This window comes from Ceratotherium simum, chromosome 17 (genome assembly GCF_057802395.1).
Source record: "Ceratotherium simum simum isolate JZ-2026a chromosome 17, ASM5780239v1, whole genome shotgun sequence".
Taxonomy (NCBI): domain Eukaryota; kingdom Metazoa; phylum Chordata; class Mammalia; order Perissodactyla; family Rhinocerotidae; genus Ceratotherium; species Ceratotherium simum.
The window spans coordinates 19,334,531-19,614,789 of NC_141916.1; the positions used below are offsets into that span (position 1 = coordinate 19,334,531).

At 44.3% G+C, this 280,259-nt stretch overlaps 8 protein-coding genes and 1 pseudogene across 22 annotated transcripts; 3 read left to right on the plus strand and 6 right to left on the minus strand.

Moving 5' to 3' along the window:
- The first annotated feature begins 12,430 nt into the window (after positions 1–12,430).
- MCRS1 (microspherule protein 1) lies at positions 12,431–22,118 on the plus strand. 2 transcript variants are annotated; one of them, XM_004428988.3, is made up of 15 exons: positions 12,431–12,515; positions 13,726–13,845; positions 14,365–14,503; positions 14,872–15,010; positions 15,631–15,789; positions 15,940–16,049; positions 17,006–17,114; positions 17,407–17,545; positions 20,041–20,116; positions 20,469–20,497; positions 20,616–20,708; positions 20,868–20,950; positions 21,127–21,214; positions 21,445–21,572; positions 21,690–22,118. In XM_004428988.3, exons 2-15 carry the CDS (start codon positions 13,836–13,838, stop codon positions 21,774–21,776), a joined length of 1,389 nt encoding a protein of 462 aa, XP_004429045.1. In that variant the 5' UTR covers positions 12,431–12,515; positions 13,726–13,835; the 3' UTR covers positions 21,777–22,118. The 2 variants fall into 2 exon arrangements, with proteins under 2 accessions (XP_004429045.1, XP_014641916.1); XM_014786430.2 differs by lacking the exon at positions 13,726–13,845 and having other exon boundaries at positions 12,438–12,515.
- On the minus strand, positions 22,115–41,113 carry KCNH3 (potassium voltage-gated channel subfamily H member 3). Of its 8 annotated transcripts, XM_087442449.1 has the most exons (18): positions 40,941–41,113; positions 40,654–40,769; positions 39,985–40,479; positions 38,008–38,241; positions 37,389–37,523; positions 36,301–36,434; positions 35,613–35,856; positions 35,081–35,238; positions 34,793–35,000; positions 30,542–30,627; positions 30,278–30,423; positions 30,051–30,171; positions 29,339–29,588; positions 25,796–26,013; positions 24,472–24,803; positions 23,941–24,044; positions 23,197–23,273; positions 22,115–23,097 (listed from the first exon to the last, which is right to left on the minus strand). In XM_087442449.1, exons 3-18 carry the CDS (start codon positions 40,142–40,144, stop codon positions 22,501–22,503), a joined length of 3,204 nt encoding a protein of 1,067 aa, XP_087298575.1. In that variant the 5' UTR covers positions 40,145–40,479; positions 40,654–40,769; positions 40,941–41,113; the 3' UTR covers positions 22,115–22,500. The 8 variants fall into 8 exon arrangements, with proteins under 8 accessions (XP_087298575.1, XP_087298574.1, XP_087298573.1 ...); XM_087442448.1 differs by lacking the exon at positions 30,278–30,423 and having other exon boundaries at positions 30,051–30,250; positions 30,542–30,823; positions 40,654–40,736; XM_087442447.1 differs by lacking the exon at positions 30,278–30,423 and having other exon boundaries at positions 30,051–30,250; positions 30,542–30,823.
- Positions 41,114–48,247: 7,134 nt separating this feature from the next.
- On the minus strand, positions 48,248–111,056 carry SPATS2 (spermatogenesis associated serine rich 2). Its single transcript, XM_004428985.3, is given in 14 exon segments — positions 48,248–49,231; positions 49,233–49,315; positions 49,318–49,483; positions 50,552–50,766; positions 51,886–51,988; positions 54,748–54,857; positions 56,326–56,384; positions 66,077–66,212; positions 68,641–68,820; positions 70,030–70,291; positions 78,853–78,902; positions 80,040–80,148; positions 83,741–83,820; positions 110,925–111,056. Coding segments are annotated over 14 exon segments (1,638 nt in total). The 5' UTR covers positions 110,950–111,056; the 3' UTR covers positions 48,248–49,171.
- DNAJC22 (DnaJ heat shock protein family (Hsp40) member C22) lies at positions 111,044–194,458 on the minus strand. 5 transcript variants are annotated; one of them, XR_015554949.1, is made up of 5 exons: positions 194,256–194,456; positions 192,652–193,609; positions 191,509–191,690; positions 172,077–172,227; positions 111,044–111,188 (listed from the first exon to the last, which is right to left on the minus strand). XR_015554949.1 is itself a non-coding variant. In XM_087442455.1 (4 exons), exons 2-4 carry the CDS (start codon positions 193,534–193,536, stop codon positions 190,927–190,929), a joined length of 1,128 nt encoding a protein of 375 aa, XP_087298581.1. In that variant the 5' UTR covers positions 193,537–193,609; positions 194,174–194,458; the 3' UTR covers positions 189,594–190,926. The 5 variants fall into 5 exon arrangements, 3 of the variants coding, with proteins under 3 accessions (XP_087298581.1, XP_087298580.1, XP_004429041.1); XR_015554950.1 differs by lacking the exon at positions 111,044–111,188 and adding an exon at positions 169,735–170,709; XM_087442455.1 differs by lacking the exons at positions 111,044–111,188; positions 172,077–172,227 and adding an exon at positions 189,594–190,987 and having other exon boundaries at positions 194,174–194,458.
- Positions 194,459–205,127: 10,669 nt separating this feature from the next.
- On the plus strand, positions 205,128–210,643 carry C1QL4 (complement C1q like 4). The gene is made up of 2 exons (XM_004428983.3): positions 205,128–206,187; positions 208,330–210,643. Exons 1-2 carry the CDS (start codon positions 205,651–205,653, stop codon positions 208,507–208,509), a joined length of 717 nt encoding a protein of 238 aa, XP_004429040.1. The 5' UTR covers positions 205,128–205,650; the 3' UTR covers positions 208,510–210,643.
- On the minus strand, positions 209,053–216,333 carry TROAP (trophinin associated protein). 2 transcript variants are annotated; one of them, XM_087442456.1, is made up of 15 exons: positions 216,257–216,333; positions 215,852–216,006; positions 215,561–215,747; positions 214,878–215,035; positions 214,647–214,802; positions 214,373–214,455; positions 213,827–213,879; positions 213,224–213,345; positions 212,158–212,274; positions 211,976–212,059; positions 211,776–211,835; positions 211,373–211,507; positions 210,583–211,216; positions 210,113–210,306; positions 209,053–209,950 (listed from the first exon to the last, which is right to left on the minus strand). In XM_087442456.1, exons 2-15 carry the CDS (start codon positions 215,993–215,995, stop codon positions 209,903–209,905), a joined length of 2,175 nt encoding a protein of 724 aa, XP_087298582.1. In that variant the 5' UTR covers positions 215,996–216,006; positions 216,257–216,333; the 3' UTR covers positions 209,053–209,902. The 2 variants fall into 2 exon arrangements, with proteins under 2 accessions (XP_087298582.1, XP_014641904.2); XM_014786418.2 differs by having other exon boundaries at positions 209,056–209,950; positions 214,647–214,784.
- Positions 216,334–235,128: 18,795 nt separating this feature from the next.
- On the plus strand, positions 235,129–236,971 carry LOC101408987 (ETS domain-containing transcription factor ERF pseudogene; annotated as a pseudogene).
- A 6,393-nt stretch (positions 236,972–243,364) lies between these two features.
- Positions 243,365–246,912, minus strand: PRPH (peripherin). 2 transcript variants are annotated; one of them, XM_014786417.2, is made up of 9 exons: positions 246,316–246,912; positions 245,853–245,913; positions 245,570–245,665; positions 245,026–245,193; positions 244,799–244,924; positions 244,498–244,718; positions 244,342–244,391; positions 244,023–244,102; positions 243,365–243,768 (listed from the first exon to the last, which is right to left on the minus strand). In XM_014786417.2, the coding sequence occupies exons 1-9, from the start codon at positions 246,855–246,857 to the stop codon at positions 243,700–243,702; spliced, it is 1,413 nt and encodes a 470-aa protein (XP_014641903.1). In that variant the 5' UTR covers positions 246,858–246,912; the 3' UTR covers positions 243,365–243,699. The 2 variants fall into 2 exon arrangements, with proteins under 2 accessions (XP_014641903.1, XP_004429034.1); XM_004428977.3 differs by having other exon boundaries at positions 243,365–243,765; positions 246,316–246,907.
- Positions 246,913–258,892: 11,980 nt separating this feature from the next.
- LOC101402274 (tubulin alpha-1C chain) lies at positions 258,893–265,635 on the minus strand. Its single transcript, XM_004428978.3, has 4 exons — positions 265,476–265,635; positions 262,589–262,811; positions 262,298–262,446; positions 258,893–259,978 (listed from the first exon to the last, which is right to left on the minus strand). The coding sequence occupies exons 1-4, from the start codon at positions 265,476–265,478 to the stop codon at positions 259,004–259,006; spliced, it is 1,350 nt and encodes a 449-aa protein (XP_004429035.2). The 5' UTR covers positions 265,479–265,635; the 3' UTR covers positions 258,893–259,003.
- Positions 265,636–280,259: the final 14,624 nt, after the last annotated feature.

Genomic DNA, 280,259 nt, shown 5'->3' on the forward strand with positions numbered 1-280,259 from the left:
TTTGGGGGAAAAAAATAAACAAATAAAACTATTAAAAAAAAGAAAGGGAGGGGAGGAAGGCGAGAGGCGTTTCCGATACAGGTCACACACACAGGACAGCTGTGGCAGTGAAGGGCCGTTTCTAGCCTTTCAAGTCCCAGCACTTTTTTGGAGGCCTCACCTCAATTGTATCCAACATATTAGAATGACCTCACACTAAATGTATTGCTGTAAATAATTTGAAAGGATTTTTATAACTTTGCTTTGGAAATTAACCAGCTATGAGTAAGTTTTTTAAATGTGTAGTTGGCTGTGACTTCTCAACAATCATCATGCATAGAGATGAAATCTAACAAGTTTTGTAAATGTAATGAGAATATTTTGAATATTTGACAGCTTAATGAAACTGACAATATTAGGTTTTATAAACATTTAGTTATATATATACTTTTTACAGTTTTTGTATTTTAAGCCAATAACGTTTTTAAAGGTTTCGTATGTTTTCATAGGCTCTTGGCACTGTACTTAAGGTGCCTAGTGGGTAAACCCTGCTCTGGTGATGGAAGACTTTGACTTTCTGGATGTCCTCTAGCAAGCTCTCTGGCAAGTAAGCAGAGTGTCTGACAGATTCCTCTCCTGCTTTGCCAACAACTTCATCTCCTTGAAGGCAGACGGCCTGGATGGGCCAAACTGCAAAACCAAGAGGGTTGGAAACCAAACAGACATATAGATATATATGGTGTTTTTCTAGTGATGAGGTTCTTTGATACTATACACGAGCCTCGTTTTGTTGTTTTTTCAGAGCAAAGTTGATGTATTTGGTCAAACAAGATATTGCCTTCACCCTCAAAAAAATCAGGGAGGCCAAGACCTGGGAAGGAATATTTCTTGGCGTATTTCTTCAAGCCAGATTTGGGGCTTGCATGGCCCATGGCCTCAGGGGCCTCCCAGATGAGGAACCAACACTGATATGGAAGGGGATATGAGGGAAGGGTCTACTTTAGCCCTAACTATGACCTTCAGGGAGGCGTTGGTGAGGTGAAAGGGACAAAAACCTTTTGTGAACAACTCAGCCTAAGAGCCAGGGGGAAGAAAGCTATGTGGGGTCTGGTGTGTCCCAGGTACTGGGGAGGCCAACTTGAAAAAGTCAGAAGAAGGATGAGCATGACTCCATGAATGGAGGAGTCATCTTCTCAAAAAGAATATAAGCGGGGCTAAGATGTAACTATCAACTGGGGACTTTGAAATAGCTATATTTAATAAAGGATCTAGTCTAGTGGAAAAGGTGGACAACACGTGTGAACTGATGGGGAATTTGAGCAGAGAGTAGGAAATTGTAAAAAAGAAATGGAAAAATGGAAATGCTAGAAGTGAAAACCTTAATATCAGAGATTAAGAATTCCTTCGACAGTTTTATCAGTAAACTGCACAAAAGCAGAGGAAAAAAATCCATGAACTTGAAGCTAGGTCGATAGAAATTAACAAAACTGTAACACAAATAGTAAAAGCAAACAAAGAAAAAATCATGCAAGCCCAAACTAAGCAAGATGTGTGGGACAATGACACATGGCCTAAGACACATGTGACTGAAGTCCGAGAAGGAGAAGGGAGACAGAACGGGGCAGAAGAACTATCTGAAGAGATAATCACTGAGAATTTCCCAAATTAATGAAAGAAAACAAACCACAGATCCAAGAAGCTCAGAGAACTTCAAACAGGATAAATACCAAGAAAAACATACCTAAACATATCATAGTCAAACTGCTGAAACCAAAGATCAGAACATCTTGAAAGCAGCCAGAAAAAAAAAATTACACAGAAAAGTAAGACAGCAGTCTTCTCATCAGAAACTTTGCCAGCCAGATGGTTCCTAAGGCTCAGCTGTATCCCTGCCTTATAGGTCCACAAGATAACCCAGTAGCATTCCGGGATATTCCCCTGTTTGGGGGCTGATACTAGCTTAGGCAGGTTTCTGTTACCTGCAAAAACAATGGGCTAGAACTGAGCAGTGGCTCAGCTGAGCAATATCCTACAGGGCATGGGCCCTCCAGGTCTCCACAGTGCCTGGCCCTCCCTCTTGTGTCACATCCAGCCCCCTTCTCTCTTCACACATAGCTAGCCCTGAGCTGGCTGGTGGCTGCTTCACCCCTCAAAGACTACTTAATCGCTGTGAGTAGGAAGGAGGCAGAGTAGGTCAACTAGTTGACCTAGATATACTCGTTGACTGGCCTCAATACCCCTCAAGGTAGGCCTTGGGATCTGACTGTTGCCCCAGATTCTTTCCCCATAAGGTGACCAGCCCAGAACAACCAAAGCCCAAGTCCAACTGGCACACCTGTCAGGGCTCTGCTGACGGGATGGTCATTGACATTGGCGGCAATGTCTGTGAGGGGGGGCAGTTATCAGAAATTCAGGGTCGCCATGGGGTCACAAAGATTCAGGTTTCCTCTCCCACAAGCCCCCTGTCCCCACAAGAGTCGCTCTGTAGGCCTCTGTCACCTCACTTTCTGGAAGAGAGTTCCTTTACTGCAGGAGCCACAAGGAGGCAGCAAAGTGCTTATTTAAGGGCCTTGGCTGGCCTGGATAGGGAGAGGGGCCAAATTAAAGGTATGGGAGTTACTGAAAGATGGACACAACTGAAGCTGGGTGGGGTTCATCTGAGAAGGTGCTCGGCTGAGCGTGGAGAGCAAGTATGGCAAAGGTAGGGGAAAGAGACAAGGGATTCCTGACCCATCCTTTGGGCATTTGGATCCTACAGACAGTTCTTGGTGGCCGGAGTCTTCTCTCAGCCTAGGGCCATTTCCTCATCATTTGACCACCCACCCCCAGGGTCCTCAGCTCTGCAGTTCAGAGATCTGTTCTTGCAAATGATTCTTCAGGCAACTATTTTTTAGGAACTCCACCAGGAGTCCCTTCCTGTAGACTTCCTCAAACATGTATCACGTTCTCATTCATTCATTCATTCAATATTTATTGGGCACCTAATAACTAGGCACTGTTTTAGGTGTTAGGGATACAGTATTGAAGAAAATAGTGTTGTTTTTTTAAAGTGCTTTCAGGGGCCGGCTCCCTGGCGTAGCAGTTAAGTGTGCGCGCTCCGCCGCTGGTGGCCCGGGTTTGGATTCCAGTTGCGCACCGACATACCACTTATCAGGCCGTGCTGTGGCGGCATCCCACATAAAATGGAGGAAGATCGGCACGAATGTTAGCTCAGGGCCAATCTTCCTCAGCAAAAGGAGGAGAATTGGCATGGATGTTAGCTTAGAGTTGATCTTCCTCGCAAAAAAAAAAAAGTGCTTTCACAGTGCTTATATTCTATTGGGGGAAAACAGACAATAAACAAAAAATTAGTAAAACACACAGTGTGTCAGATGGTAAAAGATGCCATGGAGAACTACAAACTTCAAAAGAGAGGTAAGGTACCAGAATGTAGGGATTACAATTCAAAATAGGTCATGTCAGGCCTCACCGAGGTGACATTTGAGTGAAGACTTGAAGGAGGTGAGGAAGCGAGCCATGAGGGGAGAGTGTGCCAGGCCTGAGGTGGGAGCATGTGGCACATTCTAGCAAAGTCTCCAGTGTGGCTGGCACCGGGTAAGTGAGTGGGAGGATGGAGGGAATGATGCTGAAGAAGTGACTGGGGGACAGGTCACGTAAGGCCTTGTAGGGACGCTGAAGGAGTGACTGGGGGACAGATCATGTAAGGCCTTGTAGGCCACTGTAGGGACTTTCTTTTCCCCTCTGAATGAATAGGAGCCATTTTTACTTTGAATGAAATGGGAACCATTGCAGAACTTGAGCAGAGAAGTGACATAATCTGACCTACACTTCAAGAGCATGGCTCTGGCTACAGTGATTGAATGTGGGAGGGGGAAGCAGGGACACCAGTTGGAAGCTATTACAATTCCCATCCCAGTCAGGAAAGCTTAGTAAATGAACTCATATGTCACCTCTCCCTAACCCCAAAGCTTCTCCTAATCCTCGCTGAGACCCCCTTCTCCTGGGGGCTCTCCACCCTTTGTTCATGCATCTCTTCCAGCATTGGTCAATCTTGCCTTTGTTCTGGGGTTATTGGTGGGCCTGTCTCAGTCCCACCAGACCTTAAACTCTTTAAGAGCAGGTGCCCAGTGCTTTCACAGCTATGGCTGCCCCCAGCACAGAGGGCTGTGCACAGAGTGGAAACCAAGTCAGGAATAAGTGATCCCATCCCTCCCTTAGTTGAGCTGCCTTGCTCTTGCCTCTGAGGCTTCTTCTGGGCTGTGTTTCTGCCTGGAGAGCCACAGCTCTTTGTGTTAAATGCTTAACCACCATGACAGCCCTAATTCGGTCTGTTAGCCATACTTCACAGTCCCTCCGTACAGCCATGTTTACACGATACAGCTTGTCACTGGCTTGCACAGGCAGCCTGTCAGAGCTGGCAGAAAGCATATACAAAACATCGTTTGCCAAAGCTATTGGCCTCTCTGAAGACTCCTGAGAGCAAATTAAAAGAGTAATTATTGAGTCCTTAAACATTTATTGAGCACCTACTGTGGTGCAATGCTCTGTACCAGGCAGTGAGGGTATAAAAGTGAATAAAACAAATTTCCAAGGAGCTTACTGCAAACACAGGGTACAGACCATATGCAAAGCACTGGAGTGGTAGCAAAAATAAACAGAACTAGGTTCTTGTACTCCCAAGGACTTCCCATCCACCCATCCATCCATCACTCACTCAGCAATTGCTTACCGAGTGCACTGTGCCAAGTGCTGCATGTGTACTGAGGACGCTGAGACACAATCCTGCTTCACACTCCAGCGCGAGCTAGAGTAAATAGTGGGGAGCTGGCATATGTAACAAATACAGTACAGGGCAAGTGAAGTGATACAGGTGCAAAGTAGAACGGAGAACAGGGGAAGGAGGTGTTCATTGCAGTGAGGGTCTGGAAAGGCCTTCGGGGCTAAGTGGGATTTCAACAGAATGTTGAGGGATGGGTAGAACTACCACAGGTGGCAGGGGTGGGGGAGTCCGGGGGAATCCCAGGGAATAGAACACTAAAGCATAGACCATGTTTATGGACCAGAAAGTGGTCAGTGTGGCTGTAGTTCAATGGTAGAAGCCAGGTATTGTAGGAGCTAAGCTGGGCTGGGATTGGGTTTGGATGGGCTTGAAGGCCAAGCTGAGGATTTTCCTCTGTAGGCAGTGGAGAGATGGATGATTTTCAAGGAGAAGCGTGGTAGTACCAGATCTGTGCTTTAGAGAGGCAGCTGTGGCAATGTGAGAGGTTAGAGAGTGGCTGCAGGGAGACCAATTAGAGGAGCAATAATGAAGGTTTGAACTAAAGTAAAGAACCAGCTATGATTGGATTTACTCATTCATGCCCTTATTTGTTCACAGACATATCTATTAGGTGCAAAACCTTGTGTTGATTGAAGGTAGGGATGGAGAAGACAGGGAGAAAACAAAGACAAAAAACCCCAGTTTATGTCCTCAAGGATACCATAATCAAGTGAGAGACAAAGACCACTAAATGCTACCACACTCTTCCCTTGACTTCTGTCATGTGATACTTGGGTTCCCTCCTATGTTCTCCTACTCCTCTGGCCCCAGTAGGAGCTCATTATCTTCTGCCTGTGTACTCTAGGGGGTCAATCCAGTGCCCAGACTCTCTGCTCTCCTCATGCCATAGGATATCCCAAGATGACTTCATCCTCTCCTAGGGCTTTGAACATCAGTTATATGATGATTCTCAAATTTATCCCTAATTCCAAGCTCTCTCCTCAGTCATAGAGCTGTATATCCAAACACAACACTGAACATCTCAACTGATTGCCCACTGGCACCTCCAACTCAATTCATCCAAATAAAACTCATCATCTTTCCTTCTCACCCAAACCGGTTTCTCTACTTGTACTCCCTATCTCAGTGCATAACCATCACTCTCCATCTACTGCCAAAACTGGAAACCAGGGTATCAACAGCACCTTGTCTCTTGCACCCCTACATCCAATCTATCACCAAGCCCTGTCCAGGCTACATCTTATGTGTCTTCTCCTTGTTCACTACCCTAACTTAGGCCACTGACTGATTGCCCTGTCTCTAGTTTTACTCTTTCAATCTATGCTCCATACTAGGCCAGAGAGGGATTTCTAAAATCCAGATCTCACTCATACCACATCCCTGCTTAAAAACTCTTTAATGGCTCTTCATGAGTTTAACCATGGCCTATAAAGATTTTTGTGACAGCTCTTCAGCCTGGCTGTGTGATAGTCCATTGTATGGATGGGCCATAATTTATTTAACTAGTCTTCTAGTGATAAATGTTTGAGTTGTTTGTAAACTTTTGCTACTGTAGCAGTTTTAAAGTGATAACATTATATATAGTTTATTTTACATGTGTGCAAGTATATTGGATCAGAAATTATATGTATTTGTAATTTTGACAAGTATTGACAATTTATAGTTCTACCAGTAACATATAAGAGGGCCTATTTCCCCACAACCATGCCAAGGGTCTATTGTCAAACATTTGGAATTTTTGCCAATCTATAGGTGAAACATGATATCTAAAATGTAGTTTCAATTTTCTTGTGAGTGAGGTTGTCTTTTTTCATACGTCTAAGAGCCATTTATCTTTCTTTTTATGTTAACCATCCCATTTTCTTATTGGATTTTTGTTCTTTTTCATATTGATTTGAAGGGATTTTGTATATATTAAGCAAATTAGTCCTGTTGTCTATGATATGAGTTGCAAATATTTCCCCCAGTTTGCCATTTGTCTTTGTTTATGGTATTTTTTGCTCTGCAGAAATTATAGATTTTTATGTTGACAGAATTTGTCATTTTTTCATGCTTTGGGAAATTTTGAGGTAGTCTGAAAAATATTTTATCCACTATGACATTATAAATTTATTGTTTTACTCTTTTACATTTATTTAAACACAATTGATTCATATGGATTTATTTTAGCATAAGGACTAGAGATACCACATTATTTTTTTTCAGGTGGCTACACAATTGTCTCAGTACGACTTATTGTATAATCCATCTTTTCCCTACTGACAGATGATGCCTTCTTTATCATACACTAACATTTTAAATGTCTGGGTCGATTTCTGGACTCTCTAGTTTGTTCTCTTGATCAAATTGCCCAGGCATATGCTAGTGTCCCCTGATTTTACTATTTTAATTATTGTAGCTTTTAATGGTTTAATATCTGGTAGAGCTAGTCCCTTCTCATTAACCTTTTCCAGAATGTTCATGGCTATTCTTGACACAAAAATTTCCAGATGAACTTTATATTCAGGTTATGTAATCTGTTGGTATTTTTATTAGATTGTGTTAAATTTATAGGTTAATTTATGGAGAGCTGACATCTTTATGATAGTGAGTCTTTCTACCTAAAAATAGAGTGGAGTATGCCTTTCCATTTATTCAAGTCTCCTTTTGTGTCCTTTGATAGCATTTTAGTTTTGGGCACCTAGACCTAGCACATTTATTGTTAAGATTACTCTTGGTTAGTTTACTTTGTTGTTGCTCTTGTAAATAATACATTTTATTCCCCTATACTTTCTTCTTTTTTTTTTTTTGTGAGGAAGATCAGCCCTGAGCTAACATCCATGCCAATCCTCCTCTTTTTGCTGAGGAAGACCGGCTCTGAGCTAACATCTATTGCCAATCCTCCTCCTTTTTTTACCCCCAAAGCCCCAGTAGATAGTTGTATGTCATAGTTGCACATCCTTCTAGTTGCTGTATGTGGGACATGGCCTCAGCATGGCCGGAGAAGCGGTGCATCGGTGCGCACCTGGGAACCGAACCCGGGCCACCAGTAGCAGAGCGCGCGCACTTAACTGCTAAGCCACGGGGCCGGCCCCTCCCCTATACTTTCTAATTGGCTGTTGTTCATTTGCTTTTTGTACATTAATTTGTACCCACTTTGCTAAAATGTCTTATGTGTATTAGTTTTTCAGTTGTTGTCCTTGGATTTTCCAGGTAGGCTATCATATCATAAATAAATAATTTTACTTCTTATTTTCCAGTTTTTATATCTCATTCTTTTCTCTCCTAATTAAGTAGGCTAGTACTTCCAAAGCAATGTTAAATAAAAATAGTCACAGGGGCCATCCTTGTGGAATATCTAATTTTAAAGGGAATAATTTAGATTTCCTCATTAAGTGTGATTCTGGCTTTTGGACTGAGATGTGTAAATTTTGTCATGTTAAAGAAGTTGGATATTTCATAAAGTTTGTCTGTGATTCTCTCCCCTGGGTTTCAGTCTGTCTGAGATTCTTCCTTTGCAGATGGTTTCTCTTCCCTTAGAGAAAAAAAAAGTGTGCAGATGTCAAGTAGAGCAAATGTTGCCTTAAAAAGCATTGTGAGGGGCCGGCCCGGTGGCGTAGCAGTTAAGTTCATGTGTTCTGCTTCCGTGGCCCGGGGTTTGCCGGTTTGGATCCTGGGCACAGACCTACTTACTGCTCATCAAGCCACGCTGAGGTGGCATCCCACATAGAAGAACTAGAAGGACCTACAGCTAGGATATACAGCTATGTACTGGGGCTTCGGGGAGAAAGAAGAAAAAGAAGAAGATTGGCAACAGATGTTAGCTCAGGGCCAATCTTCCTCAAAAAAAAAAAATATTGTGAATCCAAAGGTAACTCTGTACTGGTCAACAGCTTTATTAAACTTGACTTCCTAAGAAGGTATAGTTGAGCCAACAGCAGATAGATCCTGTCCTTTGACTGGGTTTCCAGAAAGTAGCAGCCTTACGTAAGAGGGACACTGGTCCTGCTCTGGTGGACAGGGGTGGGGTGGGGCTGTGCTATTAAAGTCTGTGTCCTAGAGTCTGACTCAGACCCCTGGGAGGAGATACTGAGACCCAAGCCCTAAGAAGAGTACCAATAGTTAACATTTTTTGAACACTTGCTATATACTACCTATTTGTCTAAGTAGTGAGTGATTTACTCCTCAGAACCATCCTATGACATGGGTGCTGTTATTTCCCCATAGAAAGTCACAAGTTGACCTTGAGCTAGTTACATTGATATTGCTGACGTTTAAAACCCGGCAGTTCAACTCCACAGCCTGTCTTCTTAACCACCGTGTTCTAATCCCCCAGAAGGAGGCTGGGGCCCTGAGCAGCTGAGCAATGATCCAGGAGAGACCATGAATATGGCCTCCACTATAAGCCATATCTATCCCAGGAAAGAGGGCCGGACTTGAAAGACTACTCTGGAGCCAGGGACGGTTAACCAGAGGCTGGATGATTGGTGCCATTGCTAGATTGTCCTTTTATGCACACTCTTCTTTTTATTCCTTTGCTGGCTCCTCCTCTACCTTACCTTAAATGTTGGAGTGCCCCAGGCATTGGTTTTGACCTTCTTCATTCTCTATCTACACTCTCTCCCCAGGCACTGGCATCCAGATCTTCATGATAATGATTCCCTAATGTTTACCTCCAGTCCAAGCCTCTTCCCTGACTGGACTAGTGCGTCCACCTCTCTACTCCACACCTCCACTGAGATACCTCACAGGCATCTCAATCTTAACATGTCAAAACAGAAGCTTTCGGTTCTGCCCCCATACAAACCTGCTCCTCCCACAGACTTCTCCTTTTCAGTAAGTTTAACACTTATTCAACAAATATTTATTAAGCACCTATTATAGCAGTGAACAAAACAGACAAAAACCCCTGCCTTCATAGAGCTTACATTCTACTGCTGGGGGATATACAATAAACAAACAAAAATAATAAGTAAATTACATCATGCGTTAGAAGATAATAAGGGCTAGGGCCGGCCCTGTGGCTTAGCGGTTAAGTGCGCACGCTCTGCTACTGGCAGCCCGGGTTCGGATCCTGGGCGCGCACTGACGCACCGCTTCTCTGGCCATGCTGAGGCCGCGTCCCACATACAGCAACTAGAAGGATGTGCAACTATGACAGACAACTATCTACTGGGGCTTTGGGGGGGGGGAAATAAATAAATAAAGTTATAAAAAAAAAAAGAAGATAATAAGGGCTAAGGAGAAAAACAAAGCAGGGAAGGGGTAGAGGGTACAGGGGATGGGGACTGAAACTTTTAAAAGGGCAAGCGAGAAGAGCAAGAGATGAGGTCAGAGAGGTAAGAGGGGCTAGACCACGAGCTTTTATTCCAAGGAAGATGGAAGATTGTGAACAGAGGCGTGACATGAGTGGATTTCCATTTTAATAGGAATACGCTGGCTGCTGTGAAGAAACTGGAGGAGACAGTAAAGATGAAAGCTGGGAGACCCGTTAGGAAGGTCTTGCAATAGTCCAGGTGAGAGATGATGGATCCAGAGGACCTGGATCAGGAGATACTGGAGGAGCTGGGGAGATAGGGCCAGATTCTGGACATATTTTAAGGGGGGTGGGGGCTCTAGCATCCACTGAATTTCTCAGGCCAAAAATCTAGGTCTCATTCTTTTTTTTTTTTTTTTTTTGTGAGGAAGATCAGCCCTGAGCTAACATCCACGCCAATCCTCCTCTTTTTGCTGAGGAAGACTGGCCCTGAGCTAACATCTGTGCCAATCTTCCCCCACTTTATGTGGGTCACCGCCACAGCATGGCCTGACAAGTGGTGCATCTGTGCAAGCCCGGGATCGAACCCGGGCCACCAGCAGCGAAGCGTGTGCACTTAACCACTATGCCACGGGGCCAGCCCCTAGGTCCCATTCTTGATTCTTCCCTTTCCCTCATATCTCATATCCAATCCATCAGCAAGTCTTTGTGGTTCTACCTGCAAAATATACATCTAAGTCACTGTTTCTGTCCACCTCCACTGCCCCCACAACCCAGCTAAACCACCTGGGTTTACCTCTCACCTGGATTGCTGCAACAGCTTCTTATCTGATCTCTTTGCTTCCTCTTTTGCCCTTTACAATCCATTCTCCACAAGCAGCCAGAGGGATCATTTTAAAAATTAAATCAAATCACAAGACGGATGCCTTTGCTTGTAATCCTTTAAGAGTTTTCCAACACGTTAAGAATAAAAGCCAAAACCCATACCATGAACTACACGGGCTAATGTGATCTGCTTCTGAAGACCTCTCTATTCTCATCTTTCCTCTTTTTCTTGATCATCCTGCTTCAGCCACACAGGGCTCCTCCCTGTTCCTCAAACTCACCAAACTCTTTTCTGCTTTGGAGCTGTGCTGTCCCCCTGACTAGGTCATCTTACCCCAGCTCTTTGCATGACTGGTCCCTTATCAACTGTCAAATCTCAGTTCAACTGTCACCTCCTTAGAGACGTCCCTGATAACTCTCATCTAGTATAGATACTATACTGTATCTAACATAGTCCACCACACCTTGTATCAGAAAACTCGCAGTCTTTCAGGGGAGATAAACTAGGTTAACACTCATTAAGCGAGATCACAGGACAGCCAATGAGGTGGGGACTCCTGAAGCAGAGGGCTATCACACACTGTCAGGGCCAGAAGGGCCAGCCTCTCTTCGGACACTTGAATTCCCTGGCAATGTCCAGGTGACATGTGCTTGACATCTCCATTGAAGGGAGCACCCTAGCTGCTGGACAGCTTGGGAACTGGATCTTCCTTATTCTCACCTGCAGTATGTTTCTCTGGAGCTGCTACACTTTTGTGCCCCTCTGAGGAAACATAAAAAAATCAGAAACCCTCTTTTAGAGGACAGTCAGAAACCCTTTTTTAGAGGACACTCCTTCTGGTTTCCCTGGGCAGCTCGCACACCCCCAAACTCGCAACTTTTCCTACTGGCTTGCTCTCCCAGCGCAGGATTCCCTCCAGGACACTCCCCTCTGAAGGTGCTTCCATTGGTCTTCTCTCTTACCTCCCGGGACCCACAACTGCTTCCAGCAGTCCAGGTGAGGTTGGGCTGAGGGGACCAACGGGGCACCGCTCCTTCTTCCAGGGCCTCTACCTTCTAGGAACGCAGTCCACGACCCTCCATCCGTTCTTTATACATCAACCTCCCTGCCCCTTCGGTACGCTACATGTCTCCGGCTAGAGCGAGCTCCTCAACATCATCTCCCGTCTTGTGCCTGGCACAGGACCTGACGCAAAGTACCTTCTCTAAAGCCGCTGGTGGAATCAAACAGAGCATAATCGGTCCTGGGAAACTATCAGACTCCTAGACCTTGTGGGAATTAGGAAGCCGAAATCGAGTCTGCGGCCCGCCCCACCCTCCGGCCCGCCCGTCCCAGCGTCGCCTCACCTCTCCCCGCTCGGTCTCGCCCCCCAGCCTATACCGCCCCAAGTCTCGCCTGTCCCTTTAATCACTCCCTCCAACCGGGTACACTCTCTGGGGCCTATAATCCCTGACGTTTCCCTATATGTTGTCCCAATTGGGAAAGCCTTATAATTTCGGCTACTAGCAAAACGGCCACAAATTCGCTGCCCTGGCCACGCCCCTTTCACTCAAGTTCTCGGGACGAACCGGAAGGGATTGCGCAGCCCCTAGTTCGTAGACCCGGAAGTAGACGTACCTCACGGAAGCCGGCTTTGGCCCTGCGGCTGCTGCCGTCGCCGCGGAGAAATTGTTGGAGCTGGCAGCCTAGGAATGGTGAGACCTCGCGGTTCGCCTCTGAGGGTTCTGAGCAGAGTTGGGGGTGAAATGGAGTTTCGCAGAGTGCCGCCGGGGCGACCCCCCCAAGGTTTGGGGCCCCGCCCCGGTAGCGCCCCGAAAATCTGCGCATGCGTGGGCCGGACCGGGCCAGAATTTGGTCCGAGGTGTTACGCATGCGCAAAGGTGGCGTGCCGAGGGTGGGGTGAGAATTGGCCTGGGGATTGGCCACCCCTCCCCCGCCATCAGCCCATGGGGCTTAAACCAAGACTGCGGGAGTATCGGGGTTGACTTGGCGCTCTGCTTTGAGTTGCAGGGCTGACTTCATCCCCACTCCTCTCCCGAGCCCCTGAAAGAGACCTGGACTAATTCCCCACCTTGGGTGTGCACTTAGGGGAGAACGAGGGGCGGAGGGCCTGAGAAGGACGGGGGTGCAGACCTTGCTTCAGTCGGGCCTCGGAATGGGGCCCCCCGCCCTCTCCCCAGTTGTTAGGATTCCCAGCCCTACCCTGTGGAGCGCACGAGCGCACCTGGGGGCAGGGCCAGAACGATGCGCCGAGAGCCGCCCTGGGCCGAAGGGGCGGGACCGACAGCGGCGCGCCCGCGAGTCCCCAGTACCTGAGTTGTGTGGGGCTTAGGAGCGGGCCACCCAGGGCGGGTTGATATTCGCGCAGTTCGCAAACCCAAAGTTTTTTAGCTTCCACGAGGTTCCACCCACTAAGTCTTCAGCCAAAGCTGCAAGTGAGAAAAAATTAGATGAACTGGATGCAAGTGAGAAAAAATGAGATGAACTGGATGGCCTTCTGTCTCCCTTTCCTTCTCCCTCCTTTGGCCTGGGAGGGGGAGGGCGGTGCCACTGAGCTGCGTGGGCAGCTGACGGAAAGAAACAGTGAGCCAAGAATCCCTTGTTTCTTGCTAGTTTATAGTCAAGGCCCTTAACCTATGGGCAACTAATAGAATTAGAGTGGTCCGTGAACCCCCTAAATTAGTATGTGTTTGTACGTTTTTCTGGAGTCCATAGTTTTTATCATATTTTCAAAGATGTCGATGACCTTCAAAAGGCTCCTGGTTTAGCAAGGTCATATTGGCAGAACAGAGCCTGTGTCTCTTCTTGTGTCTTCCCTAGCTTATGGGACCCTGGGGGATCTGTTTCAGTATAAGGAGGTGAGGCTGGCCCGTTGGAAACCGGAGCCTCATTTCTCCTTTGCAGAATCTCCTCTCAGCCTCTAAGCTCACCTGGTCAGAGTCCTTGGATGAGCCAGTGGGACCCTTCCTTCTAGTCCTGTGGTTTGGAACCAGTGGCTTTGGGCCTGTAAGAGGATGGACAAAGGTAGTATGAGGCCGGGCCAGCTCCCCAAACGCTCAGGCGCCAAGCATCTGCTGATTCCACCCCGTGCCTGGCACGTGTGTCTTTCGGTCCTGGCTGGGCATTGCCACCTCCCCCTGGGCCAGCACCACCTGCGTACCTCTCGGCAGAGGCCACAATTGATTGACTTGCTGTTGAGCTGCTGCTCTTTGGCGTGGCTGTATTTTGATGGCAGAGGGTGCAGTTATGTTCAGAGCCTGGTGTGTTGGCATCACCAGTCTGACCTGAGCACCATGTGCTGCATGATATGACACGTGGCACCTGGAGAACTGCCCAGCGTGGAAGGTCTGGGCCAGGTCTGAGCCCAGATGGGATCTGGATGGCCAAGGAACTCCCACTTTAAAACCTCAAGTGTCAAGGAAGCAGGGGAGGGGCCAGGAGGGCTGGCATGAGAAGGGGGGCTGAGAAGGGGTCCCATGCACAGAGGCTCAGGGCTCTGCTGGGCACTTAGGATGACTGAGTTCACCACTTCTCTTTTTCTAGATTCTCAGGGGCTGCTAGATTCATCCCTGATGGCATCAGGCACTGCCAGCCGCTCAGAGGATGAGGAGTCACTGGCAGGGCAGAAGCGGGCCTCCTCCCAGGCCTTGGGCACCATCCCTAAACGGAGAAGCTCCTCCAGGTAGTAAGGGTTCAGAGGGCTGGGGACTGGGCAGGGGCATCAGGTGCTGCATGCCTTTGCCCCTGTTGGGAATGGCTACCTGAGCCCCTCTGGGGCCTGAGGGTTGGCAGGCCTTCTGCTTTTCCTGTCCCTGCCAAATCCCTGACTGAGGGCAAGGGAGGGAGATCTTAGGTCTTTGCTGTGAAATCTTTGTGGTGCAGTACCCTGTCATCTCAGAGGGGTGGAACGTAGCAATTCGAAGCCCCTTCCACTGAGCTGGAGCAGTTAGTATCCTGCCTGGAACCTGCTCTGTTTTAGAGGCTGGGTGTGTGTGTGAGTGGGTAATGGGGAGGGGGCAAGGAATGCTCACTGGGTAGGACTCTCCACAGGTTCATCAAGAGGAAGAAGTTTGATGATGAGCTGGTGGAGAGCAGCTTGGCTAAGTCCTCTACCCGGGCAAAGGGGGCCAGTGGGGTAGAACCAGGGCGCTGTTCAGGGAGCGAGCCCTCCTCCAGTGAGAAGAAGAAGGTGAGGGATTGGGAGATGAGGGGGGTGGAGGGGATGGGGTCCAGCGCCAGATTTTGTGTTTCCTCAACCTTTGCCAGCTGGCAAGAGCCCTGCCGAGGAGGCTTGTGAGAGGACCAAGCTGCCCCAGCCCCATCCGCAGATGCCTCCCTCCTGGGAGCCCTTCTCTCCCTCCTCCCTCTTTCTTGCTGCACCCCCCGCCCTGTCAGTGCATCCTGTATCACATTCTGTGTGGGAGGCTTGGAGCGTGCATCTATTCTGGGAGCAGACAGCCTGTTCCCAGCATTGCTGGGTGTAAAAATAACCCCCAGGTGGCATTGCTCTGGCCCCAGACACTGTACAAGCAAGAGTGTTTTCCTGGTATTCTCCCACCCACCCTCCACTCTGGAGTTTGGGGGTGCCACCAGGAAAGAGAAGACCCCGTATGGTCAAGAACTATGCAGAAGTACTTTGGTGGGGGTGGAAAGGGGGAGGGGTGGGTATTAGAAAGCTGAGCTCCCTGCCTGTGCTGCTTATTATTGGGTGGGGCTCGGGCTGCCACACAGTACGTAAAGCTCTAGGCCTGAGGCCCTAGCTGCCGTGATGCCAGCTTTGAGCTCACTCTGTTCCTGTCTTCTGCCCAGGTGTCCAAGGCCCCCAGCACTCCTGTGCCGCCCAGCCCAGCCCCAGCCCCTGGACTCACCAAGCGTGTGAAGAAGAGCAAACAGCCACTTCAGGTGACCAAGGATTTGGGCCGCTGGAAGCCTGCGGATGACCTCCTACTCATCAATGCTGTGTTGCAGGTAGTGCTTCCCACCACAGATTTCGTGGTCGCCTTCTCCCCCCAGCCTCCAGTTCCCAGCCCCCCAACTAGCCCGGCAGTGCCCTGTGGATGGCAAGGGAAGGGCTCTTTCCAGCTCTAAGGCTGAAGCAAACCCTCTGGGGCCTTGCAGACCAACGACCTGACATCCGTCCACCTGGGCGTGAAGTTCAGCTGCCGCTTCACCCTTCGGGAAGTCCAGGAGCGCTGGTACGCCCTGCTCTACGATCCTGTCATCTCCAAGTGAGTGGGGCTGGCTCCAGCAGTGGGCTAGTGCTGGGGACACCAGATATTGGCTCCTGGAAAAGAGAGAGTTATGCAAGGGCCCAAAAGAGGGGCCTGGGAGGCAGGGCTCCTGGGGCCTTGCATCCTCTGGGATGAAACCGAGACCTGCCAGGCTTCAGAGGGAACCTTTTTCCTGCTGCCAATCCTGCTAGCCCTGGCTTGATGCCAGAAGCAAGGGAATCTGGAAGCTGAGGACGTAGCATGGGAGAAAATACCCAAACGAGTGCCGGGAGCCCTGGCTCCACCGTCATGTGCATTGTCATCTGGGCCGGGTCACCTCCCAACCTTTCCACACTGACCTACAGTTTCTTCCTCCGTAAGAAAAACGGGTTGGAGCAGGATACCAAGACCCCTTCCAGCTCCAACAGCCTGAGTTCCAAATAAACCCGTGCACACATGCAGCACACACACTTCCTCTTCAGTCACTGCATTTGACATCGTCCAAATTTGGTTGGAAGCTTAACACCTGTCTCCTTCTCCACAGCCCCTGGCACTGCTTAAGCTGTAGCTACGGCCCTGATATACTAGGAAATGGACAGGGCTCAGCTTGGGAAAGAGGAGGTGGTGGGCAGAGGCTAATGGGTGGCAGCTTTGGCCAAGTCAGGATAAAGGTCTTGGGGAGGGAGCGGCCACTAGTCTCAGGATCTCCCTCAGGGCTGGCCTCTAGGGGGCTGTGCCTTTGAGTCTCTTCACAGCGTTGAACACAGGAACTTCAGTTTTCGGAGTTGCCTGTTCACGCTTTTGACAAACCCATGAGGCCATAGGTGCCATGCTAAGCCTTGGGCTCTTCCTGTTGAGGGCCTGGCCTCTAGTTCTGCATTACAGAGGCCTGCAGGCATTGGGGAAGTAGGAACTCCGATTGCTTGACACCCTCCTTTCAACCCTGCCCTGACCTCTGTCTGCCCCCTGCCCAGGCTGGCCTGCCAGGCCATGAGACAGCTGCACCCAGAGGCCATTGCTGCCATCCAGAGCAAGGCCCTGTTTAGCAAGGCTGAGGAACAGCTGCTGAGCAAAGTGGGATCGGTAAGGCTGAGAGCTGGTCACGTTGAGTGGCCGGGCAGGGTGGGAGCTGGACCACCTGGAAAACTGCTGTGGGGAGACTCCACTGCCTGGAAAGGTGGCTGTGCAGATGCACGTACCTTTGCAGGGGCCTCTGTGGACAGGGTCCTCAGGAAGAGCCAAGCCTGGCTCCCTGGGCAACTGTAGCTATCGCTTCTTCCAGCTCCTGGTGGGGACTGGGGCAGAGGGCGGGGTGGTAAGGCAGAGGCGGGAGAGAGAAAACCCAGATGCCTAGACCATGCTTCTTGTCCTCCAGACCAGCCAGCCCACGCTGGAGACCTTCCAGGACCTGCTGCACAGACACCCCGATGCCTTCTACCTGGCCCGAACTGCCAAGGCTCTGCAGGCCCACTGGCAGCTCATGAAGCAGTATTACCTGCTGGAGGACCAGACAGGTAACTGGCCCCCGGAGCTGGCAGAATGGGTGTGTACATGTGAGCGTGAAGTGATCTGGGCACAGCTGCCCACAAGTGCCCTGTAACAGATCCTTCAGTGGCCCCCAGTGCCTTGTTCACCTCTCTTCGCAGCCAAAACCACTTTCTTCCAGAGGGAGGGAAAGTAGCTGGAATGGTCTTCAGCATCATGGTAAGGGTAGCCAAAATTGCCTGGAATCCTGGACAAAAAGTCTAAATGACAGGGTTTAGACTTAACAATCACTTCTTGTTTTTTGACATGTTTTGTCATTACATGAATAACACATTGATATAGTCTTCATGAATAACATTCAAACATGAGCAAAATGTGAAAGCCCCCTTCACTGCTCACTTTCCCTGTGTCCCACCCTGGAGATAATGACTTTTTCTAAGCCTTTCTGCCCTTCCTTTTCTCCACGTTCCTTCTCGCTGCCTCTCCTCCCACCAGGCAGTCAGTGCTGTCAGGCTGCCTTCGGGCCATTCAGACGTGCCCCCTGGGACTTCACACCCCATCCGTCTGTCTCTCTTTCTTCCCAAGGGCCAGAATGCTCTCTGCTTCCTCTCTTCCCTCACCAACAGAAAACTCTCCTGGTGACAAACATCAGGAAAGCAGTCTGATTAAACTACAGGAAGATGAGATTTCAGGGAGATTTGGGATTCCAGTCAGCCTTTCGTGTACAGGCACACTCTCCTCTTACTTCCCAGTATTACTGCCTGTTGCCTTCTATATAGTTGTTCTCACTATTCTGAAAATGAAGCTTCGGCCATGCCCTTCCCCTTACTACCTGGGTCTTACAGCTTCTGATTATTAAAAGATATTCCTACATGAGGACTTTAGGAAATCTTGTCAGGGAGAGGCCCCATCTTTCCTTCCTAAGGGTCTCCGAATTTAGTGCCCAGTGGGTCACTCACTTTATTCCTGCTTCTTCCTCGGGCTCAGATGTCACTGAATTCCCATCAAGAGAACAGACCCTGGCTAAAGTTTATTTTTGCTGCCATAGCTAGCTCCTTTGTCACTATTTTGAAAATCATTTTGTGTAAACTTACTTGTTAACTTAAAGGTTTAATTTTTCTGTTCAAGAGTCTTCTTATGTGGGAATTTGATTTCTCCTTTGCTATTTAGAGCCAGGAGTCCCTAGGAACAGGGAGTGTGCACTGCTTAGCCGTCAGGTCGGTTGATTATTAGATCCGTGGGATTCCAGGCAGACTGGGGGGGTGCTTCATGGGGGTGACCACCCCAAACCCCCATCTCCCCGCACAGTCTGACCTAAGGAGATGGGTGAGGGGGTGGAGTGAGCATTGTGGCTCCTAGGCAGCCCCCCTAGCTTCCCTGGCAGGCAGTGAGGACCTCAGGTATTGTCGGACTCAACCAACAATTTCACAGCCACTAGCTGCTCCCGAGCAGATGCTGTAGTCTTGGGAATAGCTGGCCTTAAAGGAGAAGTTCTCAGATTTGGGGGCCCCAGTCCCTTTTAATTTTTTTTGTTTTTTGAGGAAGATTGGTCCTGAGCTAACATCTGTTGCCAATCTTCTCCTTTTTCTTTTTTTCTCCCCAAAGCCCCATTACATAGTTGTATATCCTAGTTGTAGGTCCTTCTAGTTCCTCTACGTGGGACGCCACCTCAGCATGGCTTGATGAGCGGTTAGTAGGTCCACGCCCAGGATCCAAACCTGTGATCCCCAGGCCACTGAAGCAGAATGCAGGAACTTAACCAGTAGGCCACCGGTCTGGCCCCCTTTTTAAATTTTGACCAGACAAAAAACTGAAAACCTTTCATGAAACCATATTTATCCCGAATATATCTGATGGACTCTGATATTAATTATCTGACTTTCGTTTCATTTTTTGGAAAAAATGAAACCAGTTTCATGACCCATTGACACATCATGACCTATAGTTTGAAAAACATTGGCTTAATGTGAGGCAGCTGTCATCCGGCACACCCTTTCTAAGTGGGAATGACTGGCAGGTGCCTCTCAACCCCTCGTGGAGTGTGGCAGAAAATGTTCAGAGCATGTGATGTGGTAGGGGGAGCATTTTGAATTTGGAATCAGGAAAGCAGGGCTTGAATCCTGGCTCTGGCCTAAACTAGAGTCTCGTGGTTGAACCCTCCCCCCATGTCTGTTTCCTCATCTGTAGTGCTAACAGTAGTGCTTCCCCTGCTTGGTTCAAGACTATGAAAGTGAGAGCCCTTTGCACTTTGAAAAGCCCCCACAAAAGGTCAGCGTTAATTCCCTTCTCTTTCTAGAACCATCTCTCCCTTTGGCTAACCCCAAGAATGCTTTGTGCCAAGTTAGCGTGCAGCCTAATCCGGCATGCACTCCATTACCTGTGTCAGGGTAACTTCTGTTGATTTCAGCACAAAACTATTCTCACAGGCTCAGCCTTTAGTTTGTCCCCTTAGTTCACTTGTCTGCCAGCAGCTTGGGGTTGAGTGGGAGCATCGGCGCTGACCCTCCCTCCGTCCTTTGTTCAGTGCAGCCGCTGCCCAAGGGGGACCAAGTGCTGAACTTCTCCGACGCAGAAGACCTGATTGATGACAGTAAGCTCAAGTGAGTGGCCAGGGCCACAGGCAGGGTGCGAGAGCTGAGTGTCTGCTGGGGGCAAGGCTCCCAGGCTGCCCGGCCCTGCCTCCTGCTGCAGAGCGTGCAGCCCAGCCCAGACTCAGCCTTGTGCCCCAGTTGGAGCTGTTGGCACCCGGTCTCACTGCTGAGCACCCCCGTCATTGTTCCTTACCCCCACCCCCACCCCAACCTCAGGGAAGGAGGCTAGGCTGAGGAGCAGCCCGCTGGGCCCCTTGGCTCCTGGGCTGAGGGATACCCTAATGAGCCGAGTAGCACCTAATGGTGACGGCCGGGGAGCTGGAGTGAGGAGCCTGATTCATCTTCTCTTCTCACCCCTCAGGGACATGCGGGATGAGGTGCTGGAACATGGTGAGTGTGCCCCGGTGGGGACAGTGAGGGGATGGAAGCTCCTGCCAGAACAGACAGAACCAGTACAAAGTGCTGGTGACCTTGGACTGTCCCTCCTTACTACCCCGCTTCACTCCAGAGCTGACAGTGGCTGACCGGCGCCAGAAGCGAGAGATTCGGCAGCTGGAACAGGAGCTGCATAAGTGGCAGGTGCTGGTAGATAGCATCACAGGTGAGCAGGCTAGGGGACCTCTGGTTGCCTGGGTGGGTGCACCCTCTTTTCCCAGCCCCTGACTCCTTTCCCTCAGTAGGCCTTGCCCTGGCTCCCTGCCTTCCGCCCCGTGGCCCTAAGAGGTGGGTTCTTCCCCAACACAAGCTGCTCCTCCCCCAGGCATGAGCTCTCCGGACTTCGACAACCAGACGCTGGCAGTGCTGCGGGGCCGCATGGTGCGGTACCTGATGCGCTCGCGAGAGGTAAGGAAGACCCAGCGGTGCCATCCACGTCCCCTCTTCCTAGGTTTCCATCTTCTGTCAGTCTTCCCCTCGCTGCCCTTTCTATATCTGGTCCCTGATTTCTCATCTTTCCCTGGCCTATGTTGACCCCTCCTCAAGTCCTCAGGTCCCAGCCCTTACCTGCCCCATTTCCCCAGATCACCCTGGGCAGAGCAACCAAGGACAACCAGATTGATGTGGATCTGTCTCTGGAGGGTCCAGCCTGGAAGATCTCCCGGAAGCAAGGTACCAGCAGGAAACAGTGTATGGATGTCCCCACCGGCCTCTCGCTGCTCTCCAGCCCTGTGGCCTGGTCTCCGTGGGAACCCTCATGGGCTAGCTGAGGCTGCGGAGCCGGCATTTCAAGATCTCTAACTTGGGGGTCCTGGGTGCCTTCTAGCCCATGCCCAGGAAGCAGAGAGGGTACATGGAGGTTTCCCCCATCCCATTATCCCCCTTTTTCTCTATTCCCATAGGTATTATCAAGCTGAAAAACAACGGGGATTTCTTCATTGCCAATGAGGGCCGACGGCCCATCTACATTGATGGACGGCCTGTGCTGTGTGGCTCCAAGTGGCGCCTCAGCAACAACTCTGTGGTGGAGGTGAGCTGGGAGGGAGGTGGAAAGGCCAGGATGAGACCTGGGGTGTAGTGAGCCGGTACGTAGGCCTGGCCCCTAGTTCCATCTCTGTCTACAGCCACCCTTCTCTGCTGCCCCCAGATTGCCAGCCTGAGATTCGTCTTCCTCATCAACCAGGACCTCATTGCCCTTATCCGGGCCGAGGCTGCCAAGATCACGCCACAGTGAGGAGTGGTGGCAGGACCATGGGCTCTCTCCGGCCTCAGTTTCCCCTGCCAGTTCCCCCTGGAGCTGGGAACTCAGGCTCCTGGAAAAACCAGAGTGGGCAGCAGGAGACCCAACTGCTGGCCCATTGATCTGAGCCTCTGCGGTAGGGGGGGTGGCCCTCAGGAAGCCCCTAGAAGTGGGGACCCTCTGGTTTCCCTAGAGCCAGAGCCCCTCCCCTCTGCAGACCACCCTCCCCTCTTCCCCCAGATTCCCATCTTCACCCCTATGTCTCCAGATGATTAGCTTCAGACTTTTCCTTTATTATTTTTCTTTTGTAAATAAAAAGCACTGAGTTCCAAAGTAGTTTTTTTTATTATTATTTTTTAATATAAAAAATGGAGGGGACAGGTGAGACGGGGGCACATGCAGGGGATGGCAGAACCCCTCCTTAGCCTCAGACCTCTTTCCCCCAGCCTGCAGAGGGAGACGAGGTCAGAGGAGTAGGCTGAGGAGGGGCCCCAGGAGTAGGCCCCGAAGACTCCTAGCCCGGGGCCTGCCCCTGAGGCTCCAGCTCACCCTCTGTGAGAGTTGGGGGCCAGGCCCCCCTTGGCTCTCAGGCTCCCTGCCCTGAGCCAGCAGGCAGCACGGAGTCCCAGGGGTTGGCTGCTGCGCTTCTTCCACCCCAAGGTTGGGCAGAGCAGCAGATGGCAGCATGTCTGGCAACACTGAGTTCCGGGGCTGGCCGTCAAACCCCTGTGCCTTCTTCCTGGGTCCACTGAACTGTGCCAGAGCCGTGGCAGCCAATAAGCACCATCTCCAGGCTATGAGGGTCCCAGGACAAGGCCAGGCCCCCTGACCCTGGCGGGGGCTCTCCAGTACTGGTGGCCTCAGCCTGGTTCACGGGCTCCAGGGGCCCAGTCCTAGCCCCTTCCTCAGGAGGTGGTGAGCCAGGGGTGCTGGGCTCAGGGCAGAGTTCTCCTGAGCCAGGGGGCTCTGAGTCTGAGGTGGAGGTCCAGAAAGCTGTGGCTCGAGGCCAGGGGGAGCTCTGAGATGCTGGGGGGCCCCAGGGCCAAGGTGCTGTGAGGGGAGGAGGACCTGGCCGAGGGTGGGGCCAGGTCCCACTCAAGACAGAGCCAGCTGGGGGCTGCAGGCAGTAGGAGGACGCCCCAGTGTCCACACACAGAGGCTGTAGGAGCCCAGAGGTGCCGGCCGGGCATGGCCCCTCTCCCGACGCCCGAGGGCACGGGCCCTCCCCATGGGGCGCCAGGACAAGCTGTAGGGCCTGGCGAAGCGACTGCAGTCCTTCCCGCATCTGCAGCACCTGCTCAGACAGCTCCATCACCTGCGGGGCGGGAGGAGGACAAGGTCAGACTGGAATCCAGCCCTCACAATAGCAGTGCCCACCCCTCCCCTTCCCTGCCTCCACCTTGCCCTCACCCACCGCCTGCCGAAGCTTGTCCAGCATGTCTGTGTTTCTTGCCTCGCTGGGCCCGAGCGGGACAGTGAGCAGGCCGTTCTCTGTGGGCAGTAGGATGGGGTTATCAGCGGGGCTAGTAAGAGGAGACACTGTGGTCCAGGCCTCTGCCCCGTTGGCACAGACCACGTTGGCCTGGCAGGGCCTGACGCCAGGAATGGCCACTTCCAGCCTTGCCAAGTTGCTGAATTCTGCCCCAACTGCCAGGGGGCCTCAGGCACACTGCCCTGCACTTTCCCCCTCAAGAAGTTGCTCTTTGTGGCTATCTCTTGTTCTGTCCTCCAGGAACAGGGACATGCCTGGGAGCTCATTACCTGGCCTACTCTCAGGGCTGCCTGGCCTGGCCAGAGGCTGCTTTCAACTCTGTTTCCCCAGCCATCTATACCCCAGCGAGCCAGACATCGTGCTAAGGGTCTTAGTGATATCATCTTATTTAACATGCACAACAACCGTTTTACAGACAGGAAGCCGGAGCAAGAATCAAGGTCACACTGCTCTAAAGAGCTGACAGCAGAGACCTAAACCCCGTTCCCAGCTACCTTCCGACACCAACGTGCTGGTCTTAACCACCAAATTCCCCTGCCCAAACCATGCAGGTGGGTGAGGGCAAGGGGACTTCCAGGCAAAGTCTGTACCCTGCCGGTTTCTCAGAGGCTCCCAGGGCAAAGGGGCTGCCCCGCCGACCTCCCCCCAGGCCCCGGGCCCCAGTACCTGGTCCAGGGGAGGGGCTGCTGCTACATTCTGGGCCAGACTGGACACGGAAAGAGAACTTGGGCTGGTCAGACCCACAGCCGTCCTCAATGCCATCTACTACCCTGTGGACCCAGGCGCCAGGACAGCAAATCAATCAACAGGCAGCCACCGCAGTGTTTCACGGGACAGGACGCCCCAGTGTCCACATACAGAGGCTGCCAGAGGCCAGAGCTGGGCCAGGGGGCTCAGACCCCAAGAGAAAGGTACGTGGTCCCTTCCCCTTGGAGCTTGCAGTTTTGCTGGGGAGCCAAGCCTGAGTACGTGGAACAGCAAGAGAGTTCTGAGCAGTGTATGGCCATGCACCTAGTAGTGGGGTGGGGCAGCAGGGAGATGGAGGAGTTGAGGAAGGCTTCCTAGAGAAGGTGGGCTTGGACCAGGCAGGCTGGGAGGAGTTAGGATGGAAGGACAGGCAGCTAGGGTGGAGGTGAGCCTGGCCAGGGCCCCCGCCCTATTACCACCATCTCTGCCATAGAGTAGTGGTCCGCTCACCTAGGGCTCAGATCCGGGGGCACATTCCACGGCACAGGGGGCAGCCGCAGCCCCTCTATGCTCCGAGGGCGAGCAGAGGGGCCAACCTCAGCCTGCGAAGCCCCGGCCCTGCCCAGCCTCCCTCTGCCACCCAGACGGGGCCGGGGCGCAGTTTGACGTGGTGACAGCAGCTTGGCAGCTGAGGACGAGGAGGTACAGCCGGGGGACAACAGGGGGCTGGAGAGCTCATCAGCTGGGGCTGGTGAGGCCGTGGGGCCCTGCTCCCCGTCTGTCTCCTTCTCCTCCAGCGTGGACATGAGGGTGTTGTCGCCACTCAGGGAGCTGGTGTCCGCCTGGGGACAGTGGGGGACAGGGAACTAGCATGGATAGCCCCACTCACCTCTGCCACCCAGGCCTTATCTCATTGGAAGGGAGGAGCCGTCTTTGTTAAACAAAGATGCCCAGTATCTCTCACCCCGCAGAAGAGGCTGGGCAGGGGAGGCTGCTTTTCTGCTGCCACCACAAAGCCACCAAGCCCTGGAGGTGTTCACTCACTTCCCCTCAAAATTCTAGCCAAGTGTGGACACACCACTCATCTACTTGGTCCCTCAGCTAACCGGACTATCCAAGAGAACATCGTATTAAGAACTGGTTGGGGGGACCGGCCCCGTGGCTTAGCGGTTAAGTGCGTGCGCTCCGATGCTGGCAGCCCCGGTTCTGATCCCGGGCGCGCACCAACGCACCGCTTCTCCGGCCATGCTGAGGCCGCGTCCCACATACAGCAGCTAGAAGGATGTGCAGCTATGACGTACAACTATCTACTGGGGCTTTGGGGATAAATAAATAAAATTATAAAAAAAAAAAAAAACTGGTTTGGAATTAGTGACATAAGCCAGGAAAATTCAAAAGCTCCTCAGAGCAGCCCTGTTTCACCATGAAGCAGCAGAGGGAACCGCAGGGCTCTCCCAGAGGCAGCCTGGGGGGCTAGAGCCTGGCCCTGCCCAGACCTGACCCCTGGGCATCATCCTTCACCTGTGGCCTATAGGCTCCTTATCCGGTACCAGTGGACTTGGCTGCCCTCCCATGAGACTTTGCTCTAGACAGGGCCAGGCTGTCTCAGCTGGGCCAGAGAGAGCCAGGAGGGGTGGCTGAGCACGGCTGGGCTGGACTCTCAAGAACCATGTGTGTGGGTATGAAGGGGCAGGGAGAGTGTAGACCCCCCCACCACGTGCAAGAGTGTTCACACCAGGCCATGTGCTCACACAACACCTCCACGAACCCCAGCCTCTGCCCACCTGGCTCCCCGGCACCCCAGCCCCTCCATGCACGTACCCAGCACCCTCACCTCTGCGGTGCCTCCGCCAGCACCCAGGTTGTAGCTGAGCTCCCCCCGGAGTCCCCGGCTGAAGCGTGGGGCAAACTCGGGGTACAGTGCGAGGCTCTCATGCAGCCCCGCCAGCTGCAGACACTGCAGGACGCAGTACGTCAGCCCCTTGACGTCGGCATTGGCCTTGACCACCTGCTCGCGCCGGGGCAGCTCACAGCCGATCAGATCACCCTTCCCTGGGGAGAGGAAGCAGATGTCAGCAAGCCCTGCCCCTCAGCAACGAGAGAGGGGAGCGGAGCAGAGCGGAGGCTTCTGAGTGGGGCCTTTCCAGCCAGGCTCCGACTGTGGTCCTTAAGAACAGAACAGAGGGGAGCAGAGGGACCCAGGCCCTGGCCGACCCTTGCTGCCTGCCTCACTGGCTCTTCAGACAGGCTTGCGGTGAGAGCTCTGTGACTCAGGCACTCAAACTCATTTCGGATGCAAGCCCCTGGGCTGAAACACATCCGAATTTTAGCTCTGAGACGACTGAGCAGTCACCAATTCTAGTGGTTCCCAGCCTGCCTGTGGATCAGAATCCCCGGGGAAAGTTAAACCAGTCAGACACGCAGAACCCATCCCTACCTATAGAATCATAATATATGTCTACAGGGCACCCCAAAATCCAATGGTTTTCAAGCCCCACAGTGATTCGGGTGGAGCTTGCCCAGGCACCAGTGTGTGGAACCAGCAGGCTCGTGCCCCGTGTGGCTCAGTGAAAATGTCAAGTGACCATCTTCCTTCATCTCCCTGAGCCCCGGTGCCTCGTCTGTACGATAGATCCTGTAGTTAACTAAGACTGTGGTGCTTTCTTGATCTTACCAGAAGGTGTCAGTGGAGGGTTTCTCACCGCCCAGCTGAGACTGCTGCCACCTTGCTGACAGCGATTGTAAAATGGCATCAGAGTCTGCATCCCAGTCTCAGAGATGTTAAATTGTGGGAAAAAAATGTGTCTCAGAATCAATGAAATGGGGTGTCTCCGATCAGGGACATGGCGAGGATTAAATGAGTTAGTGTAGATACTGTGCCTGACACACGGACGACCAATCCATTTCCTTCCCTTTCCTCCCGACAAGACTCCCCTGCAGATCATTCCCAGCAGGGATGGGACGCCATCGGGGCTGGGGCCGAGCACTCACTGCCCTCACACAGCAGCTCAACCCACTGCCAGACAGTCCACGAGATTAGAAAGCGTTTCCTCCTCCTTCAGGAGAAAAATGGAGCGCTGCCACACCCTGTGGGCTGCCTCCCGCAGCCGGCAGACCTCACTGAGCTTAGAGGCCTCCTCTTAAGTGTTCACGGACTTTCGCTCGAACTTCAGTGTAGAATGCATCGCTGTCAAATCCTATTTTCTTGGTTTCAGACCATCCTTCTGGTTCCTTCCAAGAACTGTTTGCATCTCAGTGTGATCATCTGATGAAGCTCTCTCTCCTCCTGTGTGTCATCTGGAAATAGGATGCTTGTGTACTTCTTGTCTTCATCCAAGAGGTGAGATAAAAACAAGAAACAGGACAGGACCAAGGACAGACTTCCGTGCCACTGTCTTGGGGACCAGAGACTGCCCTCTGGGCTGGCATCTCAGCCAGGGCCTCCAGCTCGGCTCATCGAGGAGCTCGCGGCGCTGGCCCCCAGCATACTTCTCTTCACCTTGCTTGCCCTTCCTCCCCCACAACCGACTCTGCACACACTTGGCTGTTAGTTCACACAGAGGTGGCGCAGAATCGACACTGCTGGATGTGTGGGGAGCCTTAGCTGCCAGGAGCAGGCAGGAACCACCTGGATGTTCAACTAAGGAGGCAGGTGGGGGATGGGATGACGGCAAAGCAGAAAACCAGGTCGTGGGGAGCCAGGCATTCTTTGGGGCACTGAGAGCCGCCAGGTCCACAGAGCAAACAGCCCATCCAGAGCACCTGGGCAGGGCCAGGATAGATCAAAGGTGGCATAAGTCCTGGTGCTGGGGGACATTCTAGAGGCAAAGGCCTGGGCTGCAGGTGGTGGCCATTCTTGAGGCTTCATCCTAATACTGAACGTGACCATTCTGAGATCTGGGGCCTGGCCTCAGTGAAGAGATGCTCTGTCGGGATCCAAGTCAGCTCCCAGCCACACTGCTTCCTTGACTCCAGGCTGGAAACCATCTGTTTAATAATCCGCTTGACAATCTTGGAGTGACCAGTCTGCAGTTGCCAAAACCTGTCTTTTCGCCCTTCTGCCTCTCTCCAGGTCTCCATAATTTCTCAAAGATTGCCAGCCATACATGAGTGGCCATAACTTCATTTGCTCAGAGGCCTGGCATGAACTGCATCCAGGCCCAGACGCCGAACTCAGGAACAACACAAAGTGAAGGGCGAAACAGCCTCTCGCTTCTCTCAGCTCTGAGCGAGTTGGAAGGTCATCTTCCTCAAGGGAGAGAGGATGGACACACAGTAGCTGCTGGGCACCTGGTCTTCCTGGTTCTCCAGGTTAGTGACAAACCTCAGTCCCTCCGGGCGTCAGCTGTCCCCACAGTGAGTCTACAAGCTCTTGGCTGCCTGAGGATTCAGCTGTGGTCGGGGCACCACCTCCCTTCCATCCCCTGTCCCATCCTGTGTGAGGCCCTCAATTACCCAAGCAGATCATAGTGCTCCCGCCCTCTGGGGTCACTGCCGAGAGCCTCCCACAGCCCCAGAGCCGTGCAGCCCGTGGTTCCCGGAGCACTCGAATGTGCCTTCCCAAAGCCTACAGTGCATGTCCGACCCCCTGAAATCATGCCCTTTCTGCGGCACATGAGTCTCCCCAGAGCAGAGCCCTGAGAGCACAGCGTACCCAGACTAGCTTCTAACCCCAGCCTGCCAATTCATTACCCTCTGGACCCACAGTCTCCTTCTATGCAAAATGGGAGTGACAACAGTTCCTCCTCGCCAGGTTTTGTGAGGTTTGCTGAGAAAAAGCAGGTACGGGGCTGGGCACAGCGCCGCCCGCTGCGAGACCCCTGGGTCAGCACTATAATGACACGGATTCCATCACTGCATCTCTTCTTCCTTGTCTAGGGAACTGATCCCTCATCTTCACCTCTTTTTTTTTGCCAAGAAGGGAAGTATATCCGCTGAGTCTGAGCTCCACGGTCACCCTGGCAGCCCTGGGCCTGCTCTGGGATCCGCCCTGGGATAGTAGCATCTCCACTCTCCACGGGCCCAGCCGCGGGAGCCCCACGGGAGAGCTCTCATTCCACCCTTTTCAGCTCTGCCTGAGCACTCTCTCCAGCACTTCCATTCTCAGCCTTTGATTTTCCTCCTTGACAGGAAGTGCTCCCCGCTGTCCCCTCACAGACTCAAGGCTGGTCCTCAAACACTCCCCAGATCACATCTGCCTCCTTGTGTTGCCAACTTGTGGTCACTGGGTCCGCTCTGAGCTTTGCCCAGGGTTCCACGCTGGCTGTTTCTCCCCGGGTGGCCTTGCCTGTGTCCCCTCTCTGGTTTTCTGTAGATGGGGCCACAGTTCCACCTGCCTCCCACAAGCCCCCGCATCCTCTCTCCGCCCCCGACACACCTAGGATGGCAAGCACCGTGCCGCCCTTGAGCACCTCCATGGAGCCGGAGCAGACGAAGTAGAGGGCCTGGAGAGCGTCGCCTTGGTGGATGAGGTACTCGCCGGGCGTGCAGAAGGCGGGCCGCAGGGCCAGGGAGAGCGCCCGGAGGCAGCCGCGGCTCGCTGCCTCAAACAGGGGCAGCTGCAGGACCTCCTTGTGCAGGTGCATGGCAATGTCTGCACGGAGCTCGTCTGGGAGGCTCTGCAGCAGCTGCAGGTGGGGAGGGTTGTCATGGCAGAACGGGAGGCAGCCTCCAGCCAGCCCCTTTCTACCCCAGCGGGCCCCAGGAGCATGGGGAGGTGTGGGAGGGAACTTGAGGCCCCCCGCACAGCAGCAAGCTCCACACAGGGTACCACCATCAGTGAGGGGCTGTCTCTGCCTCCCTCTCAATCACTTTAGCCCCCCATGAACAGCCCAGCTTTCCTCCTCCAGCCTCAGGCTTGAAGACCAGTGAGCAGAACCTCCTGACCTAACAAGAGTGGAGAGAGGCCTCCCAGCCTTCTGGGCTGCCCTCTGTCCCAGGCTGCTGTCCCCCCAGGAGAAAGCGGAGGCAGGGAGGCCAGGATTCTGCATTCTGTGCCCCTTCCCCAGCCCACTCCTGGGAATTTTGGCCAGACGCACACCCCCGGAGGGAGCCAAGGCTGAAAGGGCCAGCCCTGGAGGCCTGCGTACCTCGGTGGTGTCGATGCCGTTGTTCACGGCCCAGGTCGCCTGAAAGTACTCGAGCATGCGCTGCTTGAGGGGCTTGGGGATGCGGTGGATGCGAATGTAGTCACGCAGGTCGCGGGTGCGGCTGTGGTACAGAAAGCGGCGGGCGTACATGCGCTGGATGATGGCCGTCACGTTCCCAAATACCACCGCGTGCATCAGGGCTGGGGAAGGTGGCGAGAGGGGGTCACCTCCAGGACTGGCCGGGCCGGGCCTGACACCGTGCCGGACACATCTGTCCTCCCCCTACTCCTAGGCAAGGCACACAGGCCGCTGTGCGGCTGGAGTCCTGCAGCCGAGGGGGCTCTGCCGGCCCTGGCCTGTGTTCCTTGGGCCCCTGAAAGCAGAAGAACCTCTGGGAAGGACCTCAGGACCCTGGGGGAGGTGGGGAGGGTGGGGCCGCCTGGGGCCAGAAGTCTAGGAGGGGCAGGGACAGGGAGAGCGGCAGGCCTCACCGCCGATGAGCATGGTGCAGATGGAGAAAATCTTCTCTGTGTCCGTGTTGGCGGACACGTTGCCGAAGCCCACGCTGGTGAGGCTGCTGAGTGCGAAGTAGAGGGAGGTGATGTAGGCGCTGCGCAGCGACGGGCCGCCCAGGAGCTCCAGCCCCGTCCTGTTGGCCTCGCTGCTGCCGCTGCTACAGTTGTCACTCTGGCCAGAGCTGTTCCCGACAGCTGGGCTCCGGCCCACCAGGTAGTAGGGGGTCTCCAGTCGGCGGGCCAGCTCCTGCAGCCAGCCTGGGAAGGGGGCGGGACAGCACCGCTGCACTGTGGGTGCAGGTGTGCCTGCCGGGTATCCCTGGCGTGGGGGACATGTGGATGCAGATCCACCCCCTATGGCTTCCTGCCACTTTCCTCCTCTGCCAGCCCAGCACAGCCCCGTCCAGCCCCTCAACCCTTGGTAAGACAAGCACATGAGGACAAGGCTGTCATCTCCCCAGCAGACTTCTATTGGCACCGAGGATGGAGCAGGAGCATCGCACCCTCTTCCCCATGGCTGGCACTAATCTCAGGTAACAGGCCCAGCTGGAGGGGGCAGAGGGACTGGCAGGGCTCACTGCACCAGTCACAGCCTCGTCCCCAGGGTGGGACCGGTGGAGCCACCTCCTCTGCCCTGTCTACTCAGACTCCTCTTGTTCTTTCTCTGAGCTGGCCTGCTCCAGAAAGCCACCCCCCATTCAGCCTCATCCTTCCCCACAACCACACAAATCACCCACCCTCATGCACACGTTCTGAAGCACACCGATGTGGACGTGTGCAGTGGACACCACTGAGGCCACACATGTGCTCCACACAGTAGAGGGGACAAGGACACACATGTGTGAGCACGTTCACAGGTGCATAGCCACAGCTGCTCACACACAAAAGGCCTGTGCACACTTGGGACAGAGACAAGGGTACACAGGTGCTCACCTGCTAACACCCAGGTAGGGGAGGGGACACACTTGCATGGACATGAGCTCACAGGTGAATCACTCAAAGGCCACAGACAGGCAAGCACGTGTGCACACACAGAGGCTCCTGAGCACACGTGTAGACATGGGCCAGACTGGGCCACCGGGCGGAGGCTGAAGATTGCCTGTCTCCCTGTCAACGCCACTTTCTCTGGCCTGGCCTTGGCAGGACGTGGGGCTGTGGACTGGGGTCTCTCAGGAGCCCATGGCTGCCCGAAGTCACTGTGAACCTAGCTGGAGGGTTGTGGGAGTTCCAGGGTGTTGGATGGGGGCTCCCAGGGCCTGCAGAGGTCCCAGGGGTCCCGACAGAGCTGGGGGCTATGGGGAGCAGAGGAGAGAGGGCATATTGGCTGATGTAGAATGGAGACGAAGAGGGTGGGCTGCAGTGGTACCCACCTCTCTGCATGTGCCCTGTCCCTCCCACCTCAGCACACCCCACCCCTCTACTCCACACTCTCCCCAACACCTCACACACACTGCTCCCTGTGGTCCCGACTCCCCCCACCCACCCACCCATCATTCACTCAGCAAACTCACACATGTGTGCCAGGAGCTGGGGGGACCCACAGGAGCTTACTGCAGGGTAGCAGCCACATCTCAGAGGTACACACAGCCCAAGTGCCACATGACGGGGCTCAAACCAATGTACTTTGTGCTAGAAGGCCGCCAGGAAGAGGGGACACTGGCACTTGGTCTCAGAGGATGGGTAGAGTTTTGAAACAAAGAAACTGAGAGGGGACCAGTCCTGACCTAGGGAAAGGCATGGGCCAAGCCTAGAGATGGAGAGAATAGGCAAGAAGCTCCACTTAGCTAGAGTGGAGGGTTCACATTGGGGGCATCAGATTCCAGGCTGAGGAATTTGGGGGGATGTGTTAAGGCCTGAGCCAAGGTGAGGATTCAGCCCATTACCTGAGGTGTGCTGTGAGAATGCACGGGAATATGCAGCACTCTTCAGTCATTACTTAGTTGGTCCCCTGACGTGACGCCAGTTGCCAAGTGAGGAGGGTGGGGGGCCTGCCAGAGGGGGCCAGAAGCAGGGGGATGAGGGGAGGGTGGCAGAGCGGCCTCTCCTCTCTGTCTTGGCCACGGGGCGTGGACAACTCTTGGAGCTGGTGGTGGGATGGTGCCTCCGTGTGGGGAGGGTCAGGCCGGCAGAGGCTGTTCTGGAGGCTGGTGGCTTTCACACTGAGAAATGCCCAGAGTGCTCTTCCTCAGTATTTAGCACAATCTTTTGAAAATCCAGCCCATCTCCCCTGGGCTAATGGGAATCTGGGGTGAGAACTCTGTCCACACCACGGACAGTGGAACAGGGGAACCGAGGCAAGGAAGCCATGGGACGGGAAGGTGCCTCCCATGGGACAGAGCGGGCCAGCAGGGGGCCACTCTCCCCCCACAGACCTCCCTTCCAGGGCTGACTTTGGGAGGCCCAGGGGGGGCTCCAACCCAGCTGGGGGGCAGTTTCCCCAGAGAAAGAAGGGAGAGAGGATGATGTGAAGGACTTGGAAATGCCCCAAATGTCAACTAGTCACAGCCCCAAATAGAAGGAAACCACTCTGGAACTTGGGGTTCAAGGTAAAGCAATTATCACGTATATCTGTAAAATAGCCAGCCCCCCACATCCCCTGTGCTCTCTAGGGCTGGGCTCAGAGCCCCTCTGGGAGCCAAAGCTGTCCTTAATGTCAGCTCAGCAGCCCCCACGAGGGGGTCAGAACAGAGGAGCCACATGGATGCAACACCCAGGAGGTATGAGTCCTGTTGTGGGTAAGGGGTGGCTGACCAGGGGATCTGGGGTGTCTTAGCCCACTTTGCGGTCAGGGTTTCTGTCACCATTATCCATCTCTGGCCCTCTGACCTTGTTCTCTGGGTGGCCGTCTGACCTCAGAGCAGCTTCTACCACCTTCCCTCTGGGAAGGGCAGGCGCCAAGGAGCTGACACTGCCCGGGGCGTCCTGGTTCCGTGTGCTCGGCAACTACAACGCTTGGGGACTATCCAAGCGGGCCTCTGGGTGACACACTGGTCTCCACGTGGTGAGAGAGAGAGGACTGGCAGGAGCCTCCTTATCCCCGGGAACTGATGGAGCAGGTTTCTCAGGCTGACCTGGATGCCTGGGGAGCCAAGGCCTGGTCACGAGAGGCCGTTGGAACAGCTGGCCTCCTGCCCACTGACTGGAAACCGCACTAAAGGCCGGGTGTTGGCAAGTGGACAGGGCTGGAGCTGTGGGGTATGGAGAGTTAGAAACAGCGGGAACAGAATGGTTTGGAGTTAGAGGGAGACAGGATGGAAGTGGAGATGTGGTGGCGCAGCAGAATCACCAAGAGAGAACAAGGTAAGGCGGGCGGGGAGATGGGAGGAAAGCCCGGGACTGGGAGGGGCTGGCGCAGGAGGAGGCAGAACATTTCCAAGGAGGGTGGTTGGCAGGGTCAGGTGCTACAGGGACTTCAAGGGGACAAGGATTTGGCCCCAGAAGGTCACCATGACCTTCTAGGTGACATTTTGGGATGAGGGGTGGGGGTGGAAGCCCTCCCGGCAGGAATTAAGACGTGAGTGGGAGGTGAGCAGAGGGAGGAGCTGTGGAAGTGGAGGTGAATTGAAGGAGAGCGAAGACACCGTTGGGACGCAGAAAAAGGCTGCGTGTTAGGCTGGGAGAGGCCTGAGAAGTAGCTCAGAGAGACGCGGGCTGGAGGTGACGAGAGTGGGGAAGGGGCCTTAGGAGCCAAGGTGGCGGGGGACGAGCTTCAGAGAGGGCGGTGAGAAAGCGCCAGGCATCAGAGGAACCCTGGAGGGCAGCAGCTCCCTGCACAGCCTTCTCCTGAGAGAAGTGAGGTTCCCAGCTGGGCAGGGGCTTGAAAAATGTGACCAAAATTTGGCCACGAGGAGGCCATAATGGGTGAGTAGGACACTCCCCCAGGCAGCCCACCAGGCTTTCTCCACAATGTCCAGCTGTGGGAGAACAGGCCTACCTCGAGGCAGTGGCTCTGTCACACTAGCATCTACATGCACACATCAGCCCCCACATTCTTCTCACAAACACACGCCTACTTGCACACATGCCCCCTGACACACACATATGAGCACATACACACACAGACCTGCACACGTATCTCTGATACCTTGTATCAGCTCACAGACATACCCTGAGAGGCACAAGCCTGCACTCACATGTCCCCAACACACGCACACTCGAGTAGACATAGTCCTCTGGCACATACGTACGCACACACACCGCCCCCTACACACAGGGAGTCTCCAGTACCGATCTCGGGCAGCTCAGATGCGCTGCTCTCAATCTCCCGCTGGCCGATGTAGAACCAGACGCAGGCCACCCAGTGGGCGAGCAGGGCGAACACAGCCATGAGCAGGGTCAGCACCACGGCGCTGTACTGCGAGTAGCGGTCCAGCCGCGGGAGCAGGCGCAGCAAGCGCAGCAGCCGCACCGTCTTCAGCAGGTGGGCCCCGACGTACTGAGGTGGGGGGGAGGGAGGTCACCCCCAGGCCGGCCGGCCTGTCCCGCCCCAAAGCCCACCCGCCCAGCCACACGGACCACGTTGACCTTGAAGGCGTGGAGCAGGTCGAAGGGCAGCGCCGCGATGACATCCAGCAGGAACCAGGTGGTAACGTAGTGGAGGCAAATAGACTTTGGGGCGAACACCACCTGGCCTGACTTGGACACGAACGTGGTGCGGAAATTCAGCACAATGTCTGCAGGAAGTCGGAGCGGGAGTCAGCACAGGGCGGGGGAGCAGCCGTTCTTTCCTGGGCGCCTGCTCAGTATTTCACACTGTCCCAGGCTCCTTACATGCATCACCTAGTTCTCACAGTAACTGACATCCTTATGCCTATTTGATGGAAGGAGAAACTGAGGCTTGGAGAGGCTACGATTGGCTCAGGGTCATATAACCCATTCCTGGTAGAGACACGTTTGGAACCTAGGTCTGATTTCAAAGCCCACAGGTCACCGACAGGGGGAGGGCAAGGGAGACACTTGTGGGGCACTGGAGCCATGCAGACTATCCCCACCAAAGCCCGAGGGGCGCCCGGCACAGGGTGGGGTGGGAGGCACAGAGCGCACATACCGAGAATGAAGAGGACCTCCACGGCCAGGTCGCAGACGCTGGGGGGGCTGCGGGCCGAGCTGGGCTCCCGGGCTGTGCTCACGCACACGCTGTAGGGCACGGTCACGGCCACGTAGAGGGTGGCAAGCAGGATGAAGCCGTCCCAAGTGGCCCTCAGCGCCCCACAGTGCAGCAGGATGAAGGGTGACTTCCGGATGGCGGCTACTTTGTACTCGGGCAAGTTTGGCTTCTCCCCAAACACGCCCTGAGGGAGGCAGGGCAGGTCCAGGCAGGGAGGACAGGAAATTGGCACAGGCTGAGTTCGGATGGGATCCGGGACAGACATCCACCTCCTTTCCCTCCCTGCATTCTCAAAGCAACCGCTGACGTAGTCATCAGAGCCCCCGTGTTATAGATCAGAAAACTGAGGATCAACTAGGTCAGGAGACTGAGCTGAGGTCACACAGCTGCTCAGGGGAGGAACAGGATCGAGCCAATGCCCATCTGACCCAAGGCCAAGACTCTCCTCTATATCTTCCATGGATCAGGCATGTGACGTTCTCTCCCTCAGCCACAAGCCCCAAAGTGCTGCTGGGGCCTGGGTGGCCCCCGGACATTCTCCCTGTGGGCTCAGTTCCCCTCCTCCACCTCCCCAGCCTGCCCTACCCTGCCCCACCCCCCAAAACACACAGCCGAGGGCGCAATCCACCTTATTGAGCTTGTGCTTGCCCTTGGGCTGCTTCTGCAGGTGCCCAGACAGGTGATAGAGCACAGCCCGGCTCCGCCGCCGGTTGGCATTGAAGCCTTTGGATCCTGCCCGGCCATATCGGCGACGGCCACCACCTGCAAAAGAAGAGGGGCCCGTGAGGATGATGGGTGAGCTCCCAGACACCCCAGCACAGGGTCTTGGGGGTAGGACAGCAGTTGCTGGTCCGTGGACAGGTCTGGCTCATTGACTGCTGGGGGCTCTGGCACTCCTCACTTCCTAGGGTCACTTGCCAATCCCAGTGGTGGGCAGCCCTGCGGGTGCTTACAGACACCACTCCCAGTGCCGGCGTCCAGGAGAAGGAGGTCCACACCAAGGCAAGGCAGGAGAGGATCTCCACAGGGAGAGGCCTGGGAGAGGAGGGGGGAGCTGGTTCCCAGGGGTGGCGGGAGTGCCGAGCAAGCACGAGGCCATCAGCAGAGTTCAGGGAGCTCAGAGAAAGAGCCCAGCGTCCAGGTACAGGAGCCCCTGGAGACTTACATGGCAGAGAAGTCGACCCAGGGATGGGAGGTGGATGGGAATGGAGAGTACCCCCAGCATCCTCAAGTGGCAAAGAGCCCTTGGAGCAGCTTCTGACGACAGCTTTCTGAGCTGTCCAAAGGCCTTCCCCAGCCCTTGGAGGACACAAGAAGGGAAAGATCTCAAGGGCTTAAAAGAGGGCTTTGGCCAGGCTGCCCCAGTCAGGTTTGTGTGAGGAAAAGGCACCAGGTGGGCTGTGCTCAGCCTCACTAACTGTCAGAAGATGGTACCTCACAGGCACTAGTGGATTTGTTTGCTTTCAGTTTCTTAGCAAAGTTGACTTCAAAATGCCAACTTTGTCTCAACTGGTCCATTTGGAAACCTGCTTTCCATACCTGGGCATGTGCAGATGAGAGCAGCACAGCCCTCTCAGCCAGCAGAGTGGGAGCCAATGAGTCTAAGAGAGGTGAGGGGACCCACGGACCCACACTGGGTGCTAAGGCCCCACCCAGGCCTGAGGTACCCAACGCCCCAGCCACAGCAGCTAAATCAACAGCCCCACGGGCACCCACCTCTCTCCTTCCAGTTGTCTGGGCCCCCTCGGTTCTTGGTGTCACTGATGTCCTTGTGAGAGACCAGGAAGAGGGCCACCTCCCCTTTCTCATTCTTTATGGGGATCACATCCAGGAGACACCAGAACGGGAGCCCTGGGCACAAAGACAGACTCAGCCCGGCTCTCATTCTCCACCCCGCCCAAGGCAACAGAGGCTCCACTGACACCCCTGGCCAAGACGCAAGCAGAATCTGAGCTTTCCTCAGAGAGGAGAGGCATCCTGGCTCCACTCAGGACAGGGCTTGACGGAACAGGGCGGGGGAAGGCAAGGGAGAGCAGAGGTGACCATCAGACACGTGTGTTCATAGATCTGCCCTGCTGACATGGGGACATTTTTATGCTGGGATCGGACACCCAAGATGGAAGATAGAGTGGAGGCTGAGGCTGGGGTGAGGATGGAAGAGAGGAGGGGTTGGGGCAAGAGGTGAGGTGGAGGAAGAGGAGATGGTTATGCGGGAAGGTGGGATGAGATGGGGAGACGGAGAAGATGAGACTGGAAAGGAGGGACAGTGGATGGGGTGGGTGGCAGGCTTGGTGAGACCACGAAGGTGAGGCGGCCCGGCCAGGTGGCCCCTCACCGCTCTTCCGGTACAGGATCAGCTCAGCCTTGAACTCCTTGTGCTCATCCAGGGCCTTGCGGATCTGCTGGCGGACGAGCTCACTGGTGTCTGGCCCATAGAGGAAGGAGCAGGCGCAGCCCCGCTGCATGACCTCAGCCCGGGAGAAACCCGTGAGGTCGCAGAAGCCATCAGAGCAGTAGACCACGGGGAAGAGCCCCGCCACCTGGGCGTTGCCCAGCACGAAGTTACTGTCTGCAAGAGAGCACCTCTCAGAGCAGGCGTGGGGTGGAGGGGCACGGGGTCTACCACCCCTCCTTTCCCAAATGCCTGCAACCAAAGTGTGGGTGTTACAAACCCCAGGAATCCTGTGTGTGTGTGTGTTTGGGGGGAAGGCAGGAGCTGTTTATAAACAGGAATCAGTGCGTCACCTGTGTGTCAGTGCCCTGCAAGGGCCCACTCCTAGCAGCAGGTTATGAGTGCATTCGAGGATCAGCACGTGTGCACCCTGAGGTTGGTATGTGTGTGGGTATGGTGCCCTCTGGAGTGTGTCCTGAGCAGCTTGGGGAAGGGGGTGGGGTTGGAGAGGCCCAAAGAAAGACTGCAGGACAAGCTTTAGGCCAGCCTCAGCCCCACCTCTACCTCTGCCAGGCTCACTCACCAGCCAGGTATGCATGTTGGCTCTCTGGCTCCTGGCACTGGGACCCACCTGAACTGGGAGGCAGCCCAGGCCACCATCCATTCTGTGCTCTCTGTTTGACGCCCAGCTGCCTGACCTGGCTCAGGAATTAGTGAATGTGGTGGAGAATGGGGGTGTAAGAATGGTAGCTAAACCCTGGAGCCTGGAGCCAGGAATGCATTGGGGAGTGGGGGGCGCTGAATCAGCAGGCTGCAGGAGCCAAGCACACAGCAAAGCAGATGGAGAAGACTGGAGGGGGCGGCGCTCAGAGATGGGCTCCCGCCCCCTATCAGGAACCGGGAGACCGGGAGACCGTGGAAGCCGATAGGCAGAGTGTTGGGAAGCCCCACTGGGGGTGAGTGTGAGGGAAGAGGAGGAAGGGGGCTTTAGTGACCTTCCCTGAGCTCAGAGCCCCAGGAACCCAGGATCCAGAAGCTCTGGTCGCCTTCTCCAAACTTCCCTAGTCTTGGTGGGAGTCCCCAAACCTATCTTTTGGGGGCTAGGGGGCTCCGTGGGTTTAGGCGGTGAGGTGAGCTTGGACAGTGCGCTCCTGAGTCCAGCCTACTCTATTTCATTTGCTAACCTCTTTTCTAAATCTGTTGTTTGAGTCCTCCGGGCAGTCTCTGAGTACCGCTTCCCCACCCCACAACCCTCCTTCGAGGGTAGTCAGTGGTGTAGCGCTAGACGCAGGGATGGGATGGGTTAGATTGACTAGGTCGGGGTTCACGCCCCAGCGAACAGACTGCATCCTGGCCTTGTGCCTGGCCTGGGGCAATGCTGACTCCGAACCTTTCAGGGAAACGGCGCCTGGAAGGAGATGGTGGTCCCAGGTAAAAGCGGGGAGCGGGAGGAAGAAGGGAGGGTGAGAACAAGAGGGCGCCAGGCCGAGATGTGGGGTGCAAGACCGGCGGGGACCCTGGGAGGGGACGGCTCGTCCGCGAGCCAGTGGGGCGAGGGTCGGACTCACGCGTGCCGTCGAAGCGCGTGGCGATGGTGTCCAGGAAGGTGTTCTGCGGCGCCAGGAGTCCCCGCATGGCCGGCATTTTAGGCGACCGTAGCCGCCCGCCCCATCCCTCCGGGGCGCGGGGACTCAGCGCCGGGGGAGGGCGCCCAGCTTGGCCGCCCCCCGCCGGGCCCCGCGCCCCCTAGCACAGCCGTCGGGGGGCAATGCCCACCCCAGACTCGCAGGCCCCGCCAGCCGCCCGCGCGCAAGGGGGCGTCCCCGCCGTCGGGGCCGGGAGCATGGCGCGCGGTCCCTCGCGCCCTGGCCGCCCACGAATCCCGAGCTACGGGCCCTTCGCCCGCTGCGCTTTCTGCACCTTCTGCTCGCGGCGGCGGCGGCTCGCGTCTCGGCTGCGGGTCGGCTCCGGCTCGCGCTCCGCTCGGCGCCGGGTGCCCCCAGCTCCCTCCGTCTGTCGGGGAGAAGCTGCAGCCTCCTTCCCTCCCTCCCGCGCCTGCCGCCTGCACCGGGGTAACCATGGAGACGGGGCACACCCAGGCTGGGCCGCCTTCTTAAAGGGACATGCCTCTCGCCGAGGGATTCCCCCTCCCCTCGGGACCTCGGTGGGGGCAGGGGAGGCGGCGCATCCCCCCATCCCCCCACGCGGGCCGCCGGGGCCGCCCCAAGCCGCCCCGCCTGCCCCTCGGAGAACGACGAGCGAGCGCCTGGTGCCGCTCGGGTGACTCAGCCGCAGGGGCGAGGCGTCTTTCTCTGCAGCAGGGGGGTTCTCAGAGAGCCGCGCAGCCTCTCCTCCCCCGGAGAGACCTCCGGAGAGCTCAGGGCCGGGGGTGTATGTTTTAGAAGATGCTTTCCCCTAGAAAAAATGTAATGGGAGAGGGGGCTGGGCAATTAGGCGGAGGTAGTGAAGGCCCGGTAGTTGGTAGTAGGTTAGAGGGGCTCCAACTCTACAGGGGAAGTCTAAAAGGACACTGGGTGGAGGGGAGGTCTGAACACAGCTTCTGGGCATCCAAGCCTTTCTCAGCCTCACCTTTGACCCTCTGGAAAATGGATCGAGCCATCACTAGGAGATGCCGCGGCAGGCAGGAGCAGAAAACTGGAGGGTGGGTAGCCCTGGGAGTAAGGTTCAGACGTTCTTCTTGTGCCCTGGGAGTGGAAAGGCGGACAGGGGAGAGGGGGGAAGCCCTAGACCATTTGTCTCGCCCTTGTATTTCTCTCTATTATTTGTCACCTTTTGCCGCTCCCAGGCTGCGCTAGAGGGTCAGGTTGCAAATACAGGGGACAGGAGACGTCAGACGCTGGGAAAAACTTCCTAACCTTGTGCACGCGGGTCCTTGAAGCCGGGAGTGAGGAGGACCGAACCTCCGCCCCCCACCGCCCCACTTCAGTCCTAGAGAACTAGGCTCCGCGCTGAAAGTGGAGCTGCCGAGGGAGAGGTGGCTGCAAGGACCCTCTCCCGTGAGGGGGTGGGGAGGGGGGCCGGGCATGGCGGAGCGGAGCCCGGCCCAGGGCGGCCGTCGCTTGCTGGTCTCCGGCGCTGCTTCGGTCCCCCCCAGCCTCGAGCTGCCAGCGCCGCTCCTCCTCCCGCCCACGATTTGCCAGCGAGCGCGGCTACCGCCCGCGCCCCGGGGAGCCGCTAGGGCCAAAACAGCAATTTGTTCCCAAACGAGTGAAGCGGGAGGCTCAGCACCCCCACCCCTCTAGGAGACACATGCACAGTCAGCAGCATCGGAAAGAAAGTGTCCCCCGCTCCACCCACCCCTCATCAGCGACAAGGGCCAAAGCTCCAGGCACCTGTATTAAAATGAGCTGGTGCTTTGGGAGGGAAGGGAGGAAGAGTCCCCGTCCCCTAGTCCTCTGAGTCCTGAAATCCTGCTCCCAGGAAGAATGACCCTAAGGAGTCTGCATGATCGCCATCCCCAACCCGCCCCCCGACATAGGTCCCGGGCTGCAAAGTAACCCCTCCCCCAGCCGTTCATCTGTGTCCCTCCAGGCGAAGTTCAAGCGTTCTACTAAGGAGAGGGTGCAGTGTAGGAGTCAGCTCACTTTGAGACAGGACGAGGCTGTGGTGAAAGCACCACCAACCTGAGAACCAGGCTCCCTAGGTTTGAGGATAGCCCTGGCACCTGCTGTCTGATTTTCCTTTTGTGACTCCATTTTCTCGTCTGTGAAATGGGAGTGGTAATAGCTACCTCAGAGGGTTGTTAGGAGGATTAGATGAGTAGAGGATCTAGAACAGTCTGTGACATTTGCATTATGTAAATGTTTATTATTATCTGATTTTGAATTTTAAGGGAGCCCTGTGAAATAGCAAAGGCAGATGCCAGAGAGAGAGACAGACTTGCTCAAGGTAACCAGGTTGGTACATGGCAGAGTTAAGGTTCCAACCCCGACAACCCCAACCCCAGGTTCAGGTCAGCCTCACTCCAGCATAGCTGTCTCCCACTATGAGGACCCCGACAGAACCACAGGCTAGCTGTGTGGGCACTCACGAAGACTGGTCGTCTGGAGTCCCGTGGATCCAGGTAGTCCTCACGTCACCCCTGTAAGCCCCAGATGTTCAGACTTTGAAGCTTCCAGCTCATCTGCCTGGGCTGGTTTTGGACACTAAACTAAACCAGACACTTTGGGTCGGGGTGAGCAGGGGATAGATGGAATGTATGGGGTGCCTCAAAGAACCACAATAGCCTACTTTTATTGAGCATCACCTTTGTGCCAGGGACCATGCTAAGTGCTTTACTTGCATTATCCCGTTAATCTTCATCATTACTGCTATGTTACTGTTACTTCATCATTACTGTTACTGTTGTAACTGCTGATTTACAGAAACGTGGAAGCAGAGAGCTTAAACGTCTTGTCTAAGACAACTGCCTCCTTGAGCAACTCCAGGCACAATGCCTGTGGCACTGTTTTGGTGCCCATGGCCCCACTTCCAGGGGAAGAAAATATACTGACATTTATGGAATGTTATGGTCACTCTTATCCTAGAATGAAACAGCAGTCTGCTTTGGCCTTTAAGTCCCTTCCCCCATTGCCCTTCAAAGAATTTGTGTGCATGTGTATATGGGGTGGGGGTGTAGCCACAGACCCTTTCTGTTAGTCTGGCCTGATTTAAGAGGTCCTTTCTATCTAGATAAATTTCAGGTGTAGGATCTCAGCCCACTGTCCTCTCTCTTCCACTTTACTTAGTCCCTTAGATCTTCCTGCCAGACCTGACCTAGAGGTTCCCTCAGGTCTCAGGGATGAATTCCTCGCCTTCTCCTTCCACCTCCCAACACATACACAAGGGGCCGGGACCCACGTTTAGGAGACAGTGAGATGGGTTTTGGGGAGCAGTTGGAAAGTGAACAGGGCACTGGTCAGGGAGACTGGCCTCCTACTGTAATCTCCTTTTCGTCTCCCCTTCCCCCAACTCGTGACCCATTAGGGCCATGGTGGGGAGTCATGGGGAGGGGAAGGTTGAGGGGGAGCCCTGTTCAGAGACAGCTCAAAGCCACTGTCAACAAGGAGAAATTCAGGAGGCTGCGTTTTGGAGCTGCCGTGGGAGGCCTGTGGGAGTATTATCTACAAAAGGAACAAGGAGAGAGAAGGGAAGAGCAAAGCAAGGAAAAAAATGCTCAAGACACAAAAGATGGAAAAAGCTCCCCCTCCCCCCATAAGCGCAGGCGGAGTCAGTCGCTGTGTGCAGGGGGGTGGGAACAGGTGGCTGTCGAGGAACAGAGCCCAGGGTCCCCTCCCCTGTCCTCCCCTCTTGGATGCTGCTGGGGCGCTTTGTCCCGTCCTTTGGTAAACAGCCTGTTAAAAGGGGACAGTGTGGTCATCTTGGTGAATGGTCAGATGGTGACCTGTAGGGAGTGCCCTCCGTGAACAGCAATGTGGACTTCATGCCGTGGGGAGACTGCAGGTGACTGTAGGCCCCGCCTGCCGGAGGGCGCTCTACCCCAATCCTGCCTGGAGCTGGCAAGGGAGTGAGTCTGAGAAATCTTCTCAATCTCTCAGTCTGTGTGTTCTAGCAGCACCAGAAAATGGGTTTGTTTGACATTGAGTTACAGAGAAAGCCTAACTGGGTTAAGTTGAAGAGAGACATAAAAAGGAGACCTGACTTTTCCCTGAGGAATCAGAGTGGGTGGTATTTGTTCCCGCTGTTTTGACGGCAGTGAAGGGGCGGGAGGGCGGGCTGGAGAACAGTTGTGCTGGTGGTGGTGATGGTGGGTGAGTTTCCTCACCCAGAAAAATCTTCAGGTAGTGTTTCCTCCTTGGTAAGGAGTAGCACAGTAGGTAATAAAACTCCCTCAGCACCTGTATGGAAATAACGTTCCCTGGCTCTCCCCTGGGAACCCCTGACTCCAGCTGCGCTCCTGTGTGCCACTGTGCTGGTGACTGTTCACCCAGGCCAGCGCCACCAGCATCGGGCCTGCCTCACCAGAGAGCTCAGAAATGGGGGTGGGGGTGCGCTTTTGACAGGCATGGCAGACATGCTGGGGGGACATGTACTCAGAGGAAAGCTACAAAAGGAAATAGGATGACTGAATTACTATTATTTTTTTGGTTAAGGTCTGTTTGGCTGGAGATGGGGGAGGTCTTTCATACACCTTTTAACAGGGTGAGAGAGACAGAAAAGCACAGGAGTTATGGTGAGCGAAGGTTCAACTTGTCACAGGGTATCGTTCCCCTCCAGGAAGTAGTTGCCATTGTCTCCACTTTATAGTTCAGGAAAAGGTTGAGATGTTACGTCATTTTCCCAGGGTTAGTAGGTCACATAGCTACCAAGTTGTGAAGCCAGAGGTAAAATCCAAGTATATGTCTCAAACGTCCAGGGCCTTTCCACTCTACCACACTGCCTAGCCACCAGGCACGGCTTCCGAGTTTAAGGAAGAGCTAAGAGCTCTCTTTCCTTCACCTGCAAAGTGGTTGAGGAAAGAGCTGGAACCATTTATCTTTGCCTCAGATCTCAGCATAGGGCCTAGCACACAGCAGGTGCCTCAGTGTTTGAAGGAAAGAAAGAATGTGCTCAGGTGGCTAAAGCAACCAGAAGTCCAGCTTGACTGATTTTACAGGATGTTGTTCTGGCTGCCAGTATTATAATCTGGTTCTCTGAACTGGCTAAAATAGTGACAAAACAGCTCCTTCTATCAGCTGGTGACCTCCAAACATGTACTGTCTTGGACCCCTGTTTCTTCCAGGAAGTGTGCTGCTGTATGGATGTAATCCTCACCAGGTAGGACAATAAGGGGGGATGAGCCCTATCAGTCAGGCAAGACAAAGCCTCATTTTGTTGGGTCAAATGGCAGAATTTCCAGGGGCGACAAGTCATTACTCTACTGACCTTCTCCAAAAGTAGAGGCTACTTCACAGATTGATAACCATGCATCCTGGCTTTTCCAGGTCACTCCCAACCTAAAATAGTTTATCCTGTTTTTCCCATACAGACATTCATCCTCACAACCCTGGTTTGGGACTCTGAAACATGAGGCCACTCTATCAACTGCTGAACAAATGCCGGATCACCTCTTGCTATGGTGCTAGTTCAAGCAAAGGACCAGCCCTTAGAGCAGTGCTGCCCTCTTTACTCACAGAAGACAGGTGGCTCTTTCAGGCAACACTATTACCTTGTATTATTTTGTCCATATGTCTCAGTTGCCCCAACTAGTTTATTAGCCCCTTGAAGGACTGTGTTTTAGTTATCTTTCTCTCTCTGCTTAGCTTCCAGCTCAGCAACTGTACAAAGCACTCCCAATCACTGCTGGTAAGAGTGTAAATGCACGTGTCTCTATACATTGTCAATAACTATATGATCCAGCAATTCCACTCCTAGGAATTTACCCTAAGATATACTCTCACAAGTGAGGAATGATATACGTATTATGAGATGCTCATTTCAGCAATATTTGTAATAGCAAAAAACTGAAAACCATCATTAGCGACTGGTTAAACTAAGTTATGACAAATTTATACAATGGGATACTATGCAGCCATAGAAAGAACAAGGTATATTTATGTATACTGACATGGAAAGAGGTCTAAGTGGTACACATTCTCATGATATATGTGTGCTAGTATAGAGGATCTCCAAGGGGATGCACAAGAGACTTAACAGTGCTTGCCTCTGGGGAGGGACAAATAGTCCAGAGTGGGATGCAGGCTTATTTTTCATCATATATCCTTTTGAACTGTTTAGATTTTTAATTTTTTTTTATCATTTATATATATTGATTTTTCTTAAAACAAAACAAAAACTGTTACCAAAAGTGAGGACAAGTGAAAAAAGCAAGTTGTATAGGAGTACGCAGAGTATGATTCCCATTTATGTAAAAGAAAGAAAAATATATTTGCATGTTTGGATTTAGAAAACTTGTGGAAAGATATACAAGAAATTTATCAGTGATTTCTCCTGGGGAGTGGGACAAGGTAGGGGAGGATCTTTTACTTTCCATCATGTATATTTTGTACCTTTAAAAAAAAACTCATTTGGGGCCGGCCCCATGGCTTAGCGGTTAAGTGCGTGCGCTCCGCTGCTGGCGGCTCTGGGTTCGGATCCCAGGCGTGCACCGACGTACTGCTTCTCCAGCCATGCTGAGGCCGCGTCCCACATACATCAACTAGAAGGATATGCAGCTATGACATACAACTATCTACTGGGGCTTTGGGGGGGAAAAAATAAATAAATAAAATCTTAAAAAAAAAAAAACTCATTTGTATTACTATGTTTAAAAGTGAATTTTAAGAATTGCCATAAATAAGGGGCCTAGGAAATTTGTGATGTTCATAATGAAGCCATGCTAATTTAAATTTTCTCTCTCAAGTGGCACATAACCGACAGAGCTAAACCACCTGAAGTTTCAGTCCTATCTCTAGGTTGGGAAAGGGTAAGACAATGATCCCTAAGAGGAAATGGAAATGGAAAGAAAAATGATGATTTGGTAGGATCTCTCTGAATATCCAGTGGGAGTGCCCAGGGCTCGGCGCTTCCCCTCTCTTGGGAAGCCCAGAGCTACGATGGGGAGCAAGGAATGGGCTGCACAATTCACACTTAAGATAAACCTAACTTCTCTTCACTGAAGAAAGTCAAATTGGCAAATTTAGAAGAATACCTACAACATGAGATCCTAAATGAATTATGTTCATCATATGATTTTAAAAAAAGAATTGTAGAATGCATATAGTATGATCTTTTAATTTTTTATTTATTATTTTTTTGTGTGAGGAAGATTAGCCCTGAGCTAACATCTGATGCCAATCCTCCTCTTTTTGCTGAAGAAGATTGGTCCTGGGCTAACATCTGTGCCCATCTTCCTCTACTTTGTATGGGACGCCACCACAGCATGGCTTGACAAGCAGTGTGTCGGTGCGCACCTGGGTGCGCACCTGGGATCCGAACCTGCGAACCCCGGGCCACCGAAGCGGAGCACGTGCACTTAACCACTTCGCCCCCGGGCCGGGCCAGAATGATCTTTTTATAAAAACAAAACAAAAAATTAAAAACTTATGTATCCATTTGTATATGCACATAAATGCTTTGAAAAAGGTCTATGAGGATATATGCCAAACTATTAACAGTCCTTACCCCTGAGGAATAGAATGGGAAGGCAGAAACTTTAACTTTTTCCTTTTATATTTTTGTATTATTTGATGTTTTAAATACTACTTTTGTAATTAAAAACAAAATGTAGAAAAAAGATTCCTAATTTTCAACCTTTTTATGGTCATAGAAAAAAAATCTTCAAATATTTTTCTATAAGGAGATTTTAATTTCAACTTCAAGGCTGTTTTGACAAACGAGTGGCTTCCCATCTGTCTGGGCAGGTAAATACGGTCTTGCCTGGACACAGGGACAGACCTCTAATCCTCCGAGGTCGCTTCAATCTCTGAATTTCCTATGAAGTACAGGTAAGCAATTAATCAGAGAAGCAGGGCTTTTTCCTGACACCCAGCAGGCTGATGACACGTGTGGTTGGACAAATTCCCCAAAATGAGGTGATCAGCCCCTTAGAAAATGGCTTCCCAGCACTCCCTGACTGTTTTCGTTACTGAAAGACACACACACACTCACTCGCTGTCAATCTGTTCAACCAACCTGAACCCTGGCAGCTCAGCTTCAGCCAAAGAGCCAGGGGAAGCCCTGAGGCAGCTAAGTTCTGCACCACTGCCACTTACAGTCTGGGCTTCAGAGAAAGAGAAAGCTCGGCTGTTATTAAATCATAGATGCGGTTGGTGGGTGTGGGTGTAGGGGTCTGGCACCAAGGCCACCTGCTACGTGCAGGAGCTCAATTATCCAGTTACATTCACCACTCCTGCCAAGGGACCGCACGGAGGGGAGCGGTGCCAATATACCCCCTGGTTGCTGGGAGAGCTGCTGGCAGCTGTGGTTTTTTCTAAACTGGTAAGCTCTCCTTTGGAAAGTCACCATTCCCTATCCTACAAATCCTTTCCCACAGGAACATCTGCATTTGCTCATCCTGGCTTTCACATTTTAATTTGGTTCTGAAGCTAGGCGGTGGACAAATGACTTAGGAATCAGACACCTTCATTTAAGCCCTGAACAAGCTGTCCCAGTCACTTCTACCCCTGAGACCCAAAGAAAAACATAGAGTGAAATGAAGCCACCCGCTGCTGTGAAACAAATGTGGGAACATTGATGCAGCTGTTTTTATTTATTCAACTATAAATATTAACTGCAGCAATTTTTGGATGGGTAACACCTTAGATTAACACTAATTATATTGCTATAAATTTGGTTGAGGATCAGAATAGGATTCAGGAAAGAGGGAGAACAACAATAACAACAAAAATCTTCAAACATTGAAACAAAGAAATATTTTTTTTCCCTTTAATTAAATGCTACTTTCCCATAGACTTCCCTAGACTGGTGTGCAGTCTAAGGTAACAGGAAACAAGGCTTTGGATATTTTGAAGAAACTGCAGGTTAAGCAACGGTGCCAAGCAGGAGACTGAAACCCTGATCTGAGTGTCGATCTCAGGCACGTTCTGGGAGCAGAGGCAGATCTCGAATGTTTCCTAGTGTTCTTTCCTTTTGACCAATTAAATTTCCTCTTCTCTGGCTAATTCAGAGCTGCACGCAATCCCCTCATTGCCTCTTCTGGTTAAAGTGTTGTTTCGAGGGAACCTGACAGGCGTGTGCGGCTTCTGCTTAGACTGGAAAGGCAACAGTCTGATCCATCTCCTCCTGAGAGCCTGAACAGTATGGGGTTGCTGAGGAAGGCCTCTTCGGACAACTGAAAGGCCTGGTGCACTGGGCAGAACATCACTTACCCTTGAGAAACCTGGCAATGGTTGCCTATGATTCCTGGTGGAAATGACCAACCAGAATCAATCGATATCATTGGGAAAGGTCAAGGAAGAAAACAGCTTCCCCTCCAAAAATGGTAAAGAGGAAATGAGAAGAGAAGAAACCAAAAATATTTAGAATGGCGTAAAAAGTGATATGTGTAAACTTCTTTTTGTTAATAAATCCAACTATAAGTTTCCTAAAGTCCAGTTACCAAGTTGAATTGTGTGAGACAGAGGAGAGAGGCCAACTGGAATTTCCCTCACGAATTCACGGCTTCAGGCTGAGAGGTTCTGGGTTTGCGCTGGGGGAGCCCCTTTTTTGAACGAGGGCTTGGGTGGGCTGGGCTCCATGCTGGCTCCAGTTCCACTGGTCCCTGCAGAGTGAGCCTGGCCTCGTTCACTGTGTTTCCTGGTGCCTGGACTGGCGCACCCTGATACCTGGAACCAGATGAGTACCATGAGCTATTTCTGTGACGCCCCACACTGTCATGTCGCCCTTGGTTCATGTGGTCATTGGACTTTTGGCCTTGTGGCCTGTAGCCTTGTCCTCCTCGTCTGTTCCCCGGCAATACCTAAGGATAAAAGAATACAATGTTCAAAGCACTCTGGCATTATGGTACCCTGTTTGTCCCAGTTCAGTTTATAGGAGTAATCTGAAAGCATAATTGAGGTATCCCATGCTCGGGACTCGGTTCTCTCTCAGACTCACAGAATTCTGTCAGCCAATCCAACCCAGCCACTACATCAGAATTAATCAGTCTTGCACTATTTTTCCCCGCCTTTCACCCCTAGGCTCTTCTCCACTGAAGAGGAGTTCACTTTTCTTTAGCTGGGCACAAGAAGAAAGCTAAGAAGGAAGAAAGAACATTCTTTGGGTTGTTACAAGCCCTCAATTGGGCAAGTATCTTATCACATGTTTGAACTTGGCAGATCATAAGCCATTTGAACAGATAATGAACATTTGGAATAATTAAATAAGCATCATTATAATCTGCTTAGCTATATATCATGAACCACAGATTAAATCATGCTGCTGTGACATTCAGTATATCTTTCACATTACAACCCAGAAAGCTTATGGCATGGGATTTTATTTTTGTCCTCCAATTCCAATGTAATACCAGTTCTGAAGAATTACTGACAGCATTGCCTTGGATTGCTCTTGTGGATCCTCCTCAAACCAAGGAAAAGAGACTATGGATTATGCTTCGACTTTCTAGTGTTAGCTCCCCACCCCAGCAGGTTCACTTCTCTCCCTGATAGAATATTCTACACTGTGCTTCTAGAGAGTTGCTGCTTCAGATGCACTCTGGTGAACCTGCCACCGTGGTGCTTGTCTACCTCGAGATGGGTGCACGACTCCCACTGTGACTAATTACCAGGCAATACTACCTACGACAGCTAGGATCACTGCCAACATCAGCAAGTCAGCAGTCTTGGCAACAGGAAATCTAAACTGGCTGGTAGTTTGGAACATATATACCAAATGCTTTCTCTGGAACCAACTGGGGCTGGAGGGATTCAAAATAGGTATAGAATGGGAATAAAGAGAGGAAGGTAATGTATCGAGCTGTCAGCATTTAAACTGTGACAACCTGGTAGCTTTCTTTCTAACTTGCTCAGTGTGGAAGCCAGGTTACCTCTCGATAAGGCTGGTAGGGCCGGCCACTGGAGTTTGCTGTGGCTGAAGGAGTCTCTCCTGGTGCTGAGTTCTTCTTGTTAGCACTTATAAGGCTGGGAGCAGAGGCACAGGTGGAAGAGGAAGCAGCAGAGGCATCACACGGGCTACTCAAGGACACAGATGTAACTGAGCTACATCGGGGTCTGGTTGAATAGCTGTTCTTTGGATGGGACACTGCAACAGAAATATGAGAAATATGCGGTCATAAGATGGAAGAACATGATGGATGAATTTTTCCTTATTTCTCCATTTCACAATGAGCAATTTAAGATAAAGAACTGTCTACTCAGTAGTTGTACAGAAAAGCTTATAAAATAGGTAACAGGAAGGAAAATCTCCCTTCTGCTTCTTCCTCCACTCCCTCCAAATCCCCACCATTTTGTAAAGGAACTCTCAGAGACAGGAGAATAGTTTAAGATCAGAATGACCCATCCCCTCCACCACCTAATGACTTCTTGGCATTTCCTACTACCTCAACTCCTGGCTATGCCTCTAGCAGCTGACTAAGCCTAGGAACAATAGTATGGGCCATATGTTCAGTTTCCTATGCAAGGAACATTCTAAAGTACAGACTTTGCAAAGAAAGAAAAAGGTAAATAAAAAGCTAACTCCTTTTTTAAAAATTTGAATGATGCAAGGTAAAAATAATCAAGATTAGTTAACTATGAACAGAACTAGTCTTGACAACAAACATGTATCTTCCCCACGGTCTTTCTGCAAGAGTAATCCAAATTCAAAATACCAATCTAGCTGAAAAAGATTAATATTTTCAATTCAAATTTTGTCAGAATTTGACGGTTTAAAACTACTCCCTAGCTTTTTCTCTGGCTTTAAGCCTGGACTAATGTTGAGTTCACAATCACTGCCCTAGGTCCAACATTTCACTTTTATACTGAGATAGAAAGGACAAAGGAGCTGAGCTCGGGGTTTGACTGACATGTCACTACAAACTCCTACCTCAGAGGCCTCCCCCTCCCTCCCTTAAAGCTGTTTTGTAAGTACCTATTGTGTGCCCGGCAAGGCAGGTATCCTTATCTCCATTTTAGAGAGGAGTAAAATGAGGTTCTAAGGGGTTAGTGTGGAAGCAAGGATTCAAACTTGGTCTGGCATCTGCATCCACTGACTTCTTAAGTATCTCAGAGTAACTTGTCTTTAAAACAAGCAAACAAACAAAAACCCCAGGGGCACTAAAGAAGACTCAGTAGAGAAGCCAATGGGCACTTCAGTCTCTAATCCGTAGAGCGTGGTCTTCTCATCACCATCTCTAGCACCCAGAATCTCTCACCATCTCACCTTGTCCAAATGAATCAATGTTCTTCTTTAGGGTCTCTACATCACAGGTGAACCGGGCTACTCGTCCCAGATCCTCATCATACTTACGTTCACTAACAAAGTGCTGGAGAAAGAGCAGAGAGAAGCCTCCAAGTGAGACAAACAGCACACGTGGAATCTACAGCTTGCTACGTACAGATGAAACACAAGTATTTTCAATTGTCTTCTCTTTCCTGCTTTAAAGTTTACTAAATGGCCATCATATTACCAATGCTGGGTGACTGATGAAATCCAGTGATTTTCTTAAGATCCCAAAGATAAGTCTATTTGGGAGCTTCCTAAAATGCTACACAATGGTCAAAGCCCACGAGGTACTATCAAGAGAAACTGCAGAGAAAGGAGAACAAATGTATAGTAGAGGGCTATCTTTCCACTGTTGGCTACTCTCCACATGGTTCCATTTTAGACAGAAGCAGAGGCAGCAAAAACGCTCATAAGTTACAACAATGATTCCATTTAAATAGATGGTTTGGTGTTCTTTAATAGGAACTTCCTTAGGAAACCCACTTTGTCTCTTTATAAAGTAGGATTTGTTAGTCCTTGAAATAGGAACAATTTCTTGAGATGGAAAATCATTCATGTGAAAAGTCAACTTTGCAAATGAGAAGAGTTTATGCTGCAAGTAATTTAATCCTTTTAAGCAGACTGAACTGAGAAGTAACCAACTCCTTGGGTCAAAAACTAACTGTACTATAGAAATGGTGGGACTAGAAAGAAACATGGCAGGAGTAAAGTCAAGTGCTTCTGGGGGTCTATTTCAATAAATAATTTCTAAGGTAGCCTGAAATCATTTTTTTAGATGAAAAGGAGATGAAAAAGAAAAGTTAATGGCCTAGACATAATTTAGAAGAACTGAACTCCTCAGAGCGGTCCTCTAACTGGGGGTGGTCCAATACCACTCTGGATTTTCAAGGGGTAGAAATAAATGCATCAGAATCCTTGGGATGCATCTAGAAAGAGTAAAAGGGAGAGGAGAAATACAATGACCTCTGGGCCTTCAAGTTCTAAAGCTTCAGAGTATATTGTGGCTTAGGAAAGCACACAAACCTCTGTAACAAGGCGTTCAGCCATGTAATATCAGTCTGAGATTAATTCTGAAACAAATTCTAGGGTTTGTTGAGCCAAAGACATAACAGGAATGACGGAAATAAAATGATCTGGAAATAAGACATTTAAATTGCACAGCACCCACTTCAGTACACTGAAAACGTGGAGAGAAACAGATCCTTAGTCAGCCTGCAGAAATATATCTAGCAGCTTTTCAATCACGTGGGAAGGGGAACAGATGAAGCCTGTGAGAGCCAGAATTCTCATCTAATTCCAAAGGGGTTCCGGCTTCTCCCAGATAGTTGAATGAGACTGACTGGCATTAATGTGAGGAAGACTCTCTAAAAAATTTAGTGACATAGTTTCAGTTAATCAGAAAATGGTTATTTAAAATTTGCATTGTTTCTCTATTTCCCCCTAATAGAGTCCAAGGGGAAAGAGGGAGAGAATATAACATGACTGTGTGTGTGAAAGACCAGGTTCGAACGGTAACAAAGATACCTGTGAGGTCTCAGATGGTCTTCTTCCATCGATGCTTGCATTTTAGAGAGGCTGTTATATAGCCTCCCCAGCAAGTGTTCCTCTTAACTATGGCAATAAACCTCACGTGTCAGAAAGAGCGGAGGTCAAGGACTCAGGAATAGGGAAGGCCAACTCCCCTTGCTCACATAGCTCACAGTTTGTAAACCATTACTCAGAATGCCAGTGTCTATAACCACCCATGAATATCCCAACCTCTCTCAGGGTCCCATGCTTAGTCTCAGAAATGCTGTTCTTTATATAAGAATTTAAAATGTATGCATGTTAAACCCAAGTAATCTTTATAAATAGATTACCATGTAATCAACACCTGAAATTGCTCATTTTTTCTCTTTTGAAATCAGAATCAACCAACCAACTATTTAAATATTTACTGAACACCTACTACGTGCCAAGGCATTGTGCCGGGCACTGGAGACACAGCAGTTCCTGCCACTGTAAAATTCACAATCTAGTGGGGAAGACAGATTAATCAAATGCACAAAAAATTGTAACTGAGTTATGAAGGCACAAAATAGGGGGATATGACAAGAAAGTCAGGAAGGATGGGTAGGTCATGAGTGATGTGTGTGCTGGGAGTGGGGTGGGGGAAGAGTGTTTTGGACAGATGGAAAAGCATGTGCAGTAGCCCTCTAGCAGGAGGGAACAGGATATATCTGTGGAAAGGAAAAGCTAATATGGCTGAAATATAGAGAACAAGGGGGGCATGGTGTGAAATGAGGATGGTAGCAGAGCCAGACCATCCACAGCCCTACAAGCTATGTTAAGGATTAGAGTCTTTACCCTAAAAGCAATGGAAAGTTTGAAGCAGGTTACTGTAGTGTAAGGAACAGGTATGGAGGGTGGGGAGGGTGAGGCAGTAGCAAAATGAATGGGTGGACTCAGTCAAGAGGCTATCATTACAGAAGTTCACGCAAGAGATAATAGTAGCTTGATCATGATGGTGGTGGCAGAGATGAAGAGAAAAGGTCAGATGTGAGATTTAGTAGAAAGTCAGATAGACAGGGTCTGCTGATAGATTTAATGTGGGAAAAGGATAAATTTCCTAAGGTTTTCAGCTTGGACAACTGGATAGATGACAGTACCACTTACAGAGAAAGGGAGCCTGGAAGAGGGCCAGGTCTGGGAAGGGAAGATCATGAGTTCAATATATTTGATATGGCCATGAATTATGGAGATTTGCTACTTTACTCCCCGAGGGTAAGAAGAAAGGCAGAAAGGAGAAGGAAGTGTTACCTTGATATCAGCTCTGAGCTCAACCAATTGCTCCTCTGACATTCGAACAGCCACATCGGTCATCTTCTTTAGAAGTTCGGCTTTCTTTTGTCGGCTGAGCAAAATTTCCACTGTAGAAGAAAAGGGAGTATGACTTTTATGTTTTGCTAAATAAGATACAGAAGAACTGGAAGTACAGGCCTTGCTGTACATATTTGGACTGCCAAAGGCTTAGCTGCCCACCCATCTAGAAAATGAAAATACCAAAGGTCCAGTTTCTACCTTCTTGAGGGACTCTGAAGGCTGTTAAATGGTAAACGCTCTTTATGAATCATGAAGATTCATAAATCATTTGTCATTTCTCTTTCTCCTTCAAAAAAAATTTTTTTTAACAAGCATATAAATTAAAACAAATATGCACACATGGTAAAAAGATTCATCTAGAAATAAATGGGTAAAAAAGAAAAGTAAAAGTGTCCCTGCTACTTCTGACTTTGTGGTCCCCTCCCCAGAGATTTTATCTGAACCTTCATCTTCAAAAAGAGAACACAGAGGTACATGAATGGACTGAAACGGTCACATTTATAAATTTCAGGATATACCAATTTAAATGAAATCTCACCTCTATCCAAACAGTGGATAGCATCTCTGCTATGTATGCAACATTTCAGGTTAAAATGGATCAGTGCTTCAAAGATGCCTCTGCTGGCCCATGACCATAGACACAAATGATTTAATTGTGACTCATCATCTCAACCTATTTCCATTCTTACCAGTTTGAGAGCAGGTTAAAAGAAACAACCTTCCTAATTACAAATCTGGCATTCATTGCACGAAGGCAAGGCCTGCTGCTGAAAAGCCCCAAATCAATGCAGCTGCACAAGTTGCAGCTGACATTCCCTTCTTTTCATAGAGCTGCAAATCTTCAACCTAACCCTTAACAGAAACACAAAAAACAGATATCTGGTTCTTCTGTACAAAACCCCACAAATTACCTAAGTTAGACTCTATTCCTCCAGAATCTATTTTAGTAAGCTTTCAAGGAAGCCTAGTCATGGTATCCTGAACCCTCAATTCACTGGCTTCCCCTACTCAATGATAACAGACACTGCGTGAAGACTGTTCTACAAACCGAGAAAACAAAGTAAGTTCTGAGATAGGTAATGACAGGAATGTTTACACCAAATTGTAGGCAACCTGGTGACGTTGCCTTTGAGTATGCCAAAGGATTTTTTCCAAGTAGGAAAAAACCCAATGGAATTCTTCAATCACTGGAGGAGAAAACAAAATAAAACAGAACCCAGGCACTGCAGGATGCATTCTCCTAAGTTGATGCTGTGGTGGCAGATACCACGATACAGTCTCTTAGACAGTGAACTCTACATTCAAAATATTAAAATTTGGAAATATTTAAAAAACAGGCTCTTGTAAAGTTGTTTTGCCTGAAAGGATTCATATGCTAGTAAAGTACAACTGCTCAAGATTGTTTAACTAAATATATAAACTTTTATTGTAGCATTTATATTGAGCTTTTGCTAAGGGGGTTGAGAGACAGGTACCTACTAACTGGTAATAGCTTTAATTAAAGATCATTCTTACTTGCTTCAGCTTTCACTTTGTCCATTTCGGCAAGCAATGCAACTTCTCGATCCATTAAACTAGAAAGGGATGACAAAGGGAAAAAAGGTTTGATCAGAAACTCAAATAGAGAAATAGCACATTAACAGCAGAGAAAGACTTAAAGAGTTTGTTCACTAAAAGCATACTACAAAGTAATCACTGTATGGACCACATGAAAATTCTGATGTCTCACCCACAGCAAAGAATATTTTAAGGATTCCAATAAATTGAATAGACCTAATTCCCTTTTATTTCTCTATATCAGTCCAAGAGCTGAGAACCAGTAGATGGCAGTAGCAAGCTGCAAAAATATGTTTCTTACTAAGTTGTGCCAAAAGGAAAAGTCCTTGGGAAAATGAAGTATTTCCACATAGGTGCTCACATATTTTTTATTTTATATTTTAGTCTATAAAACTGGACAGCTTTGCTTCTAATGAATTTACCAGGCAATACCTCTGCTAGGGCAGGGTAAATTTATCCATGATTAGGATTTCTAGATCCTTAACACTTGAACACAGTTGCACCAAGTCCACTGGCACTTTAGTCTTTAGAATGCAGAGTAGTCAAAAGACATACATTGTGCTGGTTTTAGGTAAACATTTAATAGTAATCCAGAAAAGATAGAATCACAGGTTTCTGGTAGGCTTTTTACAGAAAAAGAACATTAAATGGGCAATAAGAATTTTTTCCACTGCAAATGAACATGGTTTGTAGGCACATAAAGCTTTTCCATGCCCTTGTAAAAGAGCCCACCATCTTCAATGTATAAAGAGATAGTAGGTTGCCCTAGTATTCAACCTCTGGAGACAAATAATTTTCCTTACCATATCAGTTTTGCTTAGTAGTGGCAAAAAAAATCTAAAATTTTAATACCTGCACGAACATGAAATGTTCCAATTCTCTTCAAATTTGGAATTCATTCTAATTTCTCCTTTTGAATGGGAATATAATTACAGGGTTAATAAAAGTTCTACCCTTGTTTCTGGTTGTAAAACCAATCATATATATATATGTGTATATATATATATATATACACACACACACACATACATACATATACACACACATTATACTAATTCAATTTAGGTCAACATGTAGTTATGTTAGCACAAAGTAGTTAATATGGAGACTGCAGTGTGAGATATACAAAAAAAGTATAAGGCAGGGTCATTTCCTCAAGGAGCAAAATCCTTTATAGTGGAGTGCCAGAGAACACAGGCTTGATAATCATTATGCATGATGTTAATAAATAGACTTTTAACAAAACAAATTTGGTTGACATATTAATCCAAAAGCACCAGACTAGAGAGAAGATACAACTATTGTTGGGTAGCAATACTTTGCTAAGAAAGCATTTCCCAAACCTTGGCAATATTTTGCTCCAAGAACTCTAGCAGCATGTGGAACACCTAAAAGGCAAAACAAAAGCACGACTGAGATGGGAGCTGCCAGCCTGGAGCCTGACATTACCTCTCTCTCCTGCTGCTGTATCACCTTAAGATGTAGACTGTGTCCACCAGATGACAAATGTGTCTCTGACAAAGCTTGTAAAATACTTATTAAAAAGTTTCAGCAAACTCGTAAGCTTTCTGCAGCTTACAATCTTTATTATGAAAAGGTAGAATGTCACATGACACTGTTAGCAAGGAAAAAAAGTTCTGCGCCATCACAACCAGACTGTTTTGTGGCAGTATGAGCTAGTACAGTGCGAGGGCACTTTTTTTTTCCTGTGAGAGTGACTAGCATCCATTTAAATTAACTTTGTTTCTTGATCAACTCATTGGTGATCATAAGAAATTCATAGGGCATGGGCCGGCCCCGTGGCTTAGCGGTTAAGTGCGTGCGCTCCGCTGTTGGCCGCCCGGGTTCGGATCCCTGGCGCGCACCAACGCACGCTTCTCCGGCCATGCTGGGGCCGCATCCCACATGCAGCAACTAGAAAGATGTGCAGCTAGACATACAACTATCTACTGGGGCTTTGGGGGAAAAAAATTAATTAATTAATTAATTAAAAAAAAAAAAAGGAAATTCACAGGGCAGTGCATGGACAACCATTCGACCACTCCATTAAGAAAAAATAGTTTACATTTTCATGCCAAAAAACACTGAGAAGCAGTAAGCACTTTCATTTCTTTTTTTTGTTGTTTATCATGTTGCTATCTATTGATAACATCTATTGAAAGGTCCTGTGATGTTAGCCAAGCATTAAACAGAGGAATCTATTGATTAACTGAGGCTGTTGCAATATTTTCTCAGAGAAAAGCTTGATGAATATTTGCAATTTTACGTTAAATTTTTCACAAGTCTTTAAAATACAAAAATGAACAAATGTTAAAATATATGTTGTTCAAGTGCTTGACAATCAGCTTTTTGGATTGTAATGTAAGTGCTTGACATTAAGCTCTTGACAGCCGAGACATCCATTTCAAAGACATTCACCTTGAATAAATAGACTGCCAGCTACACAACTAGGTAAAGAGCCAGGCTGCCCTATCCAGGAAGTTTCCTTTTTAGAAAGCCCCGGTGACCTAGATAACTGATGGCTCCAGTGACCCTACTTTACCCTTCTCACTTTAATCGTTGCTCTTATGTTTTAAAGTCACCAATAAAGAGTGAACCCGTGAAACCCTAGGCACTTCACCCTTGAATGTGATAAAAACAGAACCTAGGTCTGCACACTCCTTAAGCAAATCTTGCTGTGTGACCCCAGGCGTGCTGTGTACCCTCCTGGGCCTGTCAGTAATAACTTTGTTTTTTTCAAAGTTCCCTGATGATGGTTGCTGAGGTGCGTCTTAGAATTGTAGGAACCACAGGGGCTGGTCCAGCCACAACACAGTAGGGGCTCACCACAAGTAGTACGGGGCCCAGGTGAGTGTTGCCAGGCATTCCTACCTGGTAGCATCACTATCAATAGGCTGAGACCAACACAAGATGATATAATAATAACTTTATTAAAAGTACATCACATAACGTATTATAGTTGTGTAGAAGAATGACTGTATTTTTAGGTCATTAATGTAAATTATTTAAGGGTGATGTGTCACGATGTCCGCAACTTCCACATGGTTCCACCTTCAGCCCCCCACTCCCTGCCATACACACAGAGCAAATACAGTGATCATGTACTATCCTTTCAACTTTTCTGTATTTTTTAAAGTTTTCATAATAAAAAGTTGGGGAAATATTTGCATCACAAAATAAATAGGGAAGGTGGGAAGAGTTCAAAAGTGGAAAGTAGGCTAAGCATTAAGATAAATAGTAGAGGCATTTTTTACAATTAAAAACAATAATTTACTGTAATATGACTTTCTAACAATGAAGAAGCTTAAGCTAAAGTTTTCCATCTGTTCCTAATCTAAACGGTGGTCCCGGTACAGATCTGTGGCCACGAGATTCAAAAGTACCTGTGGTAGTTTTTAGATGCCGTAACTGCAGGCAATGAGTCCTCTCAGAGAAGGATGAAAGGCTCATTCAGACTGTCAGACTTTCTGTTACCTTGCTCACTCCAATACAGGGGGGTGCTAAGCTTGCAACTGTTCTCTCAAGGCTTTCCTGAATGGAAAGACACCATAATAAGCATCTGATACGCTGGATTCTGAAACTGCTAATGAAATTCAGCTAAATACTGCTGGGACTCTGTTTAGAAAGACACTAGGTCTTATTAAGTCTGGGCCTTATACAGTACAGAGAATTTCCATATCATTTCTTCAATCATGAAAATGGTTTTAGATAACTTGTCGCTGTTACTAAGGAAAAAGACTGGTAAATGTCTGAATGTTCTGTATTTCCTCCCCTCCTTACCAAGACCTTTTACCATCTTCACATTTGCTCATGTGAATGCTTCACATTACTTATTCTAAAGGTTTTGTCTAATTTATTCGCTCAGAATAGTTGTTCCTGTAGCATTAGCATCTCTAAGATATATTATGTATCCATCATTTGAAGAAAGCCCTTTAATTAATACACATAGCTTATTGACTCTAGCTGTTGCCTTCAGTAATTCCTTGGTACCAAAAAAATTGTTAACTATCATTTGTTCATGGTTGTTGCACTAGAAAACAATGTTATAATGGAAACACCACTCTGGCAATTCCACAGCCAATTATTTCAAGGAATAATACTCTAAACCATTCAATAATGTTCTTAGAAAACATTTGTACTTGATTTACTGAAAACTTAAAACCTATTTATTCTAATTCCACTAGCCAATCAAAGCAGAAATCCAAGCAAAGCCAATGCAAACACCTTTATTTCTCTGAAGACACCTCCCTCTTCCCATACATAACAACCAAAAAAGGAAATTGTCAATAGTTTTTTTTTAGCAGAGAATTGACGATGCTTCGTGTGTTTTGTAAAACTCCACACTCACGGCACTGGCCTTACTGGAGCATGGGACACACATCTGGGCTCAAAACAAAAACAAAAAACATCAGTTAGGCAGCCAGGTCATCATATTGAGCTGAAAAATTGGGGTAAAATGAATTGAAAGAACTAGCTTATTACATCAAATTTGGATCTTATGAAAAATTTTGATGGGTTCCTCTTTGTCAAGAGTCCTTTACAAAGCATGTGGACATGTAATTTCATATCTTAAGAGTCTGAAATAGCTTTTAAGAAGTTAGAATGTGAATATAAGTTGGTCTTGTGGGACAGGCCCTCAACAGATAACCTTTCTTTCTGTTCTTTTCCAGTGGTTAAAGCATCTCAATTCTAAAGTAATGCTAGCTGGGCCGGCCCTGTGGCTTGGTGGGCGCGCTGCGATGCTGGTGGCCCGGGTTCGGATCCCGGGTGCGCATCGAGGCACCACTTCTCCGTTCATCCTGAGGCCGAGTCCCACATACAGCAACTAGAAGGATGTGCAGCTACGACACACAACTATCCAATGGGGCTTTGGGGGGAAAAAATAAAAAAATAAATAAAATCTTAAAAAAAAATAAAAATAAAAATAAAGTAATGCTAGCGACCATTTGACTTGATATTTTACAATATGTTTAGGAAAAAAGAATCAGAAGCAATCCAGATTACCAGGGAGTTTACTGTTCAAGTTTCCAGTTGGTAAGGAAAAATGGTTGGAGTGTTAAGCCACATAGTGAGCGGCAACTAGATCCTCATTTGAAACTGTGATTTGTTATTTTGAGTCCTCTCTCTGGAATTATGATAGCAATGTCTAAATGGAGATATGTGTGGACTATGAAGGCAAAGATTGAAGAATAAAGGCAATCAGATATCTCTGGTAAGACACAGAAAAAGAAAGTATGGTATAGGGGAAAAGTATCACTTAATTTTGGGCAAATTATTTTTTTCTATGCCCATCTTTTTTCTCATCTATAAAATGAGTATAATACTACAAGTGATATTGTTATATAAATTAAAGATATTGTGCATAAAAGCTTCTGACATATAATAATAGCTCAATAAATGGCAGCAGCAATTATTATTCTAATATCTGTACTCATCTTGATTTCTTAGTTTCAGTAAAATAGCCACTTAGTAAAATGCCCTCATAGCAACTGTGGCAAATCAGTATACATTCTAGATCCATTGTCTAGAAATTCTTAAATAAACACATACACACACTAAAACAGAGGAGGCAGTTATATAGAGGTGAATCAAAGATAACTTTAAGTGAAAAGAATACATTACAAAATTACACTCTCACTAGGATTACAACTAGTAAGATTATGCATACATATAGGAAAAAGGGACACAAGGGAACATGGAAAAAAAGAAATTAATTATGTGTTAAGATGGTAGAGTTACATGACATTTTGATTTTTAAAAAACTATTGTTATAATTTTGGGAACTACAGTAAAAAAATAAGAGGAAATAATGGAACCTTTAAAAAAAGGAAAAAAAAATTCACATTCCTTCATCAGATGCTCGCACTCTACCCCAGTCTCTGACTTCATCCCTCACTACTTTCAACTACTGTCCCTTAGCCTCAGCTACACTGTGCAGAATCCTGACCTGTCCTTTCTCTCCCTATGCTTATCTCATATCTCCTAAATGCAGTATTCCATCCCCATTTCCAGTGTAAATTCCATGCTTCTTTCAAGGCTTGATAATGGATTCATATCCTCCAAGAAATCTTTGCTAATTGACCCCACTCCATAGTAACCTTTCCCTTAATCTTCACACCTTTCCCACAACTAAGATCTGACCTGAGGAATATCTGAATCACAAGTCACTCCAAGTTGTGACTTAAGAAGAGTGATTTAGGACCTTCTGAGTTACAAAATCAACAGAACATTGAATATTTGGATGGAATATTCCTTCTTATAGTTTTATTTTATTGAAATAAAAAAATACTTATAAAGGCTTTCATAGGCTCAGTCAAAATCCTGGTCCTCCTCATTCTATCTAACCCTGTTCCATAATGACTAAATTCCTTAATCCTTAAACTCTTCTACAGTGGGGTTTCTTTGTTACATAGCCTTTAAGCTGAGGAGGAAATAATATATATGACATGTACCAAGAGTCTCTAGCCTTCTTCTCAAGCTTTAGTGGGGAAGTGAGCCACCGTGATAGATGGGATGAAGATCATAGGTTATTGGGAGTCAGAACACACAGATTCAAATATTGAGTCTGCAACTTATCATGTCATGTTAGGTAAATCGTTTAACCTAAGACTCAAATCCCTTTTAATAATAAAGTAGAATTAAAAATTCCTACTTCACAGGACAGAAATATGAATAAAGAAATCAGATAATATGATTGAACATGTTTGGTAAACGGCAAAGTAATTTTCAACAAATGTTATTAGTTGTTTTGACAGATGGTTAAAGAGTAAAATTTTAAAATCAAGGAACACTGAAAACCATGGAGGGAAGTACTAGTAGAAATAAGATATCAATGTACTAAACACGTAGAAACTGAAGAATAATTTAAAACTATGCAGCTATATACATTTTTGATAACACATTATTACACTAGCCCATTCCCTTATTTCTATGTTTTTTTAGACATTTTTGAAAGTGCTTTGGTTCATAAAATGATTCCTAAATTTTCAGCATCTCTATATGGACTTTAAGGATCTAAAAGTCTTTGTTAAGACTACTGGTAGTTTAATATAAGAAAAGAGAAGTTCAAATAAAAGGAAGTAATTTTTCTAAGTGAGGAATCAGCTAGGAAAAATTTTAAAATCTTAAGCATAGACTTACATTGACTTTACGAAACTTCTTACCCATTTTCTCACTTTAATAAGTACCTTTTAACTTTCAACAAAATAGAAATTTTTATTTAAAAGGCAAACTGAGTGTGTATCCTGTTGGCATTTTTCATCAATACATTTTATGACAACTGTTCAAAGTAGTTTCTATACTCCAGCTTCATGTCCCACTCCAGATCCTGCTCCTTAATAGCTTTAAACTTAAGTCAACTAATAGCTCCAACAATGTAAGTCAGACAAATTTGATTAATTAACAAATAAACTTGAGTCTAGGGATGATTATTACTAGATCACCAATAAGAACAGATTTTAAGTTTTATATATTGGGAAGCCTCAGATTTTACCCTCCCACAGGTATGTGTCAGCTTTCATTTGGCCTCCTAGTGAAAGCAGTTATCCGTGTAATCCTCCTACTACCCCGACAGGGGTAATGTAATCTTACTGTCGCAAATTTGTTAGAACTCTTTGCTTTTCCTTTATACTATAACCAAGACAAAAAATGGCTTCCTAAGTGACATTAACCCCAAGCTCTGGTTCAGTGCCAAATGTAGTTAGCTCACCTGCCAATTATATCTTGAAGTAGTAATTCCAAGGGGCAATGAAATAAAGCAGTTTAAAAACCCAATCAGCCAGACAGAAGGGCTTTACACCAGCAGGAAAGGGCAGGTGATATCTTTCCTCAAGTTAAATTGACCTGGTTGCTACGCCCGCTAATCAATCCTAAATACACAGTTCCCAGGCAGGAAATCATTTCATTTGTCATTTATCGAAGGAGGCTCCCTCTGGCTGGGTTTCAAGTCAACAGGAACTCACAAATCTCTCTCCCGGAAGTGTGTTTCCTGGTTCAGGCTGGTTCTGGATGGAATCAGATCCTGTGGCTAAGTAATCAGTAAGCTAAACAGTCATGGAAACCAGAGGCTTATCAAGGCAAAGCTGTGATGACCTATTCTAAGCTCTTTATTCTTTCTCAAATGAGCCAACAATATCTGATATGGTAATAAGCCAGGGAAAAATTTCCAGAAGTTAGAGCTTATTTTAAGGTGAGTTTGGGAGAATTGGTTGGATATAGATAAGTACAAAGATGTAGGAGAGCATATTAGGCTGGGCAAGTGGCATTAACTCATATATGGAAAAGGAAATGTGAACGTTAAGTTTTGAGTCAAGTAATCCGGCTGGGGAAAAAATGTATGTAAGAAAAACAGAAGCTATGACATTAAGTTTCTAGCTATAAAACCTGAAACAGGAAACTCAGGATTCAGGACAAAGCATGGGTAGACTAGCAGATGAATTATCTATCCTAAAAGTACTTTTGGTTGCGATGATTTAATGGACCATTCTACACTTTGCAAATGATAAAAGTAGGGGTCAGCAACTTTTTGGAAGCTTTATTCTACATCTTCGTTAATTCACTCCCTCTTCATTCCACAGAACAGGAGGACTGAGTCTACCCATACTCCCTCTATCTTGTCTGCTGGGGCATGAAGTGACCAGACTAAGTTTGTGAACAGAGACACAGATGAATACGACCTAAGGGAACAGTCCACAGACAGGCAAGAAAATGGATGGTTGGGAGGGAGAGTGGTGCAGCTTTTCTCTATCCATGAATACTTCCTCTGATATTTCAAATCCAGGCTAATCTTATAAATAAGTGGAGTGGACAGTCCTAAATCCCCAAACGTCAACCTAGCTGCTTGTCTGCCCACCATTTTACTTAATTTGGTCCTTAGAACTTTTCTGTTTTCAAAAAAGTCCCCTATAAAATACAAATACCCACTCCCCCCGAAAGGAGTTATGGTTTAAATATCAGTTAACACCTTAATATCTAATAGTTAAAATGGTTTCAGTGTTCTAGAAAATACATTTCTCCCCCCAAAAGTTTCTATAATCAAATACATTTGAGAAACAGCATGGCACAGCTCCCTCTTGTGATGCACAATGCACATTAGCATTGAAAAGGCATTGAGATAAGTCCAGTCCAGTAGTAAAATAAAAAAAAAAAAGGCATTTTCAAACCTCTTTAACTACCAAACCCTATTTCTCATACAGGACACATATTAATATATTTTAAGATATGAGTATTCTTTAGAACATAGTTTGAAAAACACAAAATTAAAACAAATCAATGATTGATAATAGGGCACAGGAGAGACCATTATGGTGGGGTGCTTTAGGAAGGATGAAAGGAGGTAGGAAAGCAAAGACAGATCTTTTCTACTTTATAACTGTGTTCAAACACATCATGTCATTGGTTACAGGTTCCTGGTTTAAAACATAGACCATAAAGAAAGAATGCATGATCTACTCTATAATTATTTGTCCATTTCCAAACAATATTAACCTCAGGCCCATTTCTGGAGCATTACGATTCTTTGTGCTACCCATTCCCACACTGTGTCCAAAAGAATATACCTTAGGATTTTTAGCTAAATATATCACAGGATTTTTAAGTCTCCACTATATTGAGTAGTTAAGAGTCAGGAATTAGAAAACTTGGTGAATGGCTGATGATCTTTATAAATGATCCTTTTTGTGCTACTGATATCAAATGCAACTTAACTTACCAGTTCTGCAATTCAGCAAAAGCCTGTTTCATTTTCTTAATGGAAGCATCCATCTCTTCTTTAACTACAACTCGATACCGTGCAAGAGACACTGTACAGCGCTGGAGGTCTTTCACAGATTTTTCAATATTGGAACCTTGGAAAAAAACCCAAGGATTAATTTAAAAAAAAGGAGCATAGGTAACTTGAAAGTTGGATCTGAACACTTAACGCATGTAAAGTAACAAATGTCATGCAGACTAAGAATGTTTCCTAAATGGCCACCCTCCTCAACAAAAAACTGATGTTTTCACATATTTTTTTTAAAAAATTAAGCATCCTAGCTAAGACGGAGTAATAGGAATTGGATCTACCCTCCTGGCTTAACAACTAAACACACACACAGATAAAATATATGAAACAATGGTTTTCAGACAATGGACAATAGGCAGTACTTTTTCCCTGAGAAAACAGAAACAAAAGAAGTGAGCCCTAGGATTGCCCCAACTTACTGCCACCAGAGTTTCCAGGCTGCAAGGCAAGGAAGAGCAATCCTAAACTGAGCCTGGAGGTCTCCCTGAACTGAGGGGACACAGAAGTTGGGGAGGCCACAGTGGCTAAAATTCGCAGCGCAGAATATGGAGTTGAGAGAGCTATGCAAAGAGCAGAGTTGTACCGAGATCTTCAGAAGATCTGAGTGCACGGCTGTGAGGAAACTACCCGAGACAGGGAAAAGAACCACTGGAAAGGAGCAAGTGGAACAATTCCTAGAGCTCAGCCAGGCCAGGAATACTTCATGTTCACACTACCCAGAGTGGGGCACCAGGTAGAGCACTTGGAAGGGTACTGCCTCAGTAAGGAGGCAAATTAGCTCTGGACTAAAGGCTGCTCTAGTTCTACCTAACAAAGCTTAAAAGCAACCCTCAAACTATTTCCAAGGAACAGTCCCAGAACAAATCATGAGAGTATTTAAAGAAATACAAAAATATCTAGCAATCAACAAAGCAAAATTCACAATATCTGGCATCCAATAAAAAAGTACTAGGCATACAAAGAGGCAGAAAAATATGACCCGTAATGAAGAGAAAAATCAATTAACAGAAGCAGATGCAGAAATGACACAGATGTAGAAGCAAGTAGATAAGGACATGAAAACAGCTAATATAATCAGATACCTTGTATGTTCAAGAAGGTAGAGGAAAGTTAAAGAGAGACATGGAAGATATTCTAAAAGACCCCAACTGAACCTCTAGAAGTGAAAAAAAAAATGATGTCTGAGATGAAAAATATATTGGATGGGATTAGCAGATTAGGAGCTGCTAAAAAAAAAATGACTAATGAATTTGAAGACAGCAATTTTAGAAACTATTCAAAACTAAATGAAACACACAGAGAAAAAAGACTAAAAAAAATAACTATTTGAATAGGTACCAAATTTTCAAAACTCTCCAAATGCCAGGATTTAGTAGAATATAATTCACCATGCAGACATTACAAAATTGATAAAGCTCTCTCTCTGTAGTATAGTTTAAAGCATTATATGTGGGTAAGCCAACTCGTAGATAAAGATGAAATACATCTACCTACTCAAAACATTTTAACCAGTTTCCAAGAGTTCTATTAACCTTTCTATACTCACCAACGTCAAAGTTATATATACAATTGAGGGTTGCAATCATGGATCTATAAAGTTTATAATGTGCCAAGATACAAATTTTCAATTTTTTATTTAAATTCTTCTTCATCTCAACTTGATTTCTTTTAAAATCTATGTAAAAGCTCTCAAGCTTTGTGCTTTTATTTTTGTTTGACTGAATATTTTCAGACTTGCTCTTCTGCACCAAGCTGAGGGTTATGTTAGAAAGATGAAAAAGGAGAGCTTCACTAATTAAATTTAGCTCATGTGGAATAAATAATTCAATAAAGAGCTACAGGTTACCAGTGTCTTTTACATTTCTATGTTTCATTTGTTTAGTGAAGTGGACCACCATGCCTAGATGAATGACACTCACAGGGGCTATTATCTCTATTATTTAAATGATTACTATAGTTAAGAATAATCATTAAAAAAAAAGAAAGCAAAGAACTACCATTAGTCAATGCTAAGTACTTAAGAGAAAATAATCTTGTTTAAACCTTGAGTCTGACAGATATCAGTAAGAGCATGAAGTTGTAAAGAGTAATGAAAATATTTCTTTAAAATGTCATGTCAGAGATGGCAGGGTTTTTTACTGTTGAGTCAACTGAAGATAAAAATGAAGGAAACAGCACAATAATGTTATAGTAAAGCAAATAAAAGAAACAGGTTAATGTTAGCAGAAAAGTCATCCTGGCAGTAGTTTGACTTTCATTCACAAAAAGGATTCCCATCACTGTAACAAGACTGTACAGCATCTAAACTACTATCTAATTCCAACTGTGTACACAGAGTTAGGGAAGGGCTAGTTAGTCATTGCCTGGAAATCAGAAAAAGTATTACCTGCTGCCCTTCAGAAACCTTATCTATGGGACAAAGAGATAACCTGCCCTCTTTAGCCAAAAACACAGATTTTTTGTTTTCTCTCAAAGGTAGGCCTCTGATTTACCTAGCTTTTTGTTGGTGGAGGAGAGTGGAACATCTTCCATCCCCAGATTTGAAAACTGAGGTCCAGCGGTAGGTCTTGAGAGAGACTTGGCAGCACTCCTATTTTGTTGAGAATTCTGAGTAGAGTGCATAGTCAAAGATTTGGACTCAAAATCAGAGCCACCATCCTCCAGCATGGATCCTGTGAAAGAAAGAGGCCAGTATTTTAGAGCAAAATTTATGGGTAAATCAATCAAGCAGTCTTAAGTACACACAAAGAAAAAAGGTAAAAATGTCTGAGGCAAAACTATGCCTCTTAGAAGGTTGTGAACAAAATCAACTGACAAAATAGATCAAAGAGCAGAATCAGTTGCTCAAGGCTATCAGTAGCATCTGGCTTATCCCGAGGTGGCATCCTGAATGAAGAAGAGGAGGAGTCTGAGTTAACGCATCTCTAGAGAGGTCGGCTCATTCCCTGTATCTGGGTAGCTTCCTTGCAGCTATGGGCACAAGGAGGTGAAGACAGTCAACATCACCAACTTCTGAAAGCTTCTGTAAATTATACTGAGGAAAAAAGAGTTTTACACTGTCCCAGGAAAAGAAGAGTTTTAAAAGCTTTAGGGAATAGAAAGGGCAAAGAGCAAGGAAATGAAAGGAAAGCTAGCTCAGAAAAAAACGGAAGCCATCATCATTGGTTTGTTTGAGGTCAGTGTAGGTGCTATATCTTTCACTAAGTCTTTCTGTGTGTGTGCGAACTAATCAATCAAAGAATATCTAAAAAGTACAGCATAATTCTTAAATTGGCATTACATTTTTAAAGCCAGCAGCAACAGAGCAAGGGGAGCTGGATTTACAAACAAATAATTTAAAAAACTATTTTAAAAGAGATATTCTTAACATCTTCCCAGCCCTCAACAAAATAGTTAATAAAACAAACCAAAAAGCTTATAAAATATTTGAGTTTACAACTAACACTTCTCTAGAAAACAAATGTGACACTATAAAAACCAACAATCTACCTCACATGAAAGCCATGGGATTAGAGTTATTATTATATATTCCTCACTGTGTTGGGTCTTAGGATAATATCAACGTCAACTCATCATCATCATTTTCCTTAATAAGTGTGCAATTAAAAAAAAATCATCTTATGGTCTAAAGTACTAAGGGACTATTAAGTTAGATTTCCACAAGACTGATTTAGACTAAAATTAAATATGAGACAATGGAACAAGAATTATATTTTTCTAGGCCTTTGATAACTACAAAATGTGACTCTTTCACATAAGAGGTAACAAAAACCAAAAAGTAAAGGGCTAACTAGATTTAATTTATTGATGCTTTCTCAACCAGGAAGCCTCTGTATTTTCCAACAGAATGCAACTTTTCAAAGACCTGTTAACAAACTCACCTGTTCTGTCCAGCATATCTGGCATGGCTGATTCAGGGTCCTCCAATTCTCTAGCGTCTATTGAAAGCGTCTCCATACCTTCACTGAGTGAGTCCACAGACTCAGTATCATTGATGGCACCGTTGACGTGGTAACCATTAATACCACCTTTCTCGGAGGAAGGCGCAGACTGTTCCTCTTGAATGGAAACCGATTTACTGGAATCTGGGATACTGTTACTTGTTTCTGCTGCAGGTTTTGGTTTGCTTTTCTTCTTTTTGTTCTAATGGTTATTAAAGATTTGAAAAAAGAAAAGAAAAACAAGACCCTCACAACCCAGAGAGGTAACTGTAGCTACCCAAAGGCAACCAATGTTACCAATTTCTCATATGCTCTTCCAAAAGTTGAACATACTTTTGTACATATTGAACAACTGACTAAAACAACTATGTAAAATACTTTGGATAAAGTCAAACACATAAATATAAAAAATTTATGCACGGCAAAACCCACCATAAGCAAAATCAAAAGATAAATTACAAAATATGAAAAAATACGTGCAACTTACTTGAGCTAAATATATACAGAGCTCTAACAAAAACAATAACCCACTAGAAAAGATAGTATAGGATATAAACATATGGAATGAAGTGCAACCTTAGTCAAATAAGAGACATAAATTAAAACTGCACTGCAGAGGATTCTAGGAAGATGGCAGAGGAGGAAGCATCAGGAATCTGTCTTTGCACCTAGACAACAATGCACTGGCAGAATATGCATGGTGTAACTTTTGGAACTCTGGAATCTAATGAAGGCTTGCAATTTCTTGGGGAAGACTTGGAAGCAAATTGTGGTTAATTTTGGTCAATTTCAGCTCTTAGCACAGTAGCAACTAGCTCACCCTCAGCTAGGAGACAGGCAGCTGTGCATCTGTTCCTGGAGCAGCTTACACACAGCTTGTGGAAGCTAGGCAAAAGGACCCTTTACTTGGCCGGCCCTGTGGCTTGGTGGTTAAGTGCGCGTGCTGCGATGCTGGTGGCCCGGGTTCGGATCCCGGGTGTGCATCGAGGCACCACTTCTCCATCCATCCTGAGGCCGAGTCCCACATACAGCAACTAGAAGGGTGTGCAGCTATGACATGCAACTATCTACTGGGGCTTTGGGGGGAAAAAATAAAATAAATAAAATCTTTAAAAAAAAAAAAAAGGACCCTTTACTACAAATAGCGGGAATCTGTGCTCTGATCGCTGATTGCTGCTTTTGATCACAAAGGTACAAAGAGGCAGGCAGCCACTGTTGTTGTACCTCCTCCCAACACTACAAGCTCTTCCTCCTCTGGCTGAAGTAACTTCCAAGGGAATTAAGGGGTCAGTACCCCTCCCCCTCACTTTATTTTTCTCTTTTTCCCCTTTTGGGAGCCAGATATTAAATACTTGGCATTCAAAAACAACTGCATATATGAGAAAAATTTGAAAGTGACCACATATGCCAAGAGAAAGGCTCAGAAAAGACCTTAAGGGTACACCCCAGGCTGACTCTAGGTACAGAGGCAGCTTACAGCAATTAAAAAAACAGAACAAATAACAAAAAAACAGCAAACCCCAAGGAAGGGGGTGAATCTGATTTCCAGAGATACCACATTATTAGATTCAAATGTCTGATTTTCAACAAAAAATCACAAGGCACACAAAGAAACAGGAAAGTATGGCCCCATTCAAAGGAAAAAAATAAAACAACAGAAATCGTCTCTGAAAAAGACCTGATAGCAGATATATTAGACAAAGACGTTAAGATAACCGTCCTTATCAAGATACTCAAAGAACTAAAGAAAGATGTGGAGAAAGTCAAGAAAACGAAATATAAACAAAATGAAAATATCAATTAAAAAACAGAAAACCTAAAAAGGAATAAGAAGAAATTCTGGAGCTGAAAAGTATAATAACTGAAATGAAAAAAATCATTAGAGGGATTCAAAGGCAGATCTGAGTAGGCAGAAAAAAGACTCAGTGAACTTGAAAATAGGACAATGGAAATTACTGACTCTGAGGAACAGAAAGAAAAAAGATTGAAGTGAACAGAGCCTCAGGGACCTGTGGGACACCATCAAGCAGACCAATATACACATCATAGAAGTCCTAGGAGTTAGAGAGAGAGGAAGGGGCAGAATGAATATTTGAAGAAATAATGGCTGAAAACTTCCCAAATTTGATGAAAGACATGAATATAAATATCCAAGAAGCTTAACAAACTCCAAATAAGATGAACTCAAAGAGACTGAGACACAGTATAATATATATCAGAAAAAAATAGACATTAAATCAAAAAAGGTTACAAGAGACAAAGGAGGAGATTATATATTAATAAAAGGTTCAATACAGCAAGAGGATATAACAATTATAAACTTTACACACCTAATGTGAGAGAATCAAAATATATGAAGCAGGGCCAGTCCCGTGGCTTAGCGGTTAAGAGTGCGCACTCCGCTGCTGGCGGCCCAGGTTCGGATCCCGGGTGCGCACCGGCGCACCGCTTCTCCGGCCATGCTGAGGCCGCGTCCCACATACAGCAACTAGAAGGATGTGCAGCTATGACATACAACTATCTACTGGGGCTTTGGGGGGAAAATAAATAAATAAAATCTTAAAAAAAAAAAACACAAAATATATGAAGCAATAACTAACAGAATTGAAGAGAGAAACAGACAGTTCTACAATAATACCTGGAGACTTCAATATCCCACTCACAATAATAGATAGAACAATCAGACAGAAGATAAGTAAAGAAACAGAGGATTTAAACAACATGATAGATCAACTAGATCTAATAGACATATACAGAACACTCTACCCAACAACAACAGCATACACATTCTTCTCAAGTGCACATGGGACATTTTCCAGGCTACAGCACATGTTAGGCCACAAAAAGTCTCAATAGATTTTTAAAAATAGATATAACACACAGCATCTTCTCTGACCACAATGGGATGAAGTTAGAAATCAATAACAGAAAGAAAACTGGAAAATTCACAATATTGTGTAAATTAAACAACACATTTTTAAATAACAAAATGATCAAAGAAGAAATCACAAGGGGAATTAGAAAATACTTAGAGATGAGTGAAAATGAAAGCACAACATACTAAAACTTATAGGATGCAGTGAAAGTGGTTCTAAGGGGGAAATTTACAGCCAGAAGCTGGTTATTCAAAACTATCAACAAAATTGACAAAGCTTTAGGTAGATGGACTAAGAAAAAAAGAGAGAAGATTCAAATTACTAAAATCAGAAAATGAAAAGTGGGGACATTACTACTGTTTCTACAGAAATAAAAAAGATTAAAATAGACTACTATGAACAATTGTATGCCAACAAATTGGATAACCTAGATGAAATGGACCAATTCCTAGAAATACGAAACCTACCAAGACTAAATTATGAAGAAATAGAAAATCTGAATAGACCTGTAACTAGTAAGAAGATTGAATCAGTAATCAAAAATCTCCTGACAAAGAAAAGTCCTGGACTCAATGACTTCACTGGTGAAGTCTAGCAAACATTTACAGAAGAACTAGTACCAGTTCTTCTCAAATTTTTCCAAAAGATTGAAGAGGAGGGAACACTTCCTAAACTCATTGTATGAGGCCAGCACTACCCTGATACCTAAGCCAGACAAAGGCACTATAAGAAAAGAAAGCTACACACCAATATCCCTTACTAACACTCACGCAAAAATCCTCAACAAAATACTGCCAAATCAAATTCAGCAGCATATTAAAAAGATTATACATCATGAACAAGTTGGATTTATCCCTGGAATGCAAGGATGGTTCAATATAAGAAAATTTATCCAAAAAAACCACATGATCATCTCATTGATGCAGAAAAAGCATGTGACAAAATTCAATACCCTTTCATGATAAAAACACTCAAAAAACTGGGACTAGAAGAAAACTACCTCAATATAATAAAAGCCATATATGAAAAACCCACAGCGAAAAATGGTGAAAGATTGAAAGCTTTTCCTCAAAGATCAGGAACAAGGCAAGGATGCCCGCTTTTGCCACTTCTATTCAACATAGCACTGAAAATTCTAGCTGGGGCAATTAGGCAAGAGAAAGAGATAAAAGGTATCCAAGTTAGAAAGAAAAAAGTAAAATTGTCTCTGTTTGCAGATGATATGATCTTATATGTAGAAAACTCTGAAGACTCCACAAAATAACTGTTAGAACTAATAAATAAATTTAGTGAAGCAGCAGGATACAAAGTTAAAAAACAAAAATCAATAAAACAAAACTTGCATTTCTATACAGGAAAAAACAATCTGAAAAGGAAATTACAAAAACAATTCCATTTACAATAGCATCAAAAATAAAATACTTAGGAATTAACTTAACCAAGGAGGTGAAAGACTTGTACAATAAAAACTACGAAACGCTGCTGACTGAAATTAAAGAAGACATAAATAAATGCAAACACATTCCATGTTCATGGACTGGAAGACTTAATATTGTTAAAATGCCAATACTAACAAAAGTGATCAACAGATTCAATGCAATCCCTATCAAAATCCTAATCATGTCTTTTGCAAAAACAGAAAAGCCCATCCTAAAATCCATATGGAATCTCCAGGAACCCCAAACAGCCAAAACAAAAAGAACAACAAAACTAGAGGACTCACACTTCCTGACTTCAAAATTTACTATCAAGCTACAATAATCAACACAATGTGGTACTGGCATAAAAACAAACATACCGACCAATGAAACAGAATAAAGAGCCCAGAAATAAACTCTCACATATATGGTCAAATGTTTTTGGACAAAGGTGCCAAGACCACTCAATGGGGAAAGGACAGTCTTTTCAACAAATGGTGCTGGGAAAACCAGATATTCACATATAAAAGAATAAAATGAGACGCTTACTTAATACCAAATACAAAAAATTAACTCGGGGCCGGCCCGGTGGCGCAAGCGGTTAAGTGCGCACGCTCCGCTGCGGCGGCCCGGGGTTCGCTGGTTCGGATCCCGGGCGCACACCGACACACTGCTTGGCAAGCCATGCTGTGGCGGTGTCCCATATAAAGTGGAGGAAGATGGGCACAGTTGTCAGCCCAGAGCCATCTTCCTCAGCAAAAAAAAAAGAGGAGGACTGGCGGATGTTAGCACAGGGCTGATCTCCTCACAAAAAAAAAAAAAAAAAAAAAAAAAAAAAAAATTAACTCAAAATAGATCAAAAACCTAACTGTAAAACCTAAAACAATAAAACTCTTAAAAGAAAATGTAGGACAAAAGCTTCATGACATTGGATTTGGCAATAATTTCTTAGATATGACACCAAAGGCATAGATTAAAAAAAAAGTCAAACTGGACTTCATGAAAATCAAAAACTTGTGTACGTCAAAAGATACTATATCAACAGAGTAAAAAGGCAACTCACAGAATGGGAGAAAATATTTGCAAATCATATATCTGATAAGGGATTAATATCTAGAATATAGAGAGAACTCCTAAAACTCAGAATAAAAAAAAAAAACCCAGTTAAAAAATGGGCAAAGGATATGAATAGATGTTTCTCCAAACAAGATAGACAAATGGCCAACAAACATACAAAAAGATGTCCAACATCACGAATCACTACGAAAAAGCAAATCAAAACTACAATGAGGGGCCGGCCCCATGGCTTAGTGGTTAAGTGCATGCGCTCCGCTGTTGGCGGCCCGGGTTCGGATCCCGGGCGCGCACCGGCGCACCGCTTCTCCGGCCATGCTGAGGCCGCGTCCCACATACAGCAACTAGAAGGTTGTGCAACTGTGACATACAACTATCTACTGGGGCTTTGGGGGAAAAATAAATAAATAAAACTAAAAAAAAAAAAAACTACAATGAGATATCATTTCACACTCATTAGGATGGGTACTATCAAAAAAACGAACACAACAAGTGCTGAAGAGGATGTGGAGAAATTGGAACTCTTGTGCACTTGTGGTAAGAATGTAAAATGGTACAGCTGCTGTGGAAAACAGTATGGCAGTTCCTCAAAAAATTAAAACTAAAATTACCATATGATCCAGCAATTCCGCTTCTGGGTACATACTTGAAAGAGTTGAAAGCAGGGTCTTGAAGAGATATTTGTACACCCACGTTCATAGCAGCATTATTCACAATAGCTAAAATGTGGAAGCAACTCAAGTGTCCTTCAATGGATGAATGGATAAGCAAAATGTGCTATATACATATAATGGACTATTATTCGGCCTTAAAAAGGAAGGAAATTCTGCAATATGCTACAACATTGATGAACCTTGAGGACATTATGCTAATTGAAATACGCCAGTCACAAAAAGACAAATACTGTATTATTCCACTCACATGATATACTCAGAACAGTCAAAATCATAGAGACAGAGAGAAGAATGGGGGTTTCCAGGGGCTGGGGGAGGGAGGAATGGGAATTACTGTTTAACAGGTATAGAATTTCAGTTTTATAAAATGAAAATTGTTCTGAAGATGGATGGCGGTGATGGTTGCACAACATTATGAATATATTTAGTATCACTGAACTGGACACTTAAAAACAGTTAAGATGGTAAATTTTATGTGCATTTTACCACAGTAAAAAACATTTGGGGAAAAATACTTGACTACAAATATCCTTTTTCATCTATTAGATTAGCAAAGGTCAAAATGCTTGATAACACTGTAGGATTGATAGGGTTGAGGGTATGGAGAAACAGGCATTCTCCTATATTACTTGTCAGAGTATAAAGTGGTACTCTCTATAGCAATCTACTAATACTTGTCAAAACTACAAATGCATACAGCCTCTGACCCAACAATTCCACTTTTAGGAATATATCCTAGGCGATACTAACACATGCAAAATGATATATGTACAAGGTTATTCATTAAAGTATTGTTAATAGCAAAGGATTGGAAACAACCCAAATGTTGATCAATAAAGGACTGGTTAATTAAGTTATGGTACATCCAAACAGTAGGATGTCTATACACTCATAAAAAATATCAAGAAAGGTCTTTATATATTGACATGAAATAAGCTCCAAGATATATTACATGAAAAAAGAACAGGCAAAGAGGAGAATATATGTTCATATTTGCTTATATATGCATAAAATATCCTGGAAGATACATAAGAAATTGATAATACTGTTTGCCTCTAGAGTTGGGAACCAAACAGGTGGGGAATAGGGATGGATATTAACTTTTGTAGCTTTGAATTTTGAGCCACATGAATATATTACCTATGCAAATAGTAAAATTAAAACAAGCAAACAAAAAAGTCCTTTACCTTTTTGTCAACCCACAGCTCTACCAGCAGTACTTAATTCTATTCCTAAGGCTAGAATGACATGACTGGATCAATATTTCCCCAAACCCTTTTGGTGGCCCTTTCTAACAGGAGCACTGCTGGAACTCTAGATATAATTTTCTCCTCCCCACAGCTCTCATCTTTCTTTCTCTTAAATACTTTCTCCCATGTGAACTGGCTAAGTTTTCATATCATTGTCCCATGTTTATAATAACTACCTCAGTAACTGCTCATGGTCACAGCCTGCTGAACTAATCCTAACAGTTAACTGGACTGGATTTGGGCATTTGGGACTGCCAATCTGAAGCCATTTTTCTTTCTCCAAATTTTAAGAAATTTATGTGTTTCCAACACATATTTTTCCAGCTTCATGCATATCTTACATCACTAACAACTTATAAGCCTGGGCCAATAAATTAATAAACTGGTATTTTCCAGAGCACACACAGCTATTTATGTTGAGTGAAAGCAATGGGAAGAAGTTAAACAAATATTCAAAGCTACAGGTATGGAGAGCTTCAGAGGAATCTGTAGTGGTATTAGGTTCTCCTTAGAAAAAATTCTCAAGGGTCACTGAGGCCAAGCCTGGTTTGGTCAAGACCTGACAGAACTCCTAACAATGTGATTTAGAGACATCAAGAAAGCATTCCAGAACTCCAGCACTAACCTAATACAGGAAAAAAACATCCCGAAGAGACTTCATAGAGATACTTATCAAAACCCATATTTCAAGTATTTCCTAAAGGAGCTAAATTAGGAGCAAAGAGCTGTGGGAAGCATTTTGAGACCAGCTAGTATTCTTTGGGGAAAGCATTTCGGGTTTAAGTGGATGAGGAAAAGGGAATGAGAACTAATATGTTAGACATTGTATTAGGTACTTGTATTTGTTAGTATTATTTTCCTATTTTAGAGATGTGCAAACTAAGGCACACAAAGGTTAAGCAATACTTCCAAGTCACAAAGTGAATAAGTAGTGGAACAGGATATAAATCCAGTTCTAATTGACTCCATAGCCCAAGTGCCTTCTACCTCCCTAAATTGGAACATCAGACCCTTCTGCATAGCTAATAGTAGCAAAGCCCCTCTTTAGGTTTTAAGTCAAAGCTCCTTAATAGCAGAGACTACAACACCATTGTCTGACCTAAAAATCTGAACTATTTTAACCCATCTATGATACGAATGATGTTGAAATCCACCAGACTAGATCACTTTCTCTGGAGGAGCTCTGCTTTCCTTGACACGCTCTCTTGTTTCACCCCTGCCTAATATTAATATCCCCTCAGCAACTGCACCATGGCAGTCATTCTGTTTCCTGCCTTAAATCACATGGAGAAGACTGTGTGGTATTCTATGTACACAGCTGTGTCAATGTCACAGAAGAAGACTTTTTTTTTTAGCCAGGTGAACTGAAGATGCATATGTAAATCTTTTCTTTCAAATACTTTTTGCAGAGCCTAAATTTTTTTGTAATACAAATATTAATATCATTCTTTTAAATTTAATTCATTTTTACCTTTTTCTTGCCTGTTACTGTCCATTCTTTGAGTACTTCGCTGGCACTACCTGTAAGAGAAACAAATTACAGATTTTCTCTTTGACTACATACATGGTCAAGCAGGAATTAGTGACACTGCATTTAGTCTCACTGCTTGAGAATTTCCAAAGTTCTTAATAGGAAAAGTTAGGGTTCAAGTCTCTGAGCTAATGTAACGAGATAATCATGTCATGTTTACCTTTTGGAATACCTGCCCATTTAGATCCCCCTTCTCCATGTAATTTCCTCAGTAAGTTCTTCCAAGAAGAGCCTAATGTAGCCTGGCCATTTTGAAGATTCTTTTATTTATATAGCTTAAACTGAACACAAAGATGACTGGTTTCAGCCCAAGTATGCCATCCCCTCTCTTCCAGAAGATCACACACCACCTTGGCTATGTTGTTTTAGAGAGAGCTGTACACTACTCTAAACACAAATACTAACATTATAAAGAAAACAGACGATGCTGAAGAAAAACCTTATAGTATTTGGACTTGATTATTCTATCCTGGCAAATTCAGAAAAACAAACAGCAACAGGGAGACCTAATCCGACATTGCTATTCAATGATGCAGTAGCTTCCAGCAAAGTTTTTCTCAAACAAGTTATGTGGAAAGAAGTTTGCAGAACACTTCTCAACTCTATAAATCTGAAGGCGGGGCTAAGCCCTCCATTCTTCTATGTGTTAGATAAGCAAACTCAAACCCATACATTCAATCACTTGCTGGAGCCAAACTAAATGATATTGGAGCCTGGAAGAGAATGTTGAATCCTTGAATTTGCCATCTGTTGCTGGGCCTCTGAATCATTGCTTTGTCATCAAAAGTTTCTTAAATGCTTATTCAACCCAACTCTAATCAAGTCCCTTAATTACTGGCCACACGATTTCTTCTTAAATATCATTAGAGAATATTTTGAGTAAAATGATAGGGTTTTCTCAGCTTATCTCTTATTCCAGATATCATATAGCTTATGAATGAGTTATTTCTAGGACTGAAAGAGGTATCTTTAAGAGATATCTTTAAAAAATGGCATGTTATCATGGGGTGTTATGTTATCATGATATATCATCTATGAAACACCAGATTGCTAAATAAGTGTTATAGAAGTCTGAAGCAGCTTCTATTTGAACAAATACAAACATAAAAAAAATGAACTAGGATTACCTTCCATGAACGCTTGTACTGTTTTGTCCACACAATTATCAAAGTGCTGCAAAACCAGGATGATTTCATTGTTGCTCTTATTGGGAACTATTGCACGCACTGCATTTATCTGGAAAAGATGACAGGTCATTTAATTCTAACATCAGTAGGTCACTTGGCAACTGAGGCCTATTACAGAGAATAAAGGAAAGAGTGACATTTTTAACAGTATGTACCACTCTTTAGTGTCAGTGAGAGTACCACCATCTCACTGGGAATGATTAACAGATGAGTGATAACAGCACATAAAAAATTAATTTTAAAACTTAGAAAAGCAGAACATTTCTAGAAATAGATGGTATGTGCTAGATTTTATTTCAAGAAAGGGTGGTTTAATTTAGGTATCAGGTATTAATTTAGCACCAACATTTCCTCATTTTTAGCACACTGTAGAGAAAAGTGGGAAGCTTAATGAACCATTAACAATAACAACCTAGATTTTTGCATAGCATTTTTCAAAACATTTTTACTTTATATCATTTAATTGTATAGTAAGACTACAAAGATAATTTATAGAGATAATTTAAATTATTATAAACTATTTCAGGCATACAAAATATAATGAACACTCACTATATGACAGCCGGCTTCATAAAATAAAATGGATGCAATTAAAGCCCCCATGCAGTCCCTCATAAATCCTATTTCCCTCCTCTCCCCAGAGACTTCTACCTTGAATTTGGTGTTATTTTGATACGTTTTTGCACTTTGATGATGTATGCATGTATCCACAGGTGATATATATACTACTGTTTCGCATTACATAATATTATCATACATGTCTATATTCAATTTGCTTTTTCACATAAAGTTGTTTTTTAGATTTTTTTTCATGTTAATGATAATGCATCTCTTATTCATTTATTTTAACAGCTACATAGCATTTCCATTGTATGAATATAGCCAATTTATTCATTTTCCTGTTGATGGACACTTAGACTGTTTCCAATGTTTGCCTATTATGAAAAATGCTGTAATGAACATTCCCATGCTTATCTGCTGCTGAATCCTCAGTGCCTAAAACAATGTTTAGCACATTATGAGCAATAAAAAAGAAATCAGGTCTTCTGTGAACAGTGAGAGAATGTCTCTATTGTATATGACCACTAGTACCAATTTCTGAAAAGTAGGGATCTACAAATTCATTAGACAATGCCAAATTGCTCACTAAAATAGATATGCCAATTTTGTCAGATTTATTCTTAATGTATTTTATATTTTTTGAGATTAAAAACATATAATTTACAATAATTGCATATTCTGTTTTCATTTTTGTATATCAATTTTATATCCTGGAACCGTGATGAACTCTAATTATTATTCCTAATAATTTGTTGCTTTCTTGGTTTTTCTGTGTAGATAATTGTATTATCTATAAACAACAGCAGTTTTTTCCTTTCTTCCCAATCCTTATAATTTTCATTTTTCATCTTACTGCACAATGTGAAACTGGCTATTTCTCCAAGAAGACCTGTTTCTTTTTGGTAGGGAGTGGTAGTTAGAAACCAAGATCTCAGAGCTAGATGTGTTTATTGCTACTGGGGAGTCATTATTCCTAGGTCCTTTCATTGGATAGAGCTAGGAGATTTTGTTTTTTATAACATGAGTTCATACTGACATCTTCATCTCAAATATAATATTAAAAGGCTTTTTCTTATATGATTTTAAACATGTATCTATTTTCTCTAAACTGAAAGTTTTAGTTCCTAAAAATGTTAAATAAATTATTTACCGATTTGCTTTATTCTATAATATTCACAATATTACTAATAACCCTATGATATTACTAATGATAAAATATTGAGTAAAATTTAAGATTTATTTGCATTTCTTTTTGTTCTTTAAATATATCCCTCTAAACATGTACAGTAAGACGTCTGTGTTCAAAAGTGATTGAGAAGATTTGTTCTAGTTCACTCTTTCCCTGAAGGTGAAATATTTTTAGGATCTCAACTTTATATAAGATCTCAGCTCCAATTCTTAACCCAGGACAAGCCTTGGGTTTCAGGGCCCTGTGTGGTAAAACCCATTTGTTACTGAGACTGGAAAAACATGTCAGAGTTGCCTAGCTCAGGCTTACCACTCTGGTTTTTAGTTCCCTCTGTATTTTTATCCCCTAGAGATTTCCCTTACTTCTTGTGTTAAGCTATGCATTTAAAATGATGTATGTTATTTTTCATTCTGTATTTCCAGGTACTTTATATTAGGAATTTTCTCAGGTTATCTAGTCAGCCATACTGCTTGAAAAGGAAGTGCTTTTATAGATGAAGAGAAGTATCTTGTCCAAGTAGTAAGCAGAGTCTGTATTAGAACCTAAGTCTTTTTTAGTACACTTGCTTTCATATCATTCTATGCTTTTTTTGTTTCAGGCTTAATTGAACAATGATAAGGTTTAAAACCATACAAGTAGGAAGGTATATATAATCTATAATCCAAAGAGGGCTAACTTGTAATATACATTTTTGAGATGACCAAAAAACTTAGCACTGATCACTAAAATATGGACACTAGGCAAAACTTAGAGATTCGATGATAAAGGTAAGATTCTGATAACTTAAAATGTGAGTGTTTATATTATTGAACCAATATCCATAATCAACAATATACTTTTTTTATAAGACAGAGAAAGCACATAAAGCTTTTGTTTTATGTTTTCCTCAATATAGCTCACTAAAGGTTATATTACTAAAAACATCTGGTTTTCTTCCAAAGGAATATTACTTAGAAAATCTATTTTCCTGGTTGCTCTGTAGTCTCCTGGACTTAAGAATCCTCTTCAAGTGAATGGAAGACCCTATTCAGGTTGTTCTTTAAACAATGTTGCCAAATGAGACAGACATTTAGCCATATAAATATTATTTTTTACAATATTATTTAGTTAATTAATATTAAGATGTCTTCAAGATAATCTAGAATGAATATATATGGAGACATGCAAAGAAAATCATGTTTGCACTAATAGGCTCTGATTCCTCAAAACCTTCATGGTAGTTACATTGCCACTATGTATCAGAGAGTGTTTTGTTCTTAAAATTTCACTTTCTGGGGCCGGCCTGGTGGCGTACTAGTTAAGTTCGTGCGCTCTGCTTTGGCAGCCCAGGGTTTGCAGGTTCAGATCCTGGGCGCAGACCCAGACACTGCTTATCAAGCCATGCTGTGGCAGGCATCCCACATAAAATAGAGGAAGATGGGCACAGATGTTAGCTCAGGGCCAATCTTCCTCAGCAAAAAGAAGACTGGCAGCAGATGTTAGCTCAGGGCTAAACTTCCTCACACACACACAAAAAAATTTCACTTTCTTGGGGCTGGCCTGGTGGTGCAGTGGTTAAGTTCATCACACTCTGCTTTGGCAGCCCGGTTTTGGATCCCAGTGTGGATCTATACTACTCGTTAAGCCACGCTGTGGCAGCAACCCACATACAAAATAGAGGAAGATTGGCCACAGATGTTAGCTCAGGGTAAATCTTCCTCAAAAAGAGGAAGATTGGCGACACATGTTAGCTCAGAGCAAATCTTCCTCAGCAAAAAAAAAAAAAAAAAAAAAAATCAAAAATCAAAAATCAAAAATCACTTTCTTAATGAGTTTGTGTAGCCACTGACCGTATTAGTACCTAAATTTTACTACGACATTCAAGTTTACTATCCATAGTAACTAGTCATACCTTCTCTTTCATGTTTTCAAAAGCTCCTCCCTGGGCCAGTACAGTATTGGACTGCAAATCAAAAATGAATCCTGATGAATCTGAAAGAACGAGAAGGGAAAAATATATTCAACATGATCCAAGACTAACATGTAATTCATACCCCAAATAGAAGGCCAAGACCAACTGCTTTCCTCCCATAAGCAGTTAACAACAACTTAGTTGCTATTTGCAAATTCTACTATACAGATAACTGATAACTACATTTTTAGTTGAAATTACAAAATAAAATTTGATTTTAATAGACACTGTCACAGGTTGAGAAAAAACACTAAATACATCAATATATTAGACTGTCCAGTAATCTTTGATATCTTTAACTATCCTATCTTAATTTAAAAGGCTCACTAAAAATGTTGCAATAGCTCCCCCAAGTAAGATTTAACACTAACGAATATGAAATGTGAGCGAAAATGACAGCTTCTGTAGAATTAATAATAACACAAGAAAGTAATTTCCATCTTCTAGACTGTACCACACACATCACATTCTTAGCCTATGAACTCCATGAATACATTCAGGTTTGTGTCCCCAGTATAAAGCTTGACAAAGCAATGTACCAGCGTTTACACTACCAGAACAATATGGGAAAACTTAGTTCAATGCGATTGAACAGAAACAAGTTTGTTTTCCCTGTACTGATAAAGAAAAGGCTATCTGCAAGTTTAATCAATTTCTTTACTTGTGACTATGTGATCAATAAATTACCTCAGCTTTAACAGATGACAACTTTTTTTTTTTTTTTGGGAGGAAGATCAGCCCTGAGCTAACATCTGTGCTAATCCTCCTCTTTTTGCTGAGGAAGGCCGGCTCTGAGCTAACATCCATTGCCAATCCTCCTTCTCCTTTTTCTCCCCAAAGCCCCAGTAGATAGTTGTATGTCATAGTTGCATGTCCTTCTAGTTGCTGTATGTGGGACGTGGCCTCAGCATGGCCGGACAAGCGGTGCGTCTGTGCGTGCCCGGATCTGACGCGTGCCCACATCCGAACCCAGGCCGCCAGCAGCGGAGCCCGCACACATAACCGCTAAGCCATGGGGCGGGCCAGACAACTTGTTTTTTAATCTAATAAGATACAATCCCAGGAAATAGTTGGAGTGTTTCTCAAATTCTGATGTGTATACTTATCATCTTGGGAATTTAGGTTAAAATGCAGGTTCTGATTCAGTAGTCTGGCCTATGGCCTGAGATTTTTACTCCCAGGTGGTTATCAACAGTGCTGATCCATACACCGTACTTGGGAGTAGTTTGGGGGTTAGAATTTCAACAAAGCAAGTAAAAGGGGAAATTTTGAAAAAAGGGGTTGCTATGGTCTTAATGTTTGTGTCCCCCCAAATTCATATGTTGAAATCCTCACCCCCAAAATGGTATTAGTAGGTGAGGCCTTTGGGAAGTGATTAGGTCATGAGGGTGGAGTCCTCATGAATGGCATTAATGCTCTTATAAGAGATTCCACAGAGCTCCCTAGCCCCTGCCAACCATGTGAGGCTACAACAAGGAGGTCACAGACTTCTATGACTGGGAAGAGGGCCCTCACCCGACCATGCTGGCACTCTGATCTCAGACTGCCAGCCTCTAGAACTGTGAAAAATAAATTTATGTTGTTTGTAAGCCACCCAGTCTGTGGTATTTTGTTATAGCTGTCTGAACAGAATAAGACAGGAGTATAAAAAATACAGTAATATTCTAGTATACTTTCCAAATTCTTTTGCTATTATTACAGATGTGTTTTAATTAAAGCTTCTTTTAAAGCTCAGTCTTTATCCTGTGTTTTCAAATATCTCCTAGTTGCTATGGAAGACTGATAATTTATAAGTTAGAACGATAACAACATTTTGGTACTAAAAGTGGAAAAGAGGATATGAACAGATCCTATGTCATTCCAAGAGAAACTATGCTTGACAATTACCAATGAACCATGAATTAATTTAGAATTAACCTTTGTAATACTGGCACTTTCGAGACTGTTACCCAAATGAAAAATCAGGTTGCGCTTACAAACTCAGTACTTTAGCCTGAGTTTTCCAGATGACTACATGTTTAATTCCCAATTATCTTTATTAATTGAAAAGGGACACAGTATATAAAGATTAAAATCCTTTACAGGCAAAATACTATCCAGTAATCTCCTCAGAATTGCTTATAGGTTAGCCAAACGATATAACTTGAATATTATAAGTACCCTCCCCCAAAGAGGTATTACTGAGCAGTGAGATGATACAAAGGATATCAATAATGTCGTTAGAGAATCAAAGTACTAGTCTCTCTTAGGGAAAGGAGGGAACACAAAGTAAAACATCATTTTGGGGTCTATATTTAAATGAACTATTATTATTACTACCTTATACATCATCTAACACTATTTATTTAGTGTTATTTATTTTTCCTTTAACAACACACTGGAAGAAACAAAGTGCAAGGAAAACAAAGAGTAGTTCTGCCAACACCTTCTGTTATTGTCCCCCCAAAATTAGCATAAAGTATTTTTAGGGTTTATCTGGCATACTAATTAGGAAAATGATTAAAAATACATAAGGCAGCTATTTCAGTTAGGATCCCAGCAGGAAACAAATGGCACACTCAAATTGGGAAATCTGAGGAAGGTTTAATAAAGGGACTATATTCAAAGATGCTAGCAGGGAGTAGGGAAACCATAAAATGGAGGGCAGTACCCCTTGGCTAATAACAGCAATGTTCATTGCTATCCCAAGGTTTTAAAGGGGTATAAGGAGGGAGCAATTACTGGAACCCAGAGACAGAAAGTTCTTTCATCTTTGTTTCATCTGGTGTGGAGAGGCCACAGGACAGTAGCTGTGACCTTTGGTCAAAGGACACGGTAAGCCCACAGTGACCCCTCAAGGAAAGATTGGGGGAATAAGTACCCCTCCCTCACTATCCTCTCTGCCTCTGCTGCCCAATGGCCAAACCCAACCAGAAGCCACAGGGCAAGAGAGACACTGAGACAGTCCATAGAGGTCAGCCTCCCAGGGCATAAATGCCAATTTTGTATTATCTTCTAAATCATGGGTTCACCAAAAAGGGAAAGCAATAATCTAACATCCTAACCGTCTATGCACCAGCTGATATTGCCTCTTTTAACGTAAATCAACAACTCAAGTAGATTCAAAACCATGTTTCAATGAACTGGAGCTTAAACACTTCTCAGCATTACAGAGAAAGTCATTTTTAATTCCCATCAATAATATTTAGTGATTTAACAATTCTCTTATTTTTTCATGCAAAGATAACCTAAGATTTACTTAATTCCACTGGTAGAAAATAAGGCAGGATCTCATCCTTCTGTATCTATCCTATGGTAGAAGAGCATGTATACTCTACAGAAATAAATTTTTATAAAGAAAAAAATGCAGTTAAATACTACTCTCAGGCAAGATTCATAAAGAATACAAGGAACCCTTGAGCTTGAGCTTTCTTATTATCGTTTATGTCACTCTATTAGGAACCATCTCAGAAGATTCTTGGAATTATTTCAAATAGCACACATTTAGGAACATTTTGGAAAAAGTATGTTATTTACAGTATCACTGACATATTTGTAAATACTGCAGGGTTTTTTTTATTATTGTTTTTGCTGGCTTCAAAAACCAGGCAAAAGTTGTTCTAGGCACTGAGGATGACACAAATATATCTGAGTCTGATTATCCCATGTATCAAATCAACCTTGAACAAGTATCTTAAGCTTTGAAACATAGTCTAATTCTGTTGTTAATTTATAATTTAACCTGTAGACCATATTATATTGGAAGTTTTTTATAATTAATTTGGTTAAAAGTTCTGATTATATTCACACCTATCAGGATGAATATTATCAAAAAAAAAAAAAGAAAGAAAACAAGTCTTGGTAAGAATGTGGAGAAATTGGAACTCTCATAACATTGTTGGTGGGAATGTAAAATGGTATAGCTGCTGTGGAAAGCTGTATGGTGGTTCCTTAAATAATTAAACACAGAATTATCATATGATCCAGCAATTCCACTTCTGGGTACGCACACAGAAGAACTGAAAGCAGCAACTTGAACAAATATTTGTACACCCACGTTCGTAGCAGCCTAATTCACAATAGCCAAAAGGTGGTAGCAACGAAGTTTCCATCGTCAGATGAACGTATAAACAAAATGTGGTATACATATACACAATGGAATATTTTTCAGCATTAAAAAGGAAGGAAATTCTGACACACCCTATATGGATGAATCTTGAAGACATTATACTAAGTGAAATAAGCCAGTCACAAAAGGACAAATACTGTATGATTCCACTTACATAGAGCCACATATAGTAGTCAAATTAATAGAGACAAAAAGTAGAATGGTGGTTGCCAGGGGATGGGGGCAGGGGTGAAATGGCAAATTATTGTTTAATAGGTATAGAGTTTCAGTTTTGCAAGACAAAAAAGTTGTGGAGACGGATAGTAGTGATGGTTGCACAGCAATGTGAATATACTTAATGCCACTGAACTGTACACTTAAAAATGGTTAAAATGGTAAATTTCATGTTATGTAAATTTTACCACAATTAAAAATTTTTAAGTTCTGATTATATAGGATGTTCAGAAAATAAAATAGCACTTTTTTCTAATGTAAATTTTAAAATGTAAGGATCTCTTACTGAGATTCCAAATTAATTTCTGCAACAAATATTTGGTAAGCACCTACCAGGAGCCAAGATAGGCACTGAAGATACAATATACAATGGTGAACAAGACATCTACGGTTCCTGCTTTCTTAGTTTTATAGTCTAGTGCAAAAGACGAGTAATAAATAAATAAGCAAACATCTCAATATGATAGCAACTGTGCATTAGTTTATCAAATTGCACAGTACAAAGTACATATACTAGATCTCCACAATAACACTATTATGAGGTGAAGATTATTAAAAGCTTTACTACTTGGGTCCTATCTAAAAAGGTTTAGCAGAGCTAATATTATGAACACACACTAAGGCTCTTTGAAAGTACTGACGTGAATTTGATCTAATTATTAAAGAGCAAATTGTCTCCTTCATGGAAAAGCCTATCCCCCAAATTTCAGGCTGCTTACAGTACAGATAAGCATACAGGGGGCTCAACCCAGGCATGGAGTAAGTCTAAGGATTTTTATAGGGGCTACTGATTTTGTATCTTTAAATCCAACAACAAAAAAACTTATGAGTTTTGATTCTTTATATGTTTTTTTCATTAACATAGATGATGGCAAATTACTATATTATCCCCTCTGACAAGTGAGGAGAAAGATGGAATTATAATCCCTCCCAAAATACCTTCTCTTAATTTTACATTGATGAGAAAATCAGCCACAGTACTATTCCTTACCCAAAGTTGCACAGTAAGAAACCTACTGCAGAATCAAGGACAGAGTCCAAGTTTTATGCTATACAACATTAGCGCTATAACTTATAAATATAGTAATTCTCAAGTTGCCATTACTTTAACAGTACCTTGGTGTATCACCTTTCTTCTAAGGGTCTCAGACTCTTGTTATTACTCACTGATATTCCTTACACACACATAAAACAAGTTGGGTAACAAAATTATTTACATTTCATCATGGCCAAAGAGAGACCACAGAGGTAAGATGTAATTAAATGCAGGTAAGCCCAGAGGTGAAGAAGCCTAGAAGTACAGATAACCTAACAAGTATGACGATCACTTGTCATATTTTCTCAAATGGTATCAACTTCCTCTTAAAAATTAAAAAGTAAACTCAAGAGCAGAGGTTATTTAAGTGTCAATTCTTGTAGAAGTGATATCTCATGAACAATTAAACAACCTAAGATCTCCTTTAGCCTGAATACAGCCGATACTCAACCACCTAAAAGAAGATAACCAGTCTCTGAGAATTGCCTGTTCTCATACTAATTTTGAGAATAATCCACATACAAACCATCAATAAAATGACAAGTGGAGTTCAGTTTCTTCAGGTGCACTAAGGGCAAATATAGGGACGGGGTTGTATTGCACAATATGAGTGCAAGGAAAAGAAAGTTACTGTTACAGGTACTACTACTAAAGCCTAGGGTGCATTACCAACTTCAGTTTCCTAGGTAATAATGTTCTCTTTTGCCAATTTACCACCTAAGCTTGGTAGAATTAGGACTGTCTTTATAAGAAATAAGATATTTATTTTAAAAATAAAATGTGTAAATAATGGGGAATCAGGCTTTGAAGGGAAGCAAATCAGAGATGAGAAATTTAGAAAGACAACTATGTAAAAATGCCATTTTGTGCAACTTTTAGTCTGCTTTAAATAATTCTACTATAGTGTACTGTTGTAGCCTTCTGAAATGCTAACACTTTTCTATATTTAGTTCTTTAATAGTTATTTAAGGGGCTGGCCCGGTGGCGCAAGCGGTTAAGTGCGCATGCTCTGCTGCGGCGGCCCAGGGTTCACTGGTTCCGATCCTAGGCGAGCACCGATGCACTGCTTGTTGAGCCATGCTATGGCGGCGTCCCATATAAAGCAGAGGAAGATGGGCACGGATGTTAGCTCAGGGCCAATCTTCCTCAGAAAAAAAGAGGAGGATTGGCATCAGATGTTAGGTCAGGGCTGATCTTCCTCACACACACACAAAAAAAGTTATTTAAGAAAGCTCCATCTTGCTTGCCATTGGCCAAACATAAAAGTGCTCTCAGTGGGTTGTAAGGATATAGACCTACTGTCTCATCAACTGGTCTTCCTGGCCATCTCAGATGACTACTGCAGCTTACACGTTTAGAAAAAATCCACACTTCAACTACCAATCAATCTGCTAAGTGGGTCTTCAATGAAAGAAAGCAGGCTTTTATCTTCCTGTTATCTCTGCTTTCATTTATCATACAGTCTTAATAGCTGATTAATTTTTTTCTTTACTTCACTCCTTTGAGTGCTTCTTCAACTACATTCTGAAGGATACTATGCCTCTTCTTGTAAGACAAAGCACTTATGCTGGGCAATTTCCAGACTTCTAGAATGAGTTCTGATTTTTCCAGGTAGAGCTTGATGGAAATTCAGGGTTTTTATTACAGACACAGACAAGCAATTAAATCCTACCTTACTCTCACCAAAAGATTTTCCCAGGTTTCCAGCAGGTGCAACAGAATAAACTTCTATTTTTTAAGTTCCAGGAATTTTTGAGGGTCTCATTGTTTAAAAGATTCACTGGTTCCAATAATAATTCTGTCAATTCCTTCACAAATGGTGATTTGGAAGGAAATTCAGTCCCCCTTTCAAAAACCATCTAAGGAATATACTCTAGAGACTAGCCAGGAGACAATGATATTGATTTTAATGCCCAACCTCTTCTGTCTCAATGCCATCTCTCATTAGTCTGAAATTAGTTCTCCCACTTACGAAATGAAATGTATAGTTTAAAAAAAATTATCTCCTATTCCTTACTGTCCTTTAGATTCTCAGGAATTCTACCAGTTGTTCTAGGAAAGAAACTCAATTTCATAAGTCAAAAAAATTAAAGCATTTAAGAACTGTAATTTTTTTAAAAGCACTCAAATAAATCTTCAATTATTAAGATCAGTACACTTTCTTTGCTGATTCCAGATCATCTCTGAGCCGAGGTTTTATTCGCAAAACTTTGTACGTAGTTCCAGGGATTACATGAATTCAAACAGTTACTTAGAAAATTATGAAGCTATATGATGACTATTTTGATATCTGTTTAGGGCCAACTTTCAGGCTTTTTAAAGGAATGGGGCACAAAAATGGGATAAAAATTAAAATATTTAGTTAAGTCTTTATTTCCAAGTAGTAAGAAGGATTGACTTGAGTTTTACCTTTCTGCTTGTTAATCTCTCCCTGCCCTTTGGGAAAGGGAAAAATAAATTGTGATGTGGCTAAAAGATGGACAGTCAGCAAAAATAGGGGGGAAAAAAAGAAATCAAGGAACATGGATAATCTAAAACCCAGAAAATCAGTCTGCAAATACTTCAAGCCTTATAAAATGCCTATGTATGAGATGGTCAATTAGGTCTGAACAAAAATATACTTTCAGCTACTAAGGTCTCATTCTCAGTTTCTCTTACAAGTCAAACCCTCATTTTTTGATCTCACTAAAATTTCTCTATTTAATGGGATCTTCTGTTTTATGAGACCATTATTCTTGGATGTTATTACAGTGTATGCCATATTTCTGGGCTTAGATGGATTGAGGGAGTTGAACACATAGTTTAAAAAAAAACTATTTCCTACTCCTCACTGTCCTTCAGATTCTCAAGAAGTCTACCCACTATCACAGGAAAGACACTCAATTCTACAAGTCAAAAAAATTAAAACATTTAAGAACTGTGATATTTAAAAGTCAAACAAATGTTGAATTACTAAGATCAGTACAGACTAGCTGGTAGAATTCCTGAGAAGATGAAGGAGAGTGAGGAGGAGGAAATAATTTTGTTTTTAAACTGTGCGTTTCATTTCATACGTGGTAGAACCAATATCAGTTTAGGTCTGAGAGACATTCTATTTGTCATTGTAAAAGACTTTGCGTTGGCTATTCCTTCTAGCACTGTAAAATAGCGATGTCTTTCCTCTCCACTCCATCTCATCCCTCTTCTTTCAAAGTACAGAAATGAACAAGTCAAAATCCTAATAGCATGCTTCTGTCTCCAAAACGACGACCTTTCTCATAAAACTACAGCACTGCAAAATCTGTCACTCTTTACTCATTAACCTTCATGCAAATAAGAATTAAATCTGTCAGATTCTTCTTTCTTATACTGACTTACGGATCAATAATCTACTTTGATTATAAATATTTCTATTTCCAAATAGTTGTTACAATTATCACAAGGTGGCCACTATCTTTGAAGTGTTATACTTGTGAAGGTAAGAAACAGGCTACCTAAATAACATATTTATTTAAGCCCATTCTGTCCTAATGAAATATTTTCTTTTAAAAAATTTTTCTTGTGAAACATAACACATTTACAGTGCACACACACATAAAATATCACAGTTTGATAATTTATCACAAAACAAATACCCAAGCACTACTACCCAGGTTAAGAAACACTGCTAACACCCTATAAGTTCTCCTTACGTTCCCCTCCATCATTATCTCCTCGCGTTTGCCAAAGGTCACCACTCTCCAAACTTCCTTTCTTTATAGTTGATACCACCCAAGCACACATGCCCAAATACTGTGGTCAAGTTTTACTTTTATCTATAAAAGAAATAATTCTGTATATATATTTTATTTTTGGTGCATGGCTTGTTTTGCTCAACACTGTGTTTGTAAAGTTCATGCATATTCTTGCAAAGAAATGTAGTTGTTCATTTTCCTTGCTGAATAATATTTCATTGTATGATTATGCCATTGTTATTTACCTATTCTGCTAGTGACAGACAACTGGGTTACTTCTAGGTTTTGGCTAGTACAAACAATGCTGTTTTGAATATTCTTGTACAAGTCTCCTGTTGTATCTGGGAATGCATTTCTGTTGAGTATACCCAGGAACAGAACTAAGTTATAACATATGTGTATCTTCAACTTTAGTAGATAATGTCAAACAGTTTTTCAGAGTAGCTATACCAATTTAAACTTCCACTAGCAGTTTTTGAAAGTTTCTATTGCTCCATATACTCACACTCTTGGTACTGTTAATCTTTTGAATTTTAGTATTCTGCTATAAAAGTAGTAGTATCTTAGGGTTTCAGTCTGCATTTTACTCATTTCAAAAGAGACTGAGTGCCTTTACACATGTTATTAGCCATTTTGTTCTCTTTCCTGACATGGCTACTCTTGCCCAGTTTTTGGAGAGAGAATTGTCTTTTGTTTATTGATTTGTAGTAATTCTCTATCATTTAAACATGATGCAAGTTTCTTCTCCCATTCTGTGACTTGCCTTTTTACTCCCTTAACTGTGCCTTTTGATGAACAGAAGTTCTTAATTTTAATGTAATGATGCATTGACATCAATTCTTTTCCTTTAGGGTTAGTGCTTTTCATATCTATTTAAAAAGTTTTTCCAGGGCCAGCCCCGCGGTGTAGTGGTTGAGTTTGGCGCGCTCTGCTTCAGCAGCCTGGGTTAACAGGTTTGGATACGAGGCATGGACCTACACCACTAGTCAGCAATGCTGTGGCGGTGACCCACATACAAAAAATAGAGGAAGACTGGCACAGATGTTAGCTCAGGGCTAATCTTCCTCAAGGAAAAGAAAAAAAAAAGAGGATTGGCACAGACGTTAGCTCAGGGCTAATCTTCCTCAAGGAAAAAACAAAGGGGAGGATTGGCAACTGATGTTAACTCAGGGTGACTCTTCCTCACTAAAAAAAAAAACAAAAAAAACTGGAAAAAAAAAAAAGTTTTTCCCTGAGATGATGTCAGAAACTCGCTTCAAAAATAATCCACTGAGGGGCCGGCCCCGTGGCTTAGCAGTTAAGTGGGTGCACTCCGCTGCTGGCGGCCTGGGTTCGGATCCCGGGTGTGCACCGACGCACCGCTTCTCCGGCCATGCTGAGGCCGCGTCCCACATACAGCAACTAGAAGGATGTGCAGCTATGACATACAACTATCTACTGGGGCTTTGGGGGAAAAATAAACAAATAAATAAAATTATAAAACTGCTCTAAAAAATGAAGTCTATTAAAACATTTAAAAGTGCTATTTAGAAAAAAAAGTCCTTCCTATTCTGAGGTCTTGAAGATATTCTTCTAAATTAACATTTTCAAGCTTTATTGTTTTGCCTTTCACATTTAGATTTATAATCTAAACCTTGGAACTGATTTATAGGTTTGAAGTAAAGTAAGGAACAAGAGTTGTATTTTTTTCCATATGGATTTCCAAATGTCTCAGAACTAACAGAAAAAAAAAGACTATCCTTTCCTCAATGCTCTGCAGTGCTACCTTTTAAGTAAATAAAATCTCCATATGTGAATAGACCTGTTTCTGGGCTCTCTGTTTCATTTGTCTATATTTCCATCTTATGGCGATACCATATTGTCTTAATTACTATAGTTTTATGATAATAAGTCTTAATATCTGATACAGTAAGTTTTCTGACCTTGCTATTATCATTTAAGAATTCTTTGGCTATTCTTGGCCCTTTGCATTGTCATATACATTTCAGAATCACTTTGTCAAGTAGCATAAAAAAATAATTTGGGGTTTTTATGGAGACTGTGTTAAATCTATAAATCCATTTGGGAGGACAGTTACCATCAAAATATTGAGTCTTCCAATCCATAAAAATGGCATATCTTTCTTTTTTTTTTTTTTTTTTTTTAAAGATTTTATTTATTTATTTTTCCCCCAAAGCCCCAGTACATAGTTGTCTGTCATAGCTGCACATCCTTCTAGTTGCTGTATGTGGGACGCGGCCTCAGCATGGCTGGAGGAGTGGTGCCTCGGTGCGCACCCGGGATCCGAACCCGGGCCGCCGGCAGCGGAGCGCACGCACTTAACCGCTAAGCCACGGGGCCGGCCCTGGCATATCTTTCTATTTAAGTGTTCTTTCATTTCTTTCAATAATACTTCATCACTTTCTGATAGTATAATTACACTGGTTTCACTGAATTTATTTCTATTTCATACTTTTGGTACAATTGTAAATGGCATCTGTTTTTAAATTTCATTTTCTAACCACTTATTGCTGATATAAATAGGCGTGATTACTTCTTGTAGAATGATCTTAAATTCAGTAACATTGTTAAAATGACTAATTCTAATAGTTTAGATTCTTTTGGACTTCCTATGTAGGGGATCTACCAAAATCTTATAGCAAACATAAACATAATGATGAAATGCTGAGAGCTTTTTCTTTGAGACCAGCAAACAAGACAAAGATGCTTGCTTCATTACTTTTTTTTCTCCCAAGTTTTTTAAGGAATAATTGACAAATATAATTGTATATATTTAAAGTATACAACATGGTGATCTGATATACATATACAGTGTGGAATGATTACCAAGATCAAGATAATTAACACATCCATCACCCTCACTTAGTTAATTCTCTTGCTTCATTATTTCTAGTCAACTGGAGGTCCTAGCAACTACAATAAAGCAAGAAAAAGAGAAAATAGTATAAATATTGGAATCCCATTATTCACAGATCATTTTATTTCTTTTCTTCCATATTTTTTGGGGGATTTAATTTACTGTTCTTTTCCTAATTTCTTAGGATAGACACTTAGCTCACTGATTTACAGCCTATCTTCTTTTCTAATATATATATACATTTAAAGCTAAAAAAATTCCCTCTGGGCATGGTTTTGGCTGTATCCTACAAGGCTTTATATATAAATTCCTATTATTGTCCTGTTTAAAATATTCTCTAATTTCCATTTGGATTTCTTTTTTGATCCACCTGTTATTTAGAAGTATATTTCTCAATACTCAAACATTTGGAGATTTTCTGATTATCTTTTGGATAACTAGCTTAAACGCACTGTGGTCAAATAACAATCTGTATGATTTTATTTCTCTAAAAATTTTACCAACTTCTTTCACGGCCCAGTACATGGTTAATTTTTTTAAATGTTCTAGATATACTTTCTAGTGTATCTAGTGTATCTAGTTCTAGATACTCTAGAAAAGTAATAAATATATATATATACACACAGTTGTTGGATATAATGTTCTAAATATGACAATTATGTCACATTTGCTAATCATACCATTCAAATCTTTTATATCCTTATTAATCCCTCATCTGCTTGTTTTATTAGTTACTGAGAGATAACGTGTTAAAATCTCCTACTATGATTATAGATTTGTGTATTTCTTTTTAATTCTGTCAATTTTTGTTTTAAAGTTGTTATTAATTTTCCTGTTAAATCAAACCTTTTATCATTATGAAGTGCCCCTCCTTTATCCCTAAACATGTTTTACTTTGGCTTATACTAATACATCCATATCCAGAACAGTTTTCTTCCATTTAGTCATTAATTCTTTCTCTTTATTGTGGTAAAAAATGCATAACATGAAATTTACCATCTTAACCATTTCTTCTTCTTTTTTTTTTTTTGAGAGAGAGATCAGCCCTGAGCTAACATCCATGCTAATCCTCCTCTTTTTGCTGAGGAAGACCGGCTCTGAGCTAACATCTATTGCTAATCCTTCTCCTTTTTTTCCCCAAAGCCCCAGTAGATAGTTGTATGTCATAGTTGTACATCATTCTAGTTGCTGTATGTGGGACATGGCCACAGCACGGCCGGAGAAGCGGTGCGTTGGTGTGCGCCCAGGATCGGAACCCGGCCGCCAGCAGCGGAGCATGCGCACTTAACCGCTAAGCCACCGGGCCGGCCCCTTAACCATTTCTAAGTGTACAATTCAGTAGCGTTAGGTATATTCACATTGTTGTGCAACCAATCATCAGAATTTTTTCATCTAGCAAAACTAAAACTCTATATCCATTGAACAACGATATCCCCATATCACCCAACCCCTGGCAACCACCATCCTGCTTTCTGTTTCTATGAATTTGACTACTCTAGATACCTCTTATAAGTGGAATCATACAGTAGCAGAATGTCCTCCAAGATCATCCATGTTGTAGCATGTAACAACTGTTCTTTTAATTTAATGGTTTCCGTGCAGATTATAACATCCTTTCTGAACTTGCAAAATTCTAATATTAATTGGCAGTTTTACCCTCTTCCTTGACAAAGCAAGGGAGCTTATGTTCCTCCTAACTTATGGGGCATTGCCATTGTGTATGTTAATTCTCTCTATATTTTTAAATCCTAATAAAACATTCTTATTGTTTTAAACAATCAATATTCATTTAGACTTGCCCACGTACTTGTGGTTTTCATCACTATTCATGCCTTCTTGCATCTCTAACCTTTCAACTGGGTCATCTTTCTTCTGTATTCAGAAGACCTTTAGTACCTTCTTCAGTGGCATTCTGATGGTGTGATGATTTCTGTTTTGGCTTTATTTTTGGTGTTTTGTTGTTGTTTAAAACTGTGTTTATTTCTTCTTCATTCTAGAAAGATATTTTCACTGTATATGATGTATATAGAATTGCAGACTGGCAGTTATATTTATTCAGCCCTTTAAAGACATCATTCCACTGTCTTCCAGCTTCTACTGTTTCTGTTGAGCAGTTAGCTCTAGATCTGACTGATCCTTTCAAGACCGTACATTTTTTTCTCCAGCTGCTTTTAAGATTTTCTGTCTTTGCTCCCTAGAAATTTTACTATGATGTATCTGGGTGTGGATTTCCTTATATTTATTCTGCTTGTGATTTGTTGCATTTCTTGAATCTGTAGCTTAATGGTTTTCATCCATTTTGGAAGGTTACCAACAATATCTTCTCAAATATTCCTCCTTATTCTCTTTGAATTTCCATGCATCAATCTAGTTTGTTCTAACTTATACTGCAGTTCACTAATTCTTTTGAGATGTTACTAATCTGTTTTTAAAACCATACATTAAGTTTTTAGTTTCAATTACTGTATTTTTTAGCTCTAAAATATATATTAAAAATAGTTTTCCAGTTCTCTGTTGAATTTCTCCAAATTGCCTTTATTTCCTTGAACCTTTTAAGAATAGTTATTTTAAATCTGTGTCTGACAACTCCAATATTTGGATCTCCTGTGTATTTGTTCTACTATCTATCGCTTCTTGTTCCATATTGTTATTTTTCATCACCTCATGTTTCTGGTTATTTTTTATTGTGTACTAAACAGTCTATCTAAAAAACTGATGGGGCCAGCCCGGTGGTGCAAGCGGTTAAGTGTGCACGCTCTGCTGCGTCAGCCCGGGGTTCGCCGGTTCGGATCCTGGGCACGCACCGCTTGTCAAGCCATGCTGTGATGGCATCCCATATAAAGTGGAGGAAGATGGGCATGGATGTTAGCCCACGGCTAGTCTTCCTCAGCAAAAAGAAGGATCGGCAGATGTTAGCTCAGGGCCGATCTTCCTCACAAAAATTAATTAATTAATTAATTAAATAAATAAAAAACTGATGGTAAAAGTAATTTGTGAGGATTTCCAGAGAGGATTTGTTTGCTTGTACCAGGGCATCCACATTACCTCAAACCAATTTCAGGTCCTGAAATAATTTGAAGCTAAGTTTCAACTCCTACAAAGGTGAGTCTATTTCCATTTCTCTTGACCACTAGGATTCAGCCTCCTGGGGTCCTATCCTGGAGCAAGGGGATCACGAGTACCCTCTCACACCCCAGACTGCCCTCAACATCAATCATTATCCTCTTGGCTCCAGGAATTTGTCACCATTCAGCTTCTCAGATGCTCTGTCCTCTTTGCTTCATCCAAGTAATTGCCTGCCTGTTATCCCTCCTTCAAAATGTTTACCTTCCTGTCTTTGGTCTAATGGATTCTTGCATGTACCAAACAAACCTTTCTGGACTAATTCTGAAAACAATACACTAGAAAAACTTGGGGGAAAATGTTTTGTGATAGGCACATAAATGAGCATTATGAGAAAAAAAACTTAAACTGGTTCTAAGAATAACTTATTTTTTTAACTTCCCAGGTTGGAAGAATATACCATATTTATTTACCTGTTTCTCACCTTTATATTAGATATTTTATCCCTAAAAGGAAAGGGAAAAGAGAGAAATATGTGGCCAATTATTTCCAGATACTTTTTGTAGAACAATCAGCTAGAGCCTAAAATAAAATTTCCTCTTAATTTCTTTTTTTTTTTTTTAAAGATTTTATTTATTTATTTTTTCCCCCCAAAGCCCCAGTAGATAGTTGTATGTCATAGCTGCACATGCTTCTAGTTGCTGTATGTGGGACTCGGCCTCAGGATGGACGGAGAAGTGGTGCCTCGGTGCACGCCCGGGATCCGAACCCGGGCCACCAGCATCGGAGCACCACGGGGCCGGCCCTTAATTGAATTTCTAAGAAGAGATGAGGACATTAAAGAAGTATTAAGAGTAGGTAAATGACTTTTAACAAAAAGAAACATTGTAGAGAGCAATGGACTAAAAAGCCCAAAGACTTGCTTCAGGTCTGTATTAGTTTCCTATGGTTGCTATAACAAATTACCACACACTTTGTGGCTTCAAACACCGGAAATTTCTTCTCTCATAGTTCTGAAGCCCACAAGTCCAAAATCAGTTTCATTGGGCTGAAATCAAGCTACCGGCAAGGCCACACTCCCTCTGCCTCAAGGAGAGAATCTGTTCCTTGTCTTTCCAACATCTGGTGAGTGTGGGCATTTCTTGGCTTGTGGCCGTATCACTCCAATCTCTGCGCTCATAGTAATAATGCCTCCTCTTCTTCTATCTGAAATCTCCTTCTGCCTCCCTCTTATAAGGGTACTTGTGATTGCATTTAGGGCTCACCTGATGATCCAGGATAATCTCCCCATCTCAAGAGGCTTAATCACATCTGCAAATTCTTTGCCATATAGGTAACATTCATAGGTTCCAGGGATTAGAGCACAGATATCTTGGGAGGGGGGAGCAGCATTATTCAGCCTACCAGAGGTTCTTAGCTCTGTAGTTAATTAAAATTATAAATTAAAATAATTTGTCTTTAGACAGTCTACAATGTACCAAGGTATTAAGCTAGATGGTGGGAAGACAAACAAGAATAAAACCCAGTTACTATCCTAAAAGGTTCAGAGTCTAATAGGAGAAGATAGGCATACAGCGAATGTTTATAGGTATTATCACAGAAATATGCAGCAGATGAAGTGGAAGGTACAAAGAATGAAGAGGTCAGTTAAAGTTTCTTTAAGTTTAAAAATTCTATAACTCTATAAAAACAGTTTGTAGCTCTCGTCTGTAAAAAGAAGTCCTCACATCCAATAGGATAGCTATTTAAATAACAAACAAACAGAAAATAACAAGTGTTGGTGAGGACACGGATAAACTGGAACTCTTGTGCACTGTTGATGGGAATATATAATGGTGCATCTGCTATGAAAAACAAAATGGCAGTTCCTCAAAAATTAAACAGAATTATCATATAGTCCAGCAATTCCACTTCTGTGTATATACCCCAAAGAATTGAAAGCAGGGATTTCAACAGATATTTGTACACCCATGTTCATTGCAGCAACAGTCAGAAGATGGAAACAACTCAAGTGCCCATGTATGGATGAATAGAAAAACAAAATGTGGTACGTACATGTGTGTGTGTGTGTGTGTGTGTGTGTATATATATATACACACACACACAAAATGGAATATTCTTCAGTGCTAAAAAGGAAGAAAATTCCGACACATGCTACAACATGGATGAACTCTGAAGACATTATGCTAAGTGAAATAAGCCAGTCATAAAAGGGCAAATACTATATGATTCTACTTTTAAAAATGAGCTAACTGAGAGTAGTCAAATTCACCGAGACAGAAAGTAGGATGGCGGTTGCCAGGGGCTGGGGTAAGGGAGAATAGGGAGTTATTGTTTAGTGGATACAGAGTTTCAGTTTTACAAGATGAATAAAGTTGGGGAGGGCAGAGGAGAGGAAGAGAGAAACATTTAGGTAGCTCTATATAAGACAAAAAGTAGCAAAGGAATTAAGTGACAGCACAGTACTACAGAATAGAGAAATATTCATGCACGATCAACTATGAAATTCAAGTCAGCTATTTTAATGCTTCAGAGGTTTAAATATCAAATGTGGAGGTGTTTTGTAGCTGAACAGTCTTACAAATGGGAAAAGAGGAAGAGAGAGAACTAAATTTAAATGCAAGATGAAGTCAACAAAAAAAGGTACACTACTTGTGAGTTTGCTCTTATCATTGTAACTTGATGAATATAGTTAGACATCGATAGGCAAACATAGTTTTTATGTCTAGAAATATATTAGCAAACCTGACTGTGAAAAAGAGTCTTTTGTTCCATCCCTGGAGATAGTGACTCAGAATTTTTTTTTTTAAATTTCCAGGATGATTCTGATATAAAGTCAAGTTTGGGAGACAAAGATTACCTGACAAAATCAGGACTTCTAAAACATAAAAAAATTATAATGGTTTGGTCTCATCCTTCTCTAGTCTTTAAAGGCCACTTAGAGAGAAAATTAGGAACAATATAAGATACATTAGTAATTTGTGCGAATCAGAACTAAGCCTATTCCCAACCTCGGGGGCTTTTTTTATCCAGTGCTGGATTCAGAGATCAGTCAGGAAAAGGTAAAAAGTTATGCCTATCTATCCCACCATAAATTCATACCATGAACCTAATAGGTTCTCAAATATTTGCCTTGGGTTCTACTCAAAGGTTCTTGTATCTGTTTCATGATTTTTGACATTTGGATGCCTAACAAACAGCACACATAATCCAACAGTAAAGCCCACATGAGATTTTTGGCAGCAACATTTTTTACCTAATTAACTAGTAAGCCACATGAACCAGTAGGCCACTTAAGGTCTTAAAGACCTGCCCACTGTTTAACTCAGTGCTATTTTAACTCAGTGCTATTCAAACTATCTATGATAAATAATTAGTTGTTGTTTTTTTGTTTTAATTTCTAATCCTTTGAGAACCAATGCTCTTATAAAATACAATAAAACTGGGCTTGAGGGGTAGGGTGGCGTGAAGAGGTTGGCAAGTCCTCTCCTTAAAACACAAGTGGTAAACTGAACAAAACCGTCAAAAAAAAAAAAAAAAATTTCAGAGCTCTGGAAATCAACAAAAGACCCACAACAAATTATTGAGAAATTGCTAGAGGCTTAAGTAAGAACTGGGGAATCTGTAGCCCTCTTGCCTGGGGCTGCTCCCCTTCACCTGTCTCCAGCTCCCTGGAGAACAACTGCTTTACCACGGCAGAAGTAGTCATGAAATCAGCAGTTTTACTGCCAAAGGGGGCTAACTGGAGAGGAGGACAAACCCCCACAGCTCTGTCAGCTAAAGTGGAGAAATCAGTAGGAAATGAGCAGGAAAACTTGCTGCTTTGCTAGCCTGAAGTTGGAGTCTTGGTTGGGTGAGTGGTAAACAAGTAGGAAATTTAACAGGGAAATCCTGGAAATGAAAGCACCATAAAAAAGCTAGATAAGCTCTCTACACATTCCTAGCTAAATGAGAAACTACGCACAGGGGAGAGCCAAGAGGTGGCAGAAAGTAAAAGTCAAAGCAAACTTGAGAACTGTCTGAACACTGAATGTGCTCTTGAACCCACAAAGATCAATCAGCAGAGGATAAAAGCTCATGGGTTTGAGATGTCTGAGCACAACCTCAGTTCAAATCATTGGCTGACCACTAAACATTGCAGACACAGGGACAAACCCTCAAAAGCAAAGCAGAAAAATAAAAATTAGAATTTAAACAATGTGCAGATACATTAGCGACTGTACACCTAGGAGAGGTAGATTCCTCAGTTTAATTCCAGGCTAATTATTTTTAAAATACTCTCAGAAAATTAAATAAGAACCCATAGTTAATATATTATCTAAACTATCCACTTAAAAAAAAAAGGACTGAAAAAAAAGGAAGAGAGAGAGTGACTCATACATAGGAAAAAAACCAAATACCAGTCAATAGAAACTGACTCTGAAAGGGCTCAGTTAATGGACTTAACAAAGACTTCAAAACAGCTAATAAAAATGTATTCAAAGAATTAAAGGAAAATATGGTCACACTGACTCAACAAACAGATAATCTCAATAGGGAAAAAGAAACTATAAAAAAGAACTAAAAAGAAATTCTAAGTGAAAATACAATAAGTAAATGAAAAATTCACTAGGTAGACTTAATAGTAGATCTGAGATGGCAGAAGAAAGCATCAGTGAACTTGAAAAGAGGTCAACAGAAATTAAACCATCTGAAGAGTTGAGGAAAAAAAACTGAAGAAAAATGAACAGAGCCTCAGTCACCCATGGGACCACATCAAGCCTACCAATATACATATCACAGGATTCCCAGCAAGAGAGAAGAGAGAGAAAAGAGCAGGAAAAAAAATTTTGATGAAATAATGGGCAACATTTGATGCAATTCCCAAGAAATCTATACCAAGTTACATCATAATCGAACTGCTAAAGACAAAGAGAAAATCTTGACAGCAACAAAACAAAAATGACTCATCACAAACAGGGTAACAACAATACGACCTATTCAGTGGAATGGCATATTCTGTGCTGAAAGAAAAAAAACTGTCAAAGAAGAATTCTCTATCCAGCAAAACTATCCTTCAAAAATGAAGGTGAGGGGCCGGCCCAGTGGCATAGCGGTTAAGTTTGTGTGCTCCGCTTCGGTAGCCCGGGCTTCACAGGTTCTGATCCCAGGAGTGGACCTACGCACAGCTCGCTCATCAAGCAATGCTGTGTCAGGTGTCCTACATATAAAGTAGAGGAAGATGGGTAGGGATGTTAGCCCAGGGCCAATCTTCCTCAGTAAAAAGAGGAGGATTGGCAATGGATGTTAGCTCAGGGCTAATCTTCCTCACCAAAAAAAAAAAAAAAAGAAGATGAAATAAAGACATTCCAGATTTAAAAAATAAAAACTTTAAGAATCTATTCCTGTCAGACCTGCCCTACAAGAAAAACTAAGGCAAATCTTTCAGGCTGAAAGGAAATAAAACCAGACTGTAATTCAAACACAGAGGAAGGAATTAAGAATACTCAAAATGGTAAATATTTGAGTAAATATAAAAGACTATATATGTATATTTTTTCTCTTTTCTTCTCCAAATTTCTTCAAAAAGCATAATATTGTTTAAAGCAATAATTGTAACACCATCTCGTTGGGGTTATATTATACATCGATGTAATATATGTGAAAATAATAGTACAAAAGAGGGGGAGAGGAAATGAGGCTATACTGGAACAAAGTTACCATATTTTACCAGAATTAAGTCAGTACTAGCCTTAAGTAGCATGTGCTAACTTAAAGATGCATATTGCAATTCTAGAGCAACCACTAATAAAATAACTATTTAAAAACAGCTTGAAAGAAATCAGAGGAATTAAAACAATACACTAAAAATATATGTTTAGGGGCCGGCTCGGTGGCGCAAGCAGTTAGGTGCACGCGCTCCGCTGCGGCGGCCCGGGGTTCACCGGCTGGGATCCCTGGCGCACACCGACGCACTGCTTGTCAAGCCATGCTGTGGCGGTGTCCCATATAAAGTAGAGGAAGATGGACACGGATGTTAGCTCAGGGCCAGTCTTCCTCAGAAAAAAGAAGAGGATTGGCATCAGATGTTAGCTCAGGGCTGATCTTCCTCACAAAAATAAATAAATAAATAAAAATATATGTTTAACACAAAAGAAGGCAATAAAGAATAACAGAGGAACCAAAAAAATGAGACATATAGAAAACAGCAAATGGCAGACATAAACCCAATCATATTGATAATTACATTAAATATGAATGGATTAAATGGTCAAAAGGTAGAGCTGTTAGAGTGGATAAAAAAGAAAGATGCAACTATATGGTGTCTACAAGAGGCAGCCCTTAGATTCAAAATACAAATAGATTGAAAGTAAAAGGATGAAAAATATTCCCTGTAAACGGTAACTATAAGAGGACTGGAATAGCTATATTACTGTCAGAAAAATTAAAACTTTAAAGACAAGAAATATTACTAGAGACAAAGAAGAACATTTCTTAATGATAAGAAAATCAATATATCAGCAAGATATAGCAATTATAAATGTATATACAGTTAATAACAGAGGCCCCAAATATGTGAATTAAAAACTGAAAGAATAGAAAGCAAAAATATACAACTTAACAATTATAGCTGAAGATTTCAATACTTTTCTATTAGTAAATGACAGAACTAAACAGAAATTAGTAAGGATATAGATGACTTGAACATCATGATCACCCATCTTAATCTACTGACATACACAGAACACTCCACCCAACAACACATCAATATGCATTCTTTTTAAGCATACACGGCACATTCTCCAGGACAAATCATATACTAGACAAACACATCATAAGAACGGAAAACTACAGACCAATATCCCTCATGAATATAGGTTTAAAAATTTGTAACAAAATATTAGCAAACAGAAACCAGTAATATAAAAAAAGGATTATACATCATGACCAAGTGGGATTTATACCAGGAATGCAGAATTGGTTTAACATCTGAAAATTAATTAATATAATACTCTATTATTAATAAAGGACAAAACCACACAATCATATCAATAGATCAGGGTTTCATAACTTCAGCAGTACTGACATTTTGGGCCAGGCAATTCTTTGTTGTGGAGGACTGTCCTGTGCACTGCAGGATGTTTACAGCATCCTGGATCTATACCCACCAGATACCAATAGCACCCTGGCCCTAAGTTGTGACAACCAAAAATGTCTCCAGACATTGCCAAATAACCCTCAGGGGGCAAAATCATTCCCGTTTGAGAAACTGAAATAGATGCAGAAAAAAACATTTGACAAAACCCCAACATCCATTCATGTAAAAACTCAGCAAAATGGGAATAGAAAATTCCTCAAACTAATAAAGGGCATCTAGGAAAAACCTACAGCTAACATCATATTTAATGGTGAAATACTAAATGCTCCTCCCCAAGATTGAGAACAAGGCAAAAGACACCTGCTCTCACACTTCTTTGCAACAATGTAATGGAGGTTCAAGCCAAAGCAAAAGGCAAGAAAAAACAAATTACAGTCGCCCAGAATGGAAGAGAAGAGGAAAACCAACTTTATTCATAGAGGACATGATCTTGTATACCGAAAATCTAAGTTATCTACCAAAAAAACGACTTGAACTAATAAGTGAATTTAACAATGATGAAAACCAAATGTCCTATTTACAACAGTATCAAGAAGAATAAATTACTGCGGAATAAACTTAACAAAGAAACTGCAAGACCTGTGCACTTAAATCTGTAAAACATTGCTGAAATTAAGATCTAAATAAATGTAGAGATATAGTAAGTTCATGGACTGGAAGATTCAATACTGTAAAGATGACAGTTCTCCACAAATTGATCTATTGATTCAATGCAATCACTATCAGATTCCAAGCAGATATTTTTGCATGAATTGGCAAGCTGATTCTAAAATTTACATGGAAATGTAAAGGTATCAGGATAGCCAATAAAGTTTTTGGAGAAAAAAAAGTTGGAGGATGCACCCTACCTTACTTATTATACTATATTTTTAAAAACAGATAAACTGGGCTTCATCAAAATTAAAAACTTTCACTCTCTAAAAGACACAATTAAGAAAATGAAAAGATAAGGCCACAGACTGGGAGAATATATTTGCAAATCATGTACCTGATAAAGGACTTGTATCCACAATATATAAAGACTCAATAATAAGACCAACAACACAATTAAAAAATGAGTAAAGAATCTGAATAGACATTTCACCGAAAAAGATACACAAATGGCTAATAATCATATGAGAAGATAGTCAACATTAGTCATTAAGAAAGTACAAATCAAAACCACAATGAGATACCATTACACACCTAGTAAAATAGCTATAATAAAAAAGACTGACCATACCAAGTGTTGGCGAGGATATGGCGCATCCAAAACCCACATATATTGCTGGTGGGATTGTAAAATGGTACAGCCACTTTGGAAAACAGTTTGGCAGTTTCTTGGAAAGTTTAACAATTCAACTCCTAGGTATTTTCCCAAGAGAAACGTAAACATATGTGCACACAAGGACTTGTAAGCAAATGTTCATAATATATAATTATTCATAATAGCCAAAACCAGAAATAATCAAAATGAATAATCAGCTGCTGAATGGATAAACAAAATGTGATAGAAACTGTGATACTGTAATATAATAAGAAATGTGTATTTTGGTCTTCATCCCCAGCTCCTGGCTAGAGCGCCTAAAATCTTTGTAATTTCCTAAGCGATAAAGGTGCTAGGAGCATCTTTTGTTGTAATATGTGGTTTTTGACCCCAGTTCCTGACATAGAGTTCCTAAATCCCTTGGAATTTCCTGAGTGATAGGAGCGTCTTTGGCTAATGAAGCAACTTGGTGGGCTCCTGGATAGTTTCAGGATGGGGACTGGTCACCAGAAAGTCAAGCCATGATTAGAAGCTTGGAACTTTCAGCCCCAACCCCATCCTCCAAGGAGGGGAGAGGAGCCAGAGATAAGAGTTATTACTCGATCATGCCTACATGATAAAGCCTCAAGGTTCAGGGAGCTTCTGGGATGGTGAACACATCCATGTGCTGGGAGGGTGGCATACCCCAACTTCATGGGGACAGAAGCTCCTGTGCTTGGGACCCTTCCAGATCTCACCCTATATACCTCTCCATCTGGCTGTTCATCTGTATCCTTTATCATATCCTTTATTATATAATAAAGCAGTAAATGTAAGTGTTTCCCTGAGTTTCGTGAGTGTTACAAATAATTGAACCTGAGGAAGGGGTCGTGGAAACGGCCCATTTGCCGCCATGTCAGACAGAAGTGTGGATAACCTGGGGACCCACTACTTGATACTGGCGTCTGAAGTGGGGGCAGTCTTTTGGGACTGAGGCCTTAACCTATGGTGTCTGATGCTACGTCTGGGCACACAGTGTCAGAATTGAGTTGAACTGTAGGACTCTCAGCTGGTATCAGTGACTTAGCCGGTGTGGGAAAAACATTCACACATCTGGTCACAGAACGTTATGACTGGTAGAGCGCAAAAGAAACAGAGTTTCCCTTTTATAACCTTAGTACTACTCAGTAGTAAAAAGGAGCAAAGTACTGATACATTCAACAACATTGGTGAACATCAAAAACAATGCACTACCTAAAAGAAGGCAGACACAAAAACTATATTGTATTAATCTGTTTATATGAAATTTCTAGAAAAGGCAAAACCAAAGAGACAAAAAGTAGACCAGTGTTTGCCTGGGGCTGGAGTTGGGAGCAGGAATTGATTGTAAACAGGTAAGAGAAAACTTATTGGGGTGAGGAAAGCGTTTTAAAACAAGATTGTGATGTTGGTTGCAAAACTGCATAAATTTACTGAAGATAATCAAAGTGTACATTTATAAGAGGCAAATTTTATGGTATTTAAATTAAACCTCAAGAAAACTATTTTGAAAAGGGCTTGGATGTTTCAGCACTGTCAAATTGCTATAAAAGTGTTTCTAAACACTCTCCATTTCTAAATATTTCTCCAGTCACAGACAGGCACTGGTCCCTGGATCACACTCGAAGAAGCACTGATCTAACTGACTTGTGCAAGGTGTTGGCTAAACGGCTTGGAGCAATCAACAGTTGTAATTGAAATTGACCTTAATATAATTTAAGCCATTCAAGTTTAACTCCACTAAATATTTCATTAAATAAGACATTCACAAGTATTACTGACACAAGGAAAATATGGAATCATGGTCTATTGTGGAATAAAAACTAAACTTATTACAAAATGACACCTTGTAAATGACTTGTCACTAGAAAACAAAAGCTACGATAGTACCTCTCCTTTTAATGTATTATAACTAAGTTGAAAAAATCAGTATAATTATTCGTACTAATGAAACCCATAACAATGAAATTTTAAATATATAAATGAATAAAGATAGAATTTTATAAGCATTTTGTACTTCTTTGGTCCAAATATCAGGCACGATTATATGTACAGATTTGTTTCGGAGAAAATCCTAACAACATATAAGCTTTTATTTCCAACTAGGTGTAAATCGAGGCTATATTCAATCAAAATTTGTTAGCACTTAATGCCTATGATATGGTCTAAAATTTCAATTCATTTTATAGTAATTAGATACCGGGCCGGCCCCTCGGCTTAGCGGTTAAGTGCGCGCGGTCTGCTGCTGGCGACCCGGGTTCGGATCCCGGGCGTGCAGCGACGCACCACTTGTCCGGCCATGCTGAGGCCGCGTCCCACGTACAGCAACTGGAAGGATGTGCAACTATGACATACAACTATCTACTGGGGCTTTGGGGGGAAAAAATAAATAAATAAAATTTATAGTAATTAGATACCAATTACGAAAAGCAGTAATACTTTTTTACAGCTCTGGCAAAACACAGACATGAAATAAAGAATCTAGTTTTAAAAAGGTCAAAGCAATCTGCTTATAAATGCTAAACTTTTCAGATGAAATTATTTTATTTTAAAGCCTGGAATTCTATTTTTACTGTAGTATTTCTCATTTGCAAGAGGAAAACAGATACTCAATGTTTCAGGTATAACTGGGAAAAAAGCAAACAATTACGATGATTAAGAAGAAACAAACTTGGGTTATAAAAACTTTTCAGTTGATAAATCTCATTGCATAGAACAGTTCAACCTCTTTAGTAATCTAACCATTCCTTAGAACTCAGATTTTCTTTATATAGATATACTAAACAATGAAACTACAGCTTTTAAAACCACAAGCAGCTCTGGTATATTATTTTCTTATAATGAGGTTTTTGAAGTGCCAAGTCAAAATTAAGCTTAAAAGCATTTCCTTCATATTAAACACAGGAGACCTGGATCTATAGTTTTGTTTTGAAGTAAAGAACATTAACTTTAAATTGAAAATTAAATTGAATGACGGGGAAAACCCATGATCGCTATGGTCATTTTTTTAACAAATATATTCCAGTCATGGATGTATAATAGTTCTAGCACTATATTTATCCCTTTGCAGTTTTGCAGCTATTCTAGGAAAGTTGAAAAAGTGAGATCATAGAATCTTTGTTGTCCTTCCCCTCCTTATAACTATTCTTGATATTTTTTGACTCTTTGCTCCCTATATTTTACTTTAGACAAGAAGCAAGAGTAATAATCCCGGAAGGAAAGCTAAATAAAGAATCAAAAACTGGAAGCACTTACTCTTGCTTCATTTCCTGTCTCCAATGAAAGGTCAATTCACAGGACAGAGAACATCCTGCAGTTAAGTTATCTCCTCCACTCCCCCTAACATATGTTTACTCCCCAGAAAGTACATTTTCAAGATGCATTTGGCTTTCTTATAAGTATATTCCAATTTAATAGGTTTATAAGAGTATAAAAGCAATTGTTATATGAATTAATTCCCAAACTAGTAACACACAAAGCTATAATCTAATATCCACAAATACTTGGTTAAAGAGACAAAAGATAAACTTGTGACTGTTCTGTACTCTTCTAAAATTAACTGCAGTCATGACAAAAAGATAAGTTATAACTATCAGCAGTAGTGCATTGGGTGAGGGAAAGTATAACCATTCAAAACACATTCAGAGAACATTTTTTAAATATGTAGATATAAATGGTGATCACTACTCCACAACCATGCTTTTAACAATTTATACCCACATGTAATCTTACCCTTCTGGTTCTGTTTCCTAGACATTGCAGTTTCTTTGATCTCAAAAAATACAAAAGAAAAGTATTCTTTTGCGTTATCCGGGTCTGACTGTAGTTATCTCTGATTTAAAAGCAGGCAACAGAAGTCTATAGTTCGAGGTGGTAAATACAAAATCCTGGTTACTTGAAACTCTGCTCACTGTTGATCTCCTTTCCTTCTCTTGTATCAACTTCTTGTCAGGAAATATCATTGCAGACATTCATGTCTCTTTTTCCAGGGAGATGCTGGAGGGAAAAACACACAAACATTCACTATTACAGTAATAGCTACCTGAACAAAATTTCTAAGAGATATCCACAGGTTTTATTTTGTATTTTTTCTAAACAAAACTAGCTATTAAAAGAAAAGTACTCTAGAAAGAATGTAGCTGTAAAAAGCAATCTTTTTCTCCTTAAGAAACTTTAATCATAAAATCAAACCATCTTTTTATTTTTAGTTCAGAAAGCATGTTTTCTTAGTCTTATCTTTTGTACCTATTCTAAATATCTTATCCCCATCTCTGCTTCACAAACTAAAATATGACCTCTTATCACTCCCTAAGATCTTTCTCACCACCTGCTTTTCCTGCCCAAATCAAGGGTCTTTTAAGGAAAACTGAAACATCAAAATTTGAATTAGTCAATACTGCAGGAAGCTTCTATAAGTTGTAAAGATACAAATACTACTTTTTATATATTACTAAACTTTTAAAAATACATGCCCAAGATTTCAGGGTAGAGAAAGCATGATGAGGATCACAGAACTGTTATACCTGAACACCTGATAGGAAAAATATTTTACAAAACACAACCAAAGAAGGAAATGAGAGTAACCTTATACAAAATACTTCCCAAAGTGGAAGGAGGAGAATGAAGAAATGAGTAGATAGCCCTGGGAAAGTTAAAAAAAAAAAAAAAAATCCACCAAGAGTTAGAGCCTCCATGGATATAGAGACTGGACAGGCAGGGGGTGGGCGAAATGGGTAAAAAGGGTCAAAAGGTTCAAAGGTTCAAATTTCCAGTTGTAAAATGAGTAAGTCATGAGGATGTAATATATGGCATGGTGACTATAGTTAATAATACTGTTTTGCATATTTGAAAGTAGCCAGGTGAGTGTATTTTGAAAGTTTTCATCACAAGAAAAAAAATTTTGTATGGTGACAGATGTTAACTGGATTTATGGTGGTGATCATTTTAGAATATATACAAATATCAAATCATTACGTTGTATATTTGAAAATAATATAATGTTATGTTAATTACACCTCAATAAAAAGAAGTAAGAGCCTCTACAAAACAATATGGGACCTCAGGAAAGACAGGCTGAACCTCCGGGCTTACTATCTTCCATTCTGCCAATTGGGAGAACCAGCCAAAGTCCATGGAAATACATGGAATTTACCACTGGATAGAGAGGGCCTGATAGAAAACATTTTATGAGAGTTTAGAAGAAAGAACAGAATTCAGATCTACAAAAAAGGATTAAACTCGTCAATGTCAAGCTCTTCTCTACCCTCACATCCTTAGCTTAAAGAAAAGATGATGAAAGCAATGATCAACAACTAACCATAGTTGATGACAAGATTGGGTGGGGATAGGCCCCAAATAAGGTGGGAAACATATCCAGGCTATTTCATCTATACTCTGAAACCACAAACAAAAGGTGTAAACACAGCTGGTGAAGAAGATAAATAAAAATGACACAGCAACTGTCAAATCTCCTATAACAAAAGAGAGAGACAATAAGAAAGAAGAAATTACCGTGCAGCAGATGAAGAACTCAATCTGGAAAACATAATCCCCAAAACCAAAAGCAGATTCTCCCTTGAATATTTATTTGAGTACTTCAAATAAGAATTTGGATCCAATAAAATAAGAGCTACAAAATAAATGATAAAAACAGAATGAAAAGAAAGCAGAAACTTAAAAACAGAATAGATATAGATGAAAAAACTGAGCAGATGGGCCAGCCCTGGTGGCCTACTGGTTAAGTTTGACATGCTCTGCTTCAGTGGCGTGGGTTTGGTTCCTAGGCACGGACCTACACCACTCTTCTAACAGTGGCCATGCTGTGATGGTGGCTCACATGCAAGGTAGAGGAAGATTAGTGACAGATGTTAGCTCAGGGCGCATCTTCCTCAGCCAAAAAAAAAAAAAAAAAAAACCTGAGAGGATATTAGCAGCTACATACCAGGGAGAAAGATTCCACAGATTTAATCCAGGCAAGTTGCTTAAAAAAACAACAACAATAACAAAGCAACAACAACCCTTAGAAGGAGGAAAAAATCAGAATCCAAAGTTGCTACAATATATTATCTAAAATGTTTAGTCTCAACAAAAATTTATGAGACATGAAAAGATGCAGGAAAGAATGACCCAAACTCAGGAGGGAAAAAAACCTCACAGAATTGAAAACGTCCCTGAGTAGGTCTAAATGCCAGACTTAGCAAACAAATACTTCAAATTGCTTTAAAGGACTAAAGAAAAATATGAGGACAATGCCTCAAACAAATAGAAAATCTCAACAAAAAGATAGAAATCATAAAAAGAGCTAAATAGAAATCCTAGAATTGAATACTGAAATAGAAGGAAAAATATCAAAAAATTTGAAGAGGGGCCAGCCCAGTGGCGCAGCGGTTAAGTGTGCATGCTCCACTTCAGCAGCCCGAAGGTTTGCAGGTTCGGATCCGGGGTGCACACGGACACACCACTTGTCAAGCCATGCTGTGGTGGTGTCCCATATGAACTAGAGGAAGATGGGCATGGATGTTAGCCCAGGGTGGGTCTTCCTCGGAAAAAAGAGAAGGATTGGCATGGATGTTAGCTCAGGGCTGATCTTCCTCACAAAAAAAAAAAAAAAAAACTTGAAGAAGAGTAATAGAAATTATCTAACCTAAGAGAGAAAAGAATAAAAAAACAAAACAGAGCCTCAGCGACCTAAGGAACAACGTCAAGTGTACCAACATACATGAATTAAGAGTTCCAGAAGTGGAGAGAGAGAAAGGACAGAAATAATGACCAAAAACGATACAAACTGATATTTTTTAAAAACTGATCTACATAGTCAAGAAGCTCAATGAATCACAACTACAATAAACACAAAGAGATCCATACCTAGACATACAGTAAAACTGATGGAAGCCCAAAACAGAAAATCTCGAAAGCAGCAAAAAAACCCCACAACTCATCATTTATAGGGAAGCAACAATATAACTACTGACTAACTTCTCATCAGGAACAAAGGAGGCCAGAAGGCAGTGAAATGACATATTCAAAATGCTGAAAGAAAAAACTGTCAACCAAGAATTCTATATCCAGCAAATCTTTCAAAAATGAAGGTGAAATAAAGACATTCCCAATGACTTAGAGAATCCATTGCTAGCAAATCTGACTTGCAAGAAATAATAAAGAAAGTCTTTTAGACTGAAAGGAAATGACACCAGATGGTAACTTGAATCTACACAAAGAAATGAAATGAAAAGCACTGGAAAAAGTAAATATATGGATAAATTTAAAGAGTTGTATAAATATAAGTTTTTTACTTTCTTCTCTTAAATTCTTTAAAAGACAAGATTGTTTTAAGCAGTAATAATAATACTGTATTGTTGGGTTTATAACAAATATAGATGTAATACATATGACAACAATTGCACAAAGGAGGGGGAAAGAAAAGTTATCTAATAGAAGTAAATTAGTTTCATTCTAAACTACTTTAGAATGAATCTAAAGTAGACTGTGATAAGTTAAGACGCATTTTATAATGTCCAGAGCAAGCACTAAGAAAATAACTATCTGGAATCTTTTGCATTTTAAATTATCTGGTAATTAAATTATTACCAGATTATTTCCACCTTGCCACTTGGCAGGTAGGCCACTGTTTCTTTTCACAGCATTAATGAACCCATTCACTTTTTCTCCATGTAATTAAAACTGTGAGTTACAGATCACATTCTTAAAGTGGCTTAGCATACAGCCAACTCATGATTTATTAATAAAATATTTGACATCAGGTATTTCTCTTTGAAAAATAATGTTGAGTTTCTACTGAGTTTTCCTCCTATTGTTGTGAGAGTAGTGACTTTGTTCTTTTTATTTTTTTATTTTTTAAAGATTTTATTTATTTATTTTTTCCCCCCAAAGCCCCAGTAGATAGTTGTATGTCATAGCTGCACATCCTTCTAGTTGTGTATGTGGGACGCGGCCTCAGCATGGCCGGAGAAGCGGTGCGTCAGTGCGCGCCCGGGATCTGAACCCGGGCTGCCAGCAGCGGAGTGCGTGCACTTAACTGCTAAGCCACGGGGCCGGCCCTCTTTTTATTTTTTTGGAGAAGAAATACAGACTCATAAAGGTTATACAGCGTCCAGGGTGGTGTTTCATTCTTAACGTTCTTAAAGTCTGGAGACTTAAAGGGCAGCTGATATTTAAAAAAAAGAAAAAGAAAAAGAAAATTACTCAAAAAATAGTAAAAACAAAAGACAACAGCACAGTGAAATAATTAAAATCATACACTAAAAAAATTTCCATTTAACACAAAATAAGGCAGTTAGGGAGGAACAAGGAAACAGAAAAGACATGAGACGTACAAAAAACAAATACCAAAATAGCAGAGGTAAATCTAACTATATAAAAATTACACTAAATATGAATGGATTAAAGACTCCACTCAAAAAAAACAGAAATTGTCATACTGAAAGGAAAAGAAAGACACAACTATATGCTGTCTACGTGAGACACACTGTAGATTCACAAAGAGACTGAAAGTAAAAGGATGGAAAAAGGTGTATCAAGCAAATAGTAACAGTAAGAGAGCTTAACGTCAGACAAAACAGACTTCAAGACAAAAAACAGGGCCCGCCCTGTGGCTTAGCAGTTAAGTGCGCGCTCCGCTACTGGCAGCCCGGGTTCGGATCCCGGGCGCGCACCAACACACCACTTCTCCGGCCATGCTGAGGCCGCATCCCACATACAGCAACTAGAAGCATGTGCAACTAAGACATACAACTATTTACTGGGGCTTTGGGGAAAAAAAAGGAGGAGGATTGGCAATAGACGTTAGCTCAGAGCCCGTCTTCCTCAGCAAAAAGAGGAGGATTAGCACGGGTGTTAGCTCAGGGCTGATCTTCCTCACAAATAAAAAAAAAAAAAAGACAAAAAATATTACCAGAGACAGAGATATATCATTAGCATAAAAAGGTGATGACATCAGGAACATGTAACAATTATAAATGCATACTGACCTAACAAAAGAGACCTAAAATACATGGAGCAAAAATAGACAGAACTGAAAGAATAGACAATTCAACAATAATAGTTGAAGATTTCAATACTCGACTCTCAATAATCGATTAAAAACCCCGACAGAAAACAAGAAGAATACTCTATCCAACAAGAAAAGAATACACATTGTTTTCAAACACACATGGAACATTCTCCAGAACAGATCACATACTAGGTCAAAGGTCAGCAAAGCATGGCCCAAGGGCCAAATCTGGCCCCACTGTCTGTTTTTATAAATAGTTTTATTCTAACACATTCATGCTCATTGGTTTATGTATTGCATATGGCTCCTTTTGCACTACAACAGCAGAGATGAGTAGCTGCAACAGACCATATGGCCCATAAAGCCTAAAATATTTACTATATGGCTCTTTACAGAAAAGGTTTGTCAAATCCTGTGACAAGCCACAAGAAATCTTTAACACATTTAAAAGGACTGAAATAATAGAAAATAGGTTCTCTAGCAACAGAATTAGATTAAAAATCTAGAGCAGAAAGAAGTCTAGGAAATCTCCAAATATTTCAAAATTAAACTGCATACTTCTAAGTAATCCATAGACCAAAGAATAAAATTGTAAATGAAATTAGAAAATATTTTGAACTGAAAGAAAATGAAACCACAACATATCAAAATTTATGGGATTTAAAGCAATGCTTAAAACACCAATAATACAAAAGAAGGTCTTAAATCCATAGCTTAAGCTTTCAATTTAAGAAATTAGAAAAAGAGCCAACTAAACTAAAGCAAGTAGAAGGAGGAAATATTACAGTTAGAGCAGAATCAATGAAAGAGAAAAGAGAAACATTAGAGAAAAACAATAAAACCAAAAGTTGATCTTTTAAAAAGATCAACCAAATTGACAAACTTTTAGGTAGATTGGCCAGAATAAAAAAGAGAAGATACAAATTAACAAAATCAGAAATAAAAGAATGGACATCATTACAGACCCTACTAAAATTAAAGGGATTATGAAGAAATACTATGAACAACTTTATGCCAACAAATTTGACAACTTCAATGAAATGGCCAAGCATAAATTACCAAGATTGACTAAAGAAGAAATGGAAAAATCTCAATAGACCTATATCAAATAAAGAAATCGAATTAGTAATTAAAAATCTTCCTACAAAAAAAAGCACAAGGCCAGATAGCTTCTATCAAATAGTTTAAGAAATAACATCAATTCTTCACAAACTCTTTTATAAAACAGAAGAAAGAACACTCCCTAAATAATTCTATGAGGCCTATTAATAGGCAGAATTCTAAAGATATTTCCTCAAGATTCCTGTTCCTTAGTTATTCCATCAAATATAATCTAGGTATTGCTGTGAAGGGACTCTGCAGTTGTAATTAAGGTTACAGATTTTAAAATAAGGAAATGAGCCTGGATTATCTGGCTGGGCCCAAACTAAAAGCATGAGCCCTTAAAAGGGGAGAAATTTCTCTGGGGTTGGAGTTCAGAAAAGATACATCTCAGAAACGTGACAGAAGGGAAAGTCAGGGAGATCTGAAGTGTGAGAAGAACCTGACCTGCCATTACTGACTTTGAAGGGGACCATGAGGCAGGAAATGCAGGTGGCCTCAAGAGCTCAGAATGACCATGGGGTGGGAGTGGGGGTGCCTAGCCAGTAAGGAAACAGGAACTTCAGTCCTACAATCACATGGAATTGAATTCTGCCAACTGCCTGAAAAAAAAAGTCATCTTCTCAGGGAAGCCTTCTCTGACCATCCTAACTAAAACAGCAGCCCCTGACACTCCCATTCCCTTACCCTGTTCTACTTTTTCCCACAGCACTTATTATTACCTAGCATATAAATCATTCTTTTCCCCCAACAGAATGTAAACTTCTTCAAGACAGCAACTTTGACTATCTTGATCATTCTTGTATCTCTGGACCTAGAACTATACCTGGCACATAGCAGATATGCAGTAAATCTGTTGGCTGACTGACTGACTGAAGAGTACCCCTGACCATGGCGGTTCATGGGCAAGTCCACTTTGTAATTAACAGTTCATTAAGCTATAGACTTAGAATGTGTGCATTTTCCTGTATCATTTATTTATTTTTTTTTGTGAGGAGGATCAGCCCTGAGCTAACATCCATGCCAACCCTCCTCTTTTTGCTGAGGAAGACCAGCCCTGAGCTAACATCTATTGCCAATCCTCCTCCTTTTTCTCCCCAAAGCCCCAGTAGATAGTTGTATGTCATAGTTGCCCATCCTTCCAGTTGCTGTATGTAGGACGCGGCCTCAGCATGGCCAGACAAGTGGTGCGCCAGTGCGCGGCCAAGATCCGAACCCGGGCCACCAGTAGCAGAGCGTGCGCACTTAACCACTAAGCCACGGGGCCAGCCCTCCTATATTATTATATTAAAAAGTTTATTTTAAAAAGAGATTCAACATTATTATTACTCATCAGAGAAATGCAAAATAAAAATTACACACACGCTGGAATGGTTAAAATTAAAAAACAGACAATACTAAGTTTGGTGAGGATATGGACCAACTAGAATTCTCATATAATGCTGGTGGGAAGGAAGAATGGCACAACCACTTTGGAAAACTGTCTGGAATTTGCTAACCAATTTAAATATATGCCTACCCTATGACCTAGCAATTTCACTCCTGGGCATATACCCAAAAGAAATAAGTATATATGTCTACAAACAAGAACATTAACAGCAGCTTTATTCACAATAGCTCCAATCTGGAAAAAGAGAATGGATAAATTGTGGTATAGTAATAAAACAGAATACTACTCAGCAATAAAAAAAAGAATAAACCACTGCTACATACAACAACACAGATATATCTCATAGGCATTATGTTAAGCAAACAAGCAAGACCCAAAGAGTATATGTTGTATGGTTCTATTTATATGAAGCACAAGAACAGGCAAAAATAATAGCCGGTCATAGAAGTCAGAATAATGGTTACCTCTGGAGGGAGGGCGTCCCTTTGGAATGAACATGAGGGAACTTTCTGAGGAGAAAAATGTTTTATATCTTGAGCTGGGTGGTACTTACATGGGTGCATACATATGTAAAAATTCATTGAGCTACACTCTTAAGATTTGTGCATTTTACTGTACAAAAATAAAACAAAAACTTTTCAAAATTTTTCTGTAAAAACTAGGGGAAAAAACCCAAAGAATACTTTTTAAAAAAATTTTGTTTATTGCAGTAACATTGGTTTATAACATTGTATAAATTTCAGGTGTACATCATTATACTTCTATTTCTGCATAGATTACATCATGTTCACCACCCAAATACTAATTACAACCCATCACCACACACGTGCGGAGTTATCCCTTTCACCCTCCTCCCTCCCCCCTTCCCCTCTGGTAACCACCAATCCAATCTCTGTCTCTATGTGTTTGTTTATTGTTGTTATTATCTACTACTTAATGAAGGAAATCATACGGTATTAGACCTTCTCCCTCTGACTTATTTCACTTTGCATAATACCCTCAATGTCCATCCATGTTGTCACAAATGGCTGGATTTCATCGTTTCTTATGGCTGAGTAGTATTCCATCGTGTATATATACCACATCTTCTTTATCCATTTGTCCCTTGATGGGCACTTAGGTTGCTTCCAAGTCTTGGCTATTGTGAATAACACTGCAATGAACACAGGGGTGCATGTATCTTTATGCACTTGTGTTTTCAAGTTCTTTGGATAAATACCCAGCAGTGGGATAGCTGGATCATATGGTAGTTCTATCCTTGACTTTTTGAGGAATCTCCATACTGTTTTCCATAGTGGCTGCACCAGTTTGCACTCCCACCAGCAGTGTATGAGAGTTCCCTTCTCTCCACATCCTCTCCAACACATGTTGTTTCCTGTCTTGTTAATTATAGCCATTCTGACGGGCGTGAGGTGATATCTCATTGTAGTTTTGATTTGCATTTCCCTGATAGTTAATGATGTCGAACATCTTTTCACGTGTCTGTTGGCCATCTGTACATCTTCTTTGGAGAAATGTCTGTTCAGGTCTTTTGCCCATCCCCCCCCCCAAAGCCCCAGTAGATAGTTGTATGTCATAGCTGCACATCCTTCTAGATGCTGTATGTGGCACGCGGCCTCAGCATGGCCAGAGAAGCGGTGCGTCGGTGCGCCCCCGGGATCCGAACCCAGGCCGCCAGCAGCGGAGCGCGAGCACTTAACCACTAAGCCACAGGGCCAGCCCTTTTGCCCATTTTAAAATTGGATTGGTAGTTTTTTTGTTGTTGAGATGCATGAGTGTTTTATATATTTTGGAGATTAAGCCCTTATCAGATGTATGGTTTGCAAATATCTTCTCCCAATTGTTAGGCTGTCTTTTCGTTTTGTTGATGGTTTCCTTTGCTGTGCAGAAGCTTTTTAGTTTGATGTAGTCCCATTTGTTTATTTTTTCTATTGTTTCTCTTGCCCGGTCAGACGTGGTGCTTGAAAATATGTCGCTAAGACCGATGTCGAAGAGCGTACTGCCTATGTTTTCTTCTAGAAGTTTCATAGTTTCAGGTCTTACAATCAAGTCTTTAATCCATTTGGAGTTAATTTTTGTGTATGGTGTAAGGTAAGGGTCTACTTTCATTTTTTTGCATATGGCTATCCAGTTTTCCCAACACCATTTGTTGAAGAGACTTTCTTTTCTCCATTGTATGTTCTTGGCTCTTTTGTCAAAGATTAGCTGTCCATAGATGTGTGGGCCAAAGAATACTCTTGACCAAGCTAGTCACTTACACATAAGGAACCATTCAGTCAAGCATTCTTCCAAAATGAGAACAAAAGGTATGTAATATCACATTGTATTAATTAAAGTTTGAAATGTGGGACAACTAGTAATCAATAATGGATGGATGTATTGAAGAGAAAATGAAAATGATTCGATCTGGATGTTTGTATTAATATATTGCTTCTTATTAAATAGTAAAGCAAATTCAAAATGGTCAGTCTTGGTTTAGCTACCTCTGTGAGCTAGAGCTTAAAGCTAAGAAAACCAACGAACCAGATTCCATCTTCAGGTAGTTTTGCTCTAAAGAAGTCCATGGTCACAGACTACACCCCTAGTACCAGCTATGCAAACATATGCCGCTGGGTTCTAGGCACCCTGAGCTAGAGGGTACAGCTCAGTGACTCTCAAGGTTGGGAAATGGGAAGAGGATGGACATGTACAGCTTTAAAACCTATTACTTTGACTTATCATTAATTGTTATATTTATTTTTCATTTCAAATCACAACAAAAAAGGGCATAAAGTTTTTATATTTATCAGAACAGGAACATGGGTTAAAAAGGGATGAGAAATAGAGACAGAAAGTAGAACAGAGGTTACCAGAAACTAGGGAAGAGAAGGAAAGGGAGAGTTATTATTTAATAGGTACAAAGTCTTTGTTGGGAATGATGAAAAAATTTCGCTATAGATAGTGGTGATGGTTACACAACAATGTAAATGTATTTAATGCCACTGATTTGTACAATTACGAATGGTTGAAATGATCAATATTATGTTATGTATATATATCTTTTATTTCAGAAATAGACCTCAAATAGCCAAAACAATCTTGAAAAGAAGAACAAAGTTGGAGGCCTCACACTTCCTGATTTCAAAACATATTACAAAGCTACAATAATCAAAAGTGTGGTATTGGCATAAAAACAGACATTTAGACCAATGGAATAGAATAGAGAGCCCAGATATAAACTCTCTCATATACGGTCAAATGATTTTTGACAAAGGTACCAAGATCATTCAATGGGGAAAGGACAGTCTTCAACAAATGGTGCTGGGAAAACTGGATATCCACATACAAAAGAATGAAGTTGGACCATATTGAAAAATTAATTCAAAATGGATTAAAGAGCTAAATACAAGACCAAAACTCCTAGGAGAAAACATAGAAGGAAAGCTTCATGACATTGAATTTGGCAACGATTTCTTGGATGTGACACCAAAAGCATAGTCAACAAAAGCAAAAATAGACAAATGGGACTACATCAAACTTAAAAACTTCTGTACATCAGAAGAAATAATCAATAGAGTGAAAAGGCAGCTTATGGAATGGGAGAAAATATTTGCAAATCATATATATGATAAGGGGTTAATATCCAGAATATATAAAGAACTCTTACAACTGAACAGCAAAAAAATGAGTAACCCAATTTTAAAATGGGCAAAAGACTTGCATAGATATTTCTCCAAAAAAGATATACAAATGGCCAACAAGCATAAGAAAAGATAAAACTTATCACTCATCACTTATTCTCTTGATTTGTAGAGAAATACAAATCAAAACCACAAGGAAATATCACCTCACACCCATTAGGATGGCTGCTACCAAAAAAAAAACCAACAAAAACAAAAACCAGATTATAAGTATTGGCGAGAATATGGAGAAATTGGAACCTGTATGCACTGTTGATGGGAATATAAATGGTGCAGCCACTATGGAAAACAGTATTGAGGTTCCTCAAAAGATTAAAAATAGAAATACCATATGATCCAGCAATCCCACCTCTCAGTATATATCCAAAAGAACTAAAGTCAAGATATCAAAGAGATATTTGCACACACATGTTCACTGCAGCATTATTCATGACAGCCAAGAGGTAGAGGGAACCCAAATGTCCTTCAAGGGATGAATGGATAAACAAAATGTGGCATATGAATATAATGGAATATTATTCAGTCTTTAAAAAGAAGGAAATCTTGTCACATGCCATGACATGGATGAACCTTGAGGACATTTTGCTAAACCAAATGTCAGTCACAAAACAACAAATGTTGTAGGATTCCACTTACATGAGGCATCCAAAGTAATCAAATTCATAGAAACAGAAAGTAGAATGGTGGTTGCCAGGGGATGGAGAGAGAGGGAAATGGGACATTGTTGATTAACAGGTAGAGTTTCAGTTTTGCAGAATGAAACATTTCTGGAAATCTGTTGCACAACTATGTGACTATACTTAATACTACTGACCTATATGTTTAAAAATAGCCAAGATGGTAAATTTTATGGGTTTTTTTTTTACCACAATTAAAAGTATTTTTTAAAATTTTCAGGAATATAGTCACTTGGAAAAAAAGAAAAAGGGATGAGAAATGTTAAACATGGATGGATTAGCACAAATCCATCACCACTAGTGGAAAATCAAACCAAAGCATACGATTGCTCTACTGAGGTCAAGTATATCATTAATATAGAGGCAGCGTAGCAGAACAGATACGTGAGGGCTCTCAAGCCAGACTGCCTGGGTTTCCATCCCAGCTCCACCACTTCCTAGCTGAACAACTTCAAACAAGCTACTTACCTTCTCTGTGTCTCCGTTTCTTCATCCGTAAAATGCAAATAATGCTAGCATATTCCTCAAAGCGTTGTTACATGGTTTAAATGAGTTCATACGATGTAGCACCTAGAACAGTGCCTGACCACTTACTGACAACCACTCAATAAATGCTGGCTAATATTAACTGCAATGAAAGGTGTGTCCCCTAAAACTAAAAGGTTCCAAGAATCATAGATTATACAAGTTACCTAAAAAACAAATGGAAACTTTACCAATACTATGGGTTACGAAAAATAGGTCACAATTACAGGTATTGTTAGAGCTTTAGAATTGCAACTCCATTAAATTTCAATGATGTGTAACTAGGAAATTGTAATGATCCAAAGCACTCTCAAGACACAGAGGGTATAATTTTCAAGTCTTGGGGAACATAACTTTTCACATTAGCATGCATCATAAGGACCTGACACACTAACAAATAAAGGATTAATTGGGCTATACACAAAGGTACTTATAATTATTTTAAATTTAAAATACAGATTGTTACAAAATCTACCTATTAATAGAACCAGGGGAAAAGGGGGGACAGGTGAGGCGTGAAGAAAACTAAAGGCCTGATCACCATTAATTTTATTTCGGAAAACGAAATTTTCATTTAGAAAAACCAATAAATTCTTTTTTTTAAATAAAAAGCTCAAAGTGGAACATAGAATTGGAAATTGGAACAAAACACATTTCTGAAATTTTAAACTATTTTCTAAGTGGAAAATCAGAAACCATGTGATACCACAACTCCTCTTTACTACTATTAAAAGACAGAGGACTCTCCAAATTGCTTAACATTAGTCATCAGTGGCAGCTGTAAGTGTGGGAGTAGAGAGGGCTCAAAAGGAGCAGAGGAGGAACACATATTTGTTTGTCTCTTCCTATTTCACTGCTAGCTGAGTGGTTAGAGTTGTCTGTACCCGCCTCCTCATGCAGGTGGCTGTAACCCAAACCCAGTCAAGCCAAATTATCCTCAGCTGTATAAATTCTTCAATAATGGTTTCAAACAATACTGATCATTTCATCCCCACCCCCCTACACACATATATCAACTCCATTTCTCCCATCTCCCCAAAGCACAGATGCACAAGCAGCTCAAGGGAATGGAGGCAGCTATTAGGCAAGAACAAAACAAGGCAATTAAGAGCAACTTTACTCACTAATTCTAATCCACAAAGGGAGAGTCCATGCACATAGAAAAAGTGATTTCTAATACCCCTGCTAACTTTAAAAAAAAATAATTAACTGATCAATGAATAATATTTAACATGAGTTACCATGCTCCAATAATTGTTATAAAAATTATGAAAGATGGACTATGATTCAGCTTTAAAAATGGAGGGGCCGGCCCCATGGCCAAGTGGTTGAAATTCCAAGTGCTCCGCTTTGGTGGCCCAGGTTCACAGGTTTGGACCCCAGGCGTGGAACTACTCCACTCATCAGCCATGCTGTGGAGGCATCACACATACAAAATAGAGGAGGATTGGCACAGATGTTGGCTCAGGGCCAGTCTTCCTCAAGCAAAAAAAAAGAGAAAGATTGCCAATGGATGTTAGCTCAGGGTGAATCTTCCTCACCCAAAAAAAAAAAAAGGAAATTCTGACACCAGCTAAAACATGGATAAACCTTGAGAACATTATGCGAAGTGAAATAAGCCAGTCACAAAAAGGCAAATACTGTGTGATTCTACTTATATGAGGTAGTTAGAGTAGTCAAATTCATAGAGACCAAGTAGAATGGTAGTTCCCAGGGGCTGTGGGGAGAAGGGAATGAGGAATTAGTGTTCAATAGGTACAGAGTTTCAGTTTTGGAAGATGAAAAAGTTCTGGAGATGGATGATGGTGATAACTGCACAACAATATGAATGTACTTAATGTCACTGAAGTGTACACTTTAAAATGGCTAAAATGGCCAATTTTACATTCTGTGTATTTTACCATAATTTTTAAAAATTTTAATGCAATAAAAAAACAAATTATGGGGGCCGGCCCGGTGGCGCAAGCGGTTAAGTGCGCGCGCTCTGCTGTGGCGGCCCGGGGTTCGCTGGTTCGGATCCCGGGCGCGCACCGACGCACTGCTTGGCAAGCCATGCTGTGGCGGCGTCCCATATAAAGTGGAGGAAGATGGGCACAGATGTTAGCCCAGGGCCGTCTTCCTCAGCAAAAAAAAAGAGGAGGATTGGCGGATGTTAGCACAGGGCTGATCTCCTCACAAAAAAAAAAAAAAAAAAACAAATTATGAAAGAAAAAATTGATTTCTTGATCCAGCAAGAAACCCTTAGAAATGCTGACCGAGAGAAAAAAATAAAGCACAAATACCACTATCAGAAATTTTAAAAAAGAATCAATATAGATCTAACAGATATTAAAAATGTAAGACAAAAATACTGACAACCTTATGTCACTACATTTGAAAATTTAAGTAACAAATTTCTTGAAAAACACAAGTTACCCAACAGACACATGCAAAAACAGAAAATCTAAATAGTCCTATATGTCTAAAAGTAATTGAGGTCATAATTTAAAATTCTCTCATAATGAAAAGGAGCTCATCTCTGATCTATTGCTGGTAGAAGTGTAAACTGGTACAGCCTCGTTGGAATACATGCATTATTTTGTAAAGTAGATCATTTATCAATCCTCTGACCCAGAAATTACATTCTTAAGTACCAAGAGAAATTCTTGCTCATAGTACAGCAGAAAACATGTAGAATTCATAACAGTAAGAAAGGGAAACAACTCAAATGTCATCAGTAGGAGAATGAATAAATTGTGATGTATTCACTACATGAAGTATTACACTGCAGAGAAAATGAGTCAACTACTACTATATATAGCAATATGGATGAATCTTAGCAATATAATGTTAAGCAGACAAAAAAAGAAAAACTCAATTCCCAGATTATATACAGCATGATATCCTTATTTAAAAAATTCAAATATGGGGGTCAGCTCAGTGGTGTAGTGGTTAAATTCACACGCTCTGCTTCAGCGGCCCAGGATTCGCAGGTTCGGATCCCGGATGTGGACCTACACGCCGCTTATCAAGCCATGCTGCGGCAGGCGTCCCACGTATAAAGTGGAGGAAGATGGGCATGGATGTTAGTCCAGGGCAAATCTTCCTCTGCAAAAAGAGGAGGATAGGTAACAAATGTTACCTCAGGGCTAATCTTCCTCACCAAAAAAAAAAAAAAATTCAAATAAAACACTAGACAATATATTATTTAGACACACATATATATCTGATAAAACTATTTTTTGAAAAGGCAACAGAAAGTGTAAGAAAAATTTTTAGAATAGCATTTACCTTGAAAGGCAAGAGGACATTAGAGAGGAGAATATACAAGATATCATCAATATTCAATATTAAACTTCTCAGATTAAATGGCAGGTTCATGAATATTCTATATAATATTTTAAAAAATCAAATACCCAACATAAAAAGACAAAAATAAATACACAATTAAGTTTTTTGAAAGGGCCATTGGGAGATGTGGAGTAACTGATTCTCACATATTGCTAGTGGGAGTGTAAAAATCTGTCTAGCAAAATCTACTAAGACTGAACATAAGCATACCCTATGACCAGATGTTCCACTCCCAAGTACTATACGCTCAACAAAAATGCATGTATATGTGCAAAGACATATACAAGAATGGTTACAGCAGCATTATTTGTAAGAGTCTAAAACTAGAAACAAACCTAAGCATCTATCAATGACATAATGGATAAATAAATTGTGGTATATTCACAGAGGAGACTATCATACCACAATGAAAAAGAACGAGCTACTGATATAACACAGACCAATTTCAAAAACAATGCTAAGTGAAAAATGTCAGATGCAAAATAGTACATGCTGTATGATTTCATTTACATGAAGGTCATAAATGAGCAAAACTAATTGATAGTGATAGAGATCAGAATAGTGATGGGAAAGAAACTGGATCAGGGCATAAGGGAGACTTGTAGGATCCTGGCACTGTCCTATTATCATGATCTGAGTAATGGTTATACGAGTGTGTTTACTGTGTTAAAACTCATCAAGCTGTACCCTTAGGATTACGCATTTTACTTTTTATATATTACACATAAAAGTTTAACAAAAAAGAAAATCGGGCCTGTCCCGTGGCTTAGCGTTAAGCGCGTGCGCTCCGCTGCTGGCAAGCCAGGTTCCGATCCCAGGCGCGCACCTACGCACCGCTTCTCCGGCCATGCTGAGGCCACATCCCACATACAGCAACTAGAAGGATGTGCAGCTATGACATACAACTATCTGGGGGGCTTTGGGGGAAATAAATAAATAAACAAACAAAAAAGAAAATCAAGACATCCTTTTACCTCTTAACATGACAGTTTAACTGACACTCCCCATTCCCTTTACCATGCACTGACCAATACCCGGGCTGAACAGTGGTAGCTAACAGACGACATTGACACTCGGGCATTTTTGCTCCCGCTATACTACACTGAGTCTGAGGTATTTGTTCTCAAACCTACTTAATGCCAGTTGTGCCCATATATACAATTACATTGTAATTGTATACATTGAAATACTAAATACATTAACAAACTATGAATGTAAGAAAACCTGCTATTTTTTTGAAAACTAAGTTGAAGGCTCTCAAAGACTGAATATAAATCATTTGAAAAACTGTCCTCAATTTAAGTGTGGGTGATATACATAAATAAGCTTTGGGAAAAATTAAACATCTGGGAGGAGGGGGCCGGCCCGGTGGCGCAGCAGTTAAGTGCGTGCACTCTGCTTCGGCAGCCCCAGGTTCACAGGTTTGGATCCCGGGCGGGCACCGATGCACTGCTTGTCAAGCCATGCTGTGGCGGCATCCCATATAAAGTAGAGGAAGATGGACACAGATGTTAGCGCAGGGCCAGTCTTCCTTGGCAAAAAGAGGAGGATTGGCATCGGATGTTAGCACAGGATCTTCCTCAAAAAAAAAAAAAAATCTAGGAGGAGTCTATACGCATTGCTTCAAGTCTCTATGAGTTCTCACTCCACTTAGAAAAACTGTAATTGGAAGCTGCAAGCAATGCATCACAGGGTATAATTAATGCCAAAAAGATGAAGAACTCTAATCAACAGACTCATACTTAATACATCAAAAAGTGGTGAATAAATGTACATTTATTTGTTTTAAGCTAAAATAAAATGCTTACGGTATGTATGTATCATTTTTATTTCCTACTTGACCCAACTTTTTCAATTTACAGTCAACTATACAAAATTGGATAGTAATGAGTAAGAGGACTTCTACTATAATCAAAGAAAACTTGCTTTAGTAACTTTTGGCAAACTAATACTATCTACTAGACAGATAAAGCAAAAATATTTGTCAACAAGTCTACTTATTAAAATGGCAAAAGAGAAATCAAATTGACCAAAGCTGGGACTGTTGTACTTAAAAGAACATGCCTCTTGTGCCATATTAGCTATTATCATTAATCCAAAGGGGAGCATGGTTACCCTATCCCAGCGTAGTCTGCTTAATATAACCGAGCTCTTAGAAGATGGCTGTTGAAAAGCCTACCTGGGGCTCAAGAACCAAGGTCTGAGTATCACTGAACTGGGAAAACAATGGTCTGAATTCTCTTGATAGGAAAATGGAAAAGATGCTTTTGCTAAGAAATTTGCCTCGAAAGTTAAACTTTCTCGGGCCGGCCTGGTGGCGCAAGCGGTTAAGTGCGCGCGCTCCGCTGCGGCGGCCTGGGGTTCACTGGTTCAGATCCGGGGTGCGCACCGATTGTCAAGCCATGCTGTGGCGGCGTCCCATACAAAGTAGAGAAAGATGGGCATGGATGTTAGCCCAGGGCCAGTCTTCCTCAGCAAAAAGAGAGGAGGATTGGCAGATGTTAGCTCAGGGCTGATATTCCTCACAAAAAAAAAGAAAGTTAAACGTTCTCTAAAACATAATATTTAAAATTTCTTTCTGGAATCTGATATAAACCATGGGTTTCTTAGAAAAACAACAAAATTCATGTTATACATGAGCACCCAGTTAGACTGAATTTAGGTATAATAGTTTCTTATCAGATTTCTTTAAACCCCATTGACTGAAAGCATTAGAGGGTTCTCAAGAGTGATAGTACTTTAAAGTTTCTCCATTCATTATTCAACTAATATTCCTTGAACTCCTACTACATTCTAAGCCTTGTGGGAGTTTGAGTGGAAGGGTGCTGTTTCAGATTCAGGGGAGAATTATGGTATATTAGAATGCAGGGGTTTAATGTGAGAGCAGGTGGTGAAAAAGTGGAGGCCAAACACCTTAACTATTCAGTTGAGAAGTCTGACAATATAGGAATGAAAGAAATAGGATTTTAGTCAGAGTTCCAGCAAGGCCAAGAAAAAGGGGTTTTGCCCCTAAAATAGAGAATACTTTTTGAAAGACAAGGAAATATCAAACATACTACAGAGAAAGTAATACTTGTAGAAGTAGAAAATAACTTAAAGAAGAAGCAAGATAGAAAAGTAATCCAAGATAAAATTAACCTTACATTCAGATTCAACTAATCTTTATTTAATGCTACTATGTGCCAGGAAATGTAGTAAGCAATTTCATACATATTATTTAATTCTCACAACAACCCTGTGAAGCAAAAGAAACATACTTCTGAAACAAACGAACAAAAAAACAAGAAGAAATACAAAAGCAGAAGAGGGAAGAGGAGGGAGGTCATACCAAATGACTCTAACTGCTTCAGTAATGGAAACAAGGGAGAAAGCAGGAAGGCTTAAGGGCTTGAGAGGAATAGAAAGAAAACTAACATTTACTGCCTACCATGTGTCAGGCACTGTTATATCCTTTACATACAAAATCCTGTTTAGTATTTATTGTTCATTTAATTGAAGAACTTGAGATTGTGAGAATTTCCCAAGATAGGATAGCTGGTAAGGGTTGGGGTAGTGATTCAAACCCAGGTCTACGAGACTACAAACTCTAATTCTTTCCACTATACCACACTGCCACTTCAAAATCAGGAATGTGCAAGGGAATAAATATGAGGGGGAGAAAAAGACCATGAAGCAGCAAAGGTCCAGTTAAAATAAGACAGCATGAATTTGGAGTAGATAAGGCCAACTCTGCGCCCTCTCCTCCCTGGGTTCAATTACCTGGGTAAAAAGTATTTAACACTGGCAAGTTGCTAAAGTTGTAACAAATTAATATGTACTTTTAAGGATTAAAATGGGCCACAGGGCCGGCCCTGTGGCTTAGTGGTTAAGTGCACGTGCTCTGCTACTGGCGGCCCAGGTTTGGATCCCAGGCGTGCACCAACGCACCGCTTCTCTGGCCATGCTGAGGCCGCGTCCCACATACAGCAACTAGAAGGATGTGCAACTATGACATACAACTATCTGCTGGGGCTGTGGGGAAAAAAAGGAGGAGGATTGGCAATAGATGTTAGCTCAGAGCCGGTCTTCCTCAGCAAAAAGAGGAGGATTAGCACGGATGTTAGCTCAGGGCTGATCTTCCTCACAAAAAAAATAAAAAATAAAATAAAAATTAAAAAAATAAAATAATAAAATAAAATAAAAATAAAAAAATAAAATAAAATGGGGCACAAGTTTCACCTCCCTTCAAATTATTACTACTGTTCTTTACTAAATGAATATCCACATAATATTAGGCACTGAGTAGTCTTACAGGACTTGCTACCTGACTATTTGCAGCTACAGTTTAAGTATCAGGCAAGTCCAAAATTTAACACTAATCTGAGGAAGTGATCTAATGTTGATCAAAATACCAGAAAATATCCACCTAAGAATAACTTGATTTTCTTTTGTTTTGAAAACTGACTTTATTTACAAGGAATAATAGAAAGGCCCTAAGACAAAGAGACACTGGATTGTTGTCAAAAACAGAATATGGACTTACTTATTTTGTCCTTTTACGATGTGGGGGAAACTGTGAAAGACTTTGAAATGAACCAAAAAGATCACTGGGCATCTTCAGTGGAAAACTAGGCATTGTGTAATGTGTAACCATCCTACTTATCTGATTTAACTGTAAGCTGTAGATAACTAACAGCAATGCAAAAGATTCTTGTCCATAAATATGCAAATAAATTCTGTCCAGTGGAGGAAGGAATGATTTCCCTCATGTCCCTGTGGAAAAAGCCAGTTTTGCATCGATTTGTAAATTCATTTCAGCATTCTTGAGCTTATATATGTGTGGTTCTTTGAATTCTCCTTTGAACCATTTTTAACATTTTACTGGTTCTCTCAATTAATGAGTTAAATAATGTGTTCATTTTATATGTGTATGAAAATCATGATTGTGCCTATTTTTTTAATCCTTTAGCAATGAATTTCATATAAAATGTAGTAGAAACCATGGAAAACGAAAATTTTAATGCAAAAGCCCAAGGAAGGAAACCTCCTTTCTCACTCATGCATATATTTAAGGAAGGCCCAGACAAAACTTATGCCTTATCTCCTCCCAGTTCCGAAATTTTAAGACTCCAGGAGGCACAGCCATTGTTGAAGTTGGTCATTCTTGAAAGAGCCCATAACACCCAAAAGAATTCCTTGAAATGATATTTCCACCTGGCTTTTGTCTCTGATGTGTAGTGTAAATAAAGCACTCTCAGGAACAGAAGCTTCATCATTTCAGAAATGCTTAGAACCTTTTGTCTGAACTACTTCTGTTAACTACTGTCACTAATAAAATAGGTAGTACATTTTCATATCGAACTAAAAATCTACATTTGACAAATGCTTTTTCTGATCCAAAAGATGTTTTTGCCAGTCAACATCTGTATAATCATAAAAATATTAAATACATCTGTTGTTTTCAAAATAATAGTTGTCTTCCATTGGTGTATGTCAGATGAAAGGACAGAATGATTACATATTTTTTAACATACTAACTTGATTCAAATATATACATACAGCTTAAAGAAGCCCAAACCAGAAATCAATACACAAACTAAACATAAAATCGACCACATATTTTAAATTCATTAATACAGGAGATGAAGGGCATATCAATGCTCAGATCTTCTGGCTTTCTAAGCCCCAAATTAAAACCATCTCTAATACCCCTAGTCTCTATGGAATTACTGGTTTCACAAAGCAGCTTTTTTCTCATTCAGGATCACACTAATCCCCTGACACTCTGAAGAAAGAAAGTAAAATCAGGGCCGGCCCCGTGGCTTAGCGGTTAAGTGCGCGCGCTCTGCTACTGGTTCGGATCCCGAGCGCGCACTGACGCACCGCTTCTCTGGCCATGCTGAGGCCGTGTCCCACATACAGCAACTAAAGGATGTGCAACTATGACATACAACTATCTACTGGGGCTTTGGGCGGGGGGGGGAGCGGGAAGGAGGAGGATTGGCAATAGATGTTAGCTCAGAGCCGGTCTTCCTCAGCAAAAAGAGGAGGATTAGGATGGATGTTAGCTCAGGGCTGATCTTCCTCACAAAAAAAAAAAAAAAAGTAAAATCAAGTTGTACCAAAAATATTTACACTCAATATTCATTTAGATCCTTCCAAACCACACTCATGGCCTGTAACATGCCAGAAAAATATTGCTCTAGCAAGGAATTATTTTGTTCAAAAATAAACAGAGCAATTTAGACTGGAAATAATTTGCTGTCCATGTCATTCATAAATCCATGCTACTATATTATAATTCTTAAAGTGAATGCATAATGCATGCAGCATATCATGTACTAAATATTCTAAGAGATAAGTTTTCATCTAGTTGAAATTAGTTAATACTAGCAGTTTTAAAAGCATGAAAAGTTAACTCCTCCTTCTCCCCACCTCAACTCCCTCCAAACCAACAGCAACCTTTTGGGTAGTTAATGTGTGTCAGCTGGAAGGAAAGAGAATGCAGATAAACAAAACAACTGAAAAACATCTCAAAAGGAGATGTTACTTCTTCCAAGTTGCAAGTGAAGTTAGAGAACTAGAGTGAGGGGGCATAGCAGTTAAGTTCGCGCGTTTGGCTTCGGCAGCCCGGGGTTCACAAGTTTGGATCCTGGGTGTGGACCTACCCACTGCTCATCAAGCGACGCTGAGGTGGTGTCGCACAAAGAAGAACCAGAAGGACCTACAACTAGGATATACAACTATGTACTGGGGCTGTGGGAAGAAAAAAGAAAAAGGAAAATTGGCAACATGTTAGCTCAGGGCCAATCTTCCTCAAAAAAAAAAAAAAACTATAGTGAGAAGTCTTCACTATTTTCAGTAGTTCAAGATGGTGACGTATTGTCCTCCTTCTTGGGCATGTAACTCATTCCAAAACTTTCTCTTCTGACTCTTCTTGAGGAGTCATAAGTGAATCATTTAAAACAAAAGCTAATAGGCTTTTCCCTCTAGCCCCAATTCAACAATGTATACATCTGGATATCAAAACAAATAAAACAGGTAAATGATTAAATGCAGGCATTTCTTCTTCCCAGAAGTGGGAAGAGTAACCTGACAGGCAGCTATTTCTATAACAACTTCCTATTCACTAAGCTATCTTCTTTTTTCAGATTATCAGAGAATTTGGATGAATCTCTCATGATGTACAAATCCAGGGAGAAAGGTAAAGAAAGAAGTAAAACAGAAAGAAAAAGAAAACAAAATGAACACAAAAATGCAATATTCGCATTGCCTGTTTGACCATAAACAAATAAAGGAAACGTATTTACTGCCACCTTCTTTTCATCTAGAGAGAAAAGGAAAAAATAACACAATAGCCTCCACAAGCACATATCATAAATTACCCCAACTTTTCTGAATATTTTACCTCCAGAGCCAGATCACTGTATAAGGTGAGCAAAGTCTTCAGATGGGGCCAGGCAGTAGAGCAGTTCTAGAGACCATTCCTAGTACTATTCAAAGACTTTTATAACCCGCTTTACCACCTGCTACAGAGTCCCTAAATTTAAAATTATTTCTATCATCGACCTCTTGACAAAATTTCCCTTAGGGGGATCCCCGCAGGCATTAAGAAAGCTAGCTAAACTAACTCAACTGAAAGTGTAAGTGACAAACTGGCATACTTACTCTTTACCCCTTGCAAAAATGTTCCTCATAGATTCAAAAATCTATAAATGGTAGAATTTTTCATAGTTTGAGAGATTTTTTTCTTTCTTTGTTCCTTTTGTTTTCTCTTTTGGGATGGAAGCACCATTATGCCTACTCTCATACAAAAGGAAGAAAAGAGAGGAAAAAGAACGCTAAGTCCAAAGCTCCCAGGTCCTATTTCTACTGAAGAAAAGAGGTCTTTGTTACTGTGAAGTCTCCTCCCACAGCTCTTGACAAAGCCATTCTTTTCTTTTTTTTTTTTTTTTTTGGTGAGGAAGACTGGCCCTGAGCTAACATCTGTTGGCAATCTTTCCTCTTTTTGCTTGAGGAAGATTCGCTGAACTAACATCCGTGCCCATCTTCCTCTATTTTGTATGTGGGACACCACCACAGCATGGCTTGATAAGGGGTGCGCATCTCCATGCCGGGAGTTCCAAAACTGCGAACCCAGGCTCCCAAAGCAGAGCACATGAACTTAACCACTATGCCACCAGGCCAGCCCTGATAAAGCCATTCTTGAACATTAAATGGAGACGATCTCTTACCTCCACCCACCGTGAACAGGGACAAAAAATCCTGCCCTAACAAACCATGACTAACTATATGCTAGCTTCCAAAACTGATAGGTGTACACGTGGGATATTTTGTGCTTTAAAACATGTTTGCAGGGGCTGGCCCAGTGGCGTAATGTTTAAGTGCGCATGCTCCACCTCTGCGGCCCGGGGTTTGCAGGTTTGGATCCTGGGCACACACCGCTTGTCAAGCCATGCTGTGGCAGCATCCCATGTAAAGTAGAGGAAGATGGGCACAGATGTTAGCCCAGGGCCAATCTTCCTCAGCAAAAAGAGGAGGATTGGCATCGGATGTTAGCTCAGGGTTGGTTTTCCTCACAAAAAAAAACATGTTTGCAAATTCTTTGATCCTGCTCCCATCAGTTCTCCTCCCCATGAAGAGACTGAAGTGGAAGTGACACTGAGAAACCTCAGAAGTTAGGTCATAAGAGATAATAAAACTTCTACCTTCCAAGACCGGCAATTTTGGAGTCCAGAATCACCATGTAAGATATCCAGCTACCCTAAAGCCCTCACGCAGGAGAGACTATGGGATGAGGCCTCGTAGGGTAAGAGAGACTTCAGAGGAGAGCCAGCTATTTGAGCCTTCCCAGCCCAGCCTCCAGACAGTGAATGAGGAATCCCTGGGGATGAGCCCAGGCCCAGCTACCATCTGCCTCCAACTGCATAAGAGACTTTGGTGAGGAAGCCTTTTAAATGATTCTAGCTCTCACTATCACCTGATTGCATCCTCATGAGATACCCTGAGAAAGAACTGCCTAGCCAGCCGAAACATCAGAACCGTCAAAGATAAAAAAAGAGTGTTGTTTTACACCACTAAGTTTGGTATGGTGTGTTACACAGCAACTGATAACCAAAACAGATATGGGTATAGGGAGTAGATCATTTCCATAACAAAAAATTAAAAAGTTTGGCTGCAGGACTGGGTGGGAGAAGAAAGCAAGAAGAGGCTTGAAAGTGTTAATGAAATCTGAAGGACTAAAGGAAACTGTTAGGAAAAGCCTCAAGGAAGCTGTCAGTAAAGACTTAAAACAGGGGTCAGCAATCTACAATCTATTGGTGAAATTCAACCTGTTGCCTGTTTTTGTAAATAAAGTTTTATTGGAACACACCCACACCCATCTGTTTACATATAGTCTAAGGCTGCTCTCACTACAACAGTTGAGTTGACCAGAGATTCAATGGCTCAAAAAGCCTAAAATATTTATTATCTGGCCCTTGACAGAAAAAGGTTGCTGATCCTTGACTTAAAAGACAGTGAGGAAAGTGTTATTAGAAGCTGAAGGAAACAAGAATCCTATTAGATAATGGTGGAAAGTTTAGCAAAGCTGTCACCTGCAGTAATGTGGAAAATAAAAATATAACTAATGAACTGATGAATCTGGGTGAGGAGATTTCCAGGCAGAATGTCAAAAGTGTCAACTGGTTTCTTTTAGCTGTGTATCATAATGTACAGGTAGAGAGAGAAGTGAAAAAGAAGGAATTATATAATTTTCAAGCAGAATATAGAGGAAACATAAAGGAGCCAGGACTTGTTAGGCCCCAAAATAAAACTGTTTCTTATTCCCAGCCTCCCCATATAGCACACGTTTCTCAAATTAAGAAACGCCCTCTGGGCAAAGATGAAATCCAAGGCAGTGTCAGAGAAACATGGCCTAAAGATTAAACCTTTGTTTAGACCAAGGGTTGGCAAACTTTCTCTGTAAAGGGACAGATTAATATTTTAGGCTTTGAGGCCATATATAGTCTCTGTAGAACACTTTTTCTTTGTCACAACGCTTTAAAAATATAAAAAGAAATCTTAGCTGGATGGCCATAGTTTGCCTACCCCCAGTTTAGACTCCAAAGAGTGCCTCATAGATCCTTTCAATCAAAAGGCCTAAGAATCTTAAAGGTATTGTCCCACAAAAGCCTTAAAGGGAGCCAATGGGGTACAGGACATGATACCCCAAAATATGGCACCTTGACATACTGAATATTTTAAGTTGAAGGAGCTTGAGAAAATGGCAGAAGCAGGAAGTAACTCTGACCTTTCCCCGCCCTTCTCTCCTGGAGCAAGTCCTAAAACTCTCATGTGAGAGGTGCCCTCTCTATACCCAGAGGAAAGGGGCATCCTTATCTCTAAGACAAGGGGATGCCGAGAAGAATCCTAAAAAACGGGCCTTGCTAAGGTCCCCCCAGTTTACTACAGTTACCTCATATTCTTTGACCTATCATATTTCTCCAAGACTGTCCACTCTTCATCAAACCTAGCACAAAAATACTCAGGTTTAAACCTTTCAGGTCTTCATTTATTTATGAAGGCTCCCGTCTCACATAAAGCTTATATTAATTTGTATGCTTTTTCTCCTCTTAATCTGTCTTTGTCAGTTTCGTTTTCGGACCCAGCCAGGGATCCTAAGAGGGTGGAGGAAAACTTTTTTCTCCTCTACAGAGCCTAAGGTAGAGAAGGGCTTACGTCAATGTGTAAGAGTGGCTTTTGTCTAATAGAGTGAACCCTTCAATAAGATTCACAGAGGGCCGGCCCCGTGGCTTGGTGGTTAAGTGAGCGCGCTCCACTGCTGGCGACCCGGGTTCGGATCCCGGGCTCACACCGACGCGCTGCTTCTCCGGCCATGCTGAGGCCGCGTCCCACGTACAGCAACTAGAAGGATGTGCAGCTATGACACACAACTATCTACTGGGGCTTTGGGGGGAAAAAATAAATAAATAAAATCTTAAAAAAAAAAAAAAAAAAAAAAAAAGATTCACAGAGAATTTTATGTTCAGAAACATTGTCATCTTGGACTATGAAAAGACAGAGACAGTACAAAATGAAAAGAAGCTTTTGGATCCCCATCCCCCAAAACCTCTATGGGCAGGAAATAGGCTGAGAAAACTACTCAGCTGCAAACACAGGAAAGATTTTATGGAAAAGGATGGATAATTCAGAGGGTAGAACCAAGAGCTGTGGAGGATCATTCCTAGGCAGTAGGGCTGAGCCCTAATCACAGAAATGGTAATATGTGCCTGGCTGGATTTCAGAATTGCTGTGGACCAGTAACTACTGTGTTCTTTACACTTGTCTTTATTTTTTAACAGGAGTGTCTATAGCGGTTATCTTATCCACCATTGCATATTGGGTAGACTGGGTATGGTGGAAGATAATGTGTCTCTTTAGTTTACAGGTCTTATTCAAAGTGAAAGCAATGGTACTCAAGGAGCTATATCCAAGGAACCATATCTAAATAGCCTTATCTGCACCTGGATCTGATTTAAATGACAAGATCCTGGACCTCAAGCCTGAGCCTGATGTTGTACTAGATAAGATTTTGGTGGCCTTGAGAAGGGGTAAATATATTTTGCATATAGGAAGAATATAAATAATTTGTGGCCCAAGGGAAGACTAAGGTGGCTTTGAAATATGTCTGCATATTCTTGCCACTCCTCCCAGCAAGAGGTGGAGTCTAATTCCCTTCCCTTTGAATATGGGCTGGCCTTAGTGACTCCCTTCTGATGAATAAAATGCAGTGGAAATGACACTGATTCTGAATTTAGGTCATAAAAGACAATACGGATCCCTTCTGGCTCTCTTACTCAGAACAAGTCCTTTTGGAGCCCTAAGCCTCCATATAAGAAGTCTGGCTACCATGAGTCCCTACACTGGAAAGACTACACAGAAACAGAGAGAGACATTCAAGGAGCTCCAGCTGTTCCAGCTCCTAGCTATTTGTACTTCCCTGCTCAAGTGTCAGACATGTAAGACTGGAAGGAAGCCTTCAGATAACACCAGGCCCATGGGACTAGAAGTGCATGAGAGAACTCATACAAGAATCACTTAGCTGAGTCCAGTCAACACCCAGAAACATGACAGTTTTATGCCAAATTTGGAGTGGTTTTGTTCCTTAGCAATAGATAACTGCAACAACATGCCTGGAGACCACAGCCTGAGATGTCAGGAGGTCAAACTTAACCTGCCTTTCTATATGACCAACCAAATAACTTTAAACAATATCTTTATGCTCACTCAGCTCTTTCTTCTTCTTCTCCCAGCTGAAATATTTGATTTGACTACGGTAAAAGATATTTTTATGATTGATTTAACATGTGTACATTTACAATGGGACAATTTAAGTTTCAAATTGTATGCCAGTCTAACTTTGAGCGTTATTTGAAAATCACCTATATTTACACACACACAGACAATGGTTTGCTGCTTACTAGCATATTATTTCACTTTACAAATATTTTTTAAATGAGTAAGTAAATTGAGACTGGTAGTCAGACTACCTCCTCTGCAACAAAACACTAATTTGTAGTGTTTTAAAGTGGTTATGCCTGCAGAACTAGAATAATCATTACTAACATATAATAGCCACTATTTTTAAGGTCTCTTCATTTTTAAAAGGCATGATCTAAGTTCAGAGAAAATAAATCTTATGCATTTGAAGATATACAATTCAATGTGTTTTAGATCACTGGCAGGGAATTTCATGTTCTAGCTCTTAGAAGAAAAAATGGAATTTGATGTTCACAGATTATAAACATGGTTAAGCTCAACTTCTGAGGAGACACTGAAACAGCTGAGCCAAAAACTAGCTGGCCCCAGCAGCATGGCAGAAGGTACTCTGGAATAGGAATAGCAAGGAGGCCTGAGGTCAAGATAACCTACTCTGAAAATCTACTTTCTCCATTGTATGAGCACTTCTAACTAGACATTTTAAGGAAAAAAGCCTTAATCCTCTATGCTACCAAATAACTAAAACATCCTAAATTATTTAGCAGCAATTAATTAACCTTTTTTCACTCTTTCCTAGACTGTCAAATGTTTGATCTTTTTAGCAAGCAAGCACTGAGAAGAAAAAATCAAATATAATCATAATCAGTTTGAGAAGAAATTTTAAAGAATAAAATATGTGTTCTGCTTTAGATATGATTCTTTGAACACTCAGTAATACATATACCCAAGTTTGGGTAACTAAAAGGAAAGAGAAAGTCAATGTATGAAAGTTTAACCCATAATATGGCTAATTTTAAGTATCAGTCTGAGTTCTAGGTCCTGATAGCAGAGAGTCATCCAATACAAAGGGAGAAAAAAGGTTCTCTCTTGCTCATAGGACAAAGGTTTAGGCCCTATACAAATTTTGAAATTAGTAAAGATCACTTCCCACAGAAAATTCACAACTACCTAATTCTTCCTTCCTCATTCAAAAGTCCCAGTCCTTCAATAAAACTGACTTAGGCTGTTAGAAAACACACTAAATTCATTAAACTTAGTCACATTAAAGAATGAGTATGTAAGACCCTCTAACCCTCCCATGAGATAAAAGACTGTAAACAGTATAATGCAATAGAGTGGAAAAAATTCTGGTTTCCCCAAAAAATTCCTTTTAAGCTCTACATCAAAGAGATGTGGCTGTTTTACTTACCACTTTATCCTCCAACACCTAGTACAGGGATAAACCCATTAGTGAGCACTCAAAACTTTGCATAAATGAATAAATATTTTGCATTTATCTCCCGTAAAAGAAACTTGTATTCTGGTTCCATTCTGTGAGTAATGAGCTACATAACCTTGGGCAAGTTACTTGATCTCTCAAGCTTTAGTTTCATGATACAACATAAAATGAGGTAAGTCTCACGATTGGATAGTAAGTCTCACAAGGGTGATGACTGTCTAATTCACCTCTGTATCCCAGTGGTGAACAAAGTGGCTAGGGTGCGTTCAAATATTTATTGAACTAAGTCTCTTCTAGCCCTGATTCTGTAATTCTTTATCATTTGCTTAAATTGTATTTGTTTTCTAATCATACAGTATATAGTCCAACAAGAAGGAGATTTAAGATTCCTTCTCTCCACTCAGCTCAGTTCCAGTAACGGCCTTTTAAAACTAGGACACTTCTGGGCCAGCCCCGTGGCTTAGCGGTTAAGTGAGCACGCTCCACTGCTGGTGACCCGGGTTCAGATCCCGGGCGCGCACCGACGCACCACTTCTCCGGCCATGCTGAGGCCGCGTCCCACATACAGCAACTACAAGGATGTGCAGCTATGACATACAACTATCTACTGGGGCTTTGGGGGAAAAAATAAATAAATAAATAAAATCTTTAAAACTAGGATACTTCTAAAATTTTCTCCACCTCTCCACACAGGTGCTTTGCATGACTGATACTATTTATCCCCCACATGCAGGGTTTCTTTTTTTGCTGAGGAGGATGCACCCTGAGCTAACATCTGTTGCCAATCTTCCTGTTTTTGCTTGCGGAAGATCTGCCCTGAGCTAACATCTGTGCCAATCTTCCTAGGTCTGTGCCCAGGATCTGAACCTGCGAACCCCGGCCGCCAAAGCGGAATGCACCAAAATTAACCATTAGGCCACAGGGCCGGCCCCTAGATGCAGCTTTTAAAAATGCAAGATTTAAACAAAGATAGGATGCCAGAAGCTATACAATTTTCCACATTCTTCTGAGCTGGTTTTTTGCAGTTTGATTTTATTATGCTACTTAAAACACTATTGGAAGTATCTGGAATAATCAGGTTAATCCATTTGCAATCCAAAAATGTATTCCAAAATCAAATACAAATGTATTATTAGTATTATCTATTCTATATGCCCATCCTTTAGCATAAATGATTGACAGCTTATACATTTATTTAGGTTCATGTTTTTCACAGGATACAACTCCAACCTGTTCATTATTTAGAGTCCTTTCTGTAGGACTACTATAAAAACTAAATTTAAAAAGATCTTGTGCCTTTGGAACACCATTATCCCCATCTTCAAAGAGTTGGTGAGGGCCAGCCCAGTGGCATAGTGGTTAATTTCAGTGCATTCCACTTCGGCAAGCCAGGGCTTGCGGTTTTGGATCCCAGGCGTGGACCTATACACTGCTCATCAAGCCATGCTGTGGCGGCATCCATATACAAAACAGAGGAAGACTAGCACAGATATTAGCTCAGTGACAATCTTGCTCAAGCAAAAAGAGGAAGATGGGCAACAGATGTTAGCTCAGGGTGAATCTTCCTCACACACACACAAAAAAGTTGGTGCATCTCTGCTATCAGGTAGTAATGACTGCAATAAATTCAAGAACTTCAGCTTGAACAAGTTATTATGGTTGAAATATTCCCAAATTATCCTAATTATTAAAGTCTAATAACAACTCTTGAAATATTAACCCATATCCTCACTAGCACTTTATAGTCTGTACTCTGCCATAGCACTTACTTTATGTTCGTTCAGTCACTTACTATGTGCCAGACATTGTTCTAGCCCAGGGGTCAGCAAACTTTTTCTGTAAAGGGTCAGACTTTCAGGCTTTACAGGCCATGCAGTCTCTGTCGCAACAATCCACTCTGCTGTGGTCGTGCAACAGCAGCCACAGATAACACGCTAATGAATGAGCATGGCTGTATTTTAATTAAACTTGATTTACAAAAACAGGCAGCAGGCCATTTTTGGCTTGCCAACCCTTGTTCTATGCCTATAGGGAGACAGCAGTGAAACAAATTTATTAAGGTGAAAATAAATAAAATGCATATGCATATACACACAGCCTATCAGATGCTGATAAGTGCTATGGAGAAAAATAAAGCCGGGTAAAAGGGTAAAGAGAGCTAGGGCCTCACTGATACGGCAACATCTGAGCCTGACACCTAAAGAAAGAAAGAGGAAAAGCCACGCTACCCACACAGGAAAGCGTTTCAGGGAGGGGTAACAGCAAGTACAAAGGCTCTGAAGAAGGAACACCCTGGCATCCTAGAAAAATGGCAAGCATGTCATTGTAGCTAGAGGGACATGTGCAGAGGAAAGAAAAAGTCATAGGAAATAAGGCCAGAGGGGTCAACTGAGGCCAGACTCTGTACAATCTTTTAGGCCACCATCAGAACTTTGTCTTTTACTCTGAGATGGACAGCCACTGGAAGGTTTTGAGCAAAGGAGTGACAATCTGATCTGATTTACTTTTTGGAGGATCATTCTGCATGTCTGTTGAGAACAAACTGTACAGAGACATGGGCAGAAGCAGAGAAATCAGTCAGAAGGCTAATGCAATAATCCAGGAAAGAGAGAATGGCAGTTTGAATCTTGGTGGTAGCAGCAGAGATGGTGATCAGATTCAGCGTGTATTCTGAAGGTAAAACAAGATTAGATGTGACATGTTACAGGGAAAGAAGCATCAGGATGATTCCTAGGTCTTAGGCTCAAATAACTGGAAGGACAGTCTCTATCTCCTGATATGGAGATGACTGTGGAAAGAAGCTTAGGGAAAACATATTAAGTTTGAGATGCCTATTAGACATCCACAGAGAGCTGCTAAGTAGGCAATGGGATATACAAGTTTGGAGCCAATATACTTTTACATTATGACTGTTCCCAGTATGTCTGATCTCTCCAACTGGGTTATAAAATCCTCAAGAACAAAAACACTTCACTTTCACTTTACTCACAGGTATATCTTCAAGATTATTTACTCTTATTTTATACACAGTTCTAATAAGATTGGATTTCTAATTCATGAATCCATAAAAGACAGAAACAGCAAATTTAAAATAGGAGGGAAAAAGACAGCAGCTAAAACTGACAGCTGACAGAGGAAGAAATAGAAAAGAAATTATAAAAAGCTGACAAAGGGCCTGGCCTGGTGGCGAAGCGGTTAGGTTCATGCGATCCGCTTCAGCAGACCAGGGTTCAGATCCTGGGCCATGCTGAGGCGGCATCCCACATAGAAGAACTAGAAGGACCTACAACTAGGATATACAACTATGTACTGGGGCTTTGGGGAGAAAAAAGAAAAAAGAGGAAGATTGGCAACAGATGTTAGCTCAGGGCCACTCTTCCTCAAAAAAAAAAAAAAGAGCATAAAAAAAAAGACCTAGCTTAAAAAAAAGCTGACAAAACCTGGAAATATCTAGCATTCTGAAACTATTTACTATAGGAACAAACAGCTGTACATATACGTCAACAGTTCCTGAAGGCATTTTGTTATACCACAAAATAATTCTAATTATCTTTAGTTATATTTAATGTAATTAATTTTTAAATGGCATTATATATTTTTTAAATATTGCTATTAAAAATAAAAGAAATAATATGTAAAAGAGTAAGCATCAATTATTTGAAGTTTTTATGTATGTGTTATTTACACAGGATTTGTTACAGGAAGAAAATGAAATTACATACATGAAAGTCATTTAATAAACATTTATTTTGGACTCACCCTGTGCTGGAAATGGTGTATATAAGAAAAAGCAAGCCATCATTCAAGCTCAAGTCTCTTCTTGAGAGATGGAAACATAAACAATTAATTATAGCACAGTGTGATCAGTGGAGTGAATGCAGACTTTGAATTAAGACATCTGGGTTTCTGCCACCATTCTTAGCTTGCAGTTTGAATTGCTAACCATTCTTAGCTTGCCGGCCATTCAAAAACAGGCAGGAGGCCAGATTTAACCTATGAGCAGTAGCTTGCCAACCCCTGGTATAGAGGAATGTTGGGGATGAAGATAGTGATCAGAAAAGATGATTCTGCTCCCTGTTCCCCTGGGTAAGATAAGATTTGGAAGTTGGAAAGGCAGAGATAGTCTACCTGTGGCTGCTGGACGGGTAACTCTCCTCCCTCTTCTCTTTGCCTGGCTAATTCCTGCTCATCTTTCAGGTCTCTGTTCAAAAGTCACTAACTCCAGTACCTGCACTCTTCCCCTCCCTATTCCTATCTGAGACTAATCTGATGCTTTTACTATAGGCCTCCAAAGAACCCTCACTACTTCTATCAAAGCACTGGCATTAAATTGTAATTTCTTATTTAATTGTCTTTCCTGCTAGACTGTAAGTCCATGTAAGCAGGAACTTGTCTACCTGCTCAAAATGATATCCCAAGCATCTAGCCCAGAACTTGGCACATAGTAGGTACTAGTAAATATCCACTGAAATAAATGAATCTAGCAATGGTCGTGTCTCCCATCCAGCAACAGCACTTTCAGGAACCTGTCAGGACATGGATCCTTGGGCAGGTTCCTTCCATCCAAACAGTACTTTACTCTCCCCCGAGCAGGACACAGGTCAAACTCTTTCCCTCTTCTAACTCCTCTGTTTCCCTGGCCAGATAAGGAATCTAAAACTAACTCTCCCTGAAACCTCTTCCCTCCCTTCCCTTTCCAACCCTAAAGCGGAGCCTCTCCAATGCCTTGTGGTAATCTTGCTGTCATTTCCCCAGCAAGCCAGTAACAGCATCATTCACCAGTTTCCAGAATATTTAAGAATAGGGTACTGAAAACATCTAGATGTTCTACTCTTAAGTTTTCAGTAAGAAAAGGGAGAAAATAGAGGCAGGGCAGGTAAATAACAGGGGATGGAAGAAGGAATTCTCGTTTTGGAAGAGCTGGATTAACAGCTTTTTACTGTTGACCACTTTGGCCCCAGGAGTAGAGAGCGAGCAACAGAGCTCCAGCCCCTCTGCCTCCTCCAGCCTCCACAACAGCCCCTCTGCCTCCCCTAGCCTCCACACCAGCCCCTCTGCCTCCCCCAGCCTCCACACCAGCAACTCTGCCTCCCCCAGCCTCCATACCAGCACAGGCAGGAGGGGGTCAAGGGACCCCTTTACTAAATCTGCAGCTTCTTCCCACACCTCTATCGCTCATCTGCTTACACTACAATTTGCCTTGAGACATCAAGATGAATCTCATTATGATCCCTATCCTTCTTTATATCACTCACAAAAATCCCAGGACTCTGGGGTCATTCCAAATCCTCCAGACTCTCATCCCCATATGGCTAAGTACAACCCTGTTCATGAACTGCCCCCCTCTCCCGTTCCTCCTCAATTCCTGAAATCTTTCCCCCATATCCTCTGGAACTCATCAGCAAAATCCCCTATATCTTCCACCTCTTGTCTGAATGATCTCTTCACCTTTTTGCTCTAACTGATATCCAATTGCGCTGTGGCCACTGCTCTCTCTACAGTCCTAGCAGTTGGTTAAGTGTTTTCTCTCCCACACCCTTATGCTACTGGGCCTGGGGTGGAAAAGGTAGGTATTCACCTTGTACCTCATTTCTGCTTCCAGATTCTTCTTCTTTCTTCCTTTCTAAAAAAGCCTCCTGTGTCAGACCATACCACCACCTCCCCACTCCTCTTTGTTACATTCATCTGGATATGCCTGAGTCATTTCTTCTCAAACCTTGAAGATTTTAGTTCCTGCCTCATTGGCCTGTCATAATTCCAAGTGATTTCAATGTTCACACAGTTGACTGCTCTGATACTCTGACCTCTCAGTTCCTTGACCTCCTCACATGCAATGATCTCATCCTCTACCCTGTTTTAACCACTCACGCCTATCGTCAATATCCTAGACCTTGTCAACACCGTAACTATAGTCCCTCCACAACCTCTATTTCATCTGCACCCCACTCTCCACTCATCACTTCCTATTGGGGGGGATCAGAATTGGCCACCCCAAAATGTGTCTCCTTGGCTTATTTTTATTTTATTTTATTATTTTATTTTATTTTTTGTGAGGAAGATCAGCCCTGAGCTAACATCTGTGCTAATCCTCCTCTTTTTGTGAGGAAGACCGGCTCTGAGCTAACATCTATTGCCAATCCTCCTCCTTTTTTTCCCCCCTCAAAGCCCCAGTAGATAGTTGTATGTCATAGTTGCACATCCTTCTAGTTGCTGCATGTGGGACGCAGCCCCAGCATGGCGGGAAAAGCAGTGCGTCAGTGCGCGGAGGGCGCGCACCCAACTGCTAAGCCATGGGCAGGCCCTGGCTTGATTATTTTTAAAAACAAAAGACTCTGAAAGAAACTTTGACCTTCCTTCCCCTTGTCTAAAAGAATTTAAGATAGAAGGCCTCTTCCAGGAAGGAGCTAATACCATAAGATAACTGTAGTATAATGTAAAATAACTCTGACAGAAAGGCACCAGCAAGCCCATTTTTATCAAAGTTCTGTCTCTCAAGTCACATTGTCTATAGATGGTCCAGCAAACAGATATTTATCAAACATTTGCATTTCCATCTCCATGTAAATTGCCTTCCTCCCTTTAAGTCCCAAACCACTACCCCCAACATCCTCTTTTGTCCTTAGCTAAAGATGGTATTTAAGGTGGTAGCTTCAACCATTTTGTTTTCTACCTGTAAAGTGTAGATGTTACAGGTGAGTTACTCAGTTTTCCTTGGTTTCTCTCATGTATACATGTTATCAAACTTTTGTCTTATTTTCTACTGTTATTCTGTCTCATGTCAATTTAATTCTTAGACCAGCCAGAAGGACCTAGAGGGTAGAGGAATAGTTCTTCCTCCCCTACACTATCTTTTCAGATTGCTTCCTCTAGCACCCCAATTCCAACAATACTTTGACCCCAGGACTTACAAGGCATTAATCCCACGTCCCTCTCATGTCCTCATTTCCTGCCTTAGCTTAGAGTTCAAGGTCCATCATTACAATCACTCCCTTGTATACACCTCAAGTCTCTTGCCCCCTCTCTCACATCATCATACTTGCCTGGAAAAACACCAACCCTTGTTAAATACAACTCTCTGTCCAACAATTAAACCCTTTAGGACATTTAAGAGACAACTGGAAATTTGAAAACTGACAGGATATTTTACATTAAGGAATTGTTAAATTTTTTGGTATGGTAATGGCATTTTTTTCTAAGTGTCCATATCTCCTAGAGATACAACAAAGATATTTATGCATAAAATATGTCTGGGATTGCTTCAAAATAATATGGACTGCTCTGGGTCCCGCCTTGGAGCCCTCTCAATGAAGCTGCAGGCCAAGGGAAAAAATAATTATAATAATAATGTGGAGGGCCGGCCCTGTGGCTTGGTGGTTAAGTGCGCGCGCTGCGATGCTGGCGGCCCGGGTTCGGATCCCGGGTGCGCATTGAGGCACCACTTCTCTGTCCAGCCTGAGGCCGAGTCCCACATACAGCAACTAGAAGGGTGTGCAGCTGTGACATACAACTATCTACTGGGGCTTTGGGGGCAAAAAATCAATAAAATCTTAAAAAAAAAAAAAAATAATAATAATAATAATAATAATGTGGAAGTGGATAAGGATACAGATAAAACAAGATTGGCCATGAGTTAATATTTATTGAAGCCATGTGATGAGTACATGAGGGTTCTATTTACTTTCGAATATTTTAGTTTTTCCCTAATAACGCGTTAAAAACAAAAAATGCAACTCTCTATCTATGCCTGCACCATGCAGCTAAACGTGACTTCGAAAAGAAAAAAACAAAAACACACACATACATCCATACTAAAACAGTCTCACTTAAGATTCACATCACTAACTTCAAATGGTCTCTTAGCTCAGCACGACAATCCTACAACTTTTGCCTTATCCATTCATTCTCCCACTCCTCTATAGGTCCGTTTCATGTCTTTTCCTCTCTCCTCAGCCATCCATACCTCCTCTCCATCTTCATTACTAGCTGCTGCCCTTTCTTCCATTTTCTCAGTGAAATAGAAAGCTATCGCCACCACTATTAGCACTGGTTCCCATTGGCCTTGTCTTCCCTCCTGTTATTTACTATGGATGAACTGACTGCTCCTACCTAAGGCCAACGTCTCTACGTGGATACCAGATCCCAAACCCTATGGCCCAGCCATTCCCCATTCTCACTTCTGCATCAGCACTACTTCCCTCTCTGCTGGATCATCCTCATTAGCATTATATAAACATACTCTTATTTCTCCCATTTTACTTTCACTATTTTTTAATTGAGGTATAATTGACATATAACATTCTATTAGTTTCAGGTGTACAATTATTTCTCCCATTTAAAAAAACAACTCTTAACCCCAATTTCCCCTCCAGCTATGTATCCATTTCTCTGCTTTCCATGATAGCAAAACTCCTCAAGAAGCTGTCTATGCTCACTGTCTTCAAATTCCTTTCCTCCCTTTCTCTTTCAAAATTACCCCAGTAGGCTTTTGCTTCCTGATTATTCTACCAAAGCCTCTCCTCTTGTCAAGATCAGCAACAACTTCCAAATTTCTAAATCCACTGGTCAATGTTTAGTCTTCATCTTATTGATATATCTGCAACATCTGGCACACTATACATATTCTCATTTTGTCTAAACACTCCCCTCCCCAGAATGTAAGCTCAGTGAGGAGAGGGACGTTTGTTTTGTTCACAGTTGTATCTCTAGCACTGAGAAGAACAGTGTCTGGCACATGGTACCATATTTCACTGATTCTAAGATGACTTTTTTTTCATATTTTAACATGTCTGAAATCCAAACACAATTGATGACATCTTAAAATTATTTGTTTCTTCCAAGCACCTACAACACTACCAATCTGAAACAACATTTAATTAAAATCTCTGCTTGAGTTCTTCGTACCACATAGGTAGTGTGAATTCAGACTGAGAACCAGTTCAAATTCCCAAGGAAGTTTGTACCCCTTCTATGCATTGCCGGGTTGAGACATGCAAGACGCCTTACTGTCCCTTTCTGTGTGGTGGATTTATTTCTCATTTACATTTTCATGCAGTTTCCCAGCTTTATGCAGGGCCTCTTCTAGACTACCCATCTTGGGCCTATTTCCCTTTTTTAATAGTACATAAAGTAATGCTGCATCTTACAATTAATGGTACCAAAATAGCAATACAAGCATGTTATTTAGAGAAATAGAAATAAATATCAAAAAATGCTAACTAAAAAGCTAAAAGTGCCTCTGAGTAAAGGGAAATAAAGGGAAAAGTTACTCTTTTTTTAAAAACAAATTTTACAGAACTATTTAATTCTACAAACTATGTACACATATAACTTTGATAAAAATGAACGCTAAAACCTATTAAATAAAAGAAAAAAAATTAACTGATCTTTGAGAAAAATAGAAGGCAGAGGAAAATGTATGTGGACATGGGGAAAACGCAGCAGTCAGAAGGCAGGGAGCCCTTGAGTCTATCTAGCAAGGGCAGAATAAAGAGGAAGGACAAAAACAAAGGGAAGAAAAATCTAGAGCAGCGTTGCAAGGACTGGAGACAAAGCATGCTGAAACAGGCTAAGATAGAAAAAGTCAAAATCATCAGGTTGTTTTAACTGAAACTGCAGGGAATAGTACAGAAATAGACCTCAACTGAGCTCTACATTACCTAATGTACATCTCCACCTGGATTCCCACAGGAAACTCAAATTGAACATGTCCCCAGTAAAAGAACTGCTTAACTCAAATCACTTTCTAAAAAAATAAAGGGGTGAGTGGGTTTTGTATATTTACATATAAAGGATTAAGTATGTGTGAGGAAAAAAACAGAATATCCATAATCCAGCTAAACCCACAACCAATAAAATTACCCAGATTTCCCATGTTAAAAAAAATTAACAACATGTCTCAATTAAATTCATCCACTCCCAAACCTGCCCTTCTTCTTATAGTGCCTACTCTAGGTGGGAAGCATTACTCAGTCTCCCAAACAAGAAACCCGGGAAGTGATGCCCGATTCTTCCTCTTATTCCCCCATCTTAATCCAATCACATCTAACATATTTATAAATTCTCTTGAATTTATCATCATCTTCCAACTATCTTATATCAGGACTTAATCTCTTCCCTGGATTACAGCAAAAGCTTTATAATGTTCCAACTGTCCTCTACATAATTGCTGCAGGGATTCTTCTAGATTGAATATAAGCCTGCTCATGTCACTCTCCTGCTTAAAAGGTCCCAAAGTCTAAAGTTTAAGCTCCTCACCATTGCAAATAAAATTCTTTATGAAGTGACCCTAGTCTTGCCTCCATCCTTATTTGAAACTACTTTTCTCATTCATTCATTCAGTCAGTCAGTGACCAAATATTTATTAAGCACCTATAATATGCCAGATTCTGTACTAGACACTGGGAAATACTCTAGTGAACAAAATAAAACGTCCTACCCTCTCATAGCTTAAAGTCTAATGGAGGAAATTACTCAAATGAATATATTCATCCACTTAAATTTTTTTTTCCTTTTTTTTGATGAGGAAGACTGGCCCCGAGCTAACATCTGTTGCCAATCTTCCTCTTTTTTTGCTGAGGAAGATTGGCTCTGAGCTAACAACTGCGCCCATCTTCCTCTATTTTGTATGTGGGATGCTGCCACAGCACAGCTTGATGAGTGGTGCATCAGTCCGCACCCAGGATTCGAACCTGCAAACCCTGGGCCGCCAAAGTGGAGCCGTGAGCTTAACCACTACACCACTAGGTCAGCCCCACTTAAATATTTTTTGAATGTCTACTTGTACAAGCACTTTTCTCAGTGCTGGAAATACAATGATGAGTAAGACAAAGTCACTACCCTCAGACAGTTACATTTAAGTGAGAAACTGTGATAAATGTCATAAGAATAGAGCTCAGGATGCTATGAGATACACAGGGACAGGGAAACCCGAACCAAGCTGAGGGGTCAGGAAAGACTTCTCTCAGGAAGTGATAACTGAGATAAGATCCCAACGATGAGTAGACAATGACAAGGGAAGGAATGGTGGTGGTGAAGAACATTCCAGATAGAGAAAATAGCATGTATGAGGCCCTGAGGTGAGTGGGAGACCAGGGCTTTAGGGAAAATAAAAATCCAGAGTAACTAGAGAGCAGGAATGGTGCCAGAGAAAGCTGATGATATAGGCACTAAAATCTAAATAAAATAAATGATCATTGTGTTGGGAATGGATTATTATGGGTTTAAGAGTAGAATTTGGGGAACCCATTTAAAAGGCTATTACAGTAGTCCAGAGCTGAAGCCAAATGATACACAGGAATATCTGAACCAGACAGACACCTTAATGCCCAGGAGTTGCAAAAGAGTCTAGGCCATAGGCCCTGGGCCAAGCTCACTACAAGGTGGAACCGAGTATAAATTCAAGAAACACAAAAGACTACTCCATCCATGGACTAGGAAATAGAAACAGCTCACTGAGAGAATAGCAAGCATTGCACTTGGGCCTAGAGATGGAAAAAGTTACCCGGAAGAAAATGCACCCCAGGCCTGCACTATTCACAGATGTGTAGTCTAAATTCACACTACATACATGGTGCAGGGACCCCAAGCTGACATTTCATCATTAATAAGGTTCAGAATTAAAGAATGAAATAGGACCACAGAAGAAGCAAATGAGAAACTACAGGGTAGAGATGCTTCCACATCTGAGACACACAGGACTTAGGTTCAAGGTTTAAAGAAAAAACAAACAAACATAGACACAGAGAAACAAACTTCCCACAAGGAAATCAGCTGATGCAGCAATCAGAGACTGCACCCAAGAATAAGAAGTAATATAATAATCTGAAAAAGACATTTTAAAAGAAGGTTTAAAAACAAGAAGATAGGGTTCCCTCTAAGATCAGGAACAAGACAATGATATCTATTCTCACTATTTCTCTTCAATATTGTACTAGAGGTTCCAGCCAGTGCAATCAGGCAAGAAAAAAGAATAAAAGGCATCCAGATGGAAAGAAAGAAGTGAAACTGTCTATTCATAGATGACATGATTATGTGTGTGAAAAATCTGATGAAATCTACAGAAAAAAGATACTAGAATAAGTGAATTTAGGAAGGTTGCAGAATATAAGATCAATATACAAAAATTAATTGTATTTCCATATACTAGCAATAAATAATCAGAAATTGAAACTAAAAACACAATAGCATCAAAAAACATGAAATTCTTAAGGATAAATCTGGCAAAAGATGTGAAAAAATCTGTACACTGAAAACTATACAACATTGTGGAGAGAAATTAAAAACTTTAACTAAATGGAGAGATATATATCTGTTCATGGGTTGAAAGACTCAATATTGTTAGAATGTCAGTTCTCCCCAAATTGAGTTAATAGATTTAATACAATCTCAAATTCCCAGCAGACTTTTTTGTAGAAACTGACAAACTAGTTCTAAAACTAGAATGCATCTCCATATGAAGATGTAAAGGTCCTAGAACAGCCAAAACAACTTTGAAAACGAAGTTGGAGGGCTAATACTACCTGATTTCAAGATGTGTTATAAAGCTATAGTAATCAAGACAATGTGGTACTAGCACAAAGATCAATGGAACAGAATGAAAGGTCCAGGAACAGATCCACACATATATAGACAACTGATTTTCGACAAAGGTAAAAGGTAATTCAGTCTTTCAACAAACGGTACTGAACAACTGGATATCCATATGCAAAAAAAGAACATTATATACAAAAACTAACTCCAAATGGATCACAGATCTAAATGTAAAATCTAAACTATAAGTTTTCAAGAAAAAATCAGAGGTGAAAAACTTTGTGACCTTGGGTTAGGCAAAGATTTCTTAGATATGATACCAAAAGCACAAAACTTTTGTTATTTGAAAGACACCATTATGAGAAAAGACAAGGCACAGACTGAGAGAAAACATTTGCAAATCATAATCTGATAAAGAACGTGTATCCAGAATTTCTAAAGAACTCTCAAAACAATCATAAGCAAATGAAAAACTCAATTTTTAAAATGGGCAAATGATTTAAAAACACTTCGCCAAAGAAGCAAAAAAGCCCATGAAAAATTGTTCAGCTTCCTTAGTCATTAGAGAAATAGTAAAACCATCAGTTACCACTATGCACCTATTAGAACACCTAAAGTTTTTAAAAATTAAAAAGACTGACTGTATCAAGAATTAGCAAGGATGTGAAGCAACTGGAACTCTCACATACTAAGAGAGACGTAAAAATGGCACAAGCACCTTGGAAAGTACTTTGAAAGTTTCTTAAAAAGTTAAACATAATACAATGTTATAAACCAATGTTATCACAATTAAAAAAAAAAAGTTAAACATATACCTACCATATGATCCAGCCATTCTACTCCTAGATATTTATCCAAGAGAAAATAAAATATATGTCCATAAAAGACATGCACACAGGGCCGGCCCCGTAGCTTAGCGGTTAAGTGCACGCGCTCTGCTGCTGGTGGCCCAGGTTCGGATCCCAGGCGCGCACCGACACACCACTTCTCCGGCCATGCTGAGGCCGTGTCCCACATACAGCAACTAGAAGGATGTGCAGCTATGACATACAACTATCTACTGGGGCTTTGGGGAAAAAAAATAAATAAATAAAAATTAAAAAAAAAAAAAAAGACATGCACACAAATGTTCATAAGCAGCTTGATTTGTAGTGGTAAAAAACTGCTAACAATCCAAAAGTCCATCAGCCATTACTAAATGCATAAAGAAACTGTGATAAATCCATATAATAGAATACTATTCAGCAATAAAAAGGAACAAACCAAAGATACACACTATCCATAAACATGGGTTAATCTCAAAATAATTATGCTGAGTGAAAGCAGTCAGACCTACCCCCACACACAAAAAAATAGTATAGGGCCGGCCCGTGGCTTAGCAGTTAAGTGTGCGCACTCCGCCACTGGCGGCTGGGGTTCGGATCCCGGGCGCGCACCGACGCACCACTTCTCCAGCCATGCTAAGGCCATGTCCCACATACAGCAACTAGAAGGGTGTACAACTATGACACACAACTATCTACTTGGGCTTTGGGGGGTAAAAAAAAAGAGAGGAGGATTGGCAATAGATGTTAGCTCAGAGCCGGTCTTCCTCAGCAAAAAGAGGAAGATTGGCATGGATGTTAGCTCAGGGCTGATCTTCCTCACAAAAAAATAAAAGAAGAAGCATGGTAAACAAAAGAAAAAAAAAGAAAAAAAAATATAAACTAAAATGGCCGAAATAAGTCTAAAAGTATCAGTAATCACATTAAATATGAAAAGATTAAACTTATCAAAAGACAGACTATCCAACTTTTTTTTAAATATATATTTTTAAATTTTATTTATTTTTCCCCCCCAAAGCCCCAGTAGATAGCTGTATGTCATAGTTGCACATCCCTCCAGCTGCTGTAGGTGGGACGCGGCCTCAGCATGGCCGGAGAAGCGGTGTGCCGGCACGCACCCGGGATCCGAACCCGGGCCGCCAGCAGCGGAGCGCGCGCACCCAACCACTAAGCCACGGGGCCAGCCCTATCCAACTGATTTTTTAAAATCCACCTGTGTACAGATTACCAAGATACAATTAAAGCAGAGTGAGCCAGAAAGGGGGAAAATTAAGATATGTTGCACAAATATTAATCAAAATAAATCATAATATTATTCATTAATATTAATACCAGACATAGTAAGATTGAAAGCAAAGATCATTAATATGTAGTCATCAAGAGAGAGCCTACAGGATTCATCAAAAGAGAACCCCTTACTCCTGGAGTGAGACATCTCTCCCTGCCATGGACAGATATTTAAGAAGAGGGTCCAAGTATTTGGAATAAGATTGTCCTTCCCGAGATCCTGCCATTTGCAACAACACAGATGAACCTGGAGGACATTATGCTAAGTGAAATAGGCCAGACACAGAAAGAAAAAAACTGCACGATCTCACCTATATGTGGAATCTAAAAAAGTCGAATACAGAGAAGTAGAGAGTAGAATGATGGTTACAAGGGGCAGGGACGTGGGGGAATGAGATGTTAGTTAAAGGGTACAAAGTTGCAGTTATGTAGGTGAATAAGTCTAGAGGTCTAATGTACACCATGATGATTACAGTTAAGAATATTGTATTGAATACTGGAAATGTGCTAAGGGAGTAGATTTCAGGTACTCGCATCACAAAAAGGTAACTGTGAAAAAAAATATGTTAATGCTTGACTATAGCAATCATTTTACGGTGGAATCCAAACATCATTTTGTACACCTTAAATATGCATGACTTTTAAAAACTAATTAAATATTTTATTCATTTATTTTTTTTGTGAGGAAGATCAGCCCTGAGCTAACATCTGTGCTAATCCTCCTCTTTTTGCTGAGGAAGACCGGCTCTGAGCTAACATCCACTGCCAATCCTCCTCCTTTTTTTCCCCAAAGCCCCAGTAGATAGTTGTATGTCATAGCTGCACATCCCTCTACTTGCTGTATATGGGATGCGGCCTCAGCATGGCCTGAGAAGCGGTGCGTTGGGGCGCGCCCGGGATCCGAACCCGGGCCGCCAGCAGCGGAGTGCGCGCACTTAACCGCTAAGCCACGGGGCCGGCCTAATTAAATATTTTAAAAACGCCCTTCCCCTGGACCCAGGACTCCTCGCTTTCCTTCCCTCCCAACACTCATACCCTCACCTCCAGTATCTGCCTGCTGTCTACCAGGCCTAATCTTTTCATGTTCTTTATCTCTGTTTATGCTGTCCATCAAAAGAAGCCCCCGACTCCCAGACCTCTGATCTCCCATATTCCAATCCTCACGCAGTTCTACACAATCCCTGCTCTGTTGCCATGTACCACACACCTCTCTCCAAATTTTGAAACCCTTCCACTGTGCCCTACATTTTCAACCTCTACTCTGAACATTCTCTTCAACTTCTTGTTCTAATTGAAACCTGGTTCCCTTCTGAGACCATACTCTCCTCGCAGAACCACATCCATCATACCACTGGACCTGGGAGTGAGAACAGTGTCCTTCTTGCTCCTCACTGATGCTTCCAAATCAGTCTCCTTCCCTCTTCCCTGAAAAACCTCTACAGCCATGCATCACTTAACGATGGGGATACATTCTGAGAAATGTGTCCTTAGGCGATTCTCTTGTTGTGTGAACATCATAGAGTGTACTTTCACAAACCTAGATGGTACAGCCTACTACACACCTAGGCTACATGGTACTCACCTTATGGGACCACCCTTGTATATGCAGTCCATCGTTGACTGAAATGTAATTATGCGGTGCATGACTGTACTTTGAATATCATGTGAAAACTCTATTACTCATTACCTGGCTGTGATGGTTAATTTTATATGTCAATTTGACTGGTTCATGAGGTGCCCAGATATTAGGCTAAACATCATATCTGGATGTGTCTGTGAGGGTGTTTTCGGATAGCATTAGCATTTGAATAGGCAGACCGAGCAAAGCAGATGGCCCTCCCCCAATGTGGGTGGGTATCATCCAATCCATTGAGGGCCTGAATAGAACAAAAAGGCAGAGGAAGGGAGAATTCGTTCTCTCTCTCTTTCTTTCTCTCTCTCTCTCTGACTGCTTGAGCTGAGCTATCAGTCTTCTGCCCTTGGACTGGGACTTAAGCTATCAATGTTCCTGGGTCTCCAGCTTATAGACAGCAGATTGTGGGATTTCTCAGCCCCCATAATCGTGTGAGCCAATCCTTATAATAAACCTCATTCTAAATAGATAGATACAGATGTAGACGTATAGATGCAGATGTAGATATAGACAAAGACATAAACATAGAGATGAGAAAGAGAGAGATCCTATTGGTTTTCTTCCCTCTGGAGAACCCTAACACTGTGACTCTCTACAACACTACTCCTGTCTTAAGTCTCAGTGATTTCACATAGATGATCTTTCTAACGCCTCATCTCTCTGAATTCTTACCTCACTTTTCTGAATTCCTTGCCTCCAATGATCTTGTCCTTCACCCTCGCAACCCATGATAATGCCTCCACAATCTCAATTTTTGTATCCCGCTTTCTGACAAGGACCTATCTTTATGGCTCCGCTTCTCGCATACCCAAATCCCAACACCTTTTGATCCCACCAGGACCTTCAGTTCATTGATTTTACCACCTTTTCACCATCTCTTAGCCACATCATGTCCTCCCTTCCCTCCTCACCTGGTTTACAGTGCACAGCACATTATCATAATCTCTCCCTTGCATATATCCTCTATTCCCTGACCCTTTCATGTTTTGTTCTACTATCTTGGTAAAACCTCTCTCCGGTTAAATCCACTCCAAACATACACTCTTGCAGCTGAATCTGGCTGGAGAAAAAGAACATACTGACTCATCTCACTTTAAATTCATGACCACAAACCTCAAAGGGATTTTAACACCACCTGGCAATCATACATTTCTCTGCTGCAGCCATTCTCCCACTCTCCTGAACAATCTCACACCTTCTCCTCTCTCCACAAACCTCCACCACCTCCTCCCCACCCTCACTCTCAGCTGAGCAGTTCATTCCTAATTCACTGAGAATACTAAAACAATCAGAAGAAAACTTCCATAAACTCCTACTGCCTCCACAAATCCACCTACTTTTGATGGGTGGGTTTGAGATATATTTTGAAGATGAAATCAACAAGAATTGCAGATGGATCTCATGTGCGGTATGAGGAGAAAGGAACCAAATATGACTTTTAAGTCTTTGCTCAAATATTACTTTTTCAGCAAGGCCTTCCCTTACCACCCTTCAGTCTCAATCTCTCTTTCTCTCTCTCTCTCTCTCTCACACACAGAGAGTCACATGCTCACAGAGTGTCCCTATCTCCTTTCCTGTTTTTTGTTTTGGGTTTTTGTTTTTTCAATACCAGTTATCACTAACTGAAATAGTAAATATTTTATCCCTTTGCTTAATATCTGCCTCCCACAACTAGAATATAAGCTGCATGCAGGCAAGGATTTTTTGCTTAGTTCACTCCTCTGTGTCAGACAGACAGTAGGCACTCAATAAAACCTTGTTAAAGAAATGAAATGTTTCTGGCATGGGCAAATGGATGGACAGTGGTGTCATTTACACAGAAAAAGAATACCTTTAGAGTAGGAAGAATCACAGTCTCTGTACAAAGTCTCTGTCACTCTGTATAATCTAGTGAAAGACACTGAAACATACATTTACAACACATTAGGATTCTAAGATTTGCTAAATCTATGATAAAAGCAAAACTGAAGAACTAACGTTCTATGATCCCATTATCAAAAATGTATGCTTTTATATATGCATACACACTTGCATATACACACAACACATACATGTATGTTTCTACACCTATAGAGAAAACGTTCTGGAAGGAAAAATACCAAACTGTTAGCCTGTGGGATAAGAACAGTACTATGCATGGAGAATAAGATTGAAGAGAGGTTGAGGAGACTTGCACTTTTCACATGTTTTACAATAAGTACATTACTTTTGTAATTTAAAAAAGGAAGAAGGAAAACATTTTCTTCCCAAAAGGAAAAAAATTATATTTAACAGAGGATTAATATCTAGAGTGTAAAAAACTTCTATAAAACAACAACAAAAAAAACAAGTTTAAAATGAGCAGGGGCTGGCCTGGTGGTGTAGTGGTTAAGTTTGGCATGCTGTGCTTCAGCGGCCCAGGTTCAGATCCCCAGCGTGGACCTACACCACTCATCAGCCATGCTGTGGCGGCGACCCACATACAAAATAGAGGAAGATTGGCCACAGCTGTTAGCTCAGGGCGAATCTTCCTCAGCAAAAAATAAAAAATGATAAAGTGTATAAAAAAGATAATTCAGAAAGAAATATAGTTAATAAACATATAAAACACACTCAACCTCATATTTAATCAGGAAAAATAAAACAGTGTTTTAATTCATCAGATAATAGCCAAGTTTGTAAGTGTATAAGTTCATTATCTACAACTACTGGTAGGAGTGTAAACTGACAGTTTTTTTTAAGTAATTTAGTGACCAACAAAGTAAATAATGTTATAATCCAAAGAATAAAATAAATATCCATGAGTCCATAATGACACAAATAAATTATTAAATAAATGGGAGACAAAGTACAAGTCTCTTCACAGAAAATTTCTAATTAATAAATGTAGAAGTAATGAGAGAAACAGAAAATTTGCTTTAGAATTCCACAGTGATAACTACTGCAGGAAAGATCCATTGATGAATGATAAAATTAACAGGTGGAACTTGTTTTTTTTGAGCTAACTTTGGTTTATAAATAAGTTTCATGTGTACAACATTATAATTCAGCTTCTGTATACACTACAGCATGCTCACCACCAAAATCTAGTTTCCATCCATCACCATATAATTGACCCCCTTTACCCATTTTGCCCTCTCCCACCCCGCTTCCCCTCTAGTAACCACCCATCTATTCTCTGTATCTGTGTGTTTTCATTTTGTCTTGTTTGTTCATTTTTTTTTATATTCCACATGAGTAAAATCATATGGTATTTGTCTTTCTCCATCTGACTTATTTCACTTAGCACAGTACCCTCAAGGTCAATCCATGTTGTCACAAATGGCAAGATTTCATCTTTTTATGGCTGAGTAGTATTCCATTGTATATATATACCACATTTTCTTTATCTATCCACCAATGAGGACTTAGGTTGTTTCCATATGGTAAATAATGCTGCAACGATCATAGGGATGCATATATCTTTTTGAATTAGTGTTTTCAAATTCTTTGGATAAATACCCAGAAGTGAAATAGATGGATCATATGGTAGTTCTATTCTTAAATTTTTGAGGAATCTCCATGTTTTCTACAGTGGCTGCACCAATTTACATTCTCAGCAACAGTATGATGAAGGTTCCCTTTTCTTCACATCCTCTCCAACACTTGTTATTTCTTGTCTTTTTGATAATAGCCATTCTAACGGGCATGAAGTGATATCTCATTGTGGGTTGATTTGCATTTCCCTAATAATTAGTGATACTGAACATCTTTTCATGTGTCTGTTGGCCATCTGTATGTCTTCTTTGGAAAAATGTCTATTCAGATCCTTTGCTCTTTTTTAAATTGCATTGTTTTTCAACATGTTGAGTTGTATGGGCTCTTTATATATTTTGGAATATTAACCCCTTATTAGATATGTGATTTGCAAATATCTTCTCCCATTCGGTTGGATGTCTTTTCATTTTGTTGATGGTTTCCTTTGCTGTGTAGAAGCTTTTTAGTTTGATATAGTCCCTTATGTTTATTTTTGCTTTTGTTTCCCTTGCCTGAGGAGACATATCCAAAAAGATACCGCTAAGACCAATGTCAAAGAGCATATTGCCTATGTTTTTTTCTTCTAGGAGTTTTATTGGTTTCAGGTCTTAGATTTAAGTCATTAATCCATTTTGAGTTAATTTTTGTGTATGGTGTAAGATAGTGGTCCAGTTTTCCCAATACGATTTATTGAACAAATTTTTCTTTCTCCATTATATGTTCTTGGCTCCTTTATCAGAATTAGATGTCCATATATGTATGGGTTTATTTCTGGGCTCTCAATTCTGTACCATTGATTTGTGTGTCTGTTTTTCTGCCAAAACCATGCTGTTTTGATTACTATAGGTTTGTAGTAAAATTTGAAATCAGGGAGTGTGATACCTCCAGCTTTGTTCTTTTTTCTCAGGATCGCTTTAGCTATTCGGAGTCTCTTGTGGTTCCATACAAATTTTAGGATTTTTTTGTTCTATTTCTGTGAAAAGTGTCATTGGGATTTTGATAAGGATTGCACTGAATCTGTAGATTGCTTTAGGTAATATGGACATTTTAACAATGTTAATTCTTCCAGCCCATGAGCATAGAATATCTTTCCGTTTATTTGTGTCTTCTTCAATTTCTTTCAACATCTTATAGTTTTCAGTGTACAAGTCTTTCACTTTGGTTCAATTTATTCCTAGGTATTTTATTCTTTTTGTTGCAACTGTAAATGGGATTTTCTTAATTTCTCTTTCTGCTAGTTTTTTGTTAGTATATAGAAACAACAACAGATTTTTGCATACTGATTTTGTAACCTGCAACTTTATTCGTTTATTATTATCTAATAGTTTTTTTGGTGGTCTTTAGGGTTTTCTAGATATAAAATCATATCATTCACAAATAGTGACAGTTTTTACTTCTTCCTTCCCAATTTGGATGCCTTTTATTGCTTTTTCTTGCCTAACTGCTGGGGCTAGGATGGCCAATACTATGTCGAATAAGAGTGGTGAGAGTGGGCATCCTTGTCTTGTTCCTGATCTTAGGGAGATAGCTTTCGGTTTTTCACCATTCAGTATGATCTTAGCTGTGGGTTTGTCATATATGTTTTTTTTTTTTTTTAAATAATTTTATTTATTTATTTTTTCCCCCAAAGCCCCAGTAGATAGTTGTATGTCATAGCTGCACATCTTTCTAGTTGCTGCATGCAGGACACGGCCTCAGACTGGCCGGAGAAGCAGTGCATCGGTGTGCGCCCGGGATCAAACCCAGGCCGCCAGCAGTGGAGCGCGTGCACTTAACTGCTAAGCCACGGGACCGGCCCGTCATATATGCTCTTGATTATGCTGAGGTACATTCCTTCTATACCCATTTTATTGAGAGTTTTTATCTTAAATGGATCTTGAATCTTGTCAAATGCTTTTTCTGCATCTATTGAGATGATCATAGGATACTTATCCTGCATTTTGTTAATGTGATTTACCATGCTGATTTGCAGATGTTGAACCATCCTCACATCTCTGAAATGAATCCCACTTAACCATGGTGTATGGTCCTATTAATGTATTGTAGTATTTTATATGCTAATATTTTGTTGAGAATTTTTGCATCTATGTTCATCAGAGATATTGGCATGTAATTTTCTTTTTTTGTGTTGTCCTTGTCTGGTTTTGGTTATCAGGTTAATGTTGGCCTTACAGAATGAGTTAGGAAGCACTCCATCCTCTTCAATTTTTTGGAAGAATTTGAGAAGGAGAAGTATTAAATTTTCTTTGAATGTTTGGATGAATTCACCAGTGAAGCGGTCTGGTCCTAGACTTTTGTTTTTTTGGAACGTTTTTGATTCCTATTTCAATCTCCTTATTAGTGATCAGTCTATTCTGATTTTGTTTCTTCATGGTTCGGTCTTGGAAGGTTGTATAATTCTAAGAATTTATCCATTTCTTCTAGATTGTCCAATTTGTTGGTGTATAGCTGTTCATAGTAGCCTCTTATAATCCTTTGTATTTCTGTGGTATCCGTTTTAACTTCTTTTGTTTCTCATTTTATTTGAGCCTTCTCTCTTTTTTTCTTAGTTGAGTCTAGCTAAAGGTTTGTCAATCTTGTTTATCTTTTCAGAGAACCAACTTTTAGTTTCGTTAATCTTTTCTATCGACTTTTAGTCTCTATTTCATTTATTTCCACTCTGATTTTTATTTCCTTCCTTCTACTAACTTTGGGCTTCATTTGTTCTTTTTCTAGTTCCTTTAGGTGTAAGGTTAGATTGTTTGAGAGTTTTCTTGTTTCTTGAGGTAGGCCTCTACTGCTGTAAACTTCCCTCTTAGTACGACTTTTGCTGCATCCCATAGATTTTGGTATGTCGTATTTTCATTATCAACTGTCTTCAGGTATTTTTTGTTTCTCCTTTGATTTCTTTTTTTTGTGTGTGTGAGGAAGATCAGCCCTGAGCTAACATCCGTGCTAATCCTCCTCTTTTTGCTGAGGAAGACTGGCTCTGAGCTAACATCTATTGCCAATCCTCCTCCTTTTTTTTCCCCAAAGCCCCAGTAGATAGTTGTATGTCATAGTTGCACATCCTTCTAGTTGCTGTACGTGGGACGCGGCCTCAGCATGGCCGGAGAAGCGGTGCATTGGTGCGCGCCCGGGACAGGAACCCAGGCCGCCAGTAGCAGAGTGTGCGCACTTAACCGCTAAGCTATGGGGCTGGCCCTCTCTTTTGATTTCTTCATTGACCCAACAAATATTCAGTAGCACGTCATTTAGTCTCCACATATTTGTGATTTTTCCAGCTTTCTTCTTGTAGTTGATTTCTATTTTCACACTATAATGGCTGGAAAAAATGTTGACATGACTTCAATCTTCTTAAATTTATTGAGCCTTGTTTTGTGTCCCAACATATGGTCTATCTCTGAGAATGTTCCATGTGCCCTTGAGAAGAATGTGTACTCTGCTGCTTTTGGATGGAACGTTCTGCATATATCTATTAAGTCCATCTGCTCTAATTTTACATTTAAGGCCAATGTTTCCTTATTGATTTTCTGTCTGGATAATCCATTCACTGATGTAAGCGGGATGTTAAAGTCCCCTACTGTTTTTCTGTTGCTGTGAATTTCTCCCTTTAGGTTTGTTAATAATTGCTTTATGTATTTTACCATTCCTATGTTAGGTGCATATGTATTACTAAATGTTACGTCTTCTTGATGGATTGTCTCCTCTATCATTATATAATATCCATCTTTGTCTCTTGTTACTTTTTTTTGGCTTAAAGTCTATTTTGTCTGATATGAGTATGGCTACACCTGCTTTCTTTTGGTTGCCATTTGATTCAAGTATCATCTTCCATCCCTTCACTGTGAGCCTATGTTTGTCTTTAGAGCTAAGTCTCCTGGATGCAGCATATAGTTAGGTCTTCTTTTTTAATCCATCCAGCCACTCTGTGTCTTTTGATTGGTGAATTCAATCCATTTATATTTAGGGTGATTATTGATATATAAGGACTTAGTACTGCCATTTTATCTTTTGTTTTCTGGTTGTTCTATATCTCCATTGTTTCTTTTTCCTTGTGTTTCTGTTTGCCATTTCAGTTCAGTGGTTTTCTGTGCTGTGTTTTTCAGTTTCCTCTTTTTTTATGTTTCATATCTCTGCTCTAGATTTTTGTTTTGTGGTTACCATGAGGTTTGTACAAAACATCTCATAGATAAAATAGTCCTTTTTCTGCTGAAAGCATCTTATCTTCATTTGCCTACACAGGTTTCATCCTTTTCCTTTTCCCCTTTTGTTTTTGTTGTCATATATTATCCCTTTTTATGTTGTGGGATCATTACCAAATTGAAGTAGCTACAGTTTTTAATGTTTTCCCTTTACCCTTTATGCCAAAATTAAGTGTTTAACAACCTATTCTGATACAGAGTTGCAATTTTCTGATCCTATTTATCACCTTACTCAAAGTTTCAAGTACTTTTGCCTTTTTGTTTCAGGTAGAAGAGTTCCTTTCAACATTTCTTGTGAGGCAGGTCTAATGGTGATGAACTCCCTCACTTTTGTTTGTCTGGGAAAGCCTTTATTTCTCCTTCAAATCTGAAGGATAACTTTGCTGGGTATTCTTGGCTGACAGTTTTTATCTTTTAATATTTTGAGTATGTCATTCCACTCTCTCTTGACCTGTAGAGTTTCTGCTGAGAAATCTGCTGATAGCCTAATGGGAGTTCTTTCATAAGTTACTGTCCTTTTTCCCCTGGTTGCCTTTAAAATCTTTTATCATTGACTTTTGACGATTTTAATATAATGTGTCTTGGAGAAGATCTTTTTGTGTTGAGATAATTAGGTGTTCTATTAGCTTTGTGGATTTGTATATCCAGTTCCTTTCCCAGATTTGGGGAGTTCTCAGCTATTATTTATTTAAATAAGCTCTCTGCTCCCTTCTCCCTCTCTTCTCCTTCTGGGATACCCATTATCTTTATGTTACCTTTTCTATTGGAGTTGCATAGTTCTCACAGAGTTTTTTCTTCTTCTTTTTAAAATCTTAGTTCCCTCTCCTCTTCTACCTGAACCATTTCTAGATTTCTATCTTCGATGTCACGAATTCTCTCTTCCATACGGTCTGCTCTATTTCTAATGCTTTCTATTGCATTCTTCATCCCACTTATTGAGTTCTTCAACTCCAGAATTTGTTTGGTTCTTTTCTAGTTTCAATCTCTTTGGTGAAGTACTCCTTCTGTTCATCAATTTTATTCCTGAACTCACTGAACTGCCTTTCTGAGTTTTCTTATAGCTCACTGACTTTCTTCATGACAGCTATTTTGAATTCTCTATCAGATCACAATCTTCCATGACTTTAAGTTTGGTTTCTGGAGAATTGTCATTTTCTTTTGGTGATACTGTGTTACCGTGGTTTTTCATGGTGCTTGCTGAATTGTTCCTCTGCCAGCGCATTTGAAGTAGTCAACACCTTTCTTATTTAGGTCAAGCTTTGTTTAATTTGAGTCTAACAATTCAACAGGTTGGTAATTAGAGGCCTTTCTTTTGTTTTTCAGTATATGGTACTATAGCACAAGTTTCTTGTTTCTCTTACCTGAGCTGCCTCTGGCTATATTTGAGAATCGCCACTTTCCACCTTCCACTACCTCTGCCAGAAGTGTTGCCGGAGCCCTCCTGGTCACTGCTTGTGTCTCCAGGGTTGCTGGTACCTTGCTGCTCCTGGTGTCACTGTAGTCACTGGCATCCCCACTAGGGGCACCGGGATGGTGGGTAGCTCTGCCACATCCAGGGTCACCTGAATCAGGCACTGCTGCCACGGCAGGGAGAAGGGAAGGACGGGGGGAGCCAGGGTCACAGGTGCTGCTGCAGCTGGGGGTACCAGGGTTGCAGGGCCCACCACTGCTGCTGCCTAGTTCCCTCTGGCCACCAGATGCTGCTGCAGCCAGGAAACCAGAGTTGTGTCACTGCCTCCACTGCTGCTACCAGGTTCCCTGGGGCTGCATGCTCAGCTGCTGCAGCCAGGGGGCCAGGATCACAGGCACCACTCCTGCTGTTCCCCTAGTCCCGCCTCCTCTGTGTATTCCAATCCACCCACCTTCAGCTGTGCAGATGTGTGGATCTGTCTGGCATCCTGGTGTATTGAACAGATGAACCTTTGCTGAGTTATGGATGTTTTACTAGTTGTAGATTAAAGAGGAGAGACAAAGGGAGCATCTCACACTGCCATGATGCTAATGTCACTCTCCACAGGTGGAACTTTTAAAGAGAAACAGTATATTTGCATAGTCGCAAAGTATCTCCCTAAAATATTTATTTATTATTATGGAGGTTTAAACATTTTTCCAAATTCTTTGATACTTCTCCCTCCAGGAGGTGGAACTTAATTCCCCTCCCCATGAGTGTGGGCTGGACTTAGAAACTCGCTTTTAACAAAAAGAGTATGGAAACAGAAAAGCGGAAATTTTAGTGAAGAAACCTGGCAGACACCACCTTAATCAAGCCATCAAGGTTAACTAACATTACCAGTAATAAGACATGTTGATATCCCCTACCCCCTGACATGATGCGACGAGAAGAGCATATCATCTCTGTGGTATTCTTCCCAAAAATCCATAACCTCTGTCTGATCATGAGAAAATATCAGACAAACCTATATTAAGGGATGTCCTACAAAATACCTGACCAGTGCTCTTGAAAAGTATCAAGGTAGTAAAAAAGACAAGGTAAAACTGAGAAACTGTCACAGATAGGAGGGCATTAAAGAGACATGATGGCTAACTGCAATGTGGGATTCTGGATCCCAGAACTTTTTAGGACATTAGTGAAAAAATAAGAAATCCAAATAAGGTCTATAGTTTAATACTGTCATACCAACATTAATTTCTTAGCTTTGATAAATGTACTAAGGTTATGAAAGATGTTAACATTAGGGGAAGTGGGGAAAGAGTATATGGGAGCTCCCTCTACTATCTTTACTCTTCTGCAAATTTAAAATTATTTCAAAATAAAAAAAAAGCTATTTGGCAGTATTCACCAAAATTTTTAGAATATACCCTCTCACCCAGAAATTCTCTTCTAGCAACCTAAAGAAACACTCACATATGTCCAACAGGAAGCATATAAAAAAGTGTTCACTGAAACACTGTTAGAAACTACAATGGATATATATACACCATTCAATTGGGAAATGGTTAAACGGTATATTATAGAATGAAGAACACCATGAAGAGGTTAAAAGGATAAAATGGATCTCTATATACTGATATGAAAAAATCTCCAAGACATATTAAGAGGAAGTTACAGAATTATATATAAAATGAAGACAATAATACATACAAAAATATTTTTTATATAAGTATGTAAATGTAAGTGAAATAATCTGAAAGGGTACAAACTGGGCTTATAATAGGATTATCTCTGGAGAGAGGAATGTCATTGAGGAGGAGTGTTATTATTTGGGAAGGACAAGGGTTAAGGATCAAGGTAAAGGGGAACTTTCACTTTTTGCTCTATATATTTCTATAATGCTTGAATTTTTTCAATATTTATAAACTACTTCGCAATAAAAAATGAGGAGAAAAATAAGCATTTCATACACTACAAAAATTCTTCTATCAGCAAGGAATAACTCTGGAAAGATATATAAGAGAAAGTACTATCAGTGATTGCCTTTGGGGAAGAGAACTGGGGAAACTGTTTTCACCATTCACTTCTGTACAGCTCAATTTTGTTTACCATGTGTATGCACTGCTTTAAAAAAATTTAATGCACATTTTTAAAAGTACACTATGATAAGTGCTATTATGAAAGTATGGAATAGATTTAAAACCCCAAAAGGAGTGTTTGGTCTGCCCGAGAGACTTCAGGCAGGCCAGTCACCAACAGACTTAGAAGGCATTCCAGGCAGAGTTTATGGAGTGGGAAAGGCACAGAGGCATCACAAAAGATAGGAGGGCTCAGAGCTGAGGTGTATAGAAGAAAGCTTGGGAGTACAGGCAGAGAGGGCCTTCCGCAGAGATTGGAATAATCACCAATTCCTGAAAGCATGCACTTCCCTTTGCTGCCTCTTTCAAGAAAATAATCAAATTTAGACTTGCATACAGTTTTCTGTATGTTCTGCTTAAAGCTACTGCCCCATTCCAAATCACGACATAATGAAATGAACATGTCTACCTGTAAACCTGGTAGAAATGTTCAGTTCAAGACAGTACAATCCTGACTAGAAAGTAAGATTCTAAATTAATAATTACTTTGGTCTCCTATTCTCATCTGTCTTCTTTGACCAGCCCATAAAGCCAAGTTGCAATAAGCATAAAAACACTGATAATACATCAACCACATACCAGTGAATATAAACAGTATGCTTCCCTGACCCAGTTTTCAAAAAATTTTGATTGTGGCATTTATAACAAATGTCTCATAACAGGGTGGAATGAAGAAAGATGATCTAAATCTCAGCTATAAATAGATGACACTACTGCTCTGTAGTTCTCAGGAATGGGTTAAACATTGGTGATATATTGATTTCTGCCAAAGATAAACTGATTTTTGCATGTGTGTTTCTAATTTCTTGATTTGGGGACATCAATTAAAAGCAAAGTATCAACAATGACATAGTCAAACCTTTATTGACAACAAACAATAGGCTTTGTTGCCTCTCCTACTTGGAAAAGCTAGGCAAAGTTTCCTTCTAATTCAACTAGTCATACGTAGCAAAAATAATTATAACCATATTATTAATATTTATTGAGTGTATACTATGTGCACTCACTGAGCTAACTGTTTTATAGCCATTAAAACTCAGTGGTCATAACTCAACAAAAAGACAATCTGCTTAAAAAAATGGACAAAGAATTTAAACAGACATTTCTCCAAAGAAGATACACAAATGACCAACAAGTGCATGAAAAGATGCTCAACATCACTAGTCACTATGGAAATGCAAATCAAATTCACAATGAGACACTACTTCACACCTACTAAGATGGTTAGAATCAATAAAAAAGGAAAATAACAAGTGTTGGCAAGCATGCAGAGAAACTGGAACCTTCGAACACTGCTGTGGGAATGTAAAATACTGCAGCTGCTGTGGAAAATAGTATGGCAGTTTCTTAAAAAGTTAAATGTAGAAATATTATACCACCCAGCAATTCTATTCTCAAGTACAGACGCAAAAAAATGGAAACAGGTATTCAAACAAATACTAGTCCATGAATGTTCATGGCAGCATTATTCACAACAGGCAAAAAGTGGAAATGACACAAGTCTATCAACAGATAAATGGATAAACAAAATGTGACATATCCATACAATGGAATAGTATTCAGCTATAAAAAGGAATAAAGTACTGATACAGGGCCGGCCCCGTGGCTTAGCGGTTAAGTGCGCGTGCTCCACTGCTGGCGGCCCGGGTTCGGATCCCGGGCGCACACCGACGCACCACTTCTCCAGCCATGCTGAGGCCACGTCTCACATACAGCAACTAGAAGGATGTGCAGCTATGACATACAACTATCTACTGGGGCTTTGGGGGGGAAAAATAAATAAATAAAATCTTAAAAAAAAATAAATCGTATTATATGATTCCATTTATTTGAAATATCCAGAATAGGTAAATCTGTAGAGACAGAAAGCAGATTGATGGTTACCAAGAGATAGGTGGAGGGGAGAATGAGGAGTGACTGCTTAATGGGTACCGGGTCTCCTTTGGGGGTGACGCAAAAGTTCTGAAACTAGATAGAGTGATGGTTGTACAACACTGTGAATGTACTAAATACCACCGAACTGTATACTTTAAAACGGTTAATTTTATTTTATGAATTTCACCTCAAAAAAAAAAATTCAACAGTCATGACAACTCTGTGGTAGGGATTACTACTGCACCAATTTTGCAGATTCAGAAACAGTCTCAAAGAAATTAAATGACTTGACGAAGTCCACAGAGGGAGTAGGTAGAGGAGCAGAGATTCAAAGCCAGATTTGTGCACCAGATTTGTGCTCTTTTTTTTTTTTTAATGCTGATAGAATGTACGACCTTCAGAGTCCCTCTCCTCAACAATTAATTTTATGCCCCACTATCTATAATCCAACTTATTAGCAACTCCTACACGATACAACTAACAGGTCTCTGCTCTTAACTAACATGTTATATAGCTTCCCTATTTTAATAAGAAATTAGAAGAAAAACAGTACAACATGGAAATATTATAAATATACTATCAGTATTAGCCTGATCATAATTAATACCACTCAGTAGATTCAGATTTCAGGCATCAAAAAGTTCAGCTGCCAAGAAGTTTAATAACATACCTGGGGCTATTTCACAATGGAAATGATTAGCCAGTAGAGTGTGAAAGGATGGTGTGTTCTCAGCTTTACTGCCCAATCAAAAGTGTACTCATGTAATGGCTATAATCACCAAGACAAAAAATAACAAATGTTGGAGAGGATGTGGAGAAAAGGAAACCCTCATTCACTGCTGGTGGGAATGCAAACTAGTGCTGCCTCTATGGAAAACAGTATGGAGAGTCCTCAAAAAATTAAAAATAGAAATATCTTACAATCCAGCTATCCCACTTCTGGGTACTTATCCAAAGAACTTGAAATCAACAATCCAAAGAGGCTTATGCACGCCTATGTTCCTTGCCGCATTATTCACTATAGCCAAGACATGGAAGCAACCCAAGTGTCCGTCAACAGATGATTGAATAAAGAAGATGTGGTATATATATACAATGGAATACTACTCAGCCATAAAAAAAAAGACAAAATTGTCACATTTGCAACAACATAGATGGACCTGGAGGGTACTATGTTAAGTGAAATAAGCCAGACAGAGAAAGACAAACACTGTATGACCTCTCTGATATGTGGAATATAAACTAACACACAGACAGAACAGTTTGGTGGTCACCAGGGGGAAGGGAGTTGGGGGGTGGGCACAAGGGGTGAAGCGGTGACTGACAAATAATAATGTACAACTGGAATCTCACAATGTTATAAACTATTATGACATGAATAGAAAAAATGTACTCAGGTAAAAATTGAATATAATTCTAGTTAAACTTACTTAAATGTTAAGATTTTAGGTAACAAGTAATTAGGATGAAGTTATGAAATATCCTCCCTTTTTCAGGAGCTTTTTCTACTTCATCCGGTTAGATGCCCAAACACAAATTTAGTAATCATTGCTGTTGCATTGTTTCCTGTGCTCCCAAATTACAATAACATCACATAATAACACCCTGTAGTCTAACTTATGGGATCATCATAACATTATGGGCAGGCAGACAAATGCTAAATGTCAAAAATCAACTTTTAAAAGACCGACATAAGGGGCCGGCCCCATGGTGTAGCAGTTAAGTGCGCGTGCTCCACTGCTGGCAGCCCGGGTTCGACCCCGGACGTGCACGGACGCACCGCTTGTCAGGCCATGCTGTGGCAGTGTCCCACATAAAGTGGAGGAAGATCAGCATGGATGTTAGCTCAGGGCCAGTCTTCCTCAGCAAAAAGAGGAGGATTGACATGGATGTTAGCTCAGGGCTGATCTTCCTCACAAAAAAAAAGAATAAAAGACCGACATAAAATATAACCTTTGAGAGTGACAGAGATGAAAATTACCCAACTAAGCCTTGTTTAAAGCACTGTCAACTTAACAAGGAATTAGACAACCATCTCAAGAAAGCTAGTGTGTACTGACTAGTAAGATATAACAAATAAGTCTGCATCTAAGCTAAATGGCTGACTTAAGTCTGTAGTGGTTCTGTACCACCTACCATTCAGGTAGAATACTTTAGCTTCCTGTCATTCCGTCTTAGTTACAGACGAGTTTCACTGTTTTCATCAAATGTGAGGGAGCTTCTTATGATGAAATCCTTGTACTGAGGGCTTGTGCAGGATATGCAGGGAGGCTATGAAGGCAATTTACTGTAAAGACATAAAAAGATAACCAAACTATGCAGAAGAGTGACTTCCACCACACACTAATGCACATTTTGAATCAATGTAACAGTAGAAGATAACCAGGAAGAGCCAGCAGTGGGCTGATCACATTGACATGTGTAATCAGACACCAAGTGGATAATTTAAAGAAACGTATTGCTTTACTATTAATGGTAGCCTTAAAACAACAGCAAATCATTTACTACTGGGCAGATCACATGCACTCAACAGAGGAAAGAATAGGGGTTTTACAAATTGGTCTTTTCAGTCATATACAGGTCAATAGGAAGCAACATCATTGGCAGCATCTTCAGGTACAAAAGACATCTTCACTTATCTATCATGACTCATCTACAACCATAAAACGGCCTCATCACAAACTTCCTTCTCTTCAGGCTCAAAACTCTTTAGCCAATTCTAAAGAAGGCACAACCTCCACAACTAGTAATCATGTCATTTTTCTAATTGAGTAATGTAAAAATCCTTCTTCTTACCAGCAATCCAAGGTTGTTATTTAGGGTTTGAACTAGGAAGAATCCCTATGTAACCCCTAACCACAAATTAGTCATGGGACAATGACTGCAGAAGTTGCCTTTAAGCCAACAGTTATAACTTCAAACCTTGCAGAATGTTTTAAGAGCCTGGGGCTGCTATCTGTAGAAGATGATGTATATTTCAGGAACCCACCCTTATAGGCCACCATGGTAGATGTGAACATGCAGAATAAATGCTGGCCTCTGGCCAATCCTAAAGTATAAACCTAAAGATAAAATGTTTACAAACTTCAAATCTTTAGAAATATTTCAGAACCAACAGACCACCTCCAAGGTAAGTGTGGGCTCACAAAGTCTCCTGTGAGGCTCCCAGGAAATGGCATGTGAGCCTGAAGTCCCTTTGTAACCCAATAATCTCAAGAAGCAAGACGCAGGAATAATTAACCTCCTTGTGACACTTGAAAAAAATGAAATGGGAGGTTAGACCCATCCTAAGAGAGAGTTCGCTGTTGCTCTGCAGCTATTTCAATCTATTATATTTGGTACTATGTGACAACTCTCTCGCACATATATATATACGAAGAGAGGGAGAAAATGGAGTCAAACAAATGACTTCAGCCAATTTTACTTCCTGTATTACAGCTACCTTCTTGAAATATTTAAAACATATAGTAGGCACTCAAACTTTTTTCAATTAATAAAGAAGGGATACAGCAGGTAAGCAGTAACCAGCAGCTCACTCATGTAAAACCTTTTTAAATGAAAAAAGTACCCTGAATCTCAATCAAAGGCAGCAAAGTGAACTGAAAATGCTCTACATTATTGACATTTTTCAAATACACATACAGACAATGCTCTTAAGATGAGTATCCACATTCACAGGTATGACTGGAAAGATCTGTATATAACAAATGGTTCCTTCCACATTGAATACATGTCATACTTTAGAACAGAAATTCTAATTTTCTTCATCAGCTGAACTAAAAGATTTTCAAAACGACTTTTATTGCTAAGTTGAAATGTATTTTAATGTGCTTGCCAGATGTCATGATACATAAATATAAGTAAGGAGAAGCTAAAAGAGAGCCATGAAAACTGGGTAAATCATTTCCTCTTTAATCATTTCCAGGACAAGTGTCGTGGAAAAAGACAGAAAAAGTCAGTAGAGGAAACATCATCCCTCAAACATAAGGTCAAGTGCTATCTTCAGGTGAACACATAATAAAATCACCACTTAAAAGTAACCAAGGTTCCGAGCCAGCCCTGATGGCCTAGTGGTTACAAGTCCTGTGCACTCCGCTTCGACGGCCCAGGTTCAGCTCCCAGGCGTGGAACACCACCACTTGTCTGTTAGTAGCCATGCTGCGGCGGCAGCTCACATAGAAGAACTAGAAGGGCTTACAACTAAAACATACAACTATGTACTGGGACTTTGGGGAGAAAAAACAAAGAGAGGAAGAATGGCAACAGATGTTAGCTCAGAGCAAATCTTTCCCAGCCAAAAAAAAAAAAAAAAAAGTAACGAAGCTTCCTCAAAAAATTAAACACAGAATTACTAAATTACCTAGAAATCCCACTTCTGTGTATATACCCAAAAGGATTGAAAGCAAGGACTCAGATATCTGTACGCCAATGTTCACAGCAGCATTATATGTAATAGCCAAAAAGGTGGAAACAATCCAAGTGTCCACTGGCAGATGAATGGATAAACAAAATGTGCTATACACATACACGGAATATTATTCAGTCCTAAAAAGGACTGAAATTCTGACACAGGCTAAAACATTGATGAACCTTGAAGACACAGTGCTAAGTGAAATAAGCCAGATACAAATGGACAAATACTATGATTTCACTTACAAGAGGTACCTAGAAGTAGTCATATTCATAGAGACAGAAAGTGGAATGGTGGTTGCCAGGGTCTGGGGGAAGAAAGGAATGCAGAGCTATTTAATAGGTACAGAGTTTCAGTTTGGGAAGATAAAAATGTTCTGGAAACGGATGGTGGTGATGGTTGCACTCAGTGTGAATGTACTTAATGCCACTGAACTGTACACTTAAAAATGGTTTAAATGGTCAATTTTACATTATATATATTTTACCACAATTTTTTTTTAAAGTAACCAAGCAAGAATGATGGTCAAACCTCTGTGGGAAAAACTTACCAAGAAAAGTGGTAAGAGTCTGTAACAAGCATGCTTCACTGCCATCCTCCAGAGCCTCGGTGACTTACCTGAAAGTCAAGACCTTAGAACTGGAGAGATGGACATGCCATTTTCATGTTGTTACAGATATATACCAAGCAACTGAGGACACTGAACTATATCCTACCGGAGGTCTTTGCTAAATAATGAATAGACTCCCCTTCCAACAATTAAATCAGAAAAAAAAACAAGCTTTTCCTTCCAGTCTCCAATGGAAGCAGCAAGATTGAAATAATCAGTTTTACTTCTTTCTAACAAAGAAGCACAGCGGATCCTAAAGAGTAACTTTAAGTTCCCAACTTTAATATGGTGGCTCTACAATGGGAAACTGCAAGCAGCAATAAAAAAAAATAATAATAATAATAATAGTATATATAAACTTCCTCCACTGCCTTTATTAAGAGACTTTGTACAAGTTACTTAATCTTTCTGAGCCTCATCTGAAAAATAAGGATAATGCTTACAACTACCTTGTAAAGGTTGTTTGAAGATCTCATAAGGTAATACATATAAAACACACTGAAGTCAGTGCCTAGACTACATAAATGCTCAACAAATAAAAATTCCCTCCTCTTCTGTCATTCACTAGTGTCTGCAGCCCTTCGCTACTCCTGGATCAGCCTCCAAGGGCTATGCTGATGTTTTGGGCAATTACCTATGGCTCCTCCCTCAGGCCCCAGCTGTTTCTTGCAGTTCAAGTTGTTTCACTCCTGGTCTCTAAGAGGATCCTGTCTATATTTAGAGATAATGCCAGAACCAACTGTGGACTCAACAGGTGCTTGGAGGGCACTTGAGCACTCAGCAGTGTTTGATTGTTTTCCAGAGTTAATTGGTTTTGGCTCTACAACTGGCTGTCTTGACTTCTACAAGGAAGAGTGCCACGTATGCACAGTACTTCAGCAGTACACTAGACTAAACAGAAAATTAAGTGTGCTCACAGGACAAACCCTTAGCAAGAAGACGTTTTAGCCCTATTATCAAGACCTCAGAAGATTTATTAAATCACAGGAGCAATAAACATTCAATAAACTCTACAGATGTAGCCCACTAACCCAATCTTCATCTAAATCTCTACTATCACATCAGTCAAGTTTCAACCAATTCATGCTGCTTGTACTACAACCATGATTGGGAGGAGGGAGAGAGCAGGAAGAACAGTCAGGCAGGGAAGATTTAAAGAAGGCTTCCAACAGAGCTGGGTCTGAATTCAGCTTTATTTACTAGCATTGTGACCTTAGTATGTTATTTAACATCCTAATTTATAAACTAGGAAATAATTGTGAGGATTAAATTAAATGAGATAATGCAAGAATAACCACCTTAGCACCTGGCCTAGCCCACTGGAAGAGGTCAATCAAGAGCCACATTATCACTAATGAGGACACTGCACTCACTTCTTGCTTTGTTCAGTTTTTATGACGTATAAGAAAAGTGACAATTTAGATCATTATTTCCGGACCTTTATAAAGTAGCCTAATGCTACTATATGAGACCTAGCTGAGAAATACAAACTGATGAGTTCCCAGAAATCTTAGATGAGTCAGCAAAACAATGCTTTTTTACTAAAAAAAAGCTTAACATACACTATTTATGAACATATAAAGGTAACTACAATTTCAAAATCAGCAGTCTTGTATCCAGTACCATTCAAAATCCAAGTATCAAAGAAATGTAAAGATCATAACCCCAGAAATACTTTCCCACAATATTTTCAAATCACCTTAATTCAAACTAGAACGTATGAGACAGCCTGGTAATTTGAAATCAGCATCAAGAATCTCTTGAGGCAGAACCCAAACTCTCTCCCACGAGCATAAAACCAGTAGCAGATGGTACATGAACATTTCTCAGTGAGAAACTGCAATTCTAACAAAGTACAGATAACTTCGATTTTATCAAGGCTATTCATCACCTTTTGGTCTAAATGAAAACAAACCCTTGGTTCTCCCCCAAACACCATGAACTTGGCATTATCACTGACCTAACTCAAAGCAAGATGCCTATTTTGGTGATCTGTCCTCTCCTGCTTCATTAACCACAGGTAAATTACATAAAGTAACCTGCTGAAGAGAAATAAATATTACTGGAATGCTTTAATGGACTGCATAAATGATAACCAAATTATTAAAACAGCGGCTTGCACTCTTCAGCAGAGGGACAAGCCTGAGAAAGATTCACCTTCTAAAAGAACCCAATCATCCTGGGTGAATTAGGAGAAAGATGCCACTCTACTCCACCTACCCTATACTCTGTAACTGGAGCTACCCCTTCTGCTTTAATTCAAGCCCAAACCACACCTATTTTACTTCTCTGCCCCTCTTTGCCTTATTTTCCGTTCCGTTTCCCCCCTCCATTCCAAGAATGCCTTTCTTTTATTTTCAAACCCCACTTTGCCCCCAAATCCTAAGGACCTCGGACACCCACGCAGGTGACCTTATGCATCCCCAAACCATTCCCAATTCATTGTACTTCTCATCCCAAATGACCCATTCTTTCATTCTTTTCAGTCTCTCGTTGTTTCTTAAAATCCAATACCCCACACACGCTCACACCCGAGTCCCCCCCTCACTCCATTGTTTCCCCGGCCTATGCCTCTGGAAACACCCCAACTCGGACCCGTGTGCTTCGGCCCGCCCCACTGACCCCAGAAACCTTTCACCATCTGGGCACACCAGGTCCCAAAGGGCTCACGTCCCCCTACTCTCCGTACCCCAACCCCCAACCAATGCCCCCTCCTCCTCCTGTGCCCTCCCTCAAGCCCGCTCCCTGCACGTCTGTGCCCCTCTTTATCCCCCACCAACCCCTCCACCCAGCACCTCAGCCTCACCTACCCCGGGCCCCCGCAGTCGCCGCGTCCCCCCAGTTCCGGGCTCTACGTCCCGGACGCTCCGGGATCTGGGAAAAGGAAAGGGGATCCTCCGCCTCCTTCTCCTCCTCTTCTGGAGCCGCCGCCGTCGCCGCCGCGCTCCTCCCCCAGCTCGCCCGGAGCCGGACGCCGCCCCGCCCCCACCGCCCCTTTCCCCGCTTCCCCCCTCGGCAGGGCGGCGGGCTGGGAATCGCAGCCGCGGCTGGGGGCCGGAGCGCCAGCGGATCCACACCGACCTCGCCGGGGCTCGAGCTGCTCGCCCCGCCCCGTAGCCCGCTCGGGCGCGTGCGCGCCACCCAGCCAGCGCACAGCGCGCGTGCTCGCGCCGGCGCAAACCCGGCGCGCCAGGCTCGAGGCTGTTGCAGCCAACGGGCGCGTGAGCGAGGCCGGGGTGCGAGGCGGCCCCCGCGCCGGGGACCTGCAAGTGGGGAGGCGCGAGGGGAAAGGCGGACTCCGGGTCGTCCGGTACCGCTCCTCTCGTGGCCCCGTCCCTCGCGCCTCGCACTGCCCGCCGGGTCGCGCGCCTGAGCTGAAGGATCTCGGGCGTCGCCGGGGATTAGGCATAACGAGGAGGGGCAAGAATTAGAGGAGTGGGTCCGAAACAAACTAAAGGGAAGTGGGGACGGGTAGGACACGAGCTCGCGTCCGCGTGCAGAACGGTCCTTGCCCACAAAGAGTCGGCGGCGTGGGGTGGGGGAATAGCGCGCGCTGAGAGCTGAGGGCCGAGCTGGAACTGCCGGAAAGAGCCGAAACTCCCCCGGAGACTGCCGAAGGCGGGCGCCTCGAGGGGAAGCTCGTGAAGGGCTTTTTGATCTCGGTCCTGGCTGGGACACGGTCTCGGGCCGCCCTCCCTTTCGCTGTTCACGACTGCGCCCCCAGGGCTTCCCACCACTTTCCCCTTCACCTCGTTCCCGACCCAGGTTTTACTCCAAGGGCCATTTCAGAGCCATCGGCTGCAAGAAAAGCCCGGACGTCCGGACTGCGCGCCCGCTCAGCCTCCTGGGAGTCGTTAGAGGCCGGTGCGGGGAGAGGGGAAGGATGCGGCCCGGGCCTGGCGCAGGACAACCTCTGGAGCGAATTGAGGATCCTCCAACCCCACCACGTCTGCCGACGTGCTGCCAGAGTCCGCTTCTGAATCGGTTTTCTGGTCTGCTCAGCTGTCTGCATTCCTCTGCGGCTGTGGTCAGTCACGCCGCCCGTCGGATCTTTCCGTTAAATACTTTTGTGTCTTCGTGGTCAGATTCCCAAGCTCCCCAGGACCAAAACCATCCCTAATATTTGTGCACCTTTATAACCAGTGTCCTGCATGTGTGAAGCACTCACCCCGCTGTCAACTGGTCAGCCGTCGCTTAGGAGCGGCTGCAGGCTGGGAATTTAGACAATCGGCATTAAAAAGGTTAATCAGATTCTGTCCTCATATTCTTATCCTTTGAGGTCAAGCCATAAGGGGCTCTGGACAGGCACCAACGACAAACCAGAGAGTGTATATGACTGTATAGCTAGACACCACAGGAACAAGGTAGTTTTTGGTTTCCCTACGTTTGTTATTGCAGTCGCAGTATATACTCCAGTAGTGGAGTAGTATACGAAATCGCTATCTGGTCCCTTGGTTTTTAACTTTGCATGGGGTGGAAATCCCCTGGAGCCCACTGACACCTAGTTAATAATGCCCAATCTAATCCAACCATATCATTTACAGATCTAAAGAAGCAGAGTAGGTAATCCAGCTAGTGAGGGCACTACACCGTGTGTTGCTTACTATTGAATCTTCCTTCAGAGATTCAAATAGACGCAAACCATCCAAATATCTGCTCTCTATTCATTCACTGAATTGACATAAGTACCCATGAGTGGTAGGCATTGTTCTAGGCATTGGGTCACTTACAAAGAAGAATAAAACAAGATCATTATCCCCAAGGAAAATACCCAGTTGTAAAGGAGAATAAAAGCTATTAAATAACTATAATATTATGATATAATAGTTAATTATAATAATGGGATAAGTGCTGAAACAGAAAAGTGCAAAGTGGTGTAGGAACACAGAGGAATAAGTGACTAATTATTCCACAATTCCTCGTCCTTCCCATACGGAGTAGAAATACGATGATAGGACCCTGGTTAATAGGAAACTTGATACTGAAAAATGGGACCTGAACCAATTGGATCCAAGATCTTATTCCATAATGCCTGATTTCACCTACCAAAATTCACTCGGGAAACACCTTTATTATTCGGCCTGTTGCTGCTGCAAAACCAATATAGTTTCTTTGGGAGGAAAATAGAGTCCCCACTCTTGGAAAACTTATAATCTGTTGGGAAAGACATGAAGCCTCCCCTAAGAGACCCCATGGTCTAATGGGAGAGAGTTTTTATATGTAGATATCCCACTGAAAGAAAAGGAGGTGGATTAAGGAGCACACCTCCGCCCAATAGATGAGAGCTGTCAAAACATCACTGGAAGTCTAATGAGAGGAAGAATATCATATTTAACGGATCTCCTCTAAGGGAGAATTCTGAGTGTGATTGAGAGGAACATGTTGCTAAGTCCCTGGGGTGGCAGTAGGGGTAAGCTCCTCACAAGGATTTTACTCAAAAAATAATGGGAGGGGCCAGCCCCTTGGTGCAGCAGTTAAGTGTGTGCGCTCCGTTGCTGGCAGCCGGGGTTGGGATCACGGGCGCACACCAATGCACCGCTTGTCAGGCCATGCTGTGGTGGCGTCCCACATAAAAAGTGGAGGAAGATGGGCACAGATGTTAGCCCAGGGCCAGTCTTCCTCAGCAAAAAGAGGATTGGTATGGATGTTAGTTCAGGGCTGATCTTCCTCACAAAAAAATAAACAAATAAAAATAAAAAAATAACGGACCTCCAAGGAGGGTCGGTCACATAGAACATATGTCTTGCTGAGTGGAGTCTGCAAGAGGGGTGCTGCCACTCGTGGCCCACCTTCACCCTTTCTCCATGCAGCACTCAATCAGTCTAGGACATTGAACAAATGTTTCAAAAATACCTTTTGGGGGCTGGCCCCATGGCCTAGTGGTTAAGTTTGGCACACTTCACTTTGACATCCTCGGTTCGGTTCCCAGGCACAGACCTACACCACTTGTCTGCAGCCATGCTGTGGCAGCAACCCACATACAAAATAGAGGAAGATTGGCACAGATGTTAGCTCAGGGCGAATCTTCCTCCAGCAAAAAAAAAAAAAAATCTTTTGGACCTGGGTTACAAAGATTAATTTTATCGTTGTTCTTTATACTACATATACATTTTCCATTTTGTATGCTATACTTGACAATAAAACAGAGTGATTACGGCCTGCTTTAAAATAATTGCAAATTGTTTAAAGTCTGTCTATAAATTATATTGGAGGAAAAGAAATGCTGTAATAAATTCAACATATAATACTTGCAACCTACTCTAAAGAAAATTTTTTTAAAAATTTCTGAAGGATTAGAGTAACTGCTAAGGATTATGTGGGGGAAGAGGGAGAATCCCCCTCTGCCCTTTCCCTTAAGGTTCTTATGGCTGGCCAAATAATTAACAAGACAGGTTAGCAGGAGAAGATAATACCACGTTTAATAACGTGTATACATGGGAGAAACCAGGGACATTGCATTTCTCCACACAATAGGAGAGATTCTCGTCTTAGATACCATCTTCAGCTAAAGACAAAGGAGGATGTTGGGGGTGGGGGAGTCAGTTACAGGAGATTACCACTGAAGCACAGTAGACAAGAGTAAAGTTATTATGCAGATTTAAGGCCTCACCTTCCACATTGATAAGTTTCTAGAAATGAGGTCATTCCCCCTCTTCCCAATACAGAGAGAGGGAGATACCTTTACAAATGGAGATTTCCCTTATACATGTAAATGTTTGTCTGGCAACTCCTTGCAGGGCCATCTAGAGAATGTGGCCAGAGAGACAGAAGTTTTGATAAGATGGGCTTGTTGGTGCCTTTCCTATTGTAACATCTATTTTACATTATATTACAGCCATCAGATAGTAACTCCTTCCTGGAACAGATGTTCTATGTCAAATTCTTTAGGCAGTTAGTGGGGGAGGTCAAATGTCCGTCAGAGAAAACAATCAAGGTAAAGAGATATATTTCAGGGTGGCCAAATCTTGATCTCCCACGATTACAAAAGAAGATCATTTTGAAATAACATCCAGGGCCGGCCCTGTGGCTTAACGGTTAAGTGCGTGCGCTCGGCTGCCGGCGGCCCGGGTTCGGATCCCGGGTGTGAACCGACGCACCGCTCCTCCCGCCATGCTGAGGCTGCGTCCCACATAAAGCAACTAGAAGGATGTGCAGCTATGACAGACAACTATCTACTGGGGCTTTGGGGGAAAAATAAATAAATAAAATCTTTAAAAAAAAAAAAGAAATAACATCCATATGTCTCAGTTCAGTCTTAAGGGAATTAATTTTTTTTTTTTTTTTTTTTTTAAGATTTTATTTATTCAGTTTTTCCCCCCAAAGCCCCAGTAGATAGTTGTATGTCATAGGTTCACATCCTTCTAGTTGCTGTACGTGGGACTCGGCCTCGCGTTGGACGGAGAAGTGGTGCCTCGGGGCGCTCCCGGGATCCGGGCCCGGGCCGCCAGCATCAGAGCGCGCGCACTTAACCGCTAAGCCACGGAGCCGGCCCTTAAGGGAATTAATTTATCCCAGGTTACCTAATGACCAAGTGGCAAAACTAGAACTAAAGATAAATCATGACATCATCTTCACTATGGCAGATATATTCTGCAGCTATTAACCTGACCTAATTTGATATGTTTCAAATAGATCCTTGAGATCAGGGCTGTTCTTGTGTTTTTGTTTGTTTGTGTTGAGTTGATATTTTGTAGCTGAAGTGATTGATTGCCAGATTCCAGGTTTTTATTAGGAAGAAAAAGAGGCTGAAGTTAAACTATAACCTGAGAGACATAAAAATTTTACTTATTATCTTGGGGACTTGATAATCAATGACGGTAATTGAAGAACATGATTTTTTAAAGTCTCTGTTGACTAAAGCTGAAGCTACAAACCACAACAGGCATGAAGACCAGCAAAGAACATCTCATAAGGCTGTACTTTTCCTTTGCTTGGACTACCTCTAATACCTAAAAATATTCATGTTGGCAGTCCAAACTGTGAGTCTTAGAAAATGAGTTTCATGGGATGCTAAATAGATGTTATCTGAAAAAACTATTCCAGGTCCAAATGAGTTTCGGAAACACTGGGTAAAATCAAGTTAAACTGTTTTCTTTACTTCCCAGAGTATTTAATATGGTAATGAGCTTTGTTAATATCAAAGAGAACACACTATATAGTATGCAACTTTCCCCAAGGAAACTTTTTTCTCCCAAGAGACTTCCGTGCAGGATTAATGTTTCTTTCGACATCCATTCTATAAAGTTCTATTAAAGAGGTTTGATTAGGTCAGCATTTCCCATTTTACAGATAACAAAACTGAGGTCCAAAGACACGGGTAACATACTCAAATTCAGTTGTGTATCAGATGTTTAGAGCTGGAAAAAGCCTAAAATTATCAAAGGTTGAATTGTTACATCACAAAATTAGTGGCAATGTCAGAACCAAAACTCAGATTTGAAACACTCAATTGAGTGAGAGGGCCTTGTAGGTTCATAAGAAACTTGAATTTGATCTTTAGTGAATTTGTTTCTATATGTAAGGCATATACCTAATACTGCTCTACTGTTAAGTTCATTTATGGAATTTCAGCATGCTCTTTTATTTATACAGTCTGTCGCCATTTTTTAAAAATTGATAATGCCTACCACCCTCTGTAAATGTTTTATGGTTTATAAAGTACTTCATTGTCTTATTTTCTCCTTTGATTGTTTCAACATCCCTATGATGCAGGCATCATTATCCCCATGTAACAAATGAGGAAACCGAGGCTCTAAATTGTTAAATAACAATTTAACATATTTAGTAAATGTCCTGTTAGTTGCATTGGGAGAAGACAGTCCCTTCCCTCAAGGGACTTCAGTATAGTTAAGGAGACGAGACTTACAGATATGAGACAGAGAATGATTATATGGCAACATGTAAGAAAATGCTTGATAGAATGGTACAAACTAGACAAGAATGCAGAAGGAATTCAGGGGAGAAAGATTACTGGAGATGGAATTAATCAGTGAAGGCATGATTTAGGGATAAACCTTAAGACAGATCGTAAAAGAAGTGTAAAGATTTGGATTAGCAGAGAGGAAAAAGAATTACAGGAAAGAAGAGTGACATCAGCAGAGGCATGAACATGAGAATAACAAACACACTGATGGAAAAGACTTAGCGTTAGAAAGGGGATGGGTCTGAAATGATCAGTCTCTTAGCTGTGCAAGAAAAGTCAACCGCTAAGAAGTAATGAGTCCCCAGTCACTGAATATAAAATAACATGGCACCATTTGCCTGGCTTGAGCAGTTATTTGCTTTCCAACCCAATTACACGGAAAAGCAGTAAACTTACACTCTCTACTATGGACCTCAGGAGTGGAAAGGAGAAAAAAGCAAGAGAAACCAAGCCCAAACTGATGGTTATGGGTATGGAAGGAGTAACATGAACCTCACTGGCCCTCAGATCTATGACTGGGAAACATATGAGAAACATATAGAAGACATTTATGTTTCCTCCATACCCTTCCTATTCTTTTCTTGATTGGTTGGAATCAAAACAAACAAACAAAACCAGTTAGTGGAACAAGTTTCAATCCCTTGCAGTGACTAAGAGAAAGAGACGGCAAGGAACATGAAGAGAAACAAACCAGTCAGCTTCTCAGGGTGTGAACTTCAAAAGCCAAAGCAGTGGCATGAAATGTGTGTTCAAGCAAAGCTCTAACAGGAAATAGACTGCCCCAGAGTCCCCTAGGAGATCAAATGACAACTAGGAAACACACTTCAGTGGGAGCTTACCCTGAATAACACCCAAATCCAACTTCACAGTTGCTCTCTCCTTCCCAACAAAAGGGGGCGCCACTGAACTCTGGTAACAAACCTGCTAACAACGTGCCACTACTAGATCCTAAAAAAAGCGAAGGGACATATTTTACCCTTGTGACAGCCTTCAGGCGCCATCTGCAGTTCTTAGCTAAGACTGCAATAAACCCATACCTCCTGCTAGCTTGTTAGGACCATCCACTGTTAAGGAGAAAAGAAAACAAAGAAATACTAAATTCAAGTCAGGGAGATCTCAACAGCCCCTGGGTCCTAGAGTAGATGCAAACACAGCTTTATGCCACAGTGCCTAGGGAAAGATCTAAGGGTCTTATTGGCTATAAGCTCAATGAGCAACCAAAAAAAGCTAATAAATTCCTAGACTGTTTGATTTAAAGGATGATATATTGTCCAGACCTTGAGAACTTAATAGCCCCACAGCACCCCGTTCTGTCTGAACACATCTGAGAATTGCATTTAGTCCTGGGCACCACAATTTAAGAGCAATATTGACAAGAGCCATAAAAATGTTCAAACCCTTTGACCCAGTAATCCTACCCATGGGAATTTATTCTGAAATAATTCAAGAGAATAGATGAATTAGAAACATGAAAATATCGATGCACCATTCTTTATAACAACAAAAATGTATATATTAATAGCCTAAATGTCTCCCAAAAAGGGAATATTATACAGCATTAAAATATAATGATGTGTTATTTGAAAAAATATATATATAATGATAATGCATGCTACGACATGGATGAATCTTGAAAACATTATATTAAGTGAAAGAAGCCAGACACAAAAGGAGACATTGTATGATTCCATTTATATGAAATGTCCAGGATAGGAAAATCTATAGAGACAGAAAGTAGATTAGTAGTTGCCAGGGGCGGAGGGGAAGAGAGAATGGAGAGAGATTGTTAATGGGTATGGGGTTTCTTTTTGGGGTGATGAAAACATTCTGCAATTAGTGTTGATGGTTGCACAATCTTATGAATATACTAAAAAACACTAAATTGTGTACTTTAGAAGAGTGAATTTTATGGTATGTGAATTATATTTCAAATATATAGATACATATATACATGTACATATATGTGTGTATGTGTATATATATATGAAGCCTTCATAGTAATATATATAAATGCTCATGATTCAATGAGGGGAAAAAAACAGTACAAAATTATATCCCTGATGATTCAATCATGTGAAAATTAATTATGTGCATTTATGGATGAGGACTAGAAGAAAACATGAATAAATTAAAGATAGTTTGATAAAGGTGAATTTTTTATTTGGGGGGGAGATGATGGCCATTATATTGTTCTTTGAGCAATTAAATATTTTATTTTCTTCCCAAGACAATGTCCACAAGAGGGCAGACAGAAGATGGCAAACCAAACCATTTAACACAAGCCTCAGCTGAAAAGTTAAGAACCCAGAATCCAGGGTTGAAAGCAATCTTAAAGGTCATCTAAATCCAACTTCCTTATATTACAGGGAAAAAACTGAGGCCCAAAATGGTAAAGTGGCTCATCCAAAGTCAGCAGGCTCGTCATGCAAGAGGCAGAAATAGAACCCCATCTCCTCACTTTTCCATCTATCCTCTTTCTACCAAACTACAGCGCTTCCTTAAACAAGGCAATGTTTAATCTGAAAAAGAGAAGATTTAGATGGATATGAAATGAAGGGCAGGTTCTTATCAAGAAAGAATTTTTTGTGGGTTTTGTGTTTTGTCGCAAAAGATGGCAAATCTAGAAAGAAAATACGAGGAAGTTACTTTCAATCCAATAAAAGAACTTCTTAACAATTGAGGATGTCCAAAAGGTGGGACAGGTAGGGGATGTCCTATTCAAACAAAAGCCAAAATAGTCATATCTAAAGCAAGCTATTCTCAAGATTCTGCACGAGATAGGTACTCGGGGTAGAGGTCTTCTCAGTTCCCTTCCAACTCTTTTTAAAGGGTCTATAAATTTTTTATTTGTGGGAGTGGGAGAATACGAAATCCTTGGATTTCATTAAATCAACTCAGCTAAAGAATAAGGAAGACTTCTCACTTGCTAATGTCTTAGTTTTTTTAATTATTATTATTTTAGTGAAATTCTGCTTTCAGCTGATTTTCATTACGTCAGGTCCTTTGGGAAGCACATCCCCAGAAAAGTCTCTCAGGGATTATAATGTCCCAGGTTGGTGGCAAAGCAGAATTCCCTTCCAGAAGTTCTAAATTCATATGATTTTTTGTCATGTATTTCTTTTCAAAAAAACAAACAAACAAAAAGGCTGTTTGTGACAACATGGATAGACCTTGAGGGCATTATGCTAAGTGAAATAAGTCAGACAGAGAAATACAAATACCATATGATCTCACTTATATGTGGAATCCAAAATGAAAACAAACAAGCAAAAACCCCCAAAAAACAAGTTCACAGATACAGAGAACAGATTAGAGGTTGCCAGAAGTGGAGGGTGAGGGATGGGCAAAATGGGAAAAGGGAGTAAAAAGGTACAAACTGCCAGTTATAAAATAAGTAAGCCATGGGGATGTAATGCACAGCATGGCAACTATAATAATACTGTATTGCATGTTTGAAAGGTGCTAAGACAGTAAATCTTCAAAGTTCTCATCACAAGAAAAAAAATTTTTTTCTAACTATGTATAGTGACAGATGTTAACTAGACTTACTATGGTGATCATTTCACAATATATACAAATATCAAATCATTATGTTGTACATCTAAAATTAATATAATATTGTATGTCAATTATACCTCAATAAAAAAAGTGGTAATAGAAATAAAATGTCATCGCTGATAGCACAAATTTATGTCACAACAGTCAGAATTTAAAACCCCAGCTTAGGCACTTAAAAGTCATTGGGTGAATTACTTAATCTCCCTATGACTGTCTACTAATCTATGTAGTAGAAATAAGAATAACCTTCTCTGAGGAGTTGTTGATGGAATTGCTTGACATCACCACATGTATTGTGCTTAAAAAGTTGCCTAGAATCTGAGTTCAATAAAAGGTTATAGTTATTCTTTAAAAAAAAAAAAAAAAGAGCCAGGCCTCGTGGTGTAGTGGTTAAGATTCGGTGCTCTCACTGTCGCGGCCCAGGTTCGTTTTCTGGTCATGGAACCACACCACTTGTCTGTCAGTTGTCATACTGTGATGGCGGCTCACATAGAAGAACTAAACTAACAACTAGGATACACAACCATGCACCGAAGCTTTAAAAAAAAATGCTGGGCTATACCATTGGCTATTAACAGATAACCTCTGGTGGTGGGTGGGTAGTCTAATCCTGGTAAGGACTCAATTTCAGTACCTGACCACAGGCCAGGACAAGAAGGAAGATGAAATCCAAACACGGTTTAATCAAAGTCTTTCCTCCTAAGAGGTAAACATTCTTTAACCTCTTTCTCACTTCTCACCTAGTACCCCAACCCATACCCACAAAACTCTCTCCTGTGGAAAACTTAGTATCAATCCACACTAAAGTGACCAACGGGGTAAGAGTTGGGTGGCTGACCACCCATGCTGTAGCATCTCGGAAACTACAAAGACGTCTGCTTTTCTGCATTGAAGGACTGAGACTCCAGAGGTCAGGGAACAGCCTCCCTAATTGAAATTAATCTGCCAAAGGATGACAAGAGAGTTCTGCAAGGAGAATCTGCAGGTGGAAAGAGCCATCTTACAAGCAGTTCCCCATCTCCTTCCCATAAAATTCATCTTACCCTCAGAATTGTCTCATTCTGAGGCCTTCTGCTATTACAACTGGCCCAGACGAGTTCCACCCCATTTTACAACTACAGCCCAAGAATGGCCAAACCAAACCACTTCCCTGGTTCCCCATAAACAGCTAAGAAAGGCTGGAATTTTCTTTTCTTAATTATAAAACAAGAGAGAGAGTCTAGAAAAGAGTGAGAGGGGAGAGAGACCACTTATAACCCTACCACCACAACACAATCCATCATTCTTCTTCAGTTCTTTCTAACTGTTATTTGTGAGCATTCATACAGTGATTTACAGGACTAAGAGGAAATTTTTTAAAAAATACAAAATACACTAATACACTCTAGGAAAATTCAGCCATACCAGTACAACCTTCATTCTATACCAGTTAACTCACTAGACACTCAAGCTCTATTTCTTTACATAAACCGAAAAGAGGAAAGGGAGCTACTAATTATATTTGCTCACTCTACATATGCTAGCTTCTTTATCACAGCACCCCTTGAAACATACCATACTATTATGTCAATTTTAGAGGAAACTAAGGCTCTAAGAAGCTAAAGAAACCCAAAATCATATAGCTAGAAAATCGTGGAACCAGAGTCAAATCCTAATCCTAATCTTTCTGACTCTAAAACCCACACTCAAAGTCAAAAGACAAGTCATAGACTGGGGAAAATATCTACAAACACATGACAAGGGGTTAAGATTCCTAACAAGCAAGAATACCAACAAAATAGATTTCATAGAGACAAATAGGAACACAAGTTTTTTAAAAAAATAAGCAGACTGAAGAGGAAATGCAAGTGCCCAATAAACATTTGAAAAGATGCTGAACTTCACTAGGATTCAGGGAAAGGCAAATTAAAGTAATTAGATACTGTTTCTCACCCATCATCTTTGCAAAAATTTAGAAGAGTGATAACAGTCCACACCAGTTACAAAGAAAGGGCCACTTTCTTACACTGCTGTTGGAAGTGTAAATTGTTACACTCTTTTCTAGAAGTTCCCTGATACAATATCAACCAAAATTTAAAATTCACATTCTGTTTGACCCTATATTATCACTTATTGGAATCTAGCCTCAAAAAAACAAAAAGCACCAGTACACATATTTAAAGATATTTAATGTCGCATTGCTCATGTTGGAAAAATAGAAACTGCTCATCAATAGTTCCCACTTGAATAAATTAAAATATATCCATATTTTTGTAACAAAAACTCCTGACAAAATTTGAGAACAGTAAAATAATTTTCCAAATCAAGTAAAGTCCCTAATCACTCTTTTGTCTTTTTTTCCTTATAGACTATCTTTAATATATTTACACTTTGCAGACATAGTACTACATATCATGTTAATAAGTTACGAATTTTTTTTTTAAAGATTTTATTTATTTATTTTTTCCCCCAAAGCCCCAGTAGGTAGTTGTATGTCATAGCTGCACATCCTTCCAGTTGCTGTATGTGGGACGCGGCCCCAGCATAGCCAGAGAAGCGGTGTGCGCCCGGGATCCGAACCCGGGCTGCCAGCAGCGGAGTGCGTGCACTTAACCGCTAAGCCACGGGGCTGGCCCAATAAGTTACTAATTACTAGCCTATGAAAATGCCTCATTAAAATTCCATGTGATAATTTGACAAATTGTGTTTTTCAAAGCAAATGTATATCAATTTTTGGCAACTTTAAAAACGTGTGAAAGTTAATTTGGTCTTGAAATCATGGTATATAAATTCATCAGCTAAAAACTTTTAAAGTTTTTTTAATAAATGAATGCAAAGAAAATACATCTACAAATTTCATTCCTCTCAATTACTCAGACCATTTTTTCAATCTGTAGGGAATACTAGCCAAAATAATTCCACTTTTAAATATATATATACTACTTAGAGTTAACTTCCAGAAAAAAAGAAAAAAAAGTGTGAGGAATGCAACATGAATAAAGAAAAGCAAGAAAGCTGGAGTAAAGGTACATAATTTTAACAACATGTTCCTGGTCTCCAGTCTTCCTCTGCATCCTGGATTGTTTCCTCCACACTCGGCTAGTTACTTGGGAATTAAATAAGTCCCTTTGAGATGCTCCAGCTGCTGGTTCCCTAGGGTTTCCCCAAAGTCCCCATAAAGGCATATAAGATATAAAATCATGAATTTTTCCATGAGTCCCCATAAAACAATGTCATCTGTCCCTTCTCCAATATCCCAATGCATGCTATATACACTTCTTATGACACTTAGTTCAAAATGCTAAACAATGCGGCCTTTGATATCTGTATACCTGTGTTATTATTTTCCACCACACTGTAAGCAACTAGGGAGCAGGGTATTGAGCACAGAATCAGATCCCAAGTTTTGGGAAGACCTGAGAGTTCAGCCAGTCCAAACCCCTCATGTAAAGCGTGAGAGCTCTCCACAATACTCCTCTAAACAGAAGAGTCCATGATGGGGGAACTACCCCACCCCACAGCCGCCTGTTCCTTCTTGGGGAAAGTGTAGCTCCTCGAAAGTTCTCCTATAAATGGAATTAAAATATTTTTCTGAAATACTGAAATTTAACCCCAGTCTTACCCCTTGGTAATCCAGAGAACAGATCAAATCCCACGTGTCACAGGACAGCTTGTGAAATATTAGAATGCTCATATTTTTCCTTAAATCTCCTAACTCAGTGCTTTGCACATTAAAAAAAAAAATAGTTAAATAACTTTCCTCCATCACTCATCAATGTACCAGGAGTGGGATAATGTGGTATATTCTCTAAAAGATATTTTATTGGTTTTATGACATTTCATTTCATTTTCATTTCACTATCCGGTTTTAAGAAAAAACAGTCAGAAATACAATAGGCAAGAATTAAAAATTCAAAACACAAATACATTCTTCCCCCTCTCACCCCTTTAAGGTTTTCTCATCTCCACCGCAAGCAGACAGTTTCTTGAACACTGTTGGGATGCCCCATGTGGGCAAAGGTGGGCTGGGACAAGCCTTCCACCTCTGCTAGGAAGAGTCCATCCTCAAGGGGAAGTTTGTTCTCACCTCCAAGATCCCCTGGGCTTCCTGGGCTGACTCAGGACTTCGTATGCAGCCTGGATTTCCAGAAAATGCCTCTGAGCCTCCTCTGTCTGGTGCCGGTTGTGGTCAGGGTGCCAGATCTTCACTAGCTCCCGGTATCTGCGATGTATGTCTTCATTTCTTGCCCCCTCTGAGAGACCCAAAGCCTTAGGGAAACAGAAGCTAACAAATTAGAACCTCCTAAGTTGTCAGGGCACCTGGGCATCTCCCTGTTCCCTCCCTAAATCAGGCTGTGGTATCTCTGGAATTGGCTTCTACTTGTCCACAGGAAAGACCTAGAGCCTCCAATTAGAATTCCAGCCTTCTGAAACATGGGCAAGCTCTGGATCCCATGGCAAGAACCAGGATTTGCCTTTAATCACAGCTGCCCATTTTCCAACCTGGAACATCGCATCCCCGTCAAGATCTCTTCCTTGCAAGAGAAATAAGCATATATGTCCACCAAAGACATGTACAAGAATGTTCATAGCAGCTTTATTAAGAATAGCCCCAAACTAGAAACAACCCAAATGTTCATTAACAATAGAGTGGATAGATAAATTGTAGTATATTCATACAATGGGATAACTTTATAACAGTAAAAACAATTTACAATTGTGTGCAACAGTATGAATAAATCTCACAAACATAATGTTGAATGAAAGAAGTCAGACACAAAAGAGTACATACTGAATGATTCCATTTATAAGAAGTTCAAGAATGGGCAAAACTAATCTATGGTAATAGAAGTCAGAATAGAAGTTCCCTCTGAGGAAAGGAGTATAGACTGGGAAAGGGCATGAGAGAATCTTCTTCGGGCTGGAAATATTCGATATCTTGATCTGAGTGGTGGTTACATAGTTATATGCATAAAATTGGTGCACTTTACATATGTTATACCTCAATAAAAAGTAAATAATATATACATATCATTTTCCCACTCACTATTAGAGCCTCTGCACATTCACCTATTGCACAGAGAAGCCCAAAGAAGCCAGGACACCCTTCTGGGGCCTAACTCAGCAGATATGAAAACAGTACTTCCACATAAGGGGCACCAGCTCCAATAAGGCTTAGCCTAACTCTCAGACCCATCCCAGAAAGGAAGGAGAGGGAAGAAGGCCTTACCTGGTAAGCCAGCTGACGCTTCTCATTCTGAAAACTGTGAACAAATTCATAGAGCTTCTCCCACTCCTGGAAGTAGCTGCTGCTGCAGCCAGGATCCCCCACCAGCAGCCTCCAGACTCGGTAAGGCAGAAGGAAGACAGATTCCATGAGGCGGCCAAGGAGGGGGAAGAAGCTGAACCAACTCAAGAAGGAGCCAAGGGTCTCTGCCACATAGCTGAGGGTGGCAGCTGTGTTGCAGAGGGCGCTGTATGCTAGCGGGCCCGTGAAAGCAAGGTAAGCCAAGCCCAGGCGGTAGAGCCGCACACTGAGAGTCTCTGACCCAGCCGAAGTTTTGTAGCGGCGATGCTTCTGGGCTGTGATGCTGGCAGCCAAGCTGATGGGCAGGATAGCTATGGGGCGGCCATAGAAGATAGGGGAAGTAAGAAATGCCGCCCCTAGAGTATTCTTAAAGTCTGAGGTCTGGTTGCCAACAGCAGCCACCAGCAAGACTCCTAAGCCAACTGCCAGTGGGAGTCCTACAATATAGAAGTTAGCCATGAAGGAAAAGCTAATGAGAGCCACAAGGCCAAAATAGATGCCCACTATCATCTGGGCAGCAAAGCGAATGAGACTCAGGGGGGGTGTCCCCCCTCCTGAGCTCTGCCTCTGCCCCTGGGCTCTGTTGGCCTGAGCTACAAAGCTTGGGAGCTTCCAGAACTCCCAGAGCCAGCCCAGCCCACCACCCCCCAGGGTAAGCATCCAGAGCAGTGCGTGGCTGTCTCTTCCCAGGTACAGGTGGTGGAGCCCAGCAGGGCCCCCTACAGCCCAGAGGACATAGGTCACCAGGAGCCCCTTGGCCATCCTGTAGAGAAAGGGTCTCAGAACAAGTCCAGTGGCACCTGACATTGCTCAGAGTGTAGAAATGTGGGGTCCTCTGGGAGAATCATGTCCGTCATGGCCCCAGACTTATCCTTAGACCCTAAGAGATGGAAAAAAGCAGTCGTAAGACTATATGCAGGTCCCAACACAGTAACCATTTGCCTGTCCAATATGAATGGAGTCCAGATCTTCCTGAGTGTCCCTGAAATGCTAGTTCTCTCATACCCTTCAGTCTAGCACCTCATTTCTGTTTTTTACAAACACAGCAACTCCAAATCTCCGGGAGAATGTTTTAAATGCTTTCAGTTGAGTAACTGGGAACTCAGCACTCGGACAAAAAAGCAGAAGCTGAAACTTCAGCCCTCCCCTCAGACCACCGACCCCTCGAATGACTCACGGGGTGGCCTTGGGGAGGGAATAGGAGTGAATACAATGCCCTTCTAAAGTCCTATATGTTTTGAAAGTCTCCTGCCCCACCCCCCCACTCTGACTATGGCGGCCCTCAGACACGCCAAGGTTTTAGCTCCTCTCCAGCCTCCCATCTCGCCAGGTCACGAAATATTCCCACAAGTCAAACTTAAAAGAGGTCCCGAATTCCCTCCACTTAAACAGCTCTGGAAAACTGCATTATGACCTAGACCCTGGCACCCCACAGTTCAACCACCTCCTTCCAGCGCAGACTTGGAGAGTCTCTCCAAAGCGACCAGATGAATCCCCAGAACGTCACACCAGATGCCATAGTGTACCTGCCAGTCTCTCCTGTCTACGCAGAGTGGGCCTTAGGAGCCAGCACCCGCTAGCCCCCGGGGTGAGCGGCCGCACCTGGGCACCCTGGCTCCCAGGCCCCGTCAGATCAGTCATTTCCTTAGACCACAGGGTCAAAATGGCCCCTCTCACTCCGCTCCCACTTCCATCCAAATGGACTTTGTCTTGCAGTGTTTGTTGTGTCACGGAAGTCGGGCCGTCCGGACCAGGCCCCTCCCCGAGGACCTCCCCGGCCCCCTCAGGATCACCTTTCAGCCTCGGGCTCCTCTCGCCCGCCCTCTCGGGTAAAGTCGGTTTAAGGTTTTCCCCGCCTCCCCAGGCTCTAAGAGACTGGTGCGGCGCCCCCACTCCTGCAGGCCGAGCGCGCCTGCAGCGCGGCCCCAAGACCGCCAGGTGGCGCTGCCGGCTTACGGCCGGGCGGGGCCGGGCGGGTCTACAGACTCACCTTGTCCAGTTGCCCCGGGAAAGCAGCCGAGAGCCGTCCTCTATAAAGGCAAAAATAGGGGACGCCTTGATCGCCCTTTCCACCCCCACAAATGGAAGGGTGACTCTTCCCTCACCTCAGACTGCACTCTCCTCTCTCCCTACTCCGCTGCCCTTCAAGACTGCCTTAGATGGCTCCATTTCCAATTCCTCTAACGCAGAGACACCAAGACAGGCTGCAGAGAGGGGACCCCGCCCCCGCGAGTTTGCCTCACTGCCTCTCCTCCAGGCCTACCAGTCGGGGGCACTACATCTAGACCTGAGCCTAAGACCTGAGGAGCCTCCCGATGCAGCGGGGGCCCCAAGTCTGCTGGATCCCGCCGGCTATGGCGAGAAGGAGAACCTGGAGCAAAAAGGGATAGAGGGTGAGGGGCGACCCACCGGGAGAGAGAGGACACAGCCCGAGAGTAGTCTGCCGTCCTCCCGCCTCGGTGCTGGGATGGAGCTGGGATGCAAGATGCCTTCATTTCAATGTCCAGAGCTCCAGTGCTTGTTCTGCTACGTGACCTTGGCCAAGTCACGCCGCTACCTGGGCCTGTTTCCTCCTCTGTAAAGGAAAGGCTTGGATCTCCGAGGTCTCCAACCTCGACGTGGGGTGGTGTGGGCCTGGGGCGCCTCACCCATGTCGCCTCCCCGCAGTCGGCAGAGTGCTTCTGTCCCCTCCACACTGCCAGCCCCCTCGGTCCTTATCCTGGCCCGGGGAGGGAATGCAGCTCACCATATTGCCCCTTAGGGCTCGCTGAGGGGCCAGGGGTGGAAGGGGCCCTAAAACAACGCTGGAGCCGCCAGCTGGGGGGCGGGGGCGGACAGAGGCGCTGAATAATGAATGAGACTTAATTGGGCCCGCACTGCGCGGCGGCGAGCTAAGCTCGGCAAACAGCTCCGGCGGCGGCGGCCGCCGCTGGACAAACAAACTCGCTGCGGGCGCAGGGAGGTGGGGGGAAGGGTTGGGGGCAGCGGCGGGAGTGGGAAGGGGCGCGGGGGCGGGGCGGGGAGGCCGCCCGGGCCCCTGGGCGGCCGCGCGCCGCTAGCTCTGAGCCCAGAGGAACTCAGGAGTGCGGGGCTGCGCTGGCCCCCCCAGAGAGTGCGGGTCGGGGAGGGGGCTCAGGGCTCGATATCAGGAAGCCAGGACTGGGGAGGGAGAGCCAGCGGCCCAAGGGCTACATGAGCGCGAGGAAAAGCTGGAGAAACGAGTGGAGGGCGGAAGAGAAAGGGAAAAGTGGGAGAGGAAAACGCGCACCAGGGGAGGGGCTGCAGCGGGGTAGGGGCGGGAGAAGAGCCGTTACCGAGAAGAAAGGGAAGAGCGATGGAGGAACAAGTGAAGGGAGGCGCGAGGGGCCGGGAGAAGAAGAATTGGAGAAGAATCAAGGAGAGGGATGAGAGGTGACCGGAATGAGAACGAGAGCGCGGCGGGGCGGGCGGGAGGCGCCCCTCTCTCCGCCTCGCCCCGCTGCGCTCCCGCCCTAGCGCTCTCTCCAGCCGCCCGCACTCACTTTGTCACAATTACAGGGCCGTCACTCGGCCCGGATTGTTTTCCCCAAATTGTTGTTCTATAAACTGGTGCGGGGTGGGGAGGGGGGGATCTGACAAGCTGAAGCGGGAGGGGAGGGTCTGAGATGCGGTGGGGGACGTGGTGGTGTTTGTACCCCCAAGCGGACCCGGGGCGGGCAGGTGAATCCAGAGACTCACACGGGAATTCTGGTTGCTCCCCCAGCCTCGTCGCTGATCCCGCTTGTAACCTTCCTGGCCCTTCTCAGCCTCGGCTGCCTCGATTTCCCCAGCAGAGAACTGCGACATTTGGAGGGCAGGGGCGGCGGAGCCGATTGTAGATGGGGACCAAACTTCCCTGCTCACTCCACTGTCTTTTGTTCTTAATTACCCTCGTCTCAGGGAGAGGGGGTCTATGCCAGCTCAGCCGTCCCCAGAGCGCCCTCGGGTGCCTACTCACCCCCGCTGGATGGCCAGACCCACCTCAGACAGGTCTGGGCCTCCCTCTGCCCCGCCCCGCCCTTCAGCTCCCGGCTCCGCGCCGCTCGGTGCCCCACGCCACCTTGCTGTCCCTCAATTCCGCAAACATCTGTTGCGCGCCCAGTGTGAGCCAGAGCCGCGCCAGCCTACCCCCCAACTCTCCCCCGCCACCCTCCCCTTCCCGGCCCGCCCGGCCTGTCGGCTTCGTGACAGCCGCCGCCGAAGCCCAGGCCCCGCGGGAGCGGCCGGAGAGGAGCCGCCGCATGGCTGGCTCCGACACCGGCCTCCCCGGCGGCTCCAGGGGCAACGGAGGGTGGCGGCCGCTGAAGCGAGACCGGAGCCGGCCCGCAGAGTTGGCAGAGCTGGGCGGGGGGAGGGGGGAGCCCCTGGGCGGGCTTGTCTGCCGGTCTCTAAGGCCTGTCTGTCTCCTCATTCCGTTGAGCTGGCGTTCGGCCGGGGCCGGGACCCCGCCTGGCTCCGCGCGATGGGACGAGGTTGGCTCCTGCGCCCCCTCCCCCCGTCCGGGTGATTTACACGCCGGCTCCGCGCAGCAGCCGCTTCCCAATCAGGAATATCGACCCCGGGCGGGGCCCCCGGGCCGCATCGATCCCTCTAAGGTTCAGGATTTAAAAATGTCAAATTTGCCTTTTCCAGGCTAGCGGAGGGTTCGAGGGCCTGGAGCAGGGCTTGGGGGTGGGGGTGGACAGCGGGGCATCGACCAGGCGCCTGTGCCCTGAATAAGAAGCCACCTGGCGGTGCCCGGGGCCCTGACACTGCGTGGCCATCCTTGGGTTGCAGTTGCCCCTGGATGGGGGCGGGAAGGAAGCTCTACTCCCTTTCCCCATCCCCATGAGCCTCACTGTTGCGGTGGGGTATTCCCAGGGGCAGAAGCCTCAGAGGAACAAAGAGAGACCTCAAAATGTAGGGAGAAAAATTTGGAAGAGATCCCTAAAAGTGGAGACATGCAGACACAAGGAGGGGCACAGTGACAAAGATATAGAGGCTCCAAGAGATACCCTAGCTATAAGGAAGAGCAAGTCAAAGGGAAGGTGGCTGAAAGACACACTGAACAAAACAGGGTCCAGAGACCCAGAACCACCCCAACCGACCCAGGAGACTTAGGACTGGGGAAAGGCCAGGCTCAACCTTTTGGTGTGTTTGAGAGTGAGGGAGGAGAGTGGAGACAAAGCCAGGTGATGAAAGAGAGTTATTAGGGAGAGGAATAAGAATGTAATTAGCATTAACCTCCCAAGTGTCAGCTAGTAACTGGACCTGAGATCCAAAAAGTAAGGGACCCAGGGGTCACTAGCCCAGGCCCAAAGAAGTGGGCTCTCTCGGAGGTCTGATGGTCTCCCCTTTCCCTCCTTGAAATCCGCCTCCTCCTCCCTGACTACCACCAGCCTGGGGAAGCCAGGTGGGCTGGAGATCACATCTTATATTGGAAACTGTTTGTATATGTGATGGAGATTGTGTGTATGTGTAGAGGTGTAGACTATAGAAAACTGATAGTAACCACTTCCTTCCCCAGGACTCAGCAACCTAGTCTTCAGACTTTGGGGGGAAAAAATCCACTATGTTCAGGAAGCTTGGGGAAGGGACAATGTTTGGGGTGGAGGTCATGGAAGGAGGCAGTTGTCCAGACCAGCATTCTCACAGTTAACATCTATCCCCCCACCCCAGCAGCACACCTCAGCTGTCACCATGCACACTGCCATTTCCTACAGAACTGGAGACAGAGAGCTGACAGCAAGTGGTGTGCTGGGGCGGGGGGTGGGGGGGGTGGGGGGGTGGGGGGGGGAGACAAGCAGGGAGAGGCAGTGGCTCGTCCTCAGACCCGCGCAGCTCACACCTCCACTGACAAAATCAGGCCGACACATCCCTAACACTGACACACACAGTCATGGACCCCCACGCGGGATCTACACGCATCAATCCTTGTCACACACACCACGTCTGTGTGCACAGATACACACAGTTCCTCCCAGGTCAGGCGGAAGCGCCTACTCCTAAGTCCTGTCTACACCGTTTCTTGATATTTTAGACCTTAAATCGCCTAACCTGTGGAGAGGTCTTAGGTCCCCGCCCTTGCCCCCCCAGTTCTGCAACCGGGGCCGCTCCTACAGCTAAGAAGGCGAGCTCAAGGAAGTCAAGTACCAGGGTCGCGGCGAAGAATCGGGAGCTGACCGCGCGATGGGGCTGTTGAACGCCTCCCTTACTCTCCCTCCTGCCACTGGCCTCTTTCCCCGCACGTCCACTCCAGGCCCGCCCGGTCCGCCGCCCGCCTGTCAGTCGAGTAATGAATGCGAGCTCCCGGCTTGGGGCCCCCCCGGAGTCGTTTGTCACTGCCAGCACCGCCCACCTCTCTGCCTCCAGCCGGGAGGGCCAAGCGGCCCAGGCGACGAAGGCCCCACTCTCCCCACCACGACCAGTAATTGTCAGATTGAGATGTTGATTTGTCAGCTGGGAGCTAGCGCCAAAGAATCTGCACTAAAACCCGGACTCCTTGAACTTCCTCTTGGCTCCTTTCCGGCTCGCCCAGCCTTGGAGCTTTTCTGGATTTGATGTGGATGGGTTGGATTTCACTTAAGAGACCGGGGAATAGAAGCGTAGTATCATTCTATTCCGACAGGAGGCGCACCGGGCTACAGACCCTCGGTTTGCCTAAGGGAGCTTGTCCCGGGCGCAGTCCCCCTTGTACAGACCCGAGGCCCTAGAGTTTCGTCCCCCAGTCTCTCAGGAGGGGGCGCCTGGGCCACCATTTTCCTCCATCCTGCAGCTAGAGTCCCCGCTTCTGCACTGGAAGCCCCCAGGCAGCGGGTTCCCAGTCGGCCTTCAGGGAGCGCCCAGGGCCGTATCCTGCCCTCTCTCTCCTCCGGGGGCCTCCAGCCTCCCGCCGTCCCGCGGTCCTCCGTTCTCTGGCAGGAGCTGTCCCTGTTGCAGGTCCGCCCTTGCCCTGCCCTAGGTGCCTAGGTTGCAGTCCCACACCCGCCCTCTCCCCAGCCCCGGCCCGGGAGCTCCCCGGGCGGCCGGCTGAGTGACGGGCGGCCGGTGATTATGCGGAGGGGGGAGCGAGGTGCGCCGCGGGCGGCAGCGCTGACCCTTCACATTTCCGATCCGCCGGGACCCTCATCCATCCGAAGCTGCTCTTTGTCTGGCCGCCTAATTGCCGGCGGACAGGATGGATGGCGGGACCGACAGCCGCGGAATCCCTAATAAAGGCCGCGGCCGCCGGGGAGGGAGTGCGGGAAGGAGGGGGAGCAAGAAGGAAGGGATGCAAGGAGGTGGGAGGAAGCACCGGGCCGCGGCCGCCGGCTCAGAGCCGCTGCGCGCGGGGCACACGGTAGCCAGGCAAGCCTAAGGTGCGGGAGCAGGAGTCCTGGGCTGACCCGAGTCCGGGCGCGGTGGGTATGGGGCTTGTTAAGTCTCCTGCTTTTCGGAGAAGAGTAAAGGGCTAGGGGCGCCGGGCAGAAAGAGCATCCAAGGGCCAACCTCGCTTAGCCGAGCCCTCGAGGCTTCCAGCTTGGATCTGCCCCCTTGGCTCCCGGCTCTCACCAGTCGGCGCCCCTCCCTCGGCTCCCGGCACCACCCGTCCTCCGCTCACCTGTCGGTCTCTCAGCGCGGGATCCAATATCCCGGCGGAGAAATGAGGGGTCTGACAGCTGTCTGTGCGGCCGCTCGCCACATTTCATTAACTGGAGGCTGGAGCAGGTGGATGGTGGGGGCGAGGGGGGAGCAAAAGGAGGTGGAGAGGGAGGCTATGGGGAGGAGCTGCACCTAGCCAGGGGTCAAGGGCTGCAGAAGTAAGTCAGCAGCGCGCTCTGTCCTGACAGACACCTTGGAAGCAATCTCTACCCTCTCCCTGCGGAGCCAGGAGCCCGTCCTCAGCCCTGTGGGCGCTGGCGCGGCCCTTTGAACCCAAGGCTGCACGGAGCTGCGGTGCCAGGGGCTCCGTGCGGCGGATGAGTGGAAGCCCTAGACCCGGTGGCGCAATCGCCCTCTCGCCGGCGGCTGAGGCCTGTGGACCCTCTGCGCAAGAGCGCAAAATGCGCGCAGGCTCTAGGGCGGTGGCTGTTTCCCCACCCGTGGTGGGAGGAGGAGAGCGGTCCTCAGCCCTCTCGGCCAGCTCTCCTCCCTTTCGCCTCCTGAGCACATTTTCCTCCGGTTCGCTTCGTTCTCTTCTCCCTCTCTTTTCTCTGCCCTCTCCTCTTCCGTCTGAACGGCTCTTCTCCGCAGCTAACTTCGGCTGAAATCCGTTAGCTAACAGTTGAGCACCTGTTGGGTGTCAGGCTATGGAGCGCTAGGGGTGGGGGATAAGGGACACGCTGAGCCAAGGCCCTGCCCCGCTGGCCTCACACGGAGGTCTCCCCTGAGACCCGTTCAAATCTCGCTCCCCACTCCTGTCGTGCTTCTCTCGCCCTTCCACCACCCTGGGCGCCATTTGTCTTCTCCAGGGCACTGAGAAGGTAGCCAGGAGATCAGAACTCCAGTTCTAGGGCTGCCACTCACAGACTGATACAGGACAAGCCAGTTCTCCTTTCTGGGTCCCAGTTTCCTCATCTGTAAAATGGAGATAATATGTCCATCTCTCAGGGGTGCTAGGAAGATGCAGTGAGAGCTTGCACGTGAAAGCCCTAAAGTACAGTAAGCACTCAGTAATGTTATTTTCCTTTCTGTGCCATCCCCTGTCCTGTCAGGTGGGCAAAGTTCCTTTTTCTTCATACCAGGGGTCTGGTGCCAGGCACCCCAGGCTTCTTCCTTCCTATGTGATCTTAGCTGTGGGAGCTGGAAGCCAGGGTGTGTCTATGGGGTGGGGGAGAACCACACCATGAATGACCCTGAAAGGTGAAGGAGAGTGTGCTAGAAAAGAAAAAAAAAAAGTGCTTCCTTAGATCTTACTGTAACAACAGCCAGCTGGTTCTTCTCCTCTTACAGATGGGAAACTGAGGCTGGTGGAGGTTACACTGCAAGTGACAGGGGCAGATCACACTGCCAGGATCTTCCCTCCCATGAGCCCTCCTGCTCATCTCCTCACTCCCTTTCTTCCCTTGAGGGGGTCTGGGTCAGTGACAAGGAGTGTGGGAGAAGGAACAAAAAGAGAGAACCTTCAAGGAGCCAGGAGCTTTCTGCTAGACTTCATAAAATTTTAACATGAAAACTTCCTCAGAGTAGAAGGTACATATCACATGCAAATCATATGCTAATCACATGCTAATCAAAAGTCTCGTTCTCAGAAGTCTGACACACACCTGGCTGTAAGCCCTGGGGGAAATTTTTGGGAGACCCCTGGGTTCCAGGACAGGACAGGTGGGGATGGGTTCCATTTAGGGTCAGGTTAAGAAGGTAGGATTAATTTTAGGATTAGAGACGAGTCAAGTGTATAATTTGGGATTAGGGTCAGAGTTAGTGCAGAGTCAAGGGTGGAGGTTAAGGCAGGATTCTGACAGGGCTGTGCTTTTAAATAGAGGAGCCTAGGGGACTCCTTAAAGGCTTTCTTTCTCCTCCTGGCCCCCTATCAGCCTTGTCCCCACCTCCACTGCCCCTTTTATGTTCTGCAGCACACCCTTCTTTGTCTACTTCCCATTCCCAACCATACCATCTCCCTGGGGCCTCCCAGTTTGGCTGCCTGAGGAGCTCTGGGTAAATCACCCCAACCCCAGACTGGGCCCCAGCATTTCCTCTTGAGCCCAGATACTTAGCTTCTGGCCCCAGGAACACCGGCTGGCCTTGACCCTAACCAGGTCCCTCCTTGGCCGAATGTGACAGCTGCAGGGGAAGCAATAAGGACCTGGTGAGCTGGCAGCTTCATTCCAGAGTGTGGGGAAAGAGCAACAGAACATGAATAAATTCATGGAGCTGGCCCCTCGGCTCCCTGTGAGCCAAGCCTACTCCCCCCACCACACACAACCCGCTGCCGCGTGCAGCCCTGCTGGTCACCGCAGCTCACAGCCTGGGCTGGGGATGGGAGGAGAAGGGAAGCTCCAGAGAGAAGAGGGCTGGGATCTGAAAGGGGCTGAGGTGAGGGGCTCAGAAGGAGGGCTAGGTGAGTAGGAGAGTGGGGTGGGGAGCGGGGCTGAGCCGAGAGGGCTCTGGTGAGTGGAGGAAGGGCAGGGAAGGGGGGAGGATGAAGGAGATGGGTGGCAGGAGCCGGGGTCGATGGGGCTTTAGGATAGGGCAGGGGAGGCCAGTGTGAGCCCTGGCCTGCTCTCTCCTCTCTGATCCATCCATCATCCAGCCTAGGGGAGCAGATCTGGCATTAGACATGCACGGGGCCGACATGGCCCTCAGCCCCCCGAGGAAGACAAATGGTGACAAAGACCTTGAATAAAATTTGTATTTATGGTTGGAGGAGGAGGCCCCTCCCCCACTGACTGCCAATCCTTTCTCTCCTAACCCTTTCCAGCATGTAGGGGCCTCCATCCACACAGGCCCAGCCTCGACAACCTCTTTCTCCCAGCACTATTTTGGGCTGGAAGGTGCAGGGAAGGGGTACAGGAAACAAGAGATGAGGAAATCACCTTCCACCCAATAATCACGCCCTGGTGTGCCTTGTGCCCTCCTTTTTACACAACCAATTCCTACACATTAGAGTCCTGGCTTATCCTTATCCTAGTCTCTAAGAGGTCCTTTGCAGCTGCCCACCTCCTGGGTCTCCAGATATCTCCGCTTTTGCCAGTCCTGGACCCCCTTCTGCAAGCCTCTGGCCCTGGGGTCCCTGTGAGCAAGAAATTTCCCCCGAAGAGGCCAGACACTAAGGATGGATGCAGCCACTAGCTTTTTCTCTGGACTCTGATGCCTCACAGAAAGGGATCTGTCGAAGCTTGTGTTCCCTCTTGGTCACCGGAATGACAGATACAGTCACCTCTCACAGGAGGGTACCTAGCACTTAATCTGCATTTTAGTTACATTAATTTGCATAACCAACTTCAAATCCCTCCCCCAAACATTTATTATGTGGGGTCCTACTTCTCTGGGTTTCCATCTAACCACAGACCTTTGAGGAAGGGGGAAGGGGCAGAGATCCTGGGGCAGGACAAGGTCTAGGACTAGGGCAGGGGTGGGGCTGGGCTGGGCTGGGCAGGGCAAGTGGGACTAGAGCCGCCTTCTGACTCTTTCTCCCCAGGAGACTCTCTATACTCTTCAGTCTTGAGATAGGAGGGATGGCATCCATGGGATCCCATATTTGGGGACTAAGAGGAAGACAAATACAAAACCTCCCTTCAAACAGCCCTCACATACACACACAAAGACAACACAATCCACAATCTCACTCACCCAGGGACACACGAGGCCAGGGTCCCATGGCCACGTCCACACTTGCCTGCACACTGTCACAATGCACAGGCCCAGAGCCTACCACTCTGCTCCAAGAACCGCCCCGCCCCCGCATCTTCCCCACAGTTGATATGTCACATTGGAGTCCGAACACGGACCTGGGTGTCTCTCTGCAGCGCGCCATTTACATTTCTCTCTCGATCTGTCAACCTGTCTCGGCTCGGTCTCTCTCTCTCCGTCTCTGTCTCTCCTTCTCCCCCTCGGGGGCTGTCAGTTAGTCTCTTTTCGAAGCTTTGTCTCTGTCTCTGCGTCTCTATCTGGCTTTCCCTCTCTTGATTTCCCTGTCGCTCCTTCTCTGCTTTCCTGTCGGTTTCCTGCTCGCTCCTCCAGCTGGGCTGCTTTCTCGCTATCCTTCCTCCCTCTCTCGGCTGCTCTGCGCCCCCCAATACTGGGGGTCGAGGGTACCGGGGACTGGAGATTTGCCTTTTCCAGTTCAGGCCAACACGTGCCCATTAAACCCTTTACCATATGTTATTTGGTCATGGGGACTGAGGGGCATGGGGTGACGAATTTGTATCTTTTCTCACACTTCTCGGTTGTGGGTGTTTCTTTTCTTTTTTTTGGATCGGGGGCTCTTTGTATCTCTGGAATCCTTCTCTGTCTTCTCTGTGTGTGTGTGTATCTCGACCCCTTTTTATCCCATCACTGTTTCTGGCTTCTCTGGGCTCAGGGAATACCAAACTCGGGGTAGAGGGTGAAAGTAAGGATCCAGTGAGGGCCGTGAATCCCTGCAGAACCGGCTCAGAGCCGGGCAGGAACAGAGACGCTTGGGGGGACGCGGGTGGGGGCCTTTGCCTGACCCGCCCCCGCACTTCCCGCTCTGGGCGCCAGGGGTCGCTCAGCTCCCGGCCGCTTATAGAGGCTCCCGCCGCGCGGCGGCTCACACCACCCGCACTGCCGCCCCGGGAGGGAGGGGAGAAGGTTGGGGACGCAGAGAGCGAGAGCGCTAGCCGGAGAGAGACGCGGGGCCGAAGCTCTAGCAGGGGCTGGGGCCGCAGCGCGGGTAGAAGGGCAGGTCAGTGCTCGCCAGGAGCCAGAGCACAAACCTATGACGAGGTCGCGTCCGGTGGGCACCACCCGCAGCGCAGAGTCCGGGACGTCCAGAGTGCGGAGAGTAGTCCCCGCTCTGGCCGGGAGCGATCCGTCTGGGTAGCCGGGGACCTAGGCGCCGCCATCCTTGAGAAAGCAGCTGTCCGGAGAGCAGGCATCCTAGATCTGTAAGAAACCAGCCGTCCGAGAAGCCACTGATTTCAGGCGCCCGGGAGCGTTAGGCTGAACAGGAGGGTAATAGAGGACCACGGGCTCTGAACCGTCGGGTGCTGCCCCTGGCCCGACCCACGGGGGGGACCTTCGCCTTGACAGGTTTGGGGAAAGGCACTCCTGAGGCCGGAGCCCGCAGGGGCGGGGGGGGCCGGGCGCAGCCGTCGGGGGCTTCCCGACTCAGGCCCGAGCCCGGCCGTCGCCTCCGGGGCCCTCGGAGAGCCCCGGGCCTCCGTCGCCATTGCGCCCAAGAGTGAGGAGGATCTGCTGGCCCTGGCCGCGTCGCGGCTGAGCCGCCGAAAGCGGGTGGCAGGAGCGGCCGTCGGGGTGGCCATGGTGCTGCTGCTCCTGGTGGCCATTCCACTGCTGGTGCACAGCTCCCGCGGGCCTGCGCACTACGAGATGCTGGGTCGCTGCCGCATGGTGTGCGACCCGCATGGGCCGCGAGGCCCAGGACCCGACGGCGTGCCCGCCTCCGTGCCCCCTTTCCCACCGGGCGCCAAGGGAGAGGTGGGCCGGCGCGGAAAGGCAGGTCTGCGGGGGCCTCCGGGACCGCCAGGTCCCAGAGGGCCTCCAGGAGAGCCTGGCAGGCCAGGTCCCCCGGGCCCTCCGGGCCCAGGCCCAGGCGGGGTGGCGCCCCCTGCCGGCTACATGCCTCGCATTGCCTTCTACGCGGGCCTGCGGAGGCCACACGAAGGTTACGAGGTGCTGCGCTTCGACGACGTGGTGACCAATGTGGGCAACGCTTATGAGGCGGCCAGTGGCAAGTTCACCTGCCCCATGCCGGGTGTCTACTTCTTCGCTTACCATGTGCTCATGCGCGGCGGCGACGGCACCAGCATGTGGGCAGACCTGATGAAGAACGGACAGGTGAGATGCCCTCCCCAACCCAGCCCCAGATCCGCCGGGATAGCTTTATCTCCCTGCACTCATTACGCAACCAGAACCCCTTCCCCAAACAGCGTCACTGAATCCAGGGACAGCAGGCTGCCAAGAAGTTAGAAATCGCTTCATTTAGCCAAAGAGAAATTAGGGGCTGGAGAAAGGAAACGACCAGCCCAAGGTCTCACGGAGCGTTAGGAATGGTGTCAGAATTAGAACTCAGGACTCAAAGCTTAATGTTTCTGCAGCTGCTGCCTCACACTCCAACTATAGGCAATCGACACCAAACCTCTCTGGTGTCTTACCCTGCCCATTAGCCTCCTTTCTCGATCTGTCGTGGGATACCCTCTCATCTGGGACAGCCTTTCCGGCCTTTGGGTTTCCCAGCCTCACTATGGGCCGAGTTACTTGGCTCCTTCAAATTAGAATGGAATCCGGGTCTCAGGCAGTGGGCACTTGGCAGCCATTCCCATGTGGGGGCATTCAGCTTGGATTTTTGAGGAAAAGATAAAAAAGAAATAAAACACTTGCTCAATTGCCCGGCAGCTCTGTTGCTAGCCCCAGGGCCTGGGGCCAAGTCTAGAGCAGGCCTTACCCTCAGCTGATAATACTGAATCGGTAGGCAGAGGTGGGAAATGGCATGGCAGCTCAGGGGCAGCCAGGCGGCTTGAAGAAACGGATTTGGAGGAAGAAAGAGACAAGGGACGGATAGAGTGGAAGCCTTGGGGCCCTGCGCCTGGCCCCACATCCTCCTTGGCAACCTCTCACCTCCACGTTCTGCTGCTCCCTGCCCCTGTGGTCAGATCGGAGTCACTGCTGCCTTTGACTTGGGACAATAGCCCCCAAGGACTCGGCTCAGGACTGAGACAAGCATAGAAGGAGCCAGAGGCCACAGGAGTGTGTGTGGGGGGAGGTGCCTGGGCCCCCTGGACAAGCCGCAGGGCGTAAGGTTGGGGCTGAGCAGTGACCTCAGTGCCGGGAGGGTCGTGTTGAGGGGCGCATCAGGCCTGCTGGGCCGGCTGTCCAAACCGCGGGTCCTGCTATGGCGCAGCGCTCTCCAGCTCCAAGACCCGCAGGCACTGCATTCGTGTCTTCTCCTAGCAGGAACCCAGGGAAAGGGATTGAGAGTGTATGTGTGTCCGTATGGGAGTGAGATAGTGTATGAGTGTAAGGGAGTGTGAGTGTGTGCATGATACAAGTGTGTCTGTGGGTGCGGGGTGCGAAGGTGTGAGAAGAGAGCGGTGTCTATCTGCGTGGCACCGAGTCGGTGTATGTGGTTTGTGTCGGGTATCTGTGAGCGGGCGGAGGGGGCGAGGGTGTATCTGGAGTGTGTCGGTGTCTGAGGGGGCGGGGGCCGCGCGGCTCCCACTCTGTATTCCGCGGCGTTGGCGCTGCGGCCCTGGGGATGGTAAATAGTGATTAGAATAATGATGAATAATTAATGAGTTAATAACCAGCCCCGCGGGACAGGAAGAGAGGAAATGGGGAGGGGGCTGGCAGCCCGAGGCGACCAGCAGCAGCGAGGCCAGACTGGAGGAGAGGCCTGTTGGGGCGGAAGGCGACCCCCACGTCGGGGCGCCAGCTGGCGGTAGGAGGGGACATAGGCACCCGGAGGCAAGAACGCATCAGTGCACTTTGCTATGGCCCACACCCTTGCATACGCAGAGACACACCTGTGCCCTATCACTGGGAGAAGGGAACGCAAGTTTAGTGGTTCAGCATCTTAGAAATTACCCTACAGGCTAATTTTACTTTTTAAATGATAATAATAATAGCAAATACTATATAGCATTTTCTATGTGCAAAGCACTGTTCTAACACACTTAACATGTAGCAACTCATTTAATCCTAACAACCTTATGAGGTAGGCTCTATTATTACCTCCCACCTTATAGCTCAAATTGAGGACCAGAGAAGGCATGAAACTTGCCTGAGTCACACAGCTAGTGAATGGCAGTGCCTGAGAAGCTCAGCTATCTCGGGGCCTCTCCTCGTCCTCCTCAGCCCCTGCAGTCTGCTACCCTCGGGCGGCCTTCACATGCCCAGCTGCACCCGCTGGACCTGACCCCTCTCATCACCCCAGCTCCGCACTGGGCGTGAGCGGGTTGTTCTGCTCTCCTTCCTCACTAGGTCCGGGCAAGCGCTATTGCTCAGGACGCGGACCAGAACTACGACTATGCCAGCAACAGCGTCATCCTGCACCTGGACGTGGGTGATGAAGTCTTCATTAAGCTGGACGGCGGGAAAGTGCACGGTGGTAACACCAACAAGTACAGCACCTTCTCTGGCTTCATCATCTACCCGGACTGAGCCGGGTCCCATCCCCCGCGCCCCCGCTCTCCTTTCGCCTCCGCCCCCCTCCTCACCCACCTTCAGCCCGCCCCACCCAAGGCGCCACCCCATCCTTTGAGAGCCTGGCGGTGGGGCGGACCCTCCCACTCCCAGAGACGGCCTTAATGGGCGGACTCTTGGTGTTCTGGGGTATAAGCGGCTGGAGAGTCGAGGAGGCCGGGCCGGAGGAGGAGCAGAGTGGCTTGGGAAGGGACCAACGGCATCCCTGTGCCGGCCTGTGAAAGCCTGGTAGTAGAAAGGCGGGGGTCGTGGCTCTCCTCTGCCGGGAGCTGGGGAACAGCTTCATTAGCTAGAGCTCAGAGCCACTGAAAGCAGGAGGGAAGCCCTGGCATCATGGGAAGTATAGAACAGAAACAGAAGCAGCCCATCTAGGCACGAGGAGAGGAGACGTTAGGGTGGGGTAGGCGCTGGTCCTGTCATGACAACTTTCTCTTGCCATCCCCTCCTCCCCTCATCTCTATTTTCAGGCTCCAGGCTTCGGCCTTGGCAGCCTTCCTGTGAACTGGAGGAACCATTGAATTCTTTCCTAGTATTTAAAACTCATTCTGTACAGTCCCCATTTCACCCCCATTCGGGTTAGGCCCTGGGGCTACAGCTGCTGTTGCCTCTTCCAATAAAGTGAAGTTGGAGAATGTGTGCGCCTCTTAACTTGGTGCGCAGCGTGGGGAAAAGTGGCTGACCCCTTTTCTCAAGGACTCTCAAGGGAGTCTCAAGGACTCCCACCTCACCATCACTCTCTGCCAAGGCCTGCCTGGAAGAGTAGCTCAGGGCTTCTACCCTGATATGGAAAGGGAGGGGTATCAGCCTCAGGAGAGCTTTGGGGCCTTACACTATAGGGAAACACCAACCAGAGTGATAGTAACAAGGGAGGATTCCAAAGATACGGGTCTGGTGCTTTTGCTTTCCACCTGATATAGGGAGAGTTCTTAGAAAAGGAGCTCTAGGGGATGAGGGAATAGCTGATGGCTCCTGGAAGTGGCACTGATCTCAAGGAGCAAGGAGAAGAGGAGGTCCCCAAAGGCCCATATTTGCCCTTCAACACACTCCTAGAGCTTGCTGAGCGGGATGACTTCCTCTCTTCAGGACAGCTCCTAGGTGAGGGGGCCTGGGGCATCCTGAGAGCCCAGGGCTGGCTACTAAGCTGGAGGACACTGCCACCAAGTGGGCAATCGGAGAGTGACAGCAGTAGCTGGCCTAGATCGGACCAGAAGGAAACAGACATTTGGACACTTCAGAAACTTTATTGAAGGACAAAAGGGTGTCTGCTCCCAGTCCCGTGGGGTAGACCGACAATAAATAAGGGCTAAAAGGAAGGAGCAAGGCAGAGCAGGAGTGGGTGGAGGCGGATGCCTCATGATGGAGAGTCCTGAGGGGCAGCAGAACTGACTGGGATAAAACACTGGGGAGAGAGAAGACCTTGTCACAGCCTAGCCATCCTTGAACTGTAGCCATCCCTGCCCCCTGACTTCTGTAAAGGAGCCAAAGTTGGCCCCTGCCCCGCTTCCTACTTCCCAACAGGCTTGCTGTGCAGGCACAGCCTGGCTGTGGACCGGAGGCTCACCAGGGCGTCCTGCCATTCCAGTAATGTGGCCACAGGGTTGGTGCAGACCCGGGTGGGACCTGAGGAATGGGCTCGGCTGGTGTAGAAGGCACACTCATCATCCAGGCGGGCCTCATGGAAGCAGTGGATGGCGGTCAGACATGCTTTGAGGCGCTGCCTCAGGGCCAGGGTTCGAGGGGCCAAACTGCTGGGGCCTGAGGGCCGAGGGCCACAGCGAGTTTAGGGCAGGCTGTGGAGTCCTATCCTCCCACCATATCCTGCCCTTTCCCACCCCCTCACCAAGGGTCAAGCCAATTAGGAGCACAGGGCTGGAAGCACAGCCCCTCCCTTCCTCGTGACAGAGAGCCAGGCTGGGGCAGGCGAGGTGGGGAACGGAAAGCATGGGATCACCCGGTGTGGGGCTGGGGCCCCGCTCCCAGCAAGAGATGAGGACCTCCTTTGTTCACAACCTCTTCCAACCAACTCCTTACCTGCCTGGCCTGTTGGGGGCCTCAGAGACTGGAGTGAGCGGATAGGGGGGCTGGCACAAAGTGGGCGTTGGGAGGAGAAGATCAGGCTGGTGGTCTCTGGAGCCCCCTGACGGCAGCAGGGCTGTGGGCTGGGCTTTGGATTTCTAGGTTCCAGGGAGCAGGCCTCTGATGCCCCAGGCTCTACCCTAGGGGAGGGCTCTGGGAGTCCAGTCTGCCTCTGGGGGCAGGCCTGAAGGGGTCCAGGCTCTACCGGAGGGCAGGGCTCTGATACCTCAGGCTGTTCCTGGGCAGAATGCTCTGGTATCTCAGGCCCCCTCCTATGGCAGGACTCTGGGGGCCCTGGCTCTGCTGGAGGACAGGGCTGAGCTACCTCAGGCTCTGCTCCAGGGCAGGGCTGTGGTTCCTCACCCTCCTCTGGAAGGCAGGGCTTCGGCAGCCCAGAGTGCTGTGAGAGTCCGGGAAGGTGGAAAGTCCCAGAATTATGCTCTGGGGCATTCACAGTTCTAGAAATCTCAGCCAGCAGGGGCTGAAGTTCAACCATATCCAGAGAGGAGCCTCCATTAATGGGGGCAACCTTGCCCCCTGCCAGCCCCTCTACCTCCTGTTGCAAAAGCTGCTGCAGGATACCGATGCGCTGTGGGTGGGACAGAGTACCTCAGTGTGAGGTCAAGATGTGGGTTCAAGTCTCTACCCGCCCTGTCCTATCCCATACCCTCCTCTCATTCTGTTTCTCCCTTCCCCAGCCCTGTCACTACCCATCAGGCATCAAAGCTGTTGCCCTGAGACATACCTGCATCTTTAGCTCCTGGAGGTTGGGGGTTCTACTGGGGTGGGGTCCATAGGGAGTTGCCATAGATAGTTTCCCAGGCCCCTCCTGCAACCTTATACAACTCTCCTGGTCAAATAACCGAACTGCAATCTGCTCCTGCCATATGATAGGATGGGGAGGACAGGGGCCACGTGAGGAAGCCAGGCTAGGGCAGGAAGACCAGCCTGAGTCCCACCCTCAGGAGGAAGGGACCAAGGTCCCTAATTGAGAGGCCCTAGACTTAGATTAAGAGGAGCAGCAGAGAAGCAGGAAGAGTTGCAGGTTAGGTAGCGTTTTCAGAGAGCCCACCTGCCTCAAACTGCTGGGCCTCAGGCCAACAGGACCGAGTGAGGGATCTCAGCATGGGAAGGCTTCTGATACTTACCCAGGGCAGGGCAGGCTCTTCAGGGCAAGACTGAGGGGACAGGCCACTCAACCACTGGGCCTGGGACAGAAGGGTGATGTCAGCAAGGCACCCGCAGATAGGGCCCAATCTCCCCTTGCCCCTAACTCTCCCTGTACCCATCCATTCCCTTCCTCTCCCAGCCCTGGCCTCTGCCAGCTACCTCCCCTGCCCTCTCTTACCCGCTGAACTCTGGGGGCCGATGAGATGGGTGTGTACTGGACTTTGGGGCGAATGGCGAGACGCCGCAACACTGAATACGAGGTCTAGGAAGAGATAGGGGTGGCTGAGCAGAAACAAAACCCAGACCTAGCAGGGATCCTGGCCAGCCCTTGCCCAGCCCCCAGGAGCTGTGGACACAAACCGGAGCTGAGGGGCCAGGAGAGGGGACACGCTGAGCCCGTCCAAAGGGTGATGGACGGGCGATGGAAGGTGGCGCCACACGGCCAGGGGACGGCATCAGGTGGGAGTCACGGCTGTCCTGCAGAGAGGAAGAAGAGGAAGAGTGAGCCCCTCCTGCTCTGCCTTCCTATGTCTTGTTCTCACCACAGCAGCCAGGGTGATTCTTTTAAGACCTAATCAGATCATGTCATCCCCCTCCCCATGGCTTTCCACTCATCGCAAGTAAAAGCCAAGGTCTTACACTGGTTTATAAGTCCTTACCCAGTCTGATCCTGTCATCACTCTAACCTCACTTCCTGTGGCTCTCCTTACTCTGCTTCAGCCTCGCTGGAGTCTCCTTTTTGCTGATCCTTAAACACCCTAGGCACATTCCCTCCTCAGAGCCTTTGCACCTGCAGTTCTCTTGGCTGGGAACGTTCCTCCCCCAGACATCTGCATGGCTCATTCCCTCAACTCCTTCTGGTCTTTTTCTCAATGAGATCCCCCTGACTAATAATCTATTTGAAATTGCAATAGCACCCCCCCCCCCACTTCCACTACCCCTTCAGTGCCTTATTTTTTTTTACAAAGAACTTATCACCATCTGACATAATATATATTTTACATATGAGTTTATTTTATATCTTCTCCTTCTAGAATGTGAACTTATTTACTACTGTATATCCAGAACCTAGAACAGTGCTTGGTGCACAGCTGGTCAATAAATACTTGTGGGGTGAATGAATGAATCAATGCTTTTGGCTGACAAGTGTCAGATCTGTCCACTCTCAGCACTGTATGGTTATACAAATACATGCAGGACTGTGACCTCTTACCCCCAGGCCCAAGACACCTGGCAAACTAAGGCTAGTCCCACTCTGGAAAGGGCTTGGGCCCATCTGGGGCAAACCCAGGGTCAATTAACATCCGGAGGCCCAGGCCAAGAACTGCCTGGCTCCACCCACAATCCTCAGAGCTGGCAGCTGCTGGGGAATTCCCCCAAGCATCTCCCCTCCCCCTTCCCCCATCCCAGGAGGGTTCCATCTCACCCTGGTGTGGGTTATCTCTCGGGTTTCTCTTAATGGTACCCGCTGGGCCAGACCGAGGGGACCCCCTCCTCCTTCATCTGAGTGAGTGACAACTTCATGTTCTCCTTCAGGGAAAGAGGAAGCTAGGAGGAGACAGAAAATTTGCTAGAGTGTCTGGAACACCCACCCAAGTCTGGCACAGGGCATTGCAACCTCCTCTGAAAAGGGTATGCCAGTTTGACAGCCCTCATTGCACCATCAGGGGCAGCGACCCATCCAGCATCCCCTTGGAGCCCAGCACCGTCTCAGTAATCACTTATAAATCTGAATACTCTGAGTGGGCTAGGGGTGTGGCAATGGCTCTTAGGGGCTGAGGACAGAGCAGTGAGTGGAACATGACTCTTGCAGGCAGTGGCAGGGAGAGGGTAGAAATAGGGACCACCTCCTTTGACACAAGTGCAACTGAGCCAACCTCTGGCCTATCAAGAAGGTCTCTTCCTCTCTGGCTCCTTCTGATCTGGCCTTCCCCCCTTCCCCCCAGCCTGCTGAACTTTCCCTTGTCTTGCTCCCTGCTGCAGACAGCCCACCTGCCCCTGTTCTCTCCCCACAGGCAGACACACTCACCAGGCTGGACTGGGGTCTCCAGGAGCAATCCTGAGGCCTGGCTCACTGAAGTCCTGATGATAATAAGAACAACTAGCAGTCACAGAGTACCAAGTGTGATCTGGGCACTGTGCTAAGTGCTTTACAAACATCATCTTATTTAATTCTCACAACAGCCTCTAATGACAATACAGACATTATCTTCATTTGGCAGATTAAGGAAACTGAAGGTAGGAGGTTAAGGCAAGCTTGCATAACCAGCAAGTGGTAAGAGTCAGGAATCAAACCCAATTCCCATTTATTGCTACAGTCTATGCTTTAGCCACTAAACAAAAGATAGCACCTCTCATTTCTGTCCCCTTCCTCCCTCTACAACCTGAAGAAACTGATGTCATACTGAGGCCTGGCTATGAAGGCCTGAACCCTATTCCAAGAGCTCACCCTGGGCAATCACAGGTTCCCCTTCCCCTCCTGGGAAGTCCTAAAGCTACTGGAAGGCCCCAGCTCTGAGGGACCCCTGTATCCGACATTGGATCATCCTTTTCCAAATGACCCTCGCCTTCTCACCAGATGCTTCCACTTGTCTCTCTTCTTAGCTCCTGCAAACTGGGGCGAGCGGAGGGGTAAAAGGAAGGTCCTGAAGGTGGGATCTGACCCACAGGAGCAAGAGATAAAAGCAGAGTCAGAGGTGGGCCCCAAACCTTCTGGCCTCACCACCAATCCCATCTGCCTCTACAGAACCCCTCTGGCTCGTCAAAAGGTATCTTCTTTCCCAGGGCCCAGCTCTGTCCCTGGAAGAAGCTCCCAGAAGCACTGAGTTCAGCCCCTCCAGGGCACCTACCAGAGCCTCTAGCCTCTGGGGGTACAAGGTCCGGCAGCGTGGTCCTGGTCCCTCCAGCCTCGAGAAGCAGGAAGCCCTGACAGGGTCCAGTCGGTGGGTGGGAGTTTTGGGGGCCAAATATGCAGAGGCCCGGGCACCCTGGGACCCCAAAAGAGGCTATCAGCACAGGCTCAAGATTCTCTTCTCAGTCCACCCCAGCCTGATCTCCTCACATCCTTCCTGTCTCATTACCTGGCCCCTCCGGATGGTGCCTCCCTGGCTCCCTCGAACCAGTACTCTCTGAGCCAGACTGGGCTGGCGCCCCAGGTAACAGCTCTTCACCCCCTCACCTGACAGGATGGTGGCCAGGGCCTCAGGGTCAGCCACAAACTCTGTGGCCCCTGGAGCCTCTGCAAGGGAAGAAGGAAAGGTGAGAAGGAACAGGAAGGGGGAAGGCTGAAGTGTCAGGGACCCTAGTGTAGTCACCTTGAGGTGCAAGAGTGAGCCAAAGAAACCCATTCAATTGACCTCAGCTCACCAAGTGTTCACAGGACTTTACACAAGACATTCTTCTAGGCACGGGGCCCAGAGATGAATAAGACAAAGCCTCCATTCTCACTAAGCTATCATCAAACCATAGAGAGGTAACAGACTCAAGCCAAAGGATGGACATGTTACAAACGAAGTACTGCAAAGTATTAGAACACAGAGCAATTGATTGTGACTGGGGGAGCTGGAAAAGGCTTTAAAAAAGATGACATTCTGCTAAGGAAGGAGAGGGCTTCTAAGAGCAAAGAGCTTTCCACGAGCAGCAACCTGGACTCTTATAGTAAGCAGGAAATGGGAGGAGTGCAAAGCCCCAAAACCCCACTGTGCCCATCCCATTCTCCCACCCAGCCAAGGAGATAGCGAGTTTTCAAGCCTCCAACAGGTACCTGTCTGGGGAGGGGGCCCAGGCTCCACATTATGTCCCCCAGGGCTAGGTCTGAGCTCCTCTAAGGGGTTCCGGAGCTGAGTGCTCCCCACCAATCTCTCTGATTTCTCTGTTTGATGTGTGGCTTTCAGCCTGGGGCCTGCTGAGTCAACGAGGGGGCGTTGAACATTGAGCTTCTGCACCAGTCTCTGGGGAAGAGGAGGACAAAAAGCTGGGGCTCAGCGTTGGGGTGTATTGCTGGCGTGTGCTGCCTCCTTGTAGCTACCGTCTTCACCCACCAGGCCCTTCTTACCCTTGGATCTTGGTTCTCCTGGTCCACGGCGCAGGACTTGACTGTGGGGAGAGGCGGGCGTCTCTGAGAGCGTACGGGAATCTTGCTAGGGGTGGGAGATACACCCCGGGGGAGAGGATCCTTCCTGGCTTGGAGGGTAGTCATGATGGCTCCGACTGAGACGGAGAAGAAGGCAGGATCAGGGATCAAAAGTCAGCCAGTTAGGGGCATTGGTGCCGACATCCCTGATACTCCCACCTCCGCCCAGATGCATGCGCCCAGAAGACCCCGGTGCCTGCAAGGCCGCTCTTCTGGGAGCCACCTCCAGACACCCTGAGCCTACTCTTTCGCCCCAGGACCCCGAGGTGCCTCTCCTCCCTATGAGCCTCCACAACCCTCATTCCCTTCAAGATCCTCGTGCCTCACCTTCACCGGAACCCCTCAGGGTCGCCCCACTTCCTTCGCTTTTTCCCTGACTCTCTCGGCTTCTGCTGCAGCTACTTCCCCAGTTTGTAAAATACGCCAAGCTCCTGATTGGCTCGTCCACACTCCCGCGGAGGCGCGTGACACCTGACTCAGCCGTCCAATCCGCAGGCTTCGGAGGCGGGGCCAAAAGAAGGACTAGTTTTCGAACCGCTTTCTGGCCAGGAAATTACTGACCCGGTTCAATCAGCCAATCCGAGAGCGGAGCGCGGAGTGGAAGGCGGGGAAAGAGGAAGGAGGAGGCCGTTCTGAGGCTGGGAAGGCGAGGCCCTCTGAGTCCGGGCGACAACGGGCGCTGTCGTACTCTCGCGAGGTCTCGGGATTGATGAGGGAAGGACAGTTCTCGCGGCGTTGTGGAAAGGGGTGGGTGTCCGGATTGCGGTTAAGGGTGTTGGAGGCAGCCCCGAGCCCCTGACCTCGCTCTAAGCAGAGTGCGGCGTCCAGCTTCGGGGAAGTCATTCCAGACACTTATAGGAAACACGTTATGCCTGGGACGAGGAACTGCCTCCAAACGGGTGGAGAGGGCCGGAGGGAATTGAACTGAGCGTAACAATAACAAAAATTGAAAGAAACAGTCGTTTTCTCAGTTGAGTCTCACAACCCGGTAAGGTGTGGTCTCTCTGTATTTCACAGATAAGAAACAAGACTCAGTGTTGTTGGAACTCATTCAACACACAGAAGGAGAGGGCTCTCACCTGCCTGTTATTGGCAGACAGGGGTGTGAAACTGAGGGAACCTAGAACACTGGTTAGAATGGATAGGGGTAACCCCTAATGGAGGACGGGAAATGGGCGATGGTTTCAAGTTCGCAGGACTCTGGTAGATGTTACCCCTGACTACAGTGGTTCCTGTTACACAAGCCAGGAACCTAGGAGTTATTCTTTCCCTGCTCTTCCAATCTCTTATTCATTCTTACTAATTTTACCTTTTAATTATCTTTGGAATTCATCTACTGCCTTCCTCTTTGTTGCCACCACCCTAATCTACCCTAATCTCACGTAGAGGATTGCAAGAGGCTCCCACCCTCCATTGTCGCTTGCTCTCCACATGAATCCATTCACCATATAGCAGCTAGAGTAATCTTCCCCAAATGCAGATCTGGTCATGTTACCGCTGTGCCTTGACCTCTCCCCACTCAAACTCCCCATCTTGTACCACTCTCCCTTGTTCTCTGCTTTCCAACTCCATTGCCTCTTTCCATTCCTCAAATTTGTCATGTTCCTTCTAGTCTCTGTGTCTGGAATGTCTTTTTTGCTTCCACTTTGCCTATTCATGCCTCCAAATTTATATTCACTGTTACTTCCTTAGAGAGGGCTCTCTTGAAGCCCTCTACTCACAACCCACCCTAATCTAAAAAAGATTCCTTTGTTATGTGCTCTTAAAGAACAGTGTTTGTTTCCTCAGAGCATGTATCTCAGTTGGTAATTGTATGTTCATCAATGTGAACATAATATGTTTATTAAACTGTATCTCCCCTGCTAGACCTCCATGAGGGTGGTGACCCTTTATTTTTGGCTTACCATCATATTTTCAATGCCTTGCATTATGCCTAGCTTGTAAACGTTCTCAATATTTGTTGAATGAGTCAATGGATGGATGAATAATTAATCAAATGAATGCATGGAGAGTCATGGAAGATCTCCAAGAAGTAATATTTGAACTTCCTCTTAAAAAAAGAGAAGACTATTCTAGTCACTAGAAATAGTACTTGCGAAGGCAAAAGAAATGAAAGAATATGGAGTGTTGAGAGAATAGTGAGTCCTTGGGCGTAGATGGAACATAGGAAATAGTAGGAAATAAAACTAGAAAGGCGGTCTCAGTTAAGAGAAAGGGCAAGTCACCTCGTTCCACTAACAGTTACTGTGAATGTGCTGGACCCTAACCACTAGATCAGCAGGGATGGCTACTAATAAGCCTTGTGCACCTACTGTGTGTAAGGCCCTTTGTTAAGCATTTGGGACACAGAGAGGAATAAGGCTGAAGTTTGAAGGATGGGGAGGCACCAGGAAGGAGGCTGGCTGCACAGTGGCTTCATGTGATGTTAAGGTAGTCAGCACAGTGCAGGTCAAGTCCTCAGCATTGTGAAGCTAGAAGCTTGAGTTTGCCAGGCTACCCAGAGTAGATTTTGGGACTGACTCACACTAAGCAAATTCGTAAGAGAAACTGAGTGATTTACCATGAGTGATATACCTCTCAATGACCAAAATATTTATGCCTGCTCCTCAGGGTACCGCCTTCACAGAATCAAGGTACCAGGGAGACTGATTTTATATCAGAAAAGTCTTTAAAAGAGCCAGTGTTCAGAATATCTGTCACTCCTATCAGGGCATCTAATCTGTTTTCTACACAGCGGTCAGAGTGACTTCCTTCTGCTTGTCTTTGCTGGACCTTGTGAATGGAGATTTCAGTTAATCCTCCTCCTCAGGTTATAACATAATGTTTTCATCAATGTGCAAGCCACCTCTCTTGTTTTATTCTATCACCCCCTCCTTCGTTCTCTGTCTGCTCTCCTATTCCTCTCCCCGACATACGTCACTCTAATGTGCTTGATATATGTTCTTAACCATGCATGTATGCTTGTAAAATATGTAGGGTTGTGTATTAGTTTCCTATTGCTGCTGTAACAAATTGCCAGAAATTTAGTGGCTTAAAAGAATACAAAGTTATTTTCATACAGGTCTGGAGGTCAGAAGTCTGAAATCAAGGTGTTGGTATGGCTCCATTCCTTCTGGAGGCTTCAGGGGAGAGTCTGTTTGCTTGCCTTTTCCAGCTTCTAGAAGCTGCCAGCATTTCTTAGCTTGTAGCCCCTTCTTCCATCACTCAAACCTTTGGCATCTGTCATCACATCTACTACTCACTCTGATCTCCTGCCTCCCTCTTATAAAAACCCTGTGATTACATCAGTCCTACCCATATAATCCAGGATAATCTCCCCTTCTTAAGGTCCTTAACCACATCTGCAAAGTCCCTTTTGCCATATAAGGTAACATTCACAGATTCAGGGTATTAAGGCGTGAACGTCTTTGGGGAGGCATTATTCAACCAACTACAGGTTGTTTAGTGTATTTTTTTTGTTTTTTGTTTCTTTTTGGTTAGGAAGACTGGCCCTAAGCTAACATCTGTTGCCAATCCTCCTATTTTTGCTGAGGAAGATTAGCCCTGAGCTAACACCTGTGCCCATCTTCCTCCATTTTGTATGTGGGACACTGCCACAGCATGGCTTGATGAGCGGTACATCAGTCCGCACCTGGGATTTGAACCTGCAAACCCTGGGCCACCAAAGTGGAGTGCGTGAACTTAACCACTATGCCACTGGGCCAGCCCCGGGTGTATGTGTTTCTAATGTACATAAATGGCATTGCCCTATGATTCTGTTTTTACTTTTTTCAGTCAATTCTGTTTCTGGGATCCATCCTTATTGCTATATACAATCTAGTTCATTGCTTATAACAGATTCATAGGATGCCATCGTAGGCATCCATCATGTTTACTCGCTCCCCACTTCTACAAACAATGCTAGAGAATTATCTTCTTACATGGCCCCTTGTGAATCTGTTCAAAAATTACCCTGGGACATATACCCAGGAGTGGAATTTCGATGTCATGAAGCTTATGCATACTTAACTTCACTAAGTACTGCCAGATTATTTTTCGGAAGGTCTGTGGCTGTTTACACTCTCAACAACGTTACTTGAAAGTTCTTATCACCTCTCTCCTCTCCAACACTTGATATTATGCCACTTTCTAATTTTTACAATTCTAATGGGTTATTTTAAATTACTTTTCTCTGATTACTAGTGAGTTTGAATGTTACTTCATATTCTTGTTAGCCAGTAGAGCTTCCCTCTCTTTGAAGTGCCTACTTATATCCTTTGTGCATTTTTTCCTATCGGTTTTCCTATCTTTATTCTTGTTGATATATTAGATTTCACTGTGTATTCTGCATATTAACTTCGTGTCCACTTGACACATTGCAAATGTTTCCTTTAGGTCTGTAGAGGAATATAATTGATTTTCTATCTGGCAAACTTAATGATCTCTTTTCTTGGTTTTCCTAGTTTGCTGATTCTGTTGGGTTTTCTATAGAGATCATTATGTGTGCTGCAAATAATAACAGATTTATATATCCTCTTTAAGTTTTTACACCTTGTTGGGTTTTTTTGTTATTCTTGTTTTGTTTTGTTTTATTTTGTTGTTTTTTTCTCTTACTTCATTGTACAGAACTTTCAATATTATATTAAACAGTAGCAATGCCAGGGGCAACCTTGACTTATGAGAAACCATCTCAAGTTTTTCCAAAGAATAACTTTTCACCTGTTTTGTAAAACAATCTCAAATTTACAGAAAATTTTCATGAATAGTACAAAGAACTTTTTTCACAACCGTTGAGAGTAAGTTGCTAATATGTTGCCCCATCTCCTGCAGATACTTTAGTGTATATTACATGCTAACAAGGACATTCTCCTACATAACCACAATACAACCATCAAAATCAGGAAAAGAACACTGATACATTCTTACCATCTAACCTCCAGACACCACTCAAGATTCACCATTTTTCTAACTAATGTCCTTTATAGCAAAAGGATCCAGTCCAGAATCATGTGTTGTGTTTAGTTGTCATGTCCCTATAGTCTCCTTCAATCTGGAACAGTTCTTCATTCTTGACTTTCATGACCTTGACACTTTTGAGGATTACAGGCCAGCTATTTGCAGAATGTCCCTCAATCTGGGTTTGTCTGATGTTTCCTCATGATTAGAGTCAGGGTATCCATCTTTGGCAGGACTGTCACAGAAAGGATGCTGTTTTCTTCCTACTGCATCCTCTCAGGTGGCGCTCATTTCCATTTGTCCCATTACTTGATTAAAGTGGTATCTGCCAGGTTTCTCCACTGTAAATTACTCTTCCCTCTTCGTAATTAATATTTTGTGTGAGGGGGAGTTTGAGATTATGTAAATATTCTGTTCCTCATCAAACCTTCACTTTATTTACTTAATTATGTCAGTATGGACTCATAAATTCCTATAATAGTCAGAGTATTATTCAATGACTAATATGGTTGATATTGATACTCAAGATGTCTCTGATGTGGTCAGTGGACGCCCTTTCAAGTTGTCTTCTCTATTCTTTCAGCATGACCGTATTCTTTTAGCATTCATCATTTTTAGTATTTCTTTTCTTTCTGGCATAGCAACATGTTTCAGGTTCAATTTATACTTTCCCTGCATCCGCTCTAGTATCAGCCATTTCTCCAAGGAGGTCTGGTTCCTTTTAATGGAGAATGTTGTTTAGAAACTAAGAGCTGGACACTAGCTGTGCTCATTGCCTTTAGGGTATTGCTGCCCCCAGGCCCTCTCAGTGGACAGAGTTAGGGGATACATTTTACACACACACACATGCACACACAAACACACACACATCTAGATTTCTATATCTAAATATATTCAAAATCATGAGTTCAAGACAGGCCTTTAAAAACCATGTCATTTACCTGTTTTAAAATACTTTAGGGCTGGCCCCGTGGCTTAGTGGTTAAGTGCGCGTGCTCCACTACTGGCGACCCGGGTTTGGATCCCGGGCGTGCACCGATGTACTGCTTCTCCGGCCATGCTGAGGCCATGTCCCACATGCAGCAACTAGAAGGATGTGCAGCTATGGCATACAACTGTCTGCTGGGGCTTTGGGGTAATAAATAAATAAATAAATAAATAAATAAAATACTTCAAAGGCTTTCTGTTGTCCTTACCAAATATGTTAGGAACCTGCCAAAGTAAGGTAGGCTCTCTTCTCTTTGCCAGACTCCAATTAATGAATTGAGATTAAAAATTTTGCAATAAAAAGAGACAGAGATCAGCCAAAAAAGGTTTTTTCTATAGTTGCTTTATTTTATTTTATTTTCCTTTTTTCTCCCCATAGCCCCAGTAGATAGTTGTATGTCATAGTTGTACATCCTTCTAGTTGCTGTATGTGGGATGCTGCCTCAGCATGGCTTGATGAGCGGCGCGTAGGTCCACGCCCAGGTTCCGAACCTGTGAACCTGGGGCCGCTGAAGCAGAGTGCGTGAACTTAACTGCTATGCCACCAGGCCGGCCCCGGTTGCTTTATTTTAAATTTAATACACCCAAATATTAAGTAATAATCAGACATAACCTACAGTGGTTTCTTAGCCCTCTGCTGGTGAGATTTATTCTTTCATTTCAAATATGTGAGACTCCTTTGTCTCAAAAGGGGTAGCAAAGAGAAATTCATCTATGGACTTGGCCTGGTAACTGTTCCCTAGAAGAAAAGTGTCAATATTCTCATTTTATAATCTTTACTGGTGCAGAAATGACTGACAATGATGACAACCAATTGCAACTTTTCCTTTCACATTTGAGGCATTAAGAAGCAAGCATTTTCTAGTCTCTAACAGAAACCTTTAGAAGTAGCAAGCATACTACTCTAGGCAAAGAGATATAAGAATTTTGTTGTATGCTGTAAAATGTATAAATTTTCCCTTGGACTAGACAGACCTTAATCCAGTAACAGTAATGATAATTTATCAATTCCATTTCTTCTCCAGAAAAGGAAATATTGTAATGTGGTTTATTCTAAAGAGCCCTTTGCAGCTGCAGTCAGAATCAACCAAAGATTTTCCAGAGTATTATGGTTTATAAGGCCCTGCATGATCTCCTCCCCTGCCTCCTCTCCAACCACATCGCAGACCTCTCTCCTCTCTCACTGTGATCCAACCACAATGTCTGGGTCAGTTAGGATAAACCCCATGTAACAGTGGCTTAAATGAGATATAAATTTATTTGTTTATCTTTCACTTAAAAATCCAGTAGTACACTGTGGTGCAGGATGTTGATATGTGCGTGGGACGGGGAGTGCTATGGACTGAACTGTGTCCCCCCCAAATTCATACGTTGAAAGCCTAACCCCCAATGTGATGGTATTTGGAGATAGGGCCTTTAGGAGATAATTAAGTTTACATGAAGTCATAAGGGTGGGGCCCTCTTGATGAGATTATTGCCCTTATAAGAAGAGACACCAGATAACTTTCTCTTTCTTCTCCCTTTCCTCCACAATGTGAGGACACAATGGGAAGGTGGCCCTCTACAAACCAGCAAAGGAGTCCTAACTGGAAACCAACCATGCTGGAACCTTGATCTTGGACTTCACCTCTGGAACTCTGAGAAAACTAATTTCTGTTGTTTAAGCCACCCTGTCTACAGTATTTTGTGATGGCAGCCTGAGCTGATTAAGACAGGGTATATATGGGAACTCTCTGTACTTTCCACTCAATTTTGCCATGAACCTAAAACTACTCTAAAAAATAGTGTTTGTTAAAAAAAAAAGAAAATTCAATAGTATGCAGTTCAGGGCTGGTTTGGCAGTTTCTTCCAGCTCACTACTCTGTGATCCCCAGGGTATGGCGCTCATCTTCAGGCTCCAGGGTGGCAGCATGTGGGCAACAGTCAACAGGTTGGAGGAAGGAACAAAGAAGAAGGGGAAAGGGCTCTCACCAGCTATCCCTTAAGGAAGAGGTGCACAGTTTGCTATGTGATGCTTATTCTTGCATCCTATTGGCCAGAACTTAGTCACACGGCCATACCAAGCTCTATAGGAGGCTGGGAAATGTGGCCTTTATTCTGATCAGTGGTATGCCAGCCGATATTTTTATTACTGTGGTGGAAGGGAAAACTGATTTTAGAGGACAGGGAGCGGCATCTGTCACCACTGGCCTTTCGTTAGTTCCTCAAACACTGCAAGCTCTTTCTGGACATTTAGGGCATTTTCCCAAGCTGACTGACTCCTTCTCAACCTCAGTACAGTGTCCAGCTTCCAAAGTCAAGCTACCTGGGTTTGAATCCCATCTCCTCCCTACTAGCCCTATAACCTTGAGCAAGTTGCTTCGCCTATAAATTTCCTCATCTATAAAATGGGGATAATAATTGTATCCATCTCATAGATTATTCTGAGGTTTAAATGAGTTAATTCCTAAAAAGTAATTTATTGGGTAAGCACTCAATAAATGTTAGCTACTGTTATTTTTAACTATTATTGAGATTTTACTTTCCCTCTCATTTCCTTAGAAACATCTTTCCTATTAGTTCTTTCACTGTTATTCTCTCTCACGATGTCTTGTTCTTTTCCTTCATGGCACCTCCAGTTTCTAATTATATATTTAATTGTTTGCTTACTTGTATTATCTGTCTTTTCCACTGAACTGTAACCTTCATATGTGGACAGTTTATTTGTTCATCTTTATGTCCACAGAATAACCTTGTACCATACCTGGCATATGACCTGAGAGCGGACACTCAATAGATACGTATAGAAACAATGACTGAATAATAGACAGAGGGAGGACAGGCATGGTAGCTCTAAGTATCTACACAAGATGGCACTCACGGCTTTCATTTTTGTTTCTATCTTGAAAATATTTTTTATAATTATTGTTTAGATTTAATGTTTTATTAATTTTTCTTATTTATTTATTGAGGTCATATTGGTTTATAACATTGTGTAATTTCAGGTGTACATTATTATATACTAGTTTCTGTATAGACTGCATCGTGCTCACCACCAATAGTCTGGTTTTTATGCATCACCATACATATGTGCCCCTTTACTCCTTTTGCCCACACCCCCCCCTTCCCCTCTGGTAACCACTAATCTGTTCTCTTTTTCCATGTATTTATTTATCTTCCACATATGAGTGAAATCATATGGTGTTTGTCTTTCTCTGTCTGGTTTATTTTGCTTAACATAATACCCTCAAGGTCCATCCATGTTGTTGCAAATGGGACGATTTTGTCTTTTTTATGGCTGAGTAGTATTCCATTGTATTTATATATACCACATCTTCTTTAGCCATTCATCAGTTGATGCACACTTGGGTTGCTTCCATGTCTTGGCTACTGTGAATAAGGCTGCAATAAACACAGGGGTGCATAGATCTCTTTGTATTGTTGATTTCATGTTCTTTAATAAATACCCAATAGTGAGGTGGCTGGATCATATGGTATTTATATTTTTAATTTTTTGAGAAATCTTCATACTGTTTTCCATAGTGGCTGCACCAGTTTGCATTCCCACCAGTAGTGTATGAGGGTTATCTTTTTTCCACATCCTCCCCAACACTTATTATTTCTCATCTTGTTAATTATAGACACTCTGATGGGTGTGAGGTGATATCTCATTGTAGTTTTGATTTTCATTTCCCTAATAATTAGTGATGTTGAATATCTTTTCATGTGTCTGTTGGCCATCTGTATATCTTCTTTGGAAAAATGTCTGATCATATCCTCTGCCCATTTTCTGATCAGGTTTTTTGTCTTTTTTTTGTTGAGTTGTATGAGTTCTTATATATTTTGGAAATTAACCCCTTGTTGGATATATATATTTGCAAGTATTTTCTCCCAGTTGGTGGGTTGTCTTTTCGTTTTGTTCCTGGTTTCCTTTGCCTTGCAGAAGCTCTTTAGTCTGATGTAGTCCCATTTGTTTGTTTTTTCTTTTGTTTCCCTTGCCTGGTCAGACATGGTATTCGAAAAGATGCTGCTAAGACCGATGTCAAAGAGTGTACTGCCTATATTTTCTTCTAGGAGTTTTATGGTTTCAGGTCTTACAGTCAAGTCTTTAACCCATTTTGAGTTAATTTTTGTGTATGGTGTAAGATAATGGTCTACTTTCATTCTTTTGCATGTGGCTGTACAGTTTTCCCAACACCATTTAATGAAGAGACTTTCCTTTCTCCATTGTATGTTTTTAACTCCTTTGCCAAAGATTAGCTGTCAGTAGATGTATGGTTTTATTTCTGGGCTTTCAATTCTGTTCCATTGATCTGTGTGTCTGTTTTTGTACCAGTACCATGCTGTTTTGGTTACTATAGCTTTGTAGTATATTTTGAAGTCAGAGATTGTGATGCCTCCAGCTTTGTTCTTTTTTTCTCAGGATTGCTGTGGCTATTTGAGGTCTTTTGTTGTTTCATATAAATTTTAGGATTCTTTGTTCTATTCCCAGGAGGAATGTCATTGGGATTCTAATTGGGACTGCACTGAATCCATAGATTGCTATGGGTAATATGGATATTTTAACTATATTTATTCTTCCAATCTATGAGCATGGAATATCTTTCCATCTCTTTATGTCTTCTTCAATTTCTTTCAATAATGTCATAGTTTTCAGTGTATAGGTCTTTTTTTTTTTAATTTGTGTGTGTGTGTGTGTGAGGAAGATTAGCCCTGAGCTAACATCCGTTGCCAATGCTCCTTTTTTTGCTGAGAAAGATTGGCCCTGGGCTAACATCCATGCCCACCTTCCTCCACTTTATATGGGACGCCACCACAGCATGACTTGACAAGCAGTGCATCCATGTGTGCCCGGGATCCGAACCCCGGGCCGCAGCAGCGGAGCGCGCACACTTAACCGCTATGCCACTGGGCCGGCCCCCTTCAGTGTATAGGTCTTTCACCTCCTTGGTTGAATTTATTCCTAGATATTTTATTCTTTTTGTTGTGATTGTAAATGGAATTCTATTCTTGACTTCTCTTTTGCTAGTTTGTTATTATTGTATAGAAATGCAACTGATTTTTGTAAGTTGATTTTGTATCCTGCAAGTTTGCTGTAGTTATTGATTATTTCTAATAATTTTCTGGTGGATTCTTTAGAATCCACCTAACAGCATCCTCATCCCCTAACAGCAAGAGTTTTATTTCTTCCTTTCCAATTTGGATACCTTTTATTTCTTTTTCTTGCCTAATTGCTCTGGCTAAAACCTCCAATGCTATGTTGAGTAGGAGTGGCGAGAGTGGGCACCCCTGTCTTGTTCCTGTTCTCAGAGGGTTGGCTTTCAGTTTTTCCCCATTGAGTATGATGTTGGCTGTGGGTCAATCATATATGGCCTTTATTATGTTGAGGTACTTTCCTTCTCTACCCATTTTATTGAGAGTTTTTATCATAAATGGATGTTGGATCTTGTCAAATGCTTTCTCGGCATCTATTGAGATGATCATGTGATTTTTATTCCTCGTTTTGTTAATGTGGTGCATCACATTGATTTGCGGATGTTGAACCATCCCTGTGTTGCTGGTATAAATTCCACTTGATAATGGTGTACAATCCTTTTAATGTATTGCTGTATTCAATTTGCCAATATTTTCTTGAGGATTTTTGCATCTATGTTCATCAGCAATATTGGCCTGTAATTTTCCTTCTTTGTGTTGTCCTTGTCTGGTTTTGGTATCAGGGTAATATTGGCTTCATAGAATGATTTAGGAAGCGTTCCATCTTGTTCAATTTTTTGGAAGAGTTTGAGAAGCATAGGTATTAAATCTTCTGTGAATGTTTGGTGGAATTCCCCAGAGAAGCCATCTGGTCCTGGACTTTTGTTTTTGGGGAGATTTTTTATTACTGTTTCAATCTCTTTACTTGTGATTGGTCTATTCAGATTCTCTATTTCTTCTTGATTCAGTTTTGGGAGGTTGTATGAGTCTAAGAATTTATCCATTTCTTCTAGATTGTCCAATTTGTTGGCATATAGCTTTTCATAGTATTCTCTTATAATCCTTTGTATTTCTGTGATATCCATTGTAATTTCACCTCTTTCATTTCTAATTTTATTTATTTGAGCCTGCTCTCTTTTTTTCTTAGTGAGTCTGGCTAAGGGTTTGTCAATTTTGTTTATCTTTTCAAAGAACCAGCTCTTAGATTCATTGATCCTTTCTATTGTTTTTTAGTCTCTATTTCATTTGTTTCTGCTCTAATTTTTATTATTTCCTTCCTTCTGCTGACTTTGGGCTTTGTTCTTCTTTTTCTAGTTCTGTTAGGTGTAGCTTAAGATTACTTATTTGAGATTTTTCTTCTTTGTTGAGGTAGGCCTGTATTGCTATAAATTTCCCTCTTAGCATGGCTTTTGCTGCATCCCATAAGAGTTCGTATGTTGTGTTTTCATTTTCATTTGTCTCCAGGTATTGTTATTTCTCCTTTGATTTCTTCATTGATCCAATTGTTGTTCAGTAGCATGTTGTTTAGTCTCCACATATTTGTGAATGTCCTAGTCTTTTTCTTGTAGTTGATTTCTAGTTTCATAGCATTATGATCAGAAAAGATGCTTGATATGATTTCAATCTTATTAAATTTATTGAGGCTTGCCTTGTTTCCCAACATGTGGTCTGTCTTTGAGAATGTTCAGTGTGCACTTGAGAAGAATGTGTATTCTTCTCGTTTTGGATGGAATGTTATATATATACCTGGTCTAGTATTTCATTTAAGGCCACTGTTTCCTTGTCAACTTTCTGTCTGGATGATCTATCCATTGATGTAAGTGGGGTGTTGAAGTACCCTACTATTACTGTGTTTCTGTCAATTTCTCCCTTTAGGTATGTTAATAGTTGCTTTATATACTTTGGTGCTCCTGTGTTAGGAGCATATATATTCATAAGTGTTATGTCTTCTTGGTGGAATGTCCCTTTTATCATTATATACTGCCCTTCTTTGACTCTCATTGTCTTTTTTATCTTGAAGTTTGCTTTGTCTAATATAAGTATGGCAAGACTTGCTTTCTTTTGCTTGCCATTTGCTTGGAGTATCCTCTTCCATCCCTTCACTCTGAGTTTGTCTTCAGAGCTGAGATGTGTTTCCTGAAGGCAGCATATTTTTGGGTCTTGTTTTTTAATCCATCCAGCCACTCTGTGTCTTTTGATTGGAGAAATCAACCCATTTACATTTAGAGTGATTATTGATATATGAGGGATTAATACTGCCATTTTATCTCTTGTTTTCTGGTTGTTCTATATTTCCGTTGTTTCTTTTCCCTTGTATTTCTGACTGCCATTTCAGTTTGGTAGTTTTCTTTGATGGTTTTCTCTTTATTTATGATTTCTGCCTCTGCTCTGATTTTTTGTTTAGTGGTTACCATGAGGTTTGTATAAAAAAATCTCATAGATGAGATACTCTGTTTTCTTTCTTTTTTTTTTTTTTTTGCTGAGGAAGATTAGCCCTGAGCTAACATCTGTTGCCAATCCTCCTCTTTTTGCTGAGGAAGATTGGTCCTGGGCTAACACCCGTGCCCATCTTCCTCTACTTTATATGTGGGACGCCTGCCACAGCATGGGTTGATAAGCGATGTGTAGGTCTGCACCCAGGATCTGAACCTGCAAACCCCAGGCTGCTGAAGCAAAGCAAGTGAACTTAACCACTATGCCACTGGGCCAGCCCCTTTTTTCTGATAGCCTCTTATCTGCATTAACCTAAGCAGGTTCCTCCCCTTTCCTCTTTGCCTTCTGAGTCATTGTTCTCACAAATTGTTCTTTTCTGTGTTGTGAGTTTGTGACTAAATTGAAGTGTTTATAGTTATTTTTGATGCTTTCCTTCCTTTTGTCCTTTATGTTATAATTAAGTGTTTATTAACCTATTCTAATATAGAGCTGCAATTTTCTGATTCTGTCTATTTATATCCTTGCTCAAGGTTTTGTAAACCTTTGCTTTTTAGTTTCAGATGGGAGGGCTCCTTTCAACATTTCTTGTAAGGCAGGCCTAGTGGCTATGAACTCCCTCAGCTTTTGTTTATCTGAGAAAGCTTTTACTTCTCCATCGCATCTCAAGGATAGTTTCGCTGGATAGAGTATTCTTGGCTGAAAGTTTTTGTCTTTCAGTATTTTGAATATATGATTCCACTCTTTCCTAGCCTGTAAGGTTTCTGCTGAGAAATCTGCTGAAAGCCTAATAGGAGTTCCTTTGCAGGTTATTTTCTTCTGCCTTGCTGCCCTTAATGTTTTCTCTTTGTTACTGACTTTTGCCAGTTTTACTATTATATGCCTTCGAGAAGGTCATTTTGCATTAATGTGATTAGGAGTTCTATTGGCTTCATGTACTTGTAAGTCTAGCTCCTTCCCAGGTTTGGGAAGTTCTCAGCTACTGTTTCTTTGAACAAGCTCTCTACTCCTTTCTCCCTCCTTTCCTTCTGGAATACCTATACTCCTTATGTTGCTTTTCCTAATTAAATCAGATATTTCTTAAAGAATTTCTTCATTTTTTAAAAACCTTAGTTTTCTCTCCTCCTCCACCTGAAGCACTTCTAGATTTCTATCCTCTAAATCACTAATTCTGTCTCCATAACATCACCTCTATTTTTTATAGATTCTAGATTATTTTTTATGTCATTAGTTGTGTTCTTCATATCCAAAATTTCTGTTTTTTTTTTAGAGTTTCCATCTCTTTGGTGAAGTGTTCCTTCTGCTCATTAATTTCATTCTTGAACTCATTGAACTGTCTTTCTGAATTTTCTTGTAACTCATTGAGTTTCTATATGATAACTATTTTGCATTCATTGTCATTTAGATTGTAAATTTCTGTGACTTCAGGATTGGTTTCTGGAGACCTCATTTTCTTTCTGCCCTGAAGCCTTAATGTAGTTCTTTATGGTGTTTGATGAAGTGACCCTTTGCCAGGGCATTTGTGGTAATATCAGGTCACAGATTCCACCTGCCACTGCTGGGGGGTGGGGGGGGACAGGAGCTGTATTTTCTGATCCTGCCTCGTCTGCTAGAAGTTCTGCTGGTAGGACTTCTCTGCATTTGTGCACTAGCCACAGCCACTTGGCAGGTCATGCACACATGAGCCAGCTGGGCCTCTGTGCTACAACTCCAAAAGCATTCACATGGACTGGGCTGGCCCCACCTCCTCTTACAGTCATGCCAGCCACTGTGTGAGGATCTGAGACCTAGATCACTGCCACTGGAGGGGGAGGGGTCACCTAGTTCCACGGCATCCTGAGGATGCAGTCCACCCATCTTCAGTTACACGGCTGCATGGATCTCTCAGACATCCTGTTGTGCTGTGCAGGGAATCTTTTGCTGGTTAATGAATGTCCATTTAGTTGTAACTTAGATGGGAGAGACAAAAGGAACAACTCACTCCGCCATGATGCTGACATCACTCCAATTTTTCTTTTTATTACTCTTGCTTTTCATATCCCTCTTCTTTCTTCCAGACTACTTTCTCCTAGGTTCATTTTTTTACCTCCTACCTGGAGTATCTCCTCCAAAGATTCTTTCAGAAAGATTCTGTGGAAGATAAAATTCTGAATCCCATATGACTGAAAATTTCATACTGGGGTGATATTTTGGCTGAGTATAGAATTCCAGATTTGAAGTTATTTTTCTCAGCACTTTTGTGATATTGCTCCATTGTCTTCTTGTCACCTGTGTTTCTGATGAGAAGTCTGATGTCAATAGGATTCTTAGTCCTTTGTAGGTATCCTTTTTTTTAATTCTCTGGGAGCTTTTAGAATTTTCTCTTTATCTTTAATGTCCTAAAATTTAAAATGCAGTTTCCAATTCAATGGGTCTGGAGTGCTCTGAGAGTCCTGAAATCTAGTGATAACCTGTCCTGGTGTGTGTTTTGATTTATCCTAATGAGCACATGAAGGGCCTTTCAACCTGAGGACACTTGTCTTCTGCTTTGGAGAATTTTTTTCTCTCTCTCTCTCTTTTTTTTTTTTCTGGTAAGGAAGATTGGCCCTGAGCTAACATCTGTCACCAATCTTCCACTTTTTGCTTGAGGAAGATTGTCACTGAGTTAACATCTGTGCCAACCTTCCTCTATTTTGTATGTGGGATGCTGCCACAGCATGGCTTGATGAGCAGTGTGTAGGTCCACACTTGGGATCTGAACCGGTGAACCCCAGGCTGCCAAAGTGGAGTGTGTGAACTTAACCACTACAACACTGGGCCAGCCCTGGAGAATTTTTATTAAAGTCTGGTTCATGGACCGGCAGCATTGCCCACCCAGACCCACTGACTCACAGTCTGTGTTTTAATAAGATCCTCATTGATTTGTATACATGCTAAAGTTTGGGAAGACTAGTTTACTCTATTCTCTCCTACTGCAACTCCTGTTGGATAGATTTAGGATATTCTGTGTCTATTATCCACGTTTTTAACTTTTCTTTCATACTTTCTATCTCTTTATCCCTTTTTAAATTCTGGAATAATGCAACTCTAATTTAATCTTCAATAGAAGTGTTCTGGAATTCTTCAGATGATCAGGATAATACATATATAATTTAAAAAAATTTTTCTGTATATTATGATGTTTTGACATTTAAAACAAACAAACAAACAAACTGGAGAAAGACTGCCTCTCCAGAGCTAGCCAGTTCTTAGAGATAGCACAGGACTGAACCTGGAGCATGCCTTCGATATGCAAACTAACCAATCCAGAGCCATGCCTCCCCTATCTGGCCCTATGCCCCAGGAGGCAACATTCCTCTGCCTTAATCATCCCAGGACCAGGTATCAGGCAGCCTGGGATCACCCCTATAGCTTAGAGCCTGCTGAAATTAATCAAACTAGCCGATCCCAAACTGTGTGTCCTGCCCTGCCTTGCCTTTCCCTCAGAAACTCCAATTAGCACCGTGGCCTAAGCTTTCCCCTCCCTCTCATCTTCTGCCACTTGACCAATACCCAGAGCTTCCTCTGTGACCCTGAGGGGCATGTGGTGGCCCCCTCTCTAGGACCAGTGAGTATAATAAACTTTGTTTCCTTTACCTCCTCTGTGTCTCCTCTTGTGGCAGCACCTAACTGACCATCACATGAAAGAACACAAAACAAGCTGAGTTTTGCATTTCAACAATTATAATTTTTTTTTTGGAAGTTTTTTTTTTTGTTTTTTTTTTTAAAGATTTTATTTATTTATTTTTCCCCCCAAAGCCCCAGTAGATAGTTGTGTGTCATAGCTGCACATCCTTCTAGTTGCTGTATGTGGGACGCGGCCTCAGCATGGCCAGAGAAGCAGCGCGTCGGTGCGAGCCCGGGATCCGAACCCGGGTCGCCAGCAGTGGAGCGCGCTCACTTAACCACCAAGCCACGGGGCCGGCCCGCAACAATTATAATTTTTATTTCCAAGATCTCTAATTGTTATTTTTCATAACTATCTAATTATTTTTTATGGAGATTATATCATTCCTTATCTAACAATGCTAATTATATTCATTTGAAATATGGTTCTACTTGGTCTTAGCTATAAGCCCTTTTTAGTTTTTTTTTTTTCAGTTGAGGTAAAATTCACATAACATAAAATCAACCATTTTAAAGTGAACAATTAAGTTGCATTTAGTAAATTCACAGTGTTGTATAATCACCTCCTCTATCTGGTTCCAAAACATTTTCATCACCTCACAAGGAAACCTCATACCCATTAAGCAGTTACTCATTCTCCATCCCTCCCCCCGCCCAACCTCTGGCAACCACCAATTTGCTTTTTGTCTCCCTATTCCAGATATTTCATGTAAACGGAATCATATATACGTGGCCTGTTGTCTCTGGCTTCTTAGCATAATGTTTTCAAGGTTCATCCATTTTGTAGCATATATAAGTACTTAATTCCTTTTTATAGCTGAATATTATTTCACTGTGTGGATAGACCACATTTTGTTTATCCATTCATCTGTTGATGGACATTCAGGTTATTTCCACCTTTTGGCTATTGTGAATAATGCTGCTATGAACATGCATGTACACGTATTTGTTTGAGTACCTGTTTTTAATTGTTTTGGGTATATATCCAGGGGTGCAACTATGTTTAACTTTTTGAGGAACTGCCAAACTGTTTTCTACAGCGGCTGTACCATTTTATATTCCCAGCTGCAATATATGACAGCTCCAATTTCTCCACATCCTTGCAGACACTTATTTATTGTTTTTTTTTTTTCCTTTTTAATAGCCATCCTAGGAAGTGTGAAGTGATGTCTCCTGGTTTTTATTTGCATTTCTCTAATAACTAATGATGCTGGGTATCTTTTCATGTGGTTGTTGGCCATTTGTACATCTTCTTCAGAGAAATATCTATTAAGTTCTTTGCATCTTTTGTAATTCCATTGTTTATCTTTTTGTTGTTGAGTTTTAGGTTCTGGATATTAACCTCATTAGATAAATGATTTGCAAATATTTCCTCCCATTCTGTAGGTTATTGTTTCACTTTCTAGGCTGTGCAGGGGTCAAACCATTGGGTTGTTGCTGCTTTGACACTTCAGCCTAATCATCCTTTTCATTGCTCCTGGTCTGCTGCTTCCGGCACTCCCCTTTCTGGGCATGGAGCATCCTTTGTGCTACTCCTCACTTCCATAGCAGAACTCTTCTGTCAAGAGTTCTGGACTGTGGTTTACCTTTCCATCTAATCAATGCCTGTAGTAGAAAGCCTCTGAGACAGGCCCCAATTATCCCTGCCACCTGCTAATTGTGCCCTTGTGTAATCCCCTTCCCTTGAGTGTGGCTTGGATATAGAATAAGACAAAAGTGATGGGATGTCACTTCTAGGACTAAGTGATAAAAACACTTGGTCTGTCTTGTGTGCTCTTTCTTGAATAACTCACCCCAGGGGGAAACCAGCTGCCAGTTGAGCAGGCCGCCCTGTAGGGAGACCCATGTCATGACCAAATCCTGCAAAAACCACAGGAGTGAGCTTGGAAACAGGTTCCCCCAACCCAGTGGAGCCTTCAGGTGAGCTTGCAGCCCTGGCTGACAGCTTGATAGCACCCTTAAGAGACCTTGAGGCAGAGGCACCCAGCTAAGCTGTGCCCAGATTCCTGACCCACAGAAACTGAGAGCTAATAACTGTTGGTTATTTTAAGCAGTTAAGTTTTTGGGTAATTGGTATTGCAGCAATGGATAACTACTATAATGCTTTCCAAGAATAATGTTGGCAGAGGCTCTGAGAGGTGAGGCCGGGTGAGGTAGCCAGGGCACTGGACAGGTGAAGGACTAGAAGAGGCAGCACAGACACAGTGAGCTGCAGCCTGGAGTCCCTGCATTGCCCCTGGCCCCCCAGCATGAAAAACCCAGCAGATACAGGGTTTGCCTTCCCAAATTGAGTCTACAGGCTGGAGTCATCCCCTGGCTTGAGGCAGACCCAGCTGTGGCGCTTTATCCTGGAGCTGTGGCTGAAGGAGGAGTACCAGGGTGTCACCACTTGGCAGGGGGACTGCGGGAAATTCATCATCAAAGACCCGGATGAGGTAGCTTGGCTGTGGGGCATGCTCAAGTGCAAAGCCCCAGACGAATTATGACAAGCTTAGCTGGGCCCTGCACTATTATTACAACGAACTATGTTCTGCACAAGACCGAGGGGAAACAGTTCACCTACAAGTTCAACTTCAACAAACTGGTCCTGGTTAATTACCCTTTCATCCACTTGGGGTTGGCTGGGGGTGCAGTGCCCCAGAGGCCCCACCAGTGCAGTCCAGTGGCAGACACTTTTGCTTCCCTCCCTCAACGCCCTCCAAGGTGCTGTCCCCCACACCACCAGCCAGCTCTTTGTCCTCATTCTCCCTCTTATCTACTGTGGTGGCCCGCCACCTGAGCCGAGGCTCAGTCAGTGACTGTAGCAACGGCATGTCAGAGCTGGAGGAGCCACTGGGAGAGGAATCCAAGGCCCACTGCCAGCCACTCCAGAGGTCGGTGTCTTCTACAGACCACTGCTAGCTGGCCTGCTCCATGATCCTGGCATCTTCTTTGTCTACCCCCAGCCTCTGAGTGGCCCTGAGCCCCTCAGCCACTTCCCTGTGTTGCCCCTGGCTGGGCCTGGCTCCCTGCTATCAGCTCAGCTCTCATCAGCTCTGCCATGACGCCCACCCATCCTTGCCCACGCTGGTCCCCATGTACCCCAGTGGCTGAGAGGGGCTCCCGCTTCCTCTTCAGCCCTGAGGACATGCAACAGTACCTGCAGGCCCACACCCAAAGCGTCTGCAACCACCACCTGAGCCCCCGCGTTCTCCTGCACTACCCTGGGCTGGTGGTGCCCCAGCCCCAGCGCCCTGACAAGTGCCCTCAGCTGCCCCTGGCACCGGAGACCCCACTGGTCCCCTCCTCGGCCTCTTCTTTTCCATTCAAGTTAAAGCTCCAGCCACCCACGCTGGGACGCCGGCAGGGAGCGGGGGAGAAGGCTCCCGGCGCTGACAGAGCAGTGGCGTCGCCGCGGGCTGAGGGGTTGGGACGCCAGCACAGATCCAGGGGGAGCCTGTCTCCGAAGGCGAGTCGGAGGACGTGGAGGTGACCGACCTCAGCGATGAAGAGGAGGAAGGCGCGGAATGTTCAAGGCGCCCGCGACCCTCCGAGCCCGCTCCGCGGGCACCAGGCAGCCCGTGCGTCGTGCCCCGCAAGCTGCGCCTTAAAGGGCGCTGGAGCGAAGACTCGCCTGGACGCGAGGGGCCCCGCCGGGGCCGGAGGAGGAGCGCGAGGACAGCGGCAGAGGGGCGCGGAGGCCGCGCCCTCTCCCCGGGCGGCGAGCTCTGCGCGCCAGCACTCCGCCGCCCAGCTCTCTCCCGGGCGTCGAGCCCCGCGCTTCTTTCGCTGCTTTACCCGTCTCTCAATTCCCGGAAGGAGAGGGTGGCTCTCTGGTCTCCTCTCTGCCACCTCCCTTTCCCTTCCCCATATTATGTATAAAACTTTCATTTACTTGTAATGGTGACGGGTGCCCTGGTGGGCCATAAATCTCTGCTGGCGCCTGCTACCCCTCTGCCACTCTCCGTCCCAGCTCTGGTCCAGCCCTTTCACCCCCCACTGCTCCTAGGACGCGCCCAGGAGCAGGCCGGCGGGAAGGGGGTGCCCCAAACCAAACTGGTAGCCTCCCAGGGGGGAGCTATGGTCAAACCTTACTCTGTGTTGAGGATCTGAGGTGGGCGAGGAGGTAGAGGAGGCTGCTGGAGACTGTATTCAAAACAATGAAACTTTGAACCTTTGGGGAAAAGAACCTTTGGGGAAAAGAAAGAATTATCTTGATTTCTGGCCCACTGAGAATTCCTTTTCTTGTTTTAGGGTGTGGCTAAGTATTTGTTCATTTGTTGATATCTATTTTCTGTCATTTCTAGAGATCTGGATGTTTGATGGGCAGTTTTATGTGTGGACTTGGGTAGGCTACAGTCCCCAAGCACGAATATCGGTGTTGCTGTGAAGGTACTTTGTAGATGTGATTCAAGACCACAATCAGGTAACTTCAAGTAAGGGGGATTATCCTAGATAATCTGAGCGGCCTGATTCAATCAGTTGGAAGGCCTTAAGAGCAGAGCTGGGGCTTCCTCCAGGAAGAAGAAATTCTGCCTGTGGACAGCAGCTTCAGTCTGTGCCTGAGAGTTCCAGCCTGCCCATCTTGATGGCCTGCCTTACAGATTTTGATCTTGCCTAGCAAGTCCCCACAACTGTGTAATCCAGTTACTTTCAATAAATCTCTTAATATGTATCTCCTACTGGTTCTGTTTCTCTGATTGGACCCTGACTGATGCAGATTTTGGTCCCTGGAAATGGGTGCTGTTATAACAAATAACTAAAAATGTGGAAGTGGGGGCCGGCCCCGTGGCTTAGCGGTTAGGTGCCTGCGCTCCGCTACTGGCGGCCCGGGTTCAGATCCCAGCTGGCACCAAATCACTGCTTGTCCGGCCATGCTGAGGAGGCGTCCCACATACAGCAACTAGAAGGATGTGCAACTATGACATACAACTATCTACTGGGGCTTTGGGGAGAAAAAGGGGGAAAAAATGTGGAAGTGGCTTTGAAATTAGGTTATGGAGAGAGTCTGGAAGAAATTTGAGGAGCACGATAGAAAAAGCCTAGGTTGCCTTGAACAGACTGTTAGTAGAAATATGAATGTTAACAACTCTGCTAGTGAGGGCTCAGAATGAAGCAAGAAGCATGGTAGAGAATACCTATATCATCTTAGAGAATACCTAAATGAGACAGAGTGTTGGTAGGAATAGGGATGTTAAAGGTGCTGCTGGCATTGAAGGCTCAGAAGGAAATGAGGAACATGTTATTGGAAAATGGAAGAAAGGGGATTTTCTTCTTACGTAGTGGTAGAAAGCTTAGCAGAATTGTGTCATACAGTTATGTGGAAAGAAGCATTTGTAAGGATGAATTTGAGTGTTTAGCTGTGTTGCCAAGTGTTGAAGGTGTGGCCTGGTTTCTTCTTGCTGCTTATAGTAAAATCTGAGAGGAAAAAGATGAATTGAGGGAAGAAATGTTAAGCAAAAATGAATCAGAACTTGGTATTTGGGAAATTCTCAGCCTAGCCATATTGCAAAAGATGCTAAAATTAGGCCATTCACTGTCAAGAAAGCGTGCTCTGAAGAGAAATCCAAGGACGTACCTGGACAATCTCTTGCTAGTACTTGGAACAACCAAAGGTCAGAGTATTCAGTCACACAAAAGGCCCTTTGGAGAGATTAGCTGTGTGACTCATGGCTCTCCTCAGCCATCTAAGCCGAAACCACGAATAGAAATAGGATCATCCAAAAAGATTTGTGGAGGTGCCTCTTATCTAATAGAGTGAATCCCAGAAACATACACAGGAGACCCACAGGATTCTTTTTTTTTTTTTTTCTTTTCGTGAGGAGATCAGCCCTGTGCTAACATCTGCCAATCCTCCTCTTTTTTTGCTGAGGAAGACTGGCCCTGGGCTAACATCCGTGCCCATCTTCCTCCACTTTATATGGGACGCCACCACAGCATGGCTTGACAAGCAGTGCGTCAGTGTGCGCCCGGGATCCGAACCGGTGAACCCCCGGCGGCCGCAGCGGAGCGCGTGCACCTAACCGCTTGCACCATCAGGCTGGCCCCCCACACGATTCTTGAGAATGTCATACAAGCAGGGACACTGCCAGCTTGTACTGAAAGGGACAGAGACAGGGCAACAGGAAAGAAAGCTGTCAGACTCCCAAAATGTACAACCGGGAAACTAACAGCTGGAAACATATGGAAAAGGAAGAATAACTCCGAGGGCAGGGCTGTGAGGCCAGAAGGCAGAGCCAGGAACCACAAAGGATTATTCCCAGGCCTTGAAACCTAACGTTATTTTCCCAGCTGGACCTTGAAATTGCTTCAGAACTCCTTTTTTCTTTCCATTTTCTCCCTTTTTGAATGGGAATGTCTATAACTGTTATCCTATGCCTGTCCCACTGTATTTTAGGAACAGATAACTTGTTTTCTAGTTTCACAAGTCCACAGATGGAGAGGAATTTTCCCAGTCCCAGACCAGTCTTCCTGAGGTTAACAACAGATCCCCTTGTTAGAATTGGATTTTGAGTTTTCCTAAAACTCTTCAATCACAGCCAAGTCCGAGGTTGTGTCATTTCAATAGATGGCTGGGCCCACCTGTGACAACTTGATACTTTCTAGTCTTCCCCAGCACTTAAACATGAAGGCTGGTCTTTTTCTATTTTTTTCTTACCACAATCCAAGATAAAAAAAAATGTATTTTATATGACCATTCAATGCACATATATATATACATATACTTTGAAAATAAAAGTTTCACCACACCCTAAATTTTTCTATTCTTTTTCTTTGAAAATGTCAGTCTTGACCCAATAATTTATATTACAATGTTTCATGACCCACAGTTTGAAAATTATTGATCTATTTTCTCCTTTCTTCAAAATTTCACTTCTCAAACACAGGTCTTTCTTGGCTCTGGTTCGTTCTTTCTTTTCTTTTTTTTTTTTGCAGGGAAAGATTTGCCCTGAGCTAACATCTGTTGCCAATCTTCCTCTCTTTTTTTTTTTCCTCCCGCCCCAAAGCCCCAGTACATAGTTGTACGTTCTAGTTGTAGGTCTTTCTAGTTCTTCTATATGAGCCGCCGCCACACCGTGGCTACCAACAGACACATGGTGTGGTTCCACACCCAGGAACCGAACCGAGGCCGCCGAAGCAGAGCATGCCAAACTTTAACCACTAGGCCATCAGGGCTAGCTCTTTCTTTTTTTTAATAGTCAAACATCTTGAAAGAGTGGCCTGCTCTCCACTGCCTCATCTTTCGTTCACACCTCAGTTGACCAGGTTTTGTCTCTGACCCTACCCTGCCCTGAAGCTGTCCTCACTGAGGTCTCTAACACCTTCCTTGTTGATAACCGCCACATCTTACAACTGTTTTCTCATCTGGGCTCCCAGCATCCTTTGACGCGGCTAGCCACTCCCTCCTGAAAGCTTTCTCTTGCACAGCTTCCTGAGGCCACTCTCTCCTAGTTATGCTCTTACATCTCGGCCTGTTCACTCTCAAGATTCTCTTCCGAGGCAGCCCTGATGGCCTAATGGTTAAAGTACAGCACACTCTGCTTTGGCGACCAGGTTCGGTTCCTGGGCGCGGAACCCACACCACTTGTCTGTTGGTAGCCATGCTGTGGTGGTGGCTCACATAGAAGAACTAGGAGGACTTATAACTTGGATATACAACTATGTACTGGGGCTTTGGGGAGGAAAAAGAGAGAGAGAGAGGAAGATTGGCAACAGGTGTTAGCTCAGGGCAAATCTTCCCCAGCAAAAAAAAAAAAAAAAGAAGATTCTCTTTCGCTGCCTATGCCAAGAGGCTCCCCAAGGCCTGTCTCTTCTCATTCCATGCACTGTTTATGGGTGCTTTTATTTCTTCTCGTGTGGGACCCCTGAGGGGTCCCAGGCCCTTCTCTTCAGCTCTATCTTTCCTTGTATCTAGTACAAATCACAGGGCACAGACTCTGATGTGAAAGTTTCCAAACTTGGCATTTTCCTTACTTGAAAACCTAAACATTTGAAACCCCAAAGCTTTTGTCTGCTTTTCAGCAGTGATAGTTCTCCTCTGAGGTAATAGGTGCCACTGAATGAAAGCGAGAGAAGGCCAGGGGTATAAAGAATGTGTGTATATGTGTGCTGTGTGTGGAGGGGAACAGTGGTGGGAAGCCTGAGCAATATTTGCAACAGATGTTGTAGTTGATTCCCAGCATCCATTCCATCCAATCCATTTTGACGATTAGCTGAAGCCAATCAGTGGCTTTCCCCTGGAAACTGTCATTGCTCCAGAAATGGACACACCAGCGACATTAGCTAGACAGCCTAAAGGAAAGGACTTATATGTCACACCTGGGAGGAGGTTTTTCTCTTTCCTCCACTAGATGTGAAGAGAGAAGCATTACCCACTAGCTGCTGGCAGCCATCTTGGGACCATGAGAAGAACCATCCCGAGGGCAAAGCTCCCCTCCAAGGAGGAAGGCTGAGCAGAGCCATGGACAGAGCCTGGGTCCTTGATGACATCATGGAGCTGCTGAATCAACCAACCTCAGAGCCCACCTACCTCTGGCTCCTTGTTACATGAGATATTTCTTTACTTTCTTTCTTTTTAAACGAATGGAGTTATATGTTACTTGTAGCAGAAAGCATCCTGATAGATTCAGTATCTCAAAATATCCCCTCGTACCTGAACTCCAGACCTGTGGATCCAACTGCCTGCCAGCCCTTCCTCTTGGCCATTCCACAGCATCTCACACTCAGTAAGTCTAAAACTGACCGTTGTCTTGGGCCCCCACCCCTCCCTACTCCAATCTTCCTGGTTTATGGGAAAGGTCCCACCATCTGCCTGGTTGTTCAAGCCAAAAACTTGGGTCATCTTTGCTCTTTCCCTTTCCCTCCTACTGCCAATCTCTCCTTAGGTACTGCAGAGTCTACCTCCCGAACGTTTCTCAAATCCATCCACCTCTCTGCCCCCCATCATCTCTTGCATGTTTCATGGCAGTGGCTTCTGAACTGCTCCTCCATCTCCTTCCAGTCGTTTCTGCACACTACAGCCAGTTGAGCTTTCTAAACTGCAGATCTGAATCCTTCACCCTCCTGATTAAAACGCTTAAGTTTCTTTCCCTTTTCTTTTTTTTTTTTTGTGAGGAAGATCAGCCCTAAGCTAACATCTATTGCCAATCCTCCTCCCTTCCCCCCCCCCAAAGCCCCAGTAGATAGTTGTATGTCATAGTTGCACATCCTTCTAGTTGCTGTATGTGGGACGTGGCCTCAGCATGGCCGGAGAAGCGGTGCGTCGGTGCGCGCCCGGGATCTGAACCCGGGCCGCCAGTAGCGGAGCATGAGCACTTAACCGCTAAGCCACGGGGCCGGCCCTCTTTCCCTTTTCTTTAGGATAAATTCCAAATGCCTTAATATGGTATATAAGGCCCTCTATGACCCGGCCCTCATTTCATCTTTCCAACCTCAACACCGTTCTTTCTATCCTTCATTCCAGTATCATAGAACTTTCACTTTCCAAACTCGCTCTCTTACCTCCTGCCTGATATATCCACCTAGAAAGCCCTCCTCCTCTCCCTACTCACCTGACTCCTGCTCGTTCTTCAGTGCTCAGTGTGATGGCGCCTCATTTGAGAAGCCATCCCTACCATCCAAGGCTGGTTAGGGGCTCCTCTTCATGTTCCCACCCCACCGTCTCCTTATCCTGGTCACAGCGCTCATCACAAGGTAGAATTTTCTGCAGATTTGTCTATCTCCCCGCCCCAGACTGTGAGCCCCTTGAGAGCAGGGCCTCTGGCTTACTTCCTGCATCTAGCACTGTAATTGAGTGAAGAAGATCATTTTAAATTCAGAAGTAGATTTGGACTCGAAGGCAAGGGTAGGGTGGAGTGGAGTTGAGGGATGGCATAGAAGTAGACATTTTCAAGCAGGGAGAGGAGTGGTGGTGGCAGAATCTGAGCTGCTGGCTAAGAGCATTGAATAGGTTTAGGCGGGTGGCAGGGCAAGGCCAGGAGCAAGAGACCATTGAGGCAGATAATGTTATCCAGGCAAGAGATGATGGTGGCCGGACTAGGATGGTGGCAGTGGGGATGGAGAGAACTAGACAGACTTGAAAGAGTTAGGAAGTAGAATTAACAGAATTGGAGGGGAGGTGAAGAAAAGAAAGAGAGGAAGATGCAGTGAGTTCTAATTTGGGCAACAGAGGTCCTAGTGGTGCCTCCTTCTAGGGTGGGGAATCCAGAAGGAAGAACATGATCACTGATGGTGGAGAGGGCGATGAGGAGCTCTGTTTTGGACATGTTGAGTTTGAGGGGCCTTTAGGACACCAAGCAGGCAGCGGGACATTCAGGGCTGCAGATGGGGAAAAGAAGTTGAAGGAATGAACAGAGGTAGGAAAAAAAACCAGAAGAGTAGATAGGAGTCATAGATACCAAGACAGTGGGAGCCAGAAAAGAAATGACTTGAGACAAGGGGAAAATCCTGCTGAACCTCCTCACCACAGGCCCCCCACTTCCCCAGACACAAACGCACTGGACAGGGTTCTCCTGACAGCAGTTTTATTTGATTCAAAAGTGAAACTCAGACCCTGGCCCACTCACGATCATGGGGTCACGTCAGGAGTAGACTAGTCCTAGGGATCAGTGGCCTCTTACCACGACGAGAAAAGGGGAACATATGAGTCATGTCTATGTGTCAGGGCAGGGAGAGGCCCAGCTATAGCTGCTGGGTAGGGCTTGGCCACGGGCCAGGGAAGGGGTGACTGGTGCCATCCCCAAGACACATGCAGAGGGAGAGGAGACTAATTCAGGACTGGTGTTAGGGTTCGGGCTTAGAGTAGGCCTGGGGCAGGGTCAGGGAGCTCTGGACCAACGGGTTCAGTAGCTGTGGGTAGAAGACTTGTCCAGCTCACTGCGCTGCTCCTTCTGGGACTCTGTCACCACCTGCTGGGGGCAAGGCATGTGAGGGGCACAAACCATTCAGCACCACCCTCTGTCCAGCCCCTTTGGGACATGGTGTCCTCCTCCCTGGCATAACCAGCTGAGGCTCCAGTCTATCCATCCTCCTTCTCTATCTCCCTCTCTCCCTCCCACACCAAGAACCACTAACCCACAATACCCTAAGATCAGCTGCAGCCAGGCTGGGCCTCAGAAACAACATGGGAAACGATGGGGTCCAGGGTTCAAGTGACCCATCTCACCTCCCCATTCTGGGTCTCAATGGTCTTGATCAGAACCATCTTCCGGCTGTGGCTGTCCTGGGGAGGCTCCACCTCAGGCACTGGAAAAAGCAGGATGAGGGGTGGAAGAGAGGAGCCTTGGGGTTTCCCTCCTTTTAAGCCCTCACTCTGTCCGGGAGGGGAGGGGAGGGGAGGGCATGAGGAGCGGGGATGAGTGTAGACCAGGACTCAGTAGTCCTCGAAGAGAATCGATCTCTGAGCTGAGCCACAGCAAGAGTCTGGTCAGGGCAGAAGTGGACAAGAGGCCCAACAGGTTGGAAGCCAGGCATAGGAGACTCACCAGTCGTTTTTATACTTAAGGATGCAAAGGAATGGACTGGCACGGAGATCCTGCAAGCGAAGCAAGTGGTCAGCGACTCGGCCCAGGCCCCTCGCCTTCCCTCTATACCCCATCCCGACCACGCCCTACCCACCCTCCAGCAGCCCCGCCCCTTACCGGCTCTCCTCGCCCTCCAGCAGCTTCCGGTAGGTGGCGATCTCGATGTCCAGGGCCATCTTGACGTTGAGGAGCTCCTGGTACTCGCGCAGGTGCCGCGCCATCTCCTCCTTTAGCTGCCGCAGCTCCTCCTCGAGGCGCGCGGCGCCCGCCTGGTACCCGCCCGCCTCCAGGGCAAACTGCTCCTCCAGCTCCCGCAGCTGTCTGAGCAGCGCCTCGTTCTGGGGGGGAAGAGGGGGTCAGTGGGGGAACAGCCTTCATCGTCCAGCCCCCGGGCCCGGGCGCGCAGCCTGGTACTCACGGTGCCGCGCAGCCCGTCCACCTCGCACGTCAGGCTCTGGATCTGGCGTCGGGACTCGTTCATCTCCTGCTTGGCCTGGCGCAGGGCCTCGTGGTTTCGGTTGGCGGCGTCGGACAGGTCCGCGTACTGCGGAGTAGGGAGCAACCCGGCTGTGAGAGGACTGGATGCGCCCTTCTCGCAGCGCCCCACCCTCCCGGGCCCCCCAAAACCCTTCTGGGCTCTCGCACCTTGGACTTGTACCACTCCTCTGCCTCCTGCAGGTTCTTCGCTGCGATGCTCTCGTACTGCGCTCGGATGTCCCTCAGCGCCGCCGTCAGCTCGGGCTTCACGGTCGCCTCCACCTCGACCTGCTGCACCTGCTGGCTCTCCACGCTCACCTGCAGGTCTCGCAGCTCCTGCCGCCCGGGGCAACAAGACGTCGAGTTCCCGGCGCGGATCCCACGTGGGCCGCGCAGTTCGCGCACAGAAAAGAGAAGAAACACTTGAATGAACAGAAGGGGGCGCCAGGGAGTGCACGCACGTAGGACTGCGCCCCGCCAGCGCTGAGCCAGCCGCTAGATTACGCTGCTCGCCACCAGGTGGCGCAGGGGTGGGAGTCAAACCACCTGTAGAGGGGGGTTGAGGGGCTGCGTTTCCGCAGCGAATCTCACTTCTCGTCCTCAGGGCGATTCCTCCGCTCCACCCGCCGGTCTCCTCCAGAGCTTGTCTCCTTAGCTCCAAAGAGACCACCCCCAACTTCCGAAGCCTTGCCTGACATGCGGGTCCACCCACCTCCTCGTGCAGCTTCTTGAGGAACTCGATCTCATCCATCAGAGACTCAATCTTGCGCTCTAGCTCCAGGCGGGACAGGGTGGCGTCGTCCACGTCCTTCACGGGGTGGCAGTGGGGATTCAAGAGCAGGAAGGCGCTGCTCAGGCCGAGGAAGGGCCAGGCCCTCTCTGTTGGCCCCTGGAGGCATCTGGTCGCTTCCTGCGCCCACAGATGCCACCCTGGATCCGCAGGCGAGAGGGGGGCGGGGGGGCGGGGCGGAGCACGACGGGGGGCCCGGGCTCACCTTGCGGAAGAGCACCAGGTTGTGCTCCGCGTCCTCCCGCTTGCGCGTCTCCTCCTCCAACCTGGAAGGAAGAGTGAGCAGAGGCTGAGCTGGGGGTCGCCGCCTAGCTCTCAGAGTGCGCCCTCAGGGTCTGGTTAGAGGCTGCTGCTGCCCAGGACTTTGAGGAGGGGTCTTCAGGCTGCCTGACGGAATTGCCCCCGTTTTCTCTCTAACGAGGGAGGAGCTGAGATGGGCCCCTTTATATACAGGGGAGACATAGGAACTCCCCCTCCCTCACTTCCCCAGAGACTCAGCAAAGTGGTAGAGGGAGGGCGGGGGCTTGGAGCCCGCGGGCGAGGATGCTGCCTGCACCCGCCGGGGTTGGCAAGGGGAGCCACTCCCTCAGGCGGCTGGTGGGGAGGGGAGGAGAGGGAGAAGCAGCCGCCTCGACGGCCGCCGCCCAGCCCGGGCCCTGGCCCCTGACCTCTGCTTGAGCGCCGCCAGGTCCTCCGTCAGCCCGTCGCGCTCCACCTGCACCCGGTCGCGCTCGCGGCCCAGCAGCTCTAGCTCCCTGCGCAGCTCGCGCAGCTCCTGCTGGCACAGCTGGTCGGCGCGCGCCGGCTCCTGGCCCCGGACCTGGCTCAGCTCCCCGCGCAAGGCCGCGTTCTGCTGCTCCAGGAAGCGCACCTTCTCAATGAAGTTGGCGAAGCGGTCGTTGAGCTCCTGCAGCTCCTGCTTCTCGTTGCTGCGCGTGGCCAGGAACTCCTGGTTGAGGGCCTCGGCCATGGAGAAGTCGAGGCGCTCCGAGGGCAGGCGCAGGAGGGTGCCCGCGCCCGCCCTGGGACCGCGGAAGCTGCCCAAGCGCACGGAGGAGCCGGGGGATGCGGAGCCCAGCAGGCGGCTGCTCGAGAAGCGGGAGCTGGACGAGTAGGAGAAGGCCCCAGGGGACAGTGAGGGCGGTGGCCCGAAGGTGCGGCGGTATGAGGTGGAACTGACGCCGGCCCGGAGGCCCGACGGGTGGCTCATGGCGGCCGAGGATGGGCAGTTGGCGGAGGATGGCAGAGCTGGTCCGGGAGCTGGGAAGGAGCCGCAGACCGCTGCGAGGCGGCTTTATAGCTAGCCCTGCGGGCTCGGGGGGGCACGGGCAGCTCCTCCCACTGGCCTGATGCGGGGCTATGTGGGGAGGGGGACGCCCCACCCCTGCGGAGCAGCAGGAGCGCCGCACCCTCCCTCCCTGGTTGCTGGCGCCCTGCCTACTTGATTCCCCCTGTTGCTGGCTGGGAAGAAAGCAGGGATGGCGACCACAGGCGGGCAGGTGTTGGGGGTCGGCGCCTTCCAGCAAAGCGTCCAGAGCTGAGCCTAGGGTGCAAGGGCCTGAGAGGAGCTGGGGTCCCTGCCTAAGAAAGCTGGTAAAAATTGGGGGGTAGGAGGACTGGAGGTTAAAGGGCAGGCTTCTGGCACGTAAGTAGGAAGGAGGTGGCCCAGATGGATGGAGAGGTGGCCTGCTTTAGGCCCCAGAGCCTGTGCCTCCACTTGTCGCTGAAGGCTAGGCTCTGCTTTCACCTGCTGTCAGCTGCCCACTCCCTCACCACGCCCAGGGAGAAATGGGGGCCAGGAGGGCAGAGGCAGCTGAGGGGGTGGGGAAGGGCTGATCTCTGTAATCCCCAGGGCCCTGTGGAGGGCTGCTGCCTGGCGCCAGCTCTGCGCTAATGGACTGGCCATTTCCCCTCCCCCTCCCCTGGACATTTGGCCAGGGGGTTGCCTGCTGATGTCTCCGCCTTAAAGACACAGCTCCCAAACCTGGGCCTTCCCCAGGCGCCAACAGGGTGGGCACATCAGAGGGGTGTGAGGGTGCCTAGGCCCAGCTCTGGGTCCCACCTGGGAGAGTCTGTGCCCTGCCGGCGGCTGAGCTGAGTGAGCCGGTTATATGCTGTCTGGCTTTACTGGATTCTCCCTTCCCCCAACCAACTGCTGCTCAGTCATGGGCCTTACGGGAACCAGGGTGATTCCTGAGGTAGGCAGGGGAGGGGGCTGAGGGGTGGCAGCCGCTGCCAAGGCTGAGAGATGGACGGGCTGGCAGGAACCGGTTTCCCGTATTGAAGAGTTGCAGGTACCCAGGGAAGGGAGGGGCTGGATGGGGAAGAGATGGGGAAAGAGAAGGTGTCCATCCCCAACGGTCCAGGGACTGAAAGAGGAGAGAGAAGGCCACAGAACAGATCCACAAGCCTGTGCACACAGATGCATATGTACACCTATGTGCACACACATCACACACACACACATACCACCACACATCCCTTCCTACCCTCCCCCACCCGGGAGTTAGCAGAAGTCTAATGTCTGGCCTTTGCATGTCAAACGGCTTCCAGAACGCAGGCACAGGCTGCCCAGGTGTGGACAGAGGCAGCTCGGATGGTGTGCAGGAGCCGGGGTGCTGCAGCCCGTTGGGTTTGCCAGACGCCGTGGGGCTGCTGCCGCCGGGGACTCCAGGGCCCTCCAGTAGGGACAGGTCCGCCTCGGATTGGCCCTGAGGACAAGAGCTGGGTGACTGGGGAGGCAGATTTGGGACTCTGGGCTGGATCTCTGGCTGAGGGGGTGAGGAGGGCGGCTCCCTGGCAGGCCAGCTCCTCGGCATTGCAGGGCAGAGGAGCTCCCCTGCTTTCTGTGTCCTCTGGGATGGGCCAACGCCCGCCCGCCTGCTCGCATCCCTACCGCCTTCGTCTCCTCTCCAGGCCCCTCCTTTCTTCCGGGCCATTAGTCTCTCCCTGCACAGCTGCCAGGTCCTTCTACTTGGTGGGTCTGGTTTGGTTGCCAGGGGAATGGGAAGAGGGAGGACGGGAGAGAGGGATGGATAAGCCAGGGCCTGTCCCCCCTAACTCCTGGGAGTGGGGCAGGGCAGGGTCCTGCCTAGGCTGGGGGTGGGGGGCTTGGCAAGTATAAAAGAGGGCTGGGGAATCCTTGCTGCTTTCTGCCGCAGCCCTGGGCTCTGAGCCCCAGCTGCCGTTGGCCTGGAGTCCAATCCACCCCAGCCTAGGCCCCGCCCTTGCCTGCTGTCCTCCAGGAGCAAACTGGGAGTCTGAACTGGTACCGCACACAGAGAGGCGGGCAAGGCCTGGGGAGGACCAGCTCAGGCCCTGTCTTTATAGGAAGCTGCTGGTAGACCCGGGGCCTTTGAGAGTAGAGGCCTCTGGGCTGGGCCCGGGGAGTTCCAGGTGGGGTTCCCATCCCCTCCTCTGCTTAAGCTACCAGCTTACCACCCAGATGCCTCAGAGGGCACGGGACCGAGGCCTCCTCAGCAGGGCTCTGGGAGTTGTGGAGGAGTCAGGCAGGGGCCTGGGGAGGGGAACCAGGCCTGCTGGCAAGGCAGAGGAGACTCCTCCCCTTTACTCAGAAAGAGCCAGGCCTGGGAGATCTGGGGGCCAGAAAAAGGGAAGGAAAGGGTCACTGTAAAGAGTCAAGGCTCTGGCATCCAGCTGCCAAGCTCCCTGTCTGACTCCAAAACTCTCTATTGTATGAATTTAGGCTCATTACTCTGTCTTTCCTTGTCCTTCAGTAAAATGGGTATAATTATAGCTTCTGCCTCATAGTGTTAGGAAGATTAAATGGATAAATGTGTAAAATACTCAGGACACACATAATAAAGGCTGAAAATGTAAGATAATTTTATTATTATCACTACTACTTCTATTATTATTAATTTTTTGAGTGATATTGTCAGCTCTGAGTGCGGTGAGGATCCAGACTTCTTCTGGATTCTCCCCACTAGTGGCTGAGAGCAGTGCTGGACCCAGGGTGGAAGTAGCCAAGTACTTTCCGGCTGATGGAGGGAGGGGAAGCTAGCCTCATCCTTTCTCTGTCCTGGGCAAATAGTGTATCGATCAAGAGTGGACTCTGGACGGACTGCTGGGTTCCATCACGGCCCCTCAGCTTTAATTAGCTGCGTGCTCTGGGTTTGGCTGAGTGATTTAACCTCTATTCACCCCATTTTCTTGATCCATAAATGGGGTGATAATAATAGTATCATAGAGTTGGAGGATAAATGAGTTATAAGGTGTGAAGCCCTTTGTGCGTGGCACATAGTACGTCCATGTAACTATTAGCCAGTGTTATTTTTGCCCCTGCTGCTCTGCCGCCCTGCTGCTCTGCCGGCCTTGGTGAAGGCTCGGAGAGAAATGACAATTGGACACATTCAGAGGTTTGCAAGGCAGGTGAGCAATGAAGTTTAGGTTACTGACAAGGGTGCTACCGAATGACGGGCCACAAACTCAAAGCTGGTTGAGGAGGCGGGTGTCAGCAAGAGAGAGAGGGAGATTGGCAGAGTAAAGAGGTCCAGAGCTGGACTCTTGATAAGATTCTCAGGCATTTCTAAGAGAGTGGGCATGTGAGGCTAAGGTGGAATGGAGGAAAAGGCCATAGGAGAAGAGATCAGGCTGCCAGTCTGGGCACTTACTAGCTGTGTGACTCTGGGCAAATTACTTGAACTCTCTGAGCTTCAGTTTCTTAGTCTGTAAAATAGGGATGATGACACCTCCTCCCAGGAATGTTGTGAGATTTAATAATAATACTATTTAGTAATAGTACTATTACTATTCCCATTTTACAGTTGAATAAACTGAGGCACATAGAGGTTAAGCAACTTGCCCGAGGTCACACAGCTAGTAAACTAGTAATATGTTTATATGTCTGACTCCCCCCTCCCTGACAATATGATCTTTGAGAGCAGTGGTCAGGTCTCTTTTGCCTTTGTGTCTGTGGTGTCTAGCACAGGACTCAGGTCAAACAAATGTTAGCTAAACTGAAGGCAACCCTGAGGCAGCTGGAAAAAAATCTTTCCTGAGGTTGTCAGTCTGGAAAATATAGAGATGTATTGCTGCCACCTTCTGGCCAGAAGCTGGAATGACATGACTGCACTCTGCGTCTAAGACTCAAGGCTCGGGAAACGTTGGATTTGGGGAATGCTTCAAAATTATTTATTATGACCCCCTTTTTACAGATGAGGAGAATTATCCCAGGGTGTGTAAAATAGAATAGCAGCATTAGTCCTAGGAGTTCATAGCCCTGATTCCATTCTTCCTTGGACTGTAGGAGCCTCCTCTGCCCCCCCAGAAGCCAAAAGCCAGGGAAGGAGGGCAAAATCTGTCCTCAACACCCCCACCCTCACCCACAACTGTGTCTACAGTCTCCAGTCCTGCCATCACCATAAAATCGCATCTCCATCTGCCTGACCCGTCCAACCAGCTCCCCCTCAACTGGAGAACAGGAGAGTAGCTTACGGCCACAGAATGCTAAGTGAACCGTCCTTCTCATGGTGTGGCCTGGGGACCTGACTCAGAGTCACTTGGGGGCCTGTTAAAAAGCAGATTCCAGTGCTCCACTCAGATCTTCTGAATCTCTAGAATCTGCATTTTACAAACTTCCTAGATGATTTTTAATGCACATGAAAATTTGAGTATACCTAGATTAAGTTTTTTTCTTTAAATTGTCCATCTTTTCCCCCATTTTATTTTGAAAGATTTTCAAACCCAGAGAAAAGTTGAAAGAATGCTCCTATGAACACCAATACACCCTTCTCCCGGATTTACCGATTCTCAATATTTTGCCACAATTCCATTGAAAGTCAGTTTCAGACATCATGATATTTCACCCCTAAATACTTAAGCCTGCACCTCTGAAGAACAAGGACATTTTCCTACATAACCACAGTACTATTAACCCACTCAAGAAATTTCACATTGATACGACAACATTATCTCACATACAGTCCATATTTAAATTCCCCCAACTGTCCCAATAATGCCCTTCATCACTACTTCTCCCTAATCCAGGATTCAAAGATCAAGAATTACATTTGGTTGTCGCCTGGGAGAGGGAGGAGCCAGAGCACAGGGGTAAGGCTGGGGTGAGTTTGGCCTCTGAGGAATTGGAGAGAGGTGGGCAAGGCTGGAGCGAGGTGGGGCGGGGAGGAGAAAGGGAAAGGTGAGTTTAGAGGAGTGGAAAGAGTCAGAGCACGTGGGGCTTTGTAAATCAGAGTAGAATTGATGGCTTATTTTCAATGCAATGAAAAGCCATTGGAGGGTTTTAAGCAGGGGAAAGACTTGATCTGATTTATGACTTTAAAAGGTCAATCTGAAGACGGTTTCAGAATTGGGACATTCTATAAGACAATGATTCCTAGATTCTTTAAGAAGTCAACACCATTTTTTTTTTTAAATGGGTGTATTAGTTTCCTAGGGATGTTATAAGAAATTATGACAAACATGGTGGCTTAAGACAATGGAAACTATTCTCTCACAGTTCTGGAGGCTGAAGTCCGAAATCACGAAGTTGGCAGGGCTCTACTCCCAAAGGCTAGGAGAGGCTCCTACCTTGCCTCTTCCAGCTTCTGGTGGTGTTACTTGGCTTGTGGCTGTGTAACTCTAATTTTGCCTCTGCCTTCACATGGCCTTCTCCCCCTCTGTGACTGTTTTCTCCTTCTTATAAAGACACTTGCTATTGGATTTGGGGACCCAGGTAATCCAGGATGATCTCAAGATCCTTGACTACATCTTGCAAACAGTCATTTTCCAAATAAGGTCACATTCACAGGTTCCACCATCAACCCACTACAGTGGGGGATTGTTCTAGACAAGAAAGAGACTAAGAGATGTAACAACTAAATGCAATGTGCAAACCTAGATTGGATCCTGCATTTGAAGGAAAAAAAGGCTCCTGGAGAAAGTTGTGTATTATATGCTATGGAATGATTATTCCTGTTTTTGGGTGTGAAGATGGGAATGTGGCTGTGTAAGGAAATGTTCTTGTTCTTAGGAGGTGCCTGCAGGAGCATTTCGGGGTGAAGTGTCATGATGTCCACAACCCCTTTCTAGCGGGTCAATCCCATTGTCTCTGATGTCCTGGTATAAGGCGGTGGCTCTGGCTACGGGGTGAGTGAGACCAAGAAGAAGAGTTGCAGAATTAGTCACACCACTTATCAGAATAGAACCTGGGCTCATCCTGGTCTCCACTTGATCCTGCAGGTCTCTTATAAGCGACTGTGCCTGGTGAGAGTGTCTCCCCACTGCCTCTAGGTGTCCCACATTTGGAGAGACCGTGGAGCCAGAACTTCCCTCTCCCTCAGCCTGTGGTCTCCACATGGAGTTGGCCTTGCCCATCAAACACGAGTGCATGGGGTCTCCGGAACCAGCCTCATTCCCTGGCAGCTCCCTCACAGGCTCAATGCCTTTCAGAAGCAGAGTTTAGGGGCTGGCCCTGTGGCTTAGCGGTTAAGTGCATGCGCTCTGCTACTGGCGGCCCAGGTTCGAATCCTGGGCGTGCACTGATGCACCGCTTGTCTGGCCATGCTGAGGTGGCGTCCCACATACAGCAACTAGAAGGATGTGCAACTATGACATACAACTATCTCCTGGGGCTTTGGGGAATAAAAAGGAGGAGGATTGAGAATAGATGTTAGCTCAGAGCCGGTCTTCCTCAGCAAAAAGAGGAGGGTTAGCATGGATGTTAGCTCAGGGCTGATCTTCCTCACAAAAAAAAAATAATAATAATAATAATAATAATGGAAGTGGAGGGAGGAGCGATGAGGGGTGGGTAGAGAGGGGGGAAGGGAGGAAGATTAGAGGAAACCGCGTGGGCCAGAAAAGGAGAACAAGCCTCTCAGGGACCCAAGGGCCCCCACACAGGGAACAACCAGTTGAGTGACCCCTATTCACACCCTGGAGCCCCTAGAATCTGCTCTGGCCCTTGTCCCAAGAATCCCCCGGCACCAACCCCTTGTCTCCAAGGGCAGCTCAAAGCTCCTTAGGCTCTAGAAGATTTGAGGCTGCCCTGGGGTCAGGCTCCTTCTGGCCGGGCTTCTCGGGCTTCTCGGGAGGAGGTGACTTCTGGAGTGGGCCTGCTTGCTCGTCCATACCTCCACAGATCAGACCAGGGCTCCATCACAGTTACATGTAAAAGGGAAGAAGCTACATTCTTCAGGCCTCTGTGTGCTTTCAATTTATGGTTTAAGTCGGCCAAGTCTCCTGGAAAGACTGAAAGGAGAAAGCAGGTCACTCTGGTTGGCCTGGAACTGCAGACAGAGGAAGGGCAAAAACCGGGGAGAGGAAGCGGGGAGTGGAGGAGCCCTCTCTCCCAGGGCAGTGTTTGCGCTGGAAAGGAAGTGATACAATTTTTAAAATGTCTTAATTTTTTTATTATCGATTATTTTACTAAAAGTTTCCATGAACTATTGCATAAGGGTTTTATATGAGTTAGAATGCTTTTGGCAGGAAGCAAGAGAAGACCCCCTAACAATAAGGGGATTTATAATCTCACACAATGAACAACCCAGAGGCAGAGAAGTTTCAGGGCTGGTTAATTCAAAGGCACAACATCCTAGCGAGGACCCAGGCTCTCTGCATCTTTCTGCTCTGTCATGCTCAGAGCGTCAGCTTTTGTCCTCATGCTTGTCCCTTCGTGGCCATAAGATGGCTGCGGCAACTTCGAGTATCATGTGCTCACAAAATAATGCCAAAGGTTGCAAGAGAGGAAACCCTTTCCCTGTGTTCCTTTTTAAGAACACGGAAATTTTTCCAAGAACATCCCCCCCCCCCAGCAGACATGACCTCACCTCTCATTTCCATAATTGCATCACATGCTGTTTCCTTAACCAATCCCTGCGAGAGAACTGGAATTACCTGGATAAATGTAGACTAAGACTCACCCTGGGGGTGGAGAGGCCCAGCCTCCCGCCGCCCAACCCCTGAGCACAACTGGGCTGTGCTGGCAGGTAGAACCAGCGGGGAGGGCTTGGGGTGGAGATGCAATAGCGGCTGCCACATGTCACAGCCTCTTCTGACGTGTGGCATATACTGCCATGAGTTAGGGTTTTGCCTATGTGATCTGTCTCTACAGCCCAAGGGGGACAAAAAAGCTAAATATATTCTGTATAGTACCCAACACAGTGACTTGCACCAAATAGGTTCTCCAAAAATAATGAATGAATTAAACTTAAAAACTGAAATGGCTGTTATAATAGTATAATTGGACATGATTACCTTTGCCCAGGGCATTTCAGTATTGGTTTACTGTCAGGCGAGACATCTCCTGTGAGCCAACTGAGAGATTTGATAAGAACAGAGTGTGGGGAGGGGGTGAAGGGTGACAGAAGTGAGATGGTATTTATGTTCCCCCCCTCCCCCAATGAATTAAACTAATTGGTGAATGTAAACAAAACTCTTGTGTAATTAGAAAAGCTTTCTATTCTGTTCTTATTTTAAAAAGAGAGAAAGTCTTCTCGTGGTAAGATAAGTGTTTAAAAGCATTTTCTGGGGCCAGCCCGGTGGCGTAGCAGTTAAGTGCACACACTCTGCTTCGGCTGCCCAGGGTTTGCAGGTTCTGATCCCAGGCGCACACCGATGCACTGCTTGTCAGGCCATGCTGGGGCGGTGTCCCATATAAAATCGAGAAAGATGGGCATGGATGTTAGCCCAGGGCCAATCTTCCTCAGCAAAAAGAGGAGGACTGGCATTGGATGTTAGCTCAGGGCTAGTCTTCCACACACAAAAAATAAATAAATAAAAGCATTTTCTGTATTACGACTAAAGGAGATGCCTCGAGGTCTGTAAGGGTCATCACTGCTGAGTATTTCTCTCCTGCTGCAGACTCCGAGGGACCGTTAGAGAGGAAAGAACCATTTTCTCAGAACCTGCTCAGGGCTGACAAACTCAGGGACACCAGGCTCTTGGAATGAACAGGGCAGTGACAGGCTAATGAGACATCAGCAAAGGGGACTTTCTCCACGGGGCTGAAGGTGGGAACCTTGCCCAACCCCACAACCCCGACATACCAGGTCTATTTTCTCTTCACCTTCTGCTGCCCTGTGTCTCCCAGATGGCCGCCCTGGCATTGGGCTCCAGGAGCCACCTGCCTGGGTCACGTCTGCCAGCTTCACCTCGTGGCCTTGGCTGACAGGAGCTGACCATCCTGGCCCTGCGCTTAGAAGAGTGATGCTCCAGGTGTGAGCTGTCCTGTCTGCGCGGCAGCTGGTGTCTTGTGAGCAGGAGTCCAGGCGGGTGGTAGTAGCTACCCTGCAAGGCCACCATAACTCTAAGAGCTGAGAACCGCTCAGAGTTCAGGGGGATGTCTGGACAAAAAGCCCCTCAATAGGGAGGCTACAGGCTTGGACAGTGGGGACCAGCTGGCTTTGCCCCTCTGCACCAGCATGCTGCCACCTGGGCCCAGGAATGGGGCTCCTGGGAGGTGATCTGACGGTCAACGGTATCGTGAGATCTCCCTTCTGTGGCTGTGGCTCCACCCAGTGCTCCACGCAGGGGCTGGCCCCTGTGGGCCTCCTGCCTGACATGGCCCAGGACGTGGCCCTTCTCCCCTAGAATAGAAAGGCTGCCAGGTGGGGCAAAGATTTCCCCTAGTGCTGCTTGGAGGCTGCTCGGCAGAATGGAAGTGAGCACAGGCTTTGCAGTCAGAGTTCTGAAGTCACCAAAATTTCAGTTTGGCCACTTGCTCTGTAGCCTTAGGCTGGACACTTAATCTCTGTGCTTTGGCTTCCTCAGCTATGGAAATGCGTACAACAGCATCACCTCACAGGGTGTTGTGAAGATCCTGAAACACCCAAGATGTGAAAACCTCCCTTCCTCCCACAACTCTACTCAGGGCTGCCACACACCTTCCAGAAGTCAGAGGCCTGAAGACAGAGGCATTTGCCAGCTGCTTCCCAAACACTTAGGATGACAGACAGGCCGTCACAGCAGCCCCTCACAGCCATTATCTCCTCCACACCTCGGCTCACAGCAGCTCTGTCTGGACCCACCGGGCCCTCAGTGTCTGGAAGCCTCCACAGGGTGGAAGATCACTCCTCTGGTCAGGTCAGGTGAGGGCAGCCTAAGCCCTCTGTCTGCACAGCCAGTATCTGGGGCCGCCACCAGGCTCGGAGCCTGCAGCCTCTTAGGCTTTCTCCATTTATCCCCATCAACCTCTGCAGCATCAGTGATGGCTGCAGTTCTGAGTCCAGACTTTCCATTTGCGCTCAAGGGCAGATCAGATGATTGTCAGCCACAAAGCAGTGACCTAGACCTTGGGGTATATTTGTTCTTGCTGCAGGCTAACTTCTATTCCCTCTCTCACCAACACAGGAGGGGGAAAATCATCATTGCAAGGACAGATCCCTCCCCAACCACTGGCACTTTGCTCTTCCAATTCCCCAGGCTCTGTTCTACTGGAACATTTTTTCTCAGCTAAACTCTTCTCTCACCTTCTTTCACCCCCACATTGTTGCGGCTGCTTGAAGTTTCCGACCATTTTTGCACATTTTGGCACATGTAGAAAGTACTTCACCTGTAAGCCTTACTGAGGCAATTGGAGGGGGCCACTCCTGGCCAGGGGTGACTGGGCCAGGGGCTTCAAGCTCTCCACATTCCACCAGGCTGTTCTGAAGGCTGAGGGATTATACCTGGGATCTCCTGAATCCCATTCTCAGGGCACCCTGCTTGGGAAATGCTGGCTCAAAGAATGGACCTCTCAGTTATCGTGGGGTGTAAAGCTCAGCTGAGGCTGGAAGATTTATCTGCTCCTTCTCACACGTGAGGGTCCTCTTTCCTCCATTGCTCACTCTGTGGCAATCGGCAGATCTAGGTTCCAGGTCTCCAGCTGCCCCTCCAGTGGCTGGGCTGGCCAACCTCTCCAAGGTTCACTTTCATCCCAGACCCCCATGCTCAGGCTGCAGGAGGAACCTGGCCCATCTGATAAGTAGCATTAGCTGACTTTATACTCTAGAATGGGGCTGGGCTGGGCCTTGCCCTGAAGGGGATAAGACCTTGGTTGCTCTCATGATGAATGCTGTAAGACCCTCTGAGCACAAGCTGAAGCAGCACAGGCTGGAAGTAGTGCTGTGCTGTGCTCGCAGATAGAATGTGCACGTTTTTTAGATGCTCACCTCAAGGAGTAAGGGGGCAGAGGTGAGCAGTAGATAAGGGGTGCAAACACTGGTGGGAAAAGAAAGATGGTAACTGAGCACCATCGGAATAAGGTCAGTCATGGAGCAAAGGTGAACCCGTCTGCAGCTCTGCACTCGCCCCCATCTCCTGCTACATTTGGCCTTCCCATCAGGCCAGCATCCAACCACCAGAACTGGTTCTTCCCTTCTGCATGAGACCTGGCCCTTTGGCCATCTTTGTCCTTTTCCATTGCTCAGTTCAACCTTATAGGCCACCTGAGTACCAGTCACCAAGCTCTCTAGCCACCCACATTCATGCCCCTGCTTCCCTGCCCTCACCACAGAGCTCCCTCCTGCTCCCCCCAAGAACCACACTGCTTCCAACAGGTGCTTGGAAGAGTCCAAATAAGGAAACTCTCCCTTCTCCAATCTTTCCTACATACACATCATTCTTCAATTTTCCTTATTCCCCTACTTCAAATATTTCCCATGACACACCCTTGGGTCAAGTACCAACACTGCAACGACCTGTGACTATTGTAATTTTGTCTCAGCCAGCTCCACTTTCTCCAAGCAGTAACTTCTTAAAGCACAATCTTATTTGCCATTGTAGGTTTTGGTTAAGTATGGAATAAATCAGCACAATTCCAAGCCCTATCCATGTGACTCTAATATTTTATGAAATACTGACAGCAATAGTTCTGACAGTCCGGCAGTTTGCTTGAATGTTGGCTCCACCATTTACTAGCTATGTTACCTAACCCCTTGCTACTCCACATGTGGTCACAGCAGACCCAGGGCATCAGCTGGAATCTTGTTAAAAAATGCAGCTATCTGAAGTCCCACCTCAGACCTGCAGATTTGGATCTGCATTACTATCTATAGGTGATTCAGTCACACTGAAGTTTGAGAAGTACTGGCCCAACCTATCTGAGCCTGTTACCTCACTTACAAAATAATTTTATTACCACTCATCAGTTGTCTGAAACAAACCACTTTGCACAGTACATAGCACACAGAAGCCACCTGAAATGTTGATCAAATGATCAGGTGGATCCTCTGCCAGCCTCCTCCACCCCCACCCAGCCTTGAATAAGTGCGACAAGTATTTACTGTGATACAGAAGCCAGCTTGACACTTAAAATCAAAACATCACTTTTATTGACAAGTTAGGGCCACAATAGGCAGCTTCACAGAACAGAAATACGACAGTCCCAAGACAACGGAGTGTAAAATTGCAGTAGACAGATTAATACTCTTCACCCTCATCCTCTCCCTCAGCACTATCTGCTCCAACCTCCTCATAATCCTTCTCAAGGGCAGCCATGTCCTCACGGGCCTCAGAAAACTCTCCTTCCTCCATGCCCTCACCCACGTACCAGTGAACAAAGGCACGCTTGGCATACATCAGATCAAACTTGTGGTCCAGGCGAGCCCAGGCCTCAGCAACGGCTGTGGTATTGCTCAGCATGCACACAGCCCGCTGTACTTTGGCCAGATCTCCACCAGGTACCACAGTGGGAGGCTGGTAATTAATGCCAACTTTGAAGCCAGTGGGGCACCAATCCACAAACTGGATGGTACGCTTGGTCTTAATGGTGGCAATGGCAGCATTGACATCTTTGGGAACCACATCACCACGGTACAACAGGCAACAAGCCATGTATTTACCATGGCGAGGGTCACATTTCACCATCTGGTTCGCTGGCTCAAAGCAAGCATTGGTGATCTCTGCTACAGAAAGCTGTTCATGGTAGGCTTTCTCAGCAGAGATGACAGGGGCATATGTGGCCAGAGGGAAGTGGATGCGGGGATAGGGCACCAGGTTGGTCTGGAATTCTGTCAGATCAACATTCAGGGCTCCATCAAATCTGAGGGAAGCAGTGATGGAAGACACAATCTGGCTAATAAGGCGGTTAAGGTTAGTGTAGGTTGGGCGCTCAATATCGAGGTTCCTACGACAGATGTCATAGATGGCCTCATTGTCTACCATGAAGGCACAATCGGAGTGCTCCAGGGTGGTGTGGGTGGTGAGGATGGAGTTGTAGGGCTCAACTACAGCTGTGGAAACCTGGGGGGCTGGGTAAATGGAGAACTCCAGCTTGGACTTCTTGCCATAATCGACAGAGAGACGCTCCATCAGCAGGGAGGTGAACCCAGAACCAGTTCCCCCACCAAAGCTGTGGAAAACCAGGAAGCCCTGAAGACCTGTGCACTGGTCGGCCTGCAAAAGAAAAAAGTCTTCTTAATTTTAGCCTTGGTGAAAGCCGCAATGACTTCTTTGAATCCATAATTACACTGATTGAGATTTTTAAAATCTTCTGAGCAATGTTTGCTAAGAAAGCAGTCATAAGAGCTAAGTGCTAAGCGATTCAGAGAAACTTCTCACAACCAACTCCTGGGCGGAAAAATCTGCTAAAAGACTATTTTTAAATGAACTATTTTCATTTCCACAGGAATCATGAGGTCTGGAATGAATGCAGGGCCCAAGTTTTGGTGATCGGGAGGGCAACCTCCGGTGCCCTTGCTGTGACCGCAGAACAAGGGCAACTTCTTATCAGTTGGAGAGCTACCAAGGGCAGATCTGGGACCACAAGCCCCGTACAATGGATGTCTTACAAAGATCTGGCAGCTGTCTTCCGAGCTGGAATATGACAGGATAGCTAAGTTCCAACGCCCTGGTGCTGGAGTCAGGCTGGGTCTGGAGCCGGCTCTACCAGCTCCTTGCTGAGTGACTTTGACCAAATTCATTTCTCAATCTCAGTTCTCATTTATTGAACGAGAAGAGTAACCTACCTCAGGTTGTTGAGAATCAAAGGAGTACTTGGACAGTGCTTGGCAGAGTAAGCTCCAGTTACCAGAAAGGTGACAGACTGTCACAGTTCCATGAGACCTTCTGTCACTGGGCTTTCCACACCTAACTGAGCTATTCTGGTTAACAAGATGCTACTCGAAGAAAGGATGATTTTGACCTTTCAAACGAAGTATTCTGATGATAACCCTCACTTTTCAAAAGTGCTCAGAGATTTGTGGACCTTCTCTATCAACCCCTCAGTTCATTGCTCCTGTGGGTCCCTACTCTGAATAAGATTAATGTACGGGGCAGACCCTAGTCTCCCAATCACATCCACTTAACCTCATGTGGACATAGTAATAACACCAAGGACAAATGCAATTGTTCTGGTAGTTAATGAACTTCACTCCAGAACCCTCAATGGCTATTACTAAGTTTATTTGTCCCTAAAGGCAGGTCCTGATTTCCAAGTCAGTGTTTGTAGCTGAAGCTTGACTTGCAAACATGGGAAGCATGAACCCAATTTTGCTGTCAAGACCATGATAAACATCTGGAAAAGTATGAAGTCATGAATGATGCAAAGCCTTCTTTTTCAGAACAGACCAGTTGTGTCTGGGTTTAATATAATTTTATTTTCCCGACAAACTCCTCTACCCAAGCCTTCATTCTTGATTTTTGGTTAATTACTTACAAGCTGCCCACATGCCTAAGGAGCCAAGAGTCATGTGATTGCCAAACTCTTAATTAGAATGATCCAAACAGAACACTTATCAACTTTACTGATGCGAGTACAGTTGCCCAAGATTTTTCTGCCACAGGGCCAGTTCATACTGCCCTGAGCTCTGCTAGAAGAGCAAGGGCGCTGCTTTTTGTGATTATTCTCAATACCTTCCAAGTTTCAGTGACTGACACTTGCTTCTGTAATAAGGGAACTCCCTTGACTCCACTTTCAATGTTGCTGGGAGTTTCCAGAGTCAGCTGTTTCTAGTCAGCATTATACTGGCTTCTTGTGCTTTGAACTTTCTGTATTAACATAAGGCACCAGTCCAGATTTTTTATGAGTTTCATCAGTTAATTACATGTCAGAGTCAGCCACCTACTCATGCAGTGCGACTAAGATGACCTAAAAAGGATGTCTCAGCTTAAAGCAGGGAAGCTGATTAATACGAACAAGAATTTTAAATGATCTTAAATGTCAATAATGTTAAGTCTCCCTGGTTCTCACCTTGACTCCAGGTAAACTGTCCTCACTGAGTGAGCAATTGCCCAAACCTGCCTTGTGAGACATAGCAATAGGCAACAGAGCACTTACCCCTGCCCCAAACAGCTGTCTCACAACCCAGGACCGTCTGGTTTAGAAGTCCCGTTATTTAGTGAGCAGTCTAAGGCTCATTTTAGTGTGTAAAGAATGATTCTTTTTTTTTTTTTGGTGAGGAGGTTTGGCACTGAGCTAACATCTGTTGCCCATCTTCCTCTTTTTGCTTGAGGAAGACTGTCCCTGAGCTAACATCTGTGCAATCTTCCTCTATTTTGCATGTGGGACACTGCCACAGCGTGGCTTAAAGAGCAGCGTGTAAGTCTGCACCTGGGATCCAAACCCACGAACCCCGGGCTGCCGAAGCGGAGTGCACGAACTTCACCACTACACCACCGGGCTAGCCCCTGTAAAGAATGATTCCTGTAGTTTGGTCTCTCTCAAAACTGTAAGAGAAAACTCTCACCCCACTTGAAATAAAGTACTGTGTTTACCAGCTTCCGAATTCGGTCCAAGACGAGGTCAATGATCTCCTTGCCAATGGTGTAGTGCCCACGGGCATAGTTATTGGCAGCATCTTCCTTGCCTGTGATGAGCTGCTCAGGGTGGAAGAGCTGGCGGTAGGTGCCAGTGCGAACCTCATCTGGAAAAGGAAGACAAAGCAGCCACCCATCACTAACCACCTGCACAAGCCTGCTCAACCCCAGGGCATCAGCAGAGCCCCCAGGACAGACCTCCTGTCCCAGACCCCTGGGATCTCACTCAGGTTAGTGTGGTCAACTCACCAATGACTGTGGGTTCCAGGTCTACAAACACTGCCCTGGGCACATGCTTGCCAGCGCCCGTCTCACTGAAGAAGGTGTTGAAGGAGTCATCTCCTCCCCCAATGGTCTTGTCACTTGGCATCTGGCCATCGGGCTGGATGCCGTGTTCCAGGCAGTAGAGCTCCCAGCAGGCATTGCCGATCTGGACACCAGCCTGGCCAACGTGGATGGAGATGCACTCACGCTGTGGCAGGAAGGAAGGAAAATGTCAGAATATGACACATCAGATGGAATGTTTAGGAATGATTCACACCTAAATGACTAATTAACCTTCAGTATAGATAATCATCTCTCTAGAGGCCACTCCTGCCCAGGGACTATTTCACAAGCAACAGTCTTTGTTGAAGACTAATTCAGGGAAAATGCTTTGGAAAACGAAAGATGTTAATGAATTACTAGGCAAGACCAGAGACCAGAACCTTGCTTTGTAGCCACATTAGATATTCAAGCTCAGGTCTCTACCATGTTAGAATGACATCAGCTGCTCTATAGCATTATATTTCCCCCAGCTCCTGGGAAATATGCCTGCTGATTCCTTCAAGGCATGCAAAATTCCCCCTTCCAGCTCTGATTCATTCTACGTGAGATTGTGTAACTACTGAGTTCATTCCAGTCCCTCTTTAATCCTATTCTTTCAAAGACAAGAGCTTCTCCCTCTTCCTTTAAAACTAGCTTAAACCAGCAAACTACAGCCATATGACTCATGGAGAAAACGCCAGATAAGCAGCAGTTAGCTGTATTTTAAAAACTGTGGTCAGAGGCAGCTTTTTAAACCTGTGGAAGAATTTAACCTTAAGGAGAACATTTTTCCTTCATTATCAACACATCTCGGGGGAGGTGGTGGTAGAGACACATGAAAATAAAAGCTAATACTAATAGTTTAAGAAATTAGCAGTTTCCTAGTAAAATGTACCTATATCTTTGGCACTGTGGAAAGTCTGGTTTCAAGAATTTAATGATAATGGGAAAATATTTTCCTTTACTTGCTGAACAAGGTCATTTATAAGTTATCAAACTCATTCCTGCTTAACAAAATAAGGCAATGAACACAGAATCTATACTCATAGACCTAAGAGGGAAACAAGAGTGTTTACTGTATTTCATCACAAGTCATATAAGCCACTTTGGAGACTGGCAGAGGGCTTTCAAAACATCATCTCCAACTACCTCCCACGACATATTCCCTGAGTAAGAGGGTCTCAAGTTTTTTAAAGCTAATAGGAAACTAGTTAAAGAAAATTCAACTCAGCTGAGATCTTAAAGGGCCTAGTTTCATAACCCGAGATAATAACACCAATTGCTCACACCTTTGACTTACAGTCCCCTCCTTCCCACCTACACTCCATGAAACAATCATGGTCTCCTGCTCACACCAGCACACTCAGCAGTACCTGCTTCCACTCGTCTGGCTCTAGGGCTGTGGGAGAAAGGGGAGTGGTTTGTCCTAATGAACTCATGACTATTTACCATTGCATCATGTTTACCTTTAACTGGACTTTGGAAATTCCACAGCCTGAGAAAGCTGGAGAGAACCAGAGATCTAGCCATGAGAGCCCCACGCCCAAGGAGATCAAGTATCCGAGGGAAGATCCTGAGTCGAAGGAAACGCTTCTTCCACTGAAGCCTTTTGATCCTAAAAACTTTTTCATTGTGCAACAGTCTAATCTGCTTTCTCCTTTAGACTGTGGCCCCTCGGCAGAGGAAGTAAGACATAGGTGATAAGAGTCACCTAGTCTAGCTTTAACTGGATAAGCAGCCACTGTCTTGTGTAAAACTCTATTAATCTAACCAGTATTTGCCTAAATAGGTCTGCTGCTCTCCTGTCCTTAAACAGTCCCACTACTTTCTGAATCACACTTTAACAGTATCTTTTTAGTCTTGCTTGGTGAAAACCACTCAAGTAAGTTGTTACAGTCAGACACAATTTTGATAACTGTGGTGGTCTCTGAAAAGGGTAACTGGTCGACTATTCACTGTATTCTTTTTTTTAAGATACTATTTTGAAACATTTGATACACAAACACCAGCTTAAAAACATGGCTTATTTTAGGTAGACCTCCAACAGACGTTCTCTAAAATAGTTGTTTCCAATACCTCTTGTAGCTATATAGAAAATACTCAAGTTGTGTATAATTTCATGTTTAAAACGTACTATTTACTCTGTGGTTTTATAAGAAAATGTCCTTTTATGGATTTGTTTTTAAAGACCTGACAAGTAGAAAGCTTCAGCTGTAAACACCCCCCTAAATTAACACTAGAAATGCAGGATTAGAAAACGTGACAGTTAATAATTCCCTTCAAAGGAGGAGCCCGCCTGCATCTTCCAGGTGGACTGGTGCAACTGAAAGCTCTCCCCAGAGCCCGGCCACAGGTGACTCAGCAGCGAGTCACAGGGCGCTGGAGGGGGGCGCCAGAAGTGTTCGCACCTTCGGTGCGGGAGGGCACGAGGTGCTCCAGGAGTCCAGGGCGTAAGGCAGAGGGAAGGTGAGGTCATTTGGGGAAATGGAGGGTAGGGATTGATTTTTAGTTTCCACAAGTCCTTGGGGACCAATGTGAAGACTCCCTGGCCTTCCTTGAGCAGTGGAGGGCCCTGAGGCGATGCCCTCTCACTAGGATCAGGGGGCTTTCCACTTTCCACCGAGAGCAGTGCCTAGGCCGTGTCTTCGAGCCCGAAGAGGGGTCTGCCCGGTGACCTCGGCTTTCCCAGCCTGGCCACCAGAAGCCAGTTTGCCTGGAGGAGTCCCGGACGCGGCCCCACGTGCCACCTGGGTCCTGCTGCACTTTCGGACTGCGCACTCCCCCCTGCCCCTCAAGCCACCGCCCGGGGACCCCGCAGCCCCCAACTCACCATGACTAAGACTTGTACGGCTCCGAAGGGGCTGGAGGAAGCGAGGGGATGGCGACAAAGGCTCTCCCACTAAAAGACTACCAAGGAGTCCAGGGGAGAAGTAGTAAGAGGCAGTGCGCCCACGAGGGACCTTATATACCCCTTCCCGGCCACGTGTCCGGAGGGCGGGCACCGGCCCCGCCCGGGACTCCCCGGCACCGCCTCCAGGCTGCGCGGCCCGGGGGCGGACGCCCGGCCTCACCAGGCCGGCGGGGAGAGGTGGAGCGCGCGGCGCTGATTGGTGGGTTCAAAAGTTCAAACCAAACTCCTCGGAAGGAGCGAAGGAAGGGGAGGAGACGTCCTGGGGCCGGAGAATGGGCGGGTCGGGTGGGAAAGAGGGTGGAGACGGCGACCGGACGGAGGAGGAAGGCGGAGCGTCTGCACTGCCCGCGGTGGTTGCGGGGGCGTCAGGTGGGCAAAGCCTGAGCGGGAACCGGCGCCAGGTAGAGGGGCCCGCTCCCGCTGCACGCCCCGCCACCGGGCCCTCGAGGGGGACCCGCGGGGCTCCAGCCTGTCCCCGCCGCCCAGCTGCCTACAAGGCCCGGCCTGCGAGTCGCCCGGCCGCATCCGCCTCGCCTCGCAGCTGCGGGATTTCCGAAAGAGAAGCCTGGTTCCCCACTCCACGTCTTAAATTACCACGAACCGGCCTGAGTCCTTATTCTCACCTTTTAGGTTGCTTTTCTTTATTTGTTTTCCTACCTCCTTGTAAATGAACCTTTTGGTACCTAACAACAATCTCCTTCCAGTTGGTGCAAAAGCAGTTTTTTTCCAGGTCATTATAATAATACTTCCATTTTTTGATTGTTTACTGTGCAGAGTAGTTGGTTTTTCACACTATATTAATCACATTTCATCCATGCGACAAACCCTGTGAGTTATCCCCATTTTACAGACGAGGAAACCAGGGCTTGGAGGAGTTACACTTGTTGAAGGTCACACAGCTGGGGTGGTGGAGCTGCCCCTAACCCTCCCGACCAGGACCACCTACTGCCTCATGCTCAATACACCGCTCCGACCATCCCTGCAACGGTTTAGTTCTCAGAAACATCCTCTATTTCAGTTGTTCTTCCTTCTCTGCAACTTCATCATGTTATCTTAGCTCTTAAATTCCCCAACCATCTCTGGGTGATAGAGTTTATAGAAATATTCAGAGAACAAAAGTGACTGCTATACAGAATAGAAGTTACAGGGTGTTTTCCTGAAGTAGGAAAAGGCAAAATGAAAACAAAAATGGGTTTGGGATGTAGAATTGGCAGAACTCAAGATACACTCCAAGTCACACACACACAAAATGGATGCTGTGGAAATATGTGCAGAGATTCCTTTTCAAATTACAATACCTAGTTCCTTCATTCATCAAATGCCTATGGAGAACCTATTGTTTGGCAGGATATTCTAAAATTTGGAATAACTAGCATCTTAGTCTGTTGCTAAATATTTTAGTCTTAATTAGTAGAGCTTTCCAACTTTTTTATTCATTCCACAGATATATTGAGCACTATTTCTAGGTGCTTGGGAATAGTCTGTATATGAACAAAACTGACATCTCTGCCTCATGGAGCATATGTTCTAGAGGTGGATAGGGAAGAAAGACAAACAATGAACATAATAAATAAGTAAATTATATAATTTGCTATAGAAAAACATAAAGCAAAGTAAAGTGGAATGAGAGTGCTGGGGGGTGGGGGGGAGTTGCAATATAAACAAGATGGTCAGGGTTAGCCTTAATGATAAGTGAGATTTGAACAAAGACTTGAAGTTCGTGAGGAGTTAGCCAAGTGGCTACCTGGGAGAAGAGTGGTCCCAGAACAGTGGGCAGCTAGAGCAAAGGCCCCCAGGCAAGAGTGAGCCTTTAGTGTTCCTGGAAGGAAGGGCAGGGAGGCCAGCTTGGTAGGAGAGGAGGTTGGACAGGAAATGGGAGCCAGATCTTGTAGCTTCTTGTAAACCACTGCAAGTCCTGTGGCCTTTACTCTGACATGGGGAGGCAGTGTAGGGTTCAAAACATGGAAGTGACATGACCTGATTACCGTTTTTTTAAAGATCATTCTGGTGGTTGTGTTGAGAATAAATTATAGGAGGGCACAGGTAGAAGCAGGCAGACATTTTAAAATAACTTACTGCAGTAATCCTTTTGAGAGATGATGAAGACTCAGACCAGAGTGGTAGCAGAAGTGTCAAAAAGCAGTTAAGAGTTAGCTACATTCTGAAGATAGGGCCAAAATGATTTCCTAAAGGCTTACATTTGAAGGAAAGAGAAGCCAAAGGTTACTCCAGAATTTTTAGCCTGAATGAGTGAGAGATGGATTTGCCATCAGCAGATGCAAAAGGCGGGGAATGGGACAGGCTTAGAGGGAGATGATATCAGGAGTTTGTTTTTCATCATGTTAAGTCGAGATGCTGATGTCCACGTGGACGTGGAGAAGCCCGGGACTCAGCTAGATGTAAGAGTCTGGATCTCAAAGGAGAGAGATCCGGGTAGAGATATACATCTAAATGCCATCCTAAAGTCATGACATTGGGTGAGATCACTAAGGGAGTGAGTGTAGAAATAGGAGAAGAGGACCAAGGACTGAGCTCTGGGAGAAGAGGCAGAACCGATGAAGGACACAGAGAAGGAACAGCCAGTGAGTTAGAAGGAAACCCAAGGGTGTGAGGTCCTGGAAACCAAGGAAGGAGTGATCAGCAATGCCAAATGCTGCTGATAGGTCGAGGAAGATGAGAACTCAAAAATGACCACTGGATGTAGCCACGTGGAGGTCACTAGTAACCTTGATGAGAACAGTTCAGTGTGGCAATTTAAAAGTAAGGGGCATTTTATTTTTAGATTCTGTTTCAAATGATTCATTAACAAAGTACCTTTATTTTTCTTCCTCTCACTCCCACCACCTCATATGCAAGCAAATAGCCCCTGAGGAGCCACATATGTTTAAGGGCTTGCAGTCCTGATTACCTTGGTTTGGATTCTGGCTCTTTTTGTTTTCTAGCTGTGGGTCCTTGAGCAAATGTCTTAATCTCTCTAAATCTCCTCCCTTATAAAATGGGGATAATAGGGTCAGCCTGGTGACATAGTGGTTAAGTTTGGCGCACTCTGCTTCAGTGGCCCAGGTCCGCGGGTTCGGATTCCAGGCGTGGACCTACACCACTCATCAAGCCATGCTGTGGTGGCGACCCACATACAAACTAGAGGAAGATTGGCACATATGTTAGCTCAGGGCCAATCTTCCTCACCAAAAAATAAATAAATAAATAAAATAGGGATAATATATAACTCATAGGTGGATACATTGTTGTGAGGATTAAATGAGATAAATAAAACATAGCGCATACACATAATAAAGCACTAAATAAAATCAGTAGCTGTTAGTGTTGGAGGTGGTGGTAGTGGTGGACAAAATTAGAGATAAAGATGCATCCTCTTGCATTTTAAAATGATTTTAAGCATTGGGACCCATATTTAAGTTTGCTGCCCCCTGCTGGATTTTTTTGGGGGGGGAATCTCTTTCCTGGGTGGACAGTTCAACATTTAACCTTTATGTAAATAGGTCTTTATGGGTCTAGAAATTACTGTGTGAGGAAAAGCAGAAACTGATCTTACTTGCTAGTTGAAATTTTCCAGAATTCACTACAAACATGTTGAGTTATTAATAGAGAGCCAGTGCTCTGCCAATTTTGGCAATGTAACTTTGGATGGCATTTCTCCTCCTTGGGCCCCAGGTTTCACATGTGCAGATGAGGGGATTGAACAGGATCATCTCTAAGGCCTCTTCCAGCCCTAATAGTCTGTGATGCTGTGACTTGAGGCTTCTGCTGTACATGTGAGCTGTACAAAAATGAGCAGAGCTGAAAACATGCTTCATTCAGTCAGTCTTCTAAGAATCACCAGAACACTAGATAAATACTTACAGATAGGGCTTTTGCTAGAGTCTTACAGTGCTTTAGGGAAAGAGTGTTGCATACCTGCTCTGGCTCGGGGGAGCTTGGACTTTAAATTGCTGTCATATAGCATGTCCATAAAACATTAGTAAAGAGAAAAGAATTCAGATAAAACCAAACCTTATGTTTTTTCAGTCTAAGGCCTGTTTTCTATGCTAGGATACCAGTAATACTGAAGAATTTATTTGTGTTCAGTTACAAATTACATGTTACAAATTACAAGGGTATAGGGATATTTTGTTCTCATATAGCAATTTATAACAAAATATTTTCTACTCCAATAGCGCCTTGGAGGAGTTTTCAAAAATAAGCTTTTAATAAAGATATTTATTATGGAACTGTGGGAAATAAGGTCCTGAGACTTGAAATAATTTATCCTAAACCACAAGAGGTAGAGCCCAGAACAAATACCTAAAATAACAGTCGCCTCTTTTACTTCCAGGTCCTACGTTAGCCTGTTACTGGCTCTAGTTCATAGGGAAACAAAGTCCTAGAAATTCACTTATTGAATTTGTTGTCTTAAGGCAAGGCTACTTAAAATAATAAGAAAAGGGAGAATCTGTCCTACTTTCAAGACCTCCAAAGGGCAGTGAGGACTACTTGCAGTTAAGTTCAACCACCATAAATGCTATATGATAAGCATTTTTTAAATCTATGTATTTTAAGGTTTGTTTTTTCTTTCTACCCCTTGTAAATACAGAAGGGCAGGACATTATCTTCTAGGTAGTATGTTATTTTCTTTTATGGGAAAAATAATCCTTAAATCCTTTAACTTTCACTTACTGCTTTTTTCATCCTGAAAATATTTGCAAGCTTTATAAATTTCTTACGCATTCTTTCAAAGTTCTCCTCCCCCATGACTGGAGCGGTGTTTTGGACTTCTTCCCTTTCATCAGGACTCTTTATATGAAATGCTAGTTCCATTCAGGGAGATTACCAGAGAGAACTGGCTTTCATATCTGAAATTTCACAATTTATTTCCACTGAGACATCATTTGGCTTGTTCGAATCTGCTTTCTGTTCCCTAAAAATACAGTACGCTGGGGTCGTTTCCTCACAGTGACTAACTGAAACAATTGAGTAGGTTGTGTTTCCCCTGTATTTCCACTCTATATGCTATAGCCAAGCCTTCTCACCCCAAGCTCTTTCTAATCTGTCCTGTAATTAATAACCATTCCCTTGATCCCCCTCCCCCATCCTTTTAGGATAGACAGGTAAAATTCTCTTGCAGAAAATTAAAAGGAACTACTCAAATTCTTCAATCATCTACATTATTATTCCGGTAAGTGGACTATATCCTGGAGTCCGGAAATCTTTTCTATTTATAGCAATGTTTATTTAATACTTTTATTTATTCATGTACCTAAAAAGCACCAGGCAGCTCAAAGTGGAAGGCCCCTGAGGTCTTCTTTCCTTGTGACTATATCTTCTTGCCAGCAGCCGAGCCAGTGGGGGATTTACTTAGAGTCTGTGAATCTCAGGATAACCTTTCCCCTTTCACCTTTTGGGTGTCTTTCTACCTGCCCCTTCCCCTCCTCCCAGGACACAGAGCCAGCCATTTTCAAGTACACTAAGTATTTGCTTTTTCCTACCCAATTAGTACAATAGTACCTCAATACAAGGGAATATCAGTGCATAAATTATACACAGTTAGGAAACTTAGAGGTGAAACAGTCTCGTTACTCAAGTGATGAGTTTAATTTGGCCAAAAGCATACGGCCTCTTCCAGTGCCTGTTTCTTCCCACTTCAAGTCGGTGGGCTTCTCCCTAATCTGAACCCCTTAGGATTCTTTTGTGCTAGACCCCCTACTCAGTGGTGTGCTACAGCCAATTGTCAGATATTCAGGAATTTTGTGAGCCAGCTGAACATCACGTTGGTAGCTTGAATCAGCAATGGTGGATGTGTTTACACCCTGGAAATTGGTGGATACTACAAATTAGACTCACCTCCACTCCCAGCTGGTTGTTCAACATTTTCCAGCACATCACTGCCATACTTCCACACTAGTCCAAGTTGGCCATTTCTCTTAGTTCTTTTAGTCCTGGCATAAAAAGGACTTTTTTTGTCTCAGAGATTGGTTCATTCCTTGGCTTCTGGCTGAACACTCTCTTCACAGCCAACCAAAGGCCAAAAGCCCAGCCTGGCTTCTCCTCCCAATTCGGGCTTCCAGGGCTATGAAAGTGGTAGCTCCTTGCCCCTCCAGTCCCATCAACTCATTATTTTCCAGCCCTTTAATCTCTTAGGTTATAAAAGCCCCCAACTCCTTTATTGCCTCACCCCCTCCACCCCAGCATCTCCACCACAAGTACCAGTGTCACTACTCGGGGCTTTCATCTGGGGACAGAGGAGTTCACATGCTTTAACTTATTAATTCTTTACAGTAACCCTGTGAGGTGGAAACTACTGTTACCTCCACTTTACAGAAGAGGAAATTGAGCCTCATGGGGTTAAATAACTTATCTAAAGTCACACACGGGCCCATGCTGCCTTCGGTCCAGCATTCCTCTCTGGAATCCTCACCCCTTTCCTCAGGAGGTCAGCTTAAAGGCTATAATTTCGGAACCACTGTCTTCTCTCCAAAAACATTAATGTGGAACCACTTTTATATCCACAACTTTAATTACATGTTTATTTCCCCAAATCATCCAAACCTGGAATGATCCCCAAAACCTTCAGTTATAAGACACAGTGAAGGAAGGAGGCTGGTACAGAGTTCTAGCAGATGTGGGCCTGTACTCACAGGCCTCTATTTTTATAGCACTTTGCTATTTTGATCCTCTAGTCCATGCACTTTTTCCCTTACCCTCCAGCATATTTTGTTCCAACAGAGTCAGGAATATAAGCCCTTTAAAAACCCTGAAAGGTCTTTGCTTGTTTCTCATGGATCAACAGTTCCTCATTTTAAATTACATACTTTGTTTTGGTAAGTTGTGATCCCTACCGACCTTGTAAAAGGGTTACACGGAACAGCCTGTAACTACAAAAATCAACTTGCTTACCCTGTTCCATCGGCAGCTCAGTTTATTTGTACCGAACCCAAGGGACAGAGCCCGCCTCACATACTGTGGGAAACAAAAAGAAGAAAACAAAGAAACAACTTTTACATTCAGGCTGCCCTTTCCCTTCACTCTGCCTGAAATGACTGATAGTAAACCCTAGCTGTTTCAGAGGAAGAAGAATTAACCTGGAATGCAGGTCACCTAGCAAGCTATGAAAACTGTTTCCTTGATGCTGGTTTGCTCCATTGCATTGGGGGTTTCATGGCCCCTGGTCAGGGCCCAGACAGCTGGCAATGGACTGAATGTTTGTATCCCCCCAAATTCATATGTTGAAATCCTAACCTCCACTGTGATGGTGTTAGGAGGTGGGACTTTTGCGAGGTAATTAGGTCATGAAGTGGAGCCCTCGCGAATGGGATTAGTGCCATTATAAAGGGGGACCCCAGACAGCATTCTTGCCATGTGAGGACACAACAATAAAATGGCGGCCTGCAACCTGAAAGAGGGTTCTCGCCAGAACTCGACCATGCTGGCACCCGGAACTCGGCCTTCCAACCTCTAGAACTGTGAGAAATAAATTTCTATTGTTGATAAGCCATCCAGTTTATGGTGTTTTGTTATACAACCTGAGTGAAGACACAGCCTAACCCCAAGCACATTGTTATGGAAGCCAAAGACGAAGTCCACGTATCAGGGAAAGGAGTGGTTACTCACTTAGCAACAGAATCATCTGACCTCTAAAGTCAAGGACAGAATAAAATGCAAAGGAAAAGACACTGGGGGGTAGGGAAAGCAAAGATTAGAATAACAAAATATTGATGTAAGGGCTTTATTGACTCCTCAGTAACAAGAGTGTAAACTCAGAGCCATTGTAACTACTAGGAACTAGGAATTCTGGTTTCCAGTGCGATTAAATAACACAACCTCTGGCAAGGTCCCCAGTTGTATTGTGTCTGAGTTTCCCCCTCTGCAGAGTGAGGATAACACCTGCTCTAAAACAGCCTTGTAAATAGATCACTGGATTGGGATTTGGGAGCTCTGGATTCTAGTTGGAGCACAACTGACTGAGTGGATCTTAGGTTCAGCATTTGTAAAATAAAATATAGCCTCTAAGTTTCCTTATATTATTCAGTCATTTTACATAGAGCCCTGAAAATGTAGATTTTCTAGAAATGCAAAATTACATTATTCTTTTATTCAATCAATATTTATTTGGCCCCTAGTGTGTACTAGGCACTGTACTAGGAACTGAGGACGAGATAAGGTCCCTTAAGGAGTTCATCTTGCATTTGGGGAAGAGACACAATGTAGGAAGAAAAATAAAGCTGGGTGAGAAGGCTGGAAAGTAATGAGCAGTGCTGTTTTACCTAATGCAGCAAAGAAAGCCTCTCTGACTTGAAGGAAGAACTGAGCCATGTGGGTGTCTAGGGGAAGAGCATTCCAGGCAGACGGAATGGCTGGAGCACTGTGAGTGAGGCAAAAGGCAAAAGAAGATAAAATTTCTATGTGGTCAATCTTGTAGTCCATGTAAATTATATAAATTAACCCACATAAGTAGCTCACGTGTTTTCTACATTTACAGAAAGACATGGGAAGATAATCTCCCACCTTCCTCAAAGACTTCAATTTCTCACATTCTTCTCCACCCACACTGCTGTATGACTCTTTTACCCATCTCTTTTACTCCTTAGTTCCCGAGGCATAACAGCTGTTCCCAATCTCTTCTATATCCTCCAACCTCTGAATCTACACCTGCCTGTTCACTCCTAGCAGATAACCTGGATTCCCACTTTAGTGATGGGATTAATGGCTCTAATCTGAGCTCTTCTAGCTTTGATTCCATCCTCAACAGTGTCTGTCTCTTGTTCCTGATATTTTCCCTCCCTCTTATCTCATCAGGGTCCCCTCCAAGTTTATTAATACTAATCCCATCCACTTGTGCCCTAGTTTTAACTCCTACTCATGGCCTCTGAGATCTTGCTTTATAAATTAACCCTTTTTCTTGACCCTTCACTCTTTGTCCAAACAAATTAGGACTAAACAACTCTAGTGTCGTTTCCCACTTGAGTTACTGTCCTATATCTCTTCCCTTTTATTCCCATTTGAGGCTGTTCTTTCCATCCTCCATTCACTTCTTGGCTCTAATAAGTATCCCCATCATGATTTCAGTGTTAAACACCCCACTATGCAACCACCATGTCCACCTTTATAGCCCTAGAAAACCAATCCCAACATCCCTTCTGCCTGACGGGACTGACAAGCCATTGATCCCACCACCTTTTTACTGTCTTCTACCCCCTTAAGTCCTCATGTCTCTCCTTCTAGAGTCCATCACTATAATTACGCTCTTGCTTACACCGGCAACTCCCTTGCTCCATTTTCTTTGTTGTGCTCACTTAGCAAAACCTCAAAGCTGATTAAATCTAACCCTGCCTACCCTGTGCCTGCAGGCATGGCTGTGGCATGCTGACAGATCCATGAAAATTCATGACTACTAACCTCCGGTGGGCCTTACGTTGCTCAGCAGACATACTGTATTTCCCTTAATCTCTTCATTTTCTCACTCCCCTCAAAGTCTTTTTACATCTTCTTCACTACCCTTAAACCCCTACAATTTCCTCCACATTCTCACTCTCAGTTCATAACTTTGCATCCTTATTCACTGAGAAAATAGAAGCAATCAGAAGAGACTGTCCACAAGCCCCCACTACTATACCTTCCTTGTTCGAATATAATTTTCAAAAAGTTAAAATCATGACTCATGTAAATATAGACTAAACATATGTCCAAAATTTATTAACTAAGGGAACCAGTAAAATTATAAAGCTGGTGCAAAGAACATTTGAGGAGCTGGAGTTTATATATTTCATCAGGAAAGGCACTTAAATATTACAATAAGATTATTAGGTTAGATTGGTTAATGCCCTACAAGGCAAAAAAAAATCATAACCTGTTATCTTTCCCACAGGCCAGAAATTATTTGAATTTCTCTCAGACAACAATTACATTGCTATTTTTCTATAAGAAACAAAGTCATAAAATATCCTAATCACTAGTAAGCAGAAAGTCAAGCAAAGGTACCTGCCCCTAGAACATCAGATAATCTCCAGAGGGCCCGCTGAACAGAGCAGAACTCTTCACTAAAAAGATACCCCATAATCCTGTTTGCCCATTTCCAAATTTGGGATAATCTTTCTTAACAATCTACTTAGTTGTGATGTACCCATATACTCTTGCCTGTCTTCCAGCTACTGAAGACAATCTGTCCATGCTCTTATTCAAGGCCATCCTTTCCACTGGCATGTTATAGCCCATCCACTTTCGCCTGCTCAAGAATATTACTCCAGCAATTCTCTTTTCTGTCTCTTGCATCAATTTTTCCTCTCTATTCAATGTTTTCTTTTACCATAAAGACATGCTCTTCCATCTCTAAAACAACCTCTCTTGATTTCACTTCTGCCTGTAGCTACTATCCCATTTCTCTCCTTATCTTTTTTCTTCTTTTTTTCTTTTTTGCTGAGGAAGACTGGCCCTGAGCCAACATCTGTGCCCATCCTCCTCCACTTTATATGGGACTCCGCCACAGCATGGCTTGACAAGCAGTTTGTTGGTGCGCACCCGGGATCCGAACCTGAAAACCCCGGCCGCCGAAGCAGAGAGCGAGCACTTAACCGCTGTGCCACTGGGCCGGCCCTCTCTCCTTATCTTTATAGTAAAGAATTATCTACAATTACTGCCTCCAGTTTGTCTTCCCACATTCCTTGAACGTACTGGAATCAGGCTTTAACCGTCACTACTTCTCCAAAACTGCTCTTGTCAAGGTCATGCATGACCTCCACATCACCACATCCATGGTCAGTTCTCAGTTACTTAATCTATCAGCATCATTTGACACTGTGACATTGACATCATTGATCACTGTGAAATACTTCACTTGAAGTGCTTTCTTCACTGGGTTTCCAGAACTCTTCTGCTTTTCTTCCTGGCTGCTCTTTCTCAGTCTCCATTGTTGTTTCCTCCTCAGTCTCCTAAACTCTTAATGTCAAGGGCTCAAAGTCTCCCCTCATTCCTATTTACACCAACTCCTTTGCTGATCTCATCTAGTCTCTTGCTTTATGTACTCTGTACACTGATATCTACATATGTCTCCAGCTTTGACTGCTTTCTAGAATTCCAGACCCGTATATCCAACTGCCTGTGGGACTTCTCTGCTTGGATATCTTAATAGATTCTTAAACCTAAGCTCCTAATCTTCCTGCCTAACCATGCTCCTCCCCTTTCAAATCTCGGTTAATGGCAACTCCATTCTTCCAGCAGCCTGGGCCCAAAACCTTGGAGTCATCATTGGCTCTTCTTTTTCTATCACTCCCATCAATCTATCAGCACATCCTGTTGGCTCTACCTTTAAGATATATCTATAGTATGACCACCTTTCACTAGCTCCCCTGTAGCCACTTTGGACTAGTGCCACCCTCCCTGCTGCTTCTACTCCTCCTGCCTACCTACGGTCTACTCCTGCACAGCAGCCAGAGTGATCCCGTTAAAAAGTCAGATCATACCACTTCTCTACTTAAAGCCTTCTGAAGGTTTCCTTTCTGTGCTAGCTTGTCTCCAAGATAGCTGCCATCAATTCCTTCTTCAACTGCCAGCCCTTCATGGACATACAGCCCAATCAAGCCTGCTCTCTGCCCTATGCAACCAGAGATCTGCTGTTGGTCTCTATAAATTTTCTGGACATTTCATACAAATAAAATCATATAATATATAGTCTTGTGCATCTGGCTTCTTTCACTTAGCATGTTTTTGAGGCTAATCCACGTTGTAGCATGTATCAGTAATTTATTCTTCTTATTGCTGACTGGTATTCCATTATACGGATAGCATATGTTGTTTATACATTCATCAGTTGATGGACATAGGATGTTAGCTGTGGGGTTTTTGTAGATGTCCTTTATCAGGTTGAGGAAATTCCCTTCTATTCCTAGTTTGTTGAGAGTTTTTATCATGAACGGGTTGATTTGTCAAATGCCTTTTCTGCATGTATTGAGATGATCACGTGGGTTTTGTCCTTTATCCTATTAATATGGTGTATTACATTAATTGATTTTAGGATGTTAAACCAATTGTGAATTCCTAGGATAAATCCTACTTGGCAACAGTGTATAATCCTTTTTATATATTGCTGGATTCAGTTTGCTAGTATTCTGTTGAGAATTTTTGCATCGCTATTCATAAGGGATATTGATCTGTAGTTTTCTTTTCTTGTAGTGTCTTTGGCTTTGGTATCAAGGTAATATTGGCCTTCTAGAATGAACTGAGAAATGTTCCCTCTGCTATTTTCTGAAATTGTTGAGTATTGGTATTATTTCTTCTTTAAATATTTAATAGGATTCAAGAGTGAAGCCATCTGGGATCGAGCTCCTCCTTGTGGAAAGATTTTTGAATACTAATTCATTTTTTTTACTTGATATAAATCTATTCAGATTTTCTATTTCTTTTGAGTTGGTGTTGGTAATTTGTGTCTTTCTAGGGATTTTTCCATTTCATTAAAGTTGTTTAATTTATTGATATAAAGTTGTTCATAATATATCCTTGTAATATTTTAAGTTTTGTAGAGTAGACACTGATGTCCCCTTTTTTATTCCAGATATTGGTAATTTATGTCTTCTTTTTCTCTCCTTCTTTTTCCCTGGGTGAATCTAATTAAAAGTTTTGGGGGGTGTTTTGGTGAAGAAGATTGGCCATGAGCTAACATCCGTTGACAATCTTCCTCTTTTTGCTGAGGAAGATTGGCCCTAAGCTAACATCTGTGCCCGCCTTCCTCTATTTTGTTTGTGGTATGCCGCTACAGCATGGCTTGATGAACGGTGCATAGGTCCGTGCCCAGGATCCGAACCTGTGAACCCCGGGCTGCCAAAGCAGAGCGTGTGAACTAACCACTATACCACCGGGCCGGCCCCTAATTAAAAATTTGTTTGTTGATCTTTTCAAAGCACCAACTTTTGGTTCACTGATTTTCTGTATTGTTTTTCTGTTTATTTCATTGATTTCTGCTTTAATTTTTATTTCTCCTTTTTCACTTGCCTTGGGTTTAGTTTGCTCTTCTTTTTATTTTTACTTTCTTAAGATAGAAGCTTAGGTTATTGATTTGAGACCTTTCTTCTTTACTGACATAGGTGTTTCCCTCAAAGCACTTAGCTGCATTCCATAAATTTTGATATATTGTGTTTTCATTTTCATTCAGTTCAAAATATTTTTAAATTTCCCTGTGATATCTGCTTTGACCCATGGACTATTAGGAAGTCTATTTAATTTCCAAATATTTGGGGATTTCCCAGATTTCTTTCTGTTGTTGGTTTCTAATTTAATTCCACTGTGGTCAGAGAACATAGTTTGTATGATCTGAATTATTTTAAATTTATTGAACACTTGTTTTATGTCCTGACATAGGATTTATTCTGGGGAACGTTCCATGTACACTTGAAAAGGATGTCTATTCTGCAGTTGTTGGTTGGAATTCTATAGATATCAATTAGGTCAAGTTGGTTGATAGTGTTGTTCAAGTCTTCTGTATCCTTGCTGGTTTTCTATCTAGTTATTCTATCCATTATTGAAAATGGGGTACTGAAATCTCCAGTTATTACCTCTGGATTGTCTATTTCTCCCTTCAGTTCTGTCTGTCTTTCTTTCACGTATTTTGCAGATCTAATGTTATACGTGTACAAGTTTATAATTATATCTTCCTGATGAATTGATCCCTTTATCATTATTAAATGTTTATGTCTCTAGTAACTTTTTTTTTCAGCCTTAAGTCTATTTTATCTGATATTCATATAGCCACTCCAGCTCTCTTATGGTTACTATTTCCATGGTATATTGTTTTTCATCTTTTTACTTTTAATCTATTTATTTTTAATCTTTTACTTTTAAGCTATTTATGTCATCAAATCTAAGATGTCTCTTGTAGACAACTTATAGTTAGATCTTGCTTTTTTATCCATTCTGCCAACTTCTATCTTTTGATTGGGATGTTTAGATCTGACATAATTAATATAATTATTGATGTGATTTGATTTACATTAGCCATTTTGGTATTTGTTTCCTATAAGTTTCCTTTCTCTTTTGTTCCTCTCTTCCTCCTTTACTGCTACCTTTTGTGTTAAATAAATATTTTCAGTGTGCCATTTAATTCTTATGTAGATTTTTTTACCATATATTTTTAGGTATTTTCTTAACAGTTACTCTAGGGATTACAATATACATCTTAATTTATTATTATCTATCTCAGATTAATACTAACTTAATTTCACTAAAACGTAGAAAATTCACTCCAATACAGCTCTATTTCTTCCCCTCATTTGTGCTACTAATATATATATTATATATAACATATATCCTTATATTGATATTATTATATAGTTATATTTATATTACATAAAAATAATATATCATATATCACAATATGTTATAACTCCATCAATATAGTGTTATAATTATTGCTTTATACTGTTTCATATCTTTAAAGAAGTGTGAAGAAACAAGAAAATATATATTTATGGAGTCTTTTAACTCACATATTTACCATTTCCAGTGCTCTTCATTTCCTCCTGGGGATTTGAGTTCCGTCTGACATCCTTTCCTTTCAGCCTGAAGGACTCCCTTTAGCATTTCTTATAGGGCAGGTCTATTAGTGACAAACTCCCTCAGTTTCTGTTCATCCGGGAATGTCTTAATGAGAAACCGCCATTGTTTCAGATGAGAAATTAGCTGTTAATAATATTGATATTTCATTGTACATGATGGCGGTTTTTC

Excerpts from the sequence above, each read along its gene's own strand:
- TROAP (XM_087442456.1), bottom strand. The coding sequence starts at position 215,995 with ATGACTACCCTCCAAGCCAGGAAGGATCCTCTCCCCCGGGGTGTATCT. Across the intron at positions 214,456-214,646 it reads CCCAGAGGCTAGAGGCTCTG|ATCCCACCTTCAGGACCTTC; the intron begins GTAGGTGCCCTG and ends CCTGTGGGTCAG. Across the intron at positions 209,951-210,112 it reads TGGAATGGCAGGACGCCCTG|TGTTTTATCCCAGTCAGTTC; the intron begins GTGAGCCTCCGG and ends CTCTCTCCCCAG.
- MCRS1 (XM_004428988.3), top strand. Across the intron at positions 17,115-17,406 it reads TGCTGAGCAAAGTGGGATCG|ACCAGCCAGCCCACGCTGGA; the intron begins GTAAGGCTGAGA and ends CTTGTCCTCCAG. Across the intron at positions 20,951-21,126 it reads ACCTGATGCGCTCGCGAGAG|ATCACCCTGGGCAGAGCAAC; the intron begins GTAAGGAAGACC and ends CCATTTCCCCAG.
- DNAJC22 (XM_087442455.1), bottom strand. The coding sequence starts at position 193,536 with ATGTCAGGTGCCACTGGACTTGTTCTGAGACCCTTTCTCTACAGGATG. Across the intron at positions 191,691-192,651 it reads AGCGTCAGCTGGCTTACCAG|GCTTTGGGTCTCTCAGAGGG; the intron begins GTAAGGCCTTCT and ends TGTTTCCCTAAG. Across the intron at positions 190,988-191,508 it reads AAGCCCAGGGGATCTTGGAG|GAGAACTTTCGAGGAGCTAC; the intron begins GTGAGAACAAAC and ends TTCCATTTATAG.
- PRPH (XM_014786417.2), bottom strand. The coding sequence starts at position 246,857 with ATGAGCCACCCGTCGGGCCTCCGGGCCGGCGTCAGTTCCACCTCATAC. Across the intron at positions 244,925-245,025 it reads AGGAGTGGTACAAGTCCAAG|TACGCGGACCTGTCCGACGC; the intron begins GTGCGAGAGCCC and ends CCTACTCCGCAG. Across the intron at positions 244,392-244,497 it reads CTGGAGGGCGAGGAGAGCCG|GATCTCCGTGCCAGTCCATT; the intron begins GTAAGGGGCGGG and ends CTTCGCTTGCAG.
- KCNH3 (XM_087442453.1), bottom strand. The coding sequence starts at position 39,708 with ATGCCGGCCATGCGGGGACTCCTGGCGCCGCAGAACACCTTCCTGGAC. Across the intron at positions 37,524-38,007 it reads GATCCTGTACCGGAAGAGCG|GGCTCCCGTTCTGGTGTCTC; the intron begins GTGAGGGGCCAC and ends CTTTGTGCCCAG. Across the intron at positions 24,804-25,795 it reads CTGGCGGAGGCACCGCAGAG|GCGGACACCAGCTCCCTGAG; the intron begins GTGAGGGTGCTG and ends CACTGTCCCCAG.
- LOC101402274 (XM_004428978.3), bottom strand. Across the intron at positions 262,447-262,588 it reads CCTGGAACCCACAGTCATTG|ATGAGGTTCGCACTGGCACC; the intron begins GTGAGTTGACCA and ends TTCCTTTTCCAG. Across the intron at positions 259,979-262,297 it reads TGGACCGAATTCGGAAGCTG|GCCGACCAGTGCACAGGTCT; the intron begins GTAAACACAGTA and ends TTTCTTTTGCAG.
- C1QL4 (XM_004428983.3), top strand. The coding sequence starts at position 205,651 with ATGGTGCTGCTGCTCCTGGTGGCCATTCCACTGCTGGTGCACAGCTCC. Across the intron at positions 206,188-208,329 it reads ACCTGATGAAGAACGGACAG|GTCCGGGCAAGCGCTATTGC; the intron begins GTGAGATGCCCT and ends CTTCCTCACTAG.